General features: G+C 40.7%; 2 protein-coding genes, 1 long non-coding RNA gene and 1 pseudogene across 4 annotated transcripts; 1 reads left to right on the top strand and 3 right to left on the bottom strand.

Annotated features, from left to right (window-relative positions):
• Positions 1–110,967: 110,967 nt before the first annotated feature.
• On the top strand, positions 110,968–225,017 carry Slc7a14 (solute carrier family 7 member 14). The gene is made up of 8 exons (XM_046422969.2): positions 110,968–111,198; positions 163,665–164,116; positions 184,451–184,687; positions 189,440–189,657; positions 198,200–198,346; positions 200,799–201,007; positions 203,219–204,096; positions 218,007–225,017. The coding sequence occupies exons 2-8, from the start codon at positions 163,813–163,815 to the stop codon at positions 218,327–218,329; spliced, it is 2,316 nt and encodes a 771-aa protein (XP_046278925.1). The 5' UTR covers positions 110,968–111,198; positions 163,665–163,812; the 3' UTR covers positions 218,330–225,017.
• On the bottom strand, positions 180,138–198,746 carry LOC131423338 (uncharacterized). 2 transcript variants are annotated; one of them, XR_009224748.1, is made up of 4 exons: positions 198,591–198,746; positions 195,017–195,283; positions 194,346–194,438; positions 180,138–180,331 (listed from the first exon to the last, which is right to left on the bottom strand). It is a non-coding gene; the product is annotated as an uncharacterized LOC131423338 (long non-coding RNA). The 2 variants fall into 2 exon arrangements; XR_009224747.1 differs by lacking the exon at positions 180,138–180,331 and adding an exon at positions 191,964–192,394.
• A 2,061-nt stretch (positions 225,018–227,078) lies between the features above and the next one.
• LOC124078185 (large ribosomal subunit protein uL11-like) lies at positions 227,079–227,591 on the bottom strand (annotated as a pseudogene).
• A 20,833-nt stretch (positions 227,592–248,424) lies between these two features.
• On the bottom strand, positions 248,425–264,443 carry Cldn11 (claudin 11). Its single transcript, XM_046422952.1, has 3 exons — positions 263,982–264,443; positions 260,397–260,561; positions 248,425–250,129 (listed from the first exon to the last, which is right to left on the bottom strand). The coding sequence occupies exons 1-3, from the start codon at positions 264,205–264,207 to the stop codon at positions 249,897–249,899; spliced, it is 624 nt and encodes a 207-aa protein (XP_046278908.1). The 5' UTR covers positions 264,208–264,443; the 3' UTR covers positions 248,425–249,896.
• Positions 264,444–288,358: the final 23,915 nt, after the last annotated feature.

The raw sequence follows: 288,358 nt of genomic DNA, 5'->3' as shown, positions 1-288,358 counted from the left end.
AAACATAGCAAAATAAATTATATAAGGTATTCTGAAAAACTCTTCATTTTTAGTAGGACTCATTGGAAATACTTTTCTGTTGAACTTTCCAAAGATATCCAAGTTTCAGCACTTGATATTGTCCTCTGGGCCATCAGGGAATTGGATGATTCGTCTTATTCTTCTTAGTTATATACAACTCCAGTAAACACCCATCATAATCATAAAAGCATGGAACACAACCAGCTCCAAGTGAGTTCCCAATACCACCCTACCCTCACCCTTCTCCCTCCCCTCCCTCCACTCTACCAATCCCTCTTTAATCCATTTACAGTTTACTTTTTTTTTCTATTAGTGTCCTGTGGATACACCTGATGCTAGGACCCACCATGCCACATCCATACATGTACAGACAAAAGTTCAGTCAGATGTATTACACTATTCTTCCCTTTTCCTATCCCTTCTTCCTCCTCCTCAATCCCCTTCATCTACTTTACTGGTCTTTCCCCTATTTTGATGAAATTCTCTTCCTTTTATTCTTTTCTTTTTCTCTCTCCTTGTTTTTTCTTCCTCCCCCACCACTTATTTTGGATTATCTTCTATATATCAGAGAAAACACTCAAACTTTTACTTTTTTGGCTCTGGCTTATTTCACTTAGCAAAAGTCTCCAATTCTGTCCATTTATCAGCCCATAATTTCATTCTTTATGACTGAGTAATACTCCATTATGTGTATATACCACATTCTCTTTATCCATTCATCTGTTGAAGGGCACTGAGGTTGGTTCCATAGCTTGGCTATTGTGAATTGTGCTGCTTTAAATATTGATGTGGTGACATCACTGTAGTATGCTGATTTAAGTCCTTTGGGCAAATGCCAAGGAGTGGGATAACTGGGCCAAATGGTGGTTCCTTTCCTAGTTTTCTGAGAACTCTCCATACTGCTTTCCAGAGTGGTTGCACCAATTTGCAGTCCCATAAGCAATGTGTGAGTGTACCTTTCCCCCCACTTCCTCACCAACATTTATTTTTACTTGTATTTTTGATAATTGCCATTCTGACTGGAGTGAGATAAAAATCTCAGTGTAGTTTTAATTTTCATTTCTCTAATTCCTAGAGAAGTGGAACATTATTTCATATATTTGTTGACCATTTATATTTCTTCCATGAAGTGTGCGTTCAGTTCCTTTGCCCATTTATTGATTGAGTTATTTGGGTTTTGTGGGGGGATTTAAGTTTTTTGAGTTCTTTATACATTCTGTGTATTAATGCCCTAAAGGTGACAAAGATTTTCTCCCATTCTGTAGGCTTTCTCTTCACACTCTTCATTGTTTCCTTTGCTGTGAAGAAGCTTTTTAATTTGATGCCACCCCATGTACTGATTTTTTTATTTTGCTTCTTTAAAAAAATTTTTTTTGTAGTTGTAGATGGACAGCATGCCTTTATTTTACCTGTTTATTTTTATGTGGTGCTGAGGATCGAATCCAGTGCCTCACAGGTGCAAGACAAGTGCTCTGCTACTGAGCCCCAGCCTCAGCCCTTTATTTTGCTTCTTGTACTTTAATGCTCTACTGTTTTCTCTAATATTTTCTTTCATGCTGCTCATGCCCATTTTGCAAGTTTTGGTGATAGGATATTGTTTTTATCTTATCAGAAGTTGTAAAGATTTTATGCCCACAACCAAGACTCACATTCCTTCCTCAAACTGTTCTTAAATGGTCAGGGAGGATTTGGGTCTAGACATGTCTTCAGAAATGACAATAAATTCCCTTGATTGTGTGATAGCAATAACAACTGACATACTACCATGGACCAAGGCTGTAAGATGTTTCAAAATGTAAAACATTAAAATGGCAAAAGAGCAACTTAGAACAATAAAGTAGATATTATTACCAATTGATGGATGAGGCTCAGGGCCATTTCACCTGGCTCCCTGTGGAACAAGTGGGGAGGTTACTAAGTTACTGAGCATCTACTTGTCTGACTGTCCCAGATACTTCATTTCTGTTATGTTGTAGTGGCACCCCCTCCTCCACAAAAAATCCTAACTGGGCTTCTCCAGGAACCTTCGCCATGGCTGATTTTAGGACTGTCAGCAAAAGAGTCTCTACAAAAGAATTCAATGTAGATAAACTTCCTATTTTCATGTTGCCCTATTTTACTTGGCTGCTAGTCTGGAAGAAATCGGCACTCTAGGTGCTGGACACCCCCTTACTAGTTTTTCTACAAACAGTATATTAGTTTGTAGAAATGTGTAAACAAGGCCTCTGACCTTGAGTGGGGCATCACAGAGATGTCTACATTTCTAAGATAAGAGAAGTTACCAGTTGGGCTCCATGGTAACAGCTGGCAGGGGGAGGAAAGAAAGGGGAGAAGAAGCTCTCCCCCTTCTCAGGTGTTGTCCTTGAAGGGTTAACTTGCCCAAAACAGTGAAAGAAAAAGCTGCTTTTATGTGAACTTCTGCAGACTGTGAACTTCTGAGTCCCTCCCCTTACATGCTGAAACTACCTGAACTCGAGGGATTCAGGGGATTGATTGATTACAGCAAAGGTGCCTTCTGAACCTGGCTGTAGCCAAATAAAACTGTTTCCTGCTGTCTTCAGTGCCTTGCCTCATCTGTCCCTACAACAATGTCACTTAATGCTCAAGAACACTCTGTGAAGTGTGTGTTTCTTCACAGGTGAGAAAGCTAAGGTTAGAAGACTAATTTGTCCATCACTTTAAATAATCAAAGCAAAACCAGAATTTAATCCAAGGTGTGCTTGTTCTGAGCTAGACTTGTCCATAAAGCCTGGAGTGGGCTTAGAAAATTGGACAAGACAGACAACTAAGGTTTGGAGAAAACATTCTTCTTTAACAGACCTGCAGACAATCAACATCAAAGATACATGTGAACTAGTGGATATGACTCCCGATGTCTGGGAGTCCTGGCCCCACCCTGCTGCCTTTTATCCTAGGCTAGCAGTGGGTTACCATGAACTCTCCAGGGTCTGTCACCAATCACATGGAGAAGTCACACCACACCGTTATGTTTTTCTGAATTTTGTTTTTAACCATTTTATTCAGCCAATTGCAGACCTGTAGAGCTTATGTAGTCTACTGTTGAATCTAAAGCCTACACTTTCTTTTTTCTGCTTGGCTTTTGTTGGTGATGATGTTGATGTTAATTTGTTTATTTGGTCCTAAATACTAAAAATGATTTCAACTTGTAAGAACATCCCAAAGACAGGATTGAAGCGAACGTTTTCCTGTTCATTTCATTAACAGATAGACAATAACAATCCAGGAAGTTGCCTACAATACAATGAACTTGAAATGAGAGCAGAACATTGTACCTGAGATTTAGATTTCCACCGTGGGAGATGGGAATGGCTGGACATAAGATTTTGGAGATGACATTGTTGTTCTGAGCTCCTCAAACTCTTGGCCAGCAGCCAGGAGGCCGTGTGTCTAAAATGAAAAGCCAAAGGGCAAGAAGTCAGACCAAGATGGGGCTGGAGATCTGTACAAGGTAGGAGTGTTTAATGAGGCTCACTGTTCAACTCCTGCTGCCCAGATGTTCCAGAAGCTTAGCTGTAGGAAACAGGGCCCTCTGCCATATTGACCAAAGCCATGGCTGACAGTCCACCGCTCAGCTCCCATAATATGCCCTTGGACAGAGAAAATAACTGATGTGGACTCAAGGCTGCTTACCCTATCTGAGCCTCCATTTCATGCCCAGGAGAGGCCACTCATGGAGGAGCCTCCCTAGAGGTAGGTTTCCACAGTCACAACAACTGTAAAAGCTATGGCATGTTGACAGCACGCCATGATTCCGATGTTTCACACATGTACCTCACTGAGTCTTCACAGCCCCATTGTGAAGTACCTGCTATTTCCCATTTCTAAATGAAGACACTGAGTTTTGGAGAAGGTTAAGTAACTTGCCAAGCATCACACAGCCAGGAACTGGCTGCTGCATCCATGGTTGATGGAGATCTGAGTGACTGCCAGACTCTTCTCTTTCAACCAGTCTAGACTGCCTCACCCAGGGTTGGACTGAGCACACAGGTGGTGACCAACCAAAGATTGCTCCTCCAGAAACAAGAGGAAGGAGAGATGTGGGTGCGAGTTAAAGTAAGCTCTGCTTCAGTTTATAGGACCATAGATTGAAAAAGAAGCAAATGAATGAACAAAAACAAGAATGTTGTGTTTCTCCTAACTGTCAGCCTGTCTGGGCTTGATGCCAACACCCTCCTTTTCCCTCAGCATTCTCTTTAACCACCAGCTCCTATATCTGTTCACTTCCAGACAGTCTGGTGCCCTGACTCCCCTTTTGACCTCCTTGGCCTACATGCTACCTCCATCTGAGCTCACCTCAATTGGAAAGCCTACCCTTTTGCACATTTTACATGAGTAGCTGTTATCAGAACCTTCCTCCCTTTGCATTCAGCAGACCAAGGTGGCACAATAGCTCCAGAAAGAAGGCCTCTGAGAAATGGATGGTAACTGAGAGGATGAGTCTCCTCAGTTTCACCATAAGACATTGATCAACCTGTTGACTGGGGAATATAGAAGTCTCCATGGGCAAACCAGAGTTGGGTGGTCCAGTGCTGTTGGAATCCATGATTGATGGTTGGATCTTGCATACTGGGAACTAGGACCAGACATGCCTATAGGGACTGGGTATACCCAATCCTGGCACAAGGTTCAGTGGCAGGGATCCTGGGCATAGGTGAGAAGGAATCACTGGAGTGTGCGTTTGTGGAGTTTGAACAGAGCAGACGCTGTGCAGGAAGATAGTAAAATAAAAACTAGAAACTGTGGTTCAGGGAGGGAAAGGAACACAGATATGGGGTATTTTAGAACTTGAAGTAAAGTAATTTTTTTCCCTTTCATTCCTTTTACCTTCAATAAACCCTTCTTCTTTTCTCCACGTTGGTTAATTGATTTGCTCAACAGTTCTGTGCCTAAGCTTGGGTCCCTCACATGGATCTGCTTCTGTGTCACGGAGACATCAGGGGCACTTGAAGCTCTCTGGTGCCACCCCAGACTCAGGAGCAAAAACACACAGCCTCCCTGCCAGCAGGTCTGCTGACACATCCCTGACCCTGGGTTTTGCAGCCTCTCTCCCTTACTGTCTGGGTGTCCTGATTCAATTTGCTCATTAAAGCTCCAGGGCTCTATGTTCACTTTCCCTGGGGAAAAATGTGTATTCTCATCAATTTCCTTATAAAGCAGAGTATCATTCAAAATGTGCCTCTGCATATCCCCTCTGGGAGTACATTATAAACTCTTTACGGCATCATTCCACCCCTCAGGACACGTCCCCATGGGGAGGCTCCATAAATGCTCAGCTGCCTCCCACAAAGAAGTCCAAGGCAGGATTCAGATCTACCGCCCACTGGAGGCACACGTGGTTACCTCAGTGGCAAAAAATTCCACATGAGACTCCTTGGCATCACAGTCTGCAAGAGTTGCCAGTTCTAAAAGACCATTTTGCCCATCTATTGTCCTTAAAATCAGGGACAGAAAATTAACTTAAATATGCACAATAAAGAAGGTAGGCCCAGCGGCCTGCTGAGGGGCAGAGCCGCCCCCTCCCCCCGCGCCTGCAAGGTAGGCGGAACTATGACCACCGACAGAACAGGCCCAGCCGCCCGGGAGGGGCAGAGCCACCTCCGCGCCTGCAAGGTAGGCGGACCTGCGACCCACCGGCAGGTCAGACCCAGCAACCCGCAGAGGGGCAGAGCAGCCCCACACGCCTACAAGGTAGGCGGACCTGCGACCCATGGGCAGAACAGGCCCAGCAGCCTGCTGAGGGGCAGAGCCGCCCCCTCCCCCCGCGCCTGCAAGGTAGGCGGAACTGTGACCACCGACAGAACAGGCCCAGCGGCCGCAGAGGGCCGGAGCCGCCAACCATGCCTGCAAGGTAGGAGGACCTGCAACCCACTGGCAGAACAGGCCCAGCAACCCGCAGAGGGGCAGAGCCACCAACCACGCCTGCAAGGTAGGCGGACCCGCTACCGACCGGCACAACAGGCCCAGCAGCCTGCCGGCTGGTAGGCACATTGCCCCAATTGGAGGAGGGGCAGAGCCGCCGCCCGCGCCTGCGAGGGAGACTTTGCAACTATATAAGAGCAATATAAATATATAGGGGGAAAATTCAATAACACAACAGTTTCACCAAGCAGAAAGAAACGCGAAGAGTATGAAGAGACAAGGAAAGAAAGAACCACAAGCAATGCAGGTCAACTCAACTCAACGTTAGAAGAGGTAACATCTGCAGCAGATGGAATGTCAGATAAAGAATTCAGGATATACATGCTTCAGATGATCTGGAGTCTCAAGGAAGACAGTAGACAGCAAAATCAGACAATGAAAGATCACTTCAACAATGAATTGCATAAACAAATCCAAGAAGCAAAAGATCAACTATACATGAGGTAGAGGTTATAAAAAACAAACAAACAGAAATCCTAGAAATGCAGGAAGCAATAAACCAACTTAAAAACTCAATTGAGAATACTACCAGCAGAGTAGAACACTTAGAAGATAGAACATCAGACAATGAAGACAAAGTATTTCAACTGGAAAAGAACATAGACAGCTCAGCAAGACTGTTAAGAAACCATGAGCAGAACATCCAAGAAATATGGGATAACATAAAGAGACCAAACTTAAGAGTCATTGGGATACAGGAAGGGACAGAGCTCCAAACCAAAGGAATGAGCAATCTATTCAATGAAATAATACAAGAAAACTTCCCAGACTTGAAGAATGAGACAGAATCCCAAATCCTAGAAGCCTACAGGACGCCGAATGTGCAAAATCATAAGAGATCCACACCTAGACACATTATAATGAAGATGCCCAACATACAGAATAAGGAGAGAATTTTAAAAGCTACAAGAGAAAGGAAGCAGATTACATTTAGGGGTAAACCAATCAGGATAACAGCTGATCTTTCAACACAGACTCTGAAAGCTAGAAGATCCTGGAATAACATATTTCAAACACTGAGAGAAAATGGGTTCCAACCAAGAATTGTGTATCCAGCGAAATTAAGCTTCAGGATGAAAGATGAAATTAAAACCTTCCACGATAAACAAAAGTTAAAAGAATTTGCAGCTACAAAACCATCTCTCCAAAACATCCTCGGCAAAACATTACAGGAAGAGGAAATGGAAAATAACAATGAAAACCAACAGTGGGAGGTAGTAAAGGGGGGGGGGAAATAATCAAAGAGGAAAACAAACCATGTTTAGTAACAGAAATAAACAAATATGGCTGGAAGAACAACCCATATCTCAATAATAACCCTAAATGTTAATGGCTTAAACTCACCAATCAAGAGACACAGGCTAGTAGAATGGATCACAAAACATGACCCAACAATATGCTGCCTACAGGAGACGCATTTGATAGGAAAAGACATACATAGGCTGAAGGTGAAAGATTGGGAAAAATCATATCACTCTTATGGACTTCGGAAACAAGCAGGAGTGTCCATACTCATATCAAATAAAATAGATTTCAAGCCAAAGTTAATCAAAAGGGATAAAGAGGGACACTACATACTGCTCAAGGGAAACATACACCAACAAGACATAACAATCATAAATATATATGCCCCAAACAATGGTGCAGCTATGTTCATCAAACAAACTCTTCTCAAGTTCAAGAGTCTAATAGACCACCATACAATAATCATGGGAGACTTCAACACACCTCTCTCACCACTGGACAGATCTTCCAAACAAAAGTTGAATAAGGAAACTATAGAACTGAATAACACAATTAATAACCTAGACTTAATTGACATATATAGAATATACCACCCAACATCAAGCAGTTACACTTTTTTCTCAGCAGCACATGGATCCTTCTCAAAAATAGATCATATATTAGGTCACAGGGCAACTCTTAGACAATATAAAGGAGTAGAGATAATACCATGCATCTTATCTGATCATAATGGAATGAAACTGAAAATCAACGATAAAAGAAGGAAGGAAAAATCATGCATCACTTGGAGAATGAACAATAGGTTACTGAATGATCAATGGGTTATAGAAGACATCAAGGAGGAAATTAAAAAATGCTTAGAGATAAATGAAAACACAGACACAACATATCGGAATCTATGGGACACATTGAAAGCAGTTCTAAGAGGAAAATTCATTGCTTGGAGTTCATTCCTTAAAAAAAGAAAAAACCAACAAATAAATGATCTCATACTTCATCTCAAAATCCTAGAAAAAGAAGGGCAAAACAACAGCAAAAGAAGTAGAAGGCAAGAAATAATTAAAATCAGAGCTGAAATTAATGAAATTGAAACAAAAGAAACAATTGAAAAAATTGATAAAACTAAAAGTTGGTTCTTTGAAAAAATAAATAAAATCGACAGACCCTTAGCCATGCTAAAGAAAAGAAGAAGAGAGAGAACTCAAATTACTAATATACAGGATGAAAAAGGAAATATCACAACAGACACTTCAGAAATACAGAAGATAATCAGAAATTATTTTGAATCCTTATACTCCAATAAAATAGAAGATAGTGAAGGCTTCCATAAATTTCTTAAGTCATATAATCTGCCCAGATTGAGTCAGGAGGATATACACAACCTAAACAGACCAATATCAATTGAGGAAATAGAAGAAACCATCAAAAGACTACCAACTAAGAAAAGCCCAGGACCGGATGAGTATACAGCAGAGTTTTACAAAACCTTTAAAGAGGAACTAATACCAATACTTTCCAAGCTATTTCAGGAAATAGAAAAAGAGGGAGAACTTCCAAATTCATTCTATGAGGCCAACATCACCCTGATTCCTAAACCAGACAAAGACACTTCAAAGAAAGAAAACTACAGACCAATATCTCTAATGAACCTAGATGCAAAAATCCTCAATAAAATTCTGGCCACTCGGATACAAAAACATATCAAAAAAATTGTGCACCATGATCAAGTAGGATTCATCCCTGGGATGCAAGGCTGGTTCAATATACGGAAATCAACAAGTGTTATTCACCACATCAATAGACTTAAAAATAAGAACCATATGATCATCTCAATAGATGCAGAAAAAGCATTTGACAAAGTATAGCATCCCTTAATGTTCAAAACTCTAGAAAAACTAGGGATAACAGGAACATACCTCAATACTGTAAAAGCAATCTATGCTAAGCCTCAGGCTAGCATCATTCTGAATGGAGAAAAATTGAAGGCATTCCCTCTAAAATCTGGAACAAGACAGGGATGCCCTCTCTCACCACTTCTGTTCAACATAGTTCTCAAAATGCTGGCCAGAGCAATTAGACAGACGAAAGAAATTAAAGGCATCAAAATAGGAAAAGAAGAACTTAAATTATCACTATTTGCAGGTGACATGATTCTATACCTAGCAGACCCAAAAGGGTCTACAAAGAAACTATTAGAGCTAATAAATGAATTCAGCAAAGTGGCAGGATATAAAATCAACACACATAAATCAAAGGCATTCCTGTATATCAGCGACAAATCCTCTGAAATGGAAATGAGGACAACCACTCCATTCACAATATCCTCAAAAAAAATAAAATACTTGGGAATCAACCTAACAAAAGAGGTGAAAGACTTATACAATGAAAACTACAGAACCCTAAAGAGAGAAATAGAAGAAGATCTTAGAAGATGGAAAAATATACCCTGTTCATGGATAGGCAGAACTAACATCATCAAAATGGCGATATTACCAAAAGTTCTCTATAGGTTTAATGCAATGCCAATCAAAATCCCAACGGCATTTCTTGTAGAAATAGAGAAAGCAATCATGAAATTCATATGGAAAAATAAAAGACCCAGAATAGCAAAAACAACTCTAAGCAGGAAGTGTGAATCAGGCGGTATAGCGATACCCGACCTCAAACTATACTACAGAACAATAGTAACAAAAACAGCATGGTACTGGTACCAAAACAGGCGGGTGGACCAATGGTACAGAATAGAGGACACAGAAACCAATCCACAAAACTACAACTATCTTATATTTGATAAAGGGGCTAAAAGCATGAAATGGAGGAAGGATAGCATCTTCAACAAATGGTGCTGGGAAAACTGGAAATCCATATGCAACAAAATGAAACTGAATCCCTTTCTCTCGCCATGCACGAAAGTTAACTCAAAATGGATCAAGGAGCTTGATATCAAATCAGAGACACGGCGTCTGATAGAAGAAAATGTTGGCTACGATCTACATACTGTGGGGTCGGGCTCCAAATTCCTCAATAGGACACCCATAGCACAAGAGTTAATAACTAGAATCAACAAATGGGACTTACTCAAACTAAAAAGTTTTTTCTCAGCAAAAGAAACAATAAGAGAGGTAAATAGGGAGCCTACACCCTGGGAACAAATCTTTACTCCTCACACTTCAGATAGAGCCCTAATATCCAGAGTATACAAAGAACTCCAAAAATTAAACAATAAGAAAGCGAATAACCCAATCAACAAATGGGCCAAGGATCTGAACAGACACTTCTCAGAGGAGGACATACAATCAATCAATAAGTACATGAAAAAATGCTTACCATCTCTCACAGTCAGAGAAATGCAAATCAAAACCACCCTAAGATACCATCTCACTCCAGTAAGATTGGCAGCCATTATGAAGTCAAACAACAACAAGTGCTGGCGAGGATGTGGGGAAAAGGGTACACTTGTACATTGCTGGTGGGACTGCAGATTGGTGCAGCCAATTTGGAAAGCAGTATGGAGATTTCTTGGAAAGCTGGGAATGGAACCACCATTTGACCCAGCTATTCCCCTTCTCGGTCTATTCCCTAAAGACCTAAAAAGAGCATGCTACAGGGACACTGCTACATCGATGTTCATAGCAGCACAATTCACAATAGCAAGACTGTGGAACCAACTTAGATGCCCTTCAATAGACGAATGGATAAAAAAAATGTGGCAGTTATACACAATGAATTATTACTCTGCATTAAAAAATGACAACATCATAGAATTTGCAGGGAAATGGATGGCATTAGAACATGTTATGCTAAGTGAAGCTAGCCAATCCCTAAAAAACAAATGCCAAATGTTTTCTTTGATATAAGGAGAGTAACTAAGAACAGAGTTGGGAGGAAGAGCATGAGAAGAAGATTAACATTAAACAGGGGTGAGAGGTGGGAGGGAAAAGGAAAGAGAAGGGAAATTGCATGGAAATGGAAGGAGACCCTCAGGGTTATACAAAATTACATACAAGAGGAAGTGAGGGGAAAGGGGAAAAAAAAACAAGGAGAGAAATGAATTACAGTAGATGGGGTAGAGAGAGAAGATGGGAGGGGAGGGGATGGGGGATAGTAGAGGATAGGAAAGGCAGCAGAATACAACAGACACTAGTATGGCAATATGTAAAACAGTGGATGTGTAACCGATGTGATGCTGCAATCTGTATCCAGGGTAAAAATGGGAGCTCATAACCCACTTGAATCAAAGTGTGAAATATGATTTGTCAAGAACTATGTAATGTTTTGAACAACCAACAATAAAAATTAAAGAAAAAAAAAACTAATAGTAAAAGTCAAAAAAAAAAAAAGAAGGTAGGCAGGGAAGTAGAGATAAGAACAAGGAAGGAAAAAGAATGAAAGGGTTGGGGAGTGGAGGGAAGGGAATGGAAGGAAAGAGAATAGCCATTTCACCCTGCTGGTCCAGGGTGGATAACTTACTGGGTTACGGAGATCATCCTAATCCAGTATCCAGTGTTTTGTTGTATTGTTTTTGGTGTGTACACACAAGCACGTATAGTTTTTGCTACTGCTTTAGAAATTTTCTTGAAATTTCTCACATTTGATCTATGGCCAAGGGGCTATTTATGTGCTTTACATCTAAGGTAGAGCAACGTTTCTTTATTAAATTGTCTAAGCTGAGCAGTCCCCCAAAATGAAAACAAGATGTCTCCTTCCTTCTTCGCTCTGATTTCACATTCCTTGATTGAGTCTGTTCTAATTTAGACCTGCTTCTTTTCTTGAATGAGGGTCAATTCTGGCCCAGGAAGAACATCTATTTTCAACTTCTATCCAAATTGAATGGTTTAATGACAGTGCTAACACAGAAGGTAAGTATCAGGCTGAAATATGTCCACAGGAATCCTATTATATAGCACTCTCTTCCCACTCAGTTTTCAATCTTAAGGTCAGTCGGAGACTCTCCAAAGCTTTTCAGAGACAGATGCACCACTGCTGTCTCATAGCTATGAATCATGGCACGTGTTTCTCATTCTGCATTTTCATGGTCTTCTGTGCAAGAAATTCTGTTTGAAAGAATTTAGCTGTACCTTCCTGGTCCTACTGTTATAGGGCTGGAGCCTTGTGGGGAACTGAGGAAGCTCGAAGACACCCCTCCCCACCCGCTTCAAATCCCAATTCTTGCATCAAGTCAGAAAGATTTCAGACTTGTCAAAGTAAAAGGAATGAGTTTATTAGAAGGGATGGGAAAGGGGAAAAGGGGGCACTCAAGGGAGAGAGTGGGTCCTCTCAGACAGGAGAGGGACAATGTGTCTTTCCTACACTCCAGTTTTATTGGGGATCCCAGAGAAGTTTCCAGAATCCCTCTCAAGTCCACCTCTTGACTTTTTTTTTTAAAGGAAACCAAAGAGCACCCTGCTAGTCAAGGCATGATGACCAAGAGTTAAGAGATTTCTTTTTTCTTTGAGAGAGAGAGAGAAATTTTAATATTTATTTTTTAGTTTTCGGTGGACACAACATCTTTATTTGTATGTGGTGCTGAGGTTCGAACCCAGGCTGCACGCATGCCAGGCGAGCACGCCAACGCTTGAGCCAATCCCCAGGCCCCACCTCTTAACTTTTGACTGACAAAGGGATGACATAAAATTTTCAAGTCCCTACAGCCATGTCCACTCTAGATCACTTTGGACCTGCTGACTTATTCTAATTTGGACTCTTAACCATAAATTTGTACAGATTTTATGGCTAGGAGGAATTATCCTTATCTCCCTGAATTCCAGGATCTGGTCTGTGTAAGGATCACAAAAATCTCCCCGACCTGCTTCCTTCAGGGTAACTTGTGTTCCTCTTATCAGAATTATTTCAGGTGACAGGTAGTTTCCTGCAGGTGACAGGTAGTTTCCCTTCAGCCAGGCAGGGCTGAAGGTAAATTGCTTCTTAGAAGAAAAAAAACAAAAAACAAAACCATGTGGGGTTAGCACAATGGGCCCAGATTATAGAATTATTCTGTTAACCTTCTGTTCCCACCACTTACATCTGTCTATCCCCTATCACTTCTACCTTGTTCACCAGAATCCCTTGTTATGCAAGTGCTATCAGTGTGCTTCCACTTAACTGCAGTTACCGGGTACAGCCTTAATTTGCTCCTATAAGTTATGACACTATGGAGAGCAGCAACCCTGTCCTTTCATTCATCTTCGCATGCACTTAGTACATGCCTGACAAATGTTGGAGAATCAGTAAGTTGTTCTAACAGATGCTCTTCAGAAATGGAGAAGAACTTTCAGGTGTTGATAAATGGAATTCCCTTTGCAAGAAATCAGTTCCAAATTACAGGGGAGTTTGGAATGTTTTTGATGGTGGTCACAGGAACATGTTTAGCAATGAGTACTATTTTTAAGGGCTTTTTTTTTTTTAAAGCACTGTATCTTAATTCTTTTTCTAATCTATTACATTACCCTAGATACAAATTTTAATATTTTATTTTCAAGATGAAAAAAATGAAGCAAGAGATGCTAAGCAACGTGCCAACATTATGTAGATGTTGAGCAATGCTGTTCGGGTTCTTATCATGGTGGGTCTGCAGTCATCTTCTGCATCTTCAGACCTCCTGTAAACCAGCTATAAAGAAGAAACAGAAATTCCCAAGGCTATTTGGGGTGTGTAATGTATGCAGTGAGTAGCTTTTCTGAAAGAGAATCTATTTTACCTTCATAAAGCCTTTTAGAATGTATTAAGTACTTGTATACATACCTCTTTATTTAATCTTCACTCAAATCTTATGAAATATCATCTTTATTTTTATTTATTTATCTATCTATATATCTATTTATTTATTTATTTTTGGCACTGAGTATGGAACTTAGGGCTGTAGGCAGGCTAAATATTCTCTCCACCATTGAGCTATATATCCCCAACCCCTAATCTTTATTTTTAAAATCCAGAGAATTTATAGATAATTTTATTGGATCAGGAAGATTAGAAAAACTTCCCCAGGGGAGAAGTAGCATAGCCAAAACTAATCATAAGATTTTCATGGTTTCCATCACATGATTCAATATCACAAAGTCAGGAAAGCATCCTAAAAGACCGAACAGAGAAGCAGCTGATGGGCTCTCGTTTAACACTATGGAAACAGAATTGAAAGTCAAATGTGTGCTAAAATGTAATTCTTCTAGCATGTACATCCAAAGAACATATATAGCAACCACACTGTAGCCGTGAATGGGCATGGTTTCCATAGCAATATGATTTAGTTCCAATAGAATTTGTCAACTTAAAATAGGCTTCCCTCATTAAAAGAAACAAATAGAAAAGATCATCAATATTTGCTTTTCCATTACAGACAGATTGCAATGCTTGGTTATGGCAAAGAGACAACAATCCTCTCCACAGAGCAAACGGGAAATAAGGTCACCATGGCTTGTCTGGAACAAGAAGGATTCCTTTTGCTGAGTGGAGCCACAGCGTACAGAGGACAGGATGTGCTGCCCGTGCTGTGCCAAGGCTGGAGGCCTGGCTCCTTCCCATCTGCAAGTGTACTAAAAGGCAAAGAAGTTTACATCCGTCTTTCTCAAGTAGAAAAAAACAATTCAGGAGAAGCAAGAATGGTTTTCTCCAGGGAGGAGCACTTGGCTTTGAATGAGGCAGAGAGGTCTAGAGCTAAAAGAAAACAATACTAAATGCTAACATTTATCATGGTCTTTCTCTGTACCAGACCTTGTTCTAAGATCCTTCCATGAATAATCTCAGTGATTCTTCCCATCAGCCCCAAAAGAGAGGAATTGTGGCTGTTCCTGATTTACAGACGGGAAAGCCGAGACTCAGGGGTTAGGTATCCTCTCTAAGCGTGCACAGGCATCACTGGGATGAGAGCTCTGCAAATCTGGCCCCAGAATCTGCACTTTGAACTGCTCTTCTACACAGAGAAGGAAATAAAGAGGAGGAAGGCTCTTGCTCAAGCTCCTACAGTATCCTGAGTGACTGAACTTAAGCTCTTAGACTAGAGGTTCAATGAGGTACCCATCCTACCTCAGACTGGCTCTTCACTCAAAGACTAAGGTGTTAGAAGAATGAAGAGAGACTGATAAAATGTGAAGCAGAAGAAGTAAATAAAGTCATCTGTTTCTTTCATGCATTTTAATAAACACACTCATCTCTCCAATTCCAAATAAAATGCTCTCTCCAAAATTCCCTCTATAGTTTAAATCCTACTGAAAGCACTTTAAGGGTGTGCCTACGTTTGTGGAGCTGCAATTGGATTAGCTAGTAATTAGTGAGCCTCAAATTAAAACTTGAAATTCTTTTGCCTTTCAGAGACTGTTTGTTTATAGGAATGGGGTCTGGTCTGCTTTCCTTTTAGCTTAGGGGTAATGGTAGTGTAAAATGTCTGCATTCCTTACACTTTTTTTTTTTTTTTGAATTCTGATGTTGGGGTTTAAACCTAGGTGTGCTTTACCACTGAGCTACATTCCCGGACCTTTTGTTTCTTTCTTTCAATTTTAATTTTTTTAAAAAACATTTTTAGTTGTAGATAGACACAATACCTTTATTTTGGTTATTTATTTATTTTTTATGTGATGCTGAGATTTAAACTGAGTGCCTCACTCGTGCAAGGCAAGAGCTCTATCACTGAGCTATAGCTCTAGCCCTCAGTTTTATTTTTTAATTAATTTATTTTTTTAGTTGTAGATGACATGATACCTTTATTTTACGTTGTGCTGAGGATTAAGCCCAGTGCCTCATACATGGCAGGCAAGCTCTCTGCCACTGAGCTACAGCCCCAGCCTCAATTTTAAATTTTGAGACAAGGTTCTCCCTAAGCTGCCCAAGCTAGCCCTGAACCTGTAACCCTCCTGCCTCAGCCTTTTGAGTACTGGGATGACAGGTATGCTCCACCAGGCTCAACCACACTGACTATCTTTGCTGATCTGTGGATTTAAAAAAAAAACTTGATTAAAAACAAGTATTTTGGCAGCTACCTGATAAGGACAAAAAACAGAAAGTTTATTTGTGAACTGGGTATAAATGTAAACATGAGGGAGGCAGCTTTGTATATTTAATAATGATGGCACTGCTTCAGAAGGGTCCAACCTCAACTCAGCCATCTTTAGGTCAGATACATTGAGCAAGTTACCTAACCCTTCCAAGCCTCAATTTCCTCCACTATAAAATGGGACCAGTTGCACCACCCTCACAGTGTTAATGTAGAAATTAAGTGACAAATCAGTATAGAGCAATTAGAATGTGATCTGACACCCTGTCAGCCTCACCCCCTGCTTCTTTTGCTCTTTGTGTGCCAACAATAATAAAAATTTTGAAGTTCCCCAAACATACTACATTCTCTCTATAGAGTCAGTCAGTGTTTTTCCACTCTGCCTGAAAGGCCCTTCCCCTATTTCTTCTCTTGAAAAACTTTTTCTCGTTCTTCAAGCTTAACTCAAGTACTTTGTGACTCATCTGCTCAATCACACATATCTCTTCTATCCTCCCACTGTTTCCAGTGATCCCTTATTACAATGCTCACAAAATGGCAATGATTTACCAGCATGTCTTTCTCCTCATTGAATTCTTTAAGTGTAAATTAATACTTGGTGCCCAGCACAGAGCCTGTGCATGATAGGAATTCAGCAAAGAGTGGATTTCAATAAAGTCCCAGCTTGTGTTCAATAAATTAAAATAAGAAAATCTACTAGAGGTATCAACAATTGAATATAATCAATCAGGAAAACTCTAACCATTAAACCTAAAGTGAATTTCCAATTTGGTTTTAATTGAACCTCAAAGCTTTAGAAATTATGGTACAAAAAGAATTAGACCTAGGAGAGATTACAAGTCATTTTGAGATGGAGACTCTCAAGGTCAATAGAAGGAGGCAAAGATCATGACCCAACTGGCACCAGAGGAATTCTACAGGATTCAAATTCTTATTTTATGTTTCAGTGAGAAAATTATCATTGATTTTTTTTGACATCTGGTAAGTATTCAAAATAAAAATACATTATGAGATAAGAGTATACAAAAGCACATCAAAAATAGCTAACCAGTTTTTTTATTTCATACTAAATTAGGGTTCCAAAGGGACATTCCATTTTTGAACAATTTCACTATAATGGAAATGAAGCTAAGAGCTAAAAATGGAAACCATATAGTTTAAAGTGTCTCAGGCCCATAATGGTTTGGTTTTGTTTGGCTGGGGATTGAGATTGAACTCAGGGCACTTGACCACCGAGCCACATCCCCAGCCCTATTTATTGTATTTTATTTAGAGACAGGGTTTCAGTGAGTTGCTTATCACCTCACTTTTGCTGAGGCTGTGTTTGAACTCGAGATCCTCCTTTCTCAGACTCCTGAACCATTGTGATTGCAGGCATGTGCCATTGCACCTGGCCCTATATTGTTCTAGTAGGCCCTCTGAAGAGATTAAGGTAGTTCTCAAAAGAGAACTAATACAACCAGTTCTCTGGCTTCCTGTCTGAGATGTGATCTTTGCTTCCATACTTGCTTCCCCCACTGCTACCCACCATGCTGTGCTGCAGCTGAGAGGGCCTTCACCAGAACCAAGCCAATGCAGACACCATGCCCTTGAGTCTCCCAAACCATGAGCTGAATAAATCTCTTTACTTTAAGAAGTTAGCCTGTCTCAAGTACCTTTTTATGATAACAATAACAAAAAATAACTAATACATCTTTACTCAGTTATTTCCTTCCATGTGTTGGATGCTCAACACAAGCATTGCTATCTGCTCTCTCACCGATTCCTTCCCAGCGTAGGAGGAGTGACAACTCTTATAGGTGACTTTGGGAGAGGAGCTAGGCAAAGGCAGTTCAGTCCTTTCCTCCCTCCTTCTTCTGGGGAGTCAGCTGTTCACAGAACATGAACATTCTGCTCTGATTCTCTCTGCTCTGCGCTTTGCAGTAGGAGAGCTCCATATGAGACCGTAAGGCTTGTGACCAAATAGGTAAGCCTGCCTAGTTTTGGGGTCAGCATTAGGAAGCTCATTCTTCCTGGAGCTAAACTGCATTTGCCAACATTGCTTTTATCAGGAAAAAAGCTGATACATTAGACTTCCTTTGCCTGACCATCCTGTATATCCCTATTGATTCAAAACTAGATAGGAGAAAAGGAAGATATATATATATATGCCTCCCCCGCCCCCAATAGATTTGTAGACATGGTTTATATTATCCACTGTGTTTTACCACCTTGACTTTGCCATGACAGGACAGATGACATTGTCTATGATTTAGCCTCTCGTCCTTCAGGGAGACACACAGGAGTCATCTGATCTATGGGAAAGAAAGCTTTCATCTAGAGGGTTTTTTCCAGTTTCTGTGATGCACATACACTGAACTATGGCTGATTTCAATCTACCCACATGGCATCAGGGAGCACAGAGATAGGAGGAGGAGTACACAATCAGCTTTCTCAAGTCAATAAGGAGCCAACTCATCCAGCTCTTTGCAGCTGTCTAGAAGCAGAGAAAGCATCCTTCCAGACCCTTTAGACACATGGTTAGATACACATCTCTCAACTAGAATGCCTGCTTGATGAGTGTTTGTTGCCCTGAGAACTGGCCCAAGTGTAAGGAAAGACCAAACTATGGTTCCATATTCAGTGGAAAGCCCACCACTCATTGGTTCAATACATAATTAAAAGAAACAAGATGAGAACAGGGTCACCTTGCAGGTGGTCACACCAGGAGCCAGCCCAGCATGGATTAGAAGGATAGGCCTCCTAAGCTCCTGCAGTCACACACGTCTGTCCTTGGTCTTGTTTTAGAGTGTAGTAGTCACTTATCCATCACATAGGGACCGTCATTTTTCTGTTGCTCACCCTGATCTTCTAAACAATAGAAATGCTAGAGTTTGAATATTAGAGTTAAGTGATCATAAGCTGATTGCTTAAGTCATACTGAGCCTTGCTTTCCCTATTTAAAAAAAAAGGAGGGGGAAATTGTGATATTTCCTTAGAGACTGATGGAAATAGTATAAATTATGTTTCAGAAGCCTCTAGGATGGGATGTGGTGGGTAGAAAGAAGACAAGGAGTGGTAGACATTGTGATTGCTGCGTTGTTGGGGAGAGAGTGCAGATGGGCCAAGCAAGTAGCCAAGGAAGTGGGGTAGCATTCTCCCACCGTTCCTCTGAGTCTCTGGTTCCTCAGTTTGTGATGTTGATATTAGTTCTGCTCACATTATCTACTTGCATGTTTGTCTTCCTCCAATTCCTTCTCCTTCTGGGACTGCCTCACAGAAGTCCTCTTATGGGACCACAGAGACTATAAACAGAGGTATGGAGAGACAGGACCCTCACTTCTAGAAATGGGGGGAAAAGTCCTTAAAATGACTATACTATTCAAGTTATGAAATATGCATTTTAAGTGCATGCATAATATTTCATTTAATAGACATGCCATATTTGTTATAATCCACTTAACAATATTCCAAATTAGGTAGTTTTCAATTTTTAACTATTGTAAAAACACTTCTATTTCTTGGACATTTTTGTGCAAAAATTCTTGTTTACATCCAGATTATACCTTTGGAAGGCTAAAAACCAGATATCTCCCCTCACACTCTAAAGTTCTCTAGGAACTGGGATGGGACCTGAGAAGTTGTAGGAGAGATGATCTGAACTGATTGAGTTCTACCTCTGATAGAGTGAGGTCTGGCATTGAATTATAGTCAAATGAAGGCAAGGATGTCTCTTCTGTTTCCAAGGTTTTAGACTAAAATCTGTACCCATTACCCAGCGATTCCCCTAATGTTATGTTGTTCTTATCAACTAATCCACTGGAGTGGTAAAATAAAGAGAGTGTAGTTTTAGGAGTCAGAGTTTGATTCAAATCCTAGCTCTCATTCTTGACTCAAGTTCCTATTTTAAGGCAAACTTACAGTACGTAGACTCTTTTGGTGTCAATTTCCTTATCTGGACAATGGTGGTTATGTGAGAATTAAATAAAACAAGATAAGAGACTGCTACTTGGGGGGATTGACTGCTCCCAGAAGGGAAAGGTGTGAAGGTATGAGCTCCAGGGTTTCATGTGGCTTTAGGGTGGTGTCACCCTGACTCCCCAGAAAGAGGGAAAGGAAGCTGATGGATGGACAAAATGACTCCACCAGGCTGGGAGACATTGTGAGCATCTGTAGACTTCATGAAGACACTCTAGACTCACGGGCCAGGAGGGGAGTTTGGAAAGAAAAAAAGAAGGCTCTGCTAGAAACAGATGGCACTGGGAGATCTTCTCAAAAGAGCTATTGCATCATCTTCTTCTTTGGTTCTTCAGATGCAATTATATCAACTTCCAAGGATGAGGGAATCTACTGCAGAGCAACAAGCATTTCCAACGAATAAAAATTATATAGACCTTGCCAATTTTAAGGTAATGAGTGAGCATTGTGAATTCTGATTTTCATTATGAAATGCATAAAGAGAATGGATTATTTTTGCATGCATGCTTATGTGTCTAAAGACTAAGGGTATTACATAACATGCTCTTTCCTTTTTCAGATACACCCAGATGTTTTTAATCTATGCAAAAATAATGACACATACTACATTCTTCAACTGACTTGCAAGATGTATTTATATAAAGAGTTTTAAAACAGATTTCTTTAAAAATTGGTTTATCTATTAGCACAACTTATGGTCTGGAAAATGATTTTTTTTCCTATTATTTTTCTCTTTGGAATTAATATATCCAAACTTCAGAAGTATATTAGTCTGGGACACATCAACTTGGAAGTTTTGGAAACAATTACCTTCTGTAATATATACATAAAATATGCATAGCCTCTGGCATACAGTTAGTGCACAATAAACATGATTGCTCTCCTTTTTCTTTCTTCGCTCACCTCATTGCCAGGGCCATTTGGAAAAGAATGTCGCCTTCTCATCATCTTTGTATTGGCATTCCCATCCCACTCCCATTGCTGGCCTACCTCAAGACATGAAGTATCTTCAGACATTTCTGCTAAAACTGTACCAGGAGCTGAGAAAGCAGAAAACAGATTTGATCCTTTCCTAAGAAATTAATAATCTAAGGAGTCAGAAAGGTCTTGTAAAAACCTGGACAGACTCAGTCTGACACTCACCTGTCTATACTCTATTTAAATCTATGTTTTTCTGTTAGATTAGATGATGATTTTACCTGGCTGATCCCCTACCGATTTTTGTCTTCCTCAGGCCACCTGTTCTGATGCATGGGGTCAGCCCTTAGAAGTTCTCACTGAAGTCCTTTGAGCTCTAGACTGCAGGAGGCCAATGGCTACCTAATTAGCTTGGTGGAGTCCTTGTAAAGGTTTTCCAAGTCAAGGAGAATCTGCTCACGATAGTTCTAAAACCAATGCCTTTATGGGTAACAAAGATATCTGTCTGCTTGAAATTTTGATTTTAGGAAAAAAAATTCACTCACCTCTTTTTATTTCCCGCCATCAAACCTTTCATTTAATAAACATGTGAAGAGTGCTTGCTCAGGGCCAGACACTGGATAGGCACTGGGTTGGGATGAGTTGATATGACATCTACCTTCAAAGAATTTATGGCCAAGGGAAGAAGAAAGGGGAGTCAGCAGACAATTAGGGGAGAACACAGGGAAGACATGGACGTCACACACAGGGAGCTTTGGGCATGCAGGGGAAGATGACTCGATAGATTTGATAAAATTTGCTCTCTCAGTGTTCCCCGGGCCAACTTGATTTCCCTTATTGAAAAAAAAGTTACTTTTCTTGATTCCAGCTTGGCTCCCCAGTGAGGTGGTAATGGTGTGTCTCAAAGTTGGTATTCTTCGTGCAAAAGCCATAAAGGCTTGCTGCAGTCTGGCTGGGCACAAAATCACGAGCCACTCAAGCGGGAACAAACTTTATTTCCAAAACTCCCGCGAATGCCACACACGCGCCTTCTCCCAGGACACACCACACCACCCAGAAGTCCCTCCTCCGGAAATCCCTCCTACCGCACTTCCCTAACCAATGGGAACTCTCTGGGAATCCCTGCAAGAGCTCCAAAGTAGCAGGCCAAGGTGGACAGCAGGGGTCTAATATCCAATTGAATACACATCTTAACATAACCATTATCATCTCAATGGCTTGCTGGTGTCACCTTTCAACCAAAAATGCCATGTGTCATTCCTACTCAGCTATGGCTCTCAGCAAAGGCTGTTGAGTTGTTGTTCTCCATTTGACAATCTGTAAGACTCTGTATTCAGTGTCTCTGAGGACGTCTCAGAATGTCCATCTCAGGAAATGAAAGTGGCAAGACTGTCAAGGGCATTGTCAGAGCCCCTCCCAACAGAATCTGGGTTTAGAACTGCTTTTTGTCTACACTGAATGCAGGCTTATCCCCTCACGTTCCCAGCCTTGGTCCAGCAGTATCCCCAGAACTTGGTATGCATCTCCACCTGCTTGTCTATCGCCACTCCAGCTGGGTTCAATCAAATAAAAGTGTTCATTCCCTCTCATTTTTCTTTCAAAGGTGTGTCCACCTACTCTGTTTGTTCTGGCCCAGGAGGGGTGATGTGAAGACTCATCTGATTCCAGATCAGAGAACTAAGAGATGGGACCTGTCACCTCTTTTAAGTTTCCACCACCCCTTATAGAAAAACTGACCTGTGTGATGCTGGGGTTGGAAATGGAATTGGAAGAAATAACACAGGAGAGGGGAATTTGTGGCAGAATGGGAAGGTTGGGGAGACCAGAAGCCCAAAGTAGGTCTGGCAGGGTAGAGGTGGAAGTTAGGAAGACATCTTGTCAATCAGGCAGAATAGCACATGATGATAAGAAACAGGTGCTGAGAAACAGGTGCTGTTAAAACAAAACAAAACAAAACAAAATCTTGTATAAAACTCTAAAATAACACTTTAAAACACAGAGGAATAAAGATTTAAATATTTTACACTTTGACACCAAAGGTCAAAGTGTAAAATTTTCCGGTAATTCTGGATTTTCTGGGAATTCGTTACAAATGGTGGGAGTGGCTGCCAACATCACCTGGGGTTCTGGGGAGGAGCTGTTCAGGGATGGAGAAAAGAAGCAAAACACCTTTTCTTAGTGAAAATAAGGTGTTGATACTGCTGTCTGAATGGAGTGTGACTCCAGTGTCACTTTCTGGTTTTGTTTTGTGGAAGCAGCCCTCCAGGAGGGAGGGGTGCTATTTTTCTCACTCTACTCACAGTTCTCCCTTCCTTTAATGAATGGCAACAAGGAGACTAAAATAACAGCACTCTGAGAGCAACTGTGACTGCTTGAGAACAGCCATGTTACTTCAGAGCAGAGTGAAGCTTCATACCCACTAGAGCTTCTGTGGGAAATCAAACAGGGGAGAGAAGAGAGTCAGGCCTTTGTCTGCAGAAAGATATAGAATAATTAAAGAAGCTTAGGGAATAAAATGCTAAAAATGTGTGTTGTTGTTGACCTCTGTAACTCTGACTCTGTAAGAATAGTGTGTTTAAATAGAGTGCTCTTATATCTATCCTTTAAATGTTGTATGTTATAAGAGTTCAGCCGGGTAGAAAAGCGAGTTTCTTTCTCCGTTCATCTGCCTACTGTGTAGACTCTGACCAATGCTGAGATACTTCAAGCCACCTTTGGTCAGTAGGTGCCAATTGCAAAACATTCTATAGTGGATTTGCCATGAGCAGACACTTAAGTGATAAATTTGAAAAGCCAATATAAAATAATTAAAGGTCTGAATAATAATGTCAAACTTACAGTGGTCCAAGCATGTCAGAGATTGAACTTAAAAGAGCCCTGAGTGCATAAGACAAGAACTGAAGTCTCTGCAAACAAGGCACGCGCTGGAAGTCAAATGGGAGCTTCCGTAGGATTGTCAGAATTGAAATCAAAGCAAAGTAGCCTGGGGTGGGGGAGGGGGGAATGCAATTCCCGAACATCAGTAATGATGCTGTGATTTTTATTTTTCTTTTGTTTTTTGTTTTTTTTTTTAGATATGGGCAGATAATTCAAAACCAATGCTGGGTTTATTCTTTGGAATACTGTATCTCGAAAGAGACTCTATCCTAAGAAAGCTGTATGCTCCTCTGTTGCCCTCATGGGCACTTACTTTTGGAACCCAGCCACCCATGGTACCCTCTTGGGTACACATGGTGGCACATTTCTTCCCGATCCCCTCTTTCCTCACCTCTCAGTTCTGAGTCACAACATTTCTGTTATGTGCTACAGATCTTCCATGGTATCTCTGCTGGAGGGCTGTGAAGGGCTACACAGAACAACTGTCCTCCATAAACTGAGTTAACCAGACCTCCACTCCCGACCTTGCAGCCTCCTGGTATTAGGCAGCCATTTGGTTCTATTTCTACCACACCCTGACTCATTCCAAACTAATTCTTCTCTAAGTAGGAATCTCTTTCTCTCAAAGACATCACATATATATTATTGTTTTAAAAGAGTCACATAGCAGCTCAACTCACAGTAGCTAAACTATGGAACCAAACTAGATGCCCTTCAACAGATGAATGGATAAAGAAAATGTGGTGGAATATTACTCAGCCTCAAGAAGAATGAAATGATAGTATTTGTTAGCAAATGGCAGAAGCTGGAGAATATCATGCTAAGCAAAATAAGTCAATCCCCAAAAAACTTAAGGCCAATATTTTTTTCTGCTATGGGGATGCTAATTCACAATAAGGGTGGGGGGCTAGGGAAGAATAGTTACTTTTGATTAGGCAGAGCGGAGTGGAGGGAGGGAAGAGGGTATGAGGGTAGGAAGGATGGTAGAATGAACTGGACATTATTACTCTATGTATATATATATGATTATACAATCAATGTGATTCTACATCATGTACAACTAGAAGAATGAGAAGTTATTATGCCATTTATGTATGATGTATCAAAGTGCTTTCTACTGTCATGTGCAACCAATTAGGATATATTTTTTTAAAAAGTCACATTGGGTATAGCCTAATGTGGATTTTCATGTGGATCAGTCTAGCCAGTGAATTAGCTAACATCCTGTAGTCATGTAAAAACCATATCTATGAATTTTTAAGTGTTTATCTTAATAGGCATGAGGTTGCTAGTCCTTGGAAGAATTATGTGTTTAAGGATTTTGTTTTTTAAAGTAAGCTCAAAATTTCTTCAAGTGTGACCTTAAACTAGTGTCACCTGTTTTTAAAGTAGGCTATGAAAGCATTTTTGGAAATTAAATGCATCTGCAAGGATCTACTTTTGCAAGTTCTTTGTGGATTTCATCACAAGTTCAAATGACTTGAGGAGCATGAAAATATCTGAAAAATCAAGGAAGGGCTTTAGTGAGGGGCAAATGGGCTGAGGGGCAAAATAAAATTGTCAGACTAGGAAGACAAAGAGAGAGGCGTACTGGGAACAAGGAGCCAAATGCCAAAAGGCTTGTGAAATAGACGCACCTGATGAGATAGCTAAGGAGCCATAATCGAGGTAGGAGAACGAGATAGAAAACATGTCAGCTTTCTGTAAACTCCCACGCGGGTCTCCTGCTGCACACACCTGTCACTGCATCTGACACAAGTGTGTTTCCCAGAGACAGCTTGCTATACATCTCACACTTACCATCACCATCAACAAATCAAAGGGGAAGGTTTTTACAAAGCAAATCTGTTGCTCATACCTCTAAAATCTATTGTTATTCACAGTTACACTCTGATTGCTCAGTAATTCCACAACTGAACCTATCAAGTATAATATCTTAAGAAAATGGAAGTTGTACGTTAAAATGCCACATCTAAATAAATAACTACAATTTAATGTGTTTTTTTTTTTATTAATACATTTAAAAGTCCTTGGTTCAAGTGTGTTACTCCAAAGTCAATGGGACAATTCTCAGATAAAACACAACCATTCTCTCTTATTTTTCCTCCCATTTCCATTCTTTGTCTTCAAAGCATCTGCTGTTAGGTGATTGATTTGCTGTGTAGTTAGGCATATGTTCTGTCGTTCTATTTTTATGCATTTACACACATAGGAGTGTATAGACACTTTGGTAGGCAGAATAAAGGCCTCTTAAAGTTACCTAGACCCTAATCCCTGGAATAAATTAGGTTACAGAGTGTAGGGGAATTAAAGTTCTTAATAGATTATCCTGGGTTATCCATGTGGCCCAATGTGATCACAAAAGTCCTTAAAATGTGTCAGAGAGATGCAGAGAGTCTATGTTGGAGTGACGTGATGGGACAAAAAGCTGGGCTCACCCTTGCTAACTTTGAAAATAGAAGAAAGGGAGTTATGAGCCAAGAAGTTCAGCCTCAGGAGGTAGAAAGCTGTAGAAACTGGAAAAGATAAGAAAACACATTTTCCCTCAAGTCTCCAGAAAGGAACCAAACCCAGGAGGTATCTTAACTTTAGCCCAAGGAGACTGATTTAGGACTTCTACCCTCCATCACTGGAAGATAAACACGTGTTGTTTTAAGCCACTAAATTTGTGCTGATTTGTTATAGCAGCAATAAGAAGCTAATATACTGACATTGGGCTTTGCTCAGTAAATGGTTCACCCAGTTCACCTTATAGTGAAGGTGAGAGTCAATAAACCCTATGTACACAGTTTCTAATTATTCCTTTCTTTCATTCAGAATCATAAGCAAATAGGCAAGAGTCCCCAGACATCTGATGAAAGTTTCATACATGAGAGAGAACAAAACTCTTTTAAAGGTTTGATGTAGTCAAATCTGTTAGACTTTTGTAAGGACTTCTTGGATTTTTTGATCAGTAAAGTTTTTCCTCCTTCCCCATCAAGATGCTAAGATAAATTTCCTATATTTTCATCCAGTTCTTATAATGTTCTAGGTTTTCATTTTTAATACTTAGATCCTCTCTCTTCTAGCTATAATGAACGGGCTAATGCTCCCAGTCTTCTAGGGCATAATAGATCAACAGTGCCATTACATCATGGCCTCCCCAACCCTGGGAAGTTCTGACCCTCCGAGAAGAACTTGTAAGAACAAGTGTGTTAGTAATTATGAAAGTAATTTAAAAAACTAATTTTGTGTGTGTGTGTGTGTGTGTGTTACTGGGGTTGAACCCAGGGCATCACACATGCTACTCAAATGTTCTACCACTGAGTTATATCCCCTTCCCTTTTTAAATTTTATTTTAAGACAGGGTCTTGCTAAATTAGCCATGCTCGCCTTGAATTTGCAATCTTTCTGCCTCAACCTCCCCAGTAGCTGAGATTACAGCTGTAGGCCACCATACCTGGAGAAAAAAATAAAGAAACTTTTAGAAATTATAATATATTCAAATATAAAGTTTTAGGAGGAGGAGGAGGATCAATTTATTTCCATCAGGCCTCCACTTTGCTGATCAGCAGGTACTTCTTTCCCTATCATCCCATATCTGTATTCCTGACTTCCTTTTGTCTCTTCTTCCTCTCTCCAGACTCCAGAATTCCCAGTGAAGAATTCTGCATTGCTTGGGAAGATTAACTTAGCATCATCAGAAGCAGCCCTGAGCAGGGCAGTTATCTTAGCACTCTAATAAGGACCCTGGTATCAACCTGGGAACAATCTTCCTAAGGGCAGTTACTACACAGACTCAAGCCAAGCACCCTCTAGTCCACATCTCACTGGGGTTTATTTACCAGGCCAGTCTTCAAAACAGAAGCTCCATTCACTTCAACTCTCCGCCAGGCTTCGGAGGGGGCCAGATGTGTACCTTTGACCATGGTTGGAGTCCTGGGTAGGCTTGTTAATCAAAGTTTCTTTAGCTTCATCTAACAACAGGGGTGTGTTGAATAAACTGCCTAAGTCAAGTGTTGGCTCTGCCTCCTTGAAAGGAAAGCAGTGAAATAGGAAAGGCATCCAACTGAGATAAAAGCTATGCTAACAAATGATAGCATTTCCAAAACAAATTATTGGCTTGAATGCCCTGGAATGAAATAGAAGAGAAGGGAGTGTCAGCGGAGAGCACAGGGCGAACCCAACCTTTCAGTCAATAGAAGGCAGGGGGCTGATAGAAGACCGTGATATAAGATGTGTCTTTCTGACAGTTTGTCCAAGAGGCCACCCTGCCTGCCTGCCTGCGTCACTCTGCCCTTCCTGTTTGCCCCGTACTTCCTGTCTTCTTTGCAAGGTACATGCTGAGAGGACGTGTCCGGCTGTCGTTCTGTGTTAACAATTATTTTCCGTTTTATCTAAGAAAACAGACTATTGGAGAGGAACAGCTGATGAAGAGGAAAGAGCCTCATTATTTTAGCGTGGACAAAGAGTGGTGAGAAATGGGAATCAAATGTGACAATCGAAGGCTTTTAGATGGTGGAGCCAAGATCAAGCCCAGACCTCCTAAGTCACATTCTTGTTCTTATATATCCTGGTCAAATTACTGGAGATAAAATGCACAGAGTGATTTTTGAATCCAAGCGCTAGACAAACAGAGATGGGCCACTGGGTTGTGCAGCGGGAAGTCATCCCCAGTGTGTGCTTTTCTGGTACCCTCTCTGCCCGGATGTGCTAGGTAGGAAGGGGCATTAAGATAAGCGAGGCACCATGATTCCTTCAGGAAAACATCATCCTGCAGAGATAATGGAAAAACAGAAACAGGTGACCTAGTCATTGAGGTATTTCAGCAGGATTTGGTGGTTGTCCTTATTTAAACTCTCCTGGGTGCAATCATGAACTTGAAGAAGCCTTCATATAGGAGTGGGTTTTACTGATGTTATATCTCGACGAAACCAAGTATGACAAAGGACAGTAATGCAGTCAACTGGAACCAGGGACTTGAATTCTGCCAAGAACTCTTTTTTCTATCTCAAGTAATTGTGCCCTGCTTTTTCTCTTTCCCTATTGACATCCTTTATGGCTATGGCAGAGCATTCAGCTGTTGGAGAGATTATTTTTGTTCTTTCTTGATTCCAAGTCTAAAAGTCTGGAAAGAGTTTCATTGATCCATCTTAGTTCCTGTTCTACCTCTGACCAACCTGTTCAACCATAGCTTTTGAATCATGGGATTTCTGAAGTAAAAGGGTTTATTGAGCCATTATAGATGACAGCCGGAAAAATGACCAGGTCCTGGGACAAGTCTATAACTTGTAGCAACAGGGCTAGAAAAATGTCCACTGGACCTGTAGCTAAGAATATTTTTATAATCAAACTTTGGGGAAGGAAAGTATAAGTTGTTTACACTGATTCCACTTTGGCTATACATAAGAGGGGAAGAATTGCATGAAGCAGAGGAAGCTTTGGGATAAGAGGGCCGTCCATAAGAAGAAATCATTCTTTCCTCTGTATTGGCCAGGGTGATAAGCAGGATGTGGTAGAGCCTAGGGGGTCAGCATGGGATTTCAGTTAAGGTCTGAACACATATTCAGGAAGGTGAAATGGTGCTTTGTGGCCTGTAAATGTTAATCAATTAACTTCTCCCTCTCTCCTCACCACGTCCCATCCTCTGGCCCTTGTAATTAAACTTGAAGACATCTCAGAAGTTTTCCCTTTATCACATCCACTGAAGTGAAGAAGCAGATTCTGTGACTGGGTAAAGGTCCAGTGGGAACATCACGGCTACCTTCTTCATCTTGAAAAATCGTCAAGAGTTCTGCCTTGCACACTCACTGTGAGATTTCTCAAGTTTATCTGGTTTTTCTGCTTTTCTTGTGGAGTCTTGTAGCCAGACACCTTGTCTCTGCCCAGCTCTTTCAACATAATAAGCAATTTGAATAATCTGTGTGGTTTGAACCAGCTTTTCTTTTCTTCTTTTTTCTTCTTTCTTTGACTTTTTCTTTTTTTAAATTAAATTACTTAATTATTCTAACTTGTTATCCACAATGGTAGAATGCAATTCGTTTCATATTACACATATAGAGCACAATTTTTCAAGTCACTGATGGTACACAAAGTATTTTCACACCATTTATATCTTCATACATGTGCTTAGGATAATGATGTCTAACTCATTCCAGCACCATTCCTACCCCCTTGCCCCCTGTCTTCCCCTCCCTCCCCTTTGCCCTATCTGAAGTTCTTCCATTCTTCTCATGCTCCCAACCATCACCATCATGAGTCAGCATCCTCTTATCAAAAAAAAAATATTTGGACTTTGGTGTTTTGGCATTATATTGTCCAACTCCATCCATTTACCTTCAAGTGCTATGATTTTATTTTTTTTAATGCTGAGTAATGTTCCACTGTGTATTTATACCAAAGTTTCCCTATCCATTCATCTACTGGAGGGCATCTGGGTTGGTTCCACAATTTAGCTATTGTGAATTATGCTGCTATAAACATTGATATGACTGTGTCCCTGTAGTATGCAGTTTTTAAGTCCTTTGGGTATAAACCGAGGAGTGGGATAGCTGGGTCAAATGGTGGTTGCATTGCAAGTTCTCCAAAGAATCTCCATACTGCTTTCCAGATAGGCTGCACCAATTTGCAGTCCCACCAGCAATGTATGAGTGTACCTTTTTCCCCATATCCTTGCCAGCACTTATTGTTGTTTGTATTCTTGATAGCTGCCATTCTGACTGGAGTGAGGTGAAATTTTAGAGTGGTTTTGATTTGCATTTCTCTAATTGCTAGAAATGTTGAACATTTTTTATATGTTTGTTGATTGATTGTATATCATCTTCTGAGAAGTATCTGTTCAGTTCCTTGGCTAATTTATTGATTGGGTTATTTGTATTTTTGGTGTTAAAGTTTTTGAGTGCTTTATATATCCTAGAGATTAGTGCTCTATCTGATGTGCTTGTGGTAAAGATTTGCTCCCATTCTGTAGGCTCTCTATTCACCTCACTGATTGTTTCTTTTGCTGAGAAGAAGCATTTTAGTTTGAATCCATTCCATTTATTGATTCTTGGTTTTAATTCTTGTGCTATAGGAGTCTTATTAAGGAAGTCAGGGTTAATCTGACATGATGGAGATTTGGGCCTACTTTTTCTTTCATTAGGCACAAGGTCTCTGGTTTAATTCCTAGGTCCTTGATCCACTTTGAGTTGAGTTTTGTGCATGGTGAGAGATAGAGTTTTAATTTCATTTTGTTTCAACATGTGGATTTCCAGTTTTACCAGCACCATTTGTTAGAGAGGCTATCTTTTCTCCAATGTATGTTTTTGGCATCTTTGTCTAATATAAGATAATTGTAGTTATGTGGATTAGTCTTTGTGTCCTCTATTCTGTACCATTTGTCTACAGCTCTGTTTTGGTGCCAATACCAACCATACTGTTTTTGTTACTGTTGCTCTGTAGTATAGGTTAAGGTCTGGAATAATAATGCCAACAGCTTCACTCTTCTTGCTAAGGATTGCTTTGGCTATTCTGGGCCTCTTATTTTTCCAGATGAATTTCATGACTGATTTTTCTAATCCTATGAGAAATGTCTTTGGGATTTTGATTGGGATTGCATTGAACCTGTATAGTGCTTTTGGTAGTATGGTCATTTTGACAATATGAATTCTGCCTATCCAAGAACAAGGTAGATCTTTCCATCTTCTAAGGTCTTCTTTTATTTCTTTCTTTAGCATTCTGTAGTTTTCATTGTAGAGGTCTTTTACCTCTTTTGTTAAGTTTATTCCCACTTTTTTTTTTGAGGCTGTTGTAAAAGGGGTGGTTTTCCTAGTTTCTCTTTCTGAGGATTTGTCACTGATGTACATAAATGCCTTCTTTTCTGTTTCTTGACCTCTACCTTGCCTTTTGATAGGATTGCCCATTTGAGACTGAAAAAGAACCCCCTCTTTTTTCCATTTTGTGTCTACATACTAGGCTTAATAAAAGAATTGAGTAGGGGAACAGTCAAAGTTCAAAACAGAGATTTTTATTTTCCTGGATTTTTCTTCATTTCTCCAATGACACAAATTTTATATCATTTTATAGTTACTTAGGATTCTAGGAAATAAGGTAACCAGCTTCCAAATTTATGAGGCCATGGTATGTAAGATTGATTATTATTGCCTAGAAAGGTCTTTCACAGTAGGATATCCTTTTTGTGTCATCCTGTTGTTCTTTTACTTATACACTTAGCATTTAAACCATAGCAGGAAATTAACAACCCTACTGAGGAAAATGCATGTCTGTGTTTGTAAGGGCATCCGTTACCTAAGTGCTCTGGACAGTTTTCTTGCTTTGGAGTGTCTAAGTTGGCCTTGCCCAGCAACGGTGAAAGGATATAATCATAAATTAACATAGTTGTTGGAGGTCATAAATAATTGAGATAAGGAGTTCCTCTCTCATTAGCAATGTAAAATCTTCCTCCAGGTTTTGAAAAACAAATTCTCTGGGTCAGATTATGGTTCTATGTCAGGCAAAGTGCATGTCACATGATGTATTTTTAATAAACAGCTCAGACAAATGTTCTGCAAAAACCATTCATCATCCTTGACTTCTGGAATTAGCAATAAATATATTTTCCAGTGTGTCTTTTAAAGATCCTTCCCTTTTCTTTTTACCTTGGACAACAATTAAACTAAGTCAGAAGACTCCTTCAAAGAAACAATGACAATTCCAATAAGTAACAGCCACAGGAGTGGTGGTGCTACACTGAAGTGTTAATACTAAGGCCACCAATCTGTTAGGCACTTCAAATATACAGTGACGGGGACCATGCTAACTTCTGATGTTTGCACTACATTTACCTTCACACCCCCTGACCAACCCCTGCTTATTTCCATTCCTACTGACATCACATTTCTATGCCTCCTGATCCATTGAAAGGAATCCTTTCCACCAGGGAGTCACTCTTGACCAGAGTGCTCCAGAGGTGGTCTGACTGGAGCAGTGGGCAGCAGCAGGACTCAAACTTTAGGTGGTCTGAATACTGATGCATTTGTTTCCTGCAAAAAGCTTAATAGCAATTGCCCCATGAGTAACCTATTCCTTGTTTACTAAAACACATAAAATGGGTTATGTAAACTGTATACACAGCACTGAGGGTAGAATCTAAAATTGAAGAATAGGAGTTTGTGGGACTGGGAGAAATTTGAAAAGAATGTATGTGCCTGAAAAGTCATAGCCAAGGAGAAAGTGCATGGGTGAAATAGCTAACTTAAGGATTAATAGCTAACTTCTTAAGGATTAGAGGAAAGCAAGTCACAGTAAGAAGTATCAATGCTGGGAGGGATCACAAGTGAGATACAGGTAGAAAAGAGTGAAGCCAAACTCAAGGCCACAGAGAGATGGAGGGTCTCCTCTCCTAGTATTCAGTGAGTGGGTTGGGAGTAGGAAGCATGAATTGTTAGGTCTGAAGAGCTATTTACTTAAAAGTTCACAACGTTTGGTCATGGTTCTCCAGAGAAACAGAATCAATAGGAAATAGATCGGTGATTGATGATAGATAGATAGATAGATAGATAAAAGAGAGGACTGATAATTTGAATTGGTTCATATGATTAGGAGTTCCATGATCTTTCATCTGTAAATGAAGAAACAGGAAACCCAGTGGTATAATTCAATCCAAATCCAAAGGCCTGAGAGCAGGAAGCACTGATATCCAAGGAAAGGAAACTCTGTAGGTTCCAACTCAAACAGAGTGAATGAATTCCCCCTTCTTCCATCTTTTTTGTTCCATTCAGGTGCTCAAAAGATTAGATGATGTCCAAACATATTGGTGATTATTGATCTTCTTTACTCAGCCCCACTGATTCAAATGCTAATATCTTTTGGAAACACCCTCACAGACACAACAAGAAATGATGATTTATCAGCTTCTGGGCATCCATAGTTCAGTCAAGTTGATACATGCAATTAATCATCACACTGACAAGATCAGATGAAGCATTTATAGATGCCATCTTCATTGATAGTTTTTAAATATCTTCATGGTTCTGATGAGTTTTAAATATAACATTGGTCCTAAATAGTGTGGTCATTAATGAGAATCACAACCTGTTTCTGGATTTCATTTTCTAGACATTGCACTTCATCTCTCTCTCTCTCGGAAATTAGATGTGTGGTCACCTAATCAGCTATAGTCAAAGTTTTGAGTGAAAACCTCACAAGTTGGTGTGTGATCTGCCATATGCATTTTCTACTGTGGAAATTCTGATGAAAATGTATGTCAAGATGATGCCTCTACTACTTGAATCTCTGAGAGTTTACAGGTTGCCAAGCCTTTCTTCTAACCTGCTGTGGACACGTAGCACAATTGAGAACTAGGATTCCAAACTGGACAATTTTGAGAGTTAAAGGGACAACAGGTATGATTCAAAAAAGGATGGTCATCCTAGCAAGATCTAAACTAAGGCAGGAGGATAGGGCTAAAAGTTGGTGACAGTTAACAGAAAAGCCCTACATGCTCTATGCTTAAAATAATTGGCAGACACAGGAGTATGGGGTTAAAATTTAAGTTGGAGATGGTTAAGAGAAAAGCACTGTTTGCTTTGTGGTTAAATGAATGGTAGAAAGCCCTCTCCAACCACACTCATTGTTCAAGAGAAATAAGAAAACATCAAAACTATGCAACAGGTCTAACCACAACCCCTTGACCAAAGTAACTGGGACCCTCATTTAAATGTATCTTCATGTTAAAAGATAAACCCAGGAAATGTACAATTTTAGGTATATTTTGAATCATTCATGAACATTTTTGACCATGTGCAAATTGATGCAGGTACAGTAAGAGATTGTCCCACAGCTTTTAAATATGATAAATATGTTACTTTTATATATATGAAATTGATTTCACATATATATGAAACATATGTATATATATATATATATATGTATGTGTACATATATATATATGTATATATACATATATATGGTAACCACCTTGCTATACTAATCAATAGAATAAATTATTCTTTCTAGCCCTCTCTGTTGTGTTTGATTTCTATTCTATATGAGCTGTAGAACTCACTTAGCCAGTTACAAAACTTGTGTTAAACCACTGAAACTTAGGATTTTTTTTACTGCAGCATAGCCTAGCCTATCCTGATTGATATGTCAATGCATGTGTAAAAATGTAAAAAGAATCCATTCATAAATGGCTAACAGATAAGTCATTATAACCATGTGAGGTTGGTAAGAATGTGGGTTCCAAGATCTAGGCCCAAGGGGAGATATTGGTACTGGCAAGTAAAAACCTGCTTGGATATGAGTTCTTGGCTTCCAAGTGAAGGCCCTTCTCCTCCTTCAGATCTGCCAAGAAAATACTTACAGAGCTGTATCAGATTGAAAGCAGCTGACATCAGCAAAGAGTCTGTCTGTATGAACTTATATGGCTCTGCTTCACAGTGGAGTACCAGACACCTCCCCACCCCACCCCCTGCAGAACACTCTTGAGCCAAATTCCACTAGAGAATGTTTGGTTTGGCCAGCAGAGTGCTGTTAAGAAAACAGAATGAATTCTCATGCCTTTAGGTTCAGCACGCCCCTTGGGTTTGTCACTGCCCTCTGTTGACTTCTGTTGTTATATCCTGCACTTTTCCACTCTTCACTTCATTTACACTATCTGCCTGAACCTCTGCAGAAAAACATGATGCCTGAGAAGGAAAGCACAGCAGCCCAGATACACCAAGAGAGGGCAATTCTCCTTTGTGACATTCTTTCTAGAAACCCACAACCTTAGTCTCATCATGAGAAAAACATCAGACAAATCCAGATTGGGAGACATTCTACAGGATACCTGGCCAGGATCCCATAATCCTGTCAAGGTTATGAAAAACAAGGAAAGACTGAGAAATCATCAGAGGCCAGAAGAAAATGGAAAGACACGGAAATTTTCTACCTTTTATTGTTTGAAAAGTCTGATTGAGGAGGTGGCATTTGAGCTTAGACAAAGTGAATGAGAAGGATCCAGCTATATCTTGATCTCAAGGAAATGTGTTCTAGGCCTGGGAACAGAAAAAGCAAAGATCATGAGGCAGGAATGAACTTGGTTTATCTAAGGAACCTCAAAAACACTGGTGTAGCCAGGTATGGTGGCAGACACCTGTAATCACAGCAGTTCTGGAGGTTGAGGCAGGAGGATTGAGAGTTCAAAGCCAGCCCCAGCAACTTAGAAAGGATCTAAGCAACTTAGTAAGACCCTGTCTTAAAATAAAATTTAAAAAGAGGTGGGGATGTGCCTCGGTGGTTAAGTACCAGGGTTCAATCCCTGGTACCAAAAAAAAAAAAAAAAAAAGAACTTTGATTTGTTTGCAATCAGCCAATCCTTGACAAAAGTCCCCCCAAATCACTGGATAAGTGACATCCTTTTTAACAAATGGTGCTAGGAAAATTGAATATCCATACGTGGAAGAATGAAATTAGATCACTGTCTCTCACCCTGCACAAAAGTCACCTCAAATTGTCTCAAAGATGTAGGAGTTAGCCAGGCGCAGTGGCACACACCTGTAATCCCAGTGGCTCGGGAGGCTGAGGCAGGAAGATCGTGAGTTCAAAGCCAGCAGCAGCAATGGGGAGGTGCTAAGCAACTCAGTAAGACCCTGTCTCTAAACAGGGCTGGGGATGTGGTTTAGTGGTCAAGCACCCGAGTTCAATCCCCGGTACCCCACTTCCCCCAAAAAAGGCATAGGAGTTAGACCAGAAACTCCGCAACTGTTAGAAGGCATACGGTCAACACTCCATCACTGAGGCATTGACTTCCTAAATAGGACCCCTAAAGCCAAGGAAACAATACCAAGAATTAATAAAAGGTATAGTATCAAATTTAAAAGCTTCTGTACCCAAAGGAAACAAGTAAGAGTATGAAGAGAGAACTTACAGAATGGGAGAAAAATATTTGCCAGCTACTCTCTGACAGAGGATTAATGTCCAGAAAATATATATATATATAAAACTTAACACCAAACAAAAAATAGCCCAGTAAGTAAATGGGAAAATGAACTAAATGGACATTTTTTTAGCATCAGGGTTGCTAGTTGAGGTTCAGGTCCTTGATGTCCTGCATGAGAAGAATTGAGTAAGACACACACAAGTAACAAGCAAAGTACAGAGTTATTGAAGATGAAGGAGGAAGTAGCACTCTGTAAGGTAGAGCAAAGTGCAAGCAGAGAGAAGAGTCTGGAAATTAGCATCTTTTATGCTGAGTCTCTTCCCTATACAGACCTAATTGAGAACTTACCCCATTTGCCCTCATTGGTTACTTTATGATAGCTGATTAGAATATTGTCCAACTTTCCCCCATTGGTTCCTTTAGAAAACCTAATTAGAGTAATGTCTAATTTACCCCCATTGGTCATTTTAAAACACCAAACCTGTAGCGGGAGTTGTGACTTAATCGTAAACAGGGACATGACTGGTCTCCCTGTCTTGTCCTCATTAGACACTGTTTCTACCCTCTTGGTGTCCCTGAACTCCTAAGAATGTTATCAAAAGAATAAATTCAAATGGCCAACAAATATATGAAAAAATGCTTGACATCTTTAGCAATCAGGGAAATGCAAATCAAAACTACATTAAAATGTTATCTCACACCAGTTAGAATGGCAGCCCTCAAAAATACAAATGAAAATACATGCTAACAAGGACATGGGGGAAAGGAACAATGCCCTTCACCTGGCTGTGCAGAGTGGATGTGCTGGTCAAGGCTGCAGAAGCCCAGTCTAACAGGGCCCAGCACAGCAGCCCCAGGATGAATTCATCATCCCTCCACTCCACCACGTACAGGGCAGGGACTGTTAACTAAGTGCAGGTGAAGGACATCATGACTTTCTATATGGTCAGCCCACAGGTCAGAATGTATGTAGTTGACTTTAAGCATGAGGAGGAAGATGAGAGGGTCAGAGTTGGGGTCAACATGAGGAAAATGACTGTGACCGATGCTAAACTTTCAGAAAAGAGCAGGCACTGGGGGCGGGGGGGGGGAGAGAGAGAGATGAAAGAGAGGTCAGATCTACCTGTAAAGGGGTCACTCAGCACCACATTTTCAGAAGACATCAGACCCCACCAGGGAAACATTGGCATTGTTGTCTGGCCTCACTTTCACTTAAGCCAGAATACATTAGAGTTCTTCATAGCCGACATCTTTTTTTTTAATCAATTTATTGTTTTATATGGAACATAAAAATACATAAAGTATATATTTATACATAATAAAGAAACAAATAGAAAACAATTTAAAATAAATAAGCATAAGTATAAATATGTATACTTTATAAAAAGGGAATCTGAGAAGGCTGGGCCTACCTAAATGCCCACAAAAATTCAAATGAAAATAAATACGAATCTCTTGTATTTCCAACTCCCTTGGGCACAAGGCTACCAGGAGACCCGGGCTCCTGTGCTTCCTGTAGTGGGACATATTGTGCTTTAAAGCCTCCAGTTCTTCATCCTTTCACTTCTCCTATTCTCTGCTTGCCCATGGAGTCCAGAGCAGGGGGATGGAGACATGCAGGAGTGCTGTCTTTCTCTCCCACACAGTTTTGTTCTCACTCAGGTCTCACCCACCGGGGCATTCTGACTTAGCTGGTCTAGGTTAGGGCATCTGGAGATTTAAAGCCCCTCACAGGATTCCAATGTGTAGCCAATGTGACAATCACCACTCTGACAGCTAACCCCCTTCCATTCCTATGTCTGGGAAGAGGTCTCTAATTTTAGATCCACCTTTCGCAAATTGCTACTAAGGAGAAAAACATTTCTGGGCATCATTTCACCAGCATTGGGCAAATCTGTGCTGTCATTATAGACACAGTAATAGTAAACTTGGACTTAATGCAGTGTCAACAGGCCCATAATACCCATTCTTTTTTTCCCCTGCTTGCTGTTAATACCATTTTTGGCACAGATAAAAATCAAGATAAAAATAGCACACTGTAAGGGCTGGAACTCAAATACGTAAATCATTTCAATATTTAAAAAAACACAACCCTAGGCAATAATTTGTATCAAGACTAAAAAAGATTTTAAATTGCAAAATTATAATACTTATTCTTGAAAATTATTAGTCTTTGCATTTGTACAGAGGTATTTTGCATGTGAGGCTGAGGATATCCAACTCCTCTATTTTAGAAAAGATGTGAGGACCCCAAAAGCATGAGCTTGCTTCAGGAATCCTCATCATTGATCACCTGCCTTCAAGCCAATGGAAGAAAAGCCCCAGAGGGAGCATGAGGACCTCTGAGAGGGCGCTGGTTCTGATGCAGCTTGGCACCACTATGTCCCCACCTGGCCCATGTCCCCACCTGGCCTGTGTCCCCATCCCCACTGGACTGTGTTCTTTTTCTTTGTTAAAGAAATTGAAAACTAACACAAAAATTATTTGAAAAAAAATTGGAATGTCACTGGTAAACTCTCTGCCTCTACATGGTGAACAAAAAGAGTCCTTCTGGATAATAAAAAAGGGGGTGGCCTGGCATGGTGATAAGGAAGAGATTAAAAGTCATTGAAAATATAAGACCCCCACTGGCTATTTTTCAATTTATGATGGAATTTGCTCCTTGACTAAATAGAGGTTGAAAAACAAAGTCATTTTCCACTTCACTGGTAATAAGTCAATATTTTTACTCCAAAGAAAGATTTGCTTTCATCTTTTCCTTTCACCTAAATGAAATTCTTGATCAGTGTTTAACATTCAAACAGAAGTGTTAAAGGGCATCTCTCACTGGGCTCAGAACAATGTACTCTCAAGAATATCCTGCTCCAACATGGAAGCCATCCTACCACAGGGGACATGTGGCTGCCACAGCGGGCGCCGGGCATCTGCCTGATGCAGACACCAAAGAAGATTCTTTCAGAAGCCTTCTGAAGTGGGGAGAGATGAACAGTGGCAAATTCTCTAAGTAAATTCTTTAAAAAACCCTACAAATTTTTTAAAATTTTTAATCAACAAATTTAATTCTAAAATGTCTTTTATTGGTAACTTTGAATCTAGCAGCATCCCATTAGAGATGTAGAAAGGTGCTCTGATGAGCTGAGCAGAGGAGGTAGACCCAAAGACAACAATCCCAAGCACTAGGATTTATCCCACAGACCCATGCACACCTGCAAAATTTGCATGGGTACCATGTCCATTTTAGCAGTGTTGGAAGCGAACTAAATGTGCATTGAGAGTAAACTACTTAAGTCAATTTATACCACATCTGTCGATGGAATGTTGTATAGCTGTTAAAAATGAGGCCATTCTTTCTTTGTCAAAGTATCTTCAAGATGCATTCAGAGAAAAAATAAAATATAGAAGAACAGATAAAATGTTTGCATAAAAAGTACATGCTAGCCAGGCATGGTGGGACATGCCTATAATCCCAGTGGCTCAGGAATCCGAGGCAGCATGATTGTGAGTTCAAAGTCAGCCTCAGCAATGTAGCTGGAATGAGGCCCAGTGTTCTAGACCTTCCTGTTTAATATGAAATCTGCACAACTTAGCGAGACCCTGTCTCTAAATAAAAAAAATGGGGTGAGGATGTTGCTCAGTGGTTAAGCACCCCTGGGTTCAATTGCTGATACCCCTCAAAAATATATACTGCAAAAATTTACATCAACAGCTATATCCATACACACACACACACACACACACACACACACACACATATATATCAGATATCTTTGGAAGGATACACAAAGACCTGATATCAGAAGCTATGTCCCATGAGGGGAGCTGAGTGGTTTTATTGATGAGTGGGAAAGTGACTTTTCCCTTTGTTTTGAATTTTATACCATGTATATGTACTACCTATGAGAACAACTGTTTTAGTGATTTCAAGGGAGTCTGTGATACTCAATTGAGACTCAGAGAGGTAAAAGGCACAAGTCCAAGGTCACACAAGGTCAAAAGTGATGTGACCCTGGGTCTCCTGGCTTTCACATCACACGCCCTTCTCAGCACCACGCTGCCTGCTCTGTGTCCTGCTCACTCCTCCTTTGCCTTGGCTAATGAGATCCTAGTGTTGAAACAGAGCTCTGCCATCTGACCAGGCCCCATTTCCCATCTTCAGAGGACTGTGTTGAACCTCACCTGAGAGACACCTGCTACATTCAGGAACTAAAAGAAATCCAGGATTATTGTAGTTTTTATTTTAATGATATCTAAGAGATAATTTTCTCCAGCAAAATGTTTTAATGTTTTGTAGCAGACAAGCTCCTGAATAATTTCTGAGATAAGAGCATAAAGCTATATTGGAAGTTAGGCCTTGCTATATTCATTTGTTTCAGGACCATTGTTGGAGGTCCTATTCTGTACCAGGGCCTGTAGAGGCTCTCAGATCACAGAACTGAGTAAGGCGTGCCCCCAGCCCTCAGAGAGCTTGAATGCAGGAAGAGGACAAGCAAGAACCTATGACCCCAGGTGGAACATGATGTCAGCTATGAGCACAATCCAACAAGGTGGGACGCCCTGGCCCTACGGCTCCTCCAGAGTCCTGACTGAATTGCCCAGGTGCACAGAGACCACGTGACACCCTGTGGGAGCAACATGACCTCTGGGCAAAAGGAGCAGCCACTGCTGTGCTGCTGCCCATCAGTCCCTCATGGGAATGAGGCCCAGTGCTCTAGACCTTCCTGTTTAATGTGAAATCTGATAACTTCAATGTAGTAGCTTATGTATGTAAGGAGCCAGCTGGCCCTCAAACAGAAAGGCAGTTTGACACCCCTGCTCTCGGGCTTCCAGGTGCTTCCTACAGCTCCCCCCCCCCCCACCGGGCAAATAGGTAGTCCAAACTGTGGTTCAGAAACCAGGAACTAACCTCTGGTTAGCTCTCTGTTTCCAGCACAGAGTGGAGTCAACATCCAGGGCATAAGCCCTGTTGTCTCAGCTAATGATTCCCTTCCCCCGCGACCCTGTCACCAAGCCTTTAGTATGTCCTTAAGCACAAATGTTCAATTCTGAATCTCCAGAGCAAATCTTCCCAAATAATTTTCCACTTGAACCATTCAAAGATGTATCTTAGTATTAATAGCTACCCAGGGAGTAACTATGTCCATGACAGTGACATGGGTGTGACTAACCCACCTAAACCCACTGGTAACTTCAGAGGAAGGCTTCATTCACACAGGATTGCCTCGTACATGAGAAGGGACCAAGCTCCAGCATTTGGGGAATTTTCCAATAAAGACGTGAATGTGGGGGCAGCTGGGCTGGGAGCCTGGAAACTCAGATTTGAGTCTGTGGCACCCTGGGAAGTCACTGCCAGTTAAGTATTCATTTGCTGATCTTTACAATGCAGAATCTGATGTGAATATCCACACTGTCCCTTGTGGCCCTCGTCAAGATTCTCTGATCCTGATCTGAGTGGACACAGAGAAAGCCACTCTCAATGAGCACTCGCACTCTATGGATTGACATGTGGCAGATCTGAACAATGACTGCAGGGCAGGATAAGGGGAGGGGACTTGTACCTTTTAGTGAGCCATCCAAGGATGGTACACAGATTGTTGTTAAACTGTCCCCAACTGCTGGATTCAGTAGGAGGCCACACAGCATGGGGCCAGGAGAGAAGAGCCAGAATTTTTCCTTTTCTCCCCCTCCACGCCCAGTGTGCGATTCCAGGAGGTGGGTGCTCTGAAGGGGAAGGACAGGAGCCAGGGGACCGCAGAGGCAGCATCCAAGCTAGGGCCTAGAGAAGTCTGGGAAGTTTCCCAGGATGAAACAAACTTTGTAAGTTCGGTCCTGAAATCTGAAGAGGAGTTCACCAAGCGACAGAAAAAGGAAGCACATTCCAACCAAGCACAGGGAAGGTATGGGCTAGAGTTACAAGTCTTCACTTGAGAAGAACTACATGAAATTCGGTATCACTGGAGCACAGAGTTGGAGCATCATGAGAGAGAATGTGTCTGGAGACCTGAGCAAACACCACATCATGAGGACCATGTCAAGCATGGCCTTTTATGACCAGCTCTGTGGCTGGTTCATTTACTCATCTACCCATACACCCACTCATCTGCCCACCCTCCACCCACCCTTCTATCTACCTAGCTGGCTCTCACCTATCCAGTGATGCAGTGGTTCTCAACCTCGGCTGCTCTTTAGAATCATATGAAGAACTTTTGATTATCCCAGTGTCCAGGTAGTATCTTATCCCAGTTAAATCAGAATTTCTAGGAGTGGGACCCAGACATCTCCCCAAGAGAGTCTAATGTCTAGTTAAGTTTAAGAACCACTGAAATAATGTTAATTAACACACCTGCCAGGTGTGTGATCAACGGCTCCACTTTCCCTGTATTCACTGTATCTCGGTTTCTTTATCCCAGGCTTATGAATGGCATAGAACCAGAATTTCATTCTAAGTCACCAGTGGTCTGTAGTTCACCATTGTATGAATTAAAACAGGTACCTTTCCTTCAGGACACATTGCTTCGGTTTGTTGAAATCTTCTTAATATTATATATTGATTATGCCAGAATAAGATCTTTCCATCTGTCATAAAATTGTTGTGATAGATATACAAATCAGTAATGCCTTCAGTACAAATGTGTGTGACAGCCTTGTGTAGTGCACAACCTGTGCAACCATTTATGATAACCCTCTTTTAGAAACGGAGGTGTGTGATTCCAACCCCGACTCTTTCCTTGATCCCAGCTACCTTACACTTTCACTCCTTTTTAGTCAGGATGATCTATTAAACAAAGGGAATGTAACTCCAAAATCCAAATGAATACTCTTGGTACTGAGAGTTTATTAAAATTCAAAGGTTTATTTAAATAAAAAGTCCTAGAAAAAGCATAAAAATTAAATCACATTTAGCTACTTATTTAATGAGTCATCTTTATTAAAAATAACTATGTTGCATGAAATTGGAAATGTTCTGGAAAATCTGAGGATGACCGCCAAACTCTGTAACTACCAACCTAAAGTCTAAGCTCTGCTCTCCAGTGCCCCCTGAGAGGACAGGTGTGCCCCCACTCTGCTCCCTTTGCCTAATGGATGCTTTGCAGTTTAGAGGCTGCCGGTAGCAAAATGGTACCGACTGGGGCACCACCCCAAGGCACTTTCCCTGAGGACCCTCATGCTCCAAGATGGCTGCTTGAGAAGGAGCAACAGCCCTGCAATCTCTTTAGCAAGCCTTGGGAGGCGCTGCCACCGGGGAGGCTGGGCTGAGGAAAAGAGAGACCAACACTGAGCAGGATGACGCTGCCCCAGAAACCCACACAGAGCATTTGTCCTGCTGATAATCAGGAGCATGATGCACCTTCAGAGGAGGAGCTGCACTGGGCTGGAAAACACCAATGTGGACAAGAGCAGGGCATCTTTCCCCACCTGTGGAGACCAGGACAAGACCACCAACCATGGGTAAGACAGACAGCAGCAGTGACTGCCATCTTGGTCCCAAAAGAATTATCACTCAAGGGATGGGAGTGGGGTGTGGCATGAAGATGTAGCTGAATCCCCTTCCAACACAGAATTCTCTGCCAAAAGAATCTAAGGGCACGACAGAAATAATCATGGTCTGGAAGATTCTACTCCCAGTCTTAATATTAACCACCGTTTGACCTTGGGCAATTTATCTCATCACCTGGCACTTATAAGTCCACATATGTGGACTAAGGAAGTTAACTATGTAACTTGCAAGCTATCTCCCATGTCTTTTTATGGGGGGAAGGTACCAGGGATTGAACTGAGGGACACTTGACCACTGAGCCACTTCCCCAGCCCTATTTTGTATTTTATTTAGAGACAGGATCTCAATGAATTGCTTAGTGCCTCACTTTTGCCGAGGCTGGCTTTGAACTCGCCATCCTCCTGCCTCAGTCAGTCCCCCAAGCCACTGGGATTACAGGTGTGTGCCACCACACCCTGATCCCTTTCATATCTTGAGGCAACAAAACAGAGAATACCTGGATACACCTCTCATCTCATGCTTGCTGAGTGACCTTGGGCACATTACTTATCCTTCTCTGTGCCAAAATAAAATGGGGATAAAAATATTACTTCACAGAATTGTGAGGATTAAATGAGATCATACATGTAGAGTGCTTAAACACAGCCTGGCACATAGAACATGGTTAATAAGTGATCCACTAGAACAGAAGCCACATGATAGCAGAGATCAATGTCTGTTGTGATCTCTGATGTACTGATAACAGAATCTGGCATATAACTGACACTTGGTAAGTATTTGCTGAAAGAATGGATGAGTAATAAATATTCTGACTCCAGGGCTTCATGACCAGGGCTTCTACTGGGTCTTCTCTGCCAATGGAAATTTCCCATCTTACCGTAGCGTATAGGATCTTGAAGAAACAAGAAAGAAGAACAAAATACACAAGTTACAATACGTTAAAAAAAAATGAGTTGCATTTCCCAAATGGCTGCTATAGTTTTTCCAGTTTCACACACTCTTATAGAACCTTGCCACTTTCCCACCAAAGATGGAGTCCAGGTTTTCTCTCCCTCCTTGAACGTGAGCAGGACTTTTGACTACCTAGACACGTATGCCTCCTTCCTAGCCTAAATCATAAAGGCGATGCAACTTCTGCCAGGCCCTGTCTCTGGAAATACTTAACACTGAGCTGCCATGAAGAAGTCCAAGGCAGCCATGCTGTAGGGAAGCCCAAGCTGGTCTGCGTAGAGAAAATGCATGGAAAAGCTCTGTAACCAGATGAAGAGGAAGAGATACTGGCCAGCCTCCCACTGCTCCAGGACCCTGTGCCCCACATCGGCTCCAGCTGGAACTGACTGGCCATAACTGCATGTGACAACCTGAGCCTGTCTGACTTTTCTCCGAGTTCCTGATCTGCAGAAACTATGAGTGTTTTTGTCAGCTTGTTCATCACTGTGATCAAAAGACCTGACAAGAACAATTTAGAGGAGGAAAAGTTTATTTGGAGGCTCGTGGTTTCAGAGGTCTCAGTCCATAGATGGCCATCTCCATTCCTCAGGGCAGAACATCATGGCAGAAGAGTGTGGTGGAGGGAAGACATCACACCAGGAAGCAGAGAGAGAAATCCATTCATCAAAAACAAAATATATACCCCAAAGGCACAATCCCAGGGACCCACCTACTCCAGGCACAACCTACCTGCCTTCAGTTACCACTCAGTTAATCCCTATCAGGAGGTGAATTCACTGATGGGGTTAAGGCTCTCATAACCCTTCTAAACCTTCTTGCATTGTCTCACACATGAGCTTTTGGGGAACACCTAAAATCCAAACCATAACAATCAGATATTGATTTCCTTGTTTTCAGCCCCACCTCTGTCAAACCCCAAAAGGCCACTTGGTCCTTCAGGATGTTGGGGCTTTTTGGCAGGAATCCAAGCACAGCCATCCTCAACCCTCTCAGTTCTCTTCCTGGCAGTACAACAGAAGCCCACGCTCCAGCCAGCCCCGTTCAGACCAGAGCCTTAGAGAATACACTAGCCTTGGCCCGGCCCAGGGTCAGCAAGGATCCTGATTTCTCTCTTGGCTTCCAGTAACTGTTGCCCCCCCCCCCCAGCACCTTCCCACTGGCTCTTTCTTGAAAGGTATTATACTTCCTTCTCTCTCCTACCTTTTACTATCATTTTCATCAAATGTGAAGATGGTGGTAACTATGATGCCTTCTCTTGTCATTCACATTTGACTGATTATGACAGTGAATGCCTATAAATCCCACAGCCATGCTGTAAAACATAACAGAGTTGAATCCAGAGGGAAATGTTACATTTATCATAATGAGGGTGGAACTGTTCCTTATAATGGCAATTTATTTACGTGTGTGTGTGTGTGTGTGTGTGTGTGTATGCACATGTGTGTGGAGCTGGGGATTGGACCCAGGATTTCACACAGGCTAAGCAAGCACTATCAACAGAGCTACATCCCCAACCCATTTTTACAGAACAACCTTGCCATATGGTTGGGATGTGAGGTGTCCCCTAAAAGCTTATGTGTGAGACAATGCAAGGTTTGGAAGATAAATGATTAGATCATAACTTTAACCTAATCAGATATTAATCTCTGATGGGATTAACTGAGTGGTAAAGGGAGGAAGGTGGGGTGTGGATGGAGGAGATGGTTCACTGGGCATGGCTATGGGGTATATGTTTTGTATCTGGATAGTGGAGTTTCTCTGCTTCCTGATCACCATGTGAGCTGCTTCCCTTGGCCACACTCTCCTGCCATGAAATTCTGCTTCGCTCAAGACTGAAGGAATGGAGCCAGCTTTCTAGGGACTAAGACCTCTGACACTGTGAACCCTTAAGAAAACTTTTCCTTCTGTAAAATTCTTCTGGTCAGATCCTTTAGTCACAGCAGCAAAAAATCTGACTAAAGCACATGCTTTGTGCAATCCTTTACAACAGAGTGTTTAAGGAGCTGTTCACATGAATCTCCCTCAGTCAGTTCAAGGCCTGGTTACTCCACTATAACAAAGAAGAAGTCAAAGAGTTGGCAAGCTCACATTAGAATTAACATGTCTTGGATGCCTGGAAAGGATTTGTCCAAAGTTGAGAACATAAATTCCAGGGTGGCCACAGGGGACAACTCAGGTCTGTCTCTAGAGCAGCTCACAGTGTAGGGAGATTGCTCAGAATCTGGAGACAGAAACCTGCATTTCTCCCAACTCTGTGACTCACCAGCTATACAGCTTGAACAAGTAAGATGTGCCAGGCCCAACTTCTTCATCATAAAGCAAGACATTAATAACAGCTACTCTAAAAGCATATAAAGATAATTAGGGGGAAAAAGATGTTCGAACAAAAACCGATGTAAAAATACTCAAAACAACCCCAGTGTCCAGCAGCCAATAAATGAATAAAAATGTGATCTATTTATACAGAGGAATATTATTCATCCATAAAAGGAATGAAGTAGTAATCTTGCTATAATGTGGACAAACTTGAAAACATTATGCTAAAAAAAGAAGCCAGATACAAAGGCCACATACTGTATGATTCCACTGATATAATCTAACTAGGATAGATTAAATCTATAAAACAGGAAGCAGATTAGTGGCTACCAGAGGTTGGAGTTTAAGGGAAATAGGGAGAGACTTCTTAGTGGGCACCAGGTTTCAATTTGGGAAGTTTAAAATCTAGTGAAGCTAGATAATGATGAATGCATATCATTGTAAATGTTTAAATGCCAGTGAATAACACATGTAAAATGATCAAGATCATGAATGTTATATGATGTGAATTTAACACAAGAAAATAAAGTATGCAAAGGACCTAGCACAGTTTCCAGTGTAAGTCATTGTAAGTTCAATAAATAGAATTTCTTATTCCTCCTCCACTAGTGACCTTTTGCTAAGTTGCTCTGCTCTCTCCCAGGACCCACAAAATGCCAGTGAGTCCACGGAGCATCTCACTGACAGAACCAAACTTGCAGCTGAAACCCTGACAGCCAGGGAGTCTAGGAATTGTCAGCCAAGGGCTAGAAAACAGTATCAAACACAGAAGGGCACCATGTTCTGCCCACAGGGATGGCATTCTCAGAGTTTGCCGCCTAGTGCCATGGGCTTCACTCCTGACTGCCACACATCAGTATGGCCCCATTCTCAGTACACATAGTCCTGGGTCCCATCATCAAGCTGCTTCTTTGGAAGCATTTTTCCATTGCATTGGACTTGGAGTCTGAACTTTTAAAATCTCTACAAATAACTGCCTGGCCAGGATTGGAAGCCTCAAGCCTAGAAAGTGTCCAGGATAAGAAAATGAAAAAAGAAATGAGAAGAGAGGAAATATTACATAAGTTCAAAACAAGCCTGGGGGACACTCCCAACTTCAGAGTGAGGGAAATACAGGAAGGAGTTGGAGAAGATCATATGGAGAAAATGACACCTGCAGTAGAGAGCACTAGAATATGAATTGTCAGGGCAAAAGTCATTCCAGGTAGAGAAAATTGGTGGAGCCCAGACCTGGTTGTAGGAGAGCCCAAACCCTGTGTGAGAGGTGTTGCTTGGTGTTAGTGACTAAATGTTGTGTCCTCCCCCATATATTGAATTGCTAACCCCTGTATTCAAAGTAAGGAAGAAGGTAATTAGGTTAAGTGAGGTCCTAAAGGTAGGGCCCTCATCCAATAGAATTAGTGTCCTTATAAGAAGAGACCACAGGCTCACTTTCTGTCCATGATGGAAAGTGCCATGTGACGACACAGGAAGAAGACAGCCCTTTACAAGCCAGAAAGAGCCCTCACAAGAACCCTAGCATGCTGGGATTCTGATCTTGAGCTTCTAACCACCAGAACTGAGAAAATAAGTTTCTGTTGCTCAAGCCACCCAATTTGACATTTTGTTATGGCAACCCAAGCAAACTAACACTCTTGACCAGAGCCTGGGATGAATCATTTGTTAGTGACTTTATCTGGGAGGAAGACTTTGCATGACAGCTCTTGAGTAGATCATACTTCAGAAGAGGGCTGGGGTGAGGCTCAGTAGCAGAGTACTTGCCTAGCATGCACTGGTCCTACGTCTAATTCCTCGCCCAAGGGAAGGAGAGAGAGGAGGAAAAGAGCAACAACTACAGTTTTTATATTGAGCCCCACCTAAGTCCTGTGTAAAGACATGCTTCTTACTTCTGTGAAAATTGGTATTAGAAAAGGAGCCCCTGCCTTCAAAATATTCCTGGGAAATCTGTCCTATCCCATTCTAGCTCTGGTGTATGCAAGCTTCCGGTGATTTACTCTGAGGCCTGGGCTGGGTCTGGAGGTAAGCAGAGGGTCAAGCTTTAATTAGGAGCACCTGGGGTTCTGCCACAGCCTCCCTTCTCCATCCTCATTTTTCCAGAAGAACATACAAGTCTCATTAAATGGTTTTTGCTCCTGAGAATCAATGACGGCTGAAGAACAAAGGTAAAAATCAATAATCTTGTCACAAAGAAAGGACAAGCCTGGGTGGTTAGGGGTTTTGATCATAAGCTCTGGTGAGAGGAACCAGAATGGATGTCCATCATCAGAGTGATCATTATCAGAAATCCCTAGGAAAACAGTGGTTTCTAGAACATATAAAAATGTCCTTAGTGTGGTTCTCTCTTTCTCCATATCTTCCAGATGCAGTGTTTGATATTTTACAAATGATGTTTCATTTAATCTTCATAACAACTTTATGAATTAAACCTCCGTACCCATTTTATAGATGAAGGTATTAAAGTTCAGAGAATAAATGTGTCTGTTTTTGTAAAGGAGCCAGGAATGAAAACCTAAATAGAAAATGGAGATCATCCTTACTCCGACACACCATAGGCCTCATCTCCCCTTCCCCATGATGCCAGACTGACAGGAAACCAGTAACCTGGGACAAGTTGTCCCAACCACTCCTTCACAGAGATTCCCACTACAGTGTCAGTTCAAGGGAAGGGAAAATAGAGGTCAGGATTCATTTGCCTTGTGGGTACAGCTGGGGCGTGTGTATGTTGCATGATCTTTCCTGATCATTCTCACCTGTTCCCAAGTTGGAACTTCTTCCTTAGAGACAGCCTCCCACCAGTAGACCTTGGTCCAAAACTCTGCTTCATGCCAGGAGTCTTGTGTACCATCTGAGTTCATCTTCAGGGAGATTACCTCCACCAAAATGATGTAGCTCACAAGACATTCTATTTGGAGGCCCTTTCAGGAGGACAAGGAAACCCTTGGTGGCGCAATTAGTTCTCAAGTAGACTGAGCTGCAATCAAAACTCTACTGTGAAAAACAGTCATTTAAAAGTACTTCTAATTATTTGGCTAAATGCGACTGGATGCCTTATGTAGTCTGTTGAACAGTGACCTCCCAAAAGTGATCCATCCAAGTCCTAACTCCCGGTAACTGAGAATGTGACCTTAGGAGGAAATAGTTTTGCAAATGTAATAGTGTTAAGGGTCTCAGGGTTAGACCATCCTGGACTTAGGGTAGGTCCTTAATTCAATAACTGGTATCTTTATTAGAGAAAGGAAAAGTTTTGAGACATAAACACAAAGGGGAAAGCCATGTGGAGAGAGGCCAAGACTGAGAGAATAAGACAAGAAACACCAAGGACTGCCTACAGCTACCAGAAGCTGAGAGAGCAGCATCGAAGGGATTCTCCACCAGAGCCTCCTAATGTCTCTATTCCAGCCTCCAGAACAGTGAGAAAATTAATTTCTGCCATCTTAAACAACAAGGTTTGTGATAACTTGTTACATCAATCCCAGGAAACAAATATGCCATGTGCATTACATCACCCTTTATATCAAGGATGAGATAACAAATTTCCTTCTAGAATTCAGTAGAAGGAACAGAGTCTCTCTTCAGATAATTATGAATGCTTGCCCTTGCCAGCAAGGAGTAAGAGGTTTGCAATGTGACAATTTCATACTTTTCCGGTTGGAAAGCTCAAGTGGAGATTATAGTTCAAGTTCAGTGATTTCACACCCCAGATTCTCGTTTTAAATGTCTCTTTATTTTTCTATGCTTCTATTCTCTTTAGTTTTGAATTTAATAGGCTTATTATGCACATATGTGATTTTGTTATAAATCTTCTAAAATCTCTTTTGAAAAGAGAGGGTTAGAAAAACCATAAAAGTAGGCTGACCAAGAAAGGGAGCCGAAGAACCCAACTTCCTAGGATTAAATCTCAGCTCCACAATTTAGGAGCTGGGCGAATGTGGGGTCCCTCCAAGCCTCAGTTCCTCTGCCGTGAAGTAGGAATATTCATATGTGTTGATCACCTTTTTATTGCTGTGACTAAAAAATACCATACAAGAAGAAATTAGAAGAAGAAACGTTTATCCTGGCTCATGGTTTCCAAGGTTCAGTTCATGGTGTATAGACTCCATTGCCCTAGGCCCAAGATGAGGCAGAACATCGTGGAGGAATGGTTTGATGAAGGCAACCAGAAAATACAGAAGGGGAAGGGTCTACAGGGAAGATAAACCCTTCTGGGCCTCATCCCCAGTGACTCATCTCCTCCAACCACATCCCACCTGTCTAAAGTTACCAACAGGTTAGTCCATTCAAACCAGGATGGACTGATTAAGTCACAGCTCTCGCAATTCAATCATTTCACCTCTGAATATTCCTGCATTCACACAGGAGCTTTAGGAGGACACCTCATATCCAAACCATAATAGGATATGCCTTAATGGGCTTTTGTAAAAGATTAGATGATTTGACAAATACATGAAAGCACTTAGAACAATGTCTGCCTTGGAAAAAAATATTTATCCAGTTAGTGTTAGCTATTTATTCACCCACTTACTGCCATAGTTACAGAGCTCTACTCTGCAGAATGAGGTTCAAGCTCCTATCAGCACACAGGCCTTCCATGATGGGCATCCTTTGGGGCTATAGCTTATCCCCTGTCAAGTAAACCCTATTGCCCCTCCAGCAACGCTGCCTACACCCTCGTGCTTGGCCATTCTGCTAGGATGCCCTGGCTAATGTCTACTCACCTTCACGGCCTAGCTCTGGGGTTACATTCTCCAGGAGTCCAACTCAGGCCTCCCCTATGCTGTGGTAGCTCTTCCTTGTCCTGGACCCCTCCATGCCCTGGGCCTGCCTCCATGTTTATCCCACCACCCCACAACCTGTTAGGGGAACTTGATGGTGACTCTCTCATTCAGAATGTGTCTGAATCTCCTGATTTCAGTTGTCTGTTGTCCAAGAATGTAGGTGTGGAAGACCTTTGGAAGATGAGCTGTCAGTCTGTAATGAGTAGGGGACTCTGAAGTCTGTCTTCTGACTGACCGGAGTGGCCTTGAAAGCAATGGATAGCATCTGACAAATCAAAACTCCAGAAGGTCCCACAAACCATACTTACGCTTGGGTAAAAAGATGGGTTTTACATCAAGGCCTTTAAACCTTTGGTCTGGTGTTATTTAGCTGGTTAACTGTTATTCTGCATTCAGAGCCACTGACCCCTGTTTTTGAGGGAGTTATAGAATAACAGACTCTGGGAGAGAGAGAGTTTCCAGATGGCTTTGTTTGATCACATTCAGAAGCATGACATTAATCCTCTGAGAAGTTTACCCTCATGACCTTTTTGAGGACTTCATATTTAGGCTTGGCAGTGTGAATGAGAGAGAACTGATCAAGCAAATTGCCCAGGGGCATTATGAAATCATCCTCATATGAGAATTAAAGGGTATCAGACTCCGAGAAGCCTCCACTTGACCTGGGTTTAGTGGACCTCTGTCCTGTCCCAACAATAGCCCGGCTTTCCAGCTTCTCCTCATGAAGTTCCAGGCCTCCTCTCTTGAGATCCCTTATTTCCACCAAGAGCAATATCAAGAGTATGTGGGCACAGTGCTGTGAGGGCCTGTGCAGCTCCAGGGACACACAGGGGAGAAGTGTGACAGCAGGCTACTAGTTCCTCCATATTCCTCAGAGCCATCCCTGGGCAGTGCCTTTAGACACTGCCCACCATTCATGGAAGCCTTAGTGGTCTCTGAACCCAGTACCCAGACGCATAAGGTAAGGAGGTTTTCAACTGTGTGGAAACAAAATGGATCCTGGTGTCATGCTAGCACACAGTACATTTTCTTGCATACATAAATCTTTGAATCATCAGGCTCTACCCCATGCCCTCTCCAACCCATTCACCCTCCAATCCCAGCCTGTGAGGAGTGGAAAGGTGGGAACCTTGGCACTCAGACATCATCAGGTCCAGTCTTGTCTAGCCGCAGGTAGGAAAAGGAGACTTGGTGGCACTCAGGCCGGATCAGAGCTGTTTCAAGTCTGGGTTGCCTCAGGGAACTGAACTCCCCGCTAGCTTTGGGGCAGAACTCAGATAATTTACAGAAAGACCATACACACAAAAGTCAAGTACAAGGCAAGGCAGAAAGTCAAAGTCAATTCACTCACAGGACCAAAACAGTGCCTGAATTGTGATATAGAGCTAAGATTGAACACTACCAGCCACAAGGAGTGACAGTCAGGCAGTCAACAGGAGTGACTGAGCGCTTAGGGAATGCCGGCATTCTTCTAGGTGCTAAGCACATAGCAGGGAAGAAAAACACAGGAATCCCTGCCCTTTTGAAGCCTCCATTCCCCACCAAGGAGAAACCAGTGGTGGGTCAACCCAGGGCTGAAGGGCTCTCTGTAGTGCAGCGAGGAGCTCAGATTCGTTCTGGGTTTGTCTCTGACCAGCCTCTTACATCTGAATGATGTTTTGCAAGCCAAGAAGCTCTGAACCTCAGTTTTCTCAGAGGGCTGCTGTGGGGATGAAATTGTAATGCCAGATTTGTGGGACCCCAATAGACCTCCAGGAGCCGAATCTGATGCAATCACACAAGAGTCTTTATTGCAAATTCGAGCCTAGACTCACAACTGTTCCCAACGCAGAGGTCCCGAGGAGTGAGTCCCCGTCCTTTGTTCAGTGAGATTTTATAGATTTTTGGTGGTACTCTATGCATCATAACGTCACACACCAAATCATTCCACACAGCGGGAAAGTCAAACAACTCTTAACATTGATTAGCACATTCACCTGTGGGAACAAGTTGGGTAGGGGTGATTGGTTAGTACAAGAGTAGGTATTTTCCCTGTCTCATGCTGATTGGAGGTTGCTAGGGGGTTGCTATGGGTCCCCACCTAGCCTAACTGAGTCAGGGCCACTTGGCACTGCAGATCTCTCCTGTTATTTGCAGACAAACAACTCAGCAGGGTGGGTATGTGCCTAGGAGTGCTCTGTGGGTTTTTCCAAGGACAAAGGTCACGCTCCCTTCCTTGGACAGGCTTTGCTCTGAGGTAGAGGCTGGTTTCTCAAAAATGGAGTCACATCAGTTTCTCAAAATCAGTTAAGCTAGGCACTCAGAGCAGTGTGTGGATCACAGGAAGCAAGGTGAGAATTTTGTAACCATCAGCCCACACGCTTGCCTTACAAAAATGCTGCAAGTGTGCAATGATGGCACTTGATGCCACCCAGGGCCTGCCAGCTTGTGTTCCCTCAGTGGTGACAAATGGTGGCCTAGCCTCAGACATGTCACCAGTTGTTCTCCAGCTTCCATCCTGTACCCCAGACTTATGATGGCAGAGGAGTGGATGATGCTCTCACGGGAAGCTTGGGAGGCCATCTGAGGTCACCCCCAGCAGTCAGGCAGACAGGTTTGTGTTTGCCACTTGTTTTAGTCAATTTTTTTCATTACTGTAACCAAAATACCTGATAAGAACAATTTTAGAGGAGGAAAAGTTTATTTGAGGCTCATAGTTTCACAGGTCCCAGTCCATAGATAGCCAAATCCATTGTTTCAGGCCCAAGGTGAGGCAGAAGATTATGGTGGAAGAGTGTGCAGAGGAAATCAGCTCAGGACACGGCAATCAGGAAGCAGAGAGAGACTCCAAAGGCATGCCCCCCAGGGACCTACCTCCTCCAGCCACACTCTACCTGCCTATAGTTACCACTCAGTTAATCCATTCAAGTGGATTAATACAGATTAGGTGAAGACACTTATGATTCAAACATTTTACCTCTAAACTTTCTTGCCTTGTCATTCACATGAGTCTTTGGGGGACACCTCATATCTAAGAGCCCCTCAAAGAGGTGACAAGGCAATCTGATGGCAGAGGGGACTCACAGCTACTTCTGGGCAGGTCACACTGGAGCTGTATGTTGTGTGTGTTCTCATTGTGTAAATGCTTGGAGCTGTTGTGTCATGATTTTGGGAAAGTGTACTCAAGTTCAATCATGACTAAAGAGTTAATTAATAAACACTGATGGTCTTTAAATTATGTAGCAGCCCCATTTTAAGGAAGTTGGAGAAGAGCAAGTAAGGAGAGGATTCAGTATTCTTCATAAAACTCAAACTTTCATTCTTTGTTTTAATTGCCATTTCCAGGGCACAATCTGAAATAATATGATTGTCCAGCCACCAAAAAAACAGTATTTTTTACGAAGAACTTTGCAACGTTTAGAATATATGCAGCATCCAATATGGCAGTCACAAGTCACATGTGGCAATTGGGCACTTGAAATGTGGCTCATAAAGTGAGCTGTATGTCTACACCCTAAAGAACTAATGCATAGAATGAAAAAAAAACCACATAAATATCTCATGAATGATTTTTAAATAATTGCTAATATTTTGAATATATCAGGCTAAATAAATATAGTATTAAAATTAATTCTACTTTTAAAAAAAAAATGGGCTATTAGCAAATTTACCACTACCTATGTGATTCGCATGACGTTTCTATTGGTTGGTGGAGTTTAGACAGAGGATGCTGTCATGGGGTTTGCTTTTCCCAGTGGTGCTACTTGAACCATCAATGATTTCTTCAGCAAGAAGACTTTGCAAAGGAGAAAATGCTGGACCAGGAGACTGCAGGTCCAGTTTATCATTTCACCCTGGCCATCAAGTTGATGCAGTGCCTTAGGAAGAATAGTGATAGCAGCCAACACTACTGTCATAGCCTTTAGAGGCCAGGCATGGTTCAAAGCATTTGATACACGAAAACTTCTCATGACAACCCTAAGAGATGGGAATTATTAGCTTCTTTTTCCACAGAGGACACTGTAGTGTGAAGAGGTGAAATACAAGTCAGAGGTCATTATGGGAAAGTGGTGGGGCTACAGTCCAAATGTCACGTTCCATGACTAAAACACTCAGCGTCACTCCAGGTAAACTGGGCTACATGAAATCACCACACAAGTGACAGAGATACCTTTTTCTTTGGATCCTGTGACAGCTCCTCTGACCTTAGGGATCCGTGGAAAAAGAGAGAGAGAGAGACCATAGACCACATGCTAAATCCTTTTATGGGGAGAAGCCATTCAAATAAGGCAAGGGGTCAGGTTTCAGGGGATTGAGTCTAGCTTCATGATGTCTGCTGTCAGCAGGTTGACTGACATTAGGAAGGCCACACCCAAAGGCATAGCAAGAGAAGGGGATACACAAAGGGAGTTTCTATGGAACAGGGCAAAGGGGTAGGATTACAAAAGAATAGGTGAGTGTAGCTCAACCCCAGGGGTATAACTACTCAGAAGACTGGCCTTGCTATCCCAGTGGTGGGAAAAGACCAAGTCATGAGTCATGGCACTACACGCCAGACTACAGTGATCTTTCAGATCCCCGTGGTGCATCAGAACTGGAAGGCGTGGGAACTCAATGTGGCTCCCCACATCCAGATCCAGGCAACCTGGTTCCAGGGTCTGTGCTGCCAATTACTTTGTTGCTTCAAGTTATCCAACCAGCTTGGATTCTGATTCTCTGTCTATAAAACAGAGTTAATAATATCTATTCTGTCTATCCCATGTGATTATAATGAAGATCAGAAGATGACATGGGTGACCACAAACTGTACAAATAAATGTCAGGGGCAGAAACATATGAAAAGAAATTACAATGAAAGAGCTTCCTTCCTGTAAGGGTATTAAAATCCAGACTCAATTCAATACATTATCTTCCCAAATAACCTAAACGGAATTAATTATTTCCTCTATCTGTGCTCCATGGTACTCTGTGATATATCACAATCCCTCATGCATCTTGTTTTTCATTGCAAGTATATGTCTGTTTCCTTTATTATACCTCAGGTTTCTTAAAGGCAGACTACCCTGTCATAGATCAATGGTTCTCAACTAGAGGTGATTTTTGGCCCCAAGGAACATTTGGCAATGTCTGCAGATATTTTTTTTTTAATTGTGTCAACTTGTGGGGGAAGAGTGAGTGTGCTATTATCATCTAGTACGTAAAAATCAGGGTTAGTGCTATAGTTCACAGGTCAGGTTTCTACAACAAAAAATTATCTGGTTCAAAATGCTGATTGTGCCAAGGGTTATAAGCCTATGACAGATCATTATATGACCCATTGTGTCTCAGACATGTGTTATGATTTGGCTTTGAAATGACCCCTCCCAACAAAGTCTCACATGTAAAGGGCTTTGTCCCCAACGCAACAATGTTCAGAGTTGGGGCTTTAGGGAATCGATCACGAAGGCTCTACCTCATCAATGGATTAATCCATTGATGAATTTCACTCAGCTGAATGGACTATTAGGAGGTGATGGAAACTGTAGGACTGGGATCTAATCAAAGGAAATGGGTCCTTGGGGGTATGCCTGAGGTACTATATCTTGTCCCCAACTCTTTCCTCCCCTGACCTCTCCTCTCTCTGCTTCCTGGCCAGCATGAGGCCAGTAGCTTGCTCTGCCAAGCCCTTCCACCATGATATACTGTATCACCACAAGCCCAAAAATAATGGAGCCCATGGACAGTGGACTGAAACTTCTGAAACTGTGAGCCAAAATAAATCTTTCTTCCTTTAAATTGTTTTTCCCATGTATTTTATTACACTGACAAAAACTGACTGACAGATGTATGAAACAATAGATGCTGAATAAATGATAAAAGATTGATTCATTGAATGAATAAATAAATTTTAAAATCATCTATTTGCTATGAATGTAATTTCATTTTTGTTACACTCCACACCCCTGAATTAAATTCTTGCTACATGCCAGGTACACAGTGGTGCTTGGTAAAAAGGGGTATGAACAGATTTAAAACACATGAAGTTCCTGCTCTCAGGATCCAGTGATCTCCTAGGAAAGTCAGAGTCATAATGGAGAGACTCAAAATGGCATGATAAATGATAAGAGCCATTTTTTTTTACCAGGTCTAGGAAGAAGCACCACTCAAAAGCTTTGTTTAAAAAAGTAAAATAAAATCAGCTAGCCAATCAATCTGGGAGTACTAGCCATTTTTTCCCATTTTTTTTTTATTTTGAGAAATTTCAAACATACAGAAAAGGTAAAATACAGTATAATTATTTTAGTCAGCTTTTTTGCCACTGTGTCTAAAGAACCCAACCAAAACTATAATTATAGAGGAGGAGAAGTTTATTTGGAGGCTTATGGTTTCAGAGGTCTCAGTCCATGGAAGGATGGCTCCATTCCCCGGGGGCTTGAGGGGAAGCAGAACATCATGGCAGAAGAGTGTGTCTTGGGGAAGCAACTCACACGATGATCAGAAAGCAGAGTAGAAAGAGACTCCACTGGCCAGATTCAAATATATTCTCCATAACCACATCCCCAATGGACTACTTCCTTCAGTGACACTCCACCTGCCTCCAGTTACCACTCAGTTAATCCCATCAGGAATTAATCCACTGATTAGGTTAAGGCTATAACCCAATAATTTCTCTTCCAAACCTTCTTGCATTGTCTCATATGTGAGCTTTCTGTGGCACCTCACATGCAAATCATAACAACAATATATATATACACACACACACACACACACATTAATAACATGAGATCAATAGACAGATGGATAAAGAGATACATACACATACTCTTTTTCCCTGAACCATTGGGAAATAAGAGGCAGACATCATGAGCTCAGCCAAATGCATCAGTATGCATAGGACAGACCTGCTGATTTAATAAGTCTGGAATGAAGACCTGGCATTTGTCATTTTAAAAATTCTCCATTTGGAATGATAGCCAAAGTTGAGAACCTCTGGGAAACTGGGACTGTGGACCAGGCTACTCTTAGGAAAGAGAAAAGTCTTTCTGGTTGAGTTTTGAAACTCAGGGTCATCCAGGTAAGAATGCCAAGAGGCAATTCCAAGCAAAGGCAGTGATGTGAGCACAGGCTCAGAGACTAGAAACACCATAGGTGCATAGTATTCCTTGAAGTGCAAAGGCCCAGGTGGTGAAGTTGGAAAGGAGGAAGAGACCCGGTCACTCATACCCGACTTGGGGGAAGCATGGGGAGCCCCTGTGGAACAAGTTCAGATCTGGTTGCCAAGTGGGGAACAAGTTGGAAGAGGAAATGGTGAAGAAGGTAACACAAGCTAGGTTATTGCACTAGGCCTAGAGAAGGACACGGGATCCTAAACAAGGTGTGTGTTGGGGGCAGGGGGTCATTTCCTGCAGAGGAAGGAGGGAAGGACCTGTGGGGATTTCATCTAGGAAGCAATCAGAATGAACATGTCGCTGGAGCCTGGTTGCCAGTTCCCTTCTCCCCCCGCTGGGCTGAAGTGGTCTGTCTACAAGCTGACATTGTAGCCTCTAGAGCCAAATACAAACCAAAATTAGAAAGAAGCTGAAATAAAATAAGCTTAAATCAAATCACTCTTGCTTGGTTCTGATCCCCAAAGCTGCTCTTCTGCCCTGTCTCAGTCCTGGGATCCAGATCCTTGGGTGGTGCCTGTCTTTGTGCCTCTGTCTGTGTCTCCACAAGTCTTGCTAGGATTGACACTCTCACTGATCCTCCTTTTATTGAGGTTCCTAAAGGCTTTTCCCTGGACCTCTAAATTTTGGTGATCCTGGGCTTACTTTTCCACATGCCATGCACTGCTTGGCCCCTGGTGCAAGCCAGCCATGCCAGTGGAAAGTGTCAACCTGCTGCAGAGCCTTCTGGAAACCTTTCTCTACTGCCACAATGCACATTCAGCTCCCCCACCTACTCTCAAGCCCCATCCAGCGGCTGGCTCTGCGGCCAGGGCTCTTTCCCTTGTGCTTAATATAACAAGATGTGCACTTTCTCATTTCTGCTTTCCATTTCCTCATCTGTGCACAAGTAAGAGGCTTGCATGAGTGATCCCAATAGCCTCTTTCAGGTCAAACATTCTTGTGATTCTCAAATCTGATCGATGATAACAGTGAGCAGCAGGACTTATGCAGACATTCCTCACTGTGGCTGTAGCTATTCTAACACAGCCTGGTAGCCACAACGGGCTTGTTTTTAGTCAGTGTAACAACAAAACATGCGTTGGTTGGTTGTCAAATAATCTTCTGCTAAATGCCCCAATTAATGTCATCATATCCCCCAGCATTCTGCCTAATGCTTCACAATATTCTTCTTAAATATATTTAGCCCTTTCATTCTCCTCATTTCCATAAATTGGGACAAAATGCCTCATACTCCCTCTGATTTCCACAGAGCCTGCAAAAGCAGCTACCTTTTAAGGAGGTCAAAACATTGAGATGCCACTTGAGGACAAATGAGGTCATGCCTGGCCCTTGGACTTGGTTCTTCAAGTTCTGCTTTGTTGGCTGTACACAGAATGAATTTTGGCTCCCAGCTGGCTATGGTGGCCTAGACCCAGGGACACTCTGTTTGTGGGAAGATCGTAAGTGCCAGAGCAGACATCTCTGCCAAAGTCCCTACAGGTGGGAAGTCCTGAATCCCAGGGATTCCCAAGGTGAAAAGGACTTGAAAGTCACCCAGGGCAGCTCCTCTATATTACAAACAAGAAAAGGAGGAGCAAAAACGTCAAGTGCATTCTCTGAGGTCACACATTAAACTCGTATGTGCTGGTCTATGCTGTCTGTCCATTCTGTCTAACCTGAAAATTCTACTTCATGGACTTCATACGAGAGATCTGCTCATATGCAAGCATGATGATACATAAGCAAGGCTATTCATCGTAGCACTGCAGCAAAGCAGAAATGTAAAAAAAAAACAGCCTCCATGTGCATCAGTAAGGAACCAACTAAGCACAGAATGAGGAAGCTCTCCATGGGCACATAAGGAAGATCCCTGAGATGTGTTGAGTGAAAAATCCCAGGTGCTGACCAGCGTGTGTGGGGTGTTGCTATTTGTATGAGATCGGAGGAGAAGAGTAAAAATGTATGCACATGTGAGTTTATTTTTCTAGGAAGCAGTACTGTGTAGAAGATGAGAGGCAGAATTTTGACTATAAAAATGTTAAACTTTTGGACCTATTTGATTATTTATTCAAAAATTTAATTAAATGTGTCAGTGATGTGGCAGACTGGAAGCCAAGTATCTTGTCCAAGGTGATGTAAGTGACCAGGTGACAGCTATCTGTAGGCCCCAGACTTCCTCCTTCTTCTTGATAATGTGTGCACAAAACAGTTTCCCATACATTGAAAGCCCACAAAGAGAAAAATGGCCCACCAGAAGACAAGGGGAGGATTTGAAACTGGGGGCAGGGAGAGGATGAGATGAGGGTGGTGGAAGGAGCCAGGAAGAGAAAGAAAGGGAGGCCAAACAGGAAGGAGAGAGGGAGTGGAGGGGAGGCAAAAGCAAGGGTCCTGATGATGAGGTGAATTTGGAGGACTGTCCTTTCACAGGCCAGAGGAGGCTCCAGTTCAGCATGTGCTGTGACCAAGGCTCACTTGCCAGGTGGCAATAGCCAGCGTGTTGGGAAGGGGCTGTTGTTGGAAGTGTGTTGCCTTCTACAGAACGCCATCAGACCATCCAGACTGCGTCCTCCTCCACACACGGCATTTGCCGGCCTCAACTCAGACCCCACAGAACAAGCCCTGTCAGGACAACAGTCCCCACCATGCACCAGGGGGCTGTGCATCAGTCAGCCTTCTGAAGCAGTGACGTCCTCATGTGACATAGCACCTGTTTCTCCACCAAAAGTCTGACAGCTCCTGGAGATGCTGAAGGGGACAGCCCTGGGCTGGTGCCAGGTAGGCTCTGGGGAAACCGTTATTACTAAGTCAGCCATTGATGATTTTCCATTTCTAAATATGCACCTTACAGTTAGGGGAATTTCTCTGCCAAAACACCATTTTAAGTACTTTCCCTCATCAGCTCTGACCTTTTGTTGGGCAGAAGAGAAAGGGCCTGGGGAGTCAACTCCCATGCCATCTCCACTCTCTCCTGAAGAGGCAGGAAGCCACAGGTGCTCACAGCTAAAGCACAGGTCCCAAGGCAACCCAAACTCCACCTACACACCTTCCCTAGGCTTCCTTTTCCTTGCTTGTGAAGTGCAGAAGCAACTTTCCCTCTGAGCCTGTTTGTACAAGCTGCTGTAAGCACAATGAGAAGCTCAGGACTCTCCCCTCCCACAGGCCACCTCCTATTTTGCACCTGGGGAGCAAGGGACCTCCAGGGGCACAGTGGGCGGTCTTGAGATCTACATGGCCTGGCTTCCACAGGCATGGGCACCCTTCTCCCAGCCACCACTGAGTCACAGGCTCTAAGCAGAGGTCTTACGAGAGGCTGCAGAGCTCCTTGCCCTAGAGGGGAAGCAATACCCAAAGGTTTCAATGGCTTCTGACGGTCACTGAATTGTCATCAAAGTATGGTGGGTAAGAGGGGAGAGGAGGCATCAAGAATAGTATTAATCTGGCAGAGGAAATCTCTTCATGCAGTGATTTCTAGGGTGATACAATGAACACATCCTCAGGAGCAGGGCCTTCTTTACTGAAACCAGCCAGGCCCAGAGGAAGTGGTGGTCTCCCAGACACTTCTGCTGTAGGCTCCTGCTGTTCTCAGTGCTGAGAGGAAAAAGGGATGTGTCTCAGCACAGGTATAGGCTTCTTCTAAGAGGCGGACCAAGTGTGTCTGAGATAAGCGAGTTCTCACAGCCATCACCAACAGTGACACCTATGTCTTGGTCAGGTATATTACCTCTGTCACAGCAGGGCAGAAAAAAAATTAAAAAAAAGGAGGGCCCATCACTGGGCCAAGTCTCACTCCTGTGACTATTATATTTAATTGTGATAATACATTTTTTCCTAATAAAAACTATCCCTGGAATCTCCCATGGTATAGAAAGGAGCAAGAAGCATTGGCTGCTAATATAAGGCAGAATAATTGTGAAATGATGAATAGGGTGACCTTTAGTAATTCTCCAAAGTGGCACAGGATGGTCTTAGCTATAAACTAACTCTGTCCACAACATCCCCCATTCTGGGTTTTACTCGATCCTACGACAGAGCCCTTTCTTCGTCATTTTCTAGCTTCAACTGAGTCTCATCTCACTAGGAGTGTAACAGTGGAGAGTAAACTAGCCTTGTTGGATTCTTTGTACTGTGGCCAGATTGGTTCTTAAAAAACAAAACAAAACTGTAAGGATGAGCTTCTCTCTCTCCGTCAACCACCCATATGATCTAGGCTCAACCACTTCCCCCAAGAAAATCTTTGAAATTCTTTCTGGTGCAGACCCAGTGCATGGATGTGTCCCACAATGAATGTGTCTTGGGTCATCCTGGTGTTCCACGTGGCATTTGTTTTCCATAGAGCTTGGTGTCCAGTTGATGCCAGGCGTTTTCACATTTCACTCCATCAAAACTGAAGGTTTTCTTCTGAAGACTATGTTCATTAAACTAAGCCTGGGGGATAGACAGACCCTCTCCATGCCAGGGGCCAAGGTGTCCATAGTCATCTTCTCTAAATTCAAACCAAGATCAAAGGCCTTTAGGGGAAGAAGGCCCAGATCTAATTTGGTAAAGAGATAAGATGCCAGCTCATCGGCACAACACCTCTCTGTCCCTTATTTCTCTCTGCAGACATCTGCTACTTTTGGCTTCACAAATGGTGTCCATCAGTAATAGCAAGAAAGTTACTCCTGAGGTTCCATGATTGGGCAGACTTGTGTTTATTCATTTAGTTTTTCTTCATTATGAATGGGTTCGATAATAATTAGTGTACTCCATGGAGTGCAGTTGGGCTTCAGAATCTTTAATTATCTATAGTAGAGATATTTTGGTTTCACACCAAAATACTTGATACATTGGTGTTTCATTGAAAAAGTGTGCAGTCAGCCTCATAAATAAACACAGTTTCTCACAGATGGTTGGCCACATTTTGGACATTTCCTCTGAGGGGGAGCCTAGGGCAGGAGCCAGGAATGGAGGGTGAGAAATACCTTGCTCCTTCCCTTGTCTCTGTTCACTTTGGTGGCTTGGGCTTAGAACACCACCTCTGAACTGAACTCATGTTCTCCCAGAGCAAGCCAGGAAGTGCCACCAGCTCCCTTAAGGAGCTTTGGCCTGGATTTTTGGCCTTCAACACATCAACTCAACAGACTATGCAAATTAGATGGTAATTAATTGCTGGTAACAAGAACATTTCCATTTAAATGCTGCTCTAGCTGCGTGGTGACCAGATTGGTCTCCAGAGAAGCCCTGGCTCCTTATCTCAGTGTTTGTGGGTCCTGGACTTGGCTGAAGACTGCAGGGTTCGGTGCCTTTTAACCCTTTCTACTCAGTCCCACCATTCAGCTGACCCAGGATCCGAGAGAGAAGTCTGGGACCTCCTGCCCTGAGCCCCCCTTCCCCGAAGTCTGTGTTATGCTCGAATTCGGGACCCCCAAAGACCACCAGAGACCCAAGATCGATGCAAGCAGCAAAGAGGTGTTCATTGCGAGCTAGCTCGGTCCTCCGCGCACACACACAGCAACTGGTGACGCTGAGAGGCCCCGAACCCAGGGTTTGCAGCATTTTTATACATTCTTTGGAGAGGGCAGAGACTTCACATACATCATATCTTCTTTTAGCAAATCATCACACACCTCAGGAAAATCAAATAACAACTCTAAAACATGATTTGCACATTCACTGGCGGGAACAAGTTGGGTAGGGGTGATTGGTCAGTACAAAAGGGGTATTCATTTGAACTGATTGGTTTAAGCCAAGAGGGGTGTACGTGCTGAACTACATGGTTTCCTAACTTGTTATCAACCACCATAAACTACTGGGAGGGTTATCTGGCATCCCAGGTATTTCCTGTCTCATGCTGATTGGTGGCTGCTAGGGGGCTGCTATGGATCCCCACCTAGCCTGACTGAGTCAGGGACACCTGGGGCAGCAGATCTCTCCTGTTATTTGTAGATAAACAACTTAGCAGAGTGGGAATGTGCCTAGGACTGCTCTGTGGGTTTTTCCAAGGACAAAGGCTATGTCCCTTCCTTGGACAGGCTTTGCTCTGAGATAGAGGCTGGTTTTTCCTCTGCATGCCTCCTGTGTTTTCCCCCTACCCAACTCTGTTCATCCTTTCATGGAGTAGTTGTAAGATAAATCTTCCTAAAGCACAGCTTGCATCATGTCACTTACCTGCCAAAAACCTGTGACCATTTCCAGTTTTCACCACCAAATGATGTCCCCACTCCATAGTAATTAACTAACTTTCATGTGCTAGGAGAGAAACGTCCAGTTTTCTTACAGTAGTGAATCTGAAGGCCTCCCCTCTGACCACAGGTGGGGGGGTCCATTCCTGATAGACCACTCTCCCAACATGTATCCAACACACGCTGCCCTTTAAGGTGACAGATGGCATCTTTAAGCCAGGGCTTCATTTTACGTGGCAATTACCATTGGCTGGTAGGACAGTGTGATCATCAGTTATGGATTTCTGATCTGGCCCAGGTATGGGAAAGGGTATTGAATGATGTAACTGCTCCTACTATTTGCCATTCATTTGTTATAATTTTTTTTTTCAATTTGTGGGTTGGGGGGGAGCACGATCACAAACTATACCGAGCCCTCCTCATCACTGTCTATTAACCTGTGAACTCAAAAAATATTTTAGTTGTTCCCACGTGTAAACAGGACCTGATGACTCAGGAAGAGTGACCGTATGGAGATCTCAGTGAAGGCTGGGGACACCTCTGGGGAGGGTGCTCCAAATGGAGAGTTCAAAGAACCAGAGGTCAAGAAAGAGCAAAGAATCAAGAGAGGCCGACCCCCTGGCAGCAGGATGACCTCAGGAAAAAAAAATAGAGACAGAGAAAAGAAAGCTGTCCCATGGCTTTAGCACTCCCCATTTAGGAGTGCTAAAATGTCACCTTTCCAGAGTGGCCCTGCCTCAATGAGTTCTTGGCTACCAGAGCAGCTTCTGCCACTCTCTATCCCTTGCTTTGCTTTATTCTTTTTCTGAGTCCCTTTCTCGGTCTGATAATGTACCAAATTTCTATTTGCTTATGTGTTTGCTGTTTGACAACACCACCATCCCCACACACAGGATGTACGGTCCTGCAAGCCGCACATTTTCTTGTCCACTGTGGCATCCCCAATGCCTAGGACAGCTCCTAGAACATGGGACAGTCACAATAGGTGGTTGTTGTCTGAACAAAGAACTGACTCAACAGATGAGGAAACTAAAGCTCAAAAAACAAGGTAGTGACTTATAGAGGTCAGAGAAGCGGCTTACCATCCCGAGGGGATGTCTACTCCCCACACAGACTGGCCAGCCCCAAATGTCAACAGCAGTGATTTGAGAAACCAGGTTAGAGACAGTGTGGGGAGGATGGGAGTGCAGGAGGGTGAGCAGAGGACAAGTTTGATCTGGACCTTGAAAGACAGAGTCCATTTGCACAGAGAGGGGGTATTAAAAGCCTGGCTGCTCCCTCTACTTCCTGCTGTATCACTTCCGTAAATCAATCCCTCATTTTGGGCCTAGCACCCACCCAACCACAATTGCCCCAGTTGTGCCAACCGAAAATGCCTCCTGGGGACAAAAATGCCCCTGGATGAGAACCAGGAGTCTAGAGAAGGAAGCTCTCTCCACTTCTTCCTGGGAATGTGGACTTGCTGTGTTGGAGCCCTTCTTAAGGGCAGAGTTAGGAGTGCTCCCCGCACTGGCCAGCCATCTTTCCTGTCTGATGGTGAGCTCTTGATTGGACCACATTGGTGATCCTTTAGCTGTACCCCTGTTTTCTCACTGCCCCCACCCCCCCATCCCATCCACCCACTGTGTTTCTGTCACATACAGGAGCAAGAGGCACCCAGGACATGCACTTGGAACCTTGATGGAGAAATGACCTAACTTGGGGCCAAAAAGAAATTAGCCAACAGTCCAGCGATTCTGTCTGCTGTGAAATTGTGAGGTTATTAAGCCACGGACTGACTTGCAAATCACTGGAATAAAGCTCTGATATTAGAGGGAAGGCTTTGGAAACAAAAGGCCAACAACTCTATTATTGCCACAGAACTAACAAAAGCTGACAAAGGAAGGAAGCACCCTGTGAGGACAGAAACCAAGAGACTTGATTGGCAGTTCCGACAATAACTCCTGAGGTGCGCCCTCCAGGTCTCTGGGCTAGGTTATTTAGCTTGTTCATCCAAAGGGGAAAAACAACTTGTTTTTTTTGATCGGTTTGCCTTTCTTTCTGATTTAAGATTCAGCACATCACCCAGATTGATGGGTTTCATTGAAATATTTTCCCCCAATGACCTACAGTTCCATTTTCTAATATGCTGCCACCCACCTACCACTTGGAAGTCAGCAATTGATATTCTGTAATTTTCAGTGCCTCGCTGAAGCTCTCCTGTGCTCTGCAGTAATGCTGCTGCTTTTTGCAGGTATAAACAAAGAGAGAGAGAGATGATTATACTGGTGGGAAACTGAAAGATGATGTAACTGTAAATTGTAAAAGGATTAGGAATCCATGGCTGGATGGAGCAATTACAGGTCAGCAATTTCATGTTAAATTGTCTATTGTAAGGTAGGGCTGGGAGATACTGCAGAGCAAATTTAATTTACCTTGGAAATAATTAGCGAGATGCAAAGGCCTGGAGATGGAAATCTTCTTTAAAACTAATTACTGCTGCTCAAATCTAGCCAGTCTCTTTCAGCAGCAAGGACAGTCTGGAGATAGGGATTTCATCTTTCTGAGTGCTATTGAAAGCATCTGTTGGATTCTGATCTAAAATCAGTTTGAGCTTAGTATCAGGGGCACCCATTTCCTGAATAGTCAGGGGATCAGCTGAACTTCAAAATGCACCTGGAAGAGAAAAATGGGAAGCAATATCCGAACCAAACAATCAGATCAGCTTTAGAGGCCTTCGTCTGGTCTAGTAACCCAGCTAACTGTCAATTCTTGCTGTGAATGAGGAAATAAATGCCTCCTTCACTCACTGCACCCAGCACACCCTCAGTCACTGAAGACATGAAGATCGAATAGAGTGACATACTGCATTCCCAACATGCAACCACAGCACCCTTCCTCGAGAGCATTCCAAGTGCTGAGACAGAACTTGAGAAGTAATTAAAATCATCAGCCATGATTGGCATGAAAACTTGAACCATAAAGAAGCTGAGAGTCTAAATACACCCACCAGAGTGGATCTCATATTCCTCAAGGGAGAGGGGATGAGACAGGGTGGATGACTTCACTGTACTGAGGTGTCCTCCATCCTTTAACTCCATTTCCATCACCCACACTACAGATAGAAATGAAGACAGAGTCTGCTAGCTTGCTGCAGGCCTGCACCAGGAACCGTCCTCAGGGAGCCTTGGGAGGGCAAGCCTGCACGAAAACAGGACAGAAGGAACAGTTAAAAGCAACCTCTCATGGCCATTGGGCCCACGAAACCCCCAATGACCAGAGGGACTGTGAGCTTTGGTTTGTGGTCTTTTTGTTTCTGCCTGTTTTATAGCCAAAGTGGTCAACCCCTGGATAGCAATGGGAGCCCCTCTTATTGCTGTTTCAGTGACCACAGCTGGGGATAGAGATAACTCACTCAGGCTGCACTGCAACAGGACAGGAGGCAGGAGGGGAACAGAGACAGATCTTTCAGCAGATTTTTTAAAGAATAAATTAAGGATCATACACACACACACATTCATCCCAAGATGGCATCTTACACCCTCCTGCTGAACGTTAGGGAAAAGCACCTCTTCCCCCAGGGCACACAGCTGGGTGAGCAGATGACAGGAGGAATTTTAGGGTGCGACCACTATACCAGAATGCACATCCTTATCTACGTCTCCATTAGTTGAACTTCAGAAGGAAATAGATGACATATTCAAATTAGGATCATTCGAGGAGAGTTTAATAAAGAGGTGTTCACCAAAGTGTGGGTGGCTTGAGGGTTAGCACGTGCAATTAGGATGAAGCCAGTAGGGCCAGAGGATCACTGGGACCTGGAAAGAGAGGATCAAGCACAGAGTTGCTTTGACAGGAGCTGTGACTGCTGGGAAAAGGCCAGCCAGGGGAGATCCCCTAGGTAGGGTTAGGGTTAGAGGGGAAAATACCCCAACGTCATTCTGCTCCAGCCCTCCCAACTCCTTCTGGGACTCTTTGGCTGAAGTCACCTAGAAAGGCAGGGGTAAAGGGAGGAGGCAGAGAGCAGGAAGTACAGGGTAGAATGTGGATCCAGGGATGCACAAGAAATATCCAGTCCACTGTCCAAGGCAAAGCAGCCCCAATTATGTATTTATCTTTCAAATGTGTTTAGAGCTGCCAGCTAGGTTCTGGCCCATATTCTGGGGACATATTGACATTTCCATTATGGATCCCTAAGCTCAAGAGGGTTTTTTCCAGAAGGGGAAATGGTTGTTTTGCCTGTAAATCAGAGATTTCCTCTTCCAAAGAATGGGTCCAACTACCTTGGGGACTGAGGCTTTTTATTTCCAGCCACATGGCTTCCGCTTCCACTTGAGGTGATCAAAGAGGGCTGATATTATCCTGAGGGCTCCTGACAGCTTGCATTGTATGAATGTCTGCTTTATTAAAAATTAACTAGAAAGCAGTGATGCAGCAGAGGCAGAACAACCATATTCTATACAATTTGGGGTATGTTTAGAAAAATCATGAAAGGCACATCTGAGAAACAAAGGAAGAAAAGCCAAGTGAGTCTTTTCTCTCCCTTCCACGTAATCCGGTGGTGTGTTTGCTTTCTGTGGACAGTGCTGGTTCAGCAAGGGCTCAAGAATCATTAATGTACCTTTTCACTTCTCACTTACGAATGGAATACGTTAAGAAATTACTCAACCAGCACTCTGTGTGGTTTCTGATTGAAACTTACCTCCCTGTATGGATGAGCAGAATTTGTTTTTTCCTGCCTACAGGGGCTGGTTGATCTTTTCAGCTTCGGAGGATCTGAAATGTGGCCAACACGTTTTCTCTTTTCACATGAACAACCCCATACAGTCTGTTTAAAAAGAGTAACCAGCTAGTCAACCTTCCACAGAATTCATTTCTCTCTCTTTTCTGCTCTCCATTCCCCACTCCCACTCTTTACCTTTTGAGCACATTTTAGGTAAAGAAAATATACCAGAAGATGACAGTTATTAGCCCAATTTCTACCACTTAGTTTTCCCCTTTAATATCAGTCTTAGAGTCTAGAATTATTAGCCCAAACAAGACAAAGTGAGATGTCTTCTCAGATTAAAAAACAACTAAGAATCGATGAAACTCTGATACCAGTAAGTAAATGGAAAAGAACATAGGACACAGACAATGAGACGATGCATTCAGAAATTGCCTTTACTGAACAAACACAGAGGGAATGTGTAGCCTCAATTTCTCATTCACCAATTCATTCATACATTTGTTAAATATTTATTCAACACTCACTGTATGCCAGGCACTACCCAAGAACCTGGGAACAAGTAGATCCTTGAGGGCTTCCCATTTTAGCAAAAAAGACCTGGAAACAAGATCCCATGCAACAGGATGTCATGTTTAGGGGACCATAAGCAATTCAGAAAAATAAATAAGCAATTAAGAAATCTAGAATGCTGAGGTGAGGAAGGATTGAAGATAGCTAGCTACAGGAAAACTCAGTAGTCATAGGAAAGATGACAATTTAAATAGGTACCATTTTCAATGAGGACTTTAGCAAATGTTTTTAATGATAATGGTTGATGTTGTAATGTAATAATAACTTAGACTCACCCTATGACAATTCAAGTAGCAATAACCATGGCTCTCTGATTTCATAGAGTTCCAAGTAAGAGTATAATCTCCTGGAAAAGCCTTTTGCCCACAAGATACTTATATATCCCACAATGTTGCTATGTATCATAACAAAACATTGGAATCCTATTAAATATCCAACAATCACAGAAAGATTCGGCACATTATAGTATGTCTATTTGCCTGAATATTCTGCATCTATTAGAAATGTTCATGATATAGTAATTGAAAAAAAATATGTACACACTAAATAACAGTTATTTTTAAATCTCCACATGGGGGGATCCTAAGAGGAATAACGGTAAAATGTTAACAGTGATCATGTACCATGGCTGTGTGTGTATGTGGTGTGTGTTAGAGATTTAGCCCAGGGGTGCTTTACCACGGAGCTATACCCCCCTTTTCACCCCCACCCTTTCGTTTTGGGACAGGTTCTTGCTAAGTTGCTTAAGGTCACACTAAGATGCTGAGGCTGGCTTCAAACTCGTGATCCACCTACCTTGTCCTCCTGAGTCACTGGGATTACAAGCGTGTGCTACCATGTCTAGCTCATGGAATTTTTTCTTTTCCTATGTTTCCCATAATTTTTAATATGATTTCTTTTTTGGAAAAGTGCTTTTATTAGCGCATTATAGTTACACATAATAATGGAGTTCATTTTGACATGATCACACAGACATGGAATATAGTTGGCTCCATGTCAGATCCCAGTATTTCCTCTTCTCCCCACCTGCATTCTCCTTGCTCTACTATGATTACGTTTTTTAGAATAAAAAGTGAAACTTGTATGAAATGAAAACTTAAAGAAAATAAAACCCTACCCAGGTCACATTAGCAGCCATTTTCCACTGGTTTGAATTCAAACATAGGGAAAATCAGTGTTGTGCATTGTGAGGCCTGGGTAGCAGGCCCATCTCTCTAATTGTGGTATAATTTTGGCCACGTTTCTTATCTCACTTCATTTTCAGAAAGGAAAAGAGATGCACTGAATTCTCTGTAAAGCTCCTTCTGGATCAAAAATCTCTGAATCTTGAAGAAGAGCATGTTCCTCTATTCACTGAAATCATAAACAGACTTCCAGACACCTCACATAAATCAGGTGCAAAATGTCAGACAAGAAGAGACATACTCAGAAAATAATGTGTTTCTCTCATCAGACATTTCTCAGAAAAGATTAAACAGGGCCCTTTCCCACTGAATTCATAACATCTTCCGGTTCTTGTTTTTCAAATCAGCCTTTATGGAAGAGCAAGCTTTATCAATTATTAAACACGGATTCCAGCCTATTGATATTCAGCCAGTAGAGGCAGTGCCTTAAATGGAATTTGAATCTCTTAAGACAATATAAAACCTTTTTATTTAATTTATAGACCTTCCTACCTTTTATATAGTCATTCACAATAGAGCACACCCTGAGCCTGTCTACCAAGATGCAGAAGTTCAAACTAAAGGTAATTCTGGACAATAATCTACCTGATTCCTTCAGGCTGGGGGGAAAAGCTGCATTGTGGGAATACTTCTTGGCAGATCCATGCTTTAGGACTTAGAAATATTCTCAATCTCTTTTTCCAACTCAGTAGATTTTAAACATGGAGCTGATCATTTCGTAGGGCCCAAAGAAAATGTGTCAGTGCCTGGATTGAGTGATGCTTTGATGAGCCTGCCTTGATCAAAGAAGTAGACCAGCGGTGAAATGAAACCTAAAATACCTTTCATTGCAGGGGGTGGCTGTGGGTGAGTCAATCCCCTCATTTGCAAAACAGGAAACTTGGGCCTCACTCTTTCAAAGGTCCCTCCCAGATTTTTACAGTTTCACTGTAGAGCATCTACAGCTGCCAAGCGCTGCCTCACATGCCAGTGGAAGATGGAGAGTCTGGCATTTGCAGGGTGCTGGCTCTCAGAGAAGACTCAGTTACTTAAACCCATGACAACAGACACAAGTGGCAAAATCCTCTGACAGCTGGGCAGGGCTCCAATGTAGCACTACTTAAGGTGACAGCCTATACAGTCACTGAGCTTGAGAAACCCACCCACACTTTCCCTCCCTTCTCCCTGCGGGTCGATTACTAGGGCTCAGGATAGAAGGACTAGGAGACAGAGGCAGGAGAAACTAAAAGATCCAGTAGAAAATTCTCTTCTCTGGATCATTTCCCTGACCACTGAGGGGTCAGCAATAGTAAAAACATACGACAAACCCTCAGATATTCCCACCAGCTGGAGATGGACTTTAGGTCATGACTGAGCACCTTGGGGAATTTACAGGTTCATCGGTGGGCCCCATTGTCTTCCCCAGCTATACGTTCTGAGAATCTCCTCCAGGCCAGAGGCTTCCGATATCACCAGAATGAAGTATCTAACTGACAGGTCCATCTGGATGCCTCACAAAGCATCTTCAATTTAAATATCCAGAAAATACCTCTGGGTTTTTTCGCCTCCCATTTCTAAATTTGGCACCCCCCAACCCATCCAAACACAGGAGGCATGATTGCCATGTTCCTTCCCCTCATCCTTCACAGTAATTTCAGCTGGCCACGCTCTCTTCCACTGAGACACCCTTGCTGTCCCCTCTCCCGTGCCAACACTCAGCTTCCTGCAACTGTCCCCTCTCATGGGTGACACCAGCAACCTCCTCTTCTCTCTTGACTTCCACTCTTACCTTCCTCCAATCTATTTTCCACATGGCTGTCAATGCCATTGACTAATGCCATTCATCTGCTTAAGACTTTTACCTGGCTCTATATTGCATTTTGTACCTAAAACCTATAATTTAAAGAATTATTGTTAATTTGACTCCTATTCTATACTTTTTCTAGATTATAAACTCCAAGGGAGCAGAAGTCCTGGGCATATTCTTTCCTATATCTTTCACATTCAGAACATAATAGGTGCTCAATAAATATTTGTTAATTAAACTAATTCATTGAAGAAGGCTATGCTATTACTATTTTGTAGTCAGATCTTAGTAAATCAGTCTGATTAACCTAATCAGATTCTGACATACTATTTTGCTCCCTCCACCTCTGTTCAAATAGACTTTCAGGGACAGGGAAGGGAAAAAGAATCTGCAAACTTATTTCCTGAAGGCAACTGTTAAAGAGGTAGAAAGTTCTGCTCCTTTCTCAGGAGGGTATCTAAACAGTTTTTTTTTTCTATAGCATCTCCTCTAGGAAGTTTTGATTTCACAGTATGAGGAATATTAATTATAATCATTTATGTGAGCTGCTTCCCATTTTATGGTCAATTACCTTGTAGCTCAGTAACATTTATGTATGTCATTAAATATGTGTCATTGATTTTCTTGTAAGTTTTTTCAAACTGTATCTCAGTACAGTTTCTCTTTTGTAAAACCAGAGGAGCTGGGTTTGGTGCTGTGTGCCTGTAATCCCAGCAACTCAGAAGGCTTAGGCAGGAGTATCACAAGTTCAAAACCAGCCTCAGCAATTTAACAAGACCCTAAGCAACTTAGCAAGACTCTCTCTCTCTCTCTCTCTCTCTCTCTCTCTCTCTCTCTCTCTCTCTCAATATATATACACACACACACACACACACACATATGGCTGGAGATGTGGCTCCATGGTAAAGCACCCCTGGTTTCAATTCCCAGTACCCCCCCCAAAAAAAACAAATAAAAATAAAATTAGAGGGAACAATCTATCAAATAGATGGATTACTGTGCAAACAAAGTTATTATTATGTAAACACAGTAACAAAAAACAATGTCTGTGATTCACTTTATTTTTTATATTGTATTCTCTTTTTAAAAATTTTTAAAATTTGTTTTAATTAGTTATACATGACAGTAGAATGCATTTATGCACTTTGATATATCATACATAGATGGGAATATAATTTCATTTTTCTGAGTATACATGTTACAGAATCATATTGGACATGTAGTCACATATATACATACAGTAATAATGTCTGTTTCATTCTACTATCTTTCCTATCCCCACATCCCCTCCTCTCCCCTCCCATCACTTCCCTTTGCCTAACTAAGGTAACACTATTCTTCCCTAGTGCCCCCCGCCTTATTGTGAATTACTATCTGCATATTAGAGATAACATTTGGTTTTGTGGGATTGGCTTATTTCACTTAGCATGATATTCTCCAACTCCAACCATTTACTGGCAAATGCCATACTTTTATTCTTCTTTAAAGCTGAGTAATATTCCATTGAGTATATATACCACATTTTCTTTATCCATTCATCTGTTGAGGGACACCTAGGTTGGTGTTCCTAGTCTAGCTATTGTGATATGATTCACTTTTTAAAAAAAGCAAAATACATAATTTCTCTGATTTGTAATTAAAACTATTCAAGTATGTGTACAAGTGAGCAATTCTTAATAGGGAATAAGAAAAAACATCTTGACTCTCTAGTATGTTAGATTTATGTCTGATTCTTTCAAAAATGGCTTTCATTTTTCTGGCTACAATATTAATTGTACAATAAGCTCAGAGGGAATGAAGGCTGTCAACATGACTGCTTGTGTCCCCCAAAGCTGGGAAAGTCTCATGTGAAGTTCCTGCTTGTTTGGACTGTCTAGAAACTATGCCCTTTTGCTTCCTGACTCTAGTTTTATCACCTGATTAAATATGTCACTCAAAACATTTCTATCAGGAAATAGCCACACACACATACACACACACACAAAAAGAGCAGCCTCTTTAAAATTTATATTTTTTTTTTATTCTCCATGTGGGTATCTGTGTGAACATGTACACATCAGGGTAGAGGAAGCAGGGAAGACAGTGTCCTTAAAGACAATTCCCAAGAAATATCATGAAGTTAAATTTCTTTTAAAAATAAAAATATGTCACATTTTCTTTATCCATTAATTCATTCAGAGGACATCTAGGTTGGTTCCATACTTTAGCTATTGTGAATTGAGCTATTATATACATTGATGTGGCTGTGTCACTATAATATGCTGATTTTAGGTCCTTTGGGAATAGTCAGCCTTAAAGAAGAATGAAATGATGGTATTTGCTGGTGAATAAATGCAGCAGGAGAATATCATGCTAAGCGAAATAAGCCAGTCCCACAAAACCAAAGGCCGAATGTTTTCTCTGATATGCAGATGCTAATTCACAAAAAGGGGCAGGGGGAAGCTAGGGAAGAATAGAGGTACTTTGTATTAGATGGAGGGGAGAGGGTATGGGGGTAGGAAAGATAGTAGAATGTATTGGACATTATTACCCTATGTGCCTATATGACCACACAACCAGTGTGATTCTACATCATGCACAACCAAGAGAATGAAAAGTTATACTCCATTTATGTATGATGTGTCAATCAAAGTGTATTCTACTGTCATATATAACTAATTAAAACAAATAAAAATAAGTAAATAAAAATGTGCATGTTATGCTACCTTTTTTAAAAAACAAAATAAAACAAGGAAATCAGAGGTGATATATATTTATATCTACATAAAGATTCACATAAGACATAGATGTGCATGAATATATGTAATGTATTTATATGCCTATACTGTACACATGTACACACACACACACACACATACACGCACACACATTTGTTTTTAAGCAAAGATGTGTCTGGGAAGAGAGACTCTACACTGGTAATAATGGTTGCCTCTAGGAAAGAAAGCTAAGGGAATAGGGAACTGAGGGCTGAGGCTCACTCTTCACTCTATAATCTTTCATACTGTTTAAAATATTTAACATGGGCATGTTTTATCTATCCAAACAAGAGATTAAATCATTGTTAGCAGAGACAGAGAGCTAGTTGCCAAGAAACCAAACTAATTGCCCAGTGAAGTGAATTACATTAAATGTGTTTCATGAATAGATTTTTTTTAACATATATAAAGGTGAAAAAAAGTTAAACAAATGCAACTGATGTTAAGTGCATTCTGAATTGTGTGCTGAATATTTCATGAGGCACAATGGGGCACGGAATCAAAGAAGCATAAGATGCTATTATCTGTATTAGTTTACTATAGCTGCTCTAACAAAAATATCAAAGCCTGTGTGGGTACACAGTCAAAGTTTATTTCCTCACCTTTCTGGGGGCTAGAAGTCCAGGTTCAAGGTGTTGGCAGGTTTGGCTGCTCCTGAGACCACCCTCCTGGGCTTGAAGATGACCACCTTCTCACAGTGTCCTCACCTGGTCTCTCCTTTCTACATGTATGCCCCTGGTGTCTCTCTGTGTCTGAATCACCTCTTCTTATAAAGACACCAGGAAGACTGAATTAGTGCTCACCTGAATGGACTGATTTTAACTCATTTTCCTCTTTAAAGGCTTTATCTCCAAATTTAGTCTGAAGTACAAGAGGTTAATTTTAGAGGAACACAATTCATTCTATAACATTATTCTTGTGGAATTTTCAATTTAATCAGTGAACTAAAACCATATATCATTTTTTTTAAATTGGTTCTTTTTAGTTATATGTAACAGTAGGGTCCATTTTTACCTAATTGTAAAACAGGGAATATAATTTGTTCTAATTCAGTCTCCAATACTTCCCTTCTTCCTCCCCTTCTCCCTCCCCCTCTTCACTTCCCTCTACTCTCTCTCTCTCTCTCTCTATATATATATATATATATATTTTTTTTTTTAATTAGTGTCTTGTGGGTGTACATGATGGTGAGATTCACTTGATCTATTCATATGTGTACGTAGGAAAGTTAGGTCAGGTTCATCCCACTGTCTTTCCCTATCCCATTTCTCTTCCTTTCCCTTCATTCTCCTTTATGTGGGGAGCCATTCCAAATGCAAACACCTTAAGTCCTGATGCACCATGGGATCTGAAATATCACTGTAGTCTGATGCAGTAGTGCCATGACTCATGACTCGGGCTTTTCTCACTTGGATAATAAGGTGTGGCCCTGGGAGTGGCCCTGGGGCAGGGGACACCCAGAGGGGTTGAGCAACACTCATCTGTTCCCTTGTAATCCTGCCTCTCGATTCATTCTTCCCAATAAAAAGGTTCAGCCCATGCTCCTCTCTCTCTTTCCATGGACCCCTAAGGTTGGAGGAGCCATCACAGGACTCAAAGAAAAAGGTATTTGTTTCTGTGTGTTTTTTTTTCGTGCAGTCCAGTTCACCTGGAGTGACCTTGAGTGTTTATTTGTGGAATGCGACACCTTTGTCTATCCCACTGATCTTTCTTCTACTTTTTATCCCAGTGCCTTATTTGGGATTAGCATCCACATATCAGAGAAAACATTGAATCTTCGACTTTTGGGGACTGGCTTATTTCACTTAGCATGAAAGTCTCCAGTTCCATCCATTTATCAGCAAATGCTATAATGCCATTATTTTTATGACATTATATATATATATATATATATATATATATATATAAATACACACACAGATATATATAGAGAGGTAGATAGATATCATTTTCTTCATCCCTTAATCTGTAAAACCATATATTCTTGAGGAAAAAAAAAACAACATTGAAGACAACAAATAAATGTAGAGGTGAATAATAATATAGAAACTAATAAACTCAGACTTTTTCTCTTTTTAAAAATGCAAAAAATAACAAAACAAAACCATAGTCTGGGGCTATAGCGCAGTTAGTAGAGTGCCTGCCTTGCATGCACTAGGCCCTGGGTTCAATTCCCAGCACCACAAAAATAAATAAATAAATAAATAAATAAATAAATAAATAAATAAATACAAAAAAACAGGAACATATGAGGACAAAAGCATACTCACTGTGAATGGGGCAGGAATCTGACCGCTTTTGTTTTGGGAAAACATTACTTCACCAAATTGTAATGTGGTAGAAACAATACCATTGATTTAATCAATTTGGTGGAAAATATTATCCTTAATGGTGTTTGAAATTATCTAGGATAGAGAAAATTAGATTGATGGAATGTTTTATTGTTGCTAATTTTTAAATAACAAGAACAGGTGAGACTTCCATACTTAAAAATACAAACATTTCTCCATCCAGGAAAAGGCAGTATAAATCATCCCTATTAATCCATTCATGCAGAAAATAATGAATTGAGAGTCCCTGTGGTATGCTTCAGCCATTTGGAGGCTTGAGTTAGATCAGAATAGGGACCACCGTGTCTGTCTGCTAAGCACTCATCCTGTCTCCTGGTTTATCACACTGGCCTTCCTTCCTTGCTTGCTCTCTCCCAATTTTTCCTCCTCTTCTTTTTTTTTCTTTCTGATTTTTGCCCCATTTTGTGAACCATATTTATAAGTCGAAGAATATGTGATGGACAACCACACCAAAGTGACTTTGTCCCTAACTTCCCAGATCCACAAAATGTAATGGTGAAACCATTCTGTGACTTACAATATACAAGGCTCTGTTCAACCCATTGTGAGAAATTCTGGGAGTATGATTGGCAATACATGTAAATGCATATTTGGAGCAGTGAAGCCCTCTTCACTACATTGGAGAACTAAAACAAAACAAAACAAACAACAACAAACAAACAAACAAACAAAACGGTCAATTGAAGCTAGTCAATTGATTGAGTCTATTGTAACCACGAGGTATCGTGCTAGAATGAAGAAGACGCTTTTGTTCCCTCAGATGGTGAAAGGAGGAGCTGTGTGATGAAGAAATATTCACCAGGAAATATATCAAGGTGCAAATAATGCATACCACATGTTTTAGTCAGTTTTTCATTGCTATGACTAAAATACATGAAAAGAGCAATTTAGAGAAGGAGAGTTTATTGTGGCTCACAGTTGTAGAATTTCAGTCCACAGTCAGCCTACTCCATAGCTCTGGGCCCAAGGTGAGGCAGAACATCATGGCAGAAGAGTATGGTGGAGGAAGACCTCTCAGAACATAGCAACCAGGAAGCAGAGAGAGCTTTGCTTATTAGGGACAAGATATTTATTTACTCCAAAGGCACCCCTCCAGAGACCTACCTCCTCCTACCTCCTTCATTCATACCCTCCTTGCCTACAGTTATTACCCAGTTAATCCATTTCAGTGGATTAATCCACTATTAGGTTACAGCTCTCATGATTTAATCATTTTGCCTTTGAAAATTCTTACATTGTCTCACACATTAGCTTTTGGGGGCACCTCATATCTAAACCATAACACCACAGAACAAAGGGAATTTTGATATCCTTTTTGTGTTATCATTTTGTGTTATCATTCATTGTGAATCATTAAAAGTGTTAACCCTTAGGTTTCCCACTTATGAGTGTCTATTTTGTAAACTTATCCAAAGGGTACATCCTAAAATAGAACAAGATGGTGCTCTGAATTTTAGGAACATAAGAAAAGAGCCAAGAAACTCAAGGACCAATCACTTGGGGGAAAAGATACAGTGGTTCAAAAACAGTTTAAAAGCAAAGAAATGATGGACCTAACCCAGAGACCTGTAGGTTTCTCTCAGGTCCCACACAGATACTTTCCCTGAAAATGAAAGCCACAGTCATGTCACAACAGCAGAATCCTCTGGACCATTCTCTGCCCCCAAGCAGCTATGGTAGCTGCCTGATTGGGCCCTACAGTATATGCCAGGGAAGTGATTTTTCAGAACAATTGATCAGGTCATTGACCCAGGATGGGTGTTCCCCTGCAACACATAATCCTGGGGGAAAATTCAAGCACAGAATGAGAGTATTAATTCTATAGCATTAGTTTAAATCCAAAGAAGAAAAATGCCAAAGGTGTTTTTTTTCTTTTTTTAACAACAACCAAAACAAGCAACATCAGGTCACTTTTTTTTCATCAGATCACTTTTTAGATTAATTAATCTCCTTGTAAAGGTGGTTTGTTTGTTTCCAAACAAATTTGCATTGGTTGGTTGGTTGGTTTTCCAAACAAATTTCCATTGGCCCTTGATGAAAACACTAGTTTTCATCAAGACATCTCTTTTGAATGAGGAACTCTTGAAACATTTCCCTTCTTACAAAGAAGGGTTCACTTCTAACGTGGGACGAGGGACTCCCCAGTTATTTCAGGGTGGGGAGAACACTGGGAAAGAAAGGAAGGCTGGCCCATTACTCAGTCTGCATGCCTATCTACCAGATGGCACCAGTTCCCCTGAAACTGCTCCAGGAGAGTATAGGGAAACCACTTGGAACTCATTACTGTCATCATTGTGTTCCTTTCTCCCCACTTCAGTGCTTCCAAGAGAGGAGGGCCAACATTAATACTGGGGAGTTAGATCTGCTGTGCCATTGGCATTGCATTCACCCCTAGGCAGGGCTCCTCTGGGGCTGGCTATGCTCTCCAGAAACTTTGCAGGCTTTTATTAGGCATATGTAAAAGAAAGGAGAAGGAGTCATTGTGTACTGCATAGACATGGCTGTTAAGCCTCTGTATCCTTTCTGCTGACAAGTAATGTGTTGTGCGGGAGAAGTCATGGGCTTTGGAGTCAGAATCCTCTCTCTGCCACTGTGTTAATCAGCTTGGGCTAAGGTGTGATGTAGTAACAAACAATCCCGAGTCTCATTAGCTTGAAGTAAGAAAGTTTATTTCTCAACCAGGACACATATTAATCATAGGCCAGCTGAAGCTCTGTTCTATGAAGTCTTCATCTCAGACCCAGGTTAAAGCAGCAGCCTCTATCTGGAAAACTGATCTTGTAGAGGAAGGAAAAGAGACAGGGAACTTTATGTTGGTTTTTCACATTTCTGTTCACAGTACTCCATATTTTATTGTAAAAAAAAAAAAAAGTCACATGGCCAAGCCTAACACCAACAGAGCAGGGACCTTTAATCTGTCTCCAGAGAGGGACGGCAAATACATTGAACAATACTACAACTTGCCACAGCCTCTTACTAGCTCTGTGTCCTTTGGCAAATTACTGTGAGGTGAGAATGATGAGGCAGACCTGATATAATAGGATAATTAAATAAATTGTGAATTGAAAATTGAGAATATAGTAGGAACTAAACAAGTCAGTTTCCTCCCACATTTTATACTCTATAGACTTTCCTCCCATATTTTATTTTCTAGACTTGTCAAAGAAATTCTCATCCCTTTCGAACTAGTTATTCTGATACTCCAAAATGCAGATGTGACAAAGTTAATTACTTCTGATGGGTAATACTTACATTTTAATAATGTCTTACACACTGTTTTAACCAAAAGTCTTAACTCCAATAGTGGGAATTTCAGTTACTGAAAAGTGCTGATGTAATTGACTGTTTGCTTCCCTGGACCATGAACCTCTAAGCTTCTGGTTTGGACCACATAAAATTGACCTGTGGCTTAGCCCTGTGTTAGGCTCTGGGGCTATTCCTCTGTCACGGGAGAGGGTTACATAATTCCAGAACAGACACTTGGTGACTCAGTACCAATACAACCCTGAAGATAAGTTGCAATGCCTGAGTCCCTTCTGAGTTCTCCGCCTGCATCCCTGACTTCTAAAGCCTGCTTTTCTGCCACACTGACTCCCATCCCCTAGAAACCAGAGTGCCCATGCTGACCCCCAACCTGGGATTTCTTATTTTCCAGTCTTCTTATATAAACTAAACATTGCCACCATTCTCCCACATTCACCCTTTGCCTCCCATAGGAGGCATTTACCCGTTGTTGGCTCAACTGGATCCCTACCTGTGACTAGCTGATCATAAGTGCCATGCCCCCACTGATAATTTGGTCCCAGTTAACCACATTCTGATGGTCCCACCAACTTCACTCCAACTCAGCAGCTGGAAGAGGAGGAGGCATTTTGTAGAGTCAGGTCATCACTGGTGCCAAAGTCAGGTCTGGCTCATAATCCTTAAGTAGCTCTTCCATGCTGCCAACCTAAGACATTGACTTCAGTCATTGGGGTCACCATATCTGACCCTCCATAAGTCTTAATGCTATCACAACAGTGACAGGGAACAGAGAGTCCATGTCTGTGGTTACCCATCTGAGGTATTGGAATCCCTCAAGGATTTGTGACGATGGTAATGAAGGTCCAGGAATATGTTTTCATAATTTCAAAAATTTCTGTCACAGATACTGAATGGAACATTTTTTGTTGCCCTGAAATTGGTAAGTAGGTATCTTTTCTTCCTTCCTTCCTTCCTTCCTTCCTTCCTTCCTTCCTTTTTTCTTCCTTTCTTTCTTTCAGTTTGGCAAGGCAAAGTTCACTTCTGCAGAAAGGTGTGCTACTGAGCAGTCTGGAAAGCAAGCACCAATATCTTTGATTGGACCATCTGTGATTGGACCACACACTGTCCCCAGGGTGAAATAGGAGCCAACAAAATATTCCCTACCATTCGCCACCATCACTCCAGCCCATTCTCCAGTTTACACAGGACTAGAGCCCTTGTGGGCAGTTCAGTGTTCATTCTGAGAGGCTTTTTCTCCCCTTCCCTGGGGAAGGGACACTCTTCCCATGCATGTTAGTGTAACATTAGCCACTGTAACCAGTGAACCCCAAACTCAACAATGGCTCAAAAACAATACGTTATTTCTCATGTAACAGTTCAAAGCAGATGGTCTTATTCTGCTAAGAGCTTTCCTCTGTAAGTGACTCAGGTATTCTGGCCTTTTCCATCTTGTGGTTTAGCCATTATTCCCTGGGTCCTCCTCATCATCATCTGCAACCAGCACTTAGAAGTGGAGGAAGTGCTTGGAGGGGGCACATGTGCTTCTTAAATGCTTTGACCTAGTGGTGTCAATGTCACTTTTGCTCACAGCCCATTGAAAACCAGTCACAAGGGAATACCACAACAAGGCAAAGGGCGTAGGAATTTTAGTCCATGGTTCAGAAGTCCTTTCCCAGTGATGTTTTCCTAGGTGGAAGGGGAACATCTATTATATGGATCTAGCTTTGACATGACTGCAGCTTATAACTACCATGATTGTCCCAGAGTAACCTTTGTTGGTTTTGTTGGCATTGCCAGCAAACTATAAATAGACAAAACCATTAGAGTGGTATGTGGAACTTTACAACCAGACCCTGGCACCAGAAATGTGCCTGACTGACCCTTAAGATATTAGCTTAAGATAAACCAGGTGCATTCTGGCTTGGATAATGTCACTTTGGTCTTAATCAATGTATATGCCCCTCCTTCTGATACAAATTGCCAGGATCTCCTTGACCTTGCTATTGCCCAGGATCAGGCTTCTTTTAGTAAGTCCACCAATAAATTGCACTTTGTGTAATCCTAGATCTATATGCCTCTCTTTCTTTGGTCTCACAACAGCTTGAGATTCTTTTTTTTTTTTTTGCATGCTTGCTTGTTTTTCAATACCAGGGATTGGACTCAGCCTAGCACATGCTAGGCAAATGCTCTACCATTCAGCTATAATCCCAGCCCAAGGCTGGTTTTTATTCACAAAAATGGGCTATTTCTAAACATCTATATCACCTAGTACCAAATGATGGAAAGAAGGCTCCAAGGGAATCATTTGTAGAGATTGGAGGCACTCACAAGCAGCAGAGGCTGTCATCTTGCCCTCTGGACAGATACCAGCTGAGCTACACAATCTGTCTTCCTTTGATAATGCCTCCCAGAGAGGGTAGAGAATTCTATGGTGCAGAATGCTGAGGACATATTAACATAAGTTCACTGATGGGTAAGAGATGCTCCTGAATCTAGAGGCTAGCACTTGCTTTTTTGCCTTGAGATTTCTGAAGAGTTAGCAGAATGAGAAGCAACTGTAATATATTATGCCATGTGAAAATATGATGGTTGGGACAGCTTCATCCCAGTCCCTCATGACTGTCAAAGGGCATGGAATGCAACTCATTCATCTCGATGGTATCATGCCAAGAAGCATGAAAGTTGTGCAGAAGGGAAGAGAGATAAGGTTGCCAGGGCAGCAACAAGCTAGGTGAGGAGGTACTCTATTGGAAGAGGAGGATGAGGACTTGGACCACCAGTCATGTCAAAAAAAAAAAGAAGAAGAAGAAGAAGCCCAAATGTCTCTGAGTGGTCTTCAGTACCCAGTTTTGTACTGGGGACCACTCAGAGACATTTGGGCTTTTTTACCAGTTTGGGGTAAAAAATCAGAAAATTTGACACTGCCCTCAAAGAAACCTAAAATACTGTCTACGCAAAACCACTCCATTAGCAGAGGCCACCAACATCAACCAGAACTAAATCAAAACAGCTTGGGCTGAGTGTGAAGTCACACACCTATAATCCCATGAGGCTGAGGCAGAAGAATTGCAAGTCTGAGGCCAGCCTCAGCAACTTAGTGAGGCCCTAAGCAACTTAGTGAGACTCTGTCTCAAAATAAGAAAGTAAAAGGGCTGAGGATATGGATCAGTGGTTCAATCTCTCGTACTCAAAACAAAAACAAAACAAAAAAACAATGCTTGGCCAGGTACATCGCCCAACCGCACATAGTGGCCAGCTATGTAAAGTGGTCTCTGTCTGAACTGTCTCTCCTTCCTGCCCCCTATCACCATAAAGGATGGAAACCTCGGAGAGGAGGAGAGGGCAGGGTGTGTGCATCCCTCATCTTGGCTTCAAATCCCTGGGTCACTCCCCATGCCTGTGCTGCAGGGAAGGGATGGGATGAACTTTAATAGATTTTGAAAGTGAACTGAGTCTTAATTAGCAAAAGTGAAAAGAAAGTTATGGAATCAGCTGAATATGCTGTTAGGAAACAGGAAATGGAAGACTCATCAGAACACAGATTAAGACAGTAATTGGGGAAATAAGACTGTCATACTCCATTGAGTATGATGCACTGTTAAGCCTATTTCTGAGTCATTACCTGTGCGTATTTGACTGATTAAGACTAACTTTCTAATTTTAGGGGTGGAGTTAAAAGCTGACTCTTTTTCCTTTAAAGAGTGTGCATCAATTCCGGGAATATGGCCTAGTAAGCCCAGGTAAAAACCTAACTTTTAATTCTGCCTTTCAATCTCCCTTGTCCCAAAAGGGTCCCAAGAGCAGATTGCTCTTCCAGTCAGAAGAATAATAAAGTCTTTCTCACTCCCAGATGGTATTGAGAGGTTCCAACCATCTTTGATTTCCTAATGCTATTGTTGGCCTCCTCCCTCAAGGAGGACAGCACAGAAGAGATCTCTAGCCTCTGTGTGCGGGTGTGTCCATCCCCTCAGGCTGTCCTGGAGAGCCTGGTAACAACTCTGAAACTTTACAAGAGGCATGAGGCCACTTCAATGCAGTGTGTCTGGCATTCTTCTGCAACACTATTGGGTCACATCAGTGAACGAAAAGAAAAATCTCACTCGCTTGTAGTGAGGGAGAGAAACATAAAACAATAAAATATAACTGATGTACTTTAAATAAAGTTATCCTGGGGAAGAGCATTCCAGACAGAGACTCTGAGGTAGGAGTTTGTCTGGTTTTGTTTTGTTTTGTTTGAGGAACAATGAGGAGACCAGTGTGTCAGGGGCAGACAGTGAATAGGGGGGCACTTCTTAGATGTGGTCAGACAGTGGGGCCATCTTAAGGACTCTGGTTTGTATTCTGAGACTGGGAGCCATTGGAGGGCTTTGAGCAGAGAGGGAATATGATCTGAGTTACATTTAAAAGGAATATTCTGGCTATTTGAAGGACTTAAAGTTATACTCTAGGGAGGGTAGGGTGGATGTGGAAAAAACTTTAGGAGGTTATGGCAATAATTAGTTAAGAGATTATGGATACTGACTGAAATAGTGAGAAATTGCCAGGTATGTTTTTATTTCTCCTCCTCCTCCTTCCCCTTTCTCTTCCTTCTCCTCCTCTTCCACTTCATCTCCTTCTCCTTTTTTGTTTTGTTTTGTTTTTCCTGACATAGGGTCTCACCATGTTGCCTATGCTATTCTCAAACTCATAGAGTCAAGCATTCTTCCAACCTCAGCTTCCCTAGATTAGTTGGGACTATAGGCATGTACCCCAACTCCTGGCAAATTCACATATTTTTAAATGCAGGGCCATCATGGTTTTCTAACGAAGATGCTGGATATGAAAAAACACTATAAATCATGAATGACTTTAAGATTTTTAGCTGAGCGACTGGAATATGAAGGTGTTAACTGTGGAGATGGGGAAGGCAGAAGTGAAGCAAGTGTAAGGGGTTTTGTCAGGAGGTCAGTTTTGGTCATGTTAAATTTGAGACACCCAGAAAGAGATGTTGAGTTGGCAGCCAGTATTTAGGAAAAAGGTCCAGACCAGCAATATAAATTGGGAGCCAAGGGCCATATGGATAGTTTTTCAAGTGCAGAGATAAGCTTCAATGTACCCAGAGAAGAATAAGGACTGTGCAGTGTAACAGTGGATTGTTAGGAGGTTAAAGGAAAGAGGAGAAATCAACAATGGTGGCAGGGAAGGAGAGAACAGTGAAGGATGAGAATCACATGGTATGTGGGAAACTTTATAACAATTAGTTCATCAGGGGGAAAAATTCCTAATATGTAGTTTGTCAATTTCCATGGTATAAATACAGCCAATGTTAAGTTACCAATGTGATATCATCCATTCATTTTAAAAATTTAACAGGGCTCAGCTATCATGAGTCAGTTTGAGCCAGCTCTAAGACCACATCACTTATGTAACTATCATGAACAATTTTAAATTTTAAATTCTAGTTAAAATGAATAACCTTCTAGCAACACAAAAAATGACAAAATAAACACAAGAAAAATAAAGCTTGTACAAACAAATTGCCATTAAAGAAATCATAATTGCTCAAATCTCCCTCTTTTTTTCAAAAAAAGCTTTATGAGTTTATGAGTTTGGCTTTATTAGTTCTCTCAATCTTCAAAGGATAGATCATCCTTCTTTGATATGAGTTAAGAAGAAAATAAGGAAAAGACATTTAACTGACTTTATTATGATTATATAATCTTTGTAATAATACTAGAAAAGGGAAACATATGATTTAAAAGTTTATAGGCAAACTTTATTTTTGAACATAGGTACATATTGCAGAAGAAAATGTTAATTATTTATTTTGGAATCTCCCAGAAGCAGACCCCAATGTAAGGAGTCATGGGCAATGACTTATTTAGAAGGAGACCCAAAGAAACACCAGTAATTGAATGGAGAAGTGAGAGAATAAAAGGAAGAAAGGAAGTGCATTTTAAGGAAGTGCATTTTCAAACAAGCATCCACTCTGAGTAACTTGAGCTTAATCTGCTGGTTTAGACTGGGGGCCAATGTACACCAATTGACTCAATGCCATTTCTCCTGAAAGGCATGGAAACTGGGTTCATTTTCCTCCTGATTCATCAGCTATAGGTTGAGGGCTGATCCTGGAAAAAGGAGAAATATTAATTCTCTAGCAGTTTTGGTCTGATACACACAGATGCTGGCAGTTGGCTTGGCCTGCAGAGAAATGGTCCCTATCATGTGGCTATGAGCAGGACACATACTACTTTAGCTAACGTCTTGAGTAGAATGCTAAACATAATAGTGTTACCCAACAAGTAGAGCTTAACATGGGAATTCAGTGAACATTAAAAATCATATCCATGTGACTTCTATCACATTGTAGCTTTACATGTGACAATCCAGTCAATGAGTAAATGTAGAAAAGGTACTTAATAAAGTCCAATGCCTATTTAAAATTTTTAAAAATGCTTTTGGGAAATTAAAAGATTCTATTTCCTTTTGAACAGTCCATGTGTACAGATACACATTCCCTCTGTTCTTCTTTGCCAACTGAGCAGATGCCATGTGAGCAGCTTCAGACGATAGTGCAAGAGGCTATTTATCATTGTCTTGACCCTTAGTGTGAAGGAAATTTATAATGAACTACTCTCCTTCCTTTTAAAGACTATCTATGACAGGAATGATATACTCTCAGGTCAAGAAAAACAATTAGAAGCTTTCATCACTCTCAGACAATGTCCAGAGTATGTGCACTCTTTTCTGCACCTAATTCATAAGGTTTCTATGGAGAATTTAATTAGAAAAGGGCCCTTCAAAATACCCCCAATCTGGCCATGTCTCACCAAACCTACCACTCCCACACTGATGTGATTGACCATCACCTCTCATTTGGTATATGATCAAAGTGACAAGATAAAGCAACAGTACAGGAACATACTATTTAGAAAATTATATTTGGGAGAAAAACATCAACATGTAAGGAAAATACAGTGGAATTTCTCATACACACACACACACACACACACACATTTTTAAAACCAAAAGAATAAATCACATAATTCTATTTATATAAAGTTCACAAAGCAAAACTAAAAGAGGTTAAAAGTGAAGATAACTGTAGAAGTGGTTGTAAAAATATGTTCAAAAACTCTTTGATACTCTGCACTTCAAGAAATGGAATCTTGGGCTGGGATTGTGGCTCAGCGGTAGAGCGCTTAGCACGGGCGGGACCCGGGTTTGATTCTCAGCACCACATAAAAAAAATAAATAAATAAAGGCATTGTGTTGTGTCCATCTACAAAAAAAAAAATCTCTCTCTCTCTCTCTCTCTCTCTCTCTCTCTCTCTGTCTCTGTCTCTCTCTCTCTCTCCCTCTCCTTAAAAAAAAAAACATGTTCAAAAACTCTTTGATACTCTGCACTTCAAGAAATGGAATCTAATTATCCCCTTCTTGAGGGTGGGCTGGACTCAGAGACTAGAATTAATTAATTAACTAATTAAAGTGAAAATGATAAGGTACAACTTAAGAAATTCAGTCCTAAAAATGCACTGAAGTGCCTGTCTATTCTTCTCTTCCCTTACCCTGGAAAGCTAACTACCATTTGGTGAGCAGCCCTGGAGAAAGGCCTATCTATTGAGGGATTGAAGCCTCCTGTAACAGCTAAGGAGGAGCTGAGGATTCCAGTCAACAGCCCCGTGGCTGAGCCTTCTTGGAAGCAGATTCTCCACTTTTAGTCAAGCTTTCAGGTGACCACAGCCCCGGCCACCATCTTGACTACAATCTCAGGAAAAACCTTGAACCCAGACCACCTAACCAAGCTGCTCCTGGATCCTTGCCTCTCTAAAACTGAGATAATAAATGCTTATTATCCTAAACCACTAAGTATGAGATAATTATGCAGAAATAGATACTTATACAGTTGTTACCTTTAAAAAGAAAGAGGACTTAGTTAAGAAAGGTAAGCACAAGGGAGACATATATTCATAATGTTCCGCTTCTTGTTCTGGAGGGAGAACACAAGAATGTTTGTTTGCTTTGTGGTAAATCATCAAGTTGTACATTTATGATTTATGTAAAATTTTATATAACTATATTTCATTCAAATAAAAACCTAATCTGAGAATTTTGCTAAATTCAATTATGTCATACGAAAGAATTTTGGCTATTAGAAAGATATCAAAGACAAAATTAACAGATTGCAGATTGTCTGAGAGAGGATATTTAGAATGTTCATGACTGGCAATAGATTAATGTCTAAAATGAACACAAATAAACACAAGCAAACAAATGTAATTGGCAGTAAAGGAAACACAATTAAAAATTACATAAAGAAATGCCCACTTGATCAGTAATCAGAGAAACTCAAGTAAAGCCATAGAAATATATCACAATTGGAAAAAAAATAGAAAAGTGAATAGTGTGAAGTGCTGATGGGGATGTGTGGAAAAGAAACTCTCTTGTTCTTCTGGTGGAAATAAAAACTAGTGCAGTCATCATGGAAATCAATCAAGCCTACAGAGCATGTTATACCCAAGCAGTCTATAATCCACCCGGGGCACATACCTACAGAAACTCTCATGTAAGTGCATGAGAAACATGTGAATGAATTGAATGTGATTTGAAAATATAACGAAGTAACAACCAGGAGGTTCCATAAGGAAAATGTAATATGTGAATAAGGAAGACATCTATACAAACATCTGCTAAAACAAACTAGATCTGTACAGTGCAATAAAAATAAAGGTCAAATAATTCTGAGCTTTGAGGCACAAACAAGATGAGATTTCTGAGCAAATGCTATTTCTTTTCACTAAAAACATTCACAAATATTCAAAAACATTATATATTTTATATATATTATAAACATTATATATTTTACTGATATACCTATGTGTAAGTAAACATATGAATAGTGAGATAGAAAAATATTAATAAAATAAGGGAGAATGGGTACCTTTGGGGAAAGGAGTAAAAACAGTTTGAATTAGAGGGGAAAAGGAGAAAATAGTGGAATAAAATATAAACAAAATAATTTTTTTTTGTGAACCAACGTTGAGAGTGAGGTATGGAGAAGGAAGCAAATTCAATTAATTCAACTGGGAATTTCAAGGTGCATAAGAAGAAAAGGAAATTCAAAAAGATTGAAAGCTCATTTCTAGACTACCTACATAGGAAAGCCAGGTCCAAAGACCTTAAAAGCTAATTGCCTGATTATCCTGGACTCTGCCATATACCTGTCAGTCAGCTTATTTATTAGCAAGAATAAAAGAGAAATGACAGTGTTCTTGTCCTACCCCAACTATACTGTATTGGCTCCTATAAAAATCTAATGCCTTCTGCTTCCCTGCCCACATACCCACCCACCCCTCTAGAGGAAAACAGCTTGCTAGAAATAGTAATAGTTATGTTTATTAACTACCATCGATGGGGTACTTACTGTTTGCCAGCAACTCTTTACTATAATTCTTCAAGTTAAGCTTTTAACCCACTCTATAGATTAGTAAACCAATGCTCATAGAATTCGTTAATTTTCCCAAAATCACACAGATAAAATCAGAGCAAATAAATGAACCAAGTTTCCAAGTCTGTCCAGAACTGAGTTCCATGTCTGTCTAGTTTTCTACTATCTGTTTACACTGTACTGCCTCCATGGTTGCTTAGGAAAAGAAACAGATATGAACCCTTTGGAATGAAAATTACTGACATCATATGGCTAGGGGATGGAAAGAAGCCCAGGATTAAATATTATTTTTTAAAAGCATGTCCCCAGAATTGGTGCATTTATAAAGATGATCTTGGCCACAACCCTGACAGTAGCTGCTGGGAAAGTGGGAGCAGGAGCAGATGCTGACAGACACCACCCCCGTTGCCTACATGTATCCATGGCATTTGCTGCATCAGAATATGGGGGCAGAGCACCTCCCCTCACTCTGCTACCCCCTCACCAGTGTAAAGGTCCCTCCCTGGAGCTAATGAACTGTAAAAGGAATTAGGCCATGAAGGACTTATACTCTTTCTTTGGGTGAAAAATCACCAACACTTCTATCTCTTGGTCAAAAGGGAGGCTGCCCATCCTTCTTCCTAACTACTCTTTAAATAAATATCTACACACACACACACACACACACACACACCCCACCCCTACCTCAGTATTAGGAAGGAGTACTGTTTACCAGATCTACTCTTCTTTCCAAAAATGTTTCAGCACCAAGGACAGAAACCCTTAGGTGAATAGCTGATGAACTAAACAAACAACCCACCCACATGTAAGGAAATGTCCTCAGCAGGTAAAGGGGGCTTATTAATATTGCCTGTAGTATTGTCTTATTACTGCAAAATTAACCAACCCCTGCACTATTTCCAGGCCAGCACATGAAATGAAAGCCATAAACAAAGGGTTGATTAAAGCAATCCATCCTCTTAGAGTTTCCTGATAGCACCTATCATGATGAGCTATAATCTTTGATTTACTTCTCTGCCTCCCCTAGTAGATAGTAAGTTCCTAAAATGAAGAGATTATATCTTCTACGAAGAGAGTATATCTTCTACCTGTTTATTCCTACTAACTAGCGTGGCACTGGGCACACAAAGGTTCTATAAATGGTTGCTTATGTAAATGAGATCTAGAGTCTGATGATGAGTCAAATAGATGCATAAAGTTTCAAAACTAAAATTAAGAGGTAAATTATGCCACTTCCTCAGTCCTCCCTTACATCCTTCAAAATTCCAAGCCTCATTCACTCAAGCAACCATCTTAAAATGAAAGAAGAATCATAATATAATTTTTTCCATGCATTCAAAATGTAGTCTACAAATTGAGTATGTCTGGAGAGATGGGGTAAGGGAAGCTCTATTTGCCAGAAGATACAGGGGTATAATATTAATCAAGGTATTGTCAATGCCCAAAATCAAAAGAGAAAGAAAGAGACAGGTATATAAGTGTATGTAAGTTGTGTTCAGTGAAAAATATCAGGAAATTGCCCAAAGACAAATGGACCACAGCAGGTGTTGAAGTCAGAGTCCCGAGTAAAGATTCAAGGCTAGTCAGATGGAAGCAAGGGCAAGCCTAAGTGAATGTCATTATCCTTAGGAATGGAGGCAAGAGTGCAAGCCAGACTCCATTTGTGGATGCTATCTATCAAGACAGTTTAAGAGAAACTGAATACAAATACCTTCTGATTTTTCCAGAAAATATTTTCACAAATAGCCACTAGCATAAACACAGGCAATATCTAATCATCTCTAGTCATTTCTGCCATCATTGAGTGGCTCCAGACATGGTTCCAATTTAAAATATTTTAAGAACAGTTCTCTGAGTTTTACAGTGGCACATAAGTGCTCTGCTCCAAAATGAAGCACTTTTCCTTGAAAAATTGGTGCTGAAGTATCAAATGAGTCACAAACTCCAAAGCATGCTGTTGCAGAGAGAAGCAATCTGGTGAAGAAAGTCTAATCTTTCCTTTTTTTTCTTTTTTTACTTTTTATAAATTCACAATCTTTTCCTTCATGCCCTTACTTTTCAGTTACTCATCTGTGAAATAAATAAAAAGCATAATAATTTAATTGGATAAGAACTTTATTTAATTAAAAGTCCCCATTGGAACACTGGAAGAGAACAATACATTACATGGATATATGGAAGCTTTGAGAGGTCATTGGAGTGGTCATGACTTGTCATAGTGATGTGAACTTATACTAACAAATTATCATACACTGGTGATGAGATATGACCCTTGAATAATGTGTCCTACTGCTAGTAAAACATTTAAAATAAGAGTGGCTTGAAGGATTTATAAGTTAATTTATCTCTCACTTAAAAAGAAGTCTCCAGACAGGAAGTCCAGGGCTGGACTGGTCAACCCTATAGTCATAAAGGACTCCAATTCTTTCCTCTCAATCTCTCTGCTCTGCCATCATTAGAATTGGGCCTCTGTACAGGATCACCTCCTCATCTAAAAATGTCTGATGGCTGGAATGATCACAGCCAAAGGGTAGGAAGCAAATAAAACAGATAAAAAAAAGTCATACCACTGTCTATTCACCTTTAAAGAGATTTCCCCAAAGCCCTAAGGCAGCGTAGACTAAGAAATGCAGAGTTTAGTTGGCATTTTTCCAATCAAAACAAAAAAGGAAAGAGAAAATGGATATCAAGTATGTGAGTATTCCCTGTTATTCAGATAAGGAAAATAAAGCTCAAAATAGCTAGCTGGCCGACCTCACACAATTGGTAAGGGCAGATTCCACACAATTGGCATGAGCATCCAGTCCTCTGTCTCTTCTGTTCTTCTAACAGAATTTTGATTTTCTTCATGTAGTCACTCTTCTATGTGCAGAGTACTTCTATTGACAGGAAGCTATCCATGGATCTAGGTGGGCTTGACTCATTTGGAGACCATTCATCTCCCTTTCTATAATTGGCTCCAGACTGGTCATATGATGTCAACTGGGTCAATTCAATGCAGTAAGAAGTTTCCCCATGGCTTCTGGGAAAGTTACACCTTAATCTTCTAGAAGAAAGACCCCAGAAGAAATAGTTTATCTCTCTGTGTGTTATCTTATTAGTAAATATGAGTTCTAATTCTAAGACAGTCCCTCAATATCAACATGAAATTATCCAACAGAGAAGAATTAAGAAAATGGAAGGAAGACTGAGGAAGTGAATGGATTAAGTTAACATAGTGGTCTGCTCCATTTCTGGATTCCAAGCCAATTTCATTTTTCTTTAAGATGATTTCCATGTGGTGGTTCCTGGTGTTCTCTGTTTGTCAGACGTTCCTCATTAAGGCTGGTCCTTGCTGATTTGCCTCTACCATCCTGAAAGAATACTTTTATTTCCTTAGTGGAAGCCATACTATTAATATCCTAGAGCCTAACAGCAGTTTGAATATAACACAAAATTCCATGTAAATAATATGTGTTTGCTTGCATTTAGGCTAACCTTAAGGATATTTCCATGGATAGCTATTCACCACAGTAACTATAATCAAAGTTACACTTATTTTTCTTTCTGCTTTCACAGAAAGTCATGTTTTCTTTCTCCACCAAAGCCTGATATCATAGAAAGGGTCACAGTATGCCTTCTCTACCTCAACAGGCATGTCAGCTTCTTGACACACATGGGGCATCTCTTGACTTCCCATGGCTGAGCCTGAGTACATTTCTCATTGTGTCTGATCTCTGGCTCCTGCAGCATGTCAGCTGTCTCCTTAAATTGTTACTTTCTGGTGCATATTTAAAGCTGAAATCTAATCAGCTAAAATGGATGCTGCTACATTGTCTCCTAGGGGAGTTTCCATCACAAATACTATTGCAACTTGATTGAACATACCGTGACCAAAGTCCACTGGCAGGATAACATCTACCAATGACTGGCATTTTAGAATTGTACACCTGCCATCTTTACTGGTAGCTGTTTACAGTCATTATCCAGTTTGTTGATCCCAAAGCTTATCATAATAGAACATTTTGAAGTTTTTTTTAGATGTGCTAAGTATTTTCATGATTAAGAGTTAAAAAAAGAGATCACTCGAAAATTTAAGCACATATATCAACAATATTGATGAGAGGATTATTTATGAATTTTATCAATTGGTGGATATTTGCTGCAATAGCATTTATGTAGATAATAGTTCCTATAATTGAAGTTATTACATATTAAGACTGAAGAAAGCACTTGGTGTAATATTATTTATGGGGGAAGAATATTAGTGAATTTGCTTGAAACAGACCTGCTTACATTTTGATTATCAATGTAGTTTACTTTAGTCATAATGGCCTATATAAAATAATGTACTCCAACCTCAGATGTAAAAATTATACATTTGGAATACTAATACCACACTTTTGGATAATTACCATTGCTCATGAATGTTTACAGTTAGCTTTAAACATAACTTCCATTCATTTGCACAGTAACTATAGCTTTTAATAGAGTACAAAGTCTACTTGGAATTCCCAACTGGATTGAGATTTCTGTAATATTTTCAAATCCAGTAATGAAGTTATCAAGTCAAACCTATAAAAATGTCTAGTGATAAGATAGTTTGTGCCATAAATACAGGTTTCAACAAATTCAAATAGAACAAAATATCCTTAACATTAAAGCCATCACAAATGTTACTCACTTGTGTCTAATGATTCTGAAGCGCTTGCTGTAGCATAAAAGTTATTACTAACTCTGAATTATTAATTCATGGATGCACCAGCTACTAGAAATTTCCAATATAAAAAGGCCAAAATTTCATTTCTTTTCTTTTCCTTCCTTCCTTCCTTCCTTCCTTCCTTCCTTCCTTCCTTCTTTCTCTGTTCCTCCCCTCCCCAGTACTGGGGATTGAACCCAGGGGCTCATTACTTCTGAGCTACATTTCCAGTCCTTTTTATTTTTTATTTTGAGACAGTTTCTCCCTAAGTTGCTGAAGGGCTTGCTAAATTGCTGAGGCTGGGCTCAAACTTGCAATCCTCCTGCCTCAGCCTCCCAAGTCACTGGGATTACAGGAATATGCCTCCATACCTGGCCAAAAATGGATTTTCCGAGTTTCTTTTTTTATTTAATTGATTTTATTTTTTTAAATACATGATAGCAGAATGCATTACAATTCTTATTATACATTTAGAGCACAATTTTTCATATCTTTATATATAAAGTATGTTCATGCCAATTCATGTCTTTATACATGTACTTTGGGGGTTTTTTGCATTACAATTCTTATTACACATATATACCACAATTTTTCATATCTCTATTTGTAGATAAAGTAGGTTGACACCCAATTTATGACTTCATACATGTACTTTGGATAATGATGTCCATCAAATTTCACCATCCGTGCTAATCCCCTGCCTCCTCCCTTTCCCTCTCTCCCCTCTTCCCTATCTAGAATTCATCTATTCCTCCCATGTTCCCCTTCCCTACCCCACTATGAGTCGCCTCCTTATATCAAAGGAAAGATTCGGCATTTGTTTTTGTTTGTTTGTTTGTTTTTGTTTTTGTTTTTAATTTTTTGGAGGGATTGGCTAACTTCACTTAGCATTATCCAAGTTTCTAAGAAGCATCAAATGCTATTGAATTTTCCAAATGAAGGTTATATTTCTAAAAAGCAGCTCTATTTTTTTAAGTAAGGATTAGATTGGTAAACTGATATACTGATAACTATATGGATGGCTACTTATTTGTATTTCATATCCAAATAATCCTGGTAATCAAAATCAATTTGAAAACAAAGTTAAGCATGTTAAGACACTTTAAGAGGCTCAGAAGTCACTGGCATTAAATATACTAGTGCCATCTAGGATTAAGAATATAGCAAACTCAATTCAAAATGCTATGGACTTCTGGTGCTTGGAAAAGAAAGTTTTAGCCCTAAGGTCCTTACATTATGATCCACTTGCAAATGTACTAGTGACTGCAGGCAACTAGGAAAGGTACCATTTGGTCAGCGGATACTGCATGTCAGGCAGCATGTGGCACTGTATATAGACACCAGCTTCTACACCCATCCCCCAAATGTTATGAGACCAATGTTATTATCTTTTCTGCCATATGAGAAACCTGAGAATGGAAGAGGTTAATGATTGCCTCAAGGTTGCATGGCAAGTTGATGACAGTCTGTTCCAAAATCCAGGCTTTTTACCTCTGGATGTTCTAAGGGTAATAAGCAGTACAGCATTTTATACTGCAGAGGACAATTTCTCCCCACATGACATTGTCCTGGGATACTGAAATTTTTTTTCTAAAAATAACTCCTTCGATCATAGAGGCATCCATCTGGTCTTTTTCCAGCTATTCCAAAGTCATTGTTTTCTGCACGCAGCACCGTATATCTAAAAGCCACTGCTGCTGCTTTTTTCTGTAACTGGAGGTTTGGTTGGAACACTTTCCAAAACAAATCTGCTGCTCTGGGTGCCTATTCTGAAATCTCTATTCCTCGTTAAATGATGCCAGCTGTGAAAAGAAATAGTAATAACTGACATTTACATCGTAATCTAAATGTGTGATCTTTTCCTTGATCCTAACCAGTTTGTGAAGCAGATAAGGTAAATACTATTCTCATTCATCCAGTAACAGAGGCTGTTTCAGATATGAGAAATGAACAAGCCCAAGGTCATAGAGGTGGAATATGGCACAGCCACACTTTAAACACTGAATGCCACATCCAACACCCTTTCTGTTATCCCCAATCTCCTTTTACAGATGGCCATTGTCCAACTGAAATTCTCTAAGGATAAATAGGTAATATTTATAAGGAGAGAGAATATAATAATAGAAACCTAGTCTAATGGATTTGTTTGAAGGTGCTTTCCCCGTATCCAACTCCATTCTTCATCTCACTCAACCCCCTTATATCTAAGGGAAATTGGATCCCAAATCTGGCTTCAGGAAGACTAGTAATTAGCATAATCCAAATGCCTGGTCAGGATTTTTGATCAGAATTGGTGATATGATTAAATCCAGGTCACTAAAGCTGGAGAAAAATGTTTGCTAGGGTCTTACGGAAAAGAAAGAAATACTCTCTCCTTCCAGGTGGGATATGGTATAGACATTAGACCTGGAGTCTTTGCAGCCCTTATAACACCATGAAAAATTGCTCCTTTTGATAACTGGGTCAAGCTACTCAATCAAACAAATCCCGAACCCTGCCCTATGTATGATCAATCAATCCATCTATCTATCTATCTTATTTGTACTTGACTTAAAAGGATCTCAGGCAGACATAAGATTATAAGAGCCAATAAATACTCTCTATTTTAGGCCAGTTTGAGTTGAATTTCCCTTACTTGCAAGAAAATGCAACTTCATTGATACATGCAAACATACATTTATCTATTTCTGGATAAAAACGAATTGCTCAGTACTTATTGGTACTCCATCTAAACTATCCCAATGCTATTGCTCTTGAACATAAATAAATTGGGGTCTCATTCATTGCCATCTGCCACTTTTCAGACTGACAGCTTGGAACAGCTTGCCAATCTTCTTCCTTTAAGCAGCCATTCCCTCTATTAATTACTACATTTTTCCTTTTTTTTTTTTTTGGTATTGGGTATTGAATCCAGAGACAATTTACTACTGAACTACATTCCAGCTCATTTTTATTTTTTATTTTGACACAGGGTGTCACTAAGTTACTGAGGCTCACCTCACACTTGTAGTCCTCCTGACTCAGCCTTCTAAATAACTGGAATTGTAGGCATGCACCACATACTCAGTCCTCTAGTAATTTCTTTCTTTTTTGGTACCAGGGATTGAACCCATGGGAATCCCTAGCCCATTTTTTATTTTTTTGATTTTAAGACACAGTCTCACTAAGTTGCTTAGGGCCTCACTTAAATTGCTAAGGTTGGCTTTGAACTTGCAATCCTCCTGTTTCAGATTCCTGGGCTGCTGGGATCACAGATGTGTGCCACTGCACCTTGCTACTAATTTCTTATGGCACAAAAATAAAACACTTTCACCATGACAAAGTTAATTAACACACTTAACATCTTCACTAATAGTTTTTGTGTCCAGCAAGGTGAAAGTTAATATAAGGGAAGCTGGCAATTAAGTATGGTATTTTAACAACTATGACAAGAAGACTGATATCTGGTAGCTGAGGTCATTGTATAATTTACCTCCATTGATGACATCTGAGAGCTAATGAGATGGTACATGTGGAAAAACCTGATAGAGTATAAAGCATTGAAGAAAGTAAGATGGTATTATTAAGAGGGAATTTATTCACTATTTTTGTTAATACGGCAGTTCTTAGAGGTTATTTAAAAAACGGGCAATATATCTTTCATCCTTATTTATAAATCACTCTGATAAATTTAGATATGATTCTAAGCACAAGATCCTCACTGAGATGACTTGGGGATTAGATCACTTAGGACTGGATTCTTTTGGATACTAATGTGTCTATGGGCAATAAAATTTGGAAAATACTCCAGTTGTTTTTTCCCACCCACCTAGAATCTTTTTTCTAATAGCAGTGTCCTAACCCCACTTCCAGTCCACATAATTCATGTGGTACTAACAGCACCTCTCAGAACTATGGCAGGAGCACAAGGTATAAACCAGCCAATCATGAACTTGGTGATCCGATAAGGAATGGGAAAATGACACCAGTTAGTCTGGTAAGAGTCAGCTCTAGAACTTGAGCTATAATTGCTGGAAAAGAGATACTCCCTTTCTACTGCAGTAGTTAGTCTGGTTTTGTTGTTGTTGTTTGTTTGTTTGTTTTTTAAGTAATACCAGAGCTATTGGTGGGCATTTGCTACCCTTAAGAACTTACTGAGGATGAAACTAACTCAGAAAAAAAACAGAGCTGAGGGATGAAGACAGACATTTAATGATGCTGTTTCAGCATCTGAACCTAGCTGTGCCTGAGGCCCATATCTTTTCAGTTTGATGTCACTTCCACTTAGAAAGCCATTCATGGGAAGACTGGAGGCTAGGTCACAGCCACATTACCCTTATGGTCTACTTAATTACAGACGACTGCAGGACTACAAGCTACCACACACCAACCGCCCCTCAAAGCTCTATATGTGCTTCATTCACACACACCATCCTGGGGCCTCAAGACAGTATCAGTTCTATTCAGTAATTTAGGGTTTTCAGTAGTACTATTCTTCTAATTTTTTTTATTGCAAAGGCCCAGCCTGGTCACCATGCACAGAGTAGGCTCTCAGGAAACATTTGTTTGATATTCATTGAACAAATTTTCCACAAGGCATCTGTTCAAAATTCTCTCCTGAAAACTCATACACCAGATCCTACCTTTCATCGGTGAGTTTGTGTTGACTAAGTCAACAAATGACTGGGATCTATGATCTAAATAGCATCTGCCACCTGGTCAGCACTCCAAAAATGTTATCCATTATCATTTTTATCTTTGAAAGCCCTTTGATTTTACAGCTGTTAGAATAACTATTTTTTTAAAAAAACCTAAAAACAACAACAAAAATTAGCAAGTGTTGGTGATAATAAGGAAAAAAATTGGAACACTTGTGTATTGCTAGTGGGAATATAAAATAGTGCAACCACTGTGGAAAAAATAGTATGATTGATCCAAACGTTCCACTTCTAGGTATAGAAACACAAGAATTGAAAGCAAAGATTCAAACAAATATTTATACACCAATATTCACATAAGCAATATTCACAGTAATCAGAAACTGAACAACCTAAACCTCCACATTGGATAAGCCAAACATGGAATATAAATATAAGGGAATATTATTCATCCTTAAAAAGAAGTTCTGACACATACTACACAACTGGATAAACCTTGAAAACATGCTAAGTGAAATAAGCCAGACACAAAAGATTAGCACAGTATTATCAGTTGTTATAGTTTGGATATGAGATATCCCCAAAACTCCTGTGTTGATGCAGGAATATTCAGAATTGAAATGATTAGATTATGAGAGCTGTGACCTAATCAGTCCATCCTAGTTTTAATGGACTGACTGAGTGGTAACTGGAGGCAGGTAGTGCATGGCTAGAGAAGGTGGGTCACTGGGGTCATGCCCTTGGAAGGTCATCGTCCCTGTGTTCCCTTCCCCACTTCTTCTCTCCACTTCCTGACCATCACGTCCTGAGCAGTTTCCCTCTGACATTCCCTTCCGCCATGTTGTTGTGCCTCATCTCTGGCCTAAAGCAATGGAATTGGCCCATCATCTACTAAACCTGTGAAACCAGGAACCAAAATAAACTTTCCCTCTTCTAAGTTGTTCTTGTCAGGTATTTTAGTCTCAGTGATGAAAAGCTTACTAACACCTGTATAATCCCACTTATGAGGTATGGAGAACAATCAAATTCACAGAGACAGAAAATAAGATCATGGTTGCCAGGGGCTGAGGTGGGGGAAATGAAGAGTCATTGTTTGGTGGGTACAGAGTTTCAGTTCAAGATGAAATTCCTGAAATGGATAGAGGTGATGGTTGCACACCAATGGAAATGTACTTAATGCCACTAAAACACACACTTTCAATCATGATTAAACTGGTCAACTTCAGGTTATATGTATTTTACCACAAAATGTCATCCAGCCCTTTCTTCAGGCTGAAATCACACACAAAATGGTGCATTTTAATTTACATTTTCTCCGTTATGTTCAGCTGAGCATCACCTCCAACATAAGTCCTAAATCAGCCCTAGTCACAGCAGGTCAGATCACAGTGGTCGTTTCCAAATCTCACATCTTGGAAAGTCCTTTTACCTTAACTCCTCCATCCCACTCCTACATAAACACAGTATGTTCAATTTAGGATTCCTTTATCTTGAATTCCCTTACTAGATGAGCAAAATGTTCAGCACCACTCCCTTGACTAAACACATTGCCCTCTCAAAGCCAGAGGTCACATCACCTTTCACACTGACCTCTTTTCCCTTGTGTTATGAGGGTGCCTCTCCAGCCAAAAGCATTAGCATGAGTGAGATGACCCAAATCTTATGCAGAGTTCATTGAGTAAAGTATTAGGAATGTGAAAGCTACTTACAGAATTCAAAGGAGACATGCACTTGCTTGCTAAACCAGCCATTGTCAGCATCTGTTTTGGACAAAACAATTATAGTCTTTAAGCTATTGTGAGATGGGATTAAGTTTGCCTCATTTGCCATTATAGCTTAACCATACTTCTTCTGATGACACATTAACTGGTACAAATGTTTCCAAGACAAATCACAGGAAAAAGAGCAGAAGCCGACCCTGCCAAGGTAGGGGGCTGAGGATGCAAAAGTGGGAAGAGAGTCATAGACACTGTTCTTGAATTGTCACCATCATCTTCATTACCCTATTCTCACATCAGAAGGTAGAGATTTGAGAGAACTTGCAGAGAAGCACAAGACTGGAAACAGACCTTGTGGAAGAAGCGAGCCATTGCAATTGCTTATGGAGAGTCAGCATTATTTCTTAAAGCAGATTTATCCATGAAATAGGTTCTTCCTTTTTGATCATCATTTCAATAGAAGATCAAGCCTCTATTGAATATCAATATAAGAGCATAAATCAAAACAAGAAAAATTCAATGTGTCCCCTCTACAAGGATGATTAAAAGTGGAACCTGCCTGACCTGGAAAGCAGTGAGCTCATATCTGGCTCAGTATTTGATCCAAGAGGTCATATTATGTTTTCAGAGGTTTACTAGAAGCTTCTCAAGCCACATGGGGAAGACATCCCAGACCAAGTTGAACACAGAGCTGAGAGCCAGTGCCCAGAGTGATTGACCAACCTGAAGACAGATTGAAGGATTGAGTCCACTTTGCAGGACATATTGGTTCTTGCCTTCAGTCATCCTAAAGGCACTCCTGGTACCTGACCCAATGAGGCATAGGAAACCTTAACACAAGGATGATTAAACAAACAGTTCAACATTTTGTGGAAGGAGGGGGAATGAAGTAGCCAAGCTGTGAACCCGCCATCCCTGTGGATTCTGAAAAAAGACAACTTGGTGGATGATTTAAGCCTTCTCCAGCTGGGACCTGGAAAAAAATAAAGACTGGAACTTCATTCCCTTTTCTAAATTGTCTCATCACTTTCACCTAATGTGCTGGAACGTTTTACAGTGTCTTTGGTCTTCTTAAGAGCTTTAAGAAATGAGTAAATGGAATGAAATATTCTCATTTTCTAAAAGTCATTGAATTAAACAGGAGAAAGCTTATACACAGCAGGGGAATACATATCTTTAAAAGGCTGACAATAAAATAATCACTGTTTTATGTGATGGATGCTTACTCAGAGGGTAGTGATTTACCTGCCTGTCTCATGAAGGGAATCTGCTGTGGATATAATTGATCCACTACCAGTGTAATCTATTATCTACTTGGTGGCAATAGCATGGGCTGATGAGACTGGAAGAAGCTAACAATCCCATTAGAATGAATGTTATTTCTTTCCTTCTAACTCTCCCCTGTGCTTATTGACATTTTTGTTTTGTATTCAGAGTTGCTGCTATAGCTGCTGCCTTGACAATGTGACCTTTCTTATGTACAAAGGTAACTAAAAAGACTGTCCCATGCTCTATGGCCATTCCTTCTAACCTATGGTTGGAGTAGATCATGATTGGTGGTGGTGGCGGCTGGAAAAGAAGTGTGATCCTGTCCTGAGACTTTGTACCTCTGCCGATTGGCCCAGAGATATCTTTATTCAGCTCAAGCTTTTACTTTTCATGGTTGCACTGAAAGAAGCTGCCCACCAAGGCTACACCCAGTCTTCCCTAGGAAAACCACACAGTTCCTGGATCAGGGACTTGAGACTATGGAAGAGATCTTAGAAGAAACCCACTCCCATTTCTTCATTTTTATGAAGAAGAAATGGTGTTCAGAATAGGAAACTGTCATGGCCAAGCTCACTTCAGTGGATAGAGGCTGATTATCTATAATTCCCTTCATATCCATCTTCTTATTATTAATAACACTAAGAATATTCATCAATATTGAGCAACAATATATGCCAGGCACTTTATACAAATTACTTCCGATCTTCACCACAATTATGTAGTTAGGCATTATTATCCCCTTTCATGGGTCAAAATACTAAGTCTCAGAAAACTTCAAGATTTTCATGAGTATATAGTTGCATCATGAGTGTATAGTTGCAGATATTAGCAATATATGGGAAAATTCTAGACCTCACCGCTTTCGGGCTCCAAAGAAAGACACCCCAACACCCACACTAGCCTAGCCTATCATATCCTCTACTGTCTAGCATAGGGCAAACTTTAAACATCTGCCCATTCTGTACTGTGAGATAAGTCCATTAATTTTTTGCAAAGTTCTTTCTAACATTTATTATAGACCTTTCATCATAAGCTCAGAAAATATTTTATCACATCCTTAGACTATTTATTTTAACCATTGCTACTATGTACATCATGCAGAAGTACATCATGTCTTATGCAGAAAGAGGTTTTCATGAGGTGGAAAAGAATGAGGAGAGGGATTTGCCTTTGTGGTGATGGGGACTCAGGAATACATCTCCTCTCAGTGGCTTCAGGGAAACCTTGGTTTCTCAGAAAGATGTTGGCTGCTCAAGAAATAGCCACTATGGAATCAGGATATTTCAGCTGTTTGTCTGCAAATGCCTAATACAGCAAAACCAAGTCTCAGGAATTCCAGTGTTGGTGTGAAAGTAGTTCATTCATCAGAACCGATGTGGCCTTGCTCTATAAGAGTGATTTTTCTAGATTTCCTAGGAGAGACTAGATTTACAGTCTGGCATTGATCCTGGTTTACTCTCTGTGTTGACCTTGAGAAGGTAGATAAACCCTCTGTGCCTCTGTTTCTTTGTATGTAAAGCAGGCTAACAATAACTTGACAAGAATATTTGAGGACAAAATCAAGTGAAATTTCGAATGCAGGGCATAATGCTTACTAGGCCCTCAGGAAGTGATCTTTTCTTTTTCTTCCCCTTCCTTCACTTTTTCTCTGACCCTCTCTCCCTCCAAGCCACACTGACCCCTTTTCCTTACTCACCTATCTTTTTTGATGACCCTGCTGTCACCAGAGTTTCCTGGCATCCTGTGTTCCTGTTGGACATTTTCCCTGTGTATGATGACAAGGCCTGGAGGGTGGGGACAGGAAGCAGACTAATGGCAAGCCATTGGCCTGCAAAACCTGGCTAGGGGAGATTATGAGAAGAGGGATAAGATCAAGGTGATAGAATCAAGGATTGTTGGTGATAGAAAAACTATCTACGGTCGACACTTCTGTTCACTGTACTGACTCTACTTCCACACAGATGGAAGTATTACTCATCTCCACTCCCCTTGGGATTACAGTCCAGTGGGGCCATGTGAGCAGTTCTGGAAAAAAAGTTGTGGGAAATAGTGAGGAGCATCACTTCCAGGACAGAGCATTTAGTTTCTAGTGCAAGGTTCTCTAGCCTTGCTCTTGCTCACCAAGGTGAACTCCAGAATATCATAAGGAGACAGGGCATCATAAAATCACAATCTTGGAGTGAGTCCATGTAGCAGAATGTACACTGACCCACAGTAGATGCACAAAGTGATCAAGAAATGCATTCTAAGATGCTGAGAGTTTGGGTGTGTTCATTATCATGAAATAACCTATAGAATGCAGCATTCGAAACCTTGGCTTTCATATTCAGGGTTCCCCCTCAATAAGAAAGTCATGACCTTAAAGTTGTTTGGGAAAGAGCACTGGATTGTAAGGAAGGAGATCTATGAAATATGAATTTCAGCCCTGTCTTGTCTATTGACCAACTCTAGAACTTTAGGTTAGTTATGCCCTGCAAGTCCTCATTTCCTCATCTATAAACTACGATTAACATTTCTCAGAATGTGGGGCACTTACCATGACTGGTACTTTAGATGGTTGTTAGTCAAAAAGTGGTCCAAGAAACAGTAGCACCAGCATCACTAAGATCATGCAGGTTCTTGGCTCCCACCCCAGACTAACTGAATCTAATTGTACATTTTTAACAAGATCCCTCAGAGGATTCCTATGCATATTAAAACTAGAGAAATAATGAGATGGAGAAAGTCTCAGTTTGATGCCACTATGTCTTTAACACCTCACAAACAGCTGATGATTTCTCTCTTAAGGAGAAAGCAAGCCTTGAGTTCCTGGAAAGGCAAACATATTTGGCTTGGTTATCACAGCATTGTTTTTATTTTCATTGTGTTTAAATGGTTGCCCTGCATTTACTGCAAATGATCCCAGTTTCCTATTTAAGATAGTAATAGAAATCTTTATAAAACAAATTAATTGAGAAATATGGATGTATTTAAAGGAAACATATAATAATGCTGGGAACAGCGGCACCCACCTGTATCCACGACCACTTGAAAAACTGAGGCAGGAGGATTGCAAGTTTAAGGCTGACCTGAACAACTTAGCAGAAGGACCCTGACCTCTCACCACACATCATTCATTAAACACATTTATTTACTCTGCATGGGGTGAAGGTGGGAGAGTGTCATGTCTTATTTGCAAATTTGAGAATGAAATAAACATGCTCAGGCCAGCACTGCCCTTCTTCCTCTTGGAATTTAGATACCCAGAAGAAAATTTTCTTGTAGATAAGTGTTTCGAGTCCAGTTGGTAGGATACTAGCAGCAGGTTAACATATCTTCAAGGTTTGCCTATGATATTCCAGGTTCTGGTTGTGTGTCTTCTTTTCTGACCTCCTGCTACCCCAAAATACAACTCCTTTGGAGGGCTCCAGACCAGCCTTTCTCCAATAGGCTGCTGCAGTGTTTCTCATTTCTCAACTTTTGAATCTGCTCAGAAAATAATCAGGTGCATTGATGAGCTTAGAGTTCTAGAAGAAACCAGTGGGTAGTCATCATAAATCATGAGACAAAAACACATAATTGTTTTCAAGGCATCTGACCAGTTCCCTTGTGTTCTAACCACCATCCATTCAAGGAGGTCAATCAAGAGATTTTAGTGATTGCCTGATATGAACTGTTTTGGATGAAGGCCCTGGGTAAGAGGGCCCTACCCTTTCCCTGGAGCATAATAGCTTTTGTGTCCAGGTCCCACATTTACTTATGTCCACCACTTAACTAGAATGGTACCCTTTCCTCCTTGTTCTATTGTTGTTTTATTTTCATCATAGTCCTTATCTCTACTGCTTTATTTACTTGTTTATGATCTGACACCCTCCCTTAAACTGTAAGCCCAAGGAGAACAGGAATCTTTTCTGTATTGTTCATGGCTGTATCCTGAGCATCTAGAAATAAATGAACCAACATATCCCTATTCCACTTGTTGGAACAACAAAACTAGGGCGTGTCCTTTTAAGATTTAATTAGCTGTCATTCTGTAGCATCATGGTTTAACTTTAGAACTGAGATATGTGCCGATGTTTCTGATGTATAAGGCTCCAAATGCTTAACTGTAGTTATGTCTATTGCATTCTAATTTATTGGTTAGTTAATGCTCGCTGGGAAGTGTTTTCAGTGGTCTATGATAAAGCTAATAGTCACCAGCAAAAGGTAAGAGTTTGTAAGTAAAGGAGAAGGACTCAAGGGAATCCTTATCAAGAAATCTTGTTAAGGTGTAACTTGGTATTGCAATCTATGCAAGATCTATCCCCTAATCTCCCCTTTCTGCCATTTGCTGAGTAAAGTTGACTTGGGCATTTAAAACTGGTTTGAAAAGATTATTCAGAGTTCTAAAACAATTTATAGAGAGACTGTCCAAATTTTTCTAAAATGTATGCTCATCTAAGTAACCGCTCATAAAGGCACCATTTTTGAAGCCAAATTAAATGCTTTCGTGCTTATTCTTCCCTTTTTTCACACTTCCTGATTACAACTCATAGGCAGATAAGAATCAGATGTAACATTTTACCTAGCTTGAACAATTTTTTTAAAAATGATATGTATATAAGTATGGTTGATACTTTCTGATTTTATGGTCTCCCTAAATATAAAGAGGTCTACATTGATAATTTCTAAACAATATTTAATGAAAGTGTACCAGGACATGAGATTGGAATCTGCTTAAAATTCAGGGGATTCCATGAATTCCTGATCTGGGTAAGGATTTCATTGGCAGTGAACTAGAAACTCATATCACCATTCAGGTTGCTGCTGAATATCCAGAAATTACTCCTGGAATCTGAATATTTTTGTCTTTGAAATCAAATCCATTTTGAATTACCAACCCAAATCAAATTTACCTAGCCGAGGCAGAAAAGTCTAAACCCTGCTGTTTTAAAATAAAAGCACAAAATTATCTTAGATAGTATATGATTGGTATTTGAAAGATGAAAAGCCAAGGGGTGAGAATGAAGATTTAATTCAGAAATCCATCAAAAAGGAGTGTGAAACTGAAAGAATGAAGTTCTCAAAATACCACAGCCCTTAAGTTGCAGGCACACTAGCAAACTTACAGAGACACTGACTTTTTTTAGCACTGCGTGTTCTTTAACAAATCTATTTCTTTAACAAATCTATTTCTCACCCCTATAATGCACTTGGACTACAGCAGACTCAAGAGTTTTCCTCAACCTATGTACTAATAGCTCCTATTTGTTTACTCATTATGTTTCACAGTGGCTTCTCATGCATTATCCCATCTGAACACCCTAACTATCTTATAGAGAAAATAGACATTCTTTTCCCATTAAAATTTAATTTCCCAATTAAAAGGTAAGACTCAGAGAGTAGAAATGATTTGTCAAGGATTATATAAGTAACTGGCAGAGTCTGCATTAACATTCCAAACTTCTGATTCTTTAACTTTACTCTTTTTCTTCAATATTCTGCAACTTCTTGGGGGGATCTCAAGAGCTCTGATGCACTCTATATGACTATTCAGAAGTTAAATCATGGATATTTAGGCCTGAATTCTGGCTCAAGGCAGTAATGAACATGAGTGATGTGGACTTATCAGGGCTGTCCTAGTTATGATCAGCCATCTTTCTGAGCAGAAGCCAGGAGCACTGGGGTTCAAGGCAGATCCAAAATCAAAAGTTAGATTTGAATTGTTCTACCCTAATAAGAGAATATCAGACAGTCAGTGTACTCCTCAACAACAAGCTCAGTGAATTTATTTTTAAAGTCCAGGGAGTTACATTTTATTAGTCCCCATGTATTTTGAGTGCTTGGATAAAGGTGCAAGAATTCATGGAGATATCTTCCATCCAAATCAATCTACTCAGTGCATGTTAAATGATTCATTCACTGATAAGGCCAAACATACTTGGATTAGTATTGTCCAGTTCCCATATTTTTGAGACATAACATGCCTCTAGGACACCCATCTTAAGGAATCAATGTAAAATACAAGCTTGTGTTTCTGCTGTCCTCACTTAGACCAGTTATGTCTAACCTGACCTCATGGAAGCTTCCTTCTATGTTTAAAAAAGATATTTCTATTCTATGGTATGCATAAGCTTCTCCTTGTTTTCTGAAATTTATCAAAACACTGACAAGGGAAGATGGACTTTCATTTACTAACTTCCAAATATGTGTCAAGCCTGGGCTAGGCAATTTTAAGAACATGATGATTTCTACTTCTCATGACACTACTGTGCTGGTCATTTCACAGATGAGAGAAGAAAGAAACTAAAAACTCCAAAGTCATAAAGACTGAAATTTCTAGCCAGGCTCAGTGGTGCATGCCCATATGCCCAGTGGCTTGGGAGGCTGAGACAGAAGGATGACAAGTTCAAAGACAAACTAAGCAAGTTAGAAAGACCTTGTCTCAAAATTAAAAATAAAAATGTCTTGAGGTGTGGCTCAGTGATTAAGCACCCCTGGGTTCAATTTCTATTACAAAAAAAAAAAAAAAGGCTAAAATTTCTAGTGGGTCTTTAAAATCTCAAACCATGGTCTTTGCACACACAAGATGTTGTGAACCCCAAGATAAACTGGCCTACTTGCTCACTTGGATCTTGCCTTCTTTGTGAATAGTGAGGGAATCAGCTTCCAGGTCCTTGTTTTTTCCTGTAGGGCTGAGGAGAGTGGAAGAAGTTTAAGACCAAGGAGGGCTCCAGGCCGGAAGCAGGAAGCTTCCAGAGGGCAGGCAACAGGCCTGGGTAGCTGAGTCCCAGAGGTAGTAGAGACAGAGAAGTGGTAGATGCCTTCCTGACACACCAACACTGCAGAGTCTTGCCAGGCCTGCTTTCCCAGGACAGAGAACTGTCCCCATTCCAGGCCCCCTCAGCCTCCCTGCAGCCTGACAGACTGGAGGCCTCACCTTGAAGCTCAGAAGGCCAGCGAGGAGTTCAGAGTGCCAGGCAGAACGGAGCAGAGGGGAGAGGGGTCTGGTGTGAGGCTTGGACTCTATAATGTAAGGGGTTGGGCTAGCCACGTGACTCCAAGGAGGCGGAGACAGGCGAGCTGGAGAGAGGACTGGCAGGAATGGGGAGGTTGCGGGAGGGGGTTCCATCTGAATAATTGAGGAGCTGTTCAACAGCAGCGGCTGACTCTTGCCTTCCTTCCACCATCACCCCCCATCACAGCCGGAGAGACAGCCCGCGCCTGAAGTGCAGACGGTCAGCCACCAGCCCCAGCAGGCAGTCCATCGCCTCCAGCCCCTCTGGTGAGTGAACGTTCCCCTTCGCCACAGTCTGTACCCCTCCGCGACACCCCGACTCATCTGTACCCCGCGACTGGGATGAGCAGGGAACCGGAGCCACTAGGAGCGGGGAAGCAGGAACATGGCGCGGAGGCTGAGGGCGCACTCTGGGAAGGGGCTCCCTGAAATAAGGCAGGAGCTGAGGGTCAGGGTCTCTCCGCCTCTGGCAGCGAAAGGGGTCCGGCGGGGCTCCGGACTCGCTAGAGCTACCAGGCGGGGCGGAGGCAAGCACAGTCCCCGCGCGGCGGGAGCGAGAAGCAGAGGAGGGAGCTGGAGCTGGAGCTGGGTCTGGGCCACCCGGTGTTGGCAGACGCCGGGCCCGTCCTTTCCTCCCAGCCTGGGCACGCATCCGGCTTGGGCAGCTCGGTTCTCGGCCTCCTCGGACTGAGCCCAAGGAAAGGAAAAGACTCTTTCCCAGCCGCAGAGGGAGAGGAGGGCGGGGGCAACGTCTGCCCTTTACCTGAGAGCAAACTCTTCAAAGGGACTCCAGCTGAGCCCCGGCGCCCCAACTAGGCTGGTGAGCCGCGAGGGGCATCCGTCCCCAGCGAATGGTGATACGGGGGCTGGGAGGAGGACGTGACGGGAGAAGTGTCCAGGGAAGCTTCCTGCCCAGAGAGGGCAGCCTCGGGAGATGACTCTAGCAGGCACTACTTCACCCCTTCAGTCCCTTCTCTCCCCCAACCCCAAAGCACATCAATTTCCCACGAATCCAGAGGGCTGGGGTAGGGCAGCGTGGCCCCGAACCTCCTTCTCTCCTGAACACCCCCATGTGTATTTTATACTGTGATTGAAGGGTAAAGATACAAGCTGTCAAAAGACTAGGCGCAAAGGCAAGGCAGAGAAAAGATGCGGGAAGACTGGAGCAGGGCTGTTGCCTGTTTCTGGCACTCCTCATCCTTCTAAATGTTCTCGCCTAAGTGGAGAAGGTAGTCATTGGCTGGAATTAGCCAAGGGTCGCCGGATAACCCGCCTACCCCCCGGGGTGAGGGGCCAGGGAGAGCTCGGGTGAGCCCTGGCCTCAGGTCTGACCAAGGAATGAGCGCTGTCCACGGTGCTGAAAGTTGTCAGAAGCTGCCCCCAGGAGCTGGTGGCTCACTGGAGGCCAGCATTCCCTGCAAGCGTTGAATCACATAAAGAGGATCTGGTGTTTACCTAGAAAACTGTAAAGGTACTCTGACTTCCCGGTTCTCTGCCTCCACCCGCACCCCGGAATCCACTTGAGAGGTTCGCTGGCACTTATGGATGGAAGAGCCAAAAAGCCCGTATCACTCCAGGATACAGCTTGAAACTTCGGGTGTTGCCTCATCCTATTTTCTCTTCCTGTGCAGTGTGTCTTCCTGTCTGTAAAGTGTTGACAACACAGTTAGGGACGCTGTTGTAATAAACATTTCTGTGGCTCTCGGGAACCAGAGAATTGTAAGGCTACAATGAAAGAAAGAGGCTTCATTAATAGGGAGACTGGAATTTCTGTCTCAGGTTATGACTTTCCCTCCTCTGCACATTTCTCTCTCCAGTACATACTGTTTACATCCTCTAGATACAGATATTTAAGCAGCCTTGTGTGTCCATTTCTTTATTGTGAGATGGAAAAGGGAGTGAGCCAGTTTGGGGAGACCAAGTTAAGAGAATATTTACAGAACACTCATTATCCACTATCACATTTGAACTTCACAGTAGCTGCTAACCATTAGTATCACACAGATAAGGAAACTGAAGTTAGAAATACTGAATCAAAAGGTTGAACTCAAATTCAGTTCTGCTCACCTCCAATGTCCAAGCCATTTTCATGCCCTTGATTTGGTGTTTTTCTTTGAATAGCTGTTATAGGGGAATATAGCAAAAGAATAATAAAGGGGGAGACCTGCTTTTCTCTTTTATACATACTACTCTCTCTCCCAGCCATCTCCTCTTTAATCTGCTCACCCACCCACTGTCACTCACTCCCACCCTCCCAACTGCTTTTATGCATGCTGCTAGAGATGCCACTGTTCACACAACTTGAGCTCTGAGTTTACAGAAACAGGTTAGAGAAATAAATGAGCAGACTTTTCTGAAACAGCAATGGAATTGCAGAAAGACTGGAAAGCCAGAATCCATATAGGCTATCATATTTTGAGTTACCCTATTGAGTTTAGGGCTGGAATAACCTTAAAGATCCATTCAGCACCACTGTCTCACAGGAGAACTTGGGAACCCAAAGATGGTCATCAGTCTAAGTCACATGATTGAAAAGTTAGGATTAGAACCTGGTTAACTTGATTCCATGGCCCTTCCTACTACTCTTGCATGCTTCCTTTTTCACAAATTTTGACAAGAATATCAGCAAAATGCAAAAACACTAAATTATAAGCAAACCTCTTAGCTACTATTTTTTCCTGCACTTTGCTTAGTTCTACTATTACAATGTTGTTGGTCTCAACACACCTGAGAGATATCATCAACCTTCCTCAGTAACAGTTTCCCTACAGTAGCAATTCACAAATAGGAATTGTGCCGTGGTATTTCTCAGCTTGCCCTTATGTTGTCTGTACACCTTCTATTGACCTATTCCTCCCCCAAAAATAATTTTCCCCAAATTGATTACTGTAAGCAGCTTCCTAAGCTGTCATGGGAATTTGAAAGAGGCTCTACAAAAATCTAGAGAGAAACAAAGACCATTATAAGTACTAATATATATATATATATATATATATATATATATATATATATATATAATTATATATGATACTAATATATAATTATATATGATACTAATATATAATTATATGATACTAATATATATATATATATATATATATTAGTACTTATAATGGTATATATATATATACATATATTTATTTATTTATTTATTTATCACTTGCTTACCACTTGCTGGGTTCTATGCTAAGTCCCTTCATCAGTCATTTCATTGAATATTCACAGTTCTTTCAAGTAAGTAGCTTCATTAGAGATACAATTCATTCTAACATATAGCAGAAACTAATGTTCTGTTCATTTCTTCTTCTTGCTTTTCTTTCCAGCTCATAGTTAAATTACATCTTCATTAATTGGAATTCTGTGGCCTTAGTAATTGCACTGCAATTGCATTGGCAAGGAGGATATTTTTATATTGAATTGATAGTTCTGTCCTGTTCCAATACATAATGTTTAGAAATTCAAATTCAATTCAAATGACAGTGTTTAGCTCTTTCATCTCTTAATATTTACCACAACACATTCTCTTCCATTTGTTATTCCTTAAAGATTCACATATGCTTTCTTATTGCTCATGGCAGCATTCTGCTTCCAACCCTCTCTAGAACCAATTAAGGCAAAGTGCAAAATTAAATACATAGCTTCCATTGTACCCTCACTCAGTGATCCTACAAGGATGCTATTGCTGTGGTACTCTGAGTCCCAAGGACCAGAATCTTAGATGTCTAGATATCCTCTGACCTCTACTCACTAGTCTCACATAACTATTTAAATTTATATTTTAATTAGTTTAAAACTTTAAAATACAGTACCTCAGTCACACTAGCCATATTTTGAATGCTCAATAACCATATGTGGCTAATGGCTTCTTTTTTTGGATAGTGCTGATATAGAAAATTTCCATCATTGCAGAAAGCTCTATTGGACAATGCTGTTTTAGAATGTGCTAAAAAACATCCTCACAGTAACCAAGAACTAGATGTTCTTTGAGAAAGGAGAAAATACCACTTGTACCTAGTACATGTCCAGCAGCCCAAAGATGCCCAGAACAACCAGGGTAACAATGATAGCACATGCTATCATTAAGGAGCTAGGGTTTGCTTCATATAGATTCCATTTTACCATAAAGTACAGTTTTCCATGAAAGAGTTTGCTGATTTCCTGAAATCCAACTCAGAAATAATCCAAAAGTTCTTAATTCAAGTGTGCATGTGTGTGCGCCTTGTCTTAGTAAGTACAGTATGATAAACATGGAAATGACACAAGACTTGTAGTCAGTAGGAAGTGTGCTACTTACAACTTGGCAACATTATAAAATCCTCTAAAGCTCCATTCCTTTATCTGCAAAATGTTGATGAGAACTGACATAACTATCTCAAAAAGTTATTGGCAAGACACAAAGTGTAGATATTTGAAGGCACCTTGTAATGAGCATGATGGAATAAGCAATTATTGATTATTTCATATAGGTATGGGACAGTCAACAGGATAGTTCAAGTTGAATGTGTTTCTAAATGTTTTTAAGCTTCAACATGAATATGTTTTGCTTTTATTATCTTTTTTACTGAAAAGTGAAATATTGAATTAAATTTTTTGATTGCAGAGATTTGGGCTTGATTAGGTTCAGTTAATGGAAAAACTGTGCATTATTTGTGGTTTAGTTTACTTGATCCTGAACATTTCTATCTCAAGGTTAAAAAAAATTAACTAAGAAGGCTCAGTGGTTTGAATCAGCTTTTGCCTTTTAACTAATAGTTTTAAGTTAATTTTCAATAATTATCTTGTCATGATAATAGGAGTTCAGAGTTAACAAAGAAGTATTAAAGATATTTCTCAATATGGGTGGGTGAAAGGGATAAATAGAAATATTTTTACTAATTACTTATTGAAATGAGCTTATATCCATCTTATAAATCAATGTGAGCAAAAATAATTTTATTTCATGCACTGCTTAACCCCAAATCCAAGTAAATCCAATAACTTGACTAAATTCTTGAGGCTCCTTTGAGGACTCTGACCATAAATAAATAGTCTTTATACCATCTATTCCCTAAGTAAAATCTGTTGGGGTCATGAGTAGAAACTTGAGTGTCTAGCTAACATTTATTTTTCAAATCTTGTGTTCCTAATGTTTAGTGACTACTCCTGTACTTTGCTTTGTGCTTTTTATGACTAAAGCAGGGCCATTTTTCAAATGCAACCATACTTTTTTTAATGAATCACTGTTTGGTACTTAAATATTTTCTTCTTCTACCACAAAGGCTAACACAATGCTCAGGCATTGTAGAAAGTAAGCCTGAAATTAAAGCTGTTCTATCAGATGATTCTTAATTCTATTTATTATGGTTGCTATTCATCTTGAAAACTCAATGAGGTCGTTTTGTCTGCCGTTGATCTATCTATCTATTCATTTATCTATCAGTAATTAGATCTCTGGTTCCAGGGTCTCTGACAGGTCATTTCTCTTCTTGGGGACTTATGTCTTAACAAAGACATGGGTAGTAACTTGTAAGTGCTCTTTTAGCCCCTGACGCTGGTAAGGTATGCCATTCTCTGGCCTTTGCTGCATATTAAATTATATTACTGAAGGGAAATTTAGTGAGGCTGTCAACTCTGGCCTCTAGTATACTATACTAGCTTTAATAATAAGCATATTTTGTCTGGAGTCTTGTTTTTCATTTGGTGTATCTTGTGTATGTCATGGAAGGGCCTGAATTTTGGAAAGGAAAACTTACCATTATCTCAGAGCTGAAGAGAGTTCAATTTTCTCTGTCAGTAACTTAAAGGGTTTCTCTAATTTTATATCCCAGGAAACAAAGAGAATTGACAATGTGGCTTTGATACTCATGCTTATAACATGTAATCACTCATTTTGAAATTCATCCTATACTGGCACAGAAATACTGTGTTTAAGTGTGTTTGTTTGGAACTCCTATAACCTGACCCATAGGTGCTCTATAAATATTCATTGCATTCAGTGTTCTCTGCGGCACTTTTCTTTAGCACATAAAAGAGGAGGCAAACATAGATCATTAAATCTTACCCTGACAACCACATTTCCAGCCCCTCTGTGGGGATGGGTAATGATGGCCAAAATAGACTAATCCTGAGAATTATGTTTTGCTGTCTTTCCCAGAGAACAAGAGACACATCAGCTCCAGGATCTTGGATTTCACTGCGATAAGGCAACTTATAAACACAAAACTTCAGTGGAGTCGTGTGTCCGTTTCCACTTTCACCTTAAAAAGATACTTGCCATTTTCTTGAAAGTTCACATGGTCAGGCTTCATGAGTGGCAGGAATTCCTATTGTTCCTATATTCAGATGAAGCATAGCTTAAATTGAAAGAACATTTATTAGTTAGAGGAGAGCAGATGACATCACAGCCTGATGGGTCATGGAATATTATCCTTTTCCAAAAATAACCAGGCCTGGCTTTAAGAGTTTTAACTGGTGATTACTGACAAAAATGAAAGAAAAACAGATCATTCTACTGCAACAAGTCAATAAACAAATGCTCAGAATTAACATTTTCATTTGCCAAAGGCAAAAATATTCCAACCCAATAAACTGCCTTAGAAATGAGCAAGCTGGTTTCCATGGCCTCTTAATTTTTTAAAATTTTGTTATTTGTTTTTAAAATAACCAGTAAGCAAAAAACAATTACACCCAGGTGTTTGAACATTCTATTGACAGAACAGTCTTCATAATTTGTTTTCATTGATTGTGCACTAGAGATTATATCTATACAAAACATTATCATACCAAAATTTTGTAACCCAACCATAGAAATGGCAACTTAGAACAGGCCCTTGAGTTAATAGCAGAGGAAAAAGCAAAACTGAAGTCTCTTTTCTCTCAATCCACTGCCCTTTTGCATCTTTAAACAGCATGCATATTTTTTGTAAGTCATGAAAACTTGCTTAGTCAATGAGTTTAGCTTCTTCTACCAAACTTGTACCAGAGCTTCTGGGAGTAGGAAAGTTGAAGTAGTTTGATTTTAGATTATTTCCTTTTGCACCTCCAGGTGAAAGAACTAGTGGTTAAGGATACACCAGGTGGAAATTTCATAGGTAGAACTATGAGCCAGAAAGAAAACAAAGATTCAAAACTTGAGAATCCTTGTTGCAAGAATTTGGGTAAGGATTTAACTCTTCTTTCCTTCTCCATCTTCATCTCTAAAACAAGAAAGATGTTTTAGAGATTTAGTCTAAATCTCTAAATAGTGTTCCAGGTCCTGAAAGCTCTAACATTCTAACACGGTTCTATTAAAGAGGACCAAAGCCTTGAATAATCTGCACTCTTCCTCGTCAAGCCTACAGAATCAGAAATCAAAACTCCTCTTTTTAGATCATTACTGATTGAAAGTACTGACATTTTGTTATAGTACTTCACCAGGCAATAGTCATAATAACAATAATTACAGTAATAGCTAGCACTTATTTACATTTACTATGACTCTATAAGCTGATTGTTCCTACTTTATAGTAGTTAAATAACCTGTCCAGATTTCACACAACTAACCAATTTGTGCTTTTAACTCCCATGCTACACTTCCTCTGTGAAAACCATGAGTTTCTCAGATAACTAATGTCCATCATTTATAGTTCACTTAACACCCAAACTGCTTCTCTAGGAAATTCCCATTTAACTTCCCTTTTCTGACTAGAAGAGCAATCCAGAAGGGGAATAGAACTCGAGACTGCAGTTGTAATGCCATTAGGAATCAGCATTTTCTTTCTAGGAGATAATTCTTGTCCTTTTGCAATTGATATTATTGCTCAATTGTTTCAACATTTCAGCATTGAGTATTGGTGCTCTGCAGGCTGCTGCATGCAATGATGACACTTTACTGCCTTTCCCCAGGAAGTGTAGACAATTGAACCACCAGAAATGGATGGATACCAGTGCAGGATCCAGCACCACCTAAGGCTGTAAAAGTCAGCCCACCACATCCTCACTATTCAGTGGAGGCTTCTGGCTTTTGCTTCTGGGTTTGTGACTCAGAGCAACAATCTAACAGCCTTTAAGGCAGACAGGGAAAGCTCCTAGAGTGTCATTTCTTGAAAATGAGCTTTGGTAAAGTGTAAGACTAAGACTTTCAAAATCATGTTGTGAAATTCATTTTCTTCCCATTAATCCTGTGCCACCAAATTAGTCATAAAAACAATTCATCACAGTACCCATCTTTGTCTCTGTGGATTTTAATACATGCTAAATCTCCTAATGAGCATTCAGCACTTAATATGAACATGTCAATCAGCTGAGAATGCTCACATACATACATACACACACACACACACACACACACACACACACATTATTCTTTAGGTCTAGTTTCTGGCTTGGTAAGCTAGCCACATATCCCACCAATATTAAAGGTAATTATAGGATGCATAACTTCTGTCTCTGTGGTTTTTCTAGACACTTTGTGAGGAGTGAAATGGCCTAAGAGTCAGAAGACCTGATTTACAGTCTCGGCTTTGAAATATATGGCTGTGAAACTTGAGTCAGTACCATTCAACTCCTTCAAGATTTTTTTCTTTTCTTAAAATAGGGATTATAGAAACTGCCCCTCAGACCACACAAAAGGCAAATAAGATGGTGTTTGTTAAAGTTCCTTGTGATCTAAAGAGTCTAGACAAAAGAAAGGCATATGTTTTCTCTCTTTTCAGTTTTTCTTAGTCAAAAGCAACTCTCCAGTTGCTGAACTAGGATTGACAGCTAAGTCGATGTGTTTAGGGTTAAGAAAATCTTGAATCTAAACTTCCAAGTTCAGAAAAATGGTATTTATTATAATATGGGAAGCTGTCTGGCTTCTTCTAAAATCAATGACTCTCAACATGAGCAATGCCACTTCAATAAAGAGTATTTTTTTTGTCATAGACACCAGGGAAGGGGATTACTATTAGATTTTGAAGCTGGGATGAGGAATGCTAAAAATATTGTACTAGACAGGACAGTACCATAACATAAGAACGTGCTCCACCCAAAATGCCAATAGCACTCCTCCTCCACTGAGAAATACTGCTCAAAGCAATATGGTATGCATGGTCCCTCATTCTTCAATTAATGCAGACAGAATTTACTTTTGGTCTCCTCCCCCAGATAAAATCCATCCATGTGAGATTTAAAATAGTTCAGAAGCATTACCAGGATTTTGGTAATTTTATGAAGAAGTAAAACAAAAAATGGAATCAGAGAACAATGGTTTTAAAATCAGCCCCCCAAAATTCTACAAGAAGCCTCTCTTAACTTCAGCTGGGGTAAGGAATCCCAGTAGTTTAATACTCCCATAATGTAAAAGGTTTGGCCTAAAGGTTTGGATTTAGGGACCCAAAATCAATAGATCATGTTTCCAAAAACCACTTCTTTGCAGTTTACTAAAGAAACATTGGATTATGCCCTTATTTTATGATGTACATGAATCTAGCTAGGCTTTGGACATACAATGTCTACACTAAAGTCACCAATAGTAATCTGACAGATGCAAACTCCACTAAGTATGTCTGTGATGTGACACATGCTGTAACATGTTGTAAAGGAGTCTCTGAGGTAAGACCAGGAAAAAAGTTTACCTCCATAAGAGGAATTACAGTTGAACCATATTTTGAATAGTATGGAGGATTTTCTCAGGAGGATAATGGGAGAGAAGACTGTTGTAGAAATGGGAACAAAAGAAACAGATGCTGGAGGTGTGACCAGCAATGACACATGTACAGGTTGATGTACTTACCTGGGAAGGCTGGGAGATTGTATTGGAAAGACTCTGACGAGACTTGAATGCAGCTGGGTAGATGTACGCATTCAGCTTAGAGCTTATCCTTTGAACAGGGATTTTATGAGTACTTCAGGAACATTGTTGGCTTCAGGGTTAGTTCACAGTAGACACTACAATCAAGGAGTCTAGACTTACAATTAAAAGAAATTTCAGAAATCATCTCGACCTTCTCCTTTCCCTGGGTTTTGTAGCTGAAATAATTAAAATTCAAAGCTATTAAGTGACTTTCCCAAGGACAACCAGCAAGTTAGTGCTAACATAAGGTCCAGAACCTAGTCCATCCTCAGTTCACAGGATTCGGCCCTGCTCTGTGCTGCCTTTGGGAATTTTAATCATCATTTGAACATAATCCAATGTAATGCACAATGTGAGAGTAAGTATTGACGAAGCTCCAAGTTCTCCATTGCTCACTATTAAGACATGGTTCCTTCATTGCTACCAGGTGATAGTTAAGATCCTGGGCTGTGTCTGCACATGAGCACTCTTTTCAGAAATGCAGACAGAATGGCATACCAACATGTGGGCATGACATTCCTCCCCCACTTCACACATCCTCCCCTGCCTCCTCCTTCCAAACTGCCAGAGATTATAGAGGCGCAGCCTGAACAGACGGCATCTTAATCTCTGGTGGTTCTGTAAATAATGTGTTGTTCATGCTCACATATAAATGATCACAGCGTCTCTATTTTCTGGATGAGGGAACCTTCAGAAAGATGAAACTGCCTGTGCACACAGCACAGCAGAGATAGAATTTCAGGCTGCAAAGCTTCAGCCCTGTTTCTAACAGGGTTAACGTTTTCTCCCATCTGCAAAATCCTAATAATTTACCTTAAATTTCACCTCTTAGTCAAGTTAGTTTGTGCATATTTAGATTTCTGAGATCAATTGTTTCCCACTCCGATTTTTCTCCAGCTATCTTTCAACCACCTTTTGTCTGATACACATCCAATAGAAATCATCTAAACTAATCCACTCAATTTACAAGAGTGGGAACTGAGACCCAGAGAGGTGAAGCCACTGCCCAAGTTTGCACAGTTAAATTAAATAAAGTATTGTGACTGATCCCTGGACTCCCAGTCAAGTGCATTTCCTTCCACAACAAACTGCTATTTCCCAAACATCAGAGATGACATAGTATTTTCTCACTCTCATATTCCCTTACTCTCATTGCATAAAGGTGGAAGTGGCTGATTGCACTGTGCTCAGAGGATCATCCCAAAACCTGTTTGGAACACCCACAACTTGCTATTCTCTAGGTCCATCCGTCACCTTGAGATGCTGGTTAGGGAAGATGTCAAGACACTCTCTCTGGTCTAGAGGATACTTATTGTCAAGGCCATCATCACTCAGGGGGTGATCACCACAAGAAACAGTGTGTCCAAGAAGAAAGAGGGGTGGGAAGGGTCCATGGCTCCCATCATTTAAGAATAAAGAAAGACTGCCCAAAGTTCACTGTAAGTGCCAGGTTATTAGACTCTTAATCCTAGAGCCCCAAAATTGGGTAATCAGATGGATCTTTTAAAAACTAGAAGTGGCCAAGAAAGTGAAAAAAGACAACTCCCAAACCATTTCTGCTTCAGGGTCAAAGTGTTTTGACTGAATTAATCCACATAATTCATTTAGTGTAGACAAAGTTTATAGTCATAAAAGGTTTTGTTTTGTTTTTTATATCAATGGCTATTTTCTGTTTAAATTACTTCTGATGAATTATTTTAAGACAAAAATAGGATATGTTTCAGTAAGGATTATATTGAAAAGAGAAGTGGAGGAGAGGAGAGAGAAACTAAAAACTAGCTACCCAAGTAAGGCTTTATAGGGTCACAATCGTTTCATAATCTGCCCAAGCTTATTAGGTACAGAAACTCAATTTTATCAATTCTATCAAGAGTGATCTAGCTCTGCAGAACCAAGCCACATTCTCCAAATCCCAAGAGACTAATTTGTATTCTAGATGCAAATTTAGCCACACACAATGGCCTATGTTCATGGGTGTGGCCCAGGTGATTCCCTTCCTAGTATTGAGCTAGTAAGAAAACCAAACAAGTGATCAAATATAACCTGTGGGCACAACACCAGCACCAGTGGGGCTGGAAAGTGCCCACTGGGGTGCAGCAGATTGAGAGGATTCTTCCAAACCCCTTTCAGGTTACTGGAATAGTTGTACCTTTCAAATAAAGGGTCTTGTTCCTTCTATTTCCCTAGTGGCAGAGAAACTGGAAAATTCTTTTGCCAAAGATACAGACTTAATCTGATCTCCTTGTAGCCCGTATCTTCTGTTAGGATATTACTGCAGATGTGTGGTAACTACTTTCCTCGTGGCCTGTCTTATATTAGCTACATCAGTCTCCCTTAGGGAGATGCTGCAGCTTCACTACCAACAATGAATAAAGCATCTGAATGACTGAGTTATTTCTATAGTGGACACGTCTCTGTACTTCGTGCTGATTCTGTTTATTCCACTCAGAGGGTGCTATCATCTGGTCTTGCTCTGAGTCCACCTGGGTCTGGTTTATCCTCCTCAGTAGTCACTGTGTATGGACCCTGACATTTGAAACTCTATCTGTTCATCACTTAATACAGAGAACAGTCCTGGGGTGGCTATGACTCATCTTCTAAATGCAGAAGAAACTGACTCTCAAAAGGTTTTTTAAAAATCAGACAATATTGTTTGCTTCTAAAAGAGGACAAATTTTTTTTGACTATTTTTATTTTCCCCTTGAGCTGACTGGTTATCCTGATTCCAAGTAGGAACAAACTACACAGACAGTTTGAGATTGATTTTTAGGTTCTGTCCTAGTCACAAAGACTTTTGACACACTTTCTGTTCCAACATCAGAATGCAAAGGAAGAAAATATCTGAATGAGCATAGACTGTCGTGCCAGAAATAAATTCCTAATATAGACAACTAAAACATGCCACTATAGAACTCAACTATCAAAATAGAAACAAGATTTCTCTGCTTCAATACTATCCTAGTGAATAGCCTCTGTTCTTCCTGTTACTCCCAATCTATTCCAACCTTCATCTATAAATAAATACTATGGTGCCATGATAGTATATTAAGAATTTAGAGATCACTGGTCATTGGGGCATCATGATGTCATCTCTATATGCATGTGATTCCAGAGTGGCAAGTGACTGAGCATTCTTAAGGTCAAGGATAAGTGGATAGCTATATTATAATACTCGTGTGTGTGTGTGTGCGTGCGCGCGTGCTAGGGATTGAACCCAGGACCTTATGCATGCAAGGCAAGCACTCTACCAACTGAGCTGTCTCCCTAGCCCCTCATAATACTTTTGATAATAGTAGCAATCTCCCACATTTACTTATTTAATCATATGAAGCAGGTATTATGCTCCCCATTTCACAGATAAAGATTAGAGCATTTAAATGACTTACCCAGTAAGGTAAGTCTTAGCCAGTAAGGATTAGAGTCAAGAAATGCTGTGCCATCAGACACAGACTATCCTTCCTATCTATACAGTCCATTCACCATTTTTCAATTCTCTTTGGAACAGATCAATCCTAGTGCATCTTATGTGAGTGTGTCAACAACAAGAATGACTAACAGGTCTATCATTGCCTTAGTCAAGAATGAGAGCCAGGGGTCCACAAGTTTGGGTGGGACTTTGGCAAAGTTGTGCCTTTTTTAAGACTCAGTCATTCCTTCTGGGAAAAAGAGAAATAATGGTTCTTTATTCATTTAGTTATTCATTTCTTCAACAAATAATCTAAAAACTGAAGCACAGGAGGAAAAATAAAAACAGCCTGGAACTGTGAATAAAAATAGGAGCCACAGTCCAGAGTAGTGTTACTGAAACAAAAACAATTTAAAGTTCTCATTGCCTAGGATTAGGATATGTGCAGGATTATATGCAAGGTTAGTTATTTTGGTTTAGTTTTCTTAATTAGTAAAGTGATTTAAATTCTCCTCACACAGCTGTCAAAGAAACCAAAATCACAGACTTAACTGGCCAACATGGTGCAAGCTACAACTCACAAAGGCAAAGACCTAGAGCCTCCAGTTTCCTGGGAGTGGTTTGTAGAAAAGAGATTTGTCCTACAGTGTCAGCAATGGGCACCATGTCTCTAGAAGCCAAATAAATTAATATTTTAGAAGTTTACGATACATTTATCATATGCCAGGAACTCTTTTCTTTTTCATGAAGTCTGAGATTGTTTAATTACCCCAAAGCAAGAATATAGTGCGAAAAGACTAATGAGCCATAATGAGAGAACTGATGGCAGAAGAGATATTTATTAAGTAAAACAGAAGGGAGGATTTGAAAAGAAGGCAAGTAACTTGAAAGGTCATTTAATTCAACTTAAGAGAATTCTAAAGTTTAATCTTGCTGATGGACTGGAGTGTGTGGCAGGAAGACTGAGTGATAGAGTAAAGAAAATTATGTGAACCAAAAAAGAAGGGGAGAGAAATTGCAGATTTTTAAAGTACTTTTCATTGAAAGGGAAAGTCAGGATGGAAAGTGTGGGGGTATTTGCTGGGCAGGAAGTGAAAATACATCTCATTGCCCCTAAGCTTTACCAGTGTCTTGGGCTTGGGAGTAAGAAGTACACTTAAATGAGCAGCCAGCTCTTTCTCAGTTCTGAGTCATTGAATTTGTCCCTAATTTCCAGGAATCACGTGCAAGAGACATCCCCATGAAGCCATTAACTAAAAAGACTGCACCTGCACCAAGCCTAGAGGCCTAGTTTATGTACAGCAAACTACATTTAGAATTTGAAGGTGATTTTCTCATCTTCAGAGGGATATCAAGACTTATCTAGCATAAGACCAAGACCAAAGACAAACAAAAAACTAGAGGAAACCACTATTCTTTGAAAATGTGATATGTTTACCAGCCAAAACTTACAGCTCAGCATGTATACAGGGCCAATTTTTAGTAAAAAGTAGGGTAACATTGGGGGAGAGTGGAATGTTCAAGGTGTAACTCATGGTGCGACTGCATCCCATAACTCAGATTGGTCTATTTCTACTTTGCTTTAAATGTTAAGGCAAAAGTCTCAGGTTAAAAAAAAAAAAAAAAACTATAGAATGGTCCTTACCTGAGTTTGTTTATGGCTTAGCTCTGAGCTAAGGAGATTAGGCTTTAAGCCACAGCAGTGGGAGCCACCAAACCTGGCTATGATTGGCAGAGTGACAGAAGTTGCGACAACAGGGAGTGGGACATCGGGGAGGGGGTAAGCAGAGAGGGTGGAGAGAGAAAGAAAGGCTAGAAATAATCAAATCAGGAGATTAAACTGTGGACGTTGTGTAAGAAAAAGAGCATTTCACAGCTTGTAGAATCAGCTTGTAGAAATTGTTGCTATGTTGGCTAGTGTTGAACCATGTTGCCTAAATCATGTTTGAGAAAAGCCCAACTCCAAAGACTTCGTCTCTCTTTGGCTTCACACCTGACTTCAATGGCCTCTTCTCTCTCAACTGGCAGGAGTCACTCTGCTTGGTAAAGGATTGAGGGTGGGGGAAACAGAGGAGCAGAGGAAGAAAAACAGATGCTTTTGTATGCGTGGAACCAAACTGATGCCAAGAAAGTCCCTGGAGAGGTGGAGTGGGGTAGTGGTGTCCGTGCAGCCCTCCTCCAGCTGCATGAGCCTCACCTGGCACCGGTCCCTTTGCTTGTCTGCGCTTGAGATCCTCATCTGTAAGACAGAAAGGCAAACACAGATGATTGCCATGGGTCTTTCCAGCTTGAAAGTTTATAGCATCAGCAGTATATTATTAATTTAAAGATGCCTTTCATGGATCATATTCAATTCAATTCAATTGCAGGATGCACCATTGTATAAAATGCCAGAGTTCCTAAGGGCTTGTTTCCTCACTTTCTTTTTCTACCCCTTACTTCATGTTTTTTTCCATTAACTTTCCAATGCAGTATTTTCCCCCCCTCTTCTGTGTTGTTCTTCATTTTCCAGCAACAGCAGGGAAGAGACTGCTTCAAAAAGACAAGAAGCTGAGGTCATCTGTTTATCCGCAGGACAACGAAGGGCCAAGGCAGGGCTTAGCCAGCCAGCTTTTTTCCAGACTGTTCTCCTGGTGACCCTCAACCCTGTACCAGCAAGGAGAGAAAGATGACCTCAGCCTTCCTTCTAACTTATTGTTTATTACTTCTTCGTCTGCCAAGCTGCAGGCTTCCAGATGTTCTAGACAACTCTCCTCTTTACCACCTGCAGACCCAGCAAGCAAAGGTGACTGTTGTCACTTCCTTTTCCTAGGGAAAATATTAAAGAGGGAGGTGATTTGCACAAACCTTAGCTGGAAAATAGACACAGTGCCCACATGCACATCCACATCCACAGCTCCCAGCCCCTTATGGGCAGTGGCTCTACTTACTACCTGCTCAAATCCTAAAGGTCAGCAGACCATGGCAACCTCATTCCCTGACTACTCAGGATCAGACCCTGAGTAGTCACTTGCCTTCTATTTCCCTGACTTACTATTGCATTTGAGAATCATCATGTCCTTGTTTTGCTCATCTCCACTGGAGCTAAGGTCAGCAGGCTCTCTGCTACCTTTCTACCCTCCTCCACCTTCAGCCCCAGCCCAGGGCTTCCTCCCTACTGCTTGGACATCTCACCTCCCTCCAATGACAATCTGGCCCTCTCATATGAGACAACCGATGTTGCCCTTGAAATATTAAGAGGAGAACATAGAATCTGTTTCTCCTGATCCTCGCAAGCTATGGAGACTGGAGATTTCCTCCTGACAAACCAGGATTCTGCAATAAGAACCAGCTTGCTAGCAACCCTTAAAAAGAAATACCTGATTCTCAAGATCAGTTTATGGGGAACCTGAATATACAAAGAACTCAAAGCTGGTAAGATGATGAAAGACTTAATTGCCAAAAAAGCATTATAGAAAGTACAAGTCAGTCCATCCCAAGTACCAATAATAATACTAATAGTATCTGTGTTTTGATCTAGTACTTATTAGGCATTTCATTAACATGATATAGACAATAATCCTACAAAGTAGGTATTATTATCCTCATTTTTTAGATAAGGAAACCATGACTCAGAAAAACTGTAAAATCATAAACAGATGGGGCAAGGACACAGATCTGTCTGATTTCAGAAACTGTATAGCTAAAACTTCAGCTTCATAAAATAGGACCCAAACCAGTTCACTGGGAAGGAGAAGCCCCTGGTTCCTTGGTCTATGGCTCTAACTAGCAGTGTGACCCTGGGCATGATTTGGAGGTTTCAGTTTCTTTGTCTGTGAAATGAGAGTGTCAGATCTGGACACATCTTTTGAGTTTAGGTTTTCTACCTATGAAAGGAGAATGTTAAATCCAATTATTTCTTCCAGTTCTAGCACCTGGGAGTGTGCTATCTAATCCCCGTGTGCCTCCTCCAGAGGAGTCTGCAACTAATATCTAACCCTTAGCACAACAGATTTCTAACAACAGGAAGAGCCACTGCAGAGATCCTGGAAATGACTCACAAAATAATTCTGTTCACCTGAGAGAACCTATAATTGGTACGACTGTGATTTCCCACTGGACAGGACTGGCTTAGGTAACATTCACTGCCATTTATTTCTTCACCATTTCATGGCACTCTCTGGTGACAACAGAGGGAGGAACTGTGCCCAATAATTGTCACTGATGTGTTTAAAAGGGTAGTGACTCAAAAGTGAAATGGGGAGAAAAGAAAATATGACACACCCACACATATCCTTTATATGAAAACCCATTACAACGACATATTAATGGTAAAGGGCATTGGAATTATTTAATGGCAAGGTTTCTTCTTTTAATGAAAAGGAATAACCCAGGATTCTGACCAATCATGTGTTTATAGTCCATCAAAGACTAAATATGATGGAGAGAGAGGTACCAAATCTAAGGCACTGGGAATTGAAGCTGTTGAAAACAGCTCCAGACCAGAGGGAGAGTGTTCCATTTGATGTGAAAATAGAATATTCTGTTTGCAAAAGTCTTACACCCAACCTGTGGGACCAGTATTGAATGAGTTAATGTGAGTGCATTTTTCATGTGTCAGGAAAACCTGTGGGTGTGAATATGTACAGAGGGGCAGGGTGAATACTGGGGAGAGAAGGAAGGAGAGAAGTAGGAGAAAAACACTCGTGAGCTATTCTGCTTAGAAAGGCATTGTGGTGGCCAAGGCTGTATTATTTTTTTTTAAATATAAAAATATTGGTTGATAGGAGAGTTAATATTTGATGTAATTATTTGAGTTAAACCATCAAAAAGGGCAATTTCCTCTAAGTCACTTGAGTATCAATAGGACATGAAGTCAGTATGTTAAAGAGACATCTGCACTGGGTACAGTGGCGCACACCTGTAAGCCTCCCAGTGGGTCTGGAGGCTGAGGCAGGAGGATCGAAAGTTCAAAAGTCAGCCTCAGCAACAGGGAGGCACTAAGCAACTCAGTGAGACCCTATCTCTAAATAAAATACAAAATAAGGTTGGGGATGTGGCTCAGTGGTCAAGTGCCCCTGAGTTCATCCCCCGCCCTAAAAAAGAGAGACATCTACACTCCCATGTTTACTGTAGCACTATTCACCATAACCAAGAAAATGAAATCAACCAAGGGTCCCTCAGCTGATGAATGGATAGAAAAAAATGTGGTACATTTACACAATGGGATACTGTTCAGCCATAATAAGGAAGGGAATCCTATCATTTGTGGCAAATATAGATTGAACTGTAGATCATTATGTTAAGTGAACTAAGACAGGCACAGAAAGACAAATGCCACATGACCTCACTCATGCAGAATCTAAAAATGTTGAGACTACAAGAGTGGTTACCAGAGGAGGGGGGAAGAGTGTGAATGGGGAGGGATGTAGAGGTTGATCTATGGGCCATAAGTTATAGTTTAGAGTCATAAGTTCTAGGGTGCCATTGCACAGTAAGGTGGCTCCAGGCAGTGATAATTGTCTATTTCAAAAATCTAGGAGGGGCTGGGGTTGTGGCTCAGTGGTAGAGCGCTCACCTAGCACGTGAGAGGGGCTGGGTTCAATCCTCAATACCACATCAAAATAAATAAATAAATAAAGGTATTGTGTCCAACTACAACTGAAAAATAAATATAAAAAAGAAAAAAGCTAGAAGAAAGGCTTTTGAATGTTTCACCGTAAAGAACTGATAAATGTTTGAGGAGATAGGTATCTTTATCCTAATTTAAATGCTATACAATGTATACAGATATTGAAACATCACATGTACCCCTATAATAGGTACAACTTTTATGTTCATATGTATGAGTTAAAAAAAAATTAAAAAGAACATTCATAGGTTTCCTTAGTAGGCATGGTGACCATTAAAGGGATTTGACAGGTAAAAACTACATTTCTTGCAGTAAGGCAAGACAATGCCAGGATAAGCAATGTTCTCCAGGGAGAACCGGAATATCTCGTCACTGCCTGTGTGGTTTACCATGTCCTGGTCCATGAACAATTTATTTTCAGCAGCACCCAGTGGATAGCCTGTCAGCATGTTTGCCACGTTTCCTTCCCTATGGCATTTGTCATTAATCCTTGTTACAATGCTGCGGGCTAAGCAGAGCAGATGTACTATCTGCATTTTGTCAACAAACCTGTTCAGAAAGGTAGAACAATTTGTCTGAAGACACACAGTTTTTCTAAAAGGGTCAGTCTTTAAAATTCTAGATTTCTAACTCTTCATTCAGAGCTCTATCTATGACATTCCAGCAGGAATGGAGCCTTGAGTTATCCGGTCTATTCTGTTTCAGCAGAACACAGCTGAAACAGTTCATTATGAAGATATAACATAGCAATTGCCTAAACTGGGACATCTGAGGATCAATGAACAAATATTAGTTGCAAGAAGGTTGCCAGGTTCTATATTAACTCTGGAAAAGGTTGAAACACGGACTGTGTCCTCAGGAAGCTGACAGTCGTGGGGCCTACACTGAGGCCCAGAGAATGAAGAAAGGTACATTATAATTATATGTAAGAGTGGGATTCATTGTGCTCTATTTGTACGTGCATGTAACAAAATCAGTCTCCTTCCCCAGTACCTTCCCGTTCCCGCTCCTCCTCCCTCTCCCTATTTTACTTGCTTTATTCTTCTGATATCTCTTCTATTACTATATTATTATTATTATTATTTTAATTAGTACATTATATAAACAAGTGGGATTCATTGTGGTATATTTATAGTGGACATGCATAACTTGATAGATTTCATTCCCCAGTACTTCCCAGGCCCTTCCTTCCTCTCTCTTTCCCTCCCTCCCTCTCAATCCCTTCTCCACTCAGTATTACTTTTCATTAGAAATGAAAAAAAGCACTGTTCAGCTATGCTTAAAATTTTCCTTCTTTAAAAATTAATTTAAGGACTGGGTTGTGGCTTAGAGGTAGAGCACTCACTTAGCATGCATGAGGCACTGGGTTCGATCCTCAGCACCATATAAAAATAAAGGTATTGTGTCCATCTACAACTAAAAAATAAATGTTTAAAAATTGATTTAAAAGTTTCTTTTAGTCACACTGGGGATTAAACCCAGGGTCATTCTACACTGAGTTACATTAACTATATCCCCTGCCCTTTTTATTTTAAGATAAGGTCTTGCCAAATTGCCCAGGCTGTTCTCTACCTTGTGATCCTCCTGCCACAGCCTCCTGAGTAGCTGGGATTACAAGTGTGTGACATTGAACCTGGCTCTCCTCAGTTATTGAGAGCAATTGCAAATGCCAGACCACTTTCTGCTATTGCTATTATTTTCCATGAACCAAAACCTTGATCCTGTGTGACGCACATTATGAGGGTATCTGAGGAGAAGGCAGTGCCTGCTTCTGCACATCACCAACACCTAGTGTTAGCAGATTCTACCATTGTTGTTTAAATAATGGATTTGAAATAACTTCAAATGGGCTTAATTTGTATGTCTGATTATTCGTGAGGTCTTTTCATGTGTTTATTCTTTATATGTGTGCAGATCTTTTCATATTTTTTCAACCACGTGGATTTCCTGTTTAGCAAATTGCTTGTTCCTAACCATTGCCCATTTTCCGCTGTGTTTACTTTTTTTCTTATGCATCTGTAGATATTTTATAATGTACGTTATTTATAAAAAAAAAATCTTTTGTTAATTATATGCTTTGATTGTGTCTTTTCTGGGTCTGTGGCTTTTCTTTCTTTCTCTACTTCCAACCACCACCTTTTATAGCTGGTTTATTATGGTGTCAAGAAGATTTACAGCTATTTACGCTTAACATTCTGCTTACAGAATCCTAAATGCAGAAAAGAATCTTTCTTTCCCATCAAGCTTAAGTTTTTCTGAACTTACTATTGAAGATGCTAAAATTATGAAGGCAAATGTCGACCTCTTGTGCTGCTTTGTTTTCATTCCAATAGCTAATGTAAGAAGGGAATTTAGTCAGGATAATGCTTTTAGTCACTCATTTCTTATGAAATTACTGATGAGAAAAAAAGATAATACTGCTGTGTCTTTCCAAAAACATTTGATAAAAAACAATGCCTGTATTATAGAACCTGAAGAAATCACCTAACTGGAGAATACTTCAGCCAGGCCATACCGGGCAAAGACTGAGCCAGTCCCTCTCCCCTCTGAAAGGCCAATGGACTGAAAGTGTTTGGTTCAATTTGGTTGCTAATTATACATCGTGTGAGATTGGTGTCCCACTTAATAAAGCCAACCACAGAGTGGCCTCCTAAGTTCAAGGGAGAAAAAAGAGGGAAAGTGAGAAAGAAAATTGTATGTTTTAAGCTGAATAAATTGGCTTGTTTTTAAACCCAAGTATTGGAATTGGTAAATTAAAAAAAAAAAGATCTATCTATAGCTTTTAATTAGAACATGGATGAATCAATATTCCTTTCTGGAATAATGCAAACTAATGAGTATTCAGAGGTTAAAATAAATTTCCCAGAAAGAGAAATGAGCAAAAAAATAACTCTGTGAATGGTACATTTCTTACATAAAAATAATTTTATAATGGATGTAACCATAGGTACATTAAGGTGCTAGTTCTTTTTTTCACTTAATACATTTTCCATAAAGGCAAGTATTAACATTTTTAGTAAAAAAAAAAAAAACTTTTTTAAAGAAATGGGATAGTATTATATTTCTGAAATCAATTAGTCCTACTGATTGAGAGAAATGCATCTCTTCTGGTACCCAGAAGACAATCTTACAATAACTTAAGGCAATCTTACAAAAACTTAATCAGTTTTCATTTAGTACAATCCACCTTTTGAAAGAGAAAAGAATTGAATTCTGTATTTTCCTCCTGTGTTAATCTAGAAGTTGAGAAACCCTTTGTAACCACTAATGCACTATTTAAATAAGTCCTCTATCAGTATTATAACAACAATTAGTAGGAATATATTAACTAGTAATTTTGTAGGCTACAAGTTTAGAAAGAACTGCTTGTCACATGTGGGTTTATGAAATGGACTTCCATGCAATTGGATTCCTATAGAAACTTCCCAATATAGTCACCAAGCCAACCAGTTACTAGCATGGAAATCAGCAGCTCACATCCTTCAGTTGAGCAGAGCTGCACAGAGAAAGAACCATTTATACTAGTACTAAGCACTATTAAAACAGGAAGGAATTACCACCCCCTCTGCTTAGGTGTAAGGAGATGCTTAAACAAGCCATTTTTATACTATAACCTTATATTTATAGCCAGCAAAAAAGCCCTGTCATTGAAATCCAACTTAGTAATTCTCCATATAGAATGACATTGTAGGAAAAACATCATGTTTAACTCTGTCATTTGACATTTTCCATATGAAGTGGGTGTGTTTCCTATTTGAACTTTAGCCACATGGTCTTATTACTGAACTATTCACATCGACCATGGTGATCTGAAAAAATAAAATTGGTTATTTGCCCAGATACCTTGGCATACAACACCCAACAAGGGAGAAGTAGAATGAGGACTTAGAACTCAAGAATTATAAATCTGAAGGGGAATTTGGGTAATCATGTCGCAGGTGGCTTACTTGAATGATAACTCAGAGGTGGATTGTCTTTCCGTGCAATGCATATATTAACACTAACGTCACACAGCTATAATTCCAATACAATCACACAGATGTTAAAATACGGTGAACACTTCAGCTAATAGTTACAGTCAACCCTAGGGATAACTACAAGTCCCAGAGTACCTCCAAGGCCATGTGACTTCTTCTAGCCGAAAAGTGGACATGGTTCCGTGGTTCCTTCCAACAGACTCAGATAAGAGGCTGGTGGGTCAGCATCCTCCTATGAAGACAGGTGATCAGTCTTGTTGGGGTGTCCTCGAATGCTGCTGCGGTAGTCTCCTGCTTTCGGTTCAAATTGATGCTGAGCTCAACATTCATTGGTTACGCCTATGGGTGTGTTGGATTATTCCCATGGGTGTTTCTGGTTATCCCCAGGCAGAATATTCCAGTGTTTAGCATGCTCCCTACTGATAGCTGCAGAAACATATTGGAATATGCCATCCAGATATGTTCCTTGTATCAACCCTTCCCACCTTGTCCTTGAATTTTTCAAGTTGAGAATGGTTTACAGTTGTTCTCTTGGACGGGGCTGAAGCAATTTCCATTGCCTTCAACCTCAGGGTATGGGAGTGCTGAGATGCCCCAGGGCACTTCCTTCTTCCAGACAAACTCCCCTTGCCCCTAGTGAGTATATCCCAATTTCCCCCTTGATAGTCAGGACCCATCAGTCCAGTGATTTAGCAATTTTGATATTCATTGCCTTTTGATATAGAAATATGAAACTATTCAAGAGGATATCTAAGACAAGAATTCAAGGTCCTTGACTCTCAATAACAACAATAATATATCATATGCTCCCATTTTCTAAACACTTTCCAGAAATCATCTCATTTTAAAACTCCTTACAATGATGCTTTTGGAGAAGATGTTGGTTAGGGTTCAGATATAGGGTGTTCCCCCAAAAAATCTCATGTACAAGAAGGTTCAGAGGTAAAATGGTTAGATTACAGAGCTTTAACCTAATCGGTGGATTAATTCACTGATATGGATTAACTGGGTGATGACTATAGGCAGGTGTGGTGTGAATGGAGGAAGTAGATCACTAGGAGCGTGTCTTTGGGATTTATATTTTATGTCTGGTGAGTGGAGCTCTCTCTGCTTCCTGGTTGTCATGTCCTGAACTGCCTTCCTAATCATGCCCTTCTGCCATGACATTCTACCTCATCTTGGGCCCAGAGCTATGGAGTTGACTGACCATGGACCATACCTCTGAAACGGTGAGCCAAAATAAACTTTTCCTCTTCTGTGCTGTTCTTGTCAGATCTTTTGGTCACAGAAGCAAAAAAAGCTGACTAAAACAATGTTATTACTACTCCATTTTACAAATGGAAAATATCACACAGAGATGTGGAGCTCAAGTAACAAGGCCACACAACTGGTCCATGATCAAGCTAGGATTCCAACAGCGAAGCTGGGCACCAGATCTCCACTCTTAACCCCTACCACTACCTTCGGGTCCACGTCTCCCAATCTAATAACATCTATCCTACATAGGCTACAAGGGACTGTGTGTGAGATTTCTGAGGGCAAGAACCTGGTCCCTCTCATCTCATGCTTCAGAACCCAGGATAGTATCTGACACAGAATCAGACTATTTTTATATTTTCATTGGTGCATTATAATTATACATAATAGTGGGATTCATTATGCCATATTCATATGTGCACATAATATAACTTGATCAATTTCATTCACCAGTACTTCCCTTTCCCTCTCCTCCTTCCTCCCCATTCACTTGTTCTGCTCTACTAATCTCCCTTCTGTTATTGTGATTGTTATTTTAATTAGTGCATTATAACCACATACACACACACACACACACACACACACATACACACATACGAGATTCACTGTAGCATGTTTGTATGGGAACATAGCCTAATTTGGTAGATTTCAGTACTTCCCCCATGCTCCTCCCTTCCTCTCAAACCCCCTCCTCTGCTCTACTGGTCTTGGATCAGCATCTTTTAAAATGTTAATGGATGAAATTAAACTATTCTAGGTAACAAAATTGGCCAATTCCAATTGTACTATTTTTAGGATCATGAAGTAATTACATGATAGGAAGAATTACAAATAAGATCTGATTGAAAATTTCCTGATTTTATTATTTTAAATAATAAAATGTTTGTTTTGGGGCTTTGTTTGGGTGTGTTTTTCAGCACTTCCAGTGTGCCTGGACAGGGCTAAGCACTGTATGTATTATTTCATATAGCTGCTCACAACACAATAAGACAAGTGCTATTCTTCCCTGCAATTTACAGTTGACAAAATGAATGAAAACTTGAGGATATAGAGGGACCTGCCCAAGGCCACGAAACTAGTAAGTGGTAGAAGCAGGCATTTGTCACAGTAATGTCTTGTTCCAAAGGACACCTATTGGGTGTGAGGGTAGCTGACTGTAGTATCTGTCACCCCATTGCTCACCAGAGTTGATTCAGTTGATCTGGCTGGCTACGTGGGTGTTCCTTCCTCCCTCACCACTCCACTTGTGTCCCTCCCAAAGCTGCATACACCCAACAGATGAGGACCATTCTTTGGTCAAGGATATATGAGTAGCTGTGCTCCCCTGTTAACAAACAAGCTCTCCCCACCAAACAAGGTCCAAAGGATGCATATTACTAATATAAATGTAAGATCTGTGTTAATCCAGTCAGTTTGATGTTTTTCCCAAAATTTCTTTATCTGTTTCTCGATATAAAAATTCACATCCTCATCCTATTCCAGCTGCTCAGAATAATCCTGGGGACCCAGGAGTCAGACACCAAGGCACAGATAGTTCAGTGGGGAGCCCTGAGCATGGCTGCCCTTTCCTCTGAGGTACAACCCATCAGGGGTCCAGGCAACACCCAACACCTGGGCCGCAAGCACCTTACCTATAACTTGCCCCAGCGCTCCCCATCCACACTTGGCCTCCTCTGCTGGGCCAGCTCTGCCTCTGCTTCCTGCATCCCCCCTGACGACTCAGGCTCAGCTGGGCAGCAGAACAGCCAACCACCATGTGAGTTCTGGAAAAATGAGCTCCACACTGTGAAGTATGACCTTACCAGTGGATCCCCAAAATAGATCCCATTAAGTCCTGGAGGGCCCATACCTGGTAAAGGGATCAATGGATTCATTCTCCCCACCTTCCACCTCCCCCCAAAAGGCAGAGAGTTACTAGGAAAATTGTGCCCCATAATCCACTGGGAAACCACTGGAGAGCACAGATAGTGAGAACCCACAGGAAACCGGGATCCATTCTTCTAACTGATTAGGACACAGAGACAGGGGCAAGAGAGAGAAATTCCACAGGGACAAAAAGGCCTCATGAAAATTACTTTTAACTGAGTCTCACATTTATTCATTTATTATTACTTTCATTACAAAGGTCATGATGAGCTGAGGAGGGCCTGGGCCTGGTAGGTTATTTCAGTGAGATAATGAAGACCTTCATATAATTCACCTGGAAAATCAATGAATTGGCTTCTTTCAGTTTGTCTGTCTAAGCTAGGGAAAATCAATACCTAGTTCTCTAGATTTGGGGTGGGGGAGATGCCTAATAGGCCCTGTGTCTAGATTCTGCTATTCAAATACACATGCAGAAAATAGGCTCATGTGGTGACATTGAAAAAGAGGATTAATGCCCTCCTCAAAGAATAGCCCTGGTTTTTCCAGCTATTTTGTGATCCTTCTGGTCACATGATTCCCAAGTGATGTAGTGAAATGAGCATTACTGTGAGAGCTGCGACAATTAAAGCCCTTTTCTTACAAGGAGCCCTGTATGCATTATCCCATTTAGTCCTCCCACCAACCCTGAATGTAGGCACAGTTAGTGCTGTTTACAAAGGAAGACCTGAAATCCAGAAAGGCTGAAGTACTTGCCCAAGTTCACATGGGAAATTGAAGCTTGGGTAAGGATAATAGAATAAATACTCTCATCACACTTCCCACCTCACCATGTTGCCTCTGGACTAAATTCCAGTCTAGTACAGGCTACAGGTCATCTGAGCCCCATAGGAAATTAGTTACCCAGGTAAGAAATGGGCTGTAATCACAACCCATCTAAGATATGAATATCATATCTTAGATGGCACAAAACCCTGAGAATGTAACTTTTCAAAGTGACATTCAACCTTTTCATCTCACATATGATGAAACTGAGGCTCAAGGAAATAAGTTGTCTTAATTCAGCTACCTTGTGTAGTGCATCCAATATAGCAGAACTTTGTGACAGTTTGCACAGGGTAAATGCATATTTAATAGGTAGATAAAAACAAGCATGCCAATTATTAAAGTAATGGGGAGAAGAGTTGTAAGGTGCCATCTCTGGAAAAACTTCTAAGCAAACCCCAAAACTGTGACCGAAGATTTATATGCAAATAAGTTCATTGGAACATTATTTATAATAGTGGAAATTTTATAGAAACCTAAATGTCTAACAAAACCAACAATTGATGAATGATTACATTAGTTATGGCACAAATATATAATGGAACATTTAACAGCCATTCAAATCATATTTTATAAGGATATGTTAATGATCTGAGCAAATGTCCATAATAAAATAAGTGAAAATAGCAGATGCAATATTTATGTATAGCTTGTGCATTATTGGGGACCATTTTTCACCAAAATGTTATCAGTGGCTAATTCTAGACATTGAGCTATGGGTGATTATTATTTTCTTCTTTACACTCCCTGTATTTTCCAAACTGCCTATAATGAGCATTACAATTTTACAATTAGTTAAACAAGCAATATTCTTTTTCAAAATGCTTGGCAACCTCTTTAGAGATTACTTTGCACTGGAACCAACTTCAAGTAAGCAAATGTAAGGCTGGAAAGGTAAAAGAAATTGCTAAGGGTATGAACTTCTTTCTCTTTGCAGTAGGGCGTTGTTGCAAAGCAGTAATAACCAGAGCTGGGCTTTAGGAGGAGCATCTGCCATGGAGCACAGAATGGGAGGCAAGGACTGAAAGAAGAGGTCAGATAGGCTGTGACTACAGTGGTGGGGGCAGCTGGCTCATGAAGCCTGAGGGAAGAGAAGAGCCTCTTGCCTTGCAAAGGCCTTGCGGGAGCTATTTGTGGAGAAGAAGGAGCCTCCCAGCATCAGAAAGGAATGCGCAACATCAGTTACGGCACAATGTCAATATGGCCCCTGGACTAGGTACTGAATAAATGAAACACAGACATAGAGAAGAAAATGTTGACTTAATATAACCCCCCTACAAAACTATTTCTCCTTAGCTTAATACGCCAGGAGCTGCTGTCTGACTCATGGATTATTTCATTCTGATCATTGTGAATTGCATTACTGACGTCATGGCTGTGCAGTGGAAGATGTAATAGAATAAATACTCTCATCACACTTAACCATGCCCAGCACAGTCCCTGAACAGAGAAGAGCTGGAAAACCTCTCAATAATTCTTGTCTTTCCCTTCTCTTGCTATTGCCTTTTATTTTCTTTTATAGCTCAGAATTTGCAGTTTTCCCTAACAAATGACTCTCAGAGTTACACCAAGGAGAGGTTGAAAATACTGAAGAGAAACAAAGTTACTGGACGCATATACACCAAACATTCATGGTGCCATCCACAGCAGTGGAATTCATGATGATTGGCATTGTTTGTTTTATTTAGCCATGTTTCTTAAGATTTTTCTAATTGGCATCTATTAATTGGGGTGGAGGGGGTGAGGAATACTAATCTTAAAATGTCAAACCATGCAAAAAAATTTTTTTAATTTTTTTAACAGTGGCTGGGCACCAGGGCTAAAACAGGGGTGTTAGTGATTATGGTTGACCTAGTACCAATGTTTATAAGCAAGTCACTTAAACATAGTAGCTGCCACTCCACAAGCTTATCCTCCCTCCTGCTGTCTTTTCAGAGATCCCAGCACTATGACTCCTTTTAAGCATTAGGGCTTCCTTTTGTCTCCATAGCTTCTGCCATCTTCCACCAGACATGACCCCTGCCCTTGAATATCTCACATGGGGAATTTGTATTTTAAACTGCCTCTTTATTTATGGAACCAAAAGACTTTCCTGCATTAGAGAACTTTCACCATTGGTTGTTGCTGTGACAATGATGATGATGATGATAATGATATGATTATCATCCATATTGATAACGTTATGGCAAGTGAAGTCCAAAAGGCCACATATTTATTATATTATTGCATGTATAGGAAATGTCCAAATTAAGCAAATCCATAAATACAGGAAGTAGATTAATGTTGCCAGGAGTCAGAAGACAGTCCAAGTGGGGAGTCACTGCTCAGGACTATAGGTTTCCTTTTGGAGTGATAAAATTTTGCTGAAATTAGATTATTGTAATAGTCGCATGACTCTAAAAAAACTCAATGATATGTTTTTAAAAGGCAAATTTTGGAGGATGTGTATTATCCCTGAAGTTTTAAAATTTATATGTGCTGAATTTTTCAGAAAGACAACTGAACATACAAATCGAGGAAAGGCAGCATTAGGTTTAGTTTGGAAGTTTACAGCAATCATTTACCATTTTAGAAAGTCACTTCATCCACCAGCCCTTGCCAGTAGTCATGACCCACCAACACCCCACAACTTAATCATTGGTGGCTATTGAGACCACAGTGATTCTATGCCTAGATGCAAGTTTAAGTACTTCATTATTTTGCACTTGGGCATTTACAGCTGGAAGAGCACTTTTTTATTATTAATTAATTGCCTTCTAGTTCTTCATACTACCATGAGTGCACTATATTGATTTTTCCTAAATAATGGTGAGGGTTGGTTATATTATCTATGGATTTCACTTCAGAATGGGGATGGGTGTGATGCCCCATCACATTTGAAATGCTATTAAGAGGGTGACAATAGGCTAATAGAATTAGGACCATTGACCTACTTCAGATCAACCCTTCATTATACACACATGCCTAGTCACAATCAGCCTATAATTATAGCCCTAGGGCTCCATCTTTTCCCCTCTGTGCATAAAATTACGGGCAGGTAAAAAAGCCAAGTAGCCACAGCTTTCATCCGTTCCCTAGACTAATGCTTTCACCCATCTGGCTTCTGCCCCTGGAATTATAAAGATTCCTTGTGGAGAGCTTAAATTGCTTTCCAGTTCTCATGGATTCAGGCTCTCACACCTCCACAGCTTTGAGCAAAGGTGGGTTTTAGCTGATTGATCTAAGTACATTTTCTCCCTTGCTCATATTAAAAAAGTAAGCCGAGGAGGTGACCAGGGGAACCACTGTTTATTTTCAAAGGCCATGTCACTGTTTAAGCTAAGTGCCTCTCCCCAGGATGTCAGATGGGGACGGCTGTTAGCATTTTTAATTTCTGAGATCATAATAAATGTCACATTGGGATGTTTAAGCAAATTTCCTCAACGTGGACTCAGTGAAAGGGCTATAGATGGGCAGCCTGGAGAGAGGCAGAGAGATCTAGTCTGGGGCTCAGAGGACCAGCGTTTGAGTCTGAACAGAGTGTCAACATTGAACAGGTCATTTTCTCTCTCTAAGCCTCCCGTTTTTTCATCTTATAACATGGAGATATTTACGTCTATCCCTCCTGTCTTACAGGCTTATGATAATTGAATGTGGATATTTGCAGAGTGCTTTAGAAGATATGTCTACATGTTTATTCATCCTGTGTCCTGAGTCCTACCTACTTGCCAGCAGGCCCTGGCTTGGCACCAGGGACACCATAGGGCTGAAGACAGACACAGTCCTCAGGGAATTCAGAGACTGAATAATGACACAATTAGCTAATCTAACACATGAAGTGCTTCCGAGGAAAAGTGCAGGATGCTATACAACTTTGTAGGGGTGGGATAAGCAAAACTCACTCAGAGGTCAGATGCCCATATTCAAAGTGAGGACGGGAAAGTTAGTAAACTGAGCTGACTCATTGGCAATTGCCAGAATCTGCTCAAATGGTTTTCTTTAAAATATTAATTCTTGGACCCCAGTCCCAGATATGTGGTTTCAAAAGCTCCGTGGAAGAATCCAAGGAATAACATTTATGCTTTTTTTTTAATATTCCCAGATAATTCTGAGGTACTGCAGTAGGCAAGAGTAGGTTAGGTTAAGAGCAAAACACGCAGCAGGAACACCTAAGAGCCTTGCTGCTAGATACAGACCAACCCACAGATGGAAGCATCTTCTGGAAGCTTCTTAGAAATGTGGAACGTTGGGCTCCATCCTACAACTACTAGAAGCAGAAATTGCATTTTAATAACATGCTCAGGTGATTTCTTATGTACACTAAAATACTTAGAAGCTCAGGGTAGGAGAATTCAAAGCTCCTTCAGTTTCTTGGTTACTCCACTTCTAGGAACTCAGCCTCAGGTATGTCTGTCTGAATTATATGTCATCTGCAGCATTGCTCATAAGAGCAAAGTAATGAGACTAGCTTCAATTTCCATTAAAAGGAGATTTAACCATTGTTGAATATACTTCAAATGAGCAACCCTGTCACTCTTTAAGATGATGTAGATGTATATATTCTGTCTTGGATATATGACATCTCTGATATATTAAGTGGAAAAAAGAGGCATCAAATAATATCTAGATATTGCGATAGTTGTATAAAATGTTCTAAAAAAATCGAACACCAACATATTAACAATTCTTATCTCTAGTGGAAAGTTATGAGTAGTTTTTCATTTTCTTTTCGAGATCTCTCTAAATTGTCTGAGATTTTTTTACAATTGGCATATTTTGTTTTGTTTATTGGAGATGGAAAATATCTCCATGTTCATAAGAGAAAGCAAAATAGTCCATTTCCAAAGTGGAAGTAACACCCTTTGGTTCATAGAGTCTGCAGGATACAGCAGGGCTTGGGAGGAAGAGGAAAAGGAGAAGAAAGAAAGGGGAAAGGAAGAGCAGAGAAAGAGGAGGAGGAGGAGGAGGAGGAAGAGAGAGGGTAGAAGGAAAGGATCTCTGTCTAGGTGCCCCATCCCTCCGTGCACATGGGAAACACCTGGGAGGCTTCTAATGTTCCTCATGCTGAGTTTCTACTCAAACCAATTAAATATTCATATCTTAGGAATAGGACTGGACACTGTTATTTTCAAAAGTTCCCCGGGTGATTCTAACAGTATACCAGAGCTGTGAACACCTGAGGAGCTGTCTTAACAAACCAAGAAGATCTGTCCGTCATCCACCTGCCTGTTACAGTGTCCGTGGTGCTACAGCTCTCCCTGGCAGTACCCAGTCCAGTCCAGTCTGTAGGGAGAAAACAATGATTGGCCCAAATAACCTTCTCCAGCCAGCTGTCCATCAGTGTGAGGGACCACCCTACAGAGGGCTTTGTGTTGGTACCAAGGAACAGGCACGGTTTTATATTAGGTTGTTCCAGGAGGTCTGATTGCTTGGAAATGGAAAGAACTTCTATTTAAAAGCACAGGGGTGGATTTTATATCTTGAGGAAATATTTTTAAACTTATAGATGGACACAATACCTTTATTTTATTTGCTCATTTTTATGCGGTGCTGAGGATCCAACCCAGTTCCTCATATGTGCGAGGCATGCGCTCTGCCGCTGAGCCACAACCCCAGCCCTGAGATGTCTTCTTATCCTTTTCTCTTCCACTGTTCATTCCGCCATAGGAACTGATCCCTCTAAACGAGTCCCTGGAAATGGTAACACTAATTGATATCAAGCTTCTGAATTTTTTAAAATACTAGCAGTTTGGCTGTACTGACATAGGTCAATCTTCCTTTGAGACCCTCCCACTCCAATATATATCACAAGGGAATTGGCGGCATCAAGGAGACCTACCCACAAATGCTCTTTCTGCCCATGTTTTCACTGTCCTAAAAGAGAGTCCTCCACAGTCACTTCCTCCTGCTGTTTTCCAACGGGCTGTACTTTCCAGGTCACTGGAAATATTGGTGTGCTCCTCCCTACCAGGTAACATGAGATTCTTGCTGGTCTGTCTGGGAGCTGGGTGAGTCTTTGTTTCCAGATAATACAGCAATTGCACTTTGTGACTAGCTGGGCGGGCTGTTATCTGACAAAGTAGCAGAATTCCTTCACTTCTCGGACCATAAGGAATTGCCTGGGTGCTTTAAGCCTGGATGTACCAGTATTGGAATTTGGCTTTTCCTGGTTGAACTGTTTTCCCAGTGGTCACAGTGAAGTTTCCTACTCAGGTTAGTCCTAAGTCGCTAAAGGAAGGTAGAGGAAGGTGACTTGGTGTTAACAGTCATTGAGAGGCTACTGGGTACAACACACTTGCTTGGCTTGTTGTGGATTACCATAAAGTTGGTTTATTCCAAATATTGCTTAGGAAAAGGTGACAGTCTCCCCAATCATAAATGATTTTGTTGAATAATAATAGTAATAATAATAATAATAATAATAATATGAACCTAATAGAAAGAAGGTCTCTTGGCAGAGGAGAGGAAACTTCAAATTAAATGCCAAGTGTGAGGTATAAATAGCTTCAGTACGTTAGCCAAAACTATTTTATCTATATGGCACATATTTATTCCAAATGAAGGAAGATTTGGGGTAGGGTAGAGGAAAGATTAATCAAGAAAGAGACAACAGAAGAATAGTCTGGGATAAGCCCTGAGGATGTTAAGATAAATATGCCACTTAATATCAAATTGAACTTTTCCAATTTGGCCCATTAACAGGGACATCCCACCGGCCCCCACGCATGTAGCATGCAGTCTGTCACAAAGGGCTGTTCTACTATTACCATGTTAATAATAGAGGAAGGGAAAAAGACTGCTGGATAAGAGCAAAGGAGGAAAGATATGCTTTCAGATCCTCTGTGGAAAGAGATGAAGAGAATGGATTACAGGTGGGATAGGGGTAGGACAGGCAGTGCTGGTGGCCAGAGCTCTAGAGACTGTCTTCAGAGGTGTGGATCAACTGTCCAGATGCCCTGACCCGTTCAGGATACCATCCACCCTTCAGATGTTATTTCTGAAGTTATTAAGCACAGACCTAAGTTGTGCCATCCGGTACAATAGCCACTGGGCACATGTGGCTATTTAAATTTAAATTACAGGCATGCCCCCTTTTATTGCTTGCTTTGTTGTGCTTCATAGATATTGCATTTTTCATAAATTGAAGGTTTGTGGCAACCCTGCCTTCAGCTGAGTCTACCAGCACCATTTTTCCAATAGTTCAGGTGATTGTTAGCACTTCTTAGCAATTAGGTATTTCTAATTAAGGAGTGCACATTGGTTTCTTTTTAGATATAATGCTATTTCACACTTAATAGGCTAGAGTATAGTGTGATCACAACCTAGAGATGCACTGGGAAACCAAAAAAATTCATGGGACTCACTTTTATTGCAGTGGTCTGGAAGCAAACTCACAATATCTCCATGGTATGCCTGTACTTAAAATTTAATAAAATTTAAAATTCAGTTCTTCAGTTCTTAGCCACATTTTAAGTGCTCCGAGGCCACAGGTGCCAAGTGTGAGGTGGAAATAACTTCAGTATGTTTAGCCAAAACTATTTTATTTATATGGCACATATTTATTCCAAGTGAAGGAAGATTTGGGATAGGGTTGTGGCTGCCATATTGAAAGCCATGGAAAACATTTTCATCACAGGAAATTACTGCCCCCATGAGCCCAATCCTAGGAGCTACACCGCCTGGATTCATATCCCACCTCTGCCCTCAGGAAATGCACAGCTTTCCTCAAGTACTTTAACTGCTCTGTGCCTCAGTTTCCTCATTTTTAGTTTGAGGGTGGTTAACACCAATATATTTCTTAAGGTTATTGTAAGACTTTATATGAATCCATTGAAATTGTGCCCAATACATGGTGAGCATGATATAAAGTCATGCTGCTATTTAGGTGAAGGCCACCTACGTCAAGATATGGACAGCATCTGGTACACAGGAGGGGATTGGCAAATGTTTCTACCTCAGGAGTGTAACCATAAAAGACAGAGAGGGAAGTCAGGTGTGGAGGTACACACCTGTGATTCCCTCAAACTTGCAAGAGGATCACAAGTTCGAGGCCAGCCTCAGCAACTTAGTGAGAGCAACTTAGCAACTGTCTCAAAATAAAAAATAAGTTTAAAAGTGGGGATATTTCTCAGTGGTAGAGCACCACAGTTCAACACCCACCCACTTCCAAAAAGGAGAAGGAAGATCTCTTTTTAAGCACTGTGATTCCAATCTTCTCTCTCAGGTATTAAATTCACACAAAAAAGAATCTCTTTTGCTTCATTTTATCCTTTGTCTATTTGCAACAAAATTTAAGACCCAGAGTTCAAAATAATAAGGAGGCTATATCAGTCCTACAATGTGTCCCAAAGGGAGTTTACCCCTTTTTATTTGGAGATTTCTCACTAAATGAATGGGATGGAGGCCCTGGCCAGACGCAGACCACAGGCAAAGAGAACTTATACTCCGTGCTCTTGTCTTATGATGGACAAGACAAATTAAGCACTTTCAATACCAGCCTCTGAACATGGAGACTTGTTTGCTGGGATACTCTTCAGTTGTTGAAATCTGAGATGTATTTTCGTCCATCCCTTTTCCCAACCCTTTGACCCAAGAAAGACCATGCGTCTTGCAGAGAGGGTCAGGAGTTCAAAGGTCTCTTCAATGCAGAACACAATAAAAGGGGCTCTTCTTGGGCTGATGCTTGACACCAGGCATCATGGCCTTCTCTTCTGGAAGGGTTCAAAAGAAGGGCAGCAGGTCCACCTGCCGTGCTTGGCAACGGTACTTTACAATTCAAACTGAGTCTCACATCTCAGACACTCTCAGAGCTTGGGCCAAGGTACAGAGATGACCAAATGGTCCAGATAGACCTGCAAGTTTGTAAACTATCTGACCCTTGACTTCAAGGGATATTCTTATTCTTGTTCAACTTTGACAAGTAGATTCTCTCTTGAATTAAAGACCATTTAGATAGTCTTTTTTTCTCCCCTTGAAGGTCACTCTTTCAGCAAAGATCTTCCTGGCATCCTGGCAAAATGTTTGACTGGTGTCATATCACACTGTCCTCTGCATACTCATGTGATTCCACCTGGTAGTAGACACCATTTGAAGGACTGCAACTGTGCTAGCAGTAAGGATCTTCTAGAGGCCATATTCTTCCCAACAGCCATTGTAACCCTAATATACTGAAGAAGAAAAAGATCACAATGACATAGTCTTAAAAGAAAGATATAAGGTGATCAGCCTTGCACATGAGCACACACATCCAACCCCGGGCTCTCACTGCTGAGATGGAGCCCAAATCTCTTAGTCAAGAAATGAGAGCACTTAAAAGAGGACAGTAACAACTTTGTTGCTTTGTTGATGCTCTGATAGGTCACGTGAGGGAGACGAGAGCTTGAGATATGTTCATTGGATTTAGTAAAATGGAAAATATTGATGCTCTCAGAAGAAGGAGTTATGGAAGGCAGAATGGAGGGGGCCAATGGCCGACAACATGTAGAGAAGGGAGGTCCGGAGGACAGTAGCCAGTATGTGGCAGTGCCTAAGGAGGACATGGTGTTAGGAGAGGGCTTTACTTATTTGTTTTGTAAGATGGAGCTGTTGAGAATAATTAAAATTCTTAGAACAGCCCAAGAAATTATCAGAATTGGTTGTCTTTGGAAGAGTCAACATAGAAAACCAAGTTTGAGAAACCAAGGTCATGGAACTGAGTTATTGGCTTCAAGAGTAGATGCTGTCTTTCCAGGAAGGATGTTGGCCTGAGAGCTATGTAAAACTGGAATAATTCCACTCCAGTCTCCTGGTGATTCTGTAACCAAGTCAGACCTTTCTCTTGGCCTAAAAATTGTGAAAAGAACGATAATGTTGGTGAATCTAACCCAGTAGGGAGAACAGATCCTAAATCAGTTTGCCAGAATGGAGATTCATATAAGCATAACTATAAAAACTGGGATATTTCTTCATGGTCAGGAGCAGAAACATGCTCATTTTTCTAGGAGCTTCTGTGTCCTGTTTGGTTTTGTTTGTTTGTTTTTGTGGTACTGGGCATTGAACCCAAGGCCTCACCCATGCTAGGCAAGCACTGTACCACTACCCCACATTCCTAGCCCTGTTTTGTTTCTTAATTAAATACAGATGCTTTTTGACTCACTATGGGGGTCACATTCCAATAAACCCACCATAAATTGGAAGTATCATAAGTTAAAAATGCATTTAATTCACCTAAACTGCTGAGTATCATCGCTTAGCAAGATGGTACACTGTAGAGATTGGTTGATTACCAGGTGATCACATGACTGACTGGGAGCTACAGCTTGCTGCCACAGCCACCACCCAGCATCACAAGAGAGTATTCTACTACATATCAGAAGCCTGGCAAAAGTCAAGGATTTTATTTTGTGTTTGCTTTTTTAGTGCTGAAGACTAGGCCCAGGGTCTTGCTCATGCTTAGGCAAGTGATCTATCACTGAACTTCATCACAGCCCCCAAAGATCAAATTTCAAAGTATGATGCACATCACTTTTGTACCATCTTAAGTTAAACTGTAAGTTAGAGACTACCTGAATTTTTTTCTAATTTTAAAGGAAAACATGCCAAACATAGAAAAGATGAAAATAAAAATCACCCCTAATCCCACCACCCACTTTTTTGGGGGGCGGGGGTGTGCCAGAGATTAAACTCAGGGAAATTTAACCACTGAGCCACATCCCCAGTCTATTTTGTATTTTACTTAGAGACAGGGTCTCACTGAATCGCTTAGCATCTTGCTAAGGCTGGATTTGAACTCACAATCCTCCTGCTTCATCCTCTCAAGCCGCTGGGATTACAGGTGTGCACCACTGCGCCAGACCCCACTACCCACTTTTAACATTTCAGAGTAAAATTGGATCGTATGCTATTCTCAGTTCTATATACTGTGTTGTCATACTTTGCCGTAGTCCGGCTGGGCTAAATAACCGAGAGGTGACAAGCAACTTGAAGGTTGAAGCGGGAACTACTTTATTGCCAGTGAACTCAGCAGGAACTGAGCAAGAACTCAATAGTGGGCACCCGAGATAGCAGGAGCCGCTTCTCTGCCGGACAGCAGAGGTATATATACTTAACTAATTACACATAGCTTAACTTAATGAACATCATCTAGATACAGCAGTCAGCCAATAAGGAATCCTCATCATCTTAATGGCTCGCTGGCGTTGCTTCACAAACCACTCCTCCTGGCAAAGTGCCAGGCGCCATCTTGACTTCATTTGCATCCCCAACAATACTTATTTTCATTTCATATATCTTGAGTAATTTTTCATGTCACTATTATTTTAGAACCACATTTCAATGATTGCTTCATGTTTCATTCCCTTAATGTGTCTTATTCATTTAACTGTGTTGCCATTTTTGGACACTCTGACTTTCACCATATAAATACTATCACAACCCCTGATTGTCTGGTTGTTTAATAACTGAAGGGGTCTGTGTGGTTGCACGCAGGCATTGCAGGGCCTGGACCAATCAGTTTAAATGTAACCCCCTCCTTAGGAATGACCTATCACTCCAGCCTGACCTGTTCCCGCCAATGAATGAACCAATCATGTTTAGGAGTTGTTGTTCAATTATCCCGCGCCTAATGATGATTTGTTCTGATGTATACAAAGCCCTCCTCCCTCCCCAAAAAGTGTACTTAAGCAATCCTCAGCCCCTGCTCGGGGCTCTGGGCTGCTTTCCCTTCTTGAGTGGGCACGGAGCCCCAGCATGCTGGTTCAATAAATCCCCCCTTCTGCCAAAAAAATAAAAAAATTAAAAAATTAAAAAAAAATAAAAAAAATAAATACTATCACAATAAACGTCCTTGAATAAAACCTTTTTCTGCACCTGATTATTTCCACAGGATATAATTGCTCTCCAAAATTTAAATATAAATTATATATTCACATAAAGATATAAATATATAATTTATATAAATTTATATAAAATATAAATATATTTTATGTATTCCTATTATCAATGTATGAAAGAATCATTTCTTTGACCCTTCACAAGCAATACATATTTTTTAACATTTGCCACCTGTATAATTTCAAAATGTCTCCTTTAATAAAATAAGTTTTATTATTACTAGTGATAGTGGATGTATTTTTAGGTATTAGTTCATATTTATATGTGCATTAACAGTTGTTTCTTACTGTGCTCTGTGAGAAATATACTCAAACTTAAGAACTTGCAATCTGGAAGATTTTTAACTCAACACTTTGCAAGCAAGCACTTCTTGGTTGAATAGCTTGTAGAAATTCATTTAAAAGTCACTAAGTGAAGTCTGGTATTCTTCTGTGAGCTAGGGCTGTTAGCATTGAAAGATGCTCCTGATGGGAGGCAGGATGGTAGTAGGAAGGGGACCTGCCTCCAGAGAGGAATTCCCTGGGCTGTGAATCCTGAGTGTAGCCTCATCAAAGAAGATTCCAGAAGCTAGAAATGAACAGCGCACTTGCGGGGCAATGTAAATCTCCATTTTTCAAAACAGTTTTAAATTTTCAGGCTGTCAAAGGTCTCAATTATTTTTCTCTCAGATGAAAACAAATGAAGCAAACTAAAGATAAAAATATATATATACCTTCTCTTCTATGTTGAATACTCTGTGATTTACAAGGTTTTCACTGCGCTGACTGGGTAAAAGCCTGAGGTTTTCAAGGAGACATGTGGTATCTCTACATCAAAAAGGACAACTCTACATCTAAATAAATTTTAATATTAAAGATTTTAATATTATAAGGTCGTGGGTTTTTAACTCAGGCTTCCCTTGATTTAATGGTTATAAAAGGATAAAAAGCATATAATAATCATAATCCTTATGATTATTTATAATTATATATGATTATTTCTTGATAATCTCATTTCTCAAAAGAATTTGTGGGAGTATTCAAGGAAAAGAGAATTTTCTCATTTGTCAGATCTGGGACTTGGACCAGATAATTTCTAACATTTTTTGTTCTGTGATTTTTATGCACATTGTTATCAAAGAAAGCCATCTTATATTGCAATAGATGTCTCAAAATAACAGGGATGTTTAAAATTACTATTGGAAGTGATATCATTTCATGAATACATTTTTTGTGCTCAACTCTCTTTTAAGGGCTGAAGAGGAATCATTTATTCTACAAATGTTTGTTGATTACCTACTCCGTGTGAGTACATGCTCTAGTCACTGGCGAGTCAACAAAGAATGAGACAAATCCCTACCCTCAGGGAGCTTACAGCCTAGAGGGGGAGACAATAATCAAAGCATTGTCACTTAAGTGTCAAATCAAGATAAATAACTCAAAAACAAATGGATGGAAAGAGAGAGGGGGGAGAGAGAGATGAAGGAGGAGGAGGAGGAAGGAAGGAAGGAAAGAAAGAAGGGAGGGAGGGAGGCAGGGAAAGTATACAAAAGACCAGGGCCACTTTTAGCTCAAGAATAACTAAATGTCAGCCAGGGTGACATTTCTACAAAGACTAGAATCAAGAGGAGCAAATGATATAAAGACCAGGGGCAAGAGATTCCAGAGAGAGGAAGCAAGTGCAAAGTCTCTGAGACAGAGAGCTTAGAATGTTTCAGAAACAGAAAGGAAGTCAGTGTGATTGAATCCAGAGGGAGGGTGGAAGGAGATGGACAACTCAGAAATCCAGTAGACATCAGACTGTGCAGGGCTCTGAGACCAGGGTAAGAACTTTAGATTTCATTGTGTTTGCAATACAACACCAAGAGATCTTAGTCCTCAAGTGTTTAACTTTCTGCACAAGACAATTTAAGGGTATATTTTGAGTTGAAGATTCCATAGGAAATCAGAGAAGAGGCGGCTCAGGTGGTTAACCTGCATTTAATGACATACGGGATATGAGCTGAGTCCCAAAGAAACATGGAAATGTGGATAGTTTCAGAGTACAAGACAGCTAAGAAGGGGGATGTTGTATTGTTAGCAAAGAGACCTGCTGGTTTCACATGGGATGGCCACTTCATGGCTATCTCCCCAGCCAGACAGAGAGTTCCTGGAAGGCAACGGCCATCTGATTCCTCTTTTTGTCTCTGCATCTTTCACACAAAGTGCCAGATATTTACTAGATGTATCATAAGTATTTATATATTTAAGGTAAATATGTCTTGAGAAGAGTACAAGCCAAGAGCAGAGTGGGGCTAGGCATGTTGGAGTCAGGCTTTATTGAGAACTGAAAGGTCATAGAACACGTATAATAACCTCCATTAATAAAATTTAAATTCTATTTGTCTGTTTTTTGTTGTATCATGTACAATGACCATTCTGAAAACTCAAAGGATCTGTCTCATTGAAATTATCTGGTTTGAAGTACAGACTCTAGAATACTAGAATTTTTCTTTGGGGTCAGTGGAAGGAATCTCAGGTGACCAGCCTTCAAAATTGCTGAATCCAAAGTACAAAAGAAGCCTTGGTATGGGTTAAGAGGAACAGAGGAAAAAAGTAATTTTCAATATGAGCTTCAAACCCAGAGGCACAGAATCACTCATCCAAATTGCAGTTATTGATTTGGGAGGGTGCTTCATACAAGGGCAGCTCTACTTAGCGTATCCGGGGTGAGTAGCGGCAGGATGTAACCACTTAAGGATTTTTCCCTGAACAACCCTGGGGAAGCCAGCTGGTTAATCATGTGAGCAAATGCACTTAGAAGACTCCTGCTAGAGCTGTGCTTCTCCAGATTGGGATGAGGAGATTCCCAGGGAGGCCAAGTCACTAGCAAGTGTTTTGAAGAACATTATGTCACCTTTCTCTCTTCCCTCGCCTCCTACAAGGAATACATTTAAAAGGAACATCACCACATAGACAACTGGGCAAATGACTAATCTCATGAGATCATCCCATGCCTGCATGAGATCAATATCATTCAAAGAAAATACAGGCTGTTCCATTGACCTTCTTAAATATGGAGAGAAGGGAAAGTGCTGGGTTGGCTGTGAGGAGATGTGGCATCACCTGTGCATGGCCGTGGGTAAGTCATGGCAGGGCTCAGGCTCCAGTGCTGCTCCTCTGAGAGTAGCTTGGCAAACGACTCTACTGTGGGTTTCTTTCTTTCTTTCTTTTTTCTTTTTAGTACTGGAGATTGAACTCAGGGGCATTCGACCACTGAGCCACATCCCCAGCCCTATTTTGTATTTTATTTATAAATAGGGTCTCACCAAATTGCTTAGTGCCTCCCTTTTGCTGAGGCTGGCTTTGAATTCATGATCCTCCTGCCTCAGCCTCCCGAGCCACTGGGATTACAGGCATGCGCCACTGAGCCCAGCTTAGGGGTATTTTTGAGTGGCAGTAAGTAGTTATCATTTGGGTTAAGTTTTTGTTTTAATCAAGGGCATGGTTTTGGAGAGACTATATAGAGAAAGGTTGAGTCCATTTTGTTTTTCAGGAAAAGAGAGAAGAGAGAGGTGACAGTTTGTTACTGAGTGTGGAAATATGAAGAAAGACATGTCTGAGATAAGAACGGTTCTTAGAAGGTGTACGTGCTCCATAATGTTCCCCTGGAGATATCCACTCCTAATCTTTGGAACTTGTGACTGTTATCTTATATGGTAAAGGAGACATTGCAGACAGAGGTGATTAAGTTAGGGATCTTGAAATGGGGAGGTTATCCTGGATTCAGTGATGGGCCGAATGTCCTCACAAGGTCCTTATAAGAAAGAGGCAGGGATTCAGAGAGAAGATGTTAGGCTTCTGGGCTCTAAGATGAAGAAAAGGATAATGAGCCAAGGAAAGTAGCTCTAGATTCTAGAAGCTGTGAAACCCATGGGAACAGACTGTCCCCTACAGCATCCACAAGGTATACAGCCCTTCATACTCAGAGGTGTAAAAGGACAAATTACTTTGTTTTTGTCCAGTGAGCACATGGCTATTTGTTCCAACAGTCAGAGGACCCTAACACAGAAGGAAGCTCTGTGACATGGGACAGCATTTCTCTATTTTTGTCAGGCCCTTTCAGTGAAGCCTGCTGTCTCTTCAGTATCTTAGGAGTCCAGTTGGTGTTTCTGTCTTGAGTGTGAGGACATGCTGAGTTGGGCGCTCACCCAAGGAGGTGTATCTGGAGGCTCCGCGACATTGTGATGGCACATGGCTTTGAAGGTGCCAAGCTGGATGATCTCTAACATAAACATCCTATGACCTCACTATTACACAATGGCCTCTAAAATCGTATTTGAAGTTGAGATCAGAATTTTGTGCAAAAAGCCACCTTAGGTATCACCTATGACTACACTTTGCAACCCAGTAGTGTCAAAAAGTCAGTCATTATCATGATTTTCTAAATGAGAAAGCAGAACCTTTAGCAAGCTGTGGCTTACTGAAGGTCTCACCTATAGCTTGTCCCATAGGACTAGGACAAGCCTCAGGTCTCTTGACCTTCAATCAGATGCCCATCCTACAATAGTGCCCTCTCACCTCTCACAGGTTAACCTTAAAATCTTTATGTGTTTTAGAAATGATCTGTGTATGGGGTGGGCTCATCCTCTTTCCCAAAATCTTAGGCATGCAGTTAAATCCCAAGTTACTGGAATGCTTGAAAAATATGTTCTAGATAATTAAATTTTCTGGCTAGTCAAATGTGAGCCAGAAAAAAAAAATAATGTGTTACCAGCCATTCATTCAAAGGTTTTCTAAACTGAAATGGTTCTCTCTCCTACTTTGACAAGAGCCCTGCAAACAGTCAGAACACTTGTCCACCAAAAAAAAAAACTGTATAAAGTTGCCTTCTGGGGGCTGGGGTTGTGGCTCAGCGGAAGAGCGCTCACCTGGCAGGAGCGGGACCCTGAGTTTGATCCTCAGCACCACATAAAAATAAATAAGTGAAATACAGCTACTGTGTCCAACTACAACTAAAAAAAAATATTAAAAAATATAAGGAATATATGAAATATAAATATGTATATAAGGAATATATGAAATATAAATGAATTTCATGTTTAGAGTTGAATCCCATCCCCAAGATATCTCATTATTCACACAAAAATATCCCAATCCCCACAAAAACATTTGAAATCCAAAATACTTCTGGCCCTAAGTATTTTGGATAAAGGATGCTAACTCCATATTATATTCATCATCAGATGAAAACATTGCAGCTCAGGGATTTTAAGAAACTTGAGGTCATGCAGCAGAGTCGAAGCCCAGATCTCATTGTTATGAGTTCAAACCCAATATCTCTGGAGCCACAGAGAGTATGGTTGATTGTCCTGGGTCTTTCCCACCCTCAGGTCATACCCATGTTATCAGGCAGGATCCATCAGGAAGCATATACTCAAAACTGATATTTTGAGGCAAGTTAATAAAAAGAACTATATACAAAGGTGTGGGAGTGGAGAGAGAAACTATGAGGCAAACTGCAGTCACAGGAGCTAGACACATGGGTAGCACCCCCTGCCTAAAAGGACAAGGAGAACAAAGGATTATCAGGACCAGAGAGAAGGAACACATAAAGAGGCCACCTGAGAAGGACAGTGGTCTCTAATGGATGGACTTGCTCAACCCACACTGACCTAGTGGGGGCAGCTAGGGATAAATACCTAGCCTTCCTCTCTTCCAGTTTCCTGATGGCTTGCTCATCCTCCCATTGACCAATCCAGCCAAAGGGCAAGGAGCCTTTGATGTGCTCCATGCTGGTCAGCTCCCTAGGACACAGCTGGAGAATTGGTGAGAGAATCCAAAAGGACGAACAGAGGAAACCTGCTGCCCGGAAGACACTTTGCATCTAACTTCTTGATATTCTCATAGTAATTTTTTTATGACCATAATATCTGCCATTGAGTGAAGCACACAGTAGGACTCATTAAACATTTCTTTGAAGATTATTCTAATTTAACTTCTTAAATATTTTTTGGAGGCATGAAAGACTTAACTGATTTTCTTTGTCCTTCTAAAAGAAGAGTTTCCCAACAAAAATCTGATGAATGCAGTTTTCCCGTTTCCTGAGCTCTGGCTCTGTGACTGTGACTGTAGGTCCAGCAAAGAACACATGAAACAAAGCATGGTCCTGGGGCACCCAAACTGGCATCAGTGGAAGGGAAAAGTGATTCAGGCTGTCACCACACATTCAGAGATCCATGGGCCCCAGTAGGGACCTGAGGCCCTGGACCTGGGATCCGTGGGAGAGGGGAAGAGAGGAGGGGAAAGGTGATGTCAGACTGTGATGCCCTCCCAGGCTGAGGCTTTAGAGAACAGCAGTGTTCTATGGTAATAGCCAATCTCTGAACAAGTTTCTCCTTGCTTCTCCATGTAAATGCCAGATGTTCTCTTGGGAGCATTTTCACAACAATTCCCACCAAATACATAGGCTGATTGACAAACTAAAACAGAATGGGAAACATTTTTTTTTTGTACTGGGGATTGAACCCCAGGCTGCTTTACAACTGAGCTACATCCCCAGCCCTTTTTATTTTTTATTTTGAGACAGGTTCTTGCTAAGTTGCTTAGGGCCTCGCTAAGTCACTGAGTTTGGCTTTGAACTTTAAATCCTCCCACCTCAGCCTCCTGAGTAGCTGGAATTACAGGCATGTACCACAATGCCTGGTGAAACTTTTCTTTTTTCTTAAGTAGAGATATCATCCCAGACCAGAAAAAGATCAACTATCCTCATAAGCATTTTTAAAGAATTGTTTATTTCAAGCAAACAAAATCAAACTGATTTCTCTTTGTTTTATTCTGCTCAGTATGGAGCAGATGAATTTTTAATTTAAACTGGACATTAAAGGAAATCAATATTTGTATCTTTATAAAGAATTAATTGTGGAAGTACAGGAATAAACATATCAGACTATCTTTAAACTTATGTTTCAGGTGAACAGATTTCTGCTTATTTCTGAAAAAGTCTCAAAAGAAAAATACAATTGCTTTGCCTCATACATACCAAGGGCTCAATGAGATGTTCTCAACTCAATTAGTCACATCTTCCTTTATGAGAATATTACACAACCTTGTCCCTTGCCATGTGACTCACCTGCTTCCAATGGGAGAGGATACATCCCCTCCCACTAACTTTGGGTTTAGTCATATGACCTACTTTAGCCAACAGAGAGCCAGTGGAAGTGCCAGAACCCACCAGAAGCAAAAGAGGCATTTCACATTTCCAGCAGTCCTGAGACCCAGGCCTGCACCTGGAGAGAAGAGCCTGTGTCAGATGGAGATTGCTCCATCATCCTGAGTCCAAGAATAAGAAAACATGTGGAGTAGATACACAGTCTGGATTTAGGAAGAGACCTAAAACCAACCCACATCCTGGAATAGAGCCATAGCCAGAGACAAATGTCATGTGTAACCTTCTGAAATTTAGAGTTGTTTGTTACTCCTGCAAAAACCAATTAGTATACTCAATGACTTATATAGAAGTAGAAAAATAAACAGTAACCTTGAAAAGGAAGCTGAATTGGTACCACCTCTTCTGCAGAGCTAATATATGGGGTTGCAATAGATGCAAAAGACGTTCCAAGCAAAACAAAGTCAGCTGTGTCTGAGATGCCATATACAAAGGAGGCTAGCACATCATTAAGTTATATGTAGCAAAAAATATTTGAAAAGTGGCTTAATCAATCAACACGTAGCAAAGATGCAGTTAGGAATATTAGAAGCAGGGAACACTAGTTTTAAATCCAGTTGTATATCTAAGTGAATACCAGTATTATATGATTTAAGGGTGCATGCTAATGCTCGTATGTGGGAATACACACACACACACACACATACACACATGCACACACACACATACACACACACACAGAGCCAGAACAACCAAAAATATCTCCCTTACCATTCTCTCATGGTCAAAAACATCAACCATAATAAATTGCAACCTGCTCAAGAACTACAAATAAGAATTGATTGATCTAGAAATTATAACATGTTAGCCACATTTGATCACAGAAGAAATTAAAAAGGTTTGGCCTAGGGATCATAAGACTTCAAAAAATGATAGCTGCCTTTGAAAACTTGAAGTGGATTAGCCATAAATAGATTAGCCCAACTTGATATAGTTTCAGAGGGCAAAATGGCAGACAATAAAAGAGAGAGATTAGGACACATAACTCAATCCAATTTACTAGGTTGTTCTGTTAGGGCTGAGAAGACCCTGAGATTCAGATACAGCTGGCCTATACCTGGCCACCCAGTATAAAGTCATAGCAACTGATACACAAGCATATCCACAGTTGAGGTGCAAACACAGAGCTATATGAAGCAAGTTTGGAAGGAAGAGAAGAGCAACAGTGTAGCTGCAGATGCCAACATCAGAGGGGATCATGATTTCAGGGATCATGATTTCAGGGTTCATTTGGTAACTGAGTAGACCCACCATGTCCTAGACACCCACCAGTGTGTGTGCATCTTGGAGGTGGGGGAAGTCAAAGTTACAAAGAATGAAAGGAGATATTGCACCCTAAGCTCCAAGAAATCTGCCAAGGAGTTCATTTAAATAAGGGCAGCCACGGAAGAAGAAAGCCTGGGTCTACAAGCTTGAGAAAAGGTAACCAAGTCTACAGCCAAGAGGAACCCAGGGAAGTTTCTGTAGGAACAAATCCCTGGGTAAAGACTGAGAAGCAAGCCAAGGGCTCTCAGAGATCTGTCTGGGGAGATGAAGATGGGAGGGAAGTTTGCAGTTGGGGACAAGAAGACCTAGTTAAGGCCCAGCACAGGATGATGCTGGTTAACACTCCCTGATACTCATTGTAAGAAAGACTATAGCAAAAGTTTCTCGCTCATTAGCTCCTTCATTCCTGACCCCAACCCTATGATCTAGGTACCATTGCTACCCCACTTTACAGATGGCAAAACTAAAGCACTGAGAGAATCTGCCCAATGTCATTTAGCTAGTAAAGGCAGAGCCAGAATTTGAAACTATGGAAACTGGCTCCCACATTATACCTTAATCAGAAGCCAGTAGCTCAATCCAGAGGAGGAGAAGCAGTAAGTCCAGTGGGAAAGTTAGCACAAGACCCCAGGATACAGGAGTGGGATGGAGCTCAGGCTGAAAGGGCATTTGGACCTGCAATCAGCAGGTAGAGCTCATAAAATCAGGCTACTTTTACTCTATTACTTCATTTTACTTGGGGACATTGATGAGAAGGATTTTGCAGCCCTCATAACTGTCCAACCATGCACAGGGGCTGCCTCTATCAGCCAATGTTCTCTGCTGCCCCAGATACTCTGGCAAAGCCTGGTCTACTATTCACCAGGAATGTTTTGTAATCCGTTGGTGTATTTGCAAAATCAGGCAGGAATGATATTTTTTTTTTGGCTGTTACTTTTGTTAGCCTTCATTTTCTTCCCTTCCTCACCTCCAAAGGTAGGCTCTAATCTCGTTCTAAATCCTACCTCTTCAGTGAGTTTCTAAACCATAATCACTTGCATTCTGAAACAAACCTGCTCTTACCATCATTATACTTGGAGCCCATGAACCCTCAAACATGCCAGCAAACACCACAATGATGACTCTCCCCTCCCGGAGGCCTCATAAGCCTTCCTTAGTTATAGCAGTGAAGTATTTTGAGAAACTTGAATTAAAGTGCTAGAGAAAGCACAACACGCATTTATTGCTCATCTTGGAAAGACAACAGCAATAAGCTTCCAAAACTGTCTTTGATTAACATATTCTGGGGGTAATGAATATGGATATTGTCAATAGTCACCTAGAAGCATGTTTTCTTTTGTACATTTTGTTCTCTCCAGTAAATTTCCTACCAAGAAAGGAAATGCCCCCAAACCCCTGTTTGCATCAATAAAGCCAGAGCTCAGCCTCATGTGTGAAGGGAATTGAGCCAGCACGGAATTTTTGCCACCCTCCATCTTTGTTCCAGTTAATTATCCACATTTTCACCCCGATTTCTAATTACCATGTATATGGAATGCAAATAGAACCTGCTGTCTCCCTAATAGGCCAGGTTTATTTCTCAGTGTTCTTGGGATGGTGTCTGATTAAGGGCTGAGCAGGACAAGTATCCTGGGATACCTGTGCAGTATCCAGAGTGGTTGCCCACAGAGAAGACCTGAAGAAAGACCCCACCACCAGCCCAGGCTAGGACAGGAAACAAGAGGTATCTGTGGGACACCAGGGCCCACTTGAGTCATTATGCCTACAAGGGACATGGGGCCTCAGCTTTGTTGCTCTAGAGCTTTAAAGAATCCCTATATGTAGCCACATCTCAGACAACTTGAATCAGAATCTCTGGATGATGCTGAGACCCCAGATTTTCTGAAAACTCCCTGGGTGATCCCAGTGTGTATCAAGAGACCACTGCAAAGAAGCCTAAAGATGAGGAAACCCATGCACCACTCCTCAAAAAGCTGGGAATGAAGCCACCTGCATTTACCATGGTCATGCCCTGCCGTGGGATCGCTCTCCTTGTTTCCAAAAGCATGTGGCCCAGGAGGCCCTTCTCCATCCTGTGAAAGTTTATCTGTCTCTCTCCTGTGTACAACCCCTTTATGTGCGCGCTCTGCCCTGGCTGCAGAATTGCGCTGGCCATGGCTCAGAGATTGTGTTCACTTAGCAGCCTTCCTCTACAGCAAACCCGTACCCCACTCACTTTTCATATATATCCATCCCAGGACTGATTTAAAGTGTTCCTCAGAGCATGACTCTTCTGCTAAACTTTGCACAGCAGCTACTTTTAGAGAAATAATAAAACCCTCCAATGGCTTCTCACAGTGTTTAGAGTCAAACTGCTTATCTTGGCTTACCAATTCCTCAACAGTATGACCCCTATGCACTTCCAGCAAGAGATCCAGCAGTCCAGACATGAGCTCTGTAAGCAGATGCTCAAGGCCATGTTCTGCTTCTGTCCCTTAAGAGCTTGGAAACCTTGACTGTGGGCAAGTGACTGCCCTCTCCTGGCCTCCATCACCTCCTCTACAAAGGCAAATTTGTTGTGAGGATTAAGTTAGTTGACACTCAGCTAACTTAGGGCACTCAAATTTTTCCTCCCTGCCCTGTAGGAGTCACACAGTTTTGGGGAGACCCCACCTTTACTCTGCCCTCTGACATGACTGGCTCCTTATGGTCACACAGGAGCCAATACCCTGTCTTTGGAGACTGTTCCCCTCTCATCACCCTGTTTTATTTCCTCTAGAGCCTGTACTAGTTTTCTAGGGTGGCTATAACAAAGTAATGCACACTGGCTGGTTTTAACAATGCTATGCTGGAGGCTAGAAGCCAATGTCAAGGTATCAATAGTTGGTTTCTTCTGAGGACTGTGAGGAAGAATCTGCTCCCTGCCTCTTTTCCAGCTTCTGGTGGTTGAGCAGCAATTCTTGGTGTTCCTTGTCTTATAGACCCTCACCCCAGCCTCTGCCTTCATATACACATGGTACTGTCCTTGTGTATCTGTGTCCAAATGTCCCTTTTTTAAAAGAACTCCAATCATATTGGATTAGGATCCCATCCTACTCCAGCATGAAAGAACCCATCCTAAGGAAAACAGTAGTCTTGTTTTTATTTAAGCCACAATTTTGAGGCATTGGGAGTTAGGATTCAACATATGAATTTGAGGGAGAGACATCATCCACCAATAATATAGCCCTTATGTTCATTTGTTGACAGATGTATTTTGTCTCTCCTCACCAAACATCAGCTCCAGGAAAGCAGGACCAGGGATTCTTATTTATCCCAGCAACTGATGCCCAAGGCTGGCTGTCACAGAGAAGACTCTTTTGCACATTTTCTTGAATAAATGAATGAAATAAAGCCAAGACAACAAGTCAGTTTTCTGAGTAAGAATACTAGTGAAGCCAGAATTATGAAGTGACTATGCAGTTATTTAAAATAGTTCCATAACCATAGATTTGAGAAAACATTCTAACATACTGTCAAGCAAAACAAGAAAGTTTTAAGTCATAATAAGTGGTATAATCCTACTTATAAAGTGCACACTCACACACATATCCATACAAATAGATGCTTACACATATTTTTTGCAGAAAAGGGTCTAAAAGAAAATACACCATGGGCTTATGGGCCGATGCTAGTTGTAGTACTTTATTTACTCATTTTTTTATTATTTATACTGTCTCGCTTGTCTGCAACAGGCATGCAATGCTTCCGTAATCAGAAAAATAACAAAAGACAAGCCTCTCAGAAAAAAAAACAAATAAGGCTTCTCATTTGCAGGATGAAGCAGGTGGGCATCATCTACCATCCCAGACTAACAGTTCACCAGCAAATCAAGCACAAGCACCATGTTTGGCAGTTAACAAATGCTCAATTCATGCTGAATGAGTTGAAACTAAATAGAGAGGTTCACTTTTTTCCCCACAAAACTACAACTAAAGCAGTTCTAGAAGCCTCCCTGGTATATTGGTGGAAGAGGAGGAGGTGCAGGGGGAGATTGGGGGCAAGGAGGAGAAGGGGAAATGCGGACACTCTAGGCTCCAGGAGGAAATGAAACCAGAAGGGCTGTCACCCAACCCCTGTGAACCAAACTGCCGCACACACCTGATTTTCCTAATTAAATAGTGTTTGCAAAGTCTTCAGAAACAGATAAGTGCTACATTAAGTGCTAAGTAGTATTAATTAATAATAGTAGATTATGTAAGCAGGTACTTATTATACATGTAAATGTCTACGCTTAACAGTATAGTACTTGGAATCAATGTTTAGCTAGACGGCAAAAAATTCTTTATAGAATCTTACTTATAAAGTCTCTGGCTTCCAAGGAAAGTAGCTTCATAAAATATTTGTGTTTTCTAATTTGACAAAATTTTAGAAATCACCTAAAACCATAGTTCTCAACTCTTATCGGACCAAGCATCCTTTTGTATAATATAAATATAAATATAATATAAATATTTTGTCCTCTGTAGTATACTGAAGTGGAATTCATGGATAACCTGCCCATATCCAACATATTTCAGTATGTAAATTTCCGCAGCATATCCAAGTGAAGTTGTCAGATGCTTGCAAAATATGAAGAATCACTGCAAATGTGCCAGTTCCAAATGACAGGCTGTTACAGGGGTGTGAATGACATATACAAACCATGAGTGGCACTGCGTGGAGTGTTGTTTTTCCGAAATGGTGGGCAATTCTTCTTAAGTTCTAAAGTAAACAAATTATGACTTTCCTTTGATTTATCCTATAGTTACTTTCATTTTTGTATGGACGCAATATCTTTATTTTATTTATTTATTTTTATGAGGTGCTGAGGATCAAACCCAGTGCCTCCCACGTGCTAGGCAAGTGCTCTACCACCGAGCCACAACCCCAAGCCCTGTAGTTACCTTCCTGGAGAATTCAATGTAGTTGCATATTAAAACAATCCAACATTGTTCTAGCCTTAGATCATCATTACCAGGTTGCTCATCTATAGGAATGTCAGGCAAGATATTTGAAAGCTGTGTGATGGGACACTGTCCTACAAATTTACTGTCTCTGCCCCAGCCCCAAATGCCAGGAGGTACTCTATGCCACCCTAATCTTCAAGAGCAAAAAGCACCCAAGGCATTTTTCATTTTATTTGAAATCCAAGTTCAAAATGACCCCATGGGTGGCATAACCCTTCTCGAGAATCATAGGTCTCATTCTACATCCTTGTGTAAAAAATAAAGGTATCATGACCCCACAGAGCCTGCTGAAGAATCGTAGGTGAAGTCTTGGCAGAGCCAAGAAAGAAGAACTTAGAGTCAAGACAGAGGAGCACTTTCCACATGTTTGGTGCTGTTGTAAGCTCCTTATAGACATATGCTCATCTAATGGTCACATGAGCACTAGGAGACTTCATTGTCCCATTAGACAGTTGAGATGGAAGCACAGAGGAATGACTTACCCAAGGTTTCAGAGCCTAAGTGACAGAGCCCTGACTCATCACACCCCTCCAGAACAACTATGCAACACAGAAGCTTCAGACTGTCACTTAGGACTGGAGGGGAACAGCAGGGCAAATGGAACCTTCCATGTTAGGAGCACACAGAGGACAAACGAGCTCTGATGTGCACTTCAACCATGCCTCCAAGTCATCATTTGTTTCCCACTTGGTCTCATCTTCTCCTTTCTTGTGTTCTTTTTGTGTATGTGCAGATATTCATGCCCAGGAGAAGGCTGCTCTGCTGCGGAACTTTCCTAAAAGGGAGATCCCTATTCACTAGATGAATTCCAGAACCATCCACTAAGTCTTCTGTAGCCCTCTTCCATCAGCTGACCTTCACTGCAACTCCTATTACTCAAGATGAGTGGCTTCCTGGCCTCACTGGACCCCCGGCGGGTGCAGTGGGGGTCAGCCTGGTATGCCATGCACTCCAGGATCCTACGCACCAAACCAGTGGAGTCCATGCTGGAGGGAACGGGGGCCACTACAGCACATGGCACCAAGCTCGCCCAGGTGCTCACCACCATGGACCTTATCTCTCTTGGCGTTGGCAGCTGCGTGGGCACTGGCATGTATGTGGTGTCTGGCCTGGTAGCCAAGGAAATGGCGGGACCTGGTGTCATTGTGTCCTTCATCATTGCTGCCGTTGCATCTATATTATCAGGTAATTGCCTCAGGGAAGGGAAATGGATGGCGTGCTTGCTGAACTAGGTACTGCTCATCCCATTTTTCCAGCGTATTTGGTGATGAGATGTATTAATTGGCAGTGAACTGGCTCATTGTGGGTTTTTTTTTTTTTTTGCCTTCACTGCAGGGGGATTGGAGCTAGGTTTTGACTCAGTTGTAATATCTTCCTTTTTCTTTGTTTTTTTTCAATGCAAATAATTATTCTGGTGCCCAGATGTCTCCCAATTTCTCATTCTCTGTTATGTTCTGATGGCTCTATTTTTATTTCATCTCTCCCTCATATCTGAAGATAGGTAATCCTTTAGGGGGAGGGGCAAAGGATAAAAAATAATAACAAAGAATAGAGTAGCAAAATGATAAGTCAATAAATCTGACGTAATTAGGGTTCAATAAGCTTTAAACTGTCACTGTACCTCCCAAGAAGGAAGCCAAGCTAGGAGATTTAAAGTCACTGTGAGAATCACAAAACGCCATCTGCCACAACCACCTCAGCAGATTGATCATCTACAGAGGTTGAGCAACTAGCTCCTTCTCTTCCCTTTACAGTCACAAAACTCACTTTAAAAAAGAAGGTACCAGGACATACGTGTGCAAACCTCTTTCCAACTTTACAATCAGTGATTTTACATTGTTGACCTGAAACCAGCAATGGTGGGACTCTAATTTGTGGGACGACTCCCCTATTGCCTTCCCCGCTTCCCACCTCTTCTCTTGAGTAGCAATCCACAGTACCTTCCCCAAATATCCGAAGAAGGTCAATGGACAACTTGAAAAAGAAGGAAAAGGAAAACTTCCTGCTTCTTGGTGTGATGTTGCAAAGGTAAAATGGTTTTTGTATGTAGCAGCTCTTATGGATCAACCCATGACAGGCAGTGAGTGTTTGGTCCCTTCAAATGTTGCAAAAGAAGTTGGGACCTAACTCCCACCAGGAGTTCAGTATACACCACTACAAGAAAAGCATGACACTGACACCATCCATCCAGGCTAGGTGGCCTTCATGCATGTAGGATACAAAGAGAGACCACAAACACACAACCTGAGAGTAGGCAGACCCCTTTTTAATTTGATAAGAAAAAGGTCTGTCATGACTGATCTTCCTGTCAGTCTTACCACTGTCCCCTTTTCCTGAAGTCACTCTCTCATATGCATGAATATGCTAATAATTGAAGTTTCTGCAGAATGGAGGATTGTTCTCCTTTATAGATGAAAATAAATTATTCACATGAGTGAATTTGGTGGATACTTGAAATTTTAGTAACATGATCACAATTGTTTTCAAACACCTTTGATGAAGAAATTTATTCATCAGAAATCCATAGGTCTAAAATTATTATCAGAGATGATAGGGCAAAAGGCAGACACACACCTAGGAGGCAGATGCCTCAAGTTCTTCCCAGCTAATAAAGCCTACACAATTTTCTCTAAACCCCTATTTTTTAAATTTTTATTTGTGTATTTATTTATAGTACTGGGGATTGAACCCAGGGGTGCTCAACCACTGAGCCACATCCCCAGCCCTTTTCCAAATTTTATTTACAGACAGGGTTTTACTGGATTGCTTAGAGCCTTGCTAAGTTTCTGAAGCTGGCTTTGAACTCACAATCCTACTGCCTTAACCTCCTAAACCGCTGGGATTACAGGCATGTGCCACTGTGCCAGGATCCCCGTACTATTTTGACTCAGACCCCAGACCACAATGATTCCTGGAAGTAAATCATGAATTATCCTTCACAGTGCTACAGAAACCAGAACCTGGTCGAGTTGCATCCCGGGAACCTGCCTCCTGCCTCAGCTCTCATAAGCACTATAGAATCTCAACTTTTGCACAGATGGGCACAGTGTTGTGCTGGAGCCAATTTGCACCAGCTGCCAAGATCCCTGGCTGTGCAAACCTCTTTCCAACTTTACAATCAGTGATTTTACAGTGTTGACCTGAAACAGCAATGGTGGGACTCTGTGTTTTTTGTCATTGTGTGGCTGTTTCTCAGGGGGTTAGTTGTTAAACATCGACCAGCACATCACGGGCCCAGCTCCACCATAGACCCTGGCACTTCCCAGGAACTGATGTCTTCACCAGAGGGGAAAAAAAAAAAAAACCCTGCCTCTCTCCCCTTAGTCACACATGGCCCCATGAAGAACACGCCTCTGCACTTTGCAACTGACTCATCTCCCTGCTGGGGCCGGCCAGCATCCTCCTAGCCCCAGCCACGGCCAGGACCAAAATAACTCATGCCAACATTAGCATATTGCCAGCAGTTTTCTTCAACCAGGGCTCTCACTCCTGAGATCTTGAGTCACTAAAGTCCCCCTCACCCCACTGTCTTCTGTCCACTCCCATATCATCATCCCCAGATTGCCTCCCCAGACCAGGTTCCCACTGCTTCTCATTCCACAATAGTCCACCTTCCCTTTATCTCCACCCTGTGGATACAGGCCCTTTCCTCCTTCTGGCCTTTGTTAAAACCTGGCTCACCTGGAGGTAAGTCCAATCTCCACAGTGGTGTATTTATCTCTAGCAATAATTGCTAAATAGAATAACTAGATTTGGCTTTTTTGAGTCTAGGAAGAAAAGAGCAGTGGAATTAAGGGCATTTGGAAAGGAAAAGCAAACCATGCTGAACAACATAATGTTGGCTGATCGAGGAGAAAAGTGAAAACATGAAAGCAATGATGATTCATGAATAGTGGTAGGATTGGTGGAAACTGGAGGTTTCAACGAGATCAGGAAATCATGGGAATATAAATACTGAGAAAGTGAGATGGGAGGCTACAAAATGAGGTCAGAAGGGAATATTTAAAACATAGATTTTGAAATGGTTCAGTAATCAGGCTTGGAATCTGGTTCAGTCAGCTTGAGCAAGTTTCATAACTTCTCTGAGCCTCAGTTTCTCCACTTTAAAAATAAAAATACATACTTCATAGAATCGATGTAAAAACTAAATTAGATGCCTAAAAATTGCCCATATATTGCCTAGCACATAGCACTGAATAAGCTATTATTATTATTATTTTGTGCCAAACCCTATGTTAGGTGCTCACCATATAGCACAATATTTCAAGGTAATTGTATTTTTTAGGTAAGCATATTAGTCTATTTCCATTGCTATAAAAAATACCAGAATCTGGGTAACATACAAATAACATATAGCTCCAACTCTGGAGAAGTGCCCCTTTGATTATAACATATCATAGCAGATGGCATCATGTGTGAAAAGGAAAGATCATTTACCTGCAAATGCCATGATTTTGTTCTCTTTTATTGCTAAGTAAAATTCCATTGTGTATATATGCCACATCTTTTTAATCCATTCATCCACTGAAGGGCATCTAGGTTGGCTCCACAGTTTAGCTATTGAGAATTGTACTGCCATAAACACTGATGTGGCTGTGTCCCTGTAGTATGCTGTTTTTAAGTCTTTGGGATATAGACCAAGCAGAGGGACAGCTGGGTTAAATGGTGGTTCCATTCCCAGATTTCCAAGGAATCTCCATACTGCTTTCCATATTGGCTGCACCAATTTGCAGTCCCACCAGCTATGTATGAGTGTACCTTTTTCCCCACATCCTTGCCAACACTTATTGTTGTTTGTCTTCATAATAGCTGCCATTCTGACTGGAGTAAGATGATATCTTAGAGTAGTTTTGATTTGCATTTCTATAATTGCTAAAGATGATGAACATTTTTTCATATATTTGTTGATTGATGGATGGCATTGGAGAAGATAATGCTAAGTGAAGTTAGCCAATCCCCAAAAAACAAATGCCGAATGTTTTCTCTGATATAAGGAGGCTGACTCATAGTGGGATAGGGAGGGTGAGCATAGGAGGAATAGATGAATTCTAGATAGGGAAAAGGAAGGGAGGGAATGGGAGGAGGCAGGGGATTAGCAAGGATGATGGAATGTGATGGACATCATTATCCAAAGTACATGTATGAAGACACAAATTGGTGTCAACATACTTTATATACAACCAGAGATATGAAAAATTGTGCTGTATTCGTGTGATAAGAATTTTAATGCATTCTACTGTCATTTATCTCTTTAAATAAATAAATAAAATAATCTGAAAAAAAAGAAAAGGAAAGATCACATGGTGAGACAGAAAGTTAGAGACAGGAAAGGGGTCAGTTTTACTCTTCTAGGACAACTTACTTTCAAAGGTACTAGCCAGGATCCTACCAGAACCACCTTAATCCATTTTGAGGGTAGCACCCTCAGTGACCCAAGCATCTCCCAATTAGCACTCCCCCCTACACACACACACACAAAGGTCTCACCTCCTCTTACAATACCACACTGGGGACCAAGCTACTAAAACATGAAAACTTTGGGGGACAAACCACATCCAAACAATAGATGTAGGTTTTATTATCTCCAAAATTACATATGTGAAAACCAAGGTTTAAATGACAGAGCCTGGGTACAAATCTGTTATGCCAAGAAAAACACTCAACCATGACTATTGATTTCAATCACTTGAGAGCTTTTCCTTTTTTCTGGAATAATGGATTTGGGAGTCAGTTTTATTGAGTTATAATTCCATATAGTAAAATTCACCTTTTTTTCATTTCTATGAATTTGAATGCACACATACCATCATATAACCTTCACTACAATCAAGGTACAGAAGAGTTCCACACACCCCCAAATGTTCCATCAAGCTACCTCTATTTATCTCCTCCTCCTACCCTAGCCCCTGACGACCACTCATCCTTTTTCTGACCCTACAGTTTTGCCTTTTAAAGAATGCCATAGAAAGGGAATCATTTGGCATATCACCTTTTGAATCTTGGTTCTTTCACTTAGTAAGACATGCTGTTGGGATTCATTTATGTTGTCATGTGCATTCAAAGTTGGTTCCATCTTGTCACTAAGCTGTATCTCATTGTGTGAGAACACCACAGTTGGTTTATCCATTTGCCTGCTGAAGGGCAACTGGATTGTTTCCAGTCTGTGGTCACTGTGGATAAAGTCACTGTAAATATTCATGTACAGGTTTTTGTGTGAACACAAGTTGTGATTTCTCATGAGTGAATATTTAGGAGTGGAACTGCTGGTTTGTATGGTAAGTAGCTGTTTAACTTTGTTAGAGCCAAACTGTTTTTCCAAAGGCTGCATTATTTTTCATTCATGCCAGTTATCAGAGTTCTAATTGCTCCATTCCTTACCAGCCCCCAGAATTTTCAGGTGTTGTTATTTTGGTTGTTGATTTGTTTGCCATTTTAAAAGGTACACAGTGATATCTTAGTGTGGTTTAATTCGCACTTCCTTAATTACAAATGATGTTGAATATCTTGGTATATGTTTATTTGCCATCCAAATGTTCTCTTTGTTGAAGTGTCTATTTAAACCTTTTACCATTTTTAAATTAGGTTATTTGTTTTTCTATTATTAACTTTTAAGAGTTCTAATATATATATTCTGGATACACATTCTTAATTTGATATGTATTTTTGCAAATACTTTCATGTAATTTGTGGCTTTTCTGTTAATTTTCCTTTAATTTCTATTTATTTCTTTTTAAAAATACTGATGCCCAGACTTCACTCCTTGAAATTCTAATTGGATTGGATAGGGGTGGAGCCCAATGATTGGTAATTGTTAAGGTTCCCAAGGGGAGATCTAATGTACAGCCAGAGTTGAGAACTGCATTGTAAGAACTAGGGCCCACCTTCTTCTGCAGCTGTGACCAACATAAAGAGGAAACATGTTAAAGCAGAATCATTTGACCAGTGATTCTCTTGGTCATGTGGCTCCACTCCCTATGTTCTGCAAGCCAGTTTATAATAGGAGGCAAATCTGACTCAGAGAAAAACGTTCTTTACATTTGACAATACCCAAAGGCACAGTAACTTCCCAAGCTCCTCCTACCAGTTCTGCTCCAACACCATGATTGCCCACAGGCCTATCACAAGTGGAGGCAACTTATCAGAGGAAGCAGCTGGCCCTGTAACCTTTCCCCCTGTGTCCTAAAGGGCTTATCTACTCTTTAATAGCTCAGTAGGCCACCGCCAAGCTCCATGCCCATGCCAACCCTAAAAACCCCTTTGTATATTGCAGATTATACAAACCCAGATAAAGGAAAGCATTTTCTTTCTTCCTGGTTCCCACCTACAGCTTTGTGGAGAGACGGAGGGGTGGAGGCAGGATGCTTTATGGAGTTTCTCTAACTTAGTTGGCTGGGGATGAAACAAAGCAAAGTCATCAAGCCAGCAACATCTGGCCATTCAAAGCCCAAAGAGGCTTCTCCGAACTTGAATGGTGGAAGAATGGCAGGTTTGATTTTTTTCCTCCTAGGTTTATGTCCAGTTTTCTTTTAATATTTCTAAAGCTGAACTTCAGGCATAACATAGGTCTAAGTGACTCCTAAACTCGTGCACTTTCTATAATAAACCTTCATACCCATATCTCAAGTGGTTTGGGTAAGGATTTAAATGACAGTATGCACACACAGCATCCCCTGCCTGGTACACAATGCTAGTCATTTTTATCATCTACCCATAAGAAATAGTTGGCAAAAATCTGATGAAATATGGTTCAGTAAAAATTTATTGGGTCCCTACCATATACCAATCCTGGGTAGTACCAAAAATAGAAAAAGAATTGTCCCTAACCCAAATGACACCTTTAGGTGGCTGGCATTACCACATCTATAATAGATGTATAACCCCTAAGATCTCCAGTAGGCTGAATACTGAGATATTCAAATAAAATTGGTTCTGGAGGGCTGGAATTGTGGCTCAGTGGAAGAGTGCTTGCCTAGCACACATTAGGCACTGGGTTCGATCCCCAGCACCACATGAAAAGAAAAAAAATAAACAAAATAAAGGTATAAAAAATTAAAAAAAAAATAATTGGTTCTGATTTCCTGTCAATGTGCAGTTGGAAAATCTAGAGTCCCCCTCACTATGTCTAGGGTGTTGTGAAGCTTACATTTTTCTGGGTTTTTCTAGCTCTGAACCTCTTCCTTCACAGAGCTTCTGTTACCACTCAGCACATCACCTCCTGTTGCTTCTATTCCTTAGATTATCATCAAACAGAAACCACCCAATCTCTCCTCTCCCCAAAGCATAACTAATGAATAACAAATTTTACAACACAGTATTTGTAACAGAAGGTGAAAGGAGAAACAGAAAACTCTAGCAAAAGGGCCACCAGAGAACACCTGAGGGATGCTGGGCTCTGGTGTGGACAGCGCACGGCAGAAGGGGCCTGAGTGCGAATCCTCCCTCCATTCTAACCCACCCTCTGGAGAGAGGCGGGTGGCTTCTGTTCTGCTGTACCAAGGGGGAGCAGGATGAGAGGTTAAAGGAAAGTCCCACAGGTATTCAGAGTCAGAACTCAAAGCTAATATGTTGGACTCCATAGCTCGTTCTCTTCCACTTCCGCTGAAGTGGGCCTGTCTCTTGAGATGTTTGAAGCAAGTCAATCTTTTTCATTCAATATGGATTGACAAGTTGTGATCAATTCTCATTGATTGGATCTAAAAGGCAATGAAGGGCTATCACACTGAATTGTATTTTTCTTAGCACTCTTAGGTTAGAGTTTAGCATTAGGGTTTCTAAATTGTGCTTCCTGCCACCTTCATTTGCATCTTGTCATGGACATTAGGTGAGCCCGGATCATAATGGAATCCCTGGGGAGGTAGTAGGGAAACAGAGCTCTGGAGAGCCTCTCAGCCTTCTCCCAGGGGCACAAACACAGTCTCCTATTCTGCTGTTCATCTCCGGTTGGATTTTCCATGACATAAAAATCTTTTCCATGAAAGATATCTAAAGATTCAGAGTCTCTATATATAGCCTGATGAATTCCCTGGTTTTATTTTTCAGAACAACGAACCAATTTTTCCTTTCTCAGATTGAAGCCAGACTTGAGAGATGAACCAGGAGGGTTGGTGCTTTGCAACCCCTTCTTAGTGACCTAAGATCACTCATTCTTGCCATAAACTTGCACTTGCTTGTTCCCTGAAACACCTCTGAGGACTGCTCTTTACCACACTTGGGGATGGTGGAAACAAAAATATTGAGAGGGTGAGGAGGAAATGCAAAGATGAATGTGTACATGTCTGTCCTCCAACCTAGGGGTGACTAGCTCTCCAAACTAGGATTCAATACACAATCAAATGCTGAAATCTTAATAAGGGTAGCAGCTACCCCCAAGTTTATAAAACTCCAAGATATAACTTAGCAAGCATTTGATTAATGTTAGCCTTTACTATTATTTTTATTATTATTAGGCAAATACTATGCACCAGATTATCGGGCCCACTTTACCTCATTTAGTCCTTTCAGCTTCCCTGCCAGCTGGATATTAGTGTCTCTGTGTGATGGCTCATCATGATAGCCAAAATCTTGAGGACTTTTGACATCCCGAGCCCTAGTTGGACACCAATTACATAATCCTTCTACAATACCCTACAAAATCAATGCCATTTTGCATTTTGCAGATGAAAAAACCAAGGTCAGTCAGGTTAGGTGACTTATCCAGAACCACAAAATGGTCAAAAACAAAGGCTGAGTATAAATTCAATCTGCCCCTGACCCAGAGACTCTTACTCCCAAGCTACTTCATAAAGACACACAGCCCCAAATGAAAAACCTATCAAAGAGAATCTAATGCATAGAGGAAACCCTCACACTTATTGGGATTTCAAAAGATCCTGTATCTCATCCTGTTCTATTGATTAGGAGAGCACTTTCCTGGATCAAAACTTCTCGAAATTAGGTCATGAGAATGACTCCTAAGCTCAGCATCTTTCTATCACCTGTCAGCAGTGAGGAGAAAGGTGTTATAAAGTTCATGTAGCTCTTCTATATAGGGCTTGATTGACAGCCCTTGTAGGAAGGATGTCAGTTACTAGTTCAGAGACAGTGATCACATTTTAAAAGAAATCTGCAAGGTTCTCAAATCACTGATGGTGAAAATGAGCCTCCTCTGGCAATCCCAGGAAACCCTGGACTCCTTCTACACCTTCTGCAGGACCTAGTAGAGTGGACAGTGTATATCAAGAGCACCTAGTATGGCTGTAGAAGGGACTGACCACCTGCTCTGGGCTCAACATGGCAGCACATGCTGCTGAACATAGGAAAGAACTCTGAGACAAAGCAACAAGAAGTGAGAAGAAACAAGACAAGCACCCATGAAACAATTGTAAGGGCTGCAAGATACAATCAGGCTCAGGTCAGAAGTAGGGATACCTGAGATCTTGTTCCAGGTCTGCCCCTAGGCAGCTCGAGGCCCTTGGGCAAGATATCCACATCTCCTGATGTCTGGTACCTCCCCTGCAAAATGAAGAGATTGAGTATGGTTGTCCATAGCAAGAGTTAGGATAAACTCAGGAAGGAAAAGATGTTTTTTTAAAAAGGCCCATTGTCTCAACTCCCCACACATACAGGCCCTCCAATCCTACTCAGCATCTGGGCGCCAGATGTACTTACATCTGAGCTGATCCATCCAATTTTTTCTCTGCCATTTATCCTGAGTGACTTGACAAGTATACTCAACCCACAACTTCCCAGACAGGTTGAAAGTTACAGGTGTGCCAAGGTATTGATCCTTCAGCCCTCAGGGCAGCTGCCATGTGGCAGGGGCCCCAGGATAGTCACCTCTGCCTGTGAACAGTCTGACCCTTTCACACATTACTTCTTTGCCATATGCATACAAATATCATTTTCTAAGCTTGTGGTATAAGATGGTAAAGATTGGGATAACCTAATAACCTGTCTAGACCTTGGATTCATCATCTGTAGAGGAACATAATAAGATAGTAAGTGAATTACTATGTAGCTGAACATGAGCTTCTGCACCATAGCGTTTTCATGGAGATTGTATTTGTAAAGTATTTAATATGGCTTATGTACATAGTACATTCTCAGTAATGTTGACTCTCATCATTATCACCATCAATACTATTGGCCAGTTGCCAACCTAACAAGGCTAGAGTCTTTCTTATTGCAAACAAGCAGTCCCTGTTTCCCATCCTGAAGTCCTGAAGTACACTCCTAGCTAAAGAACACAGGAGGCCTGCCTCCTACACACCTTTCTCCAGGTGGACCTTGCAGAAAAGCATGCTTTGGGTCCTGAAGGTTTTTAACCAAGAGAAATTTTCTTCTCCACAGGGATAGCCTTCTATAAATAGGCTGTGCCTCAGAAAACACAGGAATGAATTCATACAATAATTACTAATCTGATAAGTGCCATAAAGGAAAATAAGCAGGACACCATGGCAAAGTTCTCTCTCTCCCTTTCTCTCTTTCTCCCTCCCTCCTTCTCAGAAGAAGTGATCTTTAAGTAGCTTCATCTCTATGCACTGAAACAGGTGTCAGGTATGCAGAGATAAGTAAGGTGCCTGCCAACAAGCATGGGATAAACACCCTTTCAAAACATTTCTGAGAATATTTTAATTCTGAGAATATTCATGTGGCAGAATACTGTCAGTCCAGCTAAGAACATTTGATGTTTTCCTTGGAGGAAATGCCTCTTCCAAGAAGCCACCAACATATCCAAGGGAATCATTCTTCTTCATTCCCTACTGTACCATCATACAAAATTCAGCCAAAACCCACCACTGCCATTTCATTCATCAGGGATTGTCTAGGTGGAAGTCATCCATCAGGACCATGTAGGTGAGACTCTTGGGAAGAATAGCAACCAGATCTATTGTCACCTGTGCACAGAAGATACTGCAGCCACCATTCACCATTCACACACCAACCCTCTGATCTCGCAGACCAGCAGGTGGCAACACTCATGCCTGGAAATACAAATTTAATACTTGTGCCCTTTGGAAGACCAGTCTCTCCTATAGTTCTGAGGGTCAAGGAGTATAAAGAGCAGGGGAGGAAGAGGGAGGTGATGGTTGGTGTTCACATCACAGGAGCAGGGAGAACTGGAAGTAAGAGCTGTAACCAAATCCCCATGCCCAAAAGAGTCTCTCCAGCAAGTTTCCTAAATCCTTAATCTCAGCCCCAGTGCTTCTCCTCCCTACATGCTGGCCCTGCTCGAAAAAAGTCAAGGTGGCATCCCTCTCATGAGGGTCTCTCATGCCTTTGGGAAGGTTCCCCATAGAGAGGGATTCATGTCCTCAAAAGATGTGCTATGTCCGCCCTCCCAGGGCACCTGATTAGAATGCACCTCTCTCTGTGGAACCTCAGGGGTGCGTGCTCCTTGAGTGAGCTGAGGAGGACGTGTGAGTGCTCAGAAGTGTCCCAGAGGCACTCACCTTTAACCTGCCCATCATGTTCTCAAGGAAATAGATGGTGGCCTCATCCCCACGCAGGAGCTTCTGTTGTCTCTGTCCGTGTCACTTTCATCTGCAGTAGAAATGGGCACTGCCTGCTCCTTGAGAGTGAGCAACTGGAAAATATTTGGGTGAGAGAGAACTGCTGGTGGTCACCTCAGTTCCCACTCCTTTTCCTGTGTGCACAGTCTTTTCAGCTCAGTTTTATCAAAGTCACTTGGACAAGGGGCAGCAGGTTTCATAGAGGTTAGCAAGAAAATGGGAACTTTCTCTTCACCCTCACAATTTCTAGTTGAAGTCACGGAATGGAACAAGAAGTTTCTAGATTAAAGATTTTAAATATAAGAAGAAATTTTTCCAGACTCTATTTTAGAAATGCATTGAGCTCATGTAGGACCTGGTCTATACTCCAGATGATTTCCAACAAATCTGTCACTGCTGAGGATCTAAAATCATCAGTCAATAATACAGGGTTCCAACCTGTTTTATCCCATATCCAAAGCCCATTCTCCTATGTGAATACTCCAAAAGCTACTGCTAACTAAGACTCCTCTAATTTCTTTTCCTCATCTGTAAATAATAGCCACATCTCCCACTAAAGGAATGCCTGCCTTATGCTAGGAGTTTTACGTGTATCCTTTGAAGACCCAAACCATTGCCATTCCCAGGTGGGGACCAATCTAGGGCTTAAGATTGGCTCCAGGAACAGCTCACCCTGTGAATGTAGTCCCATGAGCATTACATCAATGAAGATGATTAATAATAGCATGACCAAAAAAAATAGAATTCTTGAATTGATCATATTATGGAAACTGCACCACTAATAATCTGAAATTGTTTCATAGAAGAAGATCTAGAGAAGAGAGTAAACAGATAGGCTAGTCACACATTTAATCAGCTAGTGATTAAACTTCCTGAAGCAGCTTTTGGAGTCATTTCTCTGGCCACAAGGACAGCTTCTTTCCTCCTTGTTTATATGTTGATCTATGGGTGCTGTGGTTTGGGGACTTGAGAGCTCTCTGTTCCCTACCCAGCTTTAATTGGAGCCCTGTCAGTTTCAATAACTAATGGTGTCATGCCCTCCCTGATTGACGATGCTGCCCAGCCCCTGAACACGGGCTGCTACTGTCCACCTGGGCCCTGCTTTGGCAGAGTAATCATAAGTCTCTTCTTTGACACAAAGATACGTAGGCATTCCCAGACAAATTGCTTTTCTTCCAGACACATTTGTAAAAATTGCCTGGGTTTCCCTGACAGGCGATGGGGTAACCAAGGTTGTTCAGGTAGAGAGACAGCCTGATAGATCACTCCCTTGAAAAAGAAAACTGTGATTTTCTTGAGCATCAGAAAGAGGACATGAGGACTGGTTAGTTGGATCCCATGGGACTTGAGGCTACATAGGTGATTCTCAGAATTCAGCAACCTGCCTCTCAAGGGAAACAGCAATGATGGAGACACCTTGTTACCTGCCATCTGGAACTTGGTTTCACAGAGAAAACAAACATTTCCCAGAGAATTCACGCTCTATTTTTCTCTTTGATCCTATAATTTCTCTTCATGCCCCATCTGCAGTCTACATTGAAGCAGGACTGGCCACCATAGGGATATATACATGTGAATTTATAAAAGAAACAGAGATGTCTTATGAAAACTAAGAAAATGGGTAACAACTGTCTCTGCAAAATGCTATACTTTGTGAGAATGTTCTGAAAGTGCACTGGTGTAGACCTGCAGTGGGTTCCATCCTGGGCCTGGGAGAGAGCAGATAACTGGCACTAAAGAGAATTGACTAAATCAGCCCACCCCAACCTGCTGCCCTCTCCCCCATATGCAGCATAATAGATAAAATATGCTTAAAACTATCAATCAGGCCTCATACCTATGACCTCTGACCCATCACACTTTTGCCCATCCCAGAGGCCTGGATGAAAACTGCAAGATTGTTCCCTTGGACTCCCTGCTCCATTCCCTCCCATCTCTCTCCCCCTCTGGATAGTCCTCTGGCTGGTAGATTTTCAGATCACTTTTCTCCATTAGATTGTTAGACCCACAAAAAAGGGGAGTACATTCTTCCTGCTCACCATTAAATCCCAAAAATCTAACACAGATGCACTTAGATAATATTTTATAAATGTCAGAATGAATGAATGAATTGGAAAGCTACCACACTGGCTATCAGGAGGCCTCAGTTCCAAGCCCTGGCTCTGTCATTAAATGAACAGACAACTTTAGGTCTGAGGCTCAGTGGCATCATCTATCAAATAAAGAAACAACCCCAATGAGTAGTTGACACGTCTCCCCTCTCCTGTGCTCAGAACTACTCTGTGGGTCCACAAAGGGGTGTCAAGGGCTTTGGGGAGGTGTGGGATAAAGGGGATCCTAAGCGGACCTCCTTCAGTTTCCCCACCCCCTCAGATAGAGCTGTCCTGTTTTTGCTTATGTATGTACCAAGCTCTCAAATGAAACTGTGAGTGAAAAAAAGGATTCTACAACCAAGAAAGTTTTTAAAACTATAGAAAATGGTGCAATGTATAGTCCTTTGCTGCTTAATCCTATTAATATATTAAAGCCCAGCCCTTCAATCACTTGACCCACCTCTGCAGACTCCTCCTCAATCCCCAAAGGAGCCTCACGTGGCATTCCAGCAATGCCCCTTCTTCTGCCTAAAACTACCCTAGCCCCCATTTTTTGTGATTGGCAAATCCCAGCTCACACTTCAATATGCAACTCAAAAGCCTCCCTACCTTCCTATTTCCCCAGCAGTAAAGGAAAGTGCTCCCTAAGAGCTACACTCACCCCACTGGGCCCCCAGGCACCTCAAAAGTACTCTATAGTATCAAATGTGTGCAGCTAATATTGTGGGCTCAGCTGTTTATTAAGCTTCTTCCTGATTGGAAAATAAATGCTTCAAGGTCAACTTACAGGTTATATCTCTGACATTCACTACAGTGCCTGATTTAGTAGGCACTTAATGCATGTCACATAAAGCAAGCAAATTAGGAAGTCAGAATTTAGAAAATTGCCAAGTTAGCTGGCAAGTAGGTTAGGGAATTAGAGTAAGCTAAGCTACATGCTAATGGGAATCCCTCTCTGTGTAGAGTGATTGGCATTCAAGAGTGAAGAACCACGAGACTTCAACATTCCAGGTGAAAGTACACCTATTTGGAAGTACTTATTTATCTCATAGCTTTCTTTGGTGGGATGTGGAGGCAAATAAAATGCTTAAGGAGAGAAGTTCTTCTCCACCCTCTGCCTACTTCCAGCTGAGTCATTTTCCATCACCCACCTCTGAGAATGGAGAATCTTTGCCCGTGTAAAGAGCCAGGGCAGGCTGTGAGTGACATGACGAGATCTGGGGCAGGTTTGGGGTAGGGGTGCCGTGGGACTACATGGACTAAATATGTTTACTATTGGGCAACATTGTATGAGATCCAGTTTGGAAGTTCAACATCATACACAGGCTCTTTGGGAACATTGAACTCTCAAGATGACTCTTCCTACATATGGAAGAACCTTAGACTCTGACTTGGAAAGAACTTTACACTGAAGAGATTATATTTTTCTGAACCCCATATCACACATCACCAAGGATGTACAAGAGGGAATTAGTGGGGGCTTTTTCAAATAAAGAGCCTCCTGGTATCTTATCCCAATCCCCTTTTTTAAAATTTGTTCTAATTAGTTCTATATGACAGTAGAATGCATTTTGACACATCATACATAAATGAAATATAACTTCTCATTTGTCTGATTGTACACGATGTAGAGTTACATGGGTCATGTAATCATATATGCACATAGGGTAAGAATGTCTGATTCATTCTACTACCATTCCTACCCTCATGCCCCCTCCCCTCCCTTCATTCCTCTGGTCTAGTCCAAATGACCTCTATTCTTCCCCCATCCTTATTGTGAATTAGCATCCGCATATCAGAGAAAACATTTGGTCTTTACCAACCCTCTTTTAAATGTGTAAGTTCTAAGTTTAACTGCTTTTAGGCTAGCAACTTGTCAATTAACCCTCAAATAGTTCTGGATATAGAAATAAAACTGAACAGCAGGGATATGACAAAATGTAAATCAGGATATGTTTACAGTATTCTTAAAGGAAGGCTGATGGGATAAGGTGTTGAAGTTGTGACTGTGGGAAATCACTCTTATCCCTACCAGGCCTGTCTTGGAGTTCCCAGCTCTGAAAAACTCTAATGAGAAAATTTTCAGCATGTGTTTTACAGCATGCAGTCACTTTCTGACAGCCACCTGCACCCCAATATTGTATTCAATATTGATTTTCTCCAGCTACAAGGTGATCCTCTTGTGGAATCAATATGCCTCTTCTTCTCCACTCATTTGATGGATAATCAAGAAAAGCAAAATCACTTGGATAAAAACATAAGGCACATATGATTAGGAAGATAACTCTAGGACAAAATATTTTTACTGTATTCTCAAACGAAGTAAAGATTCTTTATACATTTATTTCTCAGTTAGAATAGTGATTCTCTGTTCTAGTACAGCTAAAACAGCTCTTAATAAACACTGTGTAATGCTTCCCTTAGTATTCTGGAATGAAAACTAGAGATAATGCTATGTTCCTATCCATTTAATTCTTCAAAAAAAAATCATGCCCTGAGCATGAAAGATAAGCAAATTTCTAATAAAAACAATATTTATTTCATTGTGTGAACGCTGGGTCCCAAGTACATTAGGAGACATAATGAAGCTGTCAGAGGCTTGCAGTCATTTGTAGAGCCACTATGAATACAATTGTCACAAACGCACACTCACCTGGGTGTATATGTGATGCTCAGAGACTGTGAGTGATGTTGTGTTGACAATGTCGTTTTCCAAAATGATGACCAAGTCTTGATAAATTCCAAAGAAAATAAGTTCCAGCTGTCCCTCAATTGATCCCGCTGTTACAGTCCTAGAAAATGCATATAAAGCCATGCTAAAAAAAAAAAAAGTTTATATGTAAATAGAGATACTTTCAGGTTCAGAAACTGTGAACAGATTTTTACTTAAATGAATGTCCATTGGAACCTTCAGAAGTCATGTAAAACATAAGACAGTGCTTTATGCTCTGGGACATTATTCACAGAATGTCTAGCAGCCCAGGCCCCTGACCGTTTAATGCCACAAGTGACCACAATCATTATGAGAATCATAGATGCACCCAAAGATTTCCTAGCAGAATGTTCTGCCTTTGTGATAACCACAGCTTGGCAGTATTTTCTATAGGCTTCCCCCATTGGCCCAGATGATAAAAGTTGACTCTAGTTGTGAAACCCAAGGAGGATGCACTATAGAAGAGACTCTAAAGCTTATCGAGTAAGTCTCTTCATTTCACCCACGAGAGGGGTAAGAAACCTAGTCTTGGACATTCAGTTACTAGGTAATCTAAGAAGAAAACCAGGTTTCCCTTTCCATAGTTTTTATTTTTTATTGAAATTAGAAGGATATTTTTAAATGTATCTCTCTCATGCATCAGCTATTTTTAAATGGTTGATTGACTGACAAAATTTCCAGTTTTATCAAGGATATTTGGGCTTGTAAACTTTCACTTCTCCATTAAGTTTCAATGACCAGTTAGATAATCTCTGGTGCCTACCCACTGGAAGCCTGGATTCCTGCATACAAACAAATCAGAAGGAATTGAAAACACTAGAAGATCACTTAAGATGTGTCTAAAGAAGAATTTCTTGAAACAGAAATTGTGTTCTATGGTTACTGACTGATTGACCTTCTCCCTGTTCTCCCCACTCTATAGTCACCAGGTTCCCCCAGGACCTTGTGAAATGAATGACTGAGATTCCAAAGACTGCTTAAACCATGCATAGTCAGGTCCTCTTCCTCTGACTCAGGACAGCAAAGGACTGGTCCCTTCCCAAGACCTATGGAAGACTTGGCTTTCAACTAAATTACCCTCAACAAGTGGGGTCTAATGGTGAATTGGGTGTTTTTACATTTAATTAGAAGATCAAATATTATGGAGGGAATATTTGATTGCACAAACTCCACAATACTCACAGGCTCTCCAAATTAAATCTACAGTCAAATCAATGCTGTTTCAAAGCATCACTTGGAAAAAAAAATTCTATTTATGAGCCTTGAACGTTTTTAGGAAGTTCAAATGGGTAGAGAGAATAAGCTCATAGTATACAGGGATTATTGGATAAAGCTACATCAAAAAAAGAAATTAGTTGCCTCCTAATCACTTCCTCACCCAGAACTAGTAGATCAACACAATCTGTATGTGCAAACTCAATACCCAAGAACTCAGAAGCTAACACAAAGTCTCTAGGCTTTCAAGAAAATATCATTAGGTCCTCATACTTAATGCATACTCTCTACTCTCCTCATGACAGAGTTCTTCAGGCCTTCCTTCAAAGACCATTTCCTCTTAATTCTAGACTCACTCTAACAATTTAAACATCCTGTGTCAGAAGCAGCAATTTAGAAAAGAGGTGGTCTGACTGCTCCAGGTAAGCACCACAACAGTAACAAGAAGTAAAAACTGACAGTCTGACATCAAGGAAGGAAACAGAAAAGTTATTTTTCAAAGTTGGGGGAGGACATAGGAACTAAAACTAAATAGCAACCTGGGCCATTTAATGTGGGGACAAAGGGCTTGACTATCCCCAAGAGCATCTGCATAATACAGGACAATTTAGTAATTGATAGATAAGAGTTAACTTAAAAACAGAAGAAAAGTTATGCTCAGCATATTTTGCAGCAAGATTCAATACAACATATAGAACTCTAGAGTGTCAGAGTTCGGAGACCCTTATGACAGCATCTTGTATAATACTTTTCTTTTACAAAGAAGGAAACTGAATCTGAAGGGGTGTCAAGGAGACAGGAGCCCAGCCTAACAGGTACAGCGTTTCTTCCATAGGGACATCTTCACAACTGAAGCAACCGAGGGGAAGGAAGAGAGATTACATCACATTGAATCGTGTATTGTGTCACTGCTTTTGACATCTCTGTTTTCACTTCCTTGCATTGATTTCACCCCCTTCAAAAGGAGAAGAAACTTGCTCTCTTTATTCACAAAAGAGTGAACTATTGTTCCCTGGTTTGTGATGAGAGAACCTCAGGGTTGACCCTTAATAAAATGGGGACTGAAGGTAAAGTTTGAGTTCCACATACATCGGCCTACATCTGTCCAACTCCTGGTGTTTCTCCAAGCTGTCCCACTCTGTGCTCCCACTGGCCCCACACCAGAATTCGCAGCCAGCCAAAAGAAGTTGCCAGCTTCCAGAAGTTTGGTGCATGCTCAGTTTTTTTTTTTTCTAATTTGATCTCTAATCACATTGAAGAATAAAGAAATGTTCTGATATTTTTCAAATGTAAGTGAACAAGAGCATTACTGAGGTGCTTGTTAAATTGCAAATCCCCCTGGAAATTAGGGTTCAGTGGATGATCTGATGAAAAGAGGCCCTGAACCTGCTTTGGAAAATGTACAGCTTCTGCTTCCCTCCAGACTCATCTCCTGATAACCCCATGTACATGGCTCCTCCACCCAAATGCTTCACACTGTCTCTCTCTGCCATGTCTTTATCTCTTTTTTATCCAATGAATTCCTCCCTAGACCTCAAACAACTGAGTACACATCTCACATCTCGGCTCTCGTTGTTCTCCTGCGTTTCCACACTGTTGGGTGTGTACAGCCAACCATGTGCACTGATTTTATGGCATATCTTCCCCTGAAGGTAGGGGTACACAGCATGTGCGTTTCTTATTCCTAGTGCTTAACACTCTGCAGAGCACTCCAAAAGTGTTTGTCAAATTATAATCTGCATGTGCTAACTTCCTTATTAATAACTATATTTTTATTTACCCCCTTGATACAGTAAAGCATTTTCACAGGCTGCTTAAAGCATCACTCTCAAATGAGGAGTATCTTCTATAACATGTCAACACTGAATGAGAAGAATGTTATTGCAGGGGGCTGGGGTTGTAACTCAGTGGTAAAAAGCACTTGACTAATATGTGTGAGGCCCTGGGCTCTATTCTCAGCTCTGCATATAAATAAATAAAATAAAGGTCCATTGACAACTAAAAAAAAATTTTTAAGAAAAAAGAATGTTATTGCCCACTGGTGCCATTGGAGAGACCACACTGAATTAGGTCCAAGTAACTCAGGATTTTTGTCACCTAAGGAATACAACAGAGACAACACACAAAGGGGAAATTTTCTAAATAAAGATCAGTTTTTAATAGTTCTGTAGAATTAGTTCTGTGTGCCTTCCCAGACATTCCACTTAAAAGTGTTTTGGAAATGAGATTGGAATTGGCTAACATTAGTGTAGAATTAATTCATGTCCAGTCATGTGTCCCATAATGAGGTTTTGGTGAATGAGAGAGCACATATATGACTGGGGTGTCATAGATTATAATGGAGCCGAATATTTCCTATCAATCAATTACATCATAGTTGTCATAATGGTTCAATATCTGTAGTGCAACACATTTACTCACATGTTGGTGGGGATACTGGTATACACAAACCTATTGCCCTGCCAAGCTTATAAGTATATAGCACATATGATTATGAACTGAACATGATACTTTGTAATGAAAATAAATGACTATGTCACTAGCTTGTGTTTTTAATATATCATATTGTTTATCTGTGTTTTAGACTGTACTCCTTCTACTTATAAAAAAATGGTTACTGTAAAACAGTAGGCTGTGTTACATGAGCAATAGCCTCATACTGTATTTACTGCACCTCTCGATCATATCATTTCCTCTTGTAAACCAGCTATTTCATATATAGATATAGACATATATATACTTATAAATGTCATATAACCTCAGTACGTAGTAGCTTATACCATCTAGGTTCATGAAAATAAGCTCTCTAATGTTCGTACAACAAAATCACCTAACACATTTCTCAGAAAGTGTCCCACTACTAGGTGACACATGACTGGTACATAAAACTTTGTGTATTTGTTCTAAAATCCCAGAGATCCACAATATCTTCCACCCAAGATTGTTAGCCACTAAAAAGTGAGTTCACTCCTGAAGTCCACCATCTGTGTGTGTTTGTCCTTTGCAGGTGTGTGCTACGCAGAGTTTGGAGTCCGAGTGCCCAAAACCACAGGATCTGCCTACACCTACAGCTATGTCACTGTTGGTGAATTTGTGGCATTTTTCATTGGCTGGAACCTGATCCTGGAGTACCTGATTGGCACTGCAGCTGGCGCCAGTGCTCTGAGCAGCATGTTTGACTCACTGGCAAACCACACCATCAGTCGCTGGATGGTGAACAGCGTGGGAACCCTCAATGGACTGGGTGAGAATGCTGTAGCCTCTTTCCCCAACATGCAAATTTACTGAGCCAAACAAATGGATTCCTCTTTCAGACTGTAATTTGGCAAAATGTATCAAGAACCTCACCTGCTTCTTTTTGGTTTTGCAAATTCTTCATACTAAGAAAATTTTTCTAACTTCTCTGAACACTTTATATAAAAAGTTGTTCTTTACAGCCTTATTTTTAAAAAGGTTGAGTATCTCTTGTCTGAAATGCTTGAGATCAGAATTTTTTGAATTATGGATTTTTTCAGACTTGGGATTATTTGCCAATACTTAATGAGATATCTTGGCAACAGGACCCAAATCTAAGCACAAAATTCATTTATGTTCCATAGATGCCTTATATATATAACCCAAAGATAGCTTCATTAAATATTTTTAATATATTCATGCATGAAACAAAGTTTCATAGTGTGATTTTTTTCCACTGTGGCAAAATCATGTCAGGACTCAAAAAGTTTCAAATTCTTCAGCATTTAAGATTTTGGAATTTTGGATTAGGGAAGCTGAACCTATAATAATCAAAAAATTAGAAAGAGCCTAAATATTCTTTAATGGAACAAATAAGTAAGTAAATTGTACATATTATGCACATAACAATTAAAAAGATGATTAAGGAAGCCTGTGATAATAATATGAAATATATTTTAACATAATGTCCCCATATAAAGGGATATAAAAAGCACCATACATGCACCATGTCAATGACTATATAAAACAAAACAAACTCAGAAAAAAGAACTGGAAAGAACTTCTCTGGTAGCTTCATCAGAATATATTTTTCAGATTTTCATAAGTAAGCAAATTTAAAATAAAATGTTTAAAATGAATTCCATTCTAGCAAAGGTCAAGGAAGGGTAATAGAGCTGAATGACAGTGAAACACCTAGCATACCACAAGACCTCAGGCTCCATCTGTCACCTGCCACTCACTTTCCATCCTTTCAAAGTTGTGGAAATTAACCTGTAAGTGAGGAAGTCTTGCAGCCTTTCCTCCAAACTCCCAAGGAATGAGTCTGTGGCTGTGACAAGTCATTTAAATTCAGTGTCAGAAAAACTGACAAAAATGCTGAGCACCGAGATACCATGACAAAATAAAAAGTACGCAGACTGTGCCTGTGCCATATACTGATCTCAGAAAATTTAGGAGTGACATGGCCCAAAATTCAGTCATCCATCTCCTAAACTTTACAGATGAGGTCCAGCACAAGACAACACGCCCAAGGCCACACCACTGGCTGTTGGCCAAAGCACAGCTAAAATTCAGGACCCAAATCTAAGCACAAAATTCATTTATATTCCATAGATGCCTGCAGCAGCAGTGCCTTTTCTACTCTATAGAGGGCAGGAGTTCACTGACCAATGGGCAACACTAAGCAGGCAGGTCCTGTGTGCTGGTCATTTTCTCTCTACAATTACATCCCCACGAATCGAAAGAAAATTCCTCTTAAAATTGTTTTCAGAGACATGCATTTTTTTTCAGTGTATTTTTTTAAATTTGTTATATATGACAGCAGAATGCATTACAATTCGTGTTACACATATAGAGCACAATTGTTCATATTTTTGGTTGTACACAAAGTAGAGTCACCCATTCATGTCTTCATACATGTACTTAGGGTAATGATGTCCATCTCATTCCACGTCTTTCCTACCCCCATGGCCCCTCCCTCCTCTTTGCCCTATCTAAAGTTCATTTATTTCTCCCATCAACCCCCCACCCCCATTATGACTCAGCATCCTTAAATCAGAGAAAACATTCAGCATTTGGTTTGGGGGGACTGGATAACTTCACTCAGCATTATATTCTCCAACTCCATTCATTTACCTGCAAATGCCATGATTTTATTCTCTTTTAATGCTGAATAATATTCCATTGTGTATATATCCACATTTTCTTTATCCACTCATCTACTGAAGGGCATCTAGGTTGGTTCCACATTTTAGCTATTGTGAATTGTGCTCCTATAAACATTGATGTGGCTGTGTCCCTGTAGTATGCTGTTTTTAAGTCCTTTGGATATAGACGGAGGAGTAGGATAGCTGAGAGACAGGAATTTTTTAATTTGTTAATAAAAGATTGTTGGAAGGTAATGGAAATTTTACACACTAGGAAATTAACCACCATGAAGATAAAACCATTTTCAAAGAACATGTTAGACCTCTAGATATATCCCAAAGGTTCTAGCACTGTCCTGATTTCTTTTTTTTTTTTTAATTTTTTTTATTTGCTAAAAATATTGTTTATTTATTTATTTTTTTGTTTATTGTTGGTTGTGCAAAACATTACATAGTTCTTGATATATCATCTTTCACACTTTGCTTCAAGTGGGTTATGAACTCCCATTTTTAGCCCATATACAGATTGCAGAATCACATCAATTACACATCCATTGATTTACATATTGCCATACTAGTGTCTGTTGTGTTCTGCTACCTTTCCTATCCTCTACTATCCCCCCTCCCCTCCCCTCCCCTCCCCTCTTCTCTCTCTACCCCCTCTATTGACCTTCATTTCTCCCCCTTGTATTATTTTTCCCTTTCCCCTCATTTCCTCTTGTATGTTCTTTTGTATAACCCTGAGGGTCTCCTTCCATTTCCATGCAATTTCCCTTTTCTCTCCCTTTCCCTCCCACCTCTCATCTCTGTTTAATGTTAATCTTCTTCTCCTGCTCTTCGTCCCTACTCTGTTCTTAGTTACTCTCCTTATATCAAAGAAGACATTTGGCATTTGTTTTTTAGGGATTGGCTAGCTTCACTTAGCATAATCTGCTCTAATGCCATCCATTTCCCTGCAAATTCTATGATTTTGTCATTTTTTAATGCAGAGTAATACTCCATTGTGTATAAATGCCACATTTTTTTTTATCCATTCGTCTATTGAAGGGCATCTGGGCTGGTTCCACAGTCTTGCTATTGTGAATTGAGCTGCTATGAACATCGATGTAGCAGTGTCCCTGTAGCATGCTCTTTTTAGGTCTTTAGGGAATAGACCAAGAAGGGGAATAGCTGGGTCAAATGGTGGTTCCATTCCCAGCTTTCCAAGAAATCTCCATACTGCTTTCCAAATTGGCTGCACCAATTTGCAGTCCCACCAGCAATGTACAAGTGTACCCTTTTCCCCACATCCTCGCCAGCACTTGTTGTTGTTTGACTTCATGATGGCTGCCAATCTTACTGGAGTGAGATGGTATCTTAGGGTGGTTTTGATTTGCATTTCTCTGACTGCTAGAGATGGTGAGCATTTTTTCATGTACTTGTTGATTGATTGTATGTCCTCCTCTGAGAAGTGTCTGTTCAGGTCCTTGGCCCATTTGTTGATTGGGTTGTTTGTTATCTTATTGTCTAATTTTTGGAGTTCTTTGTATACTCTGGATATTAGGGCTCTATCTGAAGTGTGAGGAGTAAAGATTTGTTCCCAGGATGTAGGCTCTCTATTTACCTCTCTTATTGTTTCTTTAGCTGAGAAAAAACTTTTTAGTTTGAGTAAGTCCCATTTGTTGATTCTAGTTATTAACTTTTGTGCTATGGGTGTCCTATTGAGGAATTTGGAGCCCGACCCCACAGTATGTAGATCGTAGCCAACTTTTTCTTCTATCAGACGGTGTGTCTCTGATTTGATATCAAGCTCCTTGATCCATTTTGAATTCACTTTTGTGCATGGCGAGAGAAAGGGATTCAGTTTCATTTTGTTGCATATGGATTTCCAGTTTTCCCAGCATCATTTGTTGAAGATGCTATCCTTCCTCCATTGCATGCTTTTAGCCCCTTTATCAAATATAAGATAGTTGTAGTTTTGTGGATTGGTTTCTATGTCCTCTATTCTGTACCATTGGTCCACCCGCCTGTTTTGGTACCAGTACCATGCTGTTTTTGTTACTATTGCTCTGTAGTATAGTTTGAAGTCTGGTATTGCTATACCGCCTGATTCACACTTCTTGCTTAGCATTGTTTTTGCTATTCTGGGTCTTTTATTTTCCCATATGAATTTCATGATTGCTTTCTCTATTTCTACAAGATATGCCGTTGGGATTTTGATTGGCATTGCATTAAACCTATAGAGAACTTTTGGTAATATCGCCATTTTGATGATGTTAGTTCTGCCTATCCATGAACAGGGTATATTTTTCCATCTTCTAAGATCTTCTTCTATTTCTCTCTTTAGGGTTCTGTAGTTTTCATTGTATAAGTCTTTCACCTCTTTTGTTAGGTTGATTCCCAAGTATTTTATTTTTTTTGAAGATATTGTGAATGGAGTGGTTGTCCTCATTTCCATTTCAGAGGATTTGTCGCTGATGTACAGGAATGCCTTTGATTTATGCGTGTTGATTTTATATCCTGCCACTTTGCTGAATTCATTTATTAGCTCTAATAGTTTCTTTGTAGAGCCTTTTGGGTCTAGCACTGTCCTGATTTCAAATACTCTGCGCCATGTTTCCATAGATACTGCCATAACTGTCACATCACACATCCCAATTTTGGGTCCAGGATATCAGGTCATCTTACCTGATGGACACTTATATTTGCTTGTAGACCGCAGCATAGGCATGTGTACACACACACACACACACACACACACACACATACTCACACACACAGAGTTCCTTCTCCTCCCTACAGACTGACCATCACTTGGAGGGACAGAGCTGAGTGCAGGAACATAGGATGGGTCAGGAGTTGGCCTGACCCTTTCTTCCCTCTGGACAATACTAAACCCTGTCCCTCTGCTCTAGGGAAAGGTGAAGAATCATACCCAGACCTTCTGGCTCTGGTGATTGCTGTCATTGTGACCATCATTGTCGCTCTGGGGGTGAAGAATTCCGTGGGCTTCAACAACGTGCTCAATGTGCTGAACCTGGCAGTGTGGGTGTTCATCATGATCGCAGGCCTCTTCTTCATCAATGGAAAGTACTGGGCGGAAGGCCAGTTCTTGCCCCATGGCTGGTCAGGGGTGAGTTCATTCCTAAAGCCCTGTAGATGTTGTCTGTCTCCCACCCTGAGATCCGTCTAAGACATATTTTCAAGAAAATGCTGCTCTGTTCCATAATTCTCATGGCACCCTCTTCATCCTTATAATCTAAATTTAATTGGAATGTTCTGAAGAAATGGCTTTTTTTAAAATGTATTTGTTTCACAAACATCTATCATGATTCTATTCTATACAAATAATAATAATGACCCCACCGATGTGGCCACTTGCAATATGCCGAACATAGTGCAAAGTACTCTGCATTTGATATTTCATTTCATCATCCCAATAATCTCAAGAGGAAAATATTTACAGTCAGGGCTGATTCTGCAATTTGTATATGGGGTAAAAATGGGAGCTCATAACCCACTTGAATCAAATTGTGAAATATGATATATCAAGAACTATGTAATGTTTTGAACAGCCAACAATAAAAAATTTTAAAAAAAAAAGGAAACACACTTGGAGAGCTGGGGTTGTGACTCAGTGCTAGAGCACTTGCCTAGCATGTGTAAGGCACTGGGTTCGATTCTCAGTACCACTTATTAATAAATAAAGGTCCATCAACAACTAAAAAAAATTTTTTAAAGATACACATTTTAAAAAGAAAAAGAAAAGATGCTTGGAGAAGACAAAGGACTTGCTATTAAGCACACTGTGTAAGTAGCAGAATCAGGACCCAAAACCAGGACTGTGGACTCCAAAGCCTGTACAAGAACAGCTCAGTTCTGTAGAAGTCTGTTACAGTCTACTAAGACAAACAGGCACATAAATAAACAGACAAGGCAGTAAAGGAAGCCAGGGAGAGTGGACGCAAAAGGGAAGGATGAGGCTTGCCTTGGTATAAAATTAGGCAAAGGACAGTTTTTAATCCAGTCCCAACATTTGACCCGCTGAAAGTCTGAGGGCATTTGAGCTGGCTCATTGGAGGGCTGGTTGTAAATTCCATTCCAGAGGCATGGTTCACAGCAGAGAAATCTACCTAGTGTTGTCAGGGAGTTGGCAAGAGAGCAGGCTAGACCAAAGGACATTTTCAGGTCTCATCCCCATGATCTGGTGGTGTGGTTTATGTTAAACCCAAATGAGAAGGTCAGAGTGGCAAATTCCTTACAATGACAGGTGGTTCTAAGTTGTGTCTGGTTTCTTTCTCTAGTATAACTAAAAATGCTCATTTTGGGATTTATTGGTAAAATTCACAAGCTTTTTTTTTTTTTTTTGATGGTAGAACATAAATCCTCTAGAGAATTTTCAGCTGGCAGGAATCTTAGAGGTCCTCTGGTCCTATTCCCTCATCTGACAAAAGAATGAATAACCAGAGGCCAAGAGAGAAGAGTCTGCTTAGTTCTGGGGGCAAAAATGCAAGTCCAAGAGTCTACTGGCTTTGCTTGTGTAGCTTTTGCTTAAACTGGTTTCCCTCCAAGATGTCCAGGGATCCGAAATCACTCTTGGAGAACACTCAAAATAACTTCTGTTTATTCTGAACTGTGCCATGCTGTTCAATGCAGAGAAACAAGCAAGGGAGCAATTTAATTCAAAATTTCTATCTTTGTGCTTATCTATAAAAATTCCGCAGAACCACCAAGTTCATCACTCCCTTCTGAAATGAAAAAACAATGAAACTGGTTAAAACCAGAAGAAGAGACAAAGAAATACTGTTGACCCTATTCTGCATTTCCACATCTTTATTTTCTTATGATACAAATTGTTCCCTTCCTATCACATAAAAGAAACAACAAAATGTAAAAGTGAAAAGAGAGAATGTTTTCCTGGAATTCAATTGCATTTTTTTCTTATAGTTCATGAAAATGTTCTCACCATTTTCTTAACAACATAAGAAATTATCGGGTCATGGATTTCGTACAAGACTTTGGCATCAGTTAACCTTCGTGCTCCTGGTATTCTCTTCGTATCAGCAGAAAAACAAATTGCACCAAATGCTTTCAAACAAGAACAAAACCTTAGCTGTTTTTATGCGTACATTCTTGCAGTTACAAATAGTTATGGTGGTGAGAGGAAAAGAGCTGGCACTTACTGACTACCCTGTTGAATGCTGGAATCACACTTTTGAATATTATCTCTCTTTTAATAATACTTCAAAGCGGGTGATGTTAGCCCCAACTTAAAAGCAGAGAATGCAGGGTGCAGAGAAACTCACCCCTGACCAGCTGTGGGGCAGCCTATGTGGGGTAACCTACCTGATCTCACTTAGCCAGTCAGTTCCAGGACTAAAGTTCCCGCCCAGTTCTGTGTGACTCCCAAGCTCTTTTCTACTTTATCAAGTACCTTGTTGTAAGTCTTCTTTAAAACAATAAAATAATAAGGTAATTCATGTGGCATGTTCTATTTATTTTTAAATTTTCACAAAGTCTTGGAATCTTGGAGCTGGGAGGAACATTAAAAGATAATCGGGCTCTTTTCTTGCCAGAGTCCTCCTAATGGCTCACCTGCATGGCGCACACTGTAGCTCAGGCCCCAGGTAGAGTAGAAAGAGTTCATATCCTCTGTGAAAAAGCTCTTTCCACACTCTAAAGGAGATTAAACAAGCCTTGTAGGCTTTTCTTTCCCCTGGTGCTTTGTTCTGGGGTCTTGATTTTCTTTTGAGGTCCCTTCTTCCCTTCTCAGGGGCTCCACAGCCCTCCTCCATTAAGGACCACCTTGTCAAGGAAGTAGTAATCAAGTCAGCCTTAGGGGTCCCTCGTCCTGGGGTTCCCACCAGCTTCTGTACCAAGGGAAGATCAGAATTTAGGCATAAAAAAAAAAGAAAAGAAGTCTGACTTTCCTACCGTTTTCCATTTTCTGTGTGATAAACTCTTTCTTATATACGTTTCAATTAATCTTCATAAGAGCTCTATAAAATAAGTATGACCATCTCCACTCTTAGACCAAAATAACGGGTTTTAAAAATTGAAGATCACAGATCTGGACTGTAATAGAGGAAAATCCAATCCCCATCCTGGATGAGCCAATGCCCATATTTACTCCATTTCCCCCCCACCCCAGGTTTGGACCTGTGGGACCCATTGTCTTTTTTTGCACCTTGGTTACCACCTCCTCCAACACACACCTACTATCTTCAGTAGACTTGTCATTGTCACCAAAAAAGCTTAACTGGGATTTTGGATTTTCAGCGCAAATCCATTAACCCTGAAGGGAACTCAAGTGTATGTCCTAGTGACTGTGACTAAAAGTATCATCTGAGGCTGAGGCCCAGCCCAGTGTGAAGACATTGCTGACTCATCCTCTCTGCTCTCTGCTTGGCCTTGGATTGCTACAGAGTACATTTCCTCCCTAGTACGTGGGCCTGGCCCTATTCTTTCTCAACTTTGGTTTCAGGTCACTTTTCCAGTCCAGCAAGGCCCCTGTGAATTTAAATCCTATTTTTGAAGGTCTCCTCTCATGAGCATATTATCCACTGAGGTAGTAAACACATTTCCCATTCTTACCTAACAAATATCAACAAGAGTGTATTTCCTACTTAGCAGCTGCATGAACTCTTCACTCCTTTGGGAAACCCTGACCCCTACTGCTGACTGGGAGACTAATGCAGAGTTCCAATCTACTTTGGGTAGGATGGACTGGGGATCACCATTTTTCGGGGACTGGGGAATACCATTTTTTGGGGCCATCATTTGTAAGGATGCATTTGTAAGGATGACATTAAACATAATTCTCAAGAACTTCAAAAGGGTTAAGGAACAGCCAGTCCTCACAAGCCTGCTAGTTCCCCTGCTCCAACTGCTTCCTTCCAAAGAAAATAGCTTAAGGAATGGTTTACTCACTTACAGGTCTGGGTCAAATGCTTCTTGGGTCTTGAAGAGCTTAAGAACAACAAACATTTTCCCCCTATATCAAGTAACTCCAGCCCTGAGCTGAACCCCGGCTTCCATCTGCAATTTCTCATCCCCTGAAAATTGTTGGATATGTGTTCCCTTTATGTTATTTGTTCTTGATGCTATCTTACAGTTTTTCTTTCACCACGTAAGATACTCTACCAGCACAAATAGCTCCCAGGAAAATGGTCGGCAGCAAGCATGTGTGGGGAATTCTGACAACCTCCCAAACAAAGGGAAAGTTGTTTCTCATGTTCCCCACATCTGAATCCATTTGTTGGAACCTATTAGCACATTCCAGTGTCAACGGTGGATGGGCTGCTAATAGAGCTGGGGCACGAGGGTGGTTGAAAAATGCTATTAAAGTGGGAATTTGTCTTGTACCTTGGAAGTGAATTATGTAAAGGTGCCTAATTGTCACCCAGGCATCTGGCAGACTGACCATGACAGAATATGGGAGGGCCACCGCATCCTAATGCCTCTCAAATATCATCAAGGCACGGGAGCCTGCTTTCAAGGACCCCACACACTGAGTAGCAGGCCACTGTGACCTTGTGTTTTTTACAACTAGGTAAGCCACAGCCTTCCAGCAACTGAGGCACATGCTGCTTCCCCACAAAGCTCTTAGAGGCATGGACCCATTCTGGATCACCCAGCTTACTTTGGAAAACAACTTCAGTTTTGCCATCAAATTTAAAAGTCAATACAATTTCTAAATTATGTAAGACGCTAAAGGAAAGAATTAGGATAAAGTACCAATAACCCCAGAAACACACAAACACATGCATTCTCTCTCTCTCACACACACACACACACACACATACACACCACTTTACTCACCAATTGTATTCCCAGATGCTCACTCCCAGGGAACCTCACATATTCTTTCATGCATGTAAAGGTATCCTAATCATAAACGGACAGATAGGAGATCTGGAGAGAGTGACGTGGAAAACAGTTTTAGTGATTATTTGGGTAGAGATGCACCTACACAGTCTCATTTCATGACTCTTTTATATTTACCATTTGCAGGGAAGAAAAACTCATTTGAATTAACTCAAGGAAAAAGGCAACCTTTTTGCTAATTTTGTCTTCCCTTTGATAATCTGTTTATTTAATCTGTGTCTCAATTAGCCAGGTATGCTTGACCTTAGCAGCTGTGCTGGTCTTTGCCCCTTTGCCTCCACTGCCCAGGTCCATTCTCCACCCCTCATGCTCTGTCCTGTGCTCCAGAAGACTCCTTGCTCATTGCTTCCTGTTGGGTTTAGCCAGTGGAAGATGTTATCAGGTGAGCAGAAGACGAGAAGAGGAAAAGGCCAGGGGATTTCTTCCTCATTCCCTCCCAGCCCTGGAACCACACTGGCAGTCCCTGTTCTACCTCTCCAGCTCCCCATGGCATCCAGGAACACACTTCTATCCTGCCTCTGGGCTTAGGATTATACCATCTTACTATTTCCTCAACATCCCAAGTTGGCTCCTTAACCCTGCCTTACACACTGGTTCATACTCACCTACAGTCCCTTCTTTGATGTCATTTCATTTGAATCATCCGAGTTAAATTCTGTTGACTGCCTAATGCAGATGTCCTAACCTCCAGATGTCCTAACTTTGATCTGTTCAGTTTTTCTTCAACTCTAATTGCTTTTCATATTCCATAGATGCAAATTCAGGCTCACATACATCCTCTTTATAAACATTCTCTCTCTTCCCAGCTTGATAATACTTAATTTTCTGGTATCTAATCATTATCAATAATTGCCATCCATTCTTTCATTCATCTGGAAAATAAAAAGCATTTATGTTTTCCAAATAATGTAAATACCTAATAATATTTTCCAGTTTGTTATTACAGTCAAGTTTGCATTTAGGTTCTTGCAGACTCCAAATATTCCAGACTTCAAATCTTCCAAGGTCATGTTCAGAGTACTTTTGGCTCATGACTTTATCACCATTACCAAACACAGTGCCTGACACATGGCAGCGCGCTCTCTCTCTCTCTCTCTCCCCCTCTCTCTCTCCCTCCCCCCCCTCTCTCTCTCTATATATATATATAGAGAGAGAGAGAGAGACAGAGAGAGAGAGAGAGACAGTTCTAAATGAAGGAGAGTAGAATAAGAAGAGGAGGAGAAAGAAAAAGATAGGAGGAGAAGGAATTTGTTCTCTTGGGTTTTATCTGCTCTAGAAAAATTTATAATAGTAATAATAGTAATGGTGGTAAAAGTTAATATTCATTGAAATTGAACTACATGTTATTATTATCTCCCTTTTAGTGATAAAGAAACTTAAGGATTAAGAGGTTAGGAATCTGTTCTACATCATCAAGCTAATATGTGGCAGAACCAGACCAGGTCTGACAGTCTACAAGGACTACTGTTCTAATAAACAAAAATCCACAAATTCATGGCTCTGGAGTCCCCTCTGGAGCCTACAGGGCACCTCCACCTCAGCTGTGATACTCTCGGTACTTCAGAAATTCGTAGGTATCCATGCTTTCTACAGAGCCTCCCACTCTTCAGGTTACACATCCCTGGGTCCCCCATTATGCCTCATGTATTGTGGTTCATAGACCTCTTGCTTTTTTCTAAGGATATTATTCAAATTTACCTGCTACTGTGCCAGGTACCGTGTGATTTACAGGAGTGGGATGTGCCCATGGCTGAGTGTCTACCTGTCTTCCTCTGTGGAAGGGAAGAAAGATGCTAAAGGAAAGGAAAGCAAGACCTGTTTTCTGGAAGCTGTCTTACAGTGAGGCTTGGCTTGGTCAGGATAACCTAGTGAGCCTGCAATCCCATCATCTGCTCATCCTTGAATACCAGTGATATGTTCTAGACAAGTGAAAGCCAGCACCATTTCAAGACTGTGAATCTCCCTGGATAGGGAGATGAAATCTGTTTTCTCTCCTTGTCTGGCAGCCAAATCCACTTTCCATACCCTGACATGAAGGGTTTTTCAGGAGGCAAAGTAGCTCTCTTGCTTTCCAGAAAGTAGCACTCGCAAGATGGAACCACTTATGTTTGGGAAGTTGTTTTTGCCTGACTTATTAGAATAGACAGGAATTCTTAAATTTTTGTGCCATAGACCCCTTTGCAGTTTGATGAGGCTTATGGACGCCTTATGAAAATTAGGATTTTCAATGAAGAACCCAATTATGCAGTAATTCGAGGCAAATCAATCATATTTAAATAGAGTAATAAATATTTTTAATTGTGATGCAAAAACAATGTGCTTCTTAATTAGTGCTTTAAATACTAATATCTATTATTATATCAGATTGTTATTGGTGACAGAAATCACAGGTACTCTGAGTCACCTGCATTCATGGTGGAAAGAAATGCTAACATCCAGTTGGAAATTATTGAAAATAAAAAAATGTAACTCTTTCCCAGCAGAGCCCCTAAATGTCCCTGCCCTGAGGGTAAGAACCCCTAGCTAGGCTAGGGATGGAAACATTAGAATCTCTGTTGGGAGGGACTGTAAAAGATACTAGCTCATTTTACAGATGAGCAAAGGTTGCTTTTGAAGGTTTAAGAAGCTCTTCAATTTTTTGATATACCTTGTAGGTTCTAGTATCCAGTATCTTGGTTTTTCCATATGAAGAAGTTAGTGTGTAAGGTAAGGGCAAAAATTTTAGACAAGCATCTGCTCGGCTTTGAATGACATCATTTATAAGTTGAATGTAGAGAAAAAGCAGGGGAACTATTCCAATCTACCAGGGACCTCACTTCTTGGACCCCTCTGGAGGTTGCATCTTGTCCCCTCAACCAGTCACACAAGTCCAAAAAAAATCTCTCATCTTCCCCTACAAGGACATCCTCCGAGTATTCAGAGGAAGATTTTTTACTTCCAGCTAATAATGAAAATACTGAGATGGGGAAAACTCATTTAAATTTCAATAGATTCTTTAGAAGGAAGTCACACATTCCTCAGTGGAAAATTTTCACTGATGTCTTAACGTAGACCCCATCGCCCTTGGAGGCTTTCAGGCTCTGACAGACAGACATGCAGCAGATGTGGCTGGATGCCCACTCCCCAGCTTCGCTCTGACCTCCTGCCTCATGCCCAGCTAGGTCACTTAAACCTCCAAAAGGAACAGAAAATCAAACTCCGTCTCTACTGTCTTCCCTTTGAAGGCAACAGAACATCTAAAGATCTGAAAATCTTTTATATCATTTCAGATCTGGAAGTTACTCACAGAGATTATCTATCAGGGACACTAACGTGACATGGGGCAGGAAAATTCTTCTTTGTGCAGAAGTATCTGAGTCCCCTCCACTAAATGTCAGAAGCTCCCTCCCTCGACAAACATCCTTAAGCCACATAGCCCATGGCTGTGGTTGAGAACTGTTGGAGGAAAATAAAAGCTAATGAGTTCCCTAAGACATAGAGATAGCCAATATATTGATTTACTGATACTCCCATTTGCTTCCAAAAAAGGATTCAAATGTGTTAAATGATCCAATTTTTATTTGGCCATAAAAAATTCTTATCTCCACTTAACACCTGAGGAAATTGCTCAGTCACACAGAGAGAAAGCAGAGGAGACCAGAACTTGGGTGTTCGGTGCCAGCTCTACCATGTTACCCCCTCCTCTACTCAGTAACGTCTGCAGGACATTGGGCCACTGTGGGTGCCACATTGAAGGCCCTGGTGCTGCCCTAAACTCCTGAGCCTGACAGATGCCATTATCCCTACAGGTGCTGCAAGGAGCGGCCACATGTTTCTATGCTTTCATTGGCTTTGACATCATTGCCACCACCGGAGAGGAAGCCAAGAATCCTAACACGTCCATCCCTTACGCTATCACTGCCTCCCTGGTCATCTGCTTGACAGCCTACGTGTCTGTGAGTACCAAATGCTGAACAGACCCTCCTCCTGGACTTTTTATATTTAACCTGAAAATGTGGCTCTAGGACTGTGTCCCCTCCTCTGTAAGGAAGTAGGCTTTGCCTTCTGCCTTCTGGGCATTTGGATGCCAAGATGTCAAGAAGAAACTCAGGACTTCCCTCAGGAGAGGAGCAGCCCCAGACCCTTTCGGCCTTCACCTCTGGAGTCCCCACCCTCATCCCCCGCTGCACCCAGGCTCACAGTTCCTGCCGCTGTCCCAGGGCATGGTGTGCAGGGAGTGGGCTGCCGTCCAAGGAGCTCAGGTCATAGGCTGGCAGTAACGGGTGGTGTGCGAGCAGAGCCACTGTGGCCTCTGTGCACAGCCCTCAATGCTCCTCTGTCTTCTGGGAGCTTCCCGGCAGCAAAGAGGCGAGGCTCCCGCAATGGGGAGAGAGAATCCATTGTCCTCTGGAGACTCTCTTCCCCTTCATCCTAGGGTGGGGGAGATGCAATTTCTTTCGTCTGTTGCCCCATCTTTTCACACTATCTCAAATCCATCCTCGGGGTTTCCCTGCCTAAGGTGGCTCTCAGAGTAAAGCCCTCAGCCTCCTCTCTCAGGACCCCTGAGACGCTCCTCCTACATCTTTGATGTTTCATCGTCCAGCTCCCACTTCCAATTTCTATCACAGAGATTGTTCAGCCATATCCAGTATCCCCTAAGTGCCTTGCAACAGAGAGAACCTGATGGCTGCTGAGCCATCAAGTGTGGGGTCACACAAATGCTCCAATGTCCTGAGGGTCCTACTGACTTGGGTCATGATTAGGAAAGAGCTAGCAGCTGGGGGTGCAGCCTGTCAGCCCTGCAATTCCTCATTCAAAAAAAAAAATCATCTTTAGCAACCAATTAAGGAAGTCTGACCTATTCATGGTTAAGGCAATCTGCAAAACAGGATTGTCCTAGAAGCCAAACAAAAACAGGAGAGTATCCTTAGATATGGTTGAGAGCAATTTAGTGCCCAGACAAATGTTTTATGCATGGGTCAATTTATCACCTCCCTCTATACACACAGGTGCAAGTGGCTTCATCCTATGCGCACTTTGATTATCCCTGAGGGCAGAAAATTGAGGGAGAGGTGGCAGGGTAGTAGGGGCAGCAGAGACACCCTGCTCTACATTTGCTTTCTGCCCTTTCCTCATGCCTCCCCTTCTCCAGAAGGGGACTTTGCAGCACACACACAACAAAGTCAATACTCACAGTTCCTTTCTTAGAAGAGCAACATTATAGACTACAGAATGAGTCTATGCCTCTACCAAATTTTTGCTCATCCTGATCTAACATGGCCAGGAGACTCAATGTGCCTTGCTGTAATCCAACCCTACCCCATCCCCAAAGGGAATGTAGCAAGTGGTGGTATCCCTGGGAAGCATTCTATTTTAGACTATGTGGGCTTTAGCTTTGCCTCGGGAGCTGCTTGCTCTTGTACTGGTCAGCAGGCCCCATCATTGCGGTAAAACCCAAATTGCTAGACTATGATGATACATCTTGCTATCTTCCCTAGTATCTCATATTTTCACTAGAGGATCTTGGCTCCTGGGGACCTGGCAAAGAAACGGTCTACCTATGACTACCCTCTCCCTTTCAGGCTTTGAACTCCCTTAGTTCAGGATTGGTCTTCACAGGCCTGAGGGAACTCATATCTGATCATATGACTGGTGGCTCCATTTTCTTGAGCCAATTCTGAAAGACCAATGTCATGGAAGATCTATGCCATGTGAAGGAAGATAGGTCCTGGAGCCCCCAGCCAAGTATTCCCTGGTTAAGCAAAGCCACGTGGTCTTACCAGGGTAGGATTGGATTCCATCTTGATGCCATATTGTCTTCCTTGGCCTGCATGACCCCCAGAACTGAGCTAGAGAGAGGAAATGGAAATATGAGTCTGCATTGTGGTCCCATTTGTTAACTGGTTATGGGCCTCCTAGGAGCTTACCTTTGGAGTTTTGATCTTGGGTGTTTGGAGTAAAAGGAGTACAGATAAGGCCCTGTAGGACCCTGAAAGAATAAAAGAACTGAGAGTCTTGTCCTTGAGGGCAGCTATTCACGGTCACTGCTAGCAGTGACCTTCCTGGATACAGCTCCTTCCATCTGGTAGTGTCTGTCCCCATTGCACTATCCATGTAGCTCTGATTTCATGGGGCAGAAACACTTACTCCTCAGATATGAGAAGGCCACAGAGAGATATTAGACATTATTTGAACCAGTTCGCTAAAGTTGCATGTGAGAAGAAATGGAGGCCAAGAGCCCCAGAGGCTGAATAACTGATCTAAAATAAAGCCACATGCCAATCAGTGGTAGATCCAAACTGCTGTGCAAGGCTCTGCCTCCAGGTCCAGAGGACCTCTTCTCCTGCAGGCCATCTACCATGCTGTCAGTTTCTCCACCTCCAGCCATATCTTCTCTTCTTTTCACAGGTGAGCATGATCTTAACTCTGATGGTGCCATATTACGCCATTGACACAGAATCCCCACTCATGGAGATGTTTGTGGCTCACGGTTTCTATGCTGCAAAATTTGTAGTAGCTATTGGGTCGGTTGCAGGACTGACAGTCAGCTTGCTGGGCTCCCTCTTCCCAATGCCAAGGGTCATTTATGCCATGGCTGGTGATGGGCTCCTTTTCAGGTAAGGGCTATGCTCTGTGAAATGTCCTCTGCCGTCCTGTGTCTTTCAAGGAAAACTGTCACCCACTGTCAACTGGACAGAATTTTGATAAGTGCTTTTCACATACACTGTGGACCTTGTTATATATCTTGAGAGAGAGTTTGAGTCTAAAGAGCTCAGGCCCTAAAACAGTCCCTCAGAGTGACTCAGGGTCCCTCAGTCTGGTACTAACTGGTACTAATGGACCTATTCCCTCACCTGCCCTTCTCTCTTTGACATTGTATACCCCTTGTGAAGATGGTGAGTGTCAAATCACTATACAAAGGACTAGAGGAAAGGGTGTAGGTGGGGCTCCAAAGGGAAGAACCTGCCCAGGGGACATTTTAGACCTGCCCTCATATTGAGACCAGTTGCCTGTCCCTATCTTCACAGCTCCACTAAAGTTTAAAAAAAAAATTAACAATCAGAAAGAAGATAAAACCCTCACAACAGAATCTAGTAACTGTAGCAGCAATAGCTACTATTGTTGGACTTTCCCAGGTGCTTTGTGTATAGTATCCCATTTAGTTCTCACAACAACTCTGTTTTGCAGATGGGTATACTAGGAATTAGAGAGGTTAAAAAACAAATATTACCTCAAATCTCTGATTCAGAGGCTAAGATTTGAACCCAGAACTATCTGACTCCCAAAGCCAAACTCTTAACTACTAACATATGGACGGACAGTTCTAATCCCCTACATTGGCAATGAATTGGCCTATCTTCCCAGGGCATAAAGGGATGTGGCCCTGCCACTTGGTCCCCAGGCCCACCATGGGAAGCCAAGGAACTCTCAGGAGTGCAGAGAGAGCTGCCCCAGGTAGTTTATCTCTACCACCAACTGTCATCTGCTCCATGTATGGGTTGGTAAGCAGATCAAGAAGAGCTTACCAAAGACCAAATGTTGTCTAAAAGGGGAAAGAAGGGAATGGGAGGATGAGGATGGGAAAGACAGTAGACTGAATCAGACATAATTTTCCTATGTTCCTGTATGAATACACAACCAGTGTAACTCCACACCATGTACAATCATAAGAATGGGAAGTTATACTCCATGTATTTATAATATGTCAAAATACATTCTGTTGTCATGTATAACTAAAAAGAACAAATTAAGGGGCTGGGGCTGGGGCTTAGCAGTAGCACAGTTGCCTGGCATGTGAGAGGCACTGGGTTTGATTCTCAGCACCACATATAAATAAATAAAATAAAGGCCTATCAATGACTTAAAAATTTTTTTAAAAAGAACAAATTAAAAAATAATAATAATAAAGAAAGAAAAGAAAAAGAAGGGCTTACATTGATGGAGGAGTGAACACATCACACATCCAAAATGCTTTTATGCTTTATGCTTCAAAGAAAACAAAGAGGGAAGATGCAGGGACTTTGGGCAAATTTATAGTTCTGTGTGAATCTTGAAAATAAGGGAGAAATGATAGAGGATGAAGGAGGCAGGACCAGGAGAAGAGAGAGGAAGAGGAAGCCTCCTTCATCCTATAGGAACTGCAACAGAAGTGCATGCCATTGACGGCCCTGTTGGTCTTCTCTTCTTTAGGGAGTAACTAGCTAAACTTGAACCTGTATCTCTGAGCACAGCTTCTTAATTATTGGGCTATTTGTCCAGCTACACTTCTGTACTTTTATTGCAAGGCAGTCTTTCTCAAGCTCTAGAACCCTTTAGAGGTCTTTTAAAGAGCAATTTGCTAAGCACCACCCTGAGAGATTCTGAGGTAGCAGATCTTGGTAAAACCTGACAAGATCTACTTTTAACAAGCTAAAGGTGATGCTGATGCTGCAAACCCACAGGTTCGGGGGATTCCCAAGCAGTTGCATGACTTCCTCTAACCATCCCTTTTTCCCAGCATAGCCTTGGGCTCTAATTTAGATCTCCCACAGACCTCCTAGATTCCGCCTTCTTTGTCTCATAGTGAATAGAAAATTTAATGAAGACGTTTGCCTCAAAATCAAGGAATTAAAGTGAATTCTCTCTAAATGACACCCCAGGAGCCAACCCATAACGTAGAAATAGCAATTAGAATTAAGGCAGTGTGCACAAGTAAATTGGAAGGGCAGGATGAGGAGGCGCTAACCACACAAACCTACAAACACTCTGGTCCCTTACATTGGCCATGTTAGAATCAGTCACCATCTGTGTGGCATGCCATTAACTCTCCGCTTGCTCCTCTGCTGCAGGTTCCTGGCTCACGTAAGCTCCTACACAGAGACTCCAGTGGTGGCCTGCATTGTGTCAGGGTTCCTGGCAGCTCTGCTCTCGCTGCTGGTGAGCCTGAGAGACCTGATAGAGATGATGTCCATCGGCACACTCCTTGCCTACACCTTGGTCTCCGTCTGTGTCTTGCTCCTTCGATACCAACCTGAGAGTGACATTGATGGTTTTGTCAAGTTCTTGTCTGAGGAGCACACCAAGAAGAAGGAGGGCATTCTGGCCGAATGTGAGAAGGAAACCTGTTCTCCTGTGAGTGAAGGGGAAGAGTTTTCCAGCCCGGCCACCAATACATGTGGGGCCAAAAACCTACCATCTTTGGGAGACAATGAGATGCTCATTGGGAAATCAGACAAGTCCACCTACAATGTCAACCACCCCAACTATGGCACCGTGGACATGACCACAGGCATAGAAGCTGATGAATCTGAAAACATTTATCTCATCAAGTTGAAGAAGCTGATTGGGCCCCGTTACTACACCTTGAGAATCCGACTGGGTCTTCCAGGCAAAATGGACCGGCCCACAGCAGCAACCGGGCACACGGTGACCATCTGCGTGCTCCTGCTCTTCATCCTCATGTTCATCTTCTGCTCCTTCATCATCTTTGGTTCTGACTACATCTCAGAGCAGAGCTGGTGGGCCATCCTTCTGGTTGTTCTGATGGTGCTGCTGATCAGCGCCCTGGTGTTTGTGATCCTGCAGCAGCCAGAGAACCCCAAGAAGCTGCCCTACATGGCGCCTTGCCTCCCCTTTGTGCCTGCCTTTGCCATGCTGGTGAACATCTATCTCATGCTAAAGCTCTCCACCATCACATGGATCCGGTTTGCAGTCTGGTGCTTTGTGGGTAAGCAACTTCCCCTGGAGCCTTTTTTTAAGGTCTTGAACAGGCTTATCCCAAAATTACCTCCTAACTGGACTAGACACCTCCATTCTTAGAGAAATCTGGCTGGTTCTATGGACCTTTGCTTGCTTGCTTGCTTTCCCCTGCCCCCTCTTTTTTCTCTCTTGCTTCCACATATGGCCTTGGCTTTCTGAATGTGGCTTATTTCACTTAACATCATGCTTTCAAGTTCCATCGTTTTCCTGCAAATTACATAATTTCATTCTTCTTTATGACTGAATACAAGTCCATTGGGTATGTAGACCACATTTTCTTTATCCATTCATCTGTTGATGGAAACACCTAGACTGGTTCCATAATTTGGCTTATGTGAATTAAGCTACTATAATCATGAGTATGCATGTGTTAATTCTTTAGGATATATTCTGAGGAGAGGTATAGCTGGGTCAAATGGTGATTCCATTCCTAATCTTTTGAGGAAGCTTCATACTGATTTCCATAGCAGTTATACTAATTTGCAACACCACTAACAACATTTCCCTGATATCCTTTACAACATCTGTTATTTTTTGTATTCTCGCTGGCTGCCATTGTAACTGGAGTAAAATGAAATTTCAGTGTAGTTTTAATTTGCATCTCCCTAATTGCTAAAGATGTTGGATATTTTTTCATATATTTGTTGATCATTGTATTTCTTCTTTTGAGAAGTGTCTGTTTAGTTTATTTGTCCATTTATTAATTGGATCATTGGGGGGGTGGAGGCTTTTTGAGTGTTTTATATATATTCTGGATATTAATCCCCTGTCAGAGAGTAGCTAGCAAAGATTTTCTCCCATTCTGTAGGCTTCTCTTCACACTCTTTATTGTTTCCTTTGCTATGCAAAAGCTTTATAATTTGATTCCATCCCACTTATTGATTCTTGGTTTAATTTCTTTTTTTAATATTTTTAGTTGTAAATGGACACGATTTATTTATTTATTTATTTATTTATTTATTTATTAACATGGTGCTGAGAATCAAACCCAGTGCCTCACATGTGAAGGCAAGCACTCCACCCTGAGCCACAACCCCAGCCCTTGGTGTTTGTTTGTTTGTTTTAATTTTGTTGTTGTTGTTGTTTGTAGATGGACACAATACTTTTATTTTATTTATTTATTTGTTTTTATGTGGTGCAGAGGATCAAACCCAGTGCCTCACACATGCTAATGAAGTACTCTACCACTGAGCTACAACCCCAGCCCCCTAGCCCTTGGTTTTATTTCTTGAGTATTAGGGATCTTATCAAGGAAGTCAATGCCTGCACTAATATTTTGGTGGGTTGGCCCTGTGGTTTCTTCTAGAAATTGCAGTATTTCTGGTCTAATTCCTAGTTATTTGATCCACTCTGAGTTCAGGGTGAAAGATATGAACTAATCTCTCCCTCTACATATGCATAATCAGTTTTCCCAGCATCATTTATTAAAAAGGCTGTCTTTTCTCCAACATATGATTTTGGCACCTTAGTCTCTGTGTCTTCTATTCTGTATCACTGGCCTATGTGTCTGTTTTTATGCCAGTACCATGCAGTTTTTGTTACTACAGCTCTGTAGTATAATTTGAAGTCAGGTATTGTGATGCCTTCAGCATTTATTTTTGTTTTTAATTGGTTTGGCCATTCTGGGTTTCTTATTTTTCTAAATGAATTTTAGAAGTGTTTTTATCTGTGAAAAACTGAACCCTTGCTCTCTGCATTAGAATCAAGAAAGCCAGTTGTCCCCTTCCTTCCTGCTGTTCTTGGTCATTGGTTCTAGAAGAATAATGCTGATCAACCCTGATGGAATTGAATAGTGAATGACTGAAGTTCTTGTGCAAGGATAATTAGTATCAGAAAAAATTTGCTTAAATAAACACATTTTTTAAAAGAGGGGAGGGGGCTGAGGTTGTGTCTCAGCGGTTGAGCACTCGCCTAGCACCTGCGAGGCCCTAGGTTTGATCTTCAGCACTACATAAAAATAAATAAATAAAATAAAGGTATTGTGTCCACCTACAACTAGAAAATAAATATTTTAAAAAAATAAAAGAGGGGAGGGAGAAAAATAGCATAGACACGAGAAAGAGGAAGAGTTTGCTTGGAATTCTGCTGTAAAAAATAAAAATGGTGAGGGGCTGGGGTTGTGGCTCAGTGGTAGAGCTCTTGCCTAGCTAGGTCCCATCCCCAGCAGCACATAAAAAAAGCTAAATAAACAAAATAAAGGTATTGTGTCCATATATAAATAAAAATGTTTTTAAAACTTTTAAAGAAAATAAAAATGATGAAACAAAAAATTATGAAAATTTGTTTCTCATTTGGCAAAATTAAATGAGAAGAACAATTATACTCTAGTTTTTAAAATGAACAAAGTATGGATTAAATGTGGGTTTGAGGGCATTATTTTTCTGACAACATTGCTATCATGGTACCATTTAATAGCCTTCACTTCATACTGACTTTTGTAGAATATTCAAGAGCTTTTCATTTCTTCCCCCAAGGTATTTTCTTCATTCCAACCATTCCTTTGGAGAGTGCCCACCACGCCATCATCCTTGTTGATTGTCTCTCTTCTGTTGTTAATAACTAATATGACTCTCTTAGATCAACTGTTCACAGCTTTACATATGAATTCAAGTTGTTCTGTAAAGTCACTTTCATTGACTTCAAGGTCTTACCTCTTCTGAAATTCCAAAATTTTACTTCTGAGCAATGTGTATTATATTTGCATTACAGATTTTTCATATCTAACAATTGCTGATGTTTATGAGAAGGTCAGAGATTGAATTCATGACAACTTGAGATAACTAAAAGAAGCCTAATTTAAAGTTCTTTATTTAACTCTTTTTATGTCCCTTACACAGCTTCTTTGATAACAAATACTTAGCTAAGGAGGATCCTTCGGAGCTTTGAGGAACATAAAAGCAATAGATTAAGTATCCCCCTGCAAGGGGCAAGACAATCTCTGAATCAACCATCCTGGGCAAGGGAACAGAACTCCTTCCTATTCATTAGCAACTTGTCCACTGCTTTAGGCTAGGGTACTGGGGTTCAGCATGTGTCCTGTATGCCTAGAACAGTGCCTATGCTGTTTGCTTAAGAAATATGTCTTACATTATTATACAGTACTTTGCAAATGGGGGGAAAAAAGGAACTTCAAGTTAGAACAGTCAAAAAGGACTTTGAAGAGGTAGAATTTGAACAGGGACTGTGATGTAAGATTTAGGTAGAAGGAACTGGGGTAAAACGCAGCAGTCAAAGGAAATGGCATGGATCTTCAAGCAGATTCCTTGCCTCTGCAGACCACTCTGTGCCTTCCTGTTTGTATTTTGTCCCAATCTTTCACTGCTCTAAGTCTCCTCCCTTGTTAGACTTAAGGAGATTTCTTGAGAGGACTCCACTGATTCATCAATATTTTCACCATTTATATTATTTACTTACAATCTCTCATCTCTGTTTAAATACTTTGCCACTGGAACATGTAGCTAACCAGGAAAGATTTTATTCTGGGGAGAAGTGACCAAAGTGGATAGAAATATTTCAGTCATGAATATGTCAAGTGAAAGAAGATACAGATTCCCTTATTTACAAATGATTAAAGCTGGAGGGGCTTCCATCGCTAGCACAGTGCCACCCACTGCGTGGTGCCCATCCCATTGGTAATATTTCAGCTGGTTTTAGAGAGACATTAAATGAACTTTCTAGAATACTCCATAGTCCTAGATTTTCACATGTATTAAAAAAACCACACGTACACATGAATCTGGGGTTTCACGGATAATTTTGCTTAGGACAAAACTATAGATGATTTTTTAACTTAAAAAGCAAATCATGTTTTTTTAAAAAAAGCATTTGTACTAGTAGTACTAGTAAAGGTTCCATATGATTTATAGTAACAATACTAATAAGCATGTATCACACATCACCCATCATTCTGAAGGCTTTATTAGTGAATTCATTTACTCATCTTACATATTTAATCTCACAGTCTTCATTTTACAGACTAAGAAACTGAGGCACTTGCCTGAGATCACTTAACTAAAGTCAAGATTAAAACTCAGGAAGGGTGGGTCCAGAGTCCATGGTCATAACCACTATATTAAAAATGTGGCATATAAATAACTAGAGGTGGGGAGACACTAATGTAGTCCACTACCTCCCTACCCTGCCCTCTATGGGCTTACAGAAGAGTAAACAAAGCTTTAAGAAATTGGATAGCATGCAAGGTCAACAGGAAGTTATTTGAAGGGCTGTTACTAGAATCCAATATGCTCACACTCAGCTGTGGGGCTCCTATCTACCAGGTGCCTCTAAGCACCTAAAAGAAGCCTGATTTTAAAGTTCCTTATTAACTTTTTTTATGTCCCTTACATAGCTTCTTTTTTTATATCCCTTACATAGCAGACTTTCTTATTTGATCAAAATGTTTAGTGGAGGGCGAGGGATATAGCTCAGTTGGTAGAGTGCTTGCCTCACATGTACAAGGTCCTGGGTTTTATCCCCAGCACCACAAAAAAAAAAAAATGTTTGGTAGGGATTAACACTTAGCATCAGGATCAGCTTTGTGGGCATACAACCTGTGCACAACCTCCTGAGCTTGGTTTAAGGCTCTGCTGTTGCCATCTTGAATTCCTTATACTTTCTGAACAAGAGTCCTCATATGTTCATTTTTCACACATTCTATAACTGATTCTGCATACCTACGGTTTCTGGAGCATCAGAGGCATTTTGCAAAACTGGGGAGGTGGCAGGGGCCCTCACCTTTGGAATTAGCACTAGTTTCAAACAATAGATAGCTCCACTACCTCCTGTCTTATGACTTTGAGAAATTCACCTAATTTCTTTGGACCTCAGTTTACTCATCTGTAAAAATGCAGATAATTCTGTCATCCTTAAATTGATTCCTGCTTGGGGAGCAAATGAGAAAACATTAGAGAAAGTCATAAGAAATATTTATTTCCTGCTTTTCTTTTGAAAATTCTAAAAATGATTCATTGTCTGCCAGTGTGGACAGACTAGTTATCACAAAGCACAATGTGAACATGTACTGACTCAGGCTGCCCTTCTAATTATCAAACGGAGGAAAAATCCCTGAACGCCTCTTGTAATCTTGCTGATAGCACAAACTCCAAGGTCCCTGCAGAAACCGCTACTCACTGACTCAGGAGGAGGCCACCCTGCAGAGTGGGCTGGCCAGACAGCGGGCACCACACTGATCATGATGCGCAGCCCACAAACCACATTTGGGGAAAATGGCTGGTATTTCTGGGCAGCTGCTGCTAATTGCTTTGGTATCGAGCATTTTTTAAGGCAACCAAGGATTGACAACCCTGGCTATACATCAATAATATTGTGGGTTCCTTTAGAAATATTGTAAGCCCAGGCTCCCCCACACAACCCCCCATAGATTTTTTAATTCAATTGGCCTGGGTTAGCTAAGTTTGGGGTACTTTTGAAAGCTCCCCCAGGTAATTTTAGTGGGCAGTGAGGTTTACAATGATGGAGATCAATGGTTCTACAAGTGTGGTCCCAGACCAGCAGCAATATCACTAGGGAACTAGTTAGAGGGCAATTTTGGACTCCATCCCAGACCCACCAAATCAGAATCTCTGAGGGTTATTTAGGGTTTAACAGGCCCTCACAGGGATTCTAATGGATGTTCAAATTTGAAAGCCACTGCTCTAAAGAGAAGAAGAATAGATTAACAAGCAGGGCAAATAATTTCATTACAAAAATTGTTTTTCAAAAACAAATTTTTACAAAATTTTAAAATATAGTCATCCCAGAACCCCAAATTGGCTTATCAAATTTTTTGGAGGGGAGTACTGAAGATTGAACTCAGCAGCACTTCGCCACTGAGCAACATCCCTAAATAAAAATACAAAATAGGGCTGTATAGGGATGTACCTTGCTTTTGCTGAAACTGGCCAGCCCACTTTGCAGAGTAGCCTCCCCCGCTGGTGGGATTACAGGCATGCACCCCGCCCGGATGGTTTATCAAATGTTTAATGATCATATAGAATAAATACCCCATATCTTCACTTCTAAGCCTCTAAAAGATCCGATTTTTCTTCTCAATTTCTCTATTCACAGTATAAGTTTCCTAGGAAGAGCAATAGAGATATTTTTAAATGGAGCTTCTTACGAAACATCAGCTACTTTTTAAAAAGAAAATTTACATGGTTAAGCTGAGTCATAACTTGATAATCTTAGATACATTTTTTTATTCAACCTTCTCTAAATGAATCTTAATTATAGCATTTTTGTAACAATGTTTTGCTAAGCTTTTGACCTTCAGAAAAGCATAACTCGTAGAGTAAAATGTAATACAATCTCCAACAAGATTACCCAGCACATGTTTCTTCTCCTTCAGACAAGAGCAATAATGCAAACAGTAAATGTTTATTAATCCCAACAAAGTGAACACAAAGCTGCCTTCATTTCCTTTTAGCTGACGCAGAATCGTAAAAGAACATCTCAAGGGGTTAGGCAGAGTCTGGGGGAATGTGAAACTAGCAGGGACTCAGAGAGAACACCCTACCATGGTGTTTTCCAGGACATGGTTCAGGCTTACTGTTCTCTGTGGGCCTTTACTATGAATTAATCATCTGGTAGCCTTGCTCATTGGCACCCTTACCTTGAGACCTGCCAAGGTCTCATTTGGAATATTTTTTCAATCCCTCTGAGGAGAATGGATTATTGTCTATAGATTTAGAGAACATGCAGAACTTGGGATTTGGACAGTGGACTTCATAAATCCCATACCAAAATGTAAAAATCCCAAAGAAAAGATACACCCTTGTGGTCTTTACCTGAGCTATCATCTGAAGTCCTATTGGAAATTGACCAGATGGGGAACTGAGCATAAAGTTAGGGAAAGAAGAGGAGGGAAGGAGAGGGTTATGAATTTGGGTCAGAGAAGGCACCAAGATGACCAAATTCTTGATGACGCATCCCATAGATAGGTCTGAAACTCTTCTCAGAGGCAGAGCAGAAAACAATTTGTACTTTCCACATCAAAATCATGCTAAAAAAAAAAAAAAAAAAAAAAAAAGTCATGAAGTCCAGGATGAGGAAGGCACAGGGCTGATGCCATTTCAAGAAAGAGGGTGTATGCAGATGAATCCTGCAGCAGAGGGGGCTGCCTGCAGGCAGTGGGTGCCAGGGCAACCAGAGATGCATGGGCAGGAAGAGCCAGGGCAATGGCAGGGCTCTGCCACCAGTGGCAGCCAGAATGTTGACTACCTTTGAGCCAAAAGGATGCCCGGGGAGAGAACTGTTGCAGAGGTAGAAGGCCCTGGAGCTGGTTTGAACATTTACCTGGAACAGATACCCAGCCACCAACAGGGGACAATGGGCTTCTTTTCTTCAACGTTATGTTTGTGAGATTCACTGGCATTGTTGCTTGTAGTTTTATAGTTTTATTTGTATCGTTTATTTGTATCATTGGCTAGCCTTCACCTCTTTCATACACCACAATATCTATCCATTTCAGTGTCCACAGACATTAGGTGGTTTCCAGTTTGGGAATGTTAAGAACACAGCTGCTATGAACATTCTTGTGCATGTCCTTGGTGGACACATACAGACATATCTCTAGAATTTTTGTTAAGTTAGAAGTGGAATTGCTGGTTCGTATTACTGGATGATTCCCACCCACCCCCACCTTTTTTTTTTTTTCTTTCAGCCCTGGGGACTGAACCCAGAGGTGCTCTACGACTGAGCTACATCCCCAGCCCTTTTTTGTTTGTCATTTTGAGACAGGGTCTTGCTAAGTTGCCAAGGTTGGTCTCCAGCTTGCCATCATCCTGCCTCAGCCTCCTGAGTAGCTGGAATTACAGACATGCGCCAACGCATGGGCTCCACATTCTTTTAAGAGGATTGCGTTACCTGTCATGGCTGTTATATGCCTCAAACAAAATAAGGATCTCTAACTCCATTTTGCAGATGAGAAACTGAGCATAGAGTCACAGGGTTTCATTTCGGAGCAGTTGCAAGACCAGGGAGAAAACCTTCCTCTCCCTTCAACTGCATGCTAAGCCTGCTCCTCCTGACCACACCATATTAAACAAACCTCATTGTTATCACAATCAACAGGACATAGTGGTATTTTTAAAAATCATCAGCAAGAGTGGGAGTTGGTGGGGACGGTGGTGGGTGGGGAGGACACCTTCTCATTACCATCCAGTCTCCATTCCTGTGTTGGCAAATGTCTGTTTTGGAAAGTTGATCCCAAAGTAGTCAAAATAAAAACCCCTCCGGGCATAACAGAGGGCCTCAGCTATCTGTGGAGGGCAGGGCTTCCTGCTGGAAAGTACACCCCAGGAAGAGGCAGCTCCACCCAGCCTGAGGTCAAGTGGCCCCTCTCCTCTTGGTCCTGAGTATGGAGCTTCAGACAGAGGGCAAGAAACTCCCTGGGGACTCTAGAGATCAGAGACCTGTTCTTCAACACGAGTTTGTACCCACAGAGTCAGAAATCTACTGCTATGGCTTATGGTACCCAGTCTCTTTTCAGAGTTCAGTTTTTGTTCTAGGTTTTCTCCCACCTGTTGGAGATCCACCTCCCCGGACCCCTCTCATTTATAGTTTGAGGATCATTTGCTTAACTTGCACAGGATGGATCAACACAAATAGGGGAATAGTGCTTGGTTGATGATGCTGAGGTACCCCAGCATCTAGAGGCAGGCCTGACATTCCTAAATCTTCTCAAGGGGAGCCTGAGTGGGCCAGGAACAGCCCTCAGCTTTAGCATCCGGAGATGTGAGCTCCAACGCTATTTCAGTGACTGACATCACTCTGGGATGATGGCTGAGACAGTACTTCTTCATTAAGGGCTTTAAGATCACAGAATATTTTATTATATAAACAAAGTCCATTCGATTGCTACAGGCATGGTTCTTTATCCTGTCTAACCTGAACCTCTCATAGGTACATTCTCCACCAGGGAACTTCTGCCTGGAAAAGAAGCCAAAGCCTCCCTTTGAATATCCCCCCTTCACTGCAGCCTTTCACAGGACCCACTGCCAGAACCCCCACCAGGGCTGGCATTCGCCCGGTGAGCCCCGGTGGAGCCCCGGTGCAGCCCCGGCTGTTGTTAAAATGCTGATGCGTTTCTGGGCTCACTGCCCTGACCGCACCCTGTGTAACTCAACAACTAAGAAAACCACTGCAGCCCAACAGGGAGGCCTCCAGACCCTGCTACAACACAAAAGCCTACTCCCTTCTGATTTTTAGCACCACACCTACTTTAAATAATTCATTACTAATAGAAGATGTGTAATTGCAAAGCAATAGATCAAAGTGGATAAGAACAGGTAGAACACAATACTGAGGTAGAACAAAAAAACAAAAAAAAGCTTATTTTTTTAATTAGCTACCTTATTCCTGAAGCTTGCTTCCACTTCTGTTTTATGCGGATAATCCAATCCACCCTCAAAAGATAAAACTTGGCTATCTGTAAGGGTTCACAGGAGAATATGATGCCAAGACCAATGACTTTCTTAAATAACAGTGCCCAAAAACTATTTCAAGTAATGATAGCATTGGTAGAAGAAGTGTGTAGGCTCATAAGGTGGAAAGTTTTCCCCTACGTGTGTAATAATTGGGGGAAATTTTAATACTACTGATAATAGAGAATTTTAAGAAATTATTACTAATTTTTAGATGTGGTAATGATTCTAAATAGTGGTCTTCAAAGGACCTATTTTTAAAGATACTGAAATATTTACAGATGAAACCCACAATAGAAGGGACTTGTTTCAAAATAACCTAAAGAGAAGCAGGCAGGAGAGGAGGACATGGGACTCATTATACCATTCATCACCCTTTCCTTTATGTTTGAAAGTGCAAAATTGTTTCCCATCAATATGTACCTCAGAGCCTCCTCTGGCAGATGGGAGAAATAAGAGAGGGCCAAGCCCCCTGTGTTAGGGCACGAGGACCTGGAAGGATTTATGGTCATGGTCCAGTCTCTCACCACATTGCTGGGGATAGTCCCTTAATTTTCCTGCCCACCAGTTTCCTGTCTGTGAGATGTTCATAATGACCACCTCCCCCATAACACACACACACACACTCACACACACACACACGCATCACACCTTCCCAAACAGGCCAGATGGAGTCTAAACAAGACAGTATTTGTGTAACATTTCAAGCTCCTCAGGAGAGAGGGGCAGCTTCACTGCCATGATTAGAAAGCTTCAGCACGCAGGTGTTGTGCGAAGTTTAGTTTAGATAATTCAGGTTTCCCAGAATCCGGCAGATTTTTCAGAAGCTACCTCATGCACAGTTCTCCAAGCCAAGTGGAAAAAAAAAAAAAAGGAGCAGAAACAAAACACCCTGCTTCCACACAGGAGGCTTTTAGCAGCGCTGTTTACTCCTCACACAAAGCCCTTGTTTATGTGTGACAGATGGTAGAGCGCGTTTCTCTCCTCTCTCCCTCCCTCCCTCACTCCCTTCATTTGCTCCCTTCTGTTTCTTTGTCCATCTCCAATATTTCCTTTTCTCCCCTCCTCTGCTTCATACCACTTTTCCCGAATTGATTCAAGAACCCAGCAGAAAGGACAAAATGCCAAGACCTGGGAAAATGGCTCTACCTGAGCCGACTGACGGATTGTTCCTTCAGGCTGCCTCACGCAGGCTCTTCTTAGTTCCATATTTGAATAGTATTTTTGAAGACAGAGTGACACACCTTTGGAACTGCAGGGGCTAGAAAAACATTAAAAGACCCATAAATATTTATGGAGCAGGTCTCCATGGGTTGCCTTCTCCAGAGTAATCATGGTCTGTACACACACACACAAACACAAGCACACATGCATGTGCACAAACATGCTCTTCCCAGGCCTGGCTACTCCCTAAAAACACCTAAGCACTTACTGAATATTTACTGCAATAAGCATGTTTATAAGACAGGTTGGGGAAGAGAAATGTGAAAGATTACATATGAAAAAGGCCTTACCCATAGGGAAGGACAGTTCTATCCCTGTAGGAGCCTGGGCATGTCACTTCATGTTGGCCAGTCTGTTTCTTCTGTTAAGTGAAGACATTAAAATACATAGATGACTTATATGATCCTTTCCACTCAAGCGTCTATGATTCTATGAGCAATCACACCAACGTTTTTAGAGAATTCCCAGTGGAATTCCCACTCCAGGTGGGGGCAAGGGAAAGGCCTTTTAGAAATAGGTGTGAATGGATAATTATGAATGTAATGCATTCCATTATTGTCATGTATGTAAGAAATAAATTTTAAAAAAAGAAAAAAAGAAATAGGTGTCTACCAGTGATGGAGTTCTGTAGTGCCTGTGTAGTGGCAGAAGAAGGAAATTAGGGGAAAGGGGTAAATTGTAGTCAGTTCGAAAGGAAAATGACCCATCTATAAATAGGGTCAGAGTAAGGGATCAGAAAGAAAAGAAATGGCATAATAGATACCAAGCAGGAGTAGGCGGTAAGATTTGGCACCTGCCTAGATATCTAGAAATAAAGATAGCAAAAGAGCAAAATCAGGTAAAACAAGGTATGTGCCTGCTGGTTCCACTTGGTCACTTAAAATTCATTTCAGATCCCAGACATGCTTCAAACAGGCATTCTCCAAGAACTGGCCCATTGGCCCTTTTGAATAAGCTTTAATGTGATGCCTTGTTCTTCACAAGAATAATAACTACCTCCCATGTCCACCCCCCACCAGACAAGAAAGAGTAAAAACCCATGCTCAAAAAGATGAAGTTGCTATTTGAGCAGTAATAGCTACATCTGCAAATGATTAACTCTAGGATTTATTACCAATTAGGACTATAAATCTCTGCTTACTTTGGCTCCTGGAAAGTTTATTTCACTGGGGGGGCACTGGGGAGGAGGAAGGGGAAATGTCATTTGAGACAAGGAGGGAGAAATCCAAGCTTAAAAAGACATACTTTGGATGCAAAAGGGAGCAAGATTTCTCAAGCCCAGAACAGGAAAGCAGGATTAACTTGTGGTTCTGTACAAACAACCAAGCAGATACCACAAAGGAGCAAGGGTTAGTAAAGTCAAAGGAGCCAGTGCCACTTAGAAGAGGGTGTTGAGGGTCTGAAAGAGGTTGCATGACTGGTGGACCCAAGTGGCAGGGCCCTGCTAGTGGGCAGTAGAGAATATGCATCAGGCAATTTGTCCCAGGGGTTCTCAACCTGGTCAATGAAATAACCTGTGAAGCTTTTAAAAATCTTAACTATGAGGGCTGTAGCTCAGTGGCAGAGCACTCGTCTAGCATGTGTGAGGCACTGTGTTCAATCCTTAGCACCATATAAAAATGAAACAAATAAAATAAAGATATTGTGTCCATCTACAACTACAAAAAATATTAAAAAAAAAACATTTAACTAGAGCCAGGTACAGTGCTGCATGCTTATAATCTCAGCAACTCGGGAAACTGAGGCAGGAGGATTGCAAGTTCAATGCAGGTTGGCAATTTAACAAGACCCTGTCTGTCTCAAAATAAGAAATAAAAGGGCTGTGGATATAGCTCAGTAGTAAAGCACCCCTGGATTCAATCCCAGTACCAAGAAAAAAAAAACTACATTGGGGTCATACCAAAAACCAATTAAATCCAAATTCCAAGGATGGGGCTTGGGTATCAGAGTTGTTCAAAAACTCCCCCAAGTGACTCTCCAGCGCAAGCAGGGTTGAGGCTTATCACTTAACTCATTTCATCCTCAAGCAGTCCCCCTTTATATAGTTGCTTTGACACTCGTGGTTTTACAGAACAGAAACCTGAAAGGTTGAGTAACAGCCCAGGGTTGCACAGTTAGCAGTGACAGAGGCAGGATACTGAACATGGAGCCCACACTCTCATTCCTCCTGCCCTATGGCTGCCACCACTCTGGTTCTCATGGGCCTTTCAAAGTGGAAGATGGGGGCTCTCAAACTATATTATCATATGACTCCAAAAAGATCATAGAAATGAAGCATGAGCCCATAAGGGAGGTGAATTTCGTTTGGATGGAATCCACACAGAGAAGTTGCACTGGGCATTTCATGCTCATCAGGAATTCTCATTCATTCATTTAGCAAACATTGAGTGCCAGTTTTCTGCAGCCTATAAAACAGAACCACCCTGTGCTGATAATCACACAACAGATGTTCTAAGGGCCACAGAAGTGCTGTGCACTAGACACTCTGAGAGCCCAGAGAAGAAAGTGGGCAACTTGGAGGGCAGCAATGTATTATGCTATTGGCAAGTTGACAAATGGTAAGATACGAAATAAAATGATTCATACATGTTGCTAAGCCATGAAACAAGAGACAGAGTCCATAAGTGAAGGCAAGGGATAATAACATGTTACGAGAAGGTTGGGAATATACTGTTGCTGATCCATAAATATTTAACCCAGGCCAGAAAATGCAAATTCCTGGCTAGCAGTTATATGACAATAATGAACGGGATGTCAGCAGGGGAAGTGGGTCTGTATCCTGTCTAAAAGGTAGCTAGTTCTCACCTCTAGCCAAAAATTGCCACATAGGAATGCGGGTGCAATGTTGTCAGATTTTTTGACCTTAGGGAAGCTGTATTATGCTTACAGCAAGATCACCCCGCAACCCCTTCCCCTACTAGGGAATGACCAGGGGCACTCTACCACTGAGCTACATTTCCAGCCCTTTTTATTTCAAGACAGGGTCTTTCTAAATTGGCCTTGAACTTGGCGATCTTCTTGCCTCAGTCTCCTGAATCGCTGGGATTACAGGCATGCGCCACCACACCCTATCAAGATCTCCTAATTTTTAAATAGCATCTAATTCTAGACACTCCACAGATCCAAGAATACATATGGCTTCCTGCTCTGGTTTCAACGAGGGTGATTCCCCTGCTAGTGTCCTGGATCCCCAAGCAACTTCTTATTCATTCGCCTGTGCCTTCCTCTGCAGGTGTGCTCATCTACTTTGGATACGGCATCTGGAACAGCACCCTGGAAATCAGCGCCCGCGAGGAGGCCCTGCATCAAAGCACGTACCAGCGCTACGACGTGGATGAGCCCTTCTCGGTGGAGGACGGTTTCTCCTATGCCACTGAGGGCGAGAGCCAGGAGGACTGGGGCGGGCCGGCGGAAGACAAAGGCTTCTATTACCAACAGATGTCAGATGCGAAGACAAACAGCCGGACGAGTAGCAAAGCAAAGAGCAAAAGCAAACACAAACAGAACTCGGAGGCCCTGATTGCAAATGATGAGTTAGATTACTCTCCAGAGTAAGAGTAAACACAAGAGGGTAGAGATGATGATGGTGATTGATCTTCAGTAATTTAACCTGTGGGCTAGAAGGCGAAAACTTTTTTGATTCTCATTTCACAAATCCAGCCTGCTCTCGGAGTCAATCCCCAGTCATAGCCTGTCATTTGCTATTTTTGCTCTTCAGGATAGATCTGTCAAAGTGTTTAACCCAGGGTTCCTAACTGGTCCCCTTGTAAACAACACTAAACAAAAGGCTACACAAAATTCCATCTTAGGTACAACCATGATCTGTTGGCTGCAAATATTTCTCAGGCCTTTGCTTTGCTGGTTGAATCGTTTTTGCTTCTTTTTTGAGATTCCCAAGAAGCAAGGGGAAAACTTCTTGGACCCCATAAAGACTGTGCAACTCCTTTGGAGATGCACGGAAGCAGGCCATATGGGCACAAGGCAGCATTTCAACCACCGGAGACCACCAGGGCAAAGCTCTGTTCTCAGCCTGTAGGGCTGACAGCTGCTCTCCAGGGTCACGGTGGGTAGGGGTCAGCTCTCCCTCGATAAGCAACATTTGGTCCTGAAATCTCACCCAAAAAAATTTTCCATGAAGAAGACACAAACTTCTTTTTATTTAATTTCCACACTATAATTTTAGAACCCAGCAAGGGTCAAGGACTCTTGAGATCTTTCCTCCAAAGATTTTAGATTCACTGTAAAGCATCATGCAGACCCAATAATATAGTAAGAAGCACCATCAAAGCTCTACTTACAGGCCCAGAGAAAATGAAATAGCCTTCTCTTGAAGTGAAGGCCAGAAACGCATTGGCAGAAATGAACTGTCTGTCATACCTTCCCTAAGCTCCTGCTGACATGAAAGGGGGCAAAGGTGGAACATGATTTCATAGCATTAATATGCCTTGAAGAAGTAGCCCGTTTGTTTTAGAATCAGATAAAAATCCTTGCAAAGATAAGTGACCCAGCCACTGAGATCACATTGCAAGTTCTATTTCATATTTCCAAAATTATAAATTATGTAGTTTTTTGAGACATACAACCACTTGATTAGTGAAGGCCACTCTGGAAACAAAGAAATGTGGAAGCACATCCACTTAGGTAATTGCATTCCATGAGATCACATTGCACTTCAGAACCTTATTTCTCTGGGGTAACCCACTTTTATTTTCCCTATTATTTCCCAAAGCAGTTTCATCAAAGTCCAGCAAAATATCTACCAGAATAGATGTGAATTGGGGCCACAGAGGGTTTCTTAAAAGAATTATCTCAGAAATAGGATAGATGAGAGAATTTGCAACAAGGAAAACAACAACAACAACAAAGGCTGTAAATTCTACTCTAACCCTGCAAGGATTCCAATGGCAGAGTTGAGACGTATAATGTTAAAATCTTCATGAGAATTTTCTGAAAGGGGGGAAAAAATCTTTGCCCTCTGTCTCCTCAATTTATCATCTTGCCAAAAGTTTACCAAAACACATCAACTAACATTTAAGTCTTTTTTTTTTTTAATATATAACCAGCAATTGAACCCAGGGGCAAGGGAGCTCAACCAATGAACTGCATGCCCAGCCCTTTTTATTTATTATCTTTTTATTTTTTAATTTTGAGACAGGGTCTCACTAAGTTGTTGAGGCTGGCTTCGAACTTGTAATCCCCCTGCCTCAACCTTCCAAGCTGTTGGGAGTACATGCATACACCACTGCACCCAGCAAATCTATTGAAATTTGAGGCTCATGACTTTTTGGCAATACTTTAGGGTTGTAGAAAGAAGGCCAAAGTCCAATTTTTTTCTTCAATCAACTAACAGTGATTGATAATATACCAAGTGCTAGCCATGGGCATGACAATTACAACAGCTGCCCTTGAAAGATTACAATCCAGGGAGGAGCAGCTCTGGAGCCTGACAAATGTAGATGAAACAAACAAACATAAGTCTTCATGACTGGTGAACTGGGCTTTAACATAACCAAGATCAATTGAAACCAGGTTTTTTAAAAATATGCCTTTAGATAAATTGCATTTCATTTCCCTAGCCAAAGTATACCATTAAATTCAAACACAACAATCTGTTAGATCTTCTTTTTTTATTTCTCCATATTAATTGTTTAGAATGCCAGCTGTCTCTGTTCATTTTGTATTTTAATGTAGACTTGACAGTGCTGTTTTCTCCTCCCTAAGCTGAACCATAAAGAGAGGATCTGGTTTGTGACAATATATCCTTGGGGATTTACTGTAAACTAACTATCGGGTAGTCTTCATGAAAACAAAGTTTTAAATCAGTTTTACAGATCAAGGAATCTTCTCAGTTTAAATAGAATCTGTTAAGCTTGATATATATCTAGATAATCATCAAATACACTCAAGAGAAATATGAATGCAAAATAACCAAAATAACCAATTTACCCATGTGAGGATGTGGGTAAATAATTTCATTTTACTGGTGACATTTAGGTATTAAAGTAGCATTAGCCAGATGACAAGTATATGAAATTTCTGTAGCACAAGAAGAGAAAACACAAGCTTTAATTAACACGATTGGTCTTGGTTTTGTACAGATCCTAGGAGCCACTCACATTTCAGAAGCCATTTTTCCAAAACAGTATCTTTATGTATTTTAAGCCTTGCTCTCCTTTTTTAAAAAGGTGATAGGAAACCTTCTTGTAGCTACAAGCATCCTAATGGATGCAAGGATATTAGAAGGGTTCTCAGAATGACTACCTGGGAAGATCCCTAGGTTGATGGCAAAAAAATTTTGTATCCTGGTAACCTTGGCTCAAAAATAAAAATTAAAATGGTAGGGAAAGTTTTCAAGGCATGTAGGCGTGTTTTTCTCATGTTTCCCAGCTTGGGAAATGGTCCCAGATTTCACAATGCAATTGTCATATACCATCAACCACTAGAATTAATATATCAGGGTTTTCTAATCAGATTTCTGAACACCATGTTTGTGGGACACATTAGAAGTAAGATCATATAATAATTAACTTAGAAACTCATTTCCCTTGAAAAAGGTTCATGGAAGATCTACATTTTATTGAATTTTTCTCTACAGCAAGAGTTCTTCCAGTGAAGTTTCAGTGTGTGGATTTGTGGTTTGGAGCTAGTTACTTGATTTTTAAAAGTTCTTTATTTGTTTATTGGTACTGTGTTGTTTCTAAAGGGTGTGAGGCTGCTATTAAAATACACAAAAGTGAGCAACTCAATAAATATAGAAACAGAAGGCTATGGCAAAGTATTGAAATAACAAGACTTGAATGTCACAGATCGTAGATACTCTTTAAACCTGGATTTCACTAAGTATGTGCCTGGTGTATAGTAGGTATTCAATAAATGTCTGATGGATGGATGGATGAGCAAACTGAAGGAAAACAAAATTTTATTCAGCAATTATTCATAGAGTCCCTATGACATGGCATATGTTGATACAATAATCAGTAAGATAGAAATCCAGACCTTAAGAAATAGGGGACTGGGATATACAAGTAAAGAACCACAGTGAATGTGACCAGATGAGATGAAGATGAGAATATGCTGTGGGGGTTCGAATATGGAAAAGAACTCCTTCCATTGGAAAGATCATAAAGAAGGCAGCCCTGTGTTGAGCCTGTGGAGTGAGCAGAATCTTGCCAGGTAGAAATGGGAGGAAGGCCTGCCAAGCAGGGGGTGAGTAAAACATAGACTGTGGCTGATGGCTGTCCTCTGACTAATAATTTGTACTGTGCCTCCTTCAAGGGAAAGCAAGGAGCTAGTCTGACTGGAGCTTACAATTTTTGCATGATTTAAACATGGAACAATACAAAATGATGCTGGGAAGGCAGATTAAAATACTAACACAGCAAGCTCACAATCTAAAGTTATTTACAGCTACTTTAAAGTTTTCAATAATAAATTTCAACAACAAATCTAACAATTTTTATGTTTATCTAAACACTAAAACTTCAGCTCCTGGTTTTATTCAATTTGAAGCCACTCTGAAATAGAGAAGAAGCTGAATAATAGAATTAGGTGAAGAATCCAGTTCTACTTCTTAGTGAAAAATAACTAGTAAAATACCTATATGGTGGTCATGATGAACCTGTTTAAATAAATGGGGGGAAAGTGGGTGAATTTAATAATTCATCCTTCTCTAGAACCTATGGATCAGTCAGGATACAAACCCAGGAATTATTAGGAAACAAAACTCAAAGAAATGTCTTTACTCTCTACTGCTGAAAAGGTTGACAAACTTATCCTTTAAGTCATGCTTGTTGGAAGCCTGCTTTCAAGAGACTACCTCTTCTCTGCATCATAAATAGAAGCTACAGGAGATTGAGAGTCCACAGACAGGGCTACAAGAAATTGCTGTCCCCTTTACCACCAGGTTTTACCAGGGACCTGAGATGTCAGTAGAAAATCCCCTGCAAGTCAATCACAGGTTGGCCTAATTTTGAATCTCAGATTACACTGTTTTGTTGTGTGAAGACAGATAGGAAACTATCTGAAGCCAGAGCTGGGATCTGCTCATGTGGAGTTCTGGTGGCAGTGAGTGGTCGGTCCACTCTTGGATTGAAACCTCAGATTAGTGAGCTATCCAGAGATGGCTTTAATTTCCTATGGAACAGAGAGAGGAAGGAGAGCAAGGAAACTCACCCCAAATCTGGCCATTCAGGCTGTGTCTCAGTGTTCCATTTTCATGCCCTTTGCAACAAGATTTGTTCAGATAAGTGTTTCCATTACAATTTTCGTGGACCCTCTGCTTCCCCATTCACACATACCCCTCTGATGCTGTAGATCCATTTGTCTACAGAGTTCCTTTGGAGACCCTAATAAAGATACCCCAGCAGGGAACCAGTGGTGGCCTGGCCATGAACAAGCCAATATCTGTAATTAAACAATCTGCAAGCACAGAAACAGCATCCCAGGCCATGAGCAAGAGCCGGAATGTTGTTCATGAGGTGTTTCCTTTGCATTTCTCCATTCAATAGTGATGGGTAGCAAAAAGCCCCTTTTGTGCAAATAATAATTAGTTCTGTGTCCTACTTTGATTTTCTCTAAGACTTTTGAGAGGAGGCTATTTAGATTTTTATTTTCCTCCTCAAGAGCAGCTTCCTTTCTAAAATGCTTTTCTCTCACGTGCTGGAGGAGCGTGTGCATCATTCTGAAATACCCAGGCAGTTGCCTTTTGCCAAAATTAATTCTCTAAGAAAAATAGAATGGTATTTTTGTTTTTCTTTTTAGGATTTAAAGCCTGAAAGGGATCAGTGGAATTTTGAAAGCCCATCAAAAGTGAACATGTATTCTGTAGTATCAACTAAAATAGTATTATAAGTCACTAACCAGTACACTACATGCATGGAATTCCACAACCCATACAGAACTTTCCCAGAATCAGCTTGGGCCTGACAGCAGGTAGCTCTGCTTTCTTAACTCTTTGAGACATGCAGTGCATGTCCGTGGCATATGAGGAAAGAAAATGGCTCTTTATTACTAATAGGAAACAAGGGCAGCCTGGATTTTCATGCTAGGGACTTCCTCTGTGCTTAGTTATTTATTTATTTATTTATTTCTATTATGCTTTCTTGACATTGACATGGGTGACATTGTCTAAAGGAAATTGTGGGTCATGTGAATTTTTCCCAACGTTACAGACTTTGAAGGATTGTGTTCATTCCAATATTGGGATGGGGAAACTGTTTGTTCCATGCACACCTATTGCTTGGTCTTGGCAGTTGCTGATACACTTGTCTCACTCACGGTCCCAAAGTTGAGAATTTACACTGGAAACCATGAACCCTCACTTTCCCAAGCAGAGACACTGTTAATGTTACGATGGCGCATAAATACCTCAACTGTCTGGGCTGAGAGAAGGGGCTGCAGGTTTATAAGAGAGCAGCTACAGTCCTCATTCCGTGTGGTTCCAACCATCTGACAACAGGACTTGACATTCTAGTCTCTCTCACTGTGGTAAAGAAATGTTACTGTTTAATTCATATCCAAAGTCATAAATACAGCTTGTAAATTCTACTAACTTGTTTCATTTTTTGTTTGGTCCTTGAGAAATTCAACTTGCATTTTGCAGATGGTGATTTCTGGTGTCGTTTTCTGCTACTTTTTTTTTCCTGTATAGAATTGCTGTACTTGTTAAAGTTTGTTTGTTGTGTGGTTTTTAATTCCCATTGGTGCACTGTACAATGGGGTGTTGTAACGTACCATGAAGAAAGAAATAATATGCAGATGTATTATGGAGTGTATTTTATTTTTAAATGACTGTGATGTTGACAATATATTGATTTGTCAAAATTCTAAGGGAAAATTCTAAATTTACCAAAATGTGTATATTTTAATAAATGCATAAAGCTTTTTGGTGTGCCTTTAAATTTAAAAATGAGTTTATAAAGAAAATTGGAAACAAAAGTGTCTTACTTTAAAAATATCCATAGTAATGGAAAGCTCTTACATAGGAGACAATGAGAGAAAGAAAGAGGGAAAAAAATCAAAGAAGCTTCCCATATTATACTAACCTTAACAAGTATCTGAAGTCTGTTACTTTTTTTTACATCCTAAAATGGAGATGAATGAGTGAGTTTTGCCTTAAGTGTTTTAATTTTCCTTGTAGAAGAGACAGATAAATATCTCATTTTGAAACTTATTGCATTATTGTGGAAAATTCATTTTCAGAATAAAAATATTTTAAAAATGACAGCTGATCGACTAATAAAATTTAAACTTGAAGAAAGTCAGTACCATCCAACCTTTTTAAATTTACTTGACTTTTGAAAGAAGAGCAGAGAAGTTCCACATTAGTGAACTTGGGATAACCCAAAGTGAAGTTCAATCTCCCTCTAATAAAGATACAAGGTCTATATCTGGACCCTGCTCACTATACTGCCTCCTTGATTACGCCATCCCCAGTACCAGCTGCTACTCAAGCCATAGCAGCTCACTACCCTCAGCATGGTTAATACAGAACATTCCATCGCTGTTCCTATTCATTTTAAAGCCAAGTTTTTTAAAAAATATATTATCTGCCTTCAGCCCCAAACCCAATTACCATAGCATAATGGTGGCTTAATTTATTTTTCTTTTTGATTGTACAGGTTGACACCTGAAGAAAAGGTAGAGGATGTAACAGACTCACATAATTTCCACAAAACATGAAATGCAAAGAACCTACAACTTTTTCATTTCCTACAACTCATTGATCTCCCTTGCACAGTTCCACCTTCCTGGGTAGCAGAGGAAAAAAAACATATGTTAAATGTGTTAATTTACAGAATCACAGTTACCTTCCAGCTTAGTGTCTTTTAGATGGGTGAATCTCTTTGGGATAAATGCTCAATCTTTTGGATCTCCTCCTACCACTCTCTACCCAACACCTTGCTTCTCTCTAAAATGGCATCTGGGAACAGAGCTTATATGATCTCCTAAGGAGGAGGAGATTGGGGTTGCAGATGAGAAATAGGATGCTCTGGACCTTAAATGGAGGTTGCTGCACAGTGTCTACCTGGACTCTTCCTGGACAGGTGATCACCGGTCCATCCAGTCATGTAGACTTCATGAGGATGTTTATTTTCAAAGTCCACTAGTCCGGCATTGAATTCAATCAATCGTGAAGTTCTTGCACATTGATGCCTCTTTGTTCAGACTCCAGACTTTGCTGGTCCACTTTAGGATCCATTGCAATATTGCCTTGAGACTTGAGGAAGGAACCAGGAGCAGCACCTCAGGCCATTTCCTCCATCAGTAAACACTATCATCTCTGGGCTCTGTCCATGCAGGCTTAGAGCCAGTGGTGTGCTGCAATCTGATCATGAGAATGATGGCTAATTTTTCATGACTTTTCAGTTGCTAAACACAACCATTATTAAAACTTAAAATTAAATATTCAAAAAAGGTAATAAATACTCAAAGCTAATTATTTTCATTACATTTTACTATTTATGTTCTTGAAGTTAATTACAACTGCTTTGTCTGGGGAAAGGGATGCTCCCTAATGATGAGCTGTTGCACATCTCTCCCCAGTTGCATTGTGGAGAGTTCACCTTGGTAACTTGAAATTGGCCATGGTGGGATTAGACCATGGAAACTGGCACACGATACAAAAGTGAGAATTTGAGTTTCTACAAAGAGCTGGCTGCAAATATTTACCAGCACACTACAGCTTATATCCCTTTCAACCAAGTACGCCACTAACTCATTCACAGTTTTTAAATTTCCTCACTCCTGCCACACCTCTACCCATAGAGGAGGGAAAAGTCTGAATCAGTATTTTTCCCTCCCCTTCCTACCTCGATTTCCCTTCCCCAGATCACCATCCAGCAGGACCAGGAGGGGCTAGATTTCCATTCTTCCTTTTGTCTGACAAGGACTCTACACCTCATTCTTCTTCTTAGGGACAATAAGTCTCATGACTCATGGAAGAGTTGTCCATATTTTATCATGAAAGAAACCATAGAGTATCCAAGAGGAGTCACTGGCCAACCTGGCACTACTATGTTATCAATATAAAAAATAATTATTTAATATTTCAAAATATAACTTCATTACATGGATCTTGCAATTCAAAGTTTACTGAAAACAAGTGTTAGAATGTGGAGAACTGGAACCCTTTTACATTGATGGGAATGTAAAATAGTACAGCTGCGATGGAAAACAATATAGTTCCTCAAAAAATTCAAAATATAATTACCATATGATCTAGCAATTCTTCTATTTTATATCAGATGATCCTTTATTAAAATATTCTCCCATGTATTTCTTAACTCTGTGGGAAAGAAATTCTCCCATGTACTTCTTAACTAGTTGGGCACTCCACTGCACCATTAATGATGTCATCTATGATGTCATGAGGATGGTGGCCATCAACACTACAACCCACAGACTGGGCAGTCCCCAGAATCTCCTTAATCATTCCAGAAAGTTCTCTAGCTAAAGATTGGTGACACATCTGTCAGGAAATGTTGACAATTTCATCGAAAGCGATATTGCCACTGTGTTTAATGTTTTCTGTTTCTTGGTGGCTCCTTGAGGGCTTTTATGATCGGGGCAGAAGCAGAAGGTATCACTTCAATCTGGGCCTGTCTGTTCTGAATAGTCAGTTTCACTGTAATCCTCAGACACTTCCAATCACTAGTTGCTTTGGCAATGTCATCACCAACCTTCTTGGGAGCCAGACCCAGGGGGCCAATCTTGGGGGCCAGAGAGACATGGCACCAACCTCACCAACAGTGCACCTCAGGTACGTGACTTTGATTTCATTGGGATCAAACTTGGGTGGCATGGTAGAGATGGCTGGTGTCAAATGAAGCCAGATTCAGGATGACCAAAGAGACTTGCACCTTGACCTCCTCCAAGCAAATCTTTACATGTATCCAAAAGAACTGAAAACAGGATCTCAAAGAGACATTTGTATACCCAGCTTGTAGCAGCATTATTCACATTAGCCAAAATATGGATGCTACTACACAAGTGGTAAAATTCATACAATTGAAAAGGAAAGAAATCCTGACACGGGCTATGACATGATGAACTTTGACGACATTGTGCTAACTGGATAAGCCAGTCCCCAAAAAAAGAAAAATACTGTATGGTTCCATTTACATAAGGTACTTTGACTAGTCAAAATCTAGACACAGAAACTAGAATGTGGTTGCCAGTGGGAATGAGGAGTTATTATTTAGGAGATACAGAGTTTCCATTTTGCAAGATGAAGAGTTCAGGAGATGACGGTGATGACAATCACAAAACAATGGAAATATACTTAGTGCCACTGAACTTTACCCTTAAAAATAGTTAACATGCATATTTTACATTATGTGTATTTCATCACAGTTGTTTCAAGTTGGGGAAGGTTAAAAGTTTATTCAGAGTATCAAAGCTGGTTTAGAGGCATCTTCTCCTGAGGTTATAATTCAAAACTCTTTTAAAAATTAAATATTCTAATAGAAATTTAAGGGGTCCTCATAATTCAAACATTATTACATTAACAGAGCTTCCACATTTGATTTCCAGCTGTCAATAGCCCACTGGCTGGCTATTATTCTCTGTTCACTTCCTCTCCTTTGTCCACACACACTGTGTCCCCTACCAGTGGGTAGGTTCATCCATTCTCAACTTCGTCTCAATCAAATCCAGGACATCAGAATGCTTCGCTGTGTGGCTCAGAGAAAGAAATCACATACCCCCATTTCTAAAACCTAGAAATTCCAATTCTCTAAGCTTTTATTACATGGATGATCAAGCCTGGTGTTTACCCATCGGTGCCATTTAGAGTGTTTTCAGGAAAGATCGAGCCTTCTGTTAGTCAATTAACTCGATGAGATAAGTACCATGGCAGGCTTTCTTTCATAGAAGGGAAATACAAATGATTTGTGACTCTAATTAACTTCAAACACAGAAACAGGAATGCAATTTGGAACCGAATCCAAAGAGGAAACAGTCCATCCAAATTCAGTTCTGGTGGCTGGGCGACCATGATTGAATTTCCTTCCGAGCAGAGACCCTCCTCATTGGGAGGGGTGGGGAAAAGGAAAGGGGCTTCCTGGCAATGGGGTTCCCTGTTCCATAAAGCTCCAAAGCGGCCTCTAGAAAAGACTGGGATTAAGTTTGTTCAAGGTTTGATACAATGTCCTTGACTTTCTCTCCCAGCTTTGTCTGTCTTGTACAAGAAGATGGAAACTGGGCTAAGCAAACTTGGTGGAAAGGGCAGAGAAGCAGAAGCAGATTTTTTGTTTGTTTGTTTGTTTCTATTTTTGTTTGTTTGGTACCAGGGATTGAACCCAGGGACACTTAACTCCTGAGACACATCTCCAGCCCTTTTTAATTTTTCTTTTGAAACAGGGTCTCGTTAAGTTTCTTAAGGGCCTCGCTAAGTTGCTGAGACTGGCTTTGAACTTGCAATACTCCTACCTCAGCCTCCTGAGTCACTGGGATTACAGGTGTGCCCCATTGCACCCAGCTAGAAGCAGATTTGTTGTTGTTGTTATTAATTTTTTAGTTGTAGATGGACACAATACCTTTATTTTGTTTATTTTTATGGTGTACTAAGGATCAAACCCAGGGCCTCACACAGGCCAGGCAAGTGCTCTACCACTAAGCCACAACCCCAGCCCTAGAAGCAGATGTTTTGCCAAGGATCCTTCCATAGCAAGCTGGGAACTTTGAAGCCCAGCAAAGAAAAGCACCTCTGCCCTATCTGTTGCCTGATGCTTAGAATTCTCCCACTGGAAACAAAGTCTGGTGTTTCTCAATAAGAAGGGAATCTTTAAATACCTTCACTGCTAACTCCCCCCAGAAGAAGGAACACAGTGTCTTAACTTGTCCACCATGAAATATAAATGACTGATACCATAGGCTCCTTCATAGAAAGCAGATTTTCATAAATCATGAAAAACAAAAAAGATTATGAGGTCCCTGCATGCCTGGGAAGAGTTGGGGGGAACCCAAAGTGGGGAAAGGGCACAGAAGGGAGAGACCAGGGTACCAAAGACACACTTACAACCTTGCCCAGAGCTAAATGTAAATATGATAGGCTAGAGGACACCAAAAATCTACCCTGAAATGAAGCCTTGGGTACCACTGAGGGGAAAGATGTGCACAGAGCCCTGACTGTGAGTGGCTTGCACTCAGCTCTCCATCATTGGCTTCATAAGCATGGGCAAGCCACCTCCCCTCTTTCTTTATGTGTAAACAAGAAGTTGACCCAGTAAACAAGAAGTTGACCCACGATTTCTAACTTCCCAGGTCACTGCCAAGAGGACAGTGAACACATCCCTTTAGCTTCCTGCCGTACCCCAGCAGCCAGTGCCTAGCCTGGGATACGAAAGGTATTCAATAAATATCTGTTGGGCTGGGGTTGTGGCTCAGTAGTAGAGCACTTGCCTAGCATGTGTGAGGCACTGGGTTCAATTCTCAGCACCACATTAAGTAAATAAATAAATAAAATAAAGATATTGTGTCCAACTACAACTGAAAATATTTTTTAAAAATATGATAGCACTGAGCAAGACACAAAGAAATGAATAAATGGAAATTAAATTTAAATATTTCTCCATCATCCAGAGGCCCTCGCTGTCATACTGCACTTTCGCCGACGTGGAGATTATTTTCCATCACTCTGTAAAATAACAGTTCACCTCTGACAGATTTTATATACTTTGAATCACTTTTAGAAATAGATCCCAAGAAAATAAATAATCAGAGATATGGCCAAGAGTTTATGCTAAATAATATATTTATTATTACAGGGGGGAAATAACCAAAAATATTGAAATCAACCTAATATCCCAAAATGGAAATTGTTTGAATTAATTACAACACAACAAAAGAACTCAATACAGTCACTCCTCAGGGGTGACTGATAGCCCCCAGGGGATTGGTTTCAGGACACCTCCTGAGGATACCAAAATCCACAGATTCTCAAGTTCCCTATAAAATGGTATACTAATTGCATATAACCAACCTACACATCTTTCCATGTTCCTTAAATCATCTTGAGATCATTTACAATACCTAATACAATGTAAATGGTATGTAAATAGTGTCACACTGTATTGTTTGGGATAAGGACAAAAAACAAATCCGTGCACTTTCAGTACAAATGCATTTTTCCTGAATATTTTCAATCTGTGGTTATTTAAATCCAAGATGCAGAACACCTCCAAAATCAAGAACCAACTGAACTATGCAGCCATCTAAAAACACGTGTTCAAAAAAATGTTTAACAGCATGGGAAATCTTCATTAGTCATGTTAAATTCTAAAAGCAGTATGCAAAAATTATATATAATGAGTCTTTTACTTTGAAAATATATGAATTTTATATAGCATAGAAAAATGCTTAGAAGAAATTTATATAAAATATCAATTACTGTTACCTCTGAGGGTTTTATTTTTTTATTTGTTCTTTTTAGATACATATGACAATAGAGTGTATTTTGACATATTATACATACATAGAGTATAACTTATTCTAATTAGGATCCCATTCTTGTGGTTGTACATGATGTGGAATTTCACTGGTAATGTATTCCTGTATGAACATAGGAAAATTATGTCTAATTCATTCTACTGTCTTTCCTATTCTCATTCCCTCTCCTTTCCCTCATTCCCCTTTGTCTGAGGAGTTTGATTTGGGATGGTTTTGCATTTTCCTCTTTTTACTTTTCACATTTTATAGATTTTCTTCAAAGCACATTTTTACTGTTATAATCAGAAATAAATGAATTCATCTTTATTTCCTGTGACATAAGAGTCTTTTCAGATATTTAACGTGTCCTAAGTGGCAAACCACAAGGGCATCCGGGCACCTCTCATCAAGCAATGAGGAAAACACCGGAAGCTGAACCTTCAAGGTCACCCCATACGCGGCCACTCTCTCTAAACTGGCGCGTATCAGTTTAGGATTCTTCTACTCCTTCAGGAGTCCACACTTGAATAGATTTCTTTAGCATGGAAGCTTGGCTCACATGTATATGGGGGAGTGGGGTTCAGGATATAAGCATCATTTTACATAAATGTGTACAAATTCTCAATTGGGGAAAAAAAGTGTATTTGGGGTTTCTGAAAATATGGTCATCAGTGTGATAACACAGAATCCTCTAGCTCTAGGTCAGCCTTGGACATTTAGGGACTCAGTCTCTGAAGAATGTCATGGTAATACTGCCTCATTCATAATGTAGTACCACAGTGTAAACCCCAAACATAACACCGTCACGCATCACATAATGAGCCATGCATCTCTAGGTGATTCATCCCTGTGCAGATGTCACAGAGTACAGTCGCACAAACTGAGATGGCTATGATAGCACTGAGCAAGACACAGACCAGAGTCGTATACACCATCTGTCACTAACTGAAACATCATTATAGGGCACTTAATTGTGTATTTTTAAGAGCTAGTGTTAATGTGTTCTGGATGTCAAGGATAACCCCCCAAAAAAGTCACAAGTTAGAGGACAATTTTATGTATTTGTATATTTCATTTGTAAATATTCAGCTTAAATCTTCCACCAAGTAAAATATGCACAAATATACTTTTGTTTTGCAGTGACTGCCACATAGAATATATTCAATAGTTATTCATTAAATTAGATTGAACAGAGTTTTCTCTAGAACTGCCAAAAATGTAGTTATTTTCAAAATTTACCTATCTCCAGTGGCTCCCTGTTGCCCTTCGCAGTCTATATCCCATCCAGGGTCCAGGATCTAACCCTCCTCCAGGCGTGCCATATTTTGACTCTTCAATGGGTAAGTCACTCTGTGTCATGCACAACCTTCACTGGCTCTTCCATTCAGCAAACTCCCACTTCAAGTTGCTCTCAAATATATCTCCTCTCTTTGAATTTCTAGGATTTACCCTCTACCCGCCTCCTCCAATCATAGGTTCCCATCGCATTCTTTATTTATGTATATGGCAATTTACATGTTCAAAGTTATATTGTATTGTCTGTTTTCACTAAACACATTACACACACACACACACACACACAAACAAACAATTGTTTAGAAAGATCCTGACAACAGCATTATAAACATAATCATTGTAGCAAAAACAGTGAAGCAAAAAGCACAAAAGTTTGCCACCTAACAAGAGTTTAAAAATAAAAGGAACACTACTAATCCGTGGTAGTATAACAACTCATGAAAAAGCAATTGCTTTTCTAAGGAAATTAATGCTAAGAAGAAGCCAGGTTGAAAAGAGATATATGGACATGCATGAGATCTTATTACTAAAAATGATATATAAAAACTATTAAAATGGTCCTGTTATATAGTTATAAATACAGAAAACATAGAATTTTTAAGCCTTTTTCAACAATCTTACTAATCAAGGGTCTCTGTGAGTGTTCAAACCATTTGTTAGAAATATAAAAATGCAACATGTTCTGATTAGTTTTCAAGAACTGAAAGGCATCAAGGAAAATAGAGAAAAACTGCCAAATTTTAATGCAAGGCTTTGCAAAACTGGAGGAGGAAGTTGACACAAGAATGTAATGATTTAATGATGTATTTCTCCAATATAATTCTATGTATTAATAAGAGATCATTTATATCTCAAAGAAGCCATTACAGAGCTGGGGGTTGTAGCTCACTGATAGAGGGCATGCTTAGCAAGGTCTTAGGTTCAATCCCCAACACTGCAGCAAACCAGAAAAACAAAAACAAAAGAAGCCAATAAAACCAAGTAATAAAATTTTAAATGTTTTTAATTCCAAGTATTAAAGAATGAAGTAAGTTCAAACTCAGTGCTCTTGCTAAAATATTACAAGTATTAAATGAAGAAAAAGAATTAGCATCAATAATTCAGATGCTATGCTATCTTTTTCCCATTCTTTTAATATTTGATGTACATTTTATACCATATATAACATATTAGTACAGTTGCACATTTATAAATAATTAAATAACTATACATAGGTACATGTGTAGCCATAGAACATAGTTAATAAAAGGTCACAGAATGAAAATCTTCTTTTAAGGTTTTTATTTTATTTTATTTTATTTTATTTTATTTTATTTTATTTTATTTCCAGTGCTCAGGATTGAACCCAGGGCCTTGCACATGCTAGGCAAATGCTCTATCACTGAGCTACATCTCAGTCCTCTTATAAGGTCTACTAGTACGCATATAAAAAGTACCATGAGTCCTATACAGAGAGTGTGAAGGAAAACATAAAATCCCTCTAAAATTTTTGGCACCCTAGAACTTAAAATATAATTATGTCAAATTATAGATATATCCATATAAGAAAGCATAATAGAGAGGAATTATATAAAGTTTAGTGGTATTTTCTGGCAAATTCTGAAGATCTAATCCTTAAATAAATTCCCTTGACCAAACAAAGGCATATTCTGGTATCTTTCCTAAGAACACTCTAATTTGAATTCATGAATATGATGATATTCTATGTAGCCAAAAAATGTCCAGCCAGTTAGGGAAAAGAACAGAGAGGAAAATTAGAGGCATTTTTATCACTTATCATTATGTAGCAATTTAGTGCTTTGAAAATGAGATTGAAACATACTTGTTTTGCTTTTGTTTCCACTTAACAGATCAGAATATGGATGCCTTTATTTATTTTTTTTTTTGAGGATATTGTGAATGGAGTGGTTGTCCTCATTTCCATTTCAGAGGATTTGTCGCTGATATACAGAAATGCCTTTGATTTATGTGTGTTGATTTTATATCCTGCCACTTTGCTGAATTCATTTATTAGCTCTAATAGTTTCTTTGTAGACCCTTTTGGGTCTTCTAGGTATAGAATCATGTCATCTGCAAATAGTGATAATTTAAGTTCTTCTTTTCCTATTTTTATGCCTTTAATTTCTTTTGTCTGTCTAATTGCTGTGGCCAGTGTTTTGAGAACTATGTTGAACAGAAGTGGTGAGAGAGGGCATCCCTGTCTTGTTCCAGATTTTAGAGGGAATGCCTTCAATTTTTCTCCATTCAGAATGATGCTAGCCTGAGGCTTAGCATAGATTGCTTTTACAATATTGAGGTATGTTCCTGTTATCCCTAGTTTTTCTAGAGTTTATACAATGAAAACTACAGAACCCTAAAGAGAGAAATAGAAGAACATCTTAGAAGATGGAAAAATATACCCTGTTCATGGATAGGCAGAACTAACATCATCAAAATGGCGATATTACCAAAAGTTCTCTATAGGTTTAATGCAATGCCAATCAAAATCCCAACGGCATTTCTTGTAGAAATAGAGAAAGCAATCATGAAATTCATATGGTAAAATAAAAGACCCAGAATAGCAAAAACAATGCTAAGCAGGAAGTGTGAATCAGGCGGTATAGCAATACCAGACTTCAAACTATACTACAGAGCAATAGTAACAAAAACAGCATGGTACTGGTACCAAAACAGGCGGGTGGACCAATGGTACAGAATAGAGGACACAGAAACCAATCCACAAAACTACAACTATCTTATATTTGATAAAGGGGCTAAAAGCATGCAATGGAGGAAGGATAGCATCTTCAACAAATGGTGCTGGGAAAACTGGAAATCCATATGCAACAAAATGAAACTGAATCCCTTTCTCTCGCCATGCACAAAAGTGAATTCAAAATGGATCAAGGAGCTTGATATCAAATCAGAGACACGCCGTCTGATAGAAGAAAAAGTTGGCTATGATCTACATACTATGGGGTCGGGCTCCAAATTCCTCAATAGGACACCCATAGCACAAAAGTTAATAACTAGAATCAACAAATGGGACTTACTCAAACTAAAAAGTTTTTTCTCAGCTAAAGAAACAATAAGAGAGGTAAATAGGGAGCCTACATCCTGGGAACAAATCTTTACTCCTCACACTTCAGATAGAGCCCTAATATCCAGAGTATACAAAGAACTCCAAAAATTAGACAATAAGATAACAAACAACCCAATCAACAAATGGGCCAAGGACCTGAACAGACACTTCTCAGAGGAGGACATACAATCAATCAACAAGTACATGAAAAAATGCTCACCATCTCTAGCAGTCAGAGAAATGCAAATCAAAACCACCCTAAGATACCATCTCACTCCAGTAAGATTGGCAGCCATCATGAAGTCAAACAACAACAAGTGCTGGCGAGGATGTGGGGAAAAGGGTACACTTGTACATTGCTGGTGGGACTGAAAATTGGTGCAGCCAATTTGGAAAGCAGTATGGAGATTTCTTGGAAAGCTGGGAATGGAACCACCATTTGACCCAGCTATTCCCCTTCTTGGTCTATTCCCTAAAGACCTAAAAAGAACATGCTACAGGGACACTGCTACATCGATGTTCATAGCAGCACAATCCACAATAGCAAGACTGTGGAACCAACCTAGATGCCCTTCAATAGACGAATGGATAAAAAAAAATGTGGCATTTATACACAATGGAGTATTACTCTGCATTAAAAAATGACAAAATCATAGAATTTACAGGGAAATGGATGGCATTAGAGCAGATTATGCTCAGTGAAGCTAGCCAATCCCTAAAAAACAAATGCCAAATGTCTTCTTTGATGTAAGGAGAGTAACTAAGAACAGAGTAGGGACAAAGAGCATGAGAAGAAGATTAACATTAAACAGGGATGAGAGGTGGGAGGGAAAGGGAGAGAGAAGGGAAATTGCATGGAAATGAAAGGAGACCCTCAGGGTTATACAAAATTACATACAAGAGGAAGTGAGGGGAAAGGGAAAAATAATGCAAGGGGGAGAAATGAATGACAGTAGAGGGGGTAGAGAGAGAAGAGGGGAGGGGAGGGGAGGGGAGGGGGGATAGTAGAGGATAGGAAAGGCAGCAGAACACAACAGACACTAGTATGGCAATATGTAAATCAATGGATGTGTAACTGATGTGATTCTGCAATCTGTATATGGGGTAAAAATGGGAGTTCATAACCCACTTGAATCAAAGTGTGAAATATGATATATCAAGAACTATGTAATGTTTTGAACAGCCAACAATAAAAAATTTTAAAAAAAAAAAAGAATATGGATGCCTTTAAAGCTAACTCACTATTGCCATGCCCAGACCTCCCATAGCCTGCAAAAGAGTTCACCAATCTTCTTTCCCCAAACTTGGCATCCCAAAGGCTACTGTTCTCAGATGCTGAGTTCAATGTCATGACCTTATGAGATGAGGCAAGCCACCTTGACAGGCAATCAAATGAACAAGTGATAGAGCAAAGCAACCACCCTACAGGAGACGACTGGAGGACTGATGAAAGAAAAAGCTCATTTTGCCATGGGTGGTAAACATATGGAACTTGTTAACTCCAAGTTTGACAGTGCTAGCTGGAATATTCCAAGGGTCAAGGAGGGTTCAGATGCATTCATGGAGAATGATTCTCCGACAGGCTATGAAGTGAAAGTTGGGTTTGTTCTGGGAAAACTCCAGGCTTTGGACATGGCCCTCTAGGGGGCCCACCCTTCTCCCCACCAGGAGCACAGCAGCCACCCTGGCCTGACACAGTGTGAGATTCTTTTGTTCTTATCACGACATCAGAAACAAATTCCAAATCCTAAAACACAGAAGGAGTCTTTGATAGCCTCCCAGGTCTTGGCACGGCCCTTTCTCCTTGGGCTAGGAGAGAGGACGTGGCTAGGAAATCAGAACCCTGGCTCTCTTTCTTTTCCATCTTGAAGCCAGTTTTGTCTTGGGGCGGTGGGGGGGGCGGGGAGGGGTTCTGTCTTTTTTTCTTCTTTCTTCCTTTCTTCTTCCATTTTAACCAAGCCAAGACTCCATGTCCCTTCTAGAGGTCTTCCCGGATTGAAAGTAATTCAGAAGACCTCACAATCTAGTATGCTGTCTTATTTTAGAAATGTAAGCCCAAACTGATTAACTTCAAAAGGGCTCTGTGTAAAAATCATAACATTGTTTTCCTAAGGAGGCCTTATTGAATGATTGATGTGTTCAGGGTTTTCCAGCCCAGTGATTTCTTTGCTAAAAACAGAGTGTACTCTCTCGTTTTGGCATTTTTGTTTGCAAGTCAAATCCACAGTTTGAACCTTGTCCATCCCTTCACCTAACAATACTGAGAATCACCAACAGGTGGTCGGTGGGCACCTGAACCACGTCTCTCAGGCAATCGGAATCTCTTACATACAGATTATGAGCTCTGTCATTGACTAGGACCCCAAAGCCTATAACAAGAGATTACACTTCAGTAGCTGATTCCCCTGTTTCCTGTTGTGGAGAATGGAGACTATGAGCTCCTTTCTTCTTTCCAGAGACACAGTATTTCCTTGCCCTTATGCTGTGGAGAAGTTGGGTTCCCCTAATTTTCAATGGGCTACAGATAAATAGTTCCTTTCTAAGAATATCTGTTCTGAAGATGAGCAGACCCAAAATTTAATCCTAACCCTAAAACTGATATTTATAATTTGGACATATTTATATTAAAGTATCTAACATTATGTTTGAGTCTGTTCTTTCACTGAATGGCTTTCTACTACAATTCATTTCACTTTCATAGGGAATAAATTCCACTTGAAGGCAAGGGCAGTGGTTAGTACCTCAGGCTTTCTAGTCATACACCACGGGTTCTCTTCCTCTCTATGGAACCTTAAACAATTTACTTAACCCCTCTGTGTCTCTACTGCCTCATCTGTAAAATGGGTACACTGATAAGCCCTAACTCATGGGACTCTCAAAAGAATTAAATGAATGAATACATGTAGAGTGTATTGTGTCATTATTTTAAATAAAATTATTTCTCTTTAATATCCTTTGAGAAAGATCCACATTTTTTTTACATTCTTATTCTACTGTGCTATGGTTTGAATATGAAGTGTCCCTCAAAGCCTCGTGTGTTGAAGGCTTGGTCCCCAATACAGCAAAGTTCAGAGATAGGCTTTTGGAAAGTGATTGGATCGTGAGGGTTCTGGCCTCATCAATGGCGTTGTAATTTGATGGCATTATTGGGAGGTGGTGGAAACTGTAGGAGATAGAAGTTACCTGAAGGAATGGGTCCTTGGGAGCATGCCCTCAGGAGCTATATCTTATCCCTGGCCCCATCCTCTCTCCCTCTCTCTGTTTCCCAGTTGCCATGATGAGCAGCCCTGGTCCAACACACCCTTTCTGCACGTTGTCCTGCCTCTCCACAGGCCCATAGCAATGGAGCCAGCTAAGCATGGGCTGAAACCTCTAACTCTGAGCCAAAACAAATCTTTCCTCTTCTAAGTTGTTGTTTTTTTTTTTTTCAGGTATTTTGTCACAGAGACACAGCTAACTAACACACCCTGTATTTTGTTAAACATAATTTAGTTTTATTTTATAAGCTCCAAATATGCCATAGCAGCATGAAGACTGATCCGAACATTAGAAGACCTGGGTTCAGATCTTGCCCTTGATACTGGCTCATGCATGAGCTCCCTGAGTCCCTGTTTCTTCATATGGCACAAAGAGACAATATCTTTCTTAGAGAAGTGTTAGACGTATGACTTAGCCTACAAGTTTCCCTCAAGATCCATTCTTTACTTCTTACAGACTTAATCAAATTTTAACTGGGCTCCCAGCCAATTAAAAAAAAAAAGAAAAGAAAAGAAAGTCTGTGACCAGCTTCACAGACACATGTCTTGCATAATCTCACAGGCCCCAGGACAGAAGGAGCCAGCACTTGGTTTAATGCTCTGCTGTTGACATCTTGACGTTACTAATAATCTGGCCACTGACCTTGTGTTCTGTAAGTGAATCCTGATGGGACAATGGCACATGCATGGGAGCAAAGATTCACAATGAGCACCCTATACTGTTGCCACCCTATATCATGGGGCATCACAATGTCCCATGAGCACAGACTCCAGCTGGACCCATGATATATGGGAGGTCAGCAAGATTCAAAGCTAAGCGTGTGTCTAGGACTGAGCAGATGCACTGATGGTCCCCAGGGGCCACACTTACCATTGAAACCAGGATTTGCTTTAAATACAGAAAGAAGGAATGGAATTCTAAGAACAAAAATAAACAAGGAACCCTACTGTATCCTTTCTCACTTCTGTTAATTCATTGTCTTATCACTACTTTACACTGAAAATGAAGATCTAGAAGGAAATGGAAAGATAGGACAACCCATCATTCCCTTTCATGCCAGTTCTTCCTTACTCGCCAGGAAGATGAAAGTAAAGAGTGTTTGCAGAATATGTGCACTTAAAAAATAAAATGAAAGTTGGGCACAGTGGCACATGCCTGTTATCCCAGAAACTCCGGAGGCTGAGGCAGGAAGATCACAATTTTGAGGCCAGTTTCAGCAGTTTAGTGAGGCCCTAAGCGACTTAGTGAGACCCTGTCCCACAATAAAAACTAATAAGGGCTGAAGATATAGTTCAGTAGTAAAATTGCCTCTGATTCAATCTCCAGTACCAAAAGAAAAAAAGAGTAAAATAAAAAACAGTTGAGTTAGTTTTATGCAGTGTTGCCCCTGTTCTAGTAAGAGCATGTTATGAGTTACCAGATACAAATTGTGAAACTTCAATGTTTCTGCATAAAAGTGCAATGCTCCTATGTTAGCACCTAAAATTAACATTACACGATATAAAAATCAGATGGAAAAATTCATGATAGTAATTTGCATTTTTAATTTTTCTTTACTGAGAATATCATTAAATAGCAAAAACAACACACCGAGATAGAAAACACAGGAAAAGAAAATGTTTTTTTATTTTAGTATCTAACAACATCTTTTTTTTAGAAAGAGTTCCATATTTTTATTTTGCACTGAAAACCTCAGCCTGCCCTGATACCAACCTCAGCTTGCTCTGATACCAACGCTATTTCTGAGCCTCTCTTGCAGCAAAGTGGTACCTACAGGAGAGTCCTGGGGCAGCATCAGGAATCTTCCTTCCCAGGAGAGAGGCATGAGGGACGCTCCTCTTTTCTTTGACCATTTCTTCCTGCAGTGTAGATGCTGCCATCTGAGCCATGAGTTCAAGAGTCACCTCCTAGGGTTGGTGAAGTAGCAAGCTTGAAAGAGCATCACCACAGAGCTTGGGAATCACCACCACACTAGGCCTGGACTGTGGATCGCTGGACTTACACATTTTGTAACACAGATTTCATTGAATGGCTCACTTGATGGTGTGTTGCCTTAATTAGTCAGTAAATGACCATATGCGTGCTGTTACTGTTCGATGTTTGGTTGGTTTTTGTATTACTGTGAAAAGCAAGATTATTCTTCCTATTTTTCTTTGGGACGGTTCAGCCTCCTGACACCATCTGCAGTCCCCACCCTGGGGATCATTGCTTCTATTCACTCCTTCACTCTAATGGCTGTACCTGGCCAGGCATCTTGTCGTGTGCCTGTGCCAGCAGAGTTACCCATGTTTTTGTTGCACCTGTCCCAACAGAAGCTGAAATCTGACACCTGGAGAGTGAGTTTTTACATCATTCGGACAGGCAAAAGCTTGACACCCTCCCTAAGTTATAGCCCGAAGAAGAAACAGAATGTTCCTCTGCAAAAGGTCTTGGCAGGACGTGCCACAGAAGCCTAAAGAAGGTGCTCCACGGCTTTGCTCACAATCCGATCATTAGCTCTCCTGCTCTGCGCCCTTGGTTTTAAATTAAACCCAGAGGACTAAACCACTGAGCACATCCCCAGCCCTTTTTATTTTGAGACAAGTTCTCACTAATTTGCCTGTGACTGGCCTTATGATCCTCCTGCCTCAGCCTCCCTAGTTACTGGGATTATAGGCTTGCACCACCACTCCCAGCAAATCCTTAGACTTTAGGAAGTTTAGGGATTGGCTGACTTTCCACACCCATCAAGAAAAGTGCAAGGTTGAGGAAAATGTAAAGTGAAGACGTCTTCACCCATCAAATATCTTGAAGCCTCTTATCTTTAATCTGGGCCATCATGTGCTTTTGTTGGTACTTTATTCTCCCTTTCAATCGGTGTGTAACTTTCCAACCCAGGTTAAAGACCACAATGATAAGAAACTCATAGTATTGTTATTCATGATGCAATTGACCACACTAAACTGTGAGTTATTTGAGGGCTGGGACTGTCTTTGGGCTTTCCTTTTCCAGCTAGTGGCTAATGTATGGCTGGCACCTAGCAAGTGCTCATTAAACGCTTGTTGAATTAATGAACTAATTAATAATTAATAAACAATATAATCAGCAGATGCTCAGAAAACCCACTTTAAGAGGACCAAGTTTTAAGAGTTCATGAATTTTTAAATAAGTGAGATTTCAGATATTAATAAAATATCAGTAGGTTCTAAGGAGGCCTAGATCTGAAAACAGCACAGCCATGAATTATGTGGCTGGCATCGGGCCCTGAAGTCCTCCTTATTCAGAATTTGGTTCCATTCTGAGCAGAAGGGACAATGAGGGAGATATTTTAATTAATAAAGCTTTTTCCATTTCCTGAAAATACAAATAGCCTTAGGAAAGAGTATAAATTTTATAATAATTAATTCTCCAGGATACTGTTTCTATAAAGTATCCCTTATTTAATGATGATTGATTCTTTCTTGATGAGACAGACCATAATATGCTAGAGCAGCAGAGGGCCAATGTAATAAAAGTTCAATCTTGAATCAACCCTAGTGGATCTTGGTAAGCAGCATGGACATCAGTGTTATTTTGAACCCTTTTAGCATCCATGTCCTCTTTTTTGGGGTAAAAGCACTTTACTTCCTTTGGGAAAGTTTTCCTCTTTCCCATCCCTCCCAACCAGAAAAGAACTACAGAAAAGAACTATATCCGGAATGTTTCACCCCAGCCTGAGGAGCGGCCTGAGGAGTAGCAGTGAGCAGGAGGTGAAGTGAGTTTCAGTGAGAATGAGCACTAGTGATGAAGGCCCTTTCTCTGCCCTGAGTGAATTCACACACAGCAGCCCAAATACAAAATCTCAGGTCCGAGAGTGAGCCCAGTGGTTCAGAAAGCCCTCCACCAGTGGACTTTTTGATTGAAAGTGACAGTGACTCTCCTCCCACTAGCTTTGACCAAAATATGTTGGCGCTGGCCCCAGGGTCACCAAGAACTAGAGACCTTGGTTCTCATTGCTGCTTCCTGTCCCTCCCTACACACAGGCTTCCTCCCCAGGTTGGCTGACACCATGGATACTGGAGCAGGTCTCCTCTTTAAACCACAGCAGGAGGAATTCCAGGACAGAATTTGATTTTCCTGACTTGAGTCACACATCTACCTTCTAGACCTCACGTGGCAATGGGGCAGGGGCAGGGTCCCGATCAGACCTAGTGGAAGAAAAGGTGCAATGTCCCAAAGGAAGGGGAGAAAACAGACAAGGGCCTGGTGGCACTGTGTCTTAGCTGGAATCTGCAGAATCACAAAGTTTTCATGTTGTCATTACAGAGTAGGAAACATGAGGAGTACTGGTTTGTGTAACCAAAGGGCACCTGTGAAACTGACCTCAGAAACAAAAATGGAACTCGGCCTCTGTGTTTTGTGTACCACCAAACTCTCTGTTCTTAGGTCTCTACTTCTCTCTGCACTTGGCTTCATTTTACAAGGCTCACTTTTTTCCACATTGCCGGAAACAGGGGAGCTGAGAGCATCCAGGCTCATATCTACACAGTTTTACTACCAAGGAGAAAAGTGCTCAGACCCACAACTCCAATAAACAATGGAGCTATATGGATGAAATGCTGGTCTCCTGAGCCAATCCTGGGCCAATCTCAGGGAAGTAAAGTATCATGAATGGCCCAGCCTGAGGTAGGTGGTCACCCCTCAAGACCAGTAGTAAAGATCAAACTGGACAAGTCAGCTCTCACGCTGATGGAACAGATCCTTCAAAGAATGAGGGGTCCCCGCAAATCCCAAAACTTTATATAGTAATATAAATAGGTAACGGGAAAGGACTCTCTAGTCATATGGCCTTGGTCAAATCACTTTTGACCTCCATTCATTCACTGAAACTTTATGATGCATCAGAATCACCTGGTAAGACATTTAGAATGCAAATTCCCAGGCTTTCCCCCAGATACTGCCTCTGTAGGTTCTTGGGTAGGACCTGGGGATCTCTGTTTTACTCAGTGAGTTGTACCCTTATGATTCCCATTCCATACTTTAGAAATACTGGATGTAATGGCCCGAGATCCTTGCTTAGACACTCCATGGCTGAGGCCATCTCAACTCTGTTTGGGGAAAGACCAAGGTGGGGGAGGAGGGGTTCTGTACAATCTGGAATATAAGGGAAGAGTGAACTGGGAGGACAGTGAGAAGGTTCTGCTTAGCTCCAGGAGGCCAGAGCAGACCCAAGAGAAACACCGAGAGGCCTCAGCTACCCAAATGCCCTCATTCCCAACAGTCCTGGGCCTTCTCACTCCTCTAGATGTACATTTTCCCTGAAATTTTGTCAAAACAATAAACAAAAACCAGGCAGCACAGGAATCCAGATAAATTTTCTAGCATAAGCATAAGATTCAACATCTAAAAAGGCCTGGGGAAAAGGCAAATGACTCCTTTTTGGTTTTTGTCTTAATAGATTATGTTTAGTACAATATGGTGGAAGTAATTTAGAAAAGAACAATGGTTTAGCTAAAGAAACTCCCAGAGCTTTCCACTGTAGCCTTGGGCTATCAGATCAGAGTGTCCCTCACAGATTCTCCTAGAGACACCCATGCTCCTTTCTCTGCGGACCAGAGCCCCACTGAAGCAGAACTGTAATGCCAGGTTGGCCTCCACCTTTCCTTGGCCCCTAGCCTCTCCCATCATGAATACCTTCGATTTTTTTGGTATCAGCCATTTATTACGAATATTCTCTTATATCATTTCACACCAACTGAAAAAAATTAAATATTTCAAATAATTTTAAAAGAATAGCATATTAAATTTATTTACTGTATCCTATTATAAGTATTAGGGGAAGCTGGGCACCCCCCACCACTACACACAAAAAATAAGCTATTCTTAGGACACCACCTAGAATAGATGATCCAGCAACTCCTTCCCAGGAAATTCTCCTAAAGAGATCATCACTGGCATGCACGAAGATTTACCTGTAAAGATGGTCATGGCAAAATTATTCAGAAAAAAAAATTAGAAAGGAACCCAAATAGGTAAGATTTCTTGGATATTCATTGAATAAATTATGGTGCAGCCAAACAACAGAAAATTATGCAGATATTATAAACCTTATAAAGAAAAACAATGGCATGAGAAAATGTTTTCCATATACCATTTTTTAAAAGCAGGTTATAGAATTACATATAGAATATGTTGGAGTTTTTATATTAAAGTAAGATGATGACCAAGAACACATATAAAAGAAAGGACTCTAATGCAAAGGTAATAGGTGATATTTTTATTTTCTTATTTGTATTTTTCCACAGTGTTTGAATTCTTTATAAGAATAGACATTATACAATAGCTGTGTGATGTAGGCAAGCTAACTCGTGTCTTAATTTCATTATCTATAAAATAGGAACACAGTTTTAATAACCCCTAACTCATAAAAGAGTTGTTATGAAATTCAAATGTGTTTGCATTTGTAAAGTACTAGAGTTGTGCCTTCTAAGGAACAAGTTCTCAATAAATGTTAGCTGTTAGATTATTATTACTTTTACAATCAGGAAAAAAATGTGACTTTTAAAAACTAAATCTGGGGGCTGGGGTTGTGGCTCAGTGGTAGAGTGCTTGCCTCACATGTGTGAAGCACTGGGTTCAATTCTCAGCACTGCATATAAATAAATGAATAAAATAAAGGTCCGCCAACACTAAAAAATATTTGTTAAAAAAAACTAAATCTGCCAGGAAATTTTCAAAAGCCAGATTGGTGGGACCAATAAGTACAGTACACAAGCTCAAAGGGCACTGGGACGACCTCAAACACCAAGCTGGTACCAAGGTATTTAATACTTAGGTGAGTTTTGCTGCCTGCTCTCCAAACCTTGAGCATCAGAGCTAACAGATAGAGAAGTCACCCTCCTCTGCCCAGGTCACCAGGTCCCTCAGACTCAGGCAAAGGAATCAGGGCACACATGGTTACAAGAGTCTGCAGCTGGTGTGTCTGCTTTCCCTCAGTTACCCTATATACTCCCACCTTCCCTTATGAGAAATTCCCAGGAAAAGGAAGAATGCAGTCCTTCACAATGAAGGCATTGAAGGTTGGTGTCGCTTCATGTATGGCTCCCCAAGAGCAGAGCATGGTGGACCAGCTGGAAAGTGGGAGTCAGCGGAGGAGAAGTACCCGATTTGTAAGGTTGGGTGGTTTCTATGGTATAAGTATCCCACCAAGACTGTTATCAAGCTACCTATGTGTCATCCACTGGCTCACAAAATTCCTAAAACTGTAATAGTCAGCTTTCATGAACCAGTACTCAATGACTAGTCAGTAACAGTTGGTCCCAGCATTCCACTGGATGCTTATATTTTAATGAGGAACAAAACCTTGAAGTCAAATGAAGGATTTTGCACCAGAGTTAACTGGCCAGCGGAGCATCAGAATTATTTTAAAAAGCAAAAAACCATTCCCAGGACCTTCCACAGAAGAGGCCCCCATTGATACGCAGATGCCTAAGGACAGTGTGTGTTTCAGCAGGAGGAAGCCCCCAGAGGCTAGTTATTCAAGGTGTGAGACTAGGATCAGGAACAGCACCATCCTCAGAGGGCTTGCTAAGAAATGCAGAATCTCAGGCCCTCTCCACACCTGCTGAGTCAAAATCTGTATTTTTAACAAGATCCTCGAGTGATCAGTATGCACGTTCCAGTTTGAAAATCACAGCAGTATATAACTTAATATAAGAGAAACAGAGACATAACTATCTTAAATTAAAGAAAGCCTCCAACTGTGACCATCGGGTGCTCTTTGCTATTTGGAAAGTAACCTGGAAGTTAAGAATGAAGCAATCTTGCCTGACCCAATCCTCGAGGAATGGCTTAACATTTCCACATTTTTCCATTTCAACAATGGGGCATGGATCAGTGACAAGTTCCCCCATCTCCACTCCCTCCCCCGGCCACCACAGGGCCACAAAGCCCGAGCTCTGAGATTTCTGCGTGAGGTAGAGAAATATAGATTCCTCAAGAGCTGCTATTCAAGCCATCAGCAGCATGTGCCAATGTTCCACTCACAATCCTGGTTCAGTCTCCATTAAGCAGCACATCTGGCTGTCACACACTCTTTTGTGGGGCCATCTCAATGGTAGCACTGATGCTGCTTCTCCTGGGGGCCAGGCCCACAGTGGCCTCCCTGTCCTCCCAGCATGTGATGTCATGAGCATGAATGTCCTGCCAAACATTTAAGATGTTGCAGTTCACATTGTGTATATTGTATAGAGAAACACTGATGTGTAGATTAAAATTGTTTAAAAAAAGGACAAGATACAACCAAACCTTGTTCTATTGTTACACCAAACCACCAATTCAGCACAAATATGTATCTTGTATTCTTTAAGCATACAATCTTCCCTTTTTTGTTGTTGTCATTGTAACTAACATTCCTAGATTCGGAGATTCCCTGGAAACATTCTTTTCTTTAATTTGGTTTCTATCAAATTCTTGGAAAGCATGAATAGGACCGGCTCAGATTCAATCCAAAGGTCCTCTGCATGTTGTCTTTAGAATAGGCTAAAGAGAGAGGGGCAGAAATCCCGGGATAACTCTCAAAATCATGTAACTTCTGATGAGTTAAGTGTAAGACACACATTGGAATCCAAAAACTTAATTTAAAAAGAATTAATTATATATTGAAATGGCAATATTTTGATATACTACATCAAGTAAAATAAATTAAAGTTAATTTTATTTGTTTATTTTTAGTTTTTCCATATTGTTTTATTGGTGCATTATAATTGTACATAATGGTAGAATTCATTGCTAGATATTCATACATGCACACAATATAACAATATAATTTGGACCAATATCTTTCCCCAGCATTTCTTCTTTTATTTTTAGCTTTCTTTTTTTAATGTGGCTACTAGAAGATTTTAAAATACATATATGACTCATTGGACAGTGCTATTCTAGAGGAAAATCTATCCTCCTTCCTCAAACTGATCTTAAATCCTAACACTATGGTTATGACCTACAAAATAGGATTCCTTAATTAGTCCAGACAATGTTAGCTAGGAGAAATGTGAGGTCTCTCCCCTCATGCTTCAGGGGAAAGTGGGACTGAGGCAACTCACCTCTCCTACAGCAAAGCAAGCAGCAGCCTCATATGGGAGAAACCAGCATGTCCCTAAGATAACTACTACATTTATGATGCTTCTAACTGGCAGTGAGGAGAGGGAGCAAGAGGACCTAACATCTTACATCTCCCTCCACATGCCTCTGCTCCATTCATGTTCACAATCCACTGTATCCTGACATGTTTTAATGAGGTAGGGAGGGTCCTCCAATATAGTCACGTGAGTCACATCCTACCAAAAACCGTCCTATAGCAAAGCAAATATTTTTGTCAACATGAATGTTATCTTTTCTCCACAGGTAATTTGAAATAGTTTCTCCCAGGTTACAATATCCTAATGTACATAAATTTCTGCAAATGTCTGACACAAGTGGATATTTCCAAAGAGGAAATGTTTGCCAGTTATTCTACTATCAACTAATGAGATTAGTATTTTATTTGGAAAATGTCTGCCAAAACAGATAATAATCTATTTTCTTAGAACAGGCCCATAATTTGACAGTTTCTGGAATAGAAAACAAAATAAAATCAACTCTATGTGTCTTTGTCCAAAATTTCCAAACATTTACTTATATGTGTTTCAACAAAATGCATCTAGGTATTATAATATTTTTGATCCAGTAAAATGGGTTTCTTTTTTTAATTCTCCCTTGTACTTAGTCAATTCTTTACTAAATGTTCAAAGCAAATAAAGGAATTTAATCACCTAATGCTTAGCACTGATTGCAGCCCATTTACCTATGATTTAAACAGGCCATAAAGTCACTCTACTACAAAAACCTAGAGAACATCAAGGTTACATTTTTATGATCATACATTACCACCACAATATTGGTGAATAAAGTATAATTTTTAATTACTCAGGGCAATGCAGAATAACTTATTCCTGACTCACTGATCAGGTCCCCTATAAATTACCAGTAGATTATTATGAATGAGACTTTTTTAAATCAGTAGACGATACCTCTGGATATATCAGGAGATTGAAGGCCAATTTTGCAGACAGTTTGTTATTTTATTGCACAGATTTCACTTAAGGAACCAATTGCACCATCCATGTTTGGAGAGTCTGGGGTCTCAGATGCTGATAACACCGTCAGCATTAACACCCGTAAAGCCAAATTCAACAGTACAGTTTACATTAAACATCGATTCATGATAGATAATAGAACAAAAACAAAGAAAGGGAAAAGGGCTTTTAAAAATGGGTTAATTTGAAGCATATGCAAATGTAGGATTAAAAACTATATCACACAAATCTGGAAATCAAAAATGTTTTGTGGAATGTCAGTAAAAGTTATACTCACTTGTACTGTTATTTATTGCATGATTAAAGTCTATTTGGTTCATTTCCTTCATACTGATGAACTGAGAATTTCAGGAAAACCATGGTTATAAAAATGATCCATCTTGAAAAAAGTATGTACAGATAAATGTAAACTCACAAACTAAAAAATATTCCCCACCCCTTGCCCTCAACTTATAAAAGGGAAAACTTTCCCTTGGAGAAAAAGTTCCACAATTCCCCTCCCTCCCCACCCCACGACCCCGATTCTATCTTTTTCTATCTCTTAGAAGTAAATGACCTTGGAATTGAAGAGGAGGGAGCAAACAAGAGAGGCATCTTTATGAGACTCCCATTGTCATCTGTAACAGTTTGAAAAGTGTCTTTTTTATTTCGCTCCCCTACCCGCACCCAACTCAGCCATGTTTGCAAGACATTTAAAATTTAGAGAGAAACAAAATTATTACTTTTTATTAAACAACAAAGGGATGCCCGAGAAAGCAGATAATAGTGGGCAACACCATGGACACTATGTGGGCATAATCTGAGCCAGAGATTTCTTTTAAGGCAACCAAAACTTGATGGGGGTGGAGGTGGGGGGGCGTGTTAAGACTACAAAACGCCAGGCAGGATGTTTTCTAGACCTTTGGCTTTGGTGCCTGGCAGAGAAGTGAACCTAGGGCCACGGGCCCAGCATCTACAGCACCTCCACGGGGCCGTGGCGGCTCTCTTATACATGTGCACTCTTGGCATGAGTCGGGGAGCTGGAGCCCGAAGAGTAGTAGAAACGGTTTTCACCAAATGCCTGGGCATCTCCAGCGCAGCAGACGATGACGCTGCCACCCACCAAGCACAGCACCGCACCAATCCAGCCCGCGTACAGGGAGTAGCCAAAGCTCACGATGGTGGTCTCACGGTGGGCGCACACAGGGAACCAGATGGTGGCGACGATGGCGCAGAGAGCTGCGGAGAAGGAAGAAAGCGGTGACTGGGCGCGTTCGCTCCACCTGCACACACCTCCCAACTGCTCCAGAAGACTCCCTACACACAGCTGCGCTCCCCCGGCAATCAGAACCTAAAGGCTTGCGCTATAGAATAAGTCGTGTCAAAGCAGCTTGCCCTGCTGGGTCCTTATTTTTTTTTTTTTTCAACATGTGGCAGTGACAAAAGAACTCGCATGTAAAAACTGAAAAATAAATCATTTAGGACCAAAAATTTTTACTTGTACATCGTGACTGAAATGCCAAGCCTATGACTACATTCACCTAATCATATAATGATTTTTCTCTTTACAGGTCTATTTCCTATGCCAGACTCTGAGTTTTTCGAAGGCAGAAGCTGTGCCTTATTTATGTCTGCAGACTCAATGTTTAGCTCAGCACGAGGCATAGAGCACAGCGCTCTGTATGTATGCTTGTTGAATGACTGAATGACCTGAGCTATTCAGAGACTGGGAAACAAGATGACGCCCAAAGACCTGGAGAAGCTATGCAATTTCTCTTGCTGTGGTGAATGTTGCTAGATATCAGTGGAGCATCAGCTAAGGGTCTGAATTTGTGCTATGCTAGTGACGATCACAAAATCTCAACACGAAAATGAACAGTCCTTGGAGTAAAATAGTTCACCTATTCAAAGATTTTATGATGATGATATTTTTCATGATGGGTCAAGATGGTACAACTTTGGGGCTGGGGATGTGGCTCAAGCGGTAGTGTGCTCGCCTGGCATGCATGGGGCCAAGGTTCCATCCTCAGCACCACATACAAAGATGTTGTGTCCACTGAAAACTAAAGAATAAATTAAAAATTTAAAAAAAAAAAGATGGTACAACTTTACTTATAGTCTTGGATCAATCAGGCTAACCTTCAGATTAAGTTTAGATTTCACAGTTTAAAATGAGAAATAGCTTCTATCTCATTTTGTCCTTCCCCTTTCCTAATTGACCAAGAGTCTATAAAAAATAAAAACAAGGGCATATAAAGACATTTTTTAAAAATTTCTACTACCAAATAGTGTAGCCACAAGATACGTGGAGCCACTAAACATTTATCATGAAGCTAGTGAGACAGAAGAACTGAATCTTGATTTTTTTTAAGTATTTATTTTTTAGTTGTAGTTGGACACAATACCTTTATTTTATTTATTTATTTTTTATGTGATGTTGAGGATCGAACGCAGGGCCTTGCATGTGCAAGGCAAGCGCTATACCACTGAGCCACAATCCCAGCCCCTTGAACTTTTTTTAATTTTAATTTTTATTTTTTAGTTGTTGATAGACCTTCTTTTTTTGGTATGTGGTGCTGAGAATCGAACCCAGTGCCTCACACATGCTAGGCAAGTGCGCTACCACTGAGCCCCAGCCCCCTGAATCTTGAATTTTTAAAAGATTAAAATTACAGCTCAAAACAAAGTAACTCCATGACTTCCTTTAGTATCATCTGATTTCTCACAACTATAAACAGGATGGAAATTTTGTTTCAAACTTTAAGTTGGGATGGCACATTATGGTTGACAGACATAGGACTAACAGTAATAGTGAGGTTTCTGCTTCTTAGTCATAAAAGCCATCAATAAAATCAAGACAGGGTCTGAATTGCCAGTCTGGTGTGCCACTGGAGTACCCTTGTTACTTTCTCTGATTTCTACTCATACTGATTGATCTTCCTAACTTACCCTTTATGTCCACAGAAAAGAAATATAATTTTTCTATAAATAAACTCTAAAGCATGCAGCACAATACATTTGCTCCAAACTTTAGGAAAGATTTAAGTTTTACCCACTTCAAAAGACCCAACGGTCTCTTTGCACTTCTATATCTTACAACAGTTTTTTGTTGACAACAGAATAAATCTGCCCCCACAAGCAGGGTACACATACACATAAACAGATGGGATTCTTATCCAAAAAATTACAGTAGAAGTCAGAGGCAAGAGTGGATTCGGGGGGTCTTTGAATTGTCCAGATTGGTTTTCTAACAGCCTGAGTTCACTCCATGTATAGTGAGACAGGACCACCATAGGAATGAGAGGCAAATGTGCTCATGGGCCTTGGCCCACAGCCTGACAGCAGAACCCAGGAAGCTTCAGGTGTACCACCCTCAACCCACACCAGTTTTGCTTCATTGAGGTCAGGTTGCTCTGTATGCATCCTCTTGAACAGCTGCAGTAAGTTATCTTTAACACAGGGGGAAATGCTTGAGTTCAGTACACCTAAAACAAATTAATATTTCTACTCCTAAAAGTGACCAATAAAACGAGCTCCCTCCTTTGTCTCAGGGAGCCAGCCTGAGGTCTTATCAGAACTTTGTCTCCCTTCCTAAACAGAGGCCCCAGTAAAAGCCTCGTCTACATGTTCTCTTGCTTGACTCAATTTACTTCCTATGTCATCCGGTTAAAAGATCCCAGTATCTGGCATTAACAGTGAGCTGTCCACACAATTTAGGGGATTTGTTTTGTTTTGTTTTTGTAGTTCTGGAGATTGAATCCAGGGTGCTCTACCTTTGAGTTACATCCACAGCCATCTTTGTTTTATTTTTATTTACTTATTGAGGTAAGGTCTTACTGTATTGCCAAGGCTGGCCTCAAACTTGCAATCCTCCTGCTTCAGCCTCCCAGGTAACTGAGATTATCTGCAGGTGTAAGGAGTTTATGTAGATTATCTAAGAGGCTAAAATCTTATATGTTAATGGCTTTCTTTTTATTAAAGAGTATAATAACATCCACTTCTATAATATGAAATACCAAAAAAAGATGTATCTTCCTTCTGTGAAGAACATTCAGGAAGACTGGTGTTTGAGATTTCCCTTTCCAGCTCAAGGGTTTTGAAAACCTCAGATACGGTAGAAAGTCCTTTTCTTTCTCTTCCTGCAGCCATAGATTCCAAATCAGGGTCTCTTGGAAAATTGCTTTCAGCCAGGCACAGTTGACTGATATCCTCCTCTAGAGCATTTCGGCCAAAGGGAACTACAGTAGATTCTCCCTGCAATACACAACCCTGCTATACACCCAGCCCCCCAGAGTGGCATCTGTTCCACTATAAGCAACCTAGCAAGGGCTTTCCAAACCTTATCTAGGCTTGTTTAGAGGAAAAAGGCAGAGAATTAAAAGCTGAATTATGTAAGAAGAAAATAAATAAAAGATTTGATTCCTAAACAACTGATTTGGTTGATTCAATCAATCTTTCCCATAAACAATTAACTGGTTTTAAAACAACTTATGGTTCAAATTAAATTTTACATTTTTCGGTTACTTTGTATTTACAAATACAACACACACACACACACACACACGTATATGCACACACTCAAGAAAGCACCCCCCACATCCCCAAACCAAACAACTTGGAGATTTAGTTTAGATTTTATAGAATAAGACAAGAAATTGTCTCTAAGTTCACTTGATTCTTTCCCACAATAAAACAATAATAAAACTAGGTTATCTTCAGCTAAGAAAAGAATCAGACTCCCTCTTCCAAAGGTAACCTTCAACTGGTTTTAAGTGTCAGATATTTTGTTAGATTATATTATAATATAACTCATTGGAAAAAAAAAAAGAAAAGAAAAATGTCTGGATACTTATATGATGAACCTCAGAGGACTGTGTGAGGAGGTGGGTACACCCAGGGCTCTACTTTCCCTTTTATACACACCAAAACTGACTTCCACAGTCATCAAAGCTTCATGTGACTTTAACACACATAGAGCCACATGCCTGTGATTTAGTTCATTAAAGGTTTCCTTCTTTTATAATCCATACAAAACAAGGCAAATGAGCAACAGCAGGCTCTTTATTTCCTAGTAGATAAACGTACTCTGGGAGGAATTCCTGTGGCTCTCAAAGATGAACCACATCAAAACCATTAAGAAAAGACAGACTACCGCACAACATGAAAGGAAATGAGAGGCTCACTGGGAGCAGTGACCTTCGACTGAACTCAAATTGAAAAATGTTTCAAAACTAAAAGAGGAGAATTTACTCCATGTCAGCCATGGTCTGAGGGAGAAAAGGATATGACCAGTAAAGTTAAAAACGCAAATCGAAATCACTGCTTGACTAAAAATTGTGAAATATTAATAAAACTGTCACTAATTTTGGACTTTATTAAAAACACAGAAGCCTTACTAAATTGACTTGTATTTGTAGATATACTCCCTCTGTCAAAAAAAATGCGTGAAATGATTCTGTTATTAGGGAAAAAATAAAGAAAGCGTTTTTCTAAAAAGTCACATTTACCTTTAAGGTAAGGAAAAATAGAGAAATACAAAGGAAATTTTCATTCTTTGATCTTGTTTTGTGTCATCAAAGTTTTTTTTTTATTAAGTCTCCAAAAACAATTTTAGCACTCAGATTTTTCAGTCTCTTTCTCCTATGTTAGCTTCAGAAGATGCAATCATTAATTGCAGAAGAGGTGAGGAATAATCTGCAATTTGGGAGTAGAAAATAAAAATTGTGAATATTCTTAGCTGTGTGGATACAGATCCTTTCACAAGAATACCTTACTCTTCAGAGAATAAAAGCTATTCTCTCTTTTGAAAATAAGTTTCAAGTAATGTCACACAATGTGTTTCTTAGTTGATAGGATACACCCTTTTTAAAAATTAACAATGATCTGACTTAACCAAGGAGAAAATATTTGGGAAGGCAATTTAGAGCAATGAAAGTTTTAGTGTACTTTCAAGGTCTTTAGAGATTAAACGGTACATGGTGATATTAGGGAGTTGAATAAATGTGAGACAACCTCACAAATAAATACAATTTTGATGTGTCAAAAGTTTTCATAGCAAAAAAAAAAAAGAAAAAGAAAGGTCATGAAGTTAAATAAAATTGATACAAATGTGTTAGATTTGGGAGGTAACAAATCAGAAAAGAGAAAGAGAAACTGGGAAAGATCATCAGACACTGATATTTCTGCCTTCCTCTAACGAACACCTTTTTTCAAATTTTGTTACCATCAATACAAGGTATTAAATAGACTTTCAAAAGCTTCATTTCTACCACAGAGTAATATGTATATCAAAATTATTTGAATTATGCTGATTAGTAATACTGGGGGAGAAATCCTCCTTGATATGAAGCTGAGTTTGGAGACAAAAGCATCTGGAGCCTGGAAAAAATGGAGAATTGGGAAGATGAAACAGATAGGACGTGAGCTGATCATTACTGAGAAGGCGTTTGGGTTCTGGATATTTGTTATACTATTCTTTCATGATAGCTTAAAAATTTCCACAAGTGTTTTTTTTAAATCCTCCTCCATTTCACATTTTGCAATGCATTGAATGCTATCTTAGTATCAATACTATTATACAACCTAAGTAGCAATGATTAATTTTAACTTTTTTTAAACATTTATTTTTTAAGTTACAGGTGGACACAATATCTTTATTTATTTATTTATTTATGCATTGCCGAGGATCAAACCCAGCGCCTCATGCATACTAGGTGAGTGCTCTACCTCTGAGCCACAACCTCAGCCCTAATTTTAACTTTTCACAAAGGAATCAATTTAAGCCAACAGGTAACAAGATTTCTAATGAGCTGATGGAGTCAATATCTTATTTATTGTTCTCTTCTCATATGAAACGAGAAAACTTCTGAGTTTTTCTCTTCCTCGTTTATCATTCTCTAAAATGTTGACATGTAACATACTTCTCTTACATAAGTGACCTTTAGGAGGAGCTAATATTTATAATAATCATCAAATCAATGGAATATATGAGTCCACTATTTTCCTGGCTTGCTTTCAAGATTTTTTTCCTTCATTTTTATTCCACGCATCATTTTTTTTTTTCCTATAACTTTTCAAAGCCAGCTTATGGTTGATTTTTTTTTTTTAAATCCTGGGGATTGAATCCAGGTCCTCAAGCATGCCAGGCAAGCACGCCTCACTGAGCCACATCCCCAGATCCTTGTTATTATTTTTTTAATTTAGAATTTAGAGGCAGGAAGTATTCACAAAGCAGTTAGTGCCTCCAACTTTGCTGATGAGGTCATTTTAAGCCACAGTCATACTCAGTTGCAAATCTTATTTGGCAGAATATTTTTTCCATATTTTTTATTGGTGCATTATAATTATACATAATGGTGGGATTCGTTGTTACATATTCACACATGCACATGAGGAATTTTTCTAAGTATTTTCCCAATGTTTTGAATTTAAGGCATCACTCTTCATTCCACACTCAAGGATTCCTTTGCTGATCCTGTGTGTATGACAAGCTCAGTTTGTCTCACATTTCCCCACACCCTTCATTTTACTACAATTTTACTGTTCACCTGAAGTTCCAAATTAAGTCGACTTTTTCTACTACCAACAGCGATCAGGTGTTTTAAAAGGAAGAAGAGCTGATCACCGGGGCACACACCTGTGAACACAGCTACTCTGGAGGCTGAGGCAGGAGGATCACAAGTTGAGGCCAGCCTGTGCTACCTAGTGAGACCCTGCCACAAAACAAAATTTTAAAAGGGCTGGGAAGTGGAGGGGAGGTATAGCTCAGTGGTAGAGCCCTTGCCTCCCAGGGGAGAAGCCCCCAGAAATTAAAATTTAAAAAGAAAGAAGACAAAAAGATTCTTCAAAAAGCACATTGCCTTTCCTTTTATTCCCTACCTCATTCCTTTAAGAAACATCCAAATAAAGTGCTTTCTTACTTTACTCTCTAATTTTTGCAGCAAGGTAAGAATTGGAGTGAAGCAGAACTGAGCCAGTGTTTTCAGTAGGGTAGCTTGTTTTGGCTTTCCATCACGGAATCAGCAAAAATCTTCAACTCTTGACCCCCATGCTCTGTTTTTTAACAGAGTAAATAAAGGAAACATTTCCACTGGACCAGGGCACAAGGTATGTTTCCAGAAACAGGTTATTATCTCTCCTTACTAGTTCCAAGAGTGGAGATGACCCTGCAGAAATTAGACATGATTGCAAGAATAGCCAGTTACCCTCTGGGTTAACTCTCTCTTTCCTCTAACCAACAACAACAAAAAGAATGACCATTTACTGAGCACTTACTATGTGGCAGATTTCCATGCTAGATATTTCTTTGTTCTTTCTAACCAGAAAAGTAAGCATTATTATTCCCATTTTATAGAAAGGCTCAGAGACATCAAGTACTTGCCCCAGTATAAACACTACAAAGCAATAGATTCCAAATTCAGTACAGTTGGGTCTAACTCCAGCTGACTAGATAAAACAATTCAGGGCTTAGACACCTCCTGCCTTGGCAGGGACTCTTGGAAAGCTACAAACAGATTAGATTGGCCTCAGATCCACCCCAGATCTGAGAAGCCTGCTGCTCCTTGAGCTACTCATCTGGCTTAAGAAGCCAGCAGCATCAGGCTTATATTCCTTCCCCACAGCAGGAGCTAAACCTCACAGCATTTCACAGCATTAAAGTGAGACTGCTCAGAAGATAGAGTTGTTACAACAGACATAAATTTTTTAAGTTTTCAAAAAAAAAAAAAAAAAGTTACAGATTTCCAGGGTCAGGAAGAGCTGATTTTATTTGTATTCACAGTTTCCGTACCAAGGCCTGTGTGACACTGCGTGCAGTTCCCAGGCCCCCAGCTCCAGTGTTACCCCACCCCCTTTGGTCAGCAACCACACCTCAATGGTGCACCATCCGGTGACCCTAGAACCCAGCATGGGCCCAGCACTGGCTTGCCTGGGACAGTGACCAGAGACCAACCAGAGCTACACAAAGAGAGCCTTCACTCTCTTGCTCCTCCCATTCACTGCCAAGGGTGGAAAACAAGGCACTTTGGGCTGGGGTGAGAAGACCTAGAGGAGATCAGCAGGTGCCACACTTGAGACAATGAGCTTTACATTTCCAGAGCTGGCTCCTCCTGGTCAAAAGAACATTTAACCCAAAGGCAAAGGGCAACCTGCTGAGAAACGAATCCCGACAGGAACCATCCAAGAGGTGGACAATTCTGGAAATGCAAGCTGTAAAGGGTCCAAGAGTGAGTTCCTTCACCCCATCCAGCTAGCTTCCTGTGGGGTCAGATCACCGGACCCCCTGTCTCCCTTATTATTTCATTCCACACAGGCCAAGGGGACTGAGGGGCCTATCCCCACCCCCCGGCCCCACCTCACTTGCCTTTTCTATGATACTGTCTTCCTATACAAAACCACTTTAAAAACTGAAGAAAGCCAGGGCTGGGGATGTGGCTCAAGTGGTAGCGTGCTCACCTAGCATGCGTGAGGCACTGGGTTCAATTCTCAGCACCATATAAAAATTAAAAAAAAAAAAAAAAGATATTGTGTCCACCTAAAACTAAAAAATAAATATACAAAAAAAAAGTAATGAAAATCTAATTCAGCTAAGACATTTCAAATCACTGGTTGCTCCTCCTGGACCAAAAACAAACAAACAAAACCTGTGCCTGGTGCACATCTAGAAAATTCAACTGGAGTTTTTAATTAATTAATTTTAATTAAGTATATATGACAGCAGAATGAATTTGATTCATTGCACAACAATTCAGCTGTTTTTAAACCCATCTATACTTTATCACTCTATTTTCCACAGAGTTTGTTTGTGTTTATTGTAATCCACTGTGGACACTCTGTGACTCTCCTGTGAAAGGCCAGAATTTCTAAACATGAACACCCGAGACAACACACCCATCCTTTGTCTCTGCCATCCTCAGAGCTCAAGCGAACCTTCAGGGGCTTCTAGGAGAATGTGAGGAAAGTAATAAACAGCAAGTGGCTGGGAAGAGGTCTTCTGAATTCCACCACCCAGTTCATCATACAGCTTTGGCCTCCCCTTTGGAAAGGTGCACAGAGATCTGACCACGAGAAGGGGCGCCTGCGCCTTACAGGGCAGGAGGCTGTGTGTGTGTTCCGTGGGACACTTGCACAGATTCTTTGTGGCTGGAATCAAAATCTCCAGGCCCAGATTCTTGTCTGGAAATTAGTAGCTTTTTTCACTCACACAGACATACCCCCCGCCCTTTGAATTCTCTATATTTTTACAATCAACCACAAACTCTGCCCTTTTGAAATCCTGGGAAATGATGCCCACCTCTCCTGTGCCCTCACCTCATTGGGGTCACTGTGAGTGAGAAGCCTCCTAGTGTAGAGTAAGCATCATAAGTGACATGGACATATACAGAACGCTGACATCTTCCAACCCTTCAAGTGCATGATTGCATGACCAAATCTGCCACTTTGAGAATGGGAATCCCTTGTCCCAGGAAAGGGTGACTTTGTACCTAACCCATATCCAGATCAGTTTCTGCTCACTGATATGTACACACTCCAACAAGAACTGCTGCTCTTAAAATCCACATCTTCTGTAAGGATTTAGATGTGCTAATAGAATCAGCATGGGTGGGGAAAAGGAAATGGAGATAAATGAAATCAGCAAAGAGAGCAGAGCTAGAAGCCTCCACCACTGCTTGTTAAATCAAGCCTTGGGTGTAGGTGTGATCAGCAAAGCTGAACAAGCACGTGACATTTCCTTGACCTAGCCTCTCCCTCCATCCAATCCAGTACCCAACCACCTTCTCTTCAACACTCAGGACTCATTGCTGGGTTCCTCTACTCTAGGAAACACCAAGGTTTCAGTGCCTTCTTACTGTGTGCACAACCTGAGTAGCTTTTTAGATGAGCACACACGCCACATACTCTCTGTACATTCAAAGCAGACACTGCCTCCCTTCCCCATGCCGCTAAGGCCCACATAGTGCCTGGTGCACATGCTAAATGAGCATTGATTACACTTAATGAACATCACTTTTTTTCTCTTTCGTCATATATTAACAGGTTCTCAATCTTGGCTGTACATAAGAGCTGTACAAATCAACCCAGGAGCTTTCAAAAACATCTTTCCCTGGCCTGATCCCCAGAAACTTCTGATTCTATTATCTGCTGTGGAATCTGAATATAAGGGTTCTAAAAGAAATTCCACTGTGTGGCCTGAATGGAGAGCCACCATGCAATTCTCTTCTGTCCTTCTGGTCTCTCCCTTTGTTTTGGCTACCCTCAAACCTTAAAATCTTCTTTTTCTTTTTATTTTTACTTGTTTCTTCGTGCGGTGCCCTCCACCCCCAACATTACTGAGCCCTCTGTTTAAACTTGTCATCAAATAGGAGGGGATCTCTTATGCCGTCAATTGCCTCGAGGATTCTCTTGGCTTCCTTTCACATTTATCTTGAACTTGAGGAAGCAGCAACCACAAGATTTGAATTTGAGATCCATCAGGTTCTCAGAGTTGGGCTGTGTATAGAAGGCTTACCCAGCAGAATGAGCATGACTCCTGCCAGCTGGGCCCGCCGGTACTTGGCCACACCAGGCTCATGGCCCATTCGGATGCAGGGGAGAACTGTCAGCAGCAGCAAAATGGCCGGCAGACCCAGAACTGAGGCGGCGATCATTAGGGCCCGGCAAGCCTGCACGTAGCCTAGGAACAAGAGAAAAGATAGGGTAGATTAGATCAAGGGTCCTCTTGGTTCCTGAGGCCCACCTGACATGAATTCCTTTCTTCTTCTCACCCCATTCCAAGATTTGAAATAGGCTAAATGTTTCCCAGGATAACTTCACACCTTCAACTTCAACTTTCACAGCAACTTGGCAACAAAAAACGGGGGTTAGAGAAATGGAATGGATGTTCCTGGTTTAGATCATTTGGTCAAGCTTCCAGGATGGAGGGTCCAGAGCCTATTTACATTATTATAACACCTTGTAAAACTCTGGTGGAAATTCAAATCTTCAAAGAAGTCTTCTGCAGTGGTCTGTGTGGGTTCCAGTCTTCTGTTGATCTGCTCTACCTAAGTCACTTTGGGAAAGTTACTTAACTGCTATGTTCTCACTATAGAATAAAAAAATCAAAAAAGTGCCTACATCTCTCTGATAGAATTCTACAGAAAAGTAATTAATTCATACGGTGCTTAAAACAATTCCTATTCTGAGTACTGAAAATAGTTAGCCATTATCATTTGTGTTACTACTTTTATCTGCATATACTGACTGATTTCATGCCTAAACATCTGCTTTTAATTCACTTTGGATATGAATCGTATGTGGCCCTGAACTAGAGTAGTTTAAGATTCAGGCTTCTTTTCTCCACAACCTCCTCAGAGGATGCTATCCTCGTGACTCCTGCCCTCTATAGATGTTCAGGCTCCATCCTGACCCACAGTGCTCTGAACATGCTTCCCCAATTGTCTGTCCATCGTTGTCTTAAAGTGATCTCTCCAGCCCTGGGGATTTCTGGAGGCCAGACACCTGCCTTGGCTTTCATGTGACCACAAATGATGATGTAAACAAAAAAATTACAAATGAAAGAATAAGTGGATTGAATAATAAGGAAGTAGAACAAAGCTATCTAAACTCTATACTGTCAAGTAAAATGCCAAGTAACAACTTTATTAAGAAACAGATTATAATATGTATAATTATTTATGTAGAATAAATATGGCAAGGTGCTGGGAGAAATTCACAAACTTAAATTTACTGTTTCATTCTTAAATTTATTTCTCATTAAAACACTCCTCCCCGCCCTACCCCCCCCCCCCGGGCAAAAAAGTGACATTCATGTCCCTCCTTTTTATGCTCAAACTTAACTAATCCTCACACACCAGGCCCCCCACACCAAATCCAGCCAGCCCGCTTTGTGCACCAAGACCCAACTTTAGCACTGTCTCTTAGCAAAGTATATTTTGCCAGAGTTCAGATTCCAGAAGAGCTCTCTTACAGCCACTGCCCATGTCAGCTTCTTTGGAATTAAAAATAATTCATTAGGTATCTATTGACATGAAGACTCTCAAAGAAGAGCCAAAGAAGTCTGAGGCCCAGCCTCTTCCTGCCCTTTCAATCTGTAGGAGAGGCAGGAAAGACACAAAGGAGGTAGTCAACTAGCAACAGAGGTTCTGAAATTCATGGCACAGGCTGTCCACGTGCTACAGTGACAAGGCCATTTCCAGAAGTAAAACATGGAGGCTGAGGACATCCCCTCCCCCAACAAAAGTATAAGGGGGGCAGAGATCAGGAAGGGTTAAGCCCTCCCCATAATATTTTCCACCCTGGAGAATGGCCCATGTTCTCTGAAAACAAACCACTTGGCACTGAATGCTCAGTAAATTTAACTCCACGGGAAGCAGAAGAATAAATTTACCGTTCGGTCACAGGTCCTTAAAAATTCCATGCCCAGATTTTAATAGCTACCCTTTATGGAACATCTATTACACAAAAGAAAGTTTACATTTCTTGTCTCATTTAATCCCTAAAGCAATCTTAAAAGATAGATAGTTGATTGTATTTTAACTTTTAAAAGACGACAAATGGGGATTCAAAGAGGTTAACAACTTTTCTCTAATCACCCAGATTGTGAGTGTTGGGATCAGAACCAGCATTAACTGACGCTGGATCCTGATCAGGGTTTGCTGGCCTCTTCAGTCTTTCTGAAAGGGTAATGAAAGGCAGACATAATGTGCACTGTGCACACCTATCATGTGCCAGAGGTGATAGCCAGGTTAGGAGAGGATGCAAAGACGGTAGGAGAGAACTTACAACAATAAAAACAAAACAAAACAGAAAAGTGACGTTATAAAGATAAGCCAAGTATTAGGGCAGCAAAGAAGAAGGGAGATTTATTCCAATTGCCAGGACTGCGAAATAGGGCCAACTTGGGGTACTAACGGGATGCAGAATTTCTGAACGTCAAAGACTTCTCGGAGAAGGCACAAAGTGAACCTCCTAGAAGGGTGGCTTCAGAGTCAGGTTTCTCTCAGTCTGAAAGAAGCCAGCGCAGAATTCACAAAGGCTCGAGGGGACAGTGGAAGAGCCAGGTGAAGAATGAGCCCGCAGGGCAGGGCAGATTTCTAGCAGAAAACTTGAGGGGGCGCGCGTGGCCTCGCTATTCATTCAACTTAGCTTGTAGTTATTTCGAAATTCAAATTTGCCCAAAATTTTCCCACAGGACTACAAAGGAAGATGGGGCTCCCAGTGGGAGTGGGAGAGGCGGAGGCTGGTCAATTCTTCCCCCTGCTCTCCACTCACAGCTGCAAGCCAGAAGTAATGACTTTTGGCGGCGCTCAGTGTCTCTTGCAATGTAGTCTGTACTCTTCCCATCCAACTGGAGGGTCATGGAGCAGGGGAGGGTGTCACCGCAGCGTCGCTGTCGGACTCCTCCATAGCAGAGGCAGAGATAGGGTAGAGTAGATAAAATAGACCCTGGGGGCTGAGAGAATCAACCTGGGATTTGCTAAACTGGGCAGCCCAGAGACATCCTTAGTGAACTTCTTGGCAACAGGGCGGGTGGGCGGGTGGAGCTAGGAGCTCCCTAATCTCTCCAGTGCGCCTGACCCATCCCGGGAGGACTGAGAAACAGCCCGCACCTGTTTGAATCGCTCCAGTGCATGCGTTTCACTCTTTCCTCCTCGCTTCTGCAAGAATCTTAACTGGCAGCCCCGAGCCAGTGGGAAGAGTCTGGGACCAGGACAGTAAAGTACTTCTGGTCAAGTGACCATGGGAGCAATGGAGGGGTGGGACTGTGGGAATCCACTTGGTCTGAGTCCCTACTCTGTGTCTGTATCTCAGTTCATTAAATTCTTAAAGCGGCTGGACCAGCGTTGCCACTGGCCAAATTATCATTATTATCCCAAATTCTAGATAAGAAAATTGAGACCGAGAGGGATTAAGTTTAGAACTGCCTAAATCTACATCAGGGTGGGAGTTGGGGATGTAAAAAAAAAAAAAAAAAATGAGCCCAAAGGTCCTTGAGCCCCCAAATGTTTCTGTGAACTCTGTCTGCTGCCCGCTCTCTGGTCTACGCAGAGAATGTGAGCTTAGAAAGCAGCGCTTGCACAGTGGGGGTCCTTACCCGGCAAGATGAGGATGTCCACCAGGGGCTTGCAGTGGTACAGCCCCGTGGCCATGACGCAGTCAGCCCACAGCCCCTTGGAACCCAGTTCGTCCAGCTTGCGGCAGGTAGGGATGGTGTAGCCACAGGTCACCACCCAGTCATTGGTGGATGTGGTGACGATAATGCCGATCCAGCCCACGAAGCTCGTGACGAAGCCCACCACTTGCAGGCACGTGGCCACCATGGTGGCCACCTCGACGTCCACGCGCCTCGACCCTCACTGTCTGCGCCCGGACTCCGGGCTGGACAGCGCCTGCCCTGGTAGGTACTCCCTGTGCTGAACTGGCCAGCCGCTTGCTGGCGATCGCCCGGGGCTGGACCCTCGAGGTGGAGTGGGCCGCTCGAGACTGCGAGCCCAGCACGGACCACGCGGCGGCGGGCGGGCGCACAGCTGAGACAGCGACGGACGAACTGCTGGGACAGCAGCGCTGCTGGGTGGCGCGCCCCCGCCCCCCTCTTTAAACCCCGTGGCTTAGACCGACGAGCGCCAATCCGCGACCGCCCGGGGTCGAGCCCGCCAATCGCCGGGCGGGGTCCAAAGCAGGGTGTGGAAGGGAGCCGGGTAAAGGAAGGGGGGTTCGTCTCCTCGCCCGAGTGACACTCGATCCGTGTTGGAAAGTAAAATAATTCCATCCTGGTCTGAGACGTGGAGAGCGGAAAGAGGGCTCTTTCTGTTCTGCTGCGAATTGTTTCTCTTCTTGCCACCCCTCTCTCATCTCTCTGGGTCTCCGTTTCGCTCCATCCCTCCTCACCTTCTACCCACTCAGCTGTGAGTACACCCAAGGTCCCAAGTACAGTTCTCCCATAGCCCAGGATCGTAACTGATAACTACCCAAAAGTTCAGAGGTGACAAATTCAGCATACTATGGGTATAGCGAGGGAGGGGGGAAATATATACATATTATATGTGTATTATATACATATAATTTTATACATATTATATATATATACACATACATATATGTACATGCATTTTACATATTTTAGCTCATTTATTCTCACAAAACCTTTGTGGTTAAAAGTAATTGTCAATTACACATAGAAGAAAGCGCGAGATGGAGGCTAAGTGGCCCCAAGTTCACCCAGCTGGCAAGGAGAAGACTCCAAGGTCCCATCTCACCTCCCTTACTAACCATTCCTGGGAGGAAATCCTGCCGGATCATCAGTTTCTCAGAATTGATTAATTAATTTATTATTTATTTATGTTCTCTCTCTCTCTCTCTCTCTCCCTCCCTCCCTCCCTCCCTCTTTTGGTACCTGGTATTGAACTCAGGGTCAGTAAACTACTGAAAATTTCTAAAGGGCTTAAGTGTCCCATTTCTGATGCATTAAAAGCCAGGCTAACACTTCAGTTTACTGTGGAAAAGTTAATATCTGTACCCCACTGAGAAAACTGCCTAGACCAGACTGAGTGTACAAAGTGTAAGCCACAGAGTCCTAGTCATCACCAGCAAACAGCCACCTTCTCTCCTACATTCAAATAAGGACCCTTACCTGTGCATTTTATCATGCAGCAAAGTTCTCCTTGAACTATGTTTAGATTAAACAGTTTTTTCTCTCTCTCTCTCTCTCTCTCTCTCTCTCTCTCTCTCTCTCTCTCTCTCTCTCTCAAATGTTTGACTTATTTTATTGTATCTCTTGATCCATTCATTTGGACCACAGCCTCTTCATCAATTATGCAATTTAAAGGTGTGAAGTAGGGCTGGGGATGTGGCTCAAGCGGTAGCGCGCTCGCCTGGCATGCGTGCGGCCCGGGTTCGATCCTCAGCACCACATACAAACAAAGATGTTGTGTCCACCGAGAACTAAAAAAAATAAAATAAACATTAAAAAATTCTCTCTCTCTCTCTTTAAAAAAGAATAAAATAAATAAAGGTGTGAAGTACAGTAGAATGAATCAGACATAACTTTCCTAGGTTCATATTTGAGTACACAACCAGTGAAACTCATCATGTACAACCACAAGAATGGGATCCTAGTTAGAATGTTATACTCCATGTATGTATAATGTATCAAAATACACTTTACTGTCATGTATTTCTAAAAAGAACAATTTTTTTTAAATGGCGGAGTGGCACTAAAAAATAAATAAATGGGTGTGAAGGATTTTGGCAAACACAAAAACGTCCTGCTCAAGTATTCGAGAATCTCAGATGCTTAGGATTTATTACGGATTATATTCTTTGGAATAATCATATTGTCTAAATAATGAAAAAATAACAGACATGGATCACAAATTACAGGTACTGAGCTTCCCATAGTCATTCCTAATGCTGGTATCATTGCAAGTCACCATATTTTCTAGGAAAGTCTGTCCTTAAGAGACAATTACATTTCTGTGGTGACCACAAAGAAATCAACTGCACAAACTGAAATGGCTCTATAATAGATGCCTAGTGCAAGGGCCAGAATGATCACCCAGAAAACAGGGACTACAAACATAGGCCAGGCTGCTGAGTTCAAATCCTGACTATACTACTTACTGGCTGTGAGACCAAATTACTTCACTTTGGGGGTTTGTTTTTGTTGTTTGGTTTTTGGTCTTCTTTACTCATTTGTAAAATGGGGGTCAAAATAGTGCCTACCTCATAATTTTCTTAATGATTATGTAAGTTTTTATCCAGACAGGGCTTATAATAATGTCTGCTACAAGATAAATCCTCAATAATCCTGGGCTATTCTAAATAGAACATGATGCTTCAGAACTCTTGAATTTGTACCTATGTATTCTCCCTACATTTATTTAAGTTTGATTTGTGGCAACTATTTTATAGATAGATATCTCCTTTTTGATAGTGAGCCATTGGGTTTGGGGAGTATTTCATCACCTGTCTATTAATCTGGATGCTTCCAGATATTTCCTTATAACATTCAAAAATATCTTTTGTACTAAGTACAAGATAAAATATAAAACCCAAGCAACATCAATTCATCACAAAAAGACTGATAAAATATGCACTCTTATGATTCTATTAACATTTGATATTCATGAAAATTCAACCAATCATATCTAGCAATGCCCAGGTAACTGACAGGTTACACGCAGCATAGATGTTTTTGTAAAGCCAGATTTCAGAACTCAGGCACTAAGTGGTAAAGAGAGTTGCAAATTGTTGAGATTGCTATCTTGGAGTGGAACTTCCTGGGTTCATATTTCTATCTTCACCCCTCAGTTTGTTCCTTAACCTATGTGACTCTCAGATTCTTCACTCTAGAGAATAGCAATGGGAGGATTAGGCAAGCTAACTTACACAAAGTATTTAGCACAGTGCCTAGTACCGATGGGCATTCATTCATGTTAGCTACTATTTATATTATTTATTGGTAATACACATTTGATAGAGTCGAAAGCTAAATAATCAGGTTATTATTATTATTACTATTATTATTATTATCATCATTATCATCTAATGAGAGAGATTATCAGTGTCTAAACAATCCCAACATAGATATACAAAATGCCACCCATGGAAGGCCAGTTTATAATTAGTTGGAATAAATTAGCCATAAGTAAAGAGAGGGCATATCCATTCAAACGGAAGTCAGAACCACACTGAAGCACTGAAAACTGGGAACCACAAGGCAGATAGAAGCTGTGAGAATCCATAGGATTTCCTGTCCACAGGAGATGGTCTTGTGGCCCACAGATTCAGTACGCAACCCCATGGCAAGGCTTGCTGAATCATGGGGAAGTCCCTTGAATTGCCTTAGCTGAGGTCTTGCACCCTCATCCACATTCCTTAATTGTGACTTATTCCTGAAGCTCTTCTTACGATGCTTCTAACTTCCCACGTAGCATGATTTAAACTGACATTCCTGGTCCAGGGTCCTTTAAGTTGTGAGAGTGAGTCTCTTGGGGCCTAAACACCCCAGACAAGAGTCAACAGTGGGACCCCAGACCATCCAGACAAAGGCCTTCTTAGTTAATTTTCTCTTGGAAAACTCCATCACGCCACCTCTTCACATTTCTACAATATACAAACAGTACTAGAAAGATGTGGATGACACTTAATTTCAGCCCAATATTCTTTCCATTATGAAAAATGTAAGAAGAGTCTTTTCTATGGCTCAAGCAGAAGAAACTTGATTTTATTCTTTTTCCCCAGATATTTGAAGGGCAGGATTAGAGGATCATGGCATGAATGCCCTAAAATACAGATGTGTACTGAACAAAAGAAATGACCAGGTTAAAAGTTCTATCATTTTCATCTAAAAATAGTCAACCAAACTAAAGTGCAATTCAATTAGAACATTAACTCATGTTCAAGCCAAATAGCTTTTGAAAGCAGCAAAAGCCACCCTGAAAGCAAAGCTTGAGCCAAAGGCGTGTGCTCTCAGCGCCTACTAGTGGTTATCTTCTAGCATTGCATACCTGTAAAAAAAAAAGTTTTCTGTGTAAAGGGAGCTGTGATTTGTAGAAAAACATGATTAACCTCAACTTCACACATGCTAAATAGTGATAATTAGGCTTAACTAGAATATGCATTTCTTTGTGACAGGTTTCTTTATATATTAAAAAATATGCATCTCTTTAGTAACCAAACATAAAAACACAGGATGTATATGAAATTACTTAGGTAAGATTATTCCTTTAAAAATCAGGTACTTTTAGCCAGGCACGGTATCACATGCCTGCAATCCCAGCATCTTGGAAGGCTGAGGAAGGAGAATCACAAATTAAAAACCAGCCTCAGGGGGCTGGGAGGTAGAGTGCTTGCCTCTATTGTGGCTCAGTGGTAGAGCACTTGCCTCGCATATATGAGGCACTGGGTTCAATCCTCAGCACCACATAAAAATAAATACGCAAAATAAAGATATTGTGCCTATGTATAACTAAAAAATATTTTTTAAAAAACCAGCTTCAGCAAATTAGTGAGATCCCATCTCAAAGCTCAGTGGTTAAGCACCCCTTTTGGTACCAGGTTCAATCCCTGGTATGTATGTACATACATACATACAAAAATGTCAGGAGTTTTTAATAGAATTTTTTTTGGTGTTTGGTACCAAACCTAGGGCCTTTTGCATGGTAGGCAAGTGCTCTACCATTGATCTATAACCCCAATCCCCAAAGGATTTCTTTTCAACAGATAGATTCTTCTGGTAGATTTTAAGTATTTGATAATGCAGAAATCCCACATAACATCATTTTAGAAATATCATAATATAAATTTATAGTGCAAACAAGTGTATCAAAGCAGGGTTTAAAAATGAAATGCCCTGTGAATTTTGGGATTTTTGTCTATTTTGTTCATCACTAAAACCTCAGAATGTTGTACAGTGCCTAACACTCAATACATATCAGTTGAATGGAGCTGAATAGAAGGGAAAGAGAGACAGAAATAGAGATAGAGACAGAACCAGACAGAGAGACAGAGAAACTGAATTTGCAAGCCTCCTAAGTTTCACTAGGATGGGAATCTGAAGATATGGTACAGAATAAACCAGGAAAGATGAAACCTGGAGTGGGCAAGACCCTTTGTGGTCTCTAAGAAAGTAGAACCTTCACCAATAAAAGAGATGTGTACTGCTCAGCTCTGAATAAAAAAAAAGTCTCCGGTTACCCAGAGATGCTGGCCTCAACCAATGTATCTCCATCCAAGAAGAGCTGCACCTTCACACACTACTTCCATCTAGAACTTCAAATTCAGCTTCTAAGCTGGGTGTGATGGCATGTGCCTTTAGTTCCAGCTACTTGGAAGGCTGAAGCAGGCAGATCACTTTTATATATATATATATATATATATATATATATATATATATATTTAGTTGTAGTTGGACAAATATCTTTATTTTATTTATTTTTTTATGTGGTGCTGAGGATCAAACCCAGGGCCTCGCATGTGCTAAGTCAGTGCTCTACCGCTGAGCCACAATCCCAGCCCCAGGAGGATCACTTAAACCCAGGACTTCAAGACTAGCCTGGATAGCAGAGCAATACCTCACCAAAAAAAAAAAGAAAGAAAGAAAAGAAAAGAAATCAGCTACAAGGGGGAAAAAAATGCCTTTTCAAAGTCCTATTTCTTGGCCTTTTCCACACAATTATAATACCATTCTTTCAGAAGGCATTTTATTCCTAATTAGTCCTCCTTCAACTTAAGCCAAAATAATGAAAAAATGAAATAACTGGTGTTTTAGGTTTGAGTACTCTCTTCTGTCTTCAAACAGCCAATCTATTTATTCACATCTCTTCCAGAAGTCTCAGAATACATTGGATGATATCATGTCAAACTCAACCTATGACATAATGCTTTCTGAAGATCAAAGAGGATTGAAAGTTCTCATTTTAAGCCCAAACTAGAAATCGCATTTTCTTAAAATATAATAGTAATAAAGAATGTGTGTATCAAATGGAAAAATGAGAAAACAATCTAACTAAAGCCCCTATTAAATTCTCTAGCTTAGAAACACAAAGCAGGTGTTTCCATTTATCTACTTAGTACATTGAAATAAAAAGCAGTTTGTCAAATTTTAAGTCTTGTACTGAAAACATAGGTACTATAAAATAGTCAAAACAAGCAGGTATTTTCTTTTATTCTTTCAATACATAATAAAAATCATATAATATGTTATCAACACTATATATAATTTTCCATTAAAATGTTGAAAAGTCTATGTTGTAATCATGCCAACTGTTTCTTACATAAATAACAATTCTATTTCATTATCCTGCATGGGGACATTCTTGGGTACCATGACCCAAGGGGACATTAAAGCAGGTGACTATGAGCATTCAGATGGACCCCAGCTCCATCACTTACTAGTTATGTAATCTTGGGCAATTATTTAACCTTTTTTTGTTAGGTAACTGTATTAAGTGACTAATATTCTATTTCTTGTCAGCGAAATGGTATTGAAATAGTAACTATTTCCTAATAACTGTGGAAGTTAAATGTTGTTCATATAAAGTGCTTGTATCATTGCCTAAGACACAGTAAGAATTCAATAAATAATCTTTCCTATACCAAAACTAGTTAATCAGTTGGTCATAAGCATGTTTGTAAACAAAATTTTAACCTGCATATAACAGCAATGAAATTCAAAACCCTTTATTATCAGGAAGCATCTGAATGAGAATTTGAAAAGAGAGAAATGACATTTCTTCTCCAACAACAAGATAAGGACTTCTTATCAGGCAAGATAATTCCAGCACACCGCCCCCCACACTCTTTTCCCTTGAAGATTAAAACTAGATAGGATTCCTTTCAATTCCACTGAAGATATTGTTGCAAAAATTATCTCAGCCACTAGAGGGCTCTCACAGATTCCCAATTTCACTAGATAAAAGTGATTTATTAAAAATAACAAAGAATGAATATCACAAAATATCATCAGCAAAAAACAGTAGAATGAATCGGACATAACTTTCCTATGTTCATATATGAATTTATGACCAGTGTAACTCCATATTGTGTACAACCACAAGAATGGGAAGTTATACTCCATGTATGTCAAAATACATTCTACTGTCATGAATAACAAAAAAGAACAAAGAAAAAAATTTAAAAATACCAACAGCACCATTGACATGTTCCTTTTCAAGAGTAATATGGAAATAAATAGCAAAGGATTTTTAAAATATATTTGTTGTGAGCCAGTTCTAAAATTTTAAGAAAATTATTTTGAAAGTTTTCAATTTAGTTTTTCAATTTACATTTCAATTGTGTTCCTTGTCATGAAAAAAGTGTCCAGCATCTTTAGCAATTAGAGAAATGCAAATTAAAACTACACTGAAATTTCATCTTACTCCAGTTAGAATTGCAATTATCAAGAATACAAGTAACAATAAATGTTGGCAAGGATGTGGAGGGGAAAGGTATACTCATACATTGCTGCAAATTGGTGCAACCCCTCTGGAAAGCAATATGGATATTCCTTAGAAAAGTTGGAATGGAACCACTTGACCCAGTTATCCGACTCCTCAACATATACCCAAAGGACTTAAAATCAACCTACTATAGTGATGAGGCCACATTAATGTTCACAGCAGCTCAATTTACAATACCTAAGCAATGCAACCAAACTAGGTGCGCTTCAACAGATGAATAAAAAAAGAAAATGTGGTACATATACATAATGAAATATCACTCAGCCATAAAGAAAGATGAAATTATGGCATTTGCAAGTAAATGGATGGAATTGGAGACTATCATGATAAGTGAAATAAGCCAATCCCCAAAACCAAAGGCCAAACATTCTCTCTGATATGCAGATGCTAACACACAATGGGAATGGAAAGAATAGAAGTTCATTGGATTAGACAAAGGGGAATGAAGGGAAGGGAGCAGGGATGAAGGGGCATGAGAATAGGAGAGACAGTAGAATGAATAAAACATAACTTTTCTATGCTCATATATGAATACATAACCAGTGAAACTCCATATCATGTACAACCACAAGAATGGGAAGTTATACTCCATGTATGTATAATACATCAAAATGTATCCTTCTGTCATGTAGAACTAAAAAGAACAAATATAAACAATAAATAAATAAATATGATGTTATAAAATATTAATTTCAAGACACAAATTGCTAAATTTCTTCCCAAAAAAATCTGTATAGTTGGAGGCTGGTTTTTCTGAATATGTATAAACATATTTGAAAAAATATATACTGAAACATTAAAAAATTCCTTGGGGTAGTGAAAATAAGGGGGTTTTGCTTAGGTTTTTGTGTGTATGTTGTTGTTTATTCTATGCTGGGGATTAAACTCAGGACTTCATACATGCTAGGCAAGTGGTCAATCACTGAGCTACATACCCAGCCCTTTTTATTTTATTTTGAGATAGGATCTCATTAAGTAGAACTTGAAATCCTCCTGCCTCAGCCTTTTGAATAGCTGGAATTTTAGGTATATGCTACCACACTTGGCTGAGTGATTCTTTCAAGAGACAGGTCTTGCTATGTTGCCGAGGCTGGCCACAAAGTCCTAGGATCCTTCTACCTCAGCTTTCCAAAGAGCTGGGAATATAGCTGTGTACTGTCACACTTGGCTAGAATGGATTTTTTAAAAAATAATCCAACTAAATGTATGCTAACTCAAGAAACTCATTTTCAAATCTAAAAACACAAATAGGATAAAAGTCTGCCAGGCATGGTGGTACACACCTGTAATTCCAGCTACCCAGGAGGCTGAGGCAGAAGGATGGCCAATTTGAAGCCAGCCTTGGCAATTTAGTGATACCCTATCTTAAAACAATCAATCAAAAGGGCAGATGATGCAGTTCGATGGTAGGTGCTTGCCTGACATGTGCAAGGCCCTGGATCTGACTCCAATACCACAAATAAAAGATTGGGAGGAAGTGGGATGATGATGTAAAAGTCAAAGGATGGGAAAATATATTCTATGAAAATAATAACCAAAAGAGAACTAAGGTGGCTATAGTAATATAAGACTCATTCAAAATCTATTACAAGAGACAAAGGATATTGTTTATTAATAAAAGGATCAATTCATCAAAAATATATAAGAATTGCTGGGCATGGTGGCACACACCTGTAATCCCAGCAGCTCACGAGGCTGAGGCAGGAGGATTGAGAGTTCAAAGCCAGGCACTAAGCAACCCAGTGAGACTCTGTCTCTAAATAAAACACAAAATAGGGCTGGAGATGTGGCTCAGTGGTCAAGCCCTTGAGTTCAATCCCCAATACCCCCAAAAAAACAATATATAAGAATCATAAACATGTGCATCAACCACAGAACCCCAAAACATATGAAGCAAACATTGACAGAATTGAAAAGAAAAATAGATGGCTCTATAATAGTTGGGGACTGTAACATCCCACTTTCAAGAATGGATATAGAAGCCAACAAAAGACCACGAAAGAAATAGAGGACTTAACACAATCAACCAATCAGACCCCACAGACATACAGAACATTCTACCCAACAACAGAATATACTTCTTCTCAAATACACACAGGAGTCTCCAAAATAGATCATTAAGCAAGTCTTGATAAATTTTAAAAGACTGAAATCCTACAAGTGTCTTTTCCAACCACAATAGAAACTAGAAATCAATATTAGAAGTGGAAAATCAACAATATAATCTTCAAACAACCAATGGATCAATAAAAAACTACAAAGGGGGCTGGGGTTGTAGCTCAGTGGTAGAGCACTTGCCTCGAACGTGTGAGACCCTACAAAGGAAATTAAAAAATACTTTGAACTAAATGAAATACTAAAACTTACAGGATGAAGCAAGAAAAGTGCTAACATAAAAATGTAGTCATGAAGCATATACTAAAAAAGAAGATAGATATCAATCCAATATCCAAATTGTATACCTTCAGGAACTATAAAAAGAAGAAGAAAACAAACTCAAAACTAGGTAGAATGAAATACTCCAGATTAGTGCAGAGGTAAATAAAATACAAGCTAGAAAACAATGGGGTGGGGTGTGGGGAATCAATGAAACCAAAAGTTGGTTCTTTGGAAAAAGCAACAAAATTAACAATACTTTAGTTAGATCAACTAAGAAAAAAAGAGAAAGAAGACTCAAATTACTAAAATCAGAAATAAAAATAGGCATATTACTATCAATTTCACAAAAATAAAAAAGATTTTTAAGAGAACGCTATGAACAATGTCACCAAATTAGATAACCTAGATGAAATGGGCAACTACCTAGAAACACACAATCTACCAAAACTGAATCATGAAAAGCTAGAATATCTGAATAAACCTAAAACTAGTAAGAAGATTAAATCAGTCATCAAAAATCTCCCAACAAAGGAAAGTCCATTGAAAACTGATGGCTCCACTCATGAATTCTACCAAGCATTTAAAGAACTAGTGACAATTCTTCCAATCAAATAGGAGAGAGCCCTTTCTGATTCAATGGAAGCCAGTATTATCCTGACACCAAAACCAGGCAAAGACACAAGAAAAAAACAAAACTACAGACCAATATTTTTATGAATATTGATGCAAAAATCCTACCATACCAAATTCATCAGTATATTAAAAGGATTAGCTGGGTATGGTGGTGCACACCTGTAATCCCAGTGGCTCAGGAGGCTGAGGCAGGAGGATTGCAAATTCAAAGCAATCAGCAACTTAGTGAGGCCCTAAATAATTTAGTAAGATCCTATCTCAAAATAAAAAACAAAAAAGAGCTGGGGATGTGGCTCAGTGCTTAAGTGCCCCTGAGTTCAATCCTTAATACAAAATAAAATTATACACCATAACCAATGGGATTTGTTTCCAAACTGCAAAGATATAGCTCAATGTATGAAAATCAAGCAACATCATATGCCATATTAATAAAGGGGGGAAACCTATGATTATCAATTGATACTGAAAAAGTACTTGACAAATTAATACTTGAGGGGAGAGGAAGATGGCGGCGAGGGGAGTGCATTGCCCCCGTGTGCTGCTTCACTGTGTGGGAGTATGACAAGTCAGGACGGCTAAAGGCTATCTTGTTAGGAATTTCCAGCAATAGTGGGGTGCTCCGGAACCTGGAGGAAGGATTTCCATCGCACGAGGATCGGCTACGGGGACTCAAACTCGAGAGGTTTGTCGCACGGAGGGTAACACTGCTTATTCAGCAAATCGCCCCGCGGCTAGAGTCTGCAGCGCGCGCTGGGATAGAGACGCAGGGTTACAGCGCTGCAGTTTCTGCCAGCCGCCCAAGCACCGTACTCAGGGCTGAATTCTGGGTTCGAGACGGGGGAAGGAAGCGGTCCATCTCGGTTCTCCACACCAGTCAGACCACAGAGGAGGCCAGCAGCCACCATGTTGGTAAACTGACATCACCTTCCCTGTTTTCGACTGACCGCAGCTCATTCAGCCATAGAACAGGTAATTTTAGGCTGCAATTCGCCTGCGGCTTGCAGACAGATTGCTAGGGTTCAGCGCCTGGGTGCTTCTTAGAATCTGATCTTATCAGAGCGAACACCGAGCGCGGGGCGGCCGAGTTCCGGCTCCCGGAACCGTCCCGGAACCGCCCTGGCCCAGGGCTGCGGGGCCTGCGGAGGCTGCTTCTTGGACCCTGCTACTATCAGAGCATACACCAAGCACTAAGCAGCCGAATTCCGGCTCCCGGAACTGAGCCCGCGGGGACTGCTTCTTGGAGCTTACACTTATAGGAGCTTACACCGAGCACGGAGCGGCCGAGTTCAGGCTCCCAGAACTTCCCTGGACCGGGGCTAGGAGCCCGCGGAAACTGTGTCTCGGTCCGGGTCCTGCTAAGGGCCGGTCAGGACTCACCCGTTGCTTTGGTTGCCCGGCAAGGGGAACGAAATGCTGCCATTCGCATAGGATACCAACATGGCAGAGATCTGATGTCAGCAGAAAGCGGCGGAGGAGAGATCTTCATCAATACCAGCGGTGACATAAGCAGTTGGTCTCCTGGTAAGGGGGGTGAGGCACAGTCACCCGAGTCTCCTCAATTTGTCCTCGAGCCAGAGGGGAGGAGCTGGGCCGCCGCCAGCGCCCGGAGCAGGCCCAGCGGCTCGCCAGCGTGGTGACCGCGTGACCCCAATTGGAGAGGGGGCGGAGCGGAGCTGCCACCCACACCCGCAAGGTGGGCAGACCCGCGACCCAGTGGTACATGGGCGTGGTAGGAGGGGCAGGGCAGAGCCGCCCTTCGCGCTTGCAAGGTAAACAGACCTGTGACAGCCTGGCGGGTCAGGCCCAGTGGCCTGCCAGTGTGGTACACACATCACCCCAACTGGAGTAGGGGCAGAGCAGATCCTTCTCCCACGCCCGGATCAGGCCCTGCCGGTGTGGTGGTCACGTGACCCCAATTGGAGTGGGGGCGGAGCGGAACCGCCACCCGTGCCTGCAGGGTGAGCAGACCAGTGATCAACCTGCAGATCAGGCCCAGGGGTCCGCAGGCGTGGTAGGAGGGGCAGGGCAGATCCGCCACCCGCGCCTCCAAGGTAGGCAGACCTACAACAGACCAGCGGATCAGGCCCAGGAGCCTGCCGGCGTGGTACAAACACCACCCTAATTGGAGTAGTGACAGAGCAGAGTCGCCGCCTGTGCCAGGAACAGGCCCAGCATCCTGCAGGCGGGGTAGTCACGACACCCCAATTGGAGTAGGGGCAGAGCAGAGCCTCCACCCGTGCCCGAAAGGTGGGCAGATCTGCGACCGACCAGCGGGACAGGCCCAGTGGCCTGCTGGTACGACAGACACGTCACCCCATTTGGAGTAGGGGCAGAGTAGAGCCGCCGCCCGCGCCTGCAGGGTAGGCAAACCTGCAACCGACCGGCGGATCAGGCCCGGTGGCCTGCCGGCGTGGTACACTCGTCACCCCAATTGGAGTAGGGGCAGAACAGAGCCGCCGCCAGCTCCCAGAACAGGCCCAGTGACCTGCCGGCGTGGTAGCCACGACACCCCAATTGGAATAAGGAGAGAGCAGAGCCGCCACCCGCACCTGCAGGAAAGATACGCAAGCAGTATGAAAAGACAAGGAAAGAAAGGACCACAAGCAATGCAGGTCAACGCAACTTTAGAAGAGGTAACAGCTGCAGCAGATGGAATGTCAGATAAAGAATTCAGGATATACATGCTTCAGATGATCTGGAGTATCAAGGAAGACATTAAACAGCAAAATCAGACAATGAAAGATCACTTCGACAACGAATTACGCAAACAAATCCAGGAAGCAAAGGATCAACTATACAGGGAGATAGAGGTTATAAAAAACAAGCAATCAGAAATCCTAGAAATGCAGGAAGCAATAAACCAACTTAAAAACTCAATGGAGAATACTACCAGCAGAGTAGAACACTTAGAAGATAGAACATCAGACAATGAAGACAAAGTATTTCAACTGGAAAAGAACATAGACAGCTCAGCAAGACTGTTAAGAAACCATGAGCAGAACATCCAAGAAATATGGGATAACATTAAGAGACCAAACTTAAGAGTCATTGGGATACAGGAAGGTACAGAGCTCCAAACCAAAGGAATGAGCTGTCTATTCAATGAAATAATACAAGAAAACTTCCCAGACTTGAAGAATGAGACAGAATCCCAAATCCTAGAAGCCTACAGGACGCCGAATGTGCAAAATCATAAGAGATCCACACCTAGACACATTATAATGAAGATGCCCAACATACAGAATAAGGAGAGAATTTTAAAAGATACAAGAGAAAGGAAGCAGATTACATTTAGGGGTAAGCCAATCAGGATAACAGCTGATCTTTCAACACAGACTCTGAAAGCTAGAAGATCCTGGAATAACATATTTCAAACACTGAAAGAAAATGGGTTCCAACCAAGAATTGTGTATCCAGCGAAATTAAGCTTCAGGATGGAGGATGAAATTAAAACCTTCCACGATAAACAAAAGTTTAAAGAATTCGCAGCTAGAAAACCATCTCTTCAAAACATCCTCGCCAAAGCATTACAGGAAGAGGAAATGGAAAATAACAATGAAAACCAACAGTGGGAGGTAGGACAGTAAAGGCGGGGGGGGGGAAATAATCAAAGAGGAAAACAAACCATGTTTAGTAACAGAAATAAACAAATATGGCTGGAAGAACAACCCATATCTCAATAATAACCCTAAATGTTAATGGCTTAAACTCACCAATTAAGAGACACAGGCTAGTAGAATGGATCACAAAACAAGACCCAACAATATGCTGCCTACAGGAGACCCATTTGATAGGAAAAGACATACATAGGCTGAAGGTGAAAGGTTGGGAAAAATCATATCACTCATATGGACTTCGGAAACAAGCAGGCGTGTCCATACTCATATCAAATAAAATAGATTTCAAGCCAAAGTTAATCAAAAGAGATAAAGAGGGACACTACATACTGCTTAAGGGAACCATACACCAACAAGACATAACAATCATAAATATTTATGCCCCAAACAATGGTGCAGCTATGTTCGTCAAACAAACTCTTCTCAAGTTCAAGAGTCTAATAGACCACCACACCATAATCATGGGAGACTTCAACACACCTCTCTCGCCACTGGACAGATCTTCCAAACAAAAGTTGAATAAGGAAACTATAGAACTCAATAACACTATTAATAACCTAGACCTAATTGACATATATAGAGTATACCACCCAACATCAAGCAGTTACACTTTTTTCTCGGCAGCACATGGATCCTTCTCAAAAATAGATCATATATTATGTCACAGGGCAACTCTTAGACAATATAAAGGAGTAGAGATAATACCATGCATCTTATCTGATCATAATGGAATGAAACTGAAAATCAACGATAAAAGAAGGAAGGAAAAAGCATACATCACTTGGAGAATGAACAATAGGTTACTGAATAATCAATGGGTTATAGAAGACATCAAGAAGGAAATTAAAAAATTCTTAGAGATAAATGAAAACACAGACACAACATATCGGAATCTATGGGACACATTGAAAGCAGTTCTAAGAGGAAAATTCATTGCTTGGAGTTCATTCCTTAAAAAAAGAAAAAACCAACAAATAAATGATCTCATACTTCATCTCAAAATCCTTGAAAAAGAAGAGCAAAACAACAGCAAAAGAAGTAGAAGGCAAGAAATAATTAAAATCAGAGCTGAAATTAATGAAATCGAAACAAAAGAAACAATTGAAAAAATTGACAAAACTAAAAGTTGGTTCTTTGAAAAAATAAACAAAATCGACAGACCCTTAGCGATGCTAGCGAAGAGAAGAAGAGAGAGAACTCAAATTACTAGCATACGGGATGAAAAAGGCAATATCACAACAGACACTTCAGAAATACAGAAGATAATCAAAAACTATTTTGAATCCTTATACTCCAATAAATTAGAAGATAGTGAAGGCATAGATAAATTTCTGAAGTCATATGATCTGCCCAGATTGAGTCAGGAGGATATAGAAAACCTAAACAGACCAATATCAATTGAGGAAATAGAAGTAACCATCAAAAGACTACCAACTAAGAAAAGCCCAGGTCCGGATGGGTATACAGCAGAATTTTACAAAACCTTTAAAGAAGAACTAATACCAATAATTTTCAAGCTACTTCAGGAAATAGAAAAGGAGGGAGAACTTCCAAATTCATTCTATGAGGCCAACATCACCCTGATACCTAAACCAGACAAAGACACTTCAAAGAAAGAAAACTACAGACCAATATCTCTAATGAACCTAGATGCAAAAATCCTCAATAAAATTCTGGCGAATCGGATACAAAAACATATCAAAAAAATTGTACACCATGATCAAGTAGGATTCATCCCTGGGATGCAAGGCTGGTTCAATATACGGAAATCAATAAATGTTATTCACCACATCAATAGACTTAAAAATAAGAACCATATGATCATCTCGATAGATGTGGAAAAAGCATTCGACAAAGTACAGCATCCCTTTATGTTCAAAACTCTAGAAAAACTAGGGATAACAGGAACATACCTCAATATTGTAAAAGCAATCTATGCTAAGCCTCAGGCTAGCATCATTCTGAATGGAGAAAAACTGAAGGCATTCCCTCTAAAATCTGGAACAAGACAGGGATGCCCTCTCTCTCCACTTCTCTTCAACATAGTTCTCGAAACACTGGCCAGAGCAATTAGACAGACGAAAGAAATTAAAGGCATAAAAATAGGAAAAGAAGAACTTAAATTATCACTATTTGCAGATGATATGATTCTATACCAAGCAGACCCAAAAGGCTCTACAAAGAAACTATTAGAGCTAATAAATGAATTCAGCAAAGTGGCAGGATATAAAATCAACACGCATAAATCAAAGGCATTCCTGTATATCAGCGACAAATCCTCTGAAATGGAAATGAGGACAACCACTCCATTCAAAATATCTTCAAAAAAAATAAAATACTTGGGAATCAACCTAACAAAAGAGGTGAAAGACTTATACAATGAAAACTACAGAACCCTAAAGAGAGAAATAGAAGAAGATCTTAGAAGACGGAAAAATATACCCTGTTCATGGATAGGCAGAACTAACATCATCAAAATGGCGATATTACCAAAAGTTCTCTATAGGTTTAATGCAATGCCAATCAAAATCCCAACGGCATTTCTTGTAGAAATAGAGAAAGCAATCATGAAATTCATATGGAAAAATAAAAGACCCAGAATAGCAAAAACAATGCTAAGCAAGACGTGTGAATCAGGCGGTATAGCGATACCAGACTTCAAACTATACTACAGAGCAATAGTAACAAAAACAGCATGGTACTGGTACCAAAACAGGCGGGTGGACCAATGGTACAGAATACAGGACACAGAAACCAATCCACAAAACTACAACTATCTTATATTTGATAAAGGGGCTAAAAGCATGCAATGGAGGAAGGATAGCATCTTCAACAAATGGTGCTGGGAAAACTGGAAATCCATATGCAACAAAATGAAACTGAATCCCTTTCTCTCGCCATGCACAAAAGTGAATTCAAAATGGATCAAGGAGCTTGATATCAAATCAGAGACGCGCCGTCTGATAGAAGAAAAAGTTGGCTACGATCTACAGTCGGTGGGGTCGGGCTCCAAATTCCTCAATAGGACACCCATAGCACAAAAGTTAAAAACTAGAATCAACAAATGGGACTTACTCAAGCTAAAAAGTTTTTTCTCAGCAAAAGAAACAATAAGAGAGGTAAATAGGGAGCCTACACCCTGGGAACAAATCTTTACTCCTCACACTTCAGATAGAGCCCTAATATCCAGAGTATACAAAGAACTCAAAAAATTAGACAATAAGAGAACAAACAACCCAATCAACAAATGGGCCAAGGACCTGAACAGACACTTCTCAGAGGAGGACATACAGTCAATCAACAAGTACATGAAAAAATGCTCAACATCTCTAGCAGTCAGAGAAATGCAAATCAAAACCACCCTAAGATACCATCTCACTCCAGTAAGATTGGCAGCCATTAGGAAGTCAAACAACAACAAGTGCTGGCGAGGATGTGGGGAAAAGGGTACACTTGTACATTGCTGGTGGGACTGCAGATTGGTGCAGCCAATTTGGAAAGCAGTATGGAGATTTCTTGGAAAGCTGGGAATAGAGCCACCGTTTGACCCAGCTATTCCCCTTCTTGGTCTATTCCCTAAAGACCTAAAAAGAGCATGCTACAGGGACACTGCTACATCGATGTTCATAGCAGCACAGTTCACAATAGCAAGACTGTGGAACCAACCTAGATGCCCTTCAATAGACGAATGGATAAAAAAAATGTGGCATTTATACACAATGGAGTATTACTCTGCATTAAAAAATGACAAAATCATAGAATTTACAGGGAAATGGATGGCATTAGAGCAGATTATGCTAAGTGAAGCTAGCCAATCCCTAAAAACAAATGCCAAATGTCTTCTTTGATATAAGGAGAGTAACTAAGAACAGAGTAGGGACGAAGAGCAGGAGAAGAAGATTAACATTTAACAGGGATGAGAGGTGGGAGGGAAAGGGAGAGAGAAGGGAAATTGCATGGTAATGGAAGGAGACCCTCAGGGTTATACAGTGGAGGAGGTAGAGAGAGAGGAGGGGAGGGGAGGGGAGAGGTGGGGAGGGGGGAGGGTGGAGGATGGGAAAGGCAGCGGAGCACAACAGACACTAGTATGGCAATTTGTAAATCAATGGATGTGTAACTGATGTGATCCTGCAATCTGTGTATGGGGGGAAGGTGGGAGTTCATAACCCACTTGAATCAAAGTGTGGAATATGATATGTCAAGAAATTTGTAATGTTTTGAACAACCCACAATAAAAAATTAAAAAAAAAATTAATACTTGATCATCATAAAAACACCAATAAAATACAAAAGAAAGAACTTCCTCATGAGTATAAATATACTCATACATGATACATCATACTCAATAGTAAAAGGCTAAGTTTTTCTTAAGTTAGTTTTAACTTAGTTTTCCTCTAAGTTCAGGAATAAGACATAGCTACTCACTTTCAACACTTCAACATAGTAGTAGAAATTCTAGCCAGAGCAACTAGACAAGAAAAAAGAAATCAAAAACATCCACATTTTAAAGAAAGAAGTAAAACTCTCTATTCACAGATGACATGATCTGATATGTAGAAAACCCAAAGATATCTCCTTCTCTCCCCACACAGCAGAATATCTAATAAATGAATTCAGCAAAGTTTCAGCAAACAAAATCAACATGCAAAAGTCAATTACATTTCTATATACTAAAAAAAAAATCCAAAATGGAGAGTAAGGAAACAATTCCCTTTACAATGCATCAAAAAGAACAAATTATTTAGTAACAAATTTAAGAAGAACAAAGATTTGTGTGTTAAAAACTACAAATATTGCTGAAAGAAATTTTAAGAAGACATAAATACTGGAAAGACATCCCAAGTTCATAGACTGGAAAATTTAGTATTGTTAAAATGAAAATACCATTCAAAGCAATCCACAAATTTAGCATGATCCCAATGAAAATCCCAATAGCACTTTTTACAGAAATAGAAAATCATCATAAAATTAATATGGGATCTCAAAAAACTCCAAATCATCAAAACAATCTTGAAAAAGAAGAACAAATTTGGGAGAATTATACTCCTTATTTCAAAACTTACTACAAAACTACAGGAATCAAAACAGGTTGGTAGGGGTAAAAGGACAGACATATAGATCAATGGAAAAGCAAGTCCAGAAATAAACTCTTGCATAAATAGCCAAATGATTTTCAAGAAGGGTTCCAAGACCATTCAATGGGAGGAAAGGAAATTTCAACAAATGGTGCTGGGAAAACTGAATATTCATGTGTCAAAAAAAATGAAATTGTATCCTTATCTTGCACCATATACAAAAATTAAATCAAAATGGATCAAAGACCTAAAACTATGAAATTCTTGGAACAAGGAGAAAAGCTTCACATTAATTTGGGAATAGTTTCTTGAATATGACTTCGAAAGCATAAGCAACAAAGGAAAAACTGTGGACTCTCTCAACATTTAAAATTCTGTGTATCAAAGCCAGGGTAGTGGTGCATGCCTGTTAAACCCAGCATTTTGGGAAGCTGAAGCAGGATTGCAAGTTCAAGGCCAGCCTCAGGATCTTAGCAAGGCCCTGTCTCAAAATAAAACATAAAAAAGGCTGGGGATATAGTGGCAAAGAACCCCTGGGTTCCATCCCTAGAACCAAAAGATTAGAATAAAGTACTGTGCATCAAAGAACACTACAAAGAGTGAAAAACAGATCATAGAATGGCAGAAAGTGTTTGCAATTTATATTGATACAGGATTAATATCCAGAATAAGGGCATGGGGTATAGCTGAGTAGTAGTGCGTGCCTAGCACTCATGAGCCTCTGGGTTCAATCCCTAGGAACCCCCCACCCCCAGAAAAAAATCAAGCATAAAGAACTCACTCACACAACTAAAAAAAAATACAACCCATGTTTTAAAATGGGCAAAGGAACTTGAATAGATATCTCTCCAAAGAAGGTTTACAAATGACCAATAAACACATGAAAACATGTACAACATCACTAGTGACCACAAAAGTGGAAGTCAAACCACAATGAAAATAGCACTTTGCATAATTATTGATCAAATGGGAAAAACAACACATGCTAGCAAAGATGTGAAGAAACTGGACCCCTCCTGCATTCATAGGTATGTGAAATTATACAGTCCTGTGGAGCAGTTTGACAGTTCCCCAAAAAAGTTAAATGTAGAATTACCATTTGATTGTTTCTTTTTGCTGAGAAAAAGCTTTTTAATTTTAATTCATCCCTTTATTGATTCTTTTTTATTTCTTGCACTATAGGAGTCTTATTAAAGAAGTCAGGGCCTAATCCGACATGAGGAAGATTTGGGTTTACTTTTTCATCTATTAGGTGCAGGGTCTCTGATTTAATTCCTAGGTCCTTGATCCAGGGATTGAGCTTTGTGCATGGTGAGAGATAGGGGCTTAATTTCATTTTGCTGCATATAGCTTTCCAGTTTTCCCAACCCCATTTGTTGAAGAGGATATCTTTCCTCCAATATATATTTTGGTGCCTTTGCCTAATATGAGATAACTATGTTTATATGGATTAGTCTCTGTGTCCGCTATTCTGTATCATTGGTCTACAAGTCTATTTTGGTGCCACTATCATGCCGTTTTTGTTACTATTGCTCTGTAGTATAGTTTAAGATCTGGTATAATGATGTCACCTGCTTCACTCTTCTTGCTGAAGATTGCTTTAGCTATTCTGGGTCTCTTATTTTTCCAGATAAATCTCATGACTGCTTTTTCTATTTCTATGAGGAATGTCATTGGGATTTGGATTGAAATTGCATTAAATCTGTATAGAGCTTTGGATAGTATGGTCATTTTGACAATATTAATTCTGCCTATCCAAGAACAAAGGAGAATTTTCCATCTTCTGAGGTCTTCTTTCATTTCTTCCTTTAGTGTTCTGTAGTTTTCATTGTAGAGGTCTTTCACCTCTTTTGTTGATTCCCAAGTTTTTTGTTTTTGTTTTTGTTTTGAGGCTATTGTAAATGGGGTAGTTTTCCTGATGTATAGAAATGCCTTTGATTTATGGATGTTGTCACTGATGTATAGAAATGCCTTTGATTTATGGATGTTGATTTTATGTCCTGCTACTTGGCTAAATTCATTCATTAGTTCTTTTTTATTATTAGTTGTTCAAAACATTACATAGCTCTTGACATATCATATTTCATACATTTGATTCAAGTGGGTTATGAACTCCCATTTTTACCCCATATACAGATTGCAGAATCACATTGGTTACACATCCACGTTTTTACATACTGCCATACTAGTATCTGTTGTATTCTGTTGCCTTTCCTATCCTCTACTATCCCCCCTCCCTTCCCTTCCCCTCCCATCTTCTCTCTCTACCCCATCTACTGTAATTCATTTCTCTCCCTTGTTCATTCGTTAGTTTTTGAAGTTTTCTGGTGGAATTTTTTGGATCCTCTAGGTATAGAATCATGTTGTCAGCAAATAGTGATAGTTTGAGTTCTTCTTTTCCTAGCTGTATCCCTTTAATTTCTTTTGTCTAATTGCTCTGGCTAGAGTTTCAAGGACTATGTTAAATAGAAGTGGTAAAACAGGGCACCCCTGTCTGGTTCCAGTTTCTAGAGGGAATGCTTTCAATTTTTCTCCATTTAGAATGATGTTGGCCTTGGGCTTAGCATACATAGCTTTTACAATGTTGAAACAATCAGTGATTTGAATAGAGAGCCTACAGAATGGGAGCAAATCTTACCACACATACATCAGATAGAGCTCCAATCTGTAAGATATATAAAGAACGCAAAAATCTTAACACCAAAAAAACAAATCACCCAATCAATAAATGGGCCAAGGAACTGAACAGACACTTCTTGGAAGAGAATATACAATCAATCAACAAACATAAACAAATATTCAACATCTCTAGCAATTAGAGAAATGCAAATCAAAATTACTCTTAAGATTTTATCTCACTCCAGTCAGAATGGCAGCTATCGAGAATACAAACAATAATAAACGTTGGAGAGAATGTGGGGAAAAAAGGCACACTCATGAATTGCTGGTGGGACTGCAAATTGGTGCAACCAATCTGGAAAGCAGTATAGAGATTTTGAAAACTGGGAATGGAACCACCATTTGACCCAGCTATCCCACTGCTTGGTCTAGACAACGGACTTAAAAACAGGTTACTAAAGGGACACAGCCACATCTATGTTTATAGTAGCACAATAGCTAAATTGTGGAACCAACTTAGATGCCCTTCAGTAGATGAATAGAAAAAGAAAATGTGAGGGGAGGGAGGGGGGATAGTAGAGGATAGTAAAGGTAGCAGAATACAACAGTTACTAATAGGGCATTATGTAAAAATGTGGATGTGTAACCGATGTGATTCTGCAATCTGTATTTGGGGTAAAATTGGGAGTTCATAACCAACTTGAATCTGTTGTATGAAATATGATATGTCAATAGCTTTATAATGTTTTGAACAACCAATAAAAAAATAAATTTAAAAAAAAAGAAAAAGAAAATGTGGTGTGTGTGTATATATATATATATATATATATATATATATATATATATATATGCAATGGAATATTATTCAGCATTAAAAGAAAATAAAATCATGGTATTTCAGGTAAATGAATGGAGTTGGAGAACATAATGCTAGGTGAAGTCAGCCAATCCCCAAAAAACAAATGCCAAATATTTTCTCTGATATGTAGGTGATGATCCATAATGGGGATGGGTGGAGGAATATGGGAAGAATGAAGGAATTTTAGATAGGGTAAAGGGGAGAGAGGGGAAGGGAGCAGGTAGGGGATAGGAAAGATGGTAGAATGAGATAAACATCATTACCCTAAGTACATGTATGAAGACACAAATGGTGTGACTCTACTTTGTGTACAACCAAAGAAATGAAAAATGTGCTCTATATGTGTACTATGAATTGAAATGCATTCTGCTGTCATGTATATAACAAATTAGAATATTTTTTTTAAAAAAAAGGATTACTATTGGATATAGTAATTCCACTCCTGGGTCTATACTCAAAAAACAGGAACTTAACTACTGTAGATGTTTGTATACCAATATTTATAGCAACATCATTCACACTGTTAAAAAGTGGGAACAATCCAGTGTCCATCAACAGATGAATAGATATGGAGTACAAACATACAATGGTGTATTAGTCATTAAATGAAATTCTAACACATGCAACAACATGATATAACTTGAAAACATCATGCTAAATGAAATAAGGTAGACACAAAGGACAAATATTTTTATTCCACTTGTGCCCAGAATAGGCAAATTCAGGAACAGAAAGTAGAATAAACATGTATCAGATGCTGAAGATTCAGTTACTGGTATAGAATTTGTTTGGAATGATGAAAATGTTTGATGATAGTTGCACAACATTGCAAATGTACTCAATGATACTGAATTGTACAGTAAAAAATCGTTAAAATGGTTTTGTTATATATATCACCAAAAAGAGTTAAAAATGTGGAAGGTTTTGTAGCTACATTTTAAGTGGCCCCAAATGGTCCCTGCCTCTAGCTCTATGTACCTTTGTATTACACTCTCCTATGGAATATATGCTGGACTCAGTGACCCACTTCTAACAGGATAACGCAAAAAAAAAAAAAAAAAGGAGGGGGAAGGACAGTATGTGCCAGTTCGGGTCATAAATTGTGGCACTGCTCTCTTTTGGATCACTCATTTGGGTAAGTCGAACACCCTGTCCTGAGAGTTGTATGGACACATCCACAGTCAGGAACTGAGTGCCTATCAACAGCCACAGGAGAGCTCAGAAGCAGGTCCTTAAGCACAATCCAGTTTTCAAATGATTTTAGCCCCAGGTAACATCCGTATAAAGAGCTAGGCTCTATATTTCTAACTCTCAGATACTCTATGACA

This window comes from Marmota monax, unplaced genomic scaffold (genome assembly GCF_021218885.2).
Source record: "Marmota monax isolate L192 unplaced genomic scaffold, Marmota_monax_Labrador192_F-V1.1 WCK01_AAM20220418_F8-fsc00110, whole genome shotgun sequence".
NCBI lineage: Eukaryota > Metazoa > Chordata > Mammalia > Rodentia > Sciuridae > Marmota > Marmota monax.
This window is presented reverse-complemented; position numbering and strand designations above follow the sequence as displayed.

Excerpts from the sequence above, each read along its gene's own strand:
- Cldn11 (XM_046422952.1), bottom strand. The coding sequence starts at position 264,207 with ATGGTGGCCACGTGCCTGCAAGTGGTGGGCTTCGTCACGAGCTTCGTG. Across the intron at positions 260,562-263,981 it reads GGACATCCTCATCTTGCCGG|GCTACGTGCAGGCTTGCCGG; the intron begins GTAAGGACCCCC and ends TCTTGTTCCTAG. Across the intron at positions 250,130-260,396 it reads AGTCATGCTCATTCTGCTGG|CTCTCTGCGCCATCGTCGCC; the intron begins GTAAGCCTTCTA and ends CCTTCTCCGCAG.
- Slc7a14 (XM_046422969.2), top strand. The coding sequence starts at position 163,813 with ATGAGTGGCTTCCTGGCCTCACTGGACCCCCGGCGGGTGCAGTGGGGG. Across the intron at positions 164,117-184,450 it reads CGTTGCATCTATATTATCAG|GTGTGTGCTACGCAGAGTTT; the intron begins GTAATTGCCTCA and ends TGTCCTTTGCAG. Across the intron at positions 201,008-203,218 it reads GGTGATGGGCTCCTTTTCAG|GTTCCTGGCTCACGTAAGCT; the intron begins GTAAGGGCTATG and ends CCTCTGCTGCAG.